At 38.2% G+C, this 244,858-nt stretch overlaps 2 protein-coding genes across 5 annotated transcripts in view; both read left to right on the forward strand.

Annotated features, from left to right (window-relative positions):
- Positions 1-5,617: 5,617 nt before the first annotated feature.
- Positions 5,618-171,322, forward strand: Art7 (arginine methyltransferase 7). 3 transcript variants are annotated; one of them, XM_067146441.2, is made up of 10 exons: positions 5,618-5,796; positions 29,483-29,622; positions 63,897-64,046; positions 65,079-65,300; positions 73,178-73,413; positions 90,348-90,662; positions 100,953-101,298; positions 137,222-137,458; positions 153,014-153,171; positions 170,752-171,322. In XM_067146441.2, the coding sequence occupies exons 1-10, from the start codon at positions 5,724-5,726 to the stop codon at positions 171,017-171,019; spliced, it is 2,145 nt and encodes a 714-aa protein (XP_067002542.2). In that variant the 5' UTR covers positions 5,618-5,723; the 3' UTR covers positions 171,020-171,322. The 3 variants fall into 3 exon arrangements, with proteins under 3 accessions (XP_067002542.2, XP_067002544.2, XP_067002543.2); XM_067146443.2 differs by having other exon boundaries at positions 5,659-5,803; XM_067146442.2 differs by lacking the exon at positions 5,618-5,796 and adding an exon at positions 5,881-5,939.
- Positions 171,323-204,439: 33,117 nt separating this feature from the next.
- LOC136871869 (tektin-B1) overlaps positions 204,440-244,858 on the forward strand; it is a 94,180-nt gene continuing 53,761 nt past the window's right edge. The window contains exon 1 of one of the 2 annotated variants that reach the window (XM_067145518.2): positions 204,440-204,520. The gene's annotated coding sequence lies outside the window, so the exon portion shown is untranslated. Of the gene's footprint in view, positions 204,521-237,114; positions 237,369-244,858 lie in introns of those variants that run through there. The other variant, XM_067145517.2, reaches the window with a different exon arrangement.

A 244,858-nucleotide genomic window follows, 5' to 3' on the forward strand; every position in this document is an offset into this window, starting at 1 on the left:
AAGCATCATCATCATCAGGTTACAGACGTATCTCACACATGCATTTTGACCACGTTGTAATCTGCTCAATAACTTGCACCCAGCGTCTCTATAAATCACGTCACAATAGTCGAAATGAGGGAAAACCAGAGCTTCTACCAACATATTTTTTTTTAGTATTTCAGGAAATAAGTATTTATACCCGCGCAGCATGTGTAATGCAGAGAATGTTTTCTGAGTGACGTTCGTAATATGCGTTTTCCATGACATGTCGTCATCGAAAGTGACGCCTAGGACTTTTACTGATGACGTGAGTGGTACCTTAGTATTACATAACCTTATAAGTGGAATCTCTGGTCGATTGACCTTCACGAGTAGTTCCGGGTATCCAAGGATGATGGCTTGCATTTTTGCTGGGTTTAACGGAAGACCACATCTCAAAGACCAAGAAGTAAACGATGTTAGATCCTGATTGATTTTGTCTATGGCCGAATATATTCGATCTGGAGATGTATGGAGGTACATTTGAATGAATGAAAACCATAACGGTATAAATGACATTTTTAAAAAATGAGTTAAGTGCAGGATGTAACTCCGGGAGGATGTATCCTTTCACCAGCAAAGATCTACAAGTGATAGCGGTAATATTCTTCTTTCTAACTTTCTAAGGTCCCTCACTCCAGATCATGCACTTCCACCTTATACTCCAGCTATCTCTGCTTCCACTCGTCAGTGTTCAGTCCTTTCTCGTCCCATCACTCTCCCTGAGCTCACGTCCGTTCCTAACTCCTGCAAATCATCCACTCCCGGTCCTGATTATATCTCTTATGCTATGTTACAACAGTTGCCGACCAAATCCCTACAAGTGCTTGTTCAGTACTTTAATTTTGTGTTACATACTACGACTCCTCCTCCCGAGTGGAACACTTTTTTCCTAGTCCCGGTTCCAAAGCCTCGACGTCCAATGACCTCCCCTCACAATATTAGGGGAATAATTTTGCCATCTTGTATACGCAAACTATTTCTTAAACTCATGCTCCAAAGGTTTCTCTGGTACTTAGAATATTATTCCCTCCTTTCCAAGTATCAGTATGCTTACTGTAAAGGTCGAAATGCTCAGGATGCGATCAATATACTTATAATAGACATCTTATTAGCTAAATCTCGAAAAGAACACACTACTGCTGTCTTCCTCGATATACGAGGTGCCTTTGATTCCGTCCCCCTGAATATGTTATGGGATGTGTTATCACAGAAAGGCATCCCAACCACTTTCATAACTCTTCTACGTCATCTGTTAACGTCTCGCACTCTAATCTTCAAACCTCCTCTCACTACGCCATCCCCTCGTCAAGCTACTGTCGGCGTCCCTCAAGGTGATATCTTCAGTGGAATACTGTTTGCTTTATATTTATCCGGCCTCGAGCAACTTGCCCTCCAATCTGCCCGAATTCTTATGTATGCCGACGACATAGTTCTCTACTTTTCCCATAAAGACGTAGATGTTGCTCGCAAATGCATAACACGGCTGCTCATTCAAGTTCAGTCCTGGTTACACACTCATGGGTTCTCTTTATCACCCGATAAATGCTCTGCAGTAATCTTTACTACCAAGCGGGTTTACAACTCTGAGCCTTTACTGTTCGATACTCATGAAATTCCCATACGTTCGCACCATAGATATCTTGGCATTATCCTTGACCGTAAATTACAATTTTCCCAACATATACAACACCTACGCAACTGTACTGCCACGTATATTAACCTCCTAAAAGCCATTACACGCCGTTCGTGGGGAGCTGATCCTGCTACAGCAAAATTAGTCTACTGCTCCACCATCCGTGCTCGTTTCGACTACTGTACACATATAATTGATCTTGCATCACCATCTGCCCTTCAATCCCTCAACACAACTCAAAATCAAGCACTACGAGTTTGTTTTGGTGCGTTGTCTACCACACCTACTAATGCCTTATTAGTCGAAACTGGTGACCCTCCTCTTCTCCTTCGACGCAGATTTCTAGCATCTAAGTATCTCCTCAAACGACTTCTCGTGCTCTCCAATAACCTTCTACCCAAAATACAATTACTCGCTCAATCATTCTCAACACCTATCACACATCCTTGCCGAGCCCCTGCCTTAATTTGGGCATTTGAGTCTGTCTCCCCTTTTAAATCTACTATTATTCGTAGTCATGTGCTACCATACTATTCTGTGGCATACGACGTGATTCAATATACTCCTACTATTATTCATTCTAAAGAATCTTCTTTTGCTATGCTCCCTTACCGGCTTTCATTTTTTCCTCTACATTCTAAAAAAGTTCGCATTTCATCCACTAATGCCTGTCCCAATTTTTATACTGATGGATCCAAAAATTCTTGTGGTGTCGGCGCTGCTTTTTATTACGAACAGACTCAGTATGCTGAATTGTTTCACTTATCGTCCCACTTTTCTATTTTTTCTGCTAACTCCTTGCCCTACGACAAACATTACTGTACATCAAACATTCATCCATACAATCTGCTAATATATTCACTGACTCTCTCTCCGTGCTTCAAACACTAAAATCTAACAAGTTTACGCTGAACTGGTATGTTTATAATGTCAAAAAACACACCCTCTTCAATTTACACCAATTAGGTGTCCAAATAACCCTCATTTGGATACCTGCACATAAGAATATACCAGGCAATGAACGAGCCGACCGCTTAGCGAAAGAGGCTTCCCTCTTATCTACAACCCCAGCTACATTTTCTGTTCCAGCCACAGATTTCATATCTCCCCTCAAATCACAACAACGACAAATCTGGCAAAACACATGGAGAACATCTGCATGTCAGAAGCGCAAATTCTATCATAGTCTCCAACCCATACTACCTACTACTTTCTGGTATCAACACGCCACCTACACTCGTCGTCATATCATCAATATCATACGTCTTCGCTTTAATCATTCCCTTATACCTCTATAAAAATTTCGATTTCGCTTACAACCGCATCCCCTATGTCATTGTGGATCTGTAGATGCTGATATCAATCATCTCTTTTTTCAATGCCCATTGTACAACTCTCCTCGCCGATGCCTGTACTCCAGCTTAATACAATACAATTATCCACTCCCCTCGTCAATTGCATGTCTGATATACAAGCCCTCTCCCACAATCATACGTATCTTAAATCAGTTCTTAGATCACTCTAATTTACAACTCTAACCCCACTTTCTCACAATACATTGACACTACTTACATATTTCATCATATTCTCATTTGCCTCCCACCCTCCCTAACGCCTCCTCTTCAACCAAGACACATAGCTACCGTTTATTCTCATCTCCCCCTCCACCGATCGCGTGTACATTTTCATTGATGTTCATATCAACACACTGTCGCCCCTCTTCATCTTTTGTTTACGATTTCACTGACACTTTGCGCTCTCTACATCCCCCATATACGTTGCTCAGATATTTCTTTCCATCTGTCCAAAGTCCTACACTCTCCCATATATCCACCCCTCTGTCTTTCCACTGCCCTCTCCTGCTTATCCCTTATCTGTTGGCCCGGTGTGTATGTTTTGTAGAAGTCGCTGAGACGGCCACTCTAGCGTGAAGATTAGTATACCTTGTGTCCCTGTGCTTTTCCTACATCTCCTAGTCTTGTATACGTATTTCCTCACTCTCAGTTGTCTAGGTGATACGTCTTTTCCTGAACTACTTCAAGTGCTTTGAACCCATTTTGTGAGTCCGCTGCATGGTCTACTACTTCCCTCAATCGTCAAGTACTTCTAATGATGGGCTGCGAATGGACTCGCGAAGACTCGAGTCTGGGATCGTAAAGCTCGAGGTACTCGAGTCCGGACTCGAGGCCGAGGACACTGGCAGCGTTATCTGCGAGCCGTGTATGGAAACAACACGATGCTTAATATTTAGGTAGGTCAAGGACAAGTATTGGGTCCGTTTCCCAATAATGCACAGTGATATAATGTACAAACTGATGTACATTATGGCGTATTTACATTAATGTATAGGCCCACACAACAAAACCATATTGTAACGTAAACTAAGGAATGTGTGGACACAGGTGCTTATGAGCTACAGTCCGGCTCCATGGCTAAATGGTTAGCGTGCTGGCCTTTGATCACAGGGGTCACGGGTTCGATACGCGGCAGGGTCGCGAGTTTTAACCATCATTGGTTAATTTTGCCCACACGGGGGGTGGGTGTGTTTGTTGTCTTCATCATCATTTCATCCGCATTATGACGCACAGGGCGCCTACAAGTGTCAAATCGAAAGACCTGCATCTAGCGAGCCGAACATGTCATCGGACACTCCCGGCACTAAAAGCCATACGCCATTTCATTTTACCGGCGCACAGTGTGAAATTGTAGAGATCAGGCAGGACAAACGTACATTTTCGACTAATCTATTTATATTATATATACAAAGAATACCTGACCGCAAAGCTTTTAAAGCTGTGTGTGGTATATCTGATCTCTACAATCATTGTGTGAACATTGCGCCCCTTACCTTGCGTCTCGCACTGTCAATTTTCTGCAGTGTGTTCAGATGAATCTACGTAACTAGCGACTGTGTTAAGATATTTTTAATGTGAAATGGGGATACAGCTAGATTTCTATCTTTCTTTCTTAATCTGCTTACCCTGCAGGGTTGGTTTTTTCCTCGGATTCAGCCAGGGATCCCACCTCTACCGCCTCAAGGGCAGTGTCCTGGAGCGTGAGACATTGGGTCGGGGGATACAACAGGGGAGAATGACCAGTACCTTGCCCAGGCGCCCTCACCTGCTATGCTGAACAGGGGCTTTGGTGGGGGATGGGAAGATTGGAAGGGATAGACAAGGAAAGGGGGAAGGAAGCCTACAGTGTATAATTAAATTATGTTCCTAATCTTCACTCCGTATCTCAAGTTACCAAAGGCTAACCTACTGGGCGATATAATGCAAATATGCAAACTCATATCCTCATCCCGAGGTGGTGCAGCTCCTTTCAGGAAAACCCCCATTGCAGGTGAGCTGCATGTACCATTTCGATCACATACCAACCTTCCTGACATTCTAAAATTTCTGGCGGTACCGGGAATCGAACCTAAGCTTCCAAGGATGGGAGTTAGTAACACTACCCGTTACGCTACAGAGGCGCGGTAATGAACTTGCCCAACTAAATATAGACAAAGGAGAAAAGGAAGAATGTAACTGTGTGACAAACGAAACGAATGGCATTTCGAAACAAATATGTTGCGGTCTTACACTCCCGTGTTTCACGTTATGGTCATCATTTACGTAGCTGTTGTAATAGTACTTCATGATTGGGGCATTTCTTCCAACTGCTCGGCAACAGGCCGCAGTTACGGATCGTGACGTCACAGTGGAGACTCGAGTACTTCGCACGGGTTACTCGGAGAGGCTCGGACTCGCCAGACTCGATTTTCGCGAGTCCAAGCGTCACTCGCGCACATCACTAAGTACTTCGTACTCAGACAACATTGTAAACTGCATTGGTGTACTACTTTATTGAAATTGTGTGCGCGTGTAGAACTAGTACAAATATAATGCAGTATTGTGTCTGGGTGAAATAACGAGCCCAAATCAACTGCACGAACATTGGATTGCAGTGGTGGGGGGTCCCTCTTGGAGGGGGCGTTTACTAACAACTGTCAGCACATGTGCTTTGGATCACTTTGGTTATCTTCATTTCGGTCTTTTAAGAAAATAGTGATTGTTCTGTGTGTATGAATATTCTCATGATACGGTATCTGTTGGAAGCAAGAAGTGTTAGCAGTACAGCCGGAATTCTTTTTCATCGTACGAAGTAATCATAGGCCTACTTATTTAAATAAGAGGCATAATGGGAATGAAATGCACATTAAAACTATGTCTTTGTTGTCCGGTTTGAAGCGCTTATTGTAACAATAATGTAGATTTAAAAATGTTTTATATGCATAAATGTATGTATTTTTCACTGTTATTTGCAATTTGTAGTTTCTAACCTATGCGGAATATTGGAGGCCTAGGGAGATAGAAAGGGCATTTGAGTGCGATTAATCTTATTTGTTATTATGGTCGCCCTTCTTTATCAAGGTGCTCGTGAATATCTAGTATCTATTAAGACTTGTGGCGTAATCTTAAGACTACATTTTGGATTGTCAGGTTGCATGTTACCATAGCAACCAACTAAAAATTCCAACATATTTTACAACTAAGGTACAGATACCGGGCCTTTCCTCTATTTATGTAGGGGATTTGCTGTTATTTATGTTGTGTATTCGTTGGTTTAACGATTTTTGATCGTCGATGTACCTACTGTATATAGTTCGTCTTGCATCTTGGAAGATCATACCTGTGAAATAAAAACTGACCTTGCTATACCCAGAGGATTTTTATTATCTGAATCATGTTACTTGTTTAACTTGAAAGTAATTTCCGTACAGCAAATTATACATTCGTTAAAAGCTTCTTTCTTCATAGTAACTTCATGAAAAAAAAAAAAAAAAAAAAAAAAAAAGAAAGAAAGACCTTCCATAAAAATACTTGTGGGACTTATAGCACCCTCCGAAAACCATTGAAAAATAGGCTCGTGATGTCTTTGACAACTTAGTGCCTAGGTGGGCACCAGGGAGTAATTTAAGGTGGTGGTGATTATTGTTTTAAGAGGAAGTGCAAAAACTAGCTATGCTGTAAGTAGTGGTGATGGTGTTTTACTTATTTCTATGTTTAGTGTTATTAATTAATTATGGCGACTGTGTATGAAAATAATACTAAACATTAAAAAAAATTATTGTCAACATAGTACGCCAAAGAATTGCTTCTAGCTTGACAGAACAAAATATGGTATTGTTTGCATAGCTGACCGCAGAGAGCACACAAACAATGACTTGATATCTGATTATTTTCTCTCAGGGTACAGAATCTATGGTGGAAACCATGAACGGCCACCTGGTGTATACATGTCACAGGGCAAAGTCTGAACGTTTCCATTCGTAAGTGTTCATTCCTTGCATCTGAAAGGTCTGGGTCCACGCTTTTTGTTTCCCGTCCTGGATATGTACATCATGTGCGGAAGTAGATACCAAGTTTAAACTCAATGGCAAGTTCTTTAATAAAGAAATCTGTGCCTGCTAGTAAATAGGCCTATGCTAGCTTGGTTCAGGTAGTTTTGGATAACCGGAGTGCTCTTTTAGTGTATGTAGCTTTCAGCGTTTCCAGTCTTCTCAGATTTGTAGGGGTGAGATGCACTCATATTTCTCTTATAGCATAACAAGCTATTGGAGTGGTCTTTATGTAAAAGAGCCGCAATGGTCATATAAGATGCAATTTCTCCAAATTGCTTATGTCAGATATGGCCTTGGTTGGTGGGATGCACTTATCCTGTATGTGCTTCATGAATGATTTCCTGTAATTTGCATAGTTAGTCCCACATACTTTTATGAGTTTGACAATTCCAATTGTACGCCGAAAACCATCTTCAGGGCTGCCGACAATGGGGTGCGAACCCGCTATCTCCTGAATGCAAGCCCGCAGCTACACATCTCTAATCGCACTGCCAACTCGCTCGATAAGATATTTCGTCACGTTTCAGACGTAATCAATACCATAGCAATATAATGGTTATGATAAAGAAGTGGACTGTTGCCACTTTAGTTATGGAGCTCTCTTAAATGCTGAGATATTCATTAAGGTAAGAAAGGCCTGCCTATCTCGCCCATACTAACCGTTCAAAATTCAGGTACGCTTAACAAGATCTATTTGGGTTGGATACTTGAAGTTTTAGTCTTATTATTAACATGAAAATGAAAACCTACAACCTCTTTTCCAGTCAATGACCGGGTCAGGGAAGGGATGAATGAAGCGCCCAACTTGCAGTGAGGATATGAATTGTGCCGGCTGCCGAGGCCTGTCGCACTCCTCTGGGGCAATGGTTAATGCCTGACAAATGAAATGATAGTGGAGAGTGTTGCTGGAATGAAAGATGACAGGGAAAACTGGAGTACCCGGAGAAAAATCTGTCCTGTTTCCGCTTTGTCCAGCACAAATCTCACATGGAGTGACCAAGATTTGAACCGTAGTATCCAGTGGTGAGAGGCCGGCACGCTGCCGCCTGTGCCATGGAGGCTTCCTTATTATTATGATCCTTAGCTGTAATAAAAATTATTTGCCAAAGTCAAATACCTTTTATAATACGCTATGCAATTTTAGGGGAAGCAATTTTTTACCTAAAATTGTACCAAAAATGATTTCTAATTGCTCTTAGGTATTATTTTCCAGAAATATCCCTTCTTATTTCTCTTAATTGGGGTCATATTGATATCATCATCATCATTTCTTCGCTCCAACAAGCCGGGTGCAGTTGTGTACGAGCCTCCTCCAGTTTGTTCTATCCATCCATAGATGCTGCTCATATATGCTACACCAGTTCACATCTCTAATTTCAAGGTCCTTCATTATCTGTTTTTCCCAAACATCACGAGGTCTTCCTCTTGGTCTCTTCCCAGGAACATTGTGGTCAAAGTATGTTCGAGGAGTCCTGTGAGGGTTCATTCTTTTCATGTGACCATACCATTGCAATCTCTTCACTTCTAGAGTCTCCAGCAAGCTTCTTTCCAAGCCAAGCTGTTGTCGGATATCCACATTCCTTATTTTATTCATTTTTGTTTTTTGGAGACAAGAACGGAGAATCTTCATTTCTGTTGCCTGAAGACGACTCTTTGTTGGTCCAGTAAGTGTTGCTGCTTCCAGGCCATACGTCAATATAGGTACTAGATATATTTTGTACAAGCTGATCTTGGAAACTAATGGAAATGTTTCATCCCAAAGTATTTGACGTACAGCGCGATAGAATTTGGAAGCTTTCTGTATTCTGTTACTAATCTCTTGATGTATGGTATTGTCTGATGACATAACACTACCTAATTACTGGAAGTTGTCTACAATATCCATCTCCTCATCTCCAATTCTTAGATGAACAGTTGGAGAGTTTCTACTCATCACCAAGCCAACTGTCTTAGTTTTGCTGATTTTGAGACCTAAGGTTGTAAAAGCTTCATGCCAGAGATCTAGTCTAGTTTGTACTTCCGCTTCTGTCTCATCCCATACCATTACATCATCAGAAAAAACCAGGGCATTAGTTGTTGGATCCTTTCTCTTAACTGCTTTAAAAACTTCATCCATTATGATTATGAAGAGAAGTGGTGAAAGACAACTTCCTTGCTGGACTCCACTCTTCGTTTCAGACCAACCTGACCTTCCAACCTGGACCTGGACACAACACTTGGTTTCATCATATAATCGTTGTACTTGTGCTATGATGTCATCGGGCACTTTCTTATGTCTCAAACATTCCCATATATGCCTGCGTGGTACATGGTCATATACTTTCTCAATGTCCAGAAAAACGGTTATAAGTGTTTTACCTTTCTCCCAATACCTCTCATAGAGCATTCTGGTGGCAAAAATGAGGTCTATAGTTGATCTGTGAGGTCTAAATCCATGTTATTCCTCCTCAAGTGTAGATTCAACATATTTTCTAATCCTGCTCTCAAGGATGGATTTGCAGATTTTGAGGCCATGTGACAGCAGAGTTATACCTCTGTAGTTGGTACATTTCTTTCTATCACCTTTTTCAACAATGGGATGATGACTCCTTGCTTCCAGTCATTGGGTATTACATTCTCTTTCCAGATTCTATTTAGTACCCTGTACATCCACTGTTGTATTGATGTACATAAATAAATTCAGGAACCTAGCATTAGATGTTTTGTGTAAGTGATACCAAAGTGCAAACAAATATATAGCTGAGAAGAATGTTTACAACACAATTTTTCACTTCAAACAATTCCTAACATATTTCTGTCCTGTACTCTGGATTATTTTGTCTTTCTTGGTTACTTTTAGGTTCCTTGTTTTTCTTCTGGCTCTGTTTGTTATCTCTTCCATCTTTACTGAGAATTAAACATTTTCTTTGAAGAATTTGATGGAGCTACAATACTTCCATTAAGTTCAAGTTCAGCATGTGTTGAGCATATGACAGTGTTTTCTGCAACATTAACCTCTACCAAATATAATCATTCACATTTTCACGTAAACTAACCTAATTTACACGGTAAAATTTCCATGTGCAATGATTTCGCTCATACTTTCTCTTATCAGATGCTTTTGATTGAGCCATTGTTTGCTAGGGAAACACAATATTGCAACACCATGACATACAAAAAGATTTTATAAATACAAACAAATTATATCAGAACTTTTCATAATTATAAAGATTGCCCGTGGCAGAGTAGAATGGAAATGAATTCAGAAAACTATCTCTAATAGTTTAGAAATTATAGGTTCATATGTAAAATGCTGTAATAGTGGGTGTGTCCTCACACAATGCCCCTTCGTGACTGAAGTTTCCACAAATTCTCATTTATCATAATAATAGAAGCATCAACACATGCTGAGTGTCCATCTTTACAGATATGGAGATTATCCTTGTTGTTTTGTGTTTCCTTTTGACCTTGTCTCCTCCTCCTCTTGCTCTCTGTTCCCCATAAGATCTGTCAAGATGGCTCCACGATGAATGTTGATGCTTGCACGATGGTGATGAATTAGGGAAACAGAAACAAGCTTCTCATGTTTGAGAAGAAAGGAAGCAAAAGAACTGGGATTGATGAGGAGAGAGCTGATCTCTTTAAAGCCAGCAGGTGTTAAAGATCCAGAGAGTCCTTGTCTAATTTCCAGTTGTTCCCTCATTCAGTGCTGACCTGTCATTGTATTGTGTGTTCCTGTTTATGTCTTAGTTGTGAAACTTCCACGGTCTGCTGAATTATTTAGTTCTTCTTCTGGATTGAACTGTGTTGTTGTTTTGTATACCTTCTGTACAGTTTGCTGACGTTTCATATATGTTGCGACTGAAATATCCCTAGCCAGGCTGAGTGGCTCAGATGGTTGAGATTCTGGCCTTCGGAACCCAACTTGGCTCAGTCCGGTGTTATTTGAAGGTACTCAAATACGTCACCCTCGTGTTGGTAGATTTACTGGCATGCAAAATAACTCCTACGGTACTAATTTCCTGCACCTCGGCATCTATGAAAACCGTAAAAGAGTAGTTAGTGGGACGTAAAGCCAATAACGTTATTATTGAAATACCCCTGCTCGATCTGAGGTAATTAGTCTCACCAAGCAGCTAAATCAACTATGAGAATTTGTGTTGTGCCTCACCTGTAAAGAGCCTCTTCTGCCTCTGACTAACGTTAGTCCCATGGGGCCTCCTAAGACAATTGGAACGTGTATGTCACTCAGCAGGTAGCTGGGAGTTACTGTTGCTGTTATGTAACTTGAGGGTTTGTCCTGTATGTTCATTCTCCGACCTGCATTTTGTACAGTAATCTGTGTGTAATAGGCATCCAAGAATTGGTGATTTTGTAGCCTTCCTCTAAATTCATATTGTTTGGATGTTTCTTAATTTCAGTAGCCTTTTGGTTTTTCCTTTCACGATTCCAGGCAATAGCTGCTAAAATCTTGGTTCTGTCAAATGAAATTTTGTATCTTGTTTTGCAGGAATGCTTGGCTATAGCTGAAATATCTGTATCTTGGTTCTTGGTATGACACACTTGTTCTTTAAGTCGAGTAGAAACCCAGACAAGGTGGAAGTCATAATGGAAGGATTGACAGTAGTTAGCAGGGAGTATGGTCTAGCGATATACATTGTTGTTGTTTTTTTAAGAAGTACAAGTGGGCAGTCATCCACGGCCATACACAGATGTGCCAACTCCCCCGATGTAGCAGGAGACTCCCGATTTTTGGTCCTTCCTCCCACTCTCCTGATCGCAGGGATTTATCTCGCGATTTTGAGAGCAGACTTGTTTATTGTGTGAAAATACCATGTTATTCCTTAATCTTTAAGTAGCTGGAGAGAATTTATTTTTCATTCATTCATTCATTCATTCATTCATTCATTTATTTCAATTAATTCCAACGAGCCTGCAGGCTCATACATAGGAATTGTACAGGACATTACATACTGGCGGGCACTTACACATCAAAATATAGTTTGTGTATATAAGATAAGTAGTAAATGGTTGAACATATAAACACATACAACATATAAAATATGTACATCATCAATATGAGGATTACAGAGAATTATTTTCAGTGGGCACTGGCAGGGCAAATGCAATCAGCTTGTGATGATCTTAAATATGACAGAATCTTTAACATAATGCTTTATATTTTATTATTTCCACATAGCATTGCTGACTGTGAGGCACTTTTAGCATGTTTACAAGGAGATAAACACAATTCAGATCAATATATCCCAAAAAGAATCCTTGAAAAAAAAAAAAAAAAAAAAAAAAACCTTAAAATCTATTTGGCAAGGCAAGTGCTTTGAGCAAATAATTTAGTTCAGAATTTTTGGAGAGGTCTAAGGCAGTTACGGTGAAGAGTTGTGTTCAGATATATGCAGTATAAATAAATCTATATATATAAAATAAGAGTTTTGTCTGTACATTGCTCAGAATTTGAAAAGATTGGCATTTCTGTATCGGTCATGTCCACAGTAACAAAGAAATGCACTTTTCTGTAATTTCTGTCTGTATGTATGTATGTATGTATGTATGTATGTATGTATGTATGTACACACATCACTAGAAAACGGCTACAGAGAATTTAATGAAAATCGGTATGCAAAGTTGGGGAATAAATCGCTACAATCTTAGCCATAAATAATTTTATTCGTGCTGATAGAAATGGTAGTTTAGGGGAAGGCTTAAAATTACGTTTTCAAATATTTATGTTGTTAGTGGTCCTATCTTTGTAAAAATTGGTATGCAAAGTCGGGGAATAAGTCGCTACAACCTAGGCTATAACTAATTTTATACATGGTGAGTGAAATGATAGTTTAGGGGAAGGCCTAAAATTTAATTTTCAACATTTACATCATTAGTTGTCCTATCTCATTGAAAACTGGTATACAGAGAATGAGCCACTACAATCTAGGCTATAAATCACTTTATTCACGGTGAGTGAAATGGTAGTTTAGGGGAAGGCATAAAATTTAATTCTCAAATATTTACGCCATTAGTGGTCCTATCTCATTGAAAACTGGTATACAAAGTCGGAGAATGAGCTACTACAATCTTGGTTATAAATAATTTTATTTTCGCTGAATGAAATGGTAGTTTAGGGGAAGGCCTAAATGTAATTCTCAAATATTTATATTATTAGTGGCCCTATCGATATATACTGAAATGAAAACCTACAACCTGTTTTCCAGTCATTGACCGGGTCAGGGATGTAATTAATGAAACATATATAGGCTGTTATTACAATGGGGTCGCCACTCCCAGGGTGATTTATTAATGAGTGATAAATGCTATGAAATGATAATGGAGAGTGTTGCTGGAATTAAAGATGACATGGAAAACCGGAGTACCCGGAGAAAAGCCTGTCCCGCCTCCGCTTTGTCCAGCACAAATCTCACTTGGAGTCACCGGGATTTGAACCACGGTATCCAGCGGTGAGAGGCCGACGCGCTACCGTCTGAGCCACGGAGGCCGATAAATACTACATAACCAAAATTATATAGAATTAAATTTCCGACCATTTATGTCTTATATATTTTTACCGTTCTGGCTATGATAATACAGATATTCATGAATTTGTATTTTTGTTGCGAAGTCCATATCGATGCGAGTCACGAGAAAATGGGTTAACAAAATTTAATGAAAATCGGAAATAGAGTCGGGGAATACAAAACTACAGTCTAAGCTATAAACAATTTTACTCACCCTGGATGAAATTGTAGTTTAGGGGAAGGTGCCTAAAATTTAATTTTTAAATAGCTATGTTTTTGGTCCTATCGAAAAGTACTACATAACAAAAGTTACAGAGAATACAATTTCCGATCATTTATGTTTTATTCAGTTTTACCATACCGACTATGATGAGTAGTATTTCAGACTCGGAAGAAAACTAAATGTGAAGGCCTACAATATGGAAAGTGCATAACATTGATCAACAATAACATTTCATTGACCATTGTTTGTTATGATGTTATTTGTTTGTTATGCTGCCTCTCAACTCCGAAAGATGGGATTACTGCTGCGTACCGAGTATAATAGGCTGACCAAATATTGGCGGGAAATAGCCGGGGAGTTAGAAAATGTTTTTCTTTAGCATGCCATTCCCCTGGTTCATACATTTTCTGATACTGCTGGTACGTAACGCACTGGTTCTTCATAGTATTCCACTTATTCGATCCCTACACTGACGCGCTGTTTTGAATGAGCAGTGTTCATACTTAAGGCAGAGGCCGATTTAGTAGTAGTAGTAGTATGGCCTGGTCTAGAATAACAATTCAGGCCTATTCCAAATAATAGCACCACAATTCACTAAATAACTCAAAATTCAGCCCTGAAAAGAGCCGTTTCTTAAGAAACTTTTATTGAATTCTACATTCATTTGATTCCAAATTATCAGTGAAGAGGGGGTTTCTCCTCTGGCTTGGAGGAAAAATTTGCCTCTAAGTCAGATAGATTTTTCCGCCGCCAGTGTAATGAATTGATATTTTTCGACTCATCGGGTAGTGCTAGGAAACAGATTAGTAAAAGGGCATAGTTTTTGCCCTGGGAGTCTCCACTATTCGACCCTTTCCCGCCAAAAAAAGACGAAGAGTGTTCACGAATCACGGCTCTCTGTGGTTTCTTCATTCCAGCTCTGGAACTTTGGACTGTTAGATCGGCAGTGTAGTCCTGTTCGTTAAAAGTGAGAAAATGTGTGGTGTTTCATTTGATCGAGTATTTCATATGAAAGCATTGCTTTTAATCGCGCCATTCCTACTGACGTCATTGTCATGTATGTTCATTTCAGTTGGAAAAACCACTAAGACGGTGTTTCTGAGGATGTAAAGGCAGGTGGAGAGTGAGTGTCTACCATTATAATGAAAGGTCCCCAACCTGATTGTGACTATGGTATGCAAGCGGGTCTACCATTACAGTGAAAATTCCCTAACTCAGTTTTCATATGAGAAAAAATGTTTCGTGACTTCATCACGTTTCTAGGCTAATGTTATGAGCTATACAATTTAATACAATCTTGCTCACAACGTGTACACTAGTATTCCGTATACAATGTAGAATTCCGTAGCGAAGCACGGGTACATCAGCTAAATGAATGTTATTTCAGTTGGGGGGGAAAACCACTAAGACAGTCTTTCTGAGGATGTAAAGGCAGGTGGAGAGTTAGTGTCTGCCATTATAATGAAAACTCCCCAACCTGATTGTGACTGATGATATGCAAGCGGGTCTACCATTATAGTGAAAATTCCCTAACTCAGTCTTCATATGAGAAAATATGTTTCGTGACTTCCCTGTCGCGTTTCTAGGCTAACGTTATGAGCTATGCAATTTAATACAATCTTGCTCACAACATGTACACTAGAATTCCGTATACAATGTAGAATTCCGTAGCGAAGCACGGGTTCATCAGCAAGTAAATAAATAAGAGGAATAGAGCAGTATAATGTGTTAAATTTTCTTCAGTTGATGCAAGTTACATCATCAATGATGGCTCGTAACATATCTCAATATGCTGTAGTCTCCTGATGTTGAAGGTACATTTGCATATACAAGGGCTAAAACAAAGATCATGATTGTAGACAGCAAATAGTCACTTGTAACACATGAGAGAAGTAGTTGGCTTTGAGGTAGAGAACATTGATTTCAAATAATGGTAGTTATTACTCAGGAGAAATAAGGACAAGACTTGAAATGGTGAGAACCGCAACTGCTGCTGTGACCAAAATATGGAAGAATAAGGGGGATAACAAGACAAATCAAACTATCTAATCAACACCCTGGTATTTCCTATTGCCACATATGCCATAGAAACATAGACCATTGAGAAAGCAGCTAGGAACGAAATTGAAGCTTTAGAGATATGGGTCTATCACTAGATCCTATGAATATCATGGACAGAATGCTGAATGAATGCATATGTTCTGAGAAACTTACATGTGCAAATTTTAGCATGGATAACTTTTAAATCAAACTGCCAAACCATCCTGTTTTTTTGGTATTTCTTTAATCGTCATCATCATAATCAGTTTTCCACTCCAGTTGCTTGGGTCTAAAGTAGATTATTCATGCAAAGAATGTTATGCTCTGTGGTTTGTAAGATTTCAAATACATTCTCTTGTAGGTTATTTTTTCACAATCATACAATTGAAATGGGTGTGTACTACAGTCAGTTTTGGAAATTTACTCGTAACATTCAACAGAAGAGGCCAGAACAAGCTAACAGAAAAGAGGGTTGTATTCCACTAAGATCATGCCAGGCCTTGCACATCTTCTGTCCCATGCAGAGGGTTGTAGGAGATTTGCTATGACATTTGTGCAGAACAATCCTACAAGGAGAGACTAGATCCTGTGTCCAACCGATTTCAACGAGCTTCAATATACCTGTTGGGAGGACATTCAACAGTAACTTGTTTATAAGGGTTTAGGTCAATACTTCATCGTTTTTGGAAAAATTGAGGTCAGAGTTCATGACGCAGGATCCGCTTTGGACCAAGTGGAGTTGATAGAACACTAAAAGGTGAACAAATTTTACTATAACATGCCAGGTCCACAACCTAATAATTTCTGAAAAATTGATGAATCTCCGATTCCAATGCAATGTATATGTACTTGGAGAGTTACTCAGCAGTCAATCGGAGTGGTAGCCTAGTGGTTATTGTACTTCTATGTAAACCTTGACAACATGATTTTGAGTCTCGTTGCAGCTGTATTTTTTGTACAAAATAAATTCTTATTTAAGGGGGCGTGAAGGTAGAAATGCGAATAACAATATAAGTCAAACTGCAGTGAACTTTATTTTCTACCTCAAATTAACATAAACATTCTCACAATTACTATTCGATCTCTCATTGACTCACTCACTTTCTCCATGTCATAGTTTGCCTTCACAGTGTGTTGGAGGGTATTCATCATAGACGCACAAAAAGCAGAGAAATCCTCTGCACCAAGCACGTTGAATGAAAGCCACATTACTGCACGCATATTTCTTGTGGCCCATATTCTTTGGAAATCAAACCTGGTTTATCTTCATGAAGATACATTTCGATGCATGCAAACAATTTAGCTGTGACGAAACTCGAATTCATGTCACAAGGTTTGTAGACAAGTATGGTGACAACTCGCCCACCGGTCCAGTTGACTGCAATGTAACTCTCCAAGTATATATGCGTTGCATTGGAATCGAGGATTCATCAATTTTTTGGGAACTATTAGGTTGTGGACCTGACATATTTAAGTAAAATTATTTGCCTTTTAGTGTTCTATCACCTCCACTTGGTCCAAAGCGGATCCTGCTTTGTGTCATTTGACCTTAATTGTTTTGAAAACGAAAGCATATTGACCTAAACCCATATACACAGGTTACTGTTGAGTGTTCCCAAACAGGTACGTTGAAGCTTGTTGAAATCGGTTCGATGCAGGGCCTGGCCTCTCCTTGTTAGATGTTGTTCTTTGTTGATGATATTTGTTAGCTTTTTTCAAGCCAACCTCCACTCGTTTCATTGTACTAACTTGGATGACAACTTTGCCTCCCAGCCAGCTCAGTTCTGTCAAGATGACATTTAAAAAAATAGATAGTGTGGTTCGTTTTTTTTTTCCTGCTTTAATATCTCAGAGAAAGCTTGCCAAGAATTGATTTAGTAATGACTTGACTATATTTCAGATATGGCTGTACTTAGGAGGCCAACACTTTTTTTTTTTTTTTTTTTTTCAAGGACAAATGATACAAAAAAGTATGCAGAAGTTTTGAACATACAACCTGTCAGACTTCCTTTTTTCTCTTCTACTTCTTAACAACCTTTGTTTTGCCTGATTCTTCTATTTCCATTTGTTCAATCCATCAGTCACTACTGATCTCCATTTAGGGCAGTCGCCCAGGTGGCAGATTCCCTATCTGTTGTTTTCCTAGCCTTTTCTTAAATGATCACAAAGAAATTGGAAAATTATTGAACATTTCCCTTGGTAAGTTATTCCAATCCCTAACTCCCCTTCCTGTAAACAAATATTTGCCCCAATTTGTCCTCTTGAATTCCAACTTTATCTTCATATTGTGATCTTTCCTACTTTAAAGACACCACTAAAACTTATTCGTGTACTGATGTCCTCCTACGCCATCTCTCCACTCTCTCCCCTTAATCAAGCAGCTCGTCTCCTTTCTCCCAAGTCTTCCCAGCCCAAACTTTGCATTATTTTTGTAATGCTACTCTTTTGTCGGAAATCACCCAGAACATATCAAGCTGCTTTTCTTTGGATTTTTTCCAGTTCTTGAATCAAGTAATCCTGGTGAGGGTCCCATACACTGGAACCATACTCTAGTTGGGGGTCTTACCAGAGACTTACATGCCCTCTCCTTTACATCCTTACTACAACCCCTAAATACCCTCATAACCAAGTGCAGAGATCTGTGCCCTTTATTAACAATCATATTTATGTGATTACCCCAATGAAGGTCTTTTCTTATATTAACACCTAGGTACTTACAATGATCCCCAAAAGGAACTTTCACCCCATCAATGCAGTAATTAAAACTGAGAGGACTTTTCCTATTTGTGAAACTCACAACCTGACTTTTAACCCCGTTTATCATCATACCATTGCCCACCGTCCATCTCACAACACTATCGAGGTCATCCTGCAGCCACTCACAATCTTGTAACTTATTTATTACTCTGTACAGAATAACATCATCGTGCAAACAGCCTTATCTCTGATTCCACTTCTTTACACTTATCATTGATATATATAAGAAAACATAAAGGTCCAAAAATACTGCCTTGAGGAATTCCCCTCTTAATTATTACAGGGTCAGATAAAGCTTCGCCTACTCTAATTCTCTGAGTTCTATTTTCTAGAAATATAGCCACCCATTCAGTCACTCTTTTTTCTAGTCCAATTGCACTCATTTTTGCCAGTAGTCTTCCATGATCTACCCTATCAAATGCCGTAGGTAGGTCAATCGCAATGCAGTCCATTTGGCCTCCTGAATCCAGGATATCTGCTATATCTTGCTGAAATCCTACAAGCTGAGCTTCAGTGGAATAACTTTTCATAAACCCAAATTGCCTTCTGTCAAACCAGTTATTAATTTCGCAAACATGTCTAATATAATCAGAAAGAATGCTCTCCCAAAGCTTACATGCAATGCATGTCAGACTGACTGGCCTGTAATTTTCAGCTTTGTTTCTATCACTCTTTCCTTTATACACAGGGGCTACTATAGCAACTCTCCATTCATTTGGTATAGCTCCTTCAACCAAACAATAATCAGATAAGTATTTCAGATATGGTACTATATCCCAGCCCATTGCCTTTATTATATCCCCAGAAATCTTATCAATTCCAGCTGCTTTTCTAGTTTTCAACTTTGTGTCGTACTGTAAATGTCGTTATCATAGGTAAATTTTAATACTTCTTTCGTATTACTCACCTCCCCTATCTGGACATTATCCTTGTAATCATCAATCTTTACATACTGCTGACTGAATACTTCTGCCTTTTGAAGATCCTTGCATACACACTCCCCTTGTTCATTAATGATTCCTGGAATGTCCTTCTTTGAACCTGTTTCTGCTTTAAAGTACCTATACATACCCTTCCATAATTTGTATGGCCACCAATTATGCTTGCCATCATGTTATCCTTAGCTGACTTCTTTGCTAGATACAATTTCCTAGTAAGTTCCTTCAATTTCTCCTTACTTCCATAACCATTTCTAACTCTATTTCTTTCCTACCTGCTCCTCCTCCTTAGTCTCTTTACTTCTCTGTTATAATATAGTGGATCTTTACCATTCCTTACCAACTTTGTAGGTACAAACCTATTTTCACATTCCTCATCAATTGCTGTAAACCCATCCCAGAGTCTGTTCACATTTTTATTTACCGTTTTCCACCGATCATAGTTACTTTTTAGAAACTGCCTCATGCCTACTTTATCAGCCATATGGTACTGCATAATAGTCCTACTTTTCAGACCTTCCTTTCTGTCACATTTATTTTTAACTACGACAAAAACAGCTTAATGATCACTAATGCCATCTATTACTTTGGTTTCTCTATAGAGCTCATCTGGTTCTACCAGCACCACATCCAGGATATTTTTCTGTCTAGTTTGTTCCATCACTTTCTGAATCAGTTGTCCTTTCCATATTAGCTTATTTGCCATTTGTTGGTCATGCTTCCTGTCGTTCGCATTACTTTCCCAATTGACATTTGGTAAATTGAGATCACCTGCTATTATCACATTCCTTTCCATATCATTTCGAACATAGCTGATTATCTTATCAAATAGTTCTGAATCAGCATCGCACTAACCTTTCCTGGTCTGTACACTCCAAAGACATCAAGTTGCCTATTATCTTTAGAGAAGAGCCTTACACCCAGAATTTCATGTTTTTCATCCTTAACTTTTTCGTAGCTTATAAATTCTTCTTTCACCAGAATGAATACTCCCCCTCCTACCATTCGTATCCTATCTCTACGATACACACTCCAGTTCTGTGAGAATATTTCTGCATCCATTATATCATTTCTCAGCCATGATTCAACTCCTATTACAATATCTGGCAAGTATATATCTATTAAATTACTTAATATGATTCCTTTGTTTACAATGCTTCTACAGTTGAGCATTAACATTTTTATGTCATCCCTACTTGATTTCCAGTTCCCTGTTCGCTGAACACCGCTCCCTAGGCCACCCCATTTCCCTGAATGTACCGGCCTATAACCCTTCTAAACAAGTTTCCTAACTTACATGTACCATTGCGGTTTAAGTGAAGACCATCTGAGCCCAGATCCTATCTCACTCCCAGTTTCCCACATACCCACTCCATAGTCTCATTTAAATCCCCAGTCACCTTCCAGTCAGTATCCCTCCTACACAGTATTCCACCGATAACAATCTCCGCTTCCTTAAACTTCATCCATGCTGCATTTACCAGATCCCACACATCTCCAACTATGTTGGTACTTATACCTGCTTGCCTTACGTTGTTAGTACCAACGTGAAACACTACCACCTTCTCCTTTCCCTCTTCCTTCTCTTCTACTTTCCTCAACATCTGCCTCAAACTAATTCCTGGATAACACTCTACCCTGGTTCCCTTTCCTCCACACACTTTCGCCACATGTCTAATGATGGAATCCCCCATGACCAGAGCCTTAACCCTACCCACCTCATTTGATCCCCTCCCCTCCTGGTCAACCCTATCTTCTCTCACTGCTGCAGAAGCTACTTCCTCCTCCCTTTTCTCCCTCCCATGACCCTGTACCACCTGTCTTTTCCTTTCCACTACACTACATTTCCCTTTCCTACCTTTTCCCTTCTTCCTACTTCCACACATCTCAGCAACAGTTCCCTGTTCCTCATCTTTGCTCGGTTGTTCTACCTGCAGTGACTCGTACTGATTTCTCACAGACACCTGTCCTGAATTCTGGTCCTGAAGAAAGCCCTTAGCCTGCAATCTCCTTCCCCTTAAAACAGTAGACAACCTGTCTTCTACAATTCCCCAATTTCCTTCCCATCCCTCCTTTACACCTACTGTATCCTGTACATTATTTGAGGGAGGTCTACTTTCCTTCCTGTCCTCTGAGAGAATCCTAATTATCTCCGTCAAGCTCTCCAACTCCTCCCTCATAATCCTTAATGCCTGGCCACACCCACAGTTCCTACACTTGCTCTCCTTATCCATTATTTATGGAATAATGGGAAGAAAAGGAAAAATAACTTATTCTGTGTAAAATAAAATGAAAGGAAATATTGCATATGGAAATTAAAGGAAAGAAATATTGAAATTTGGTTTAATTATGGACCATATCACGGTGTAGATTTACACTATTCATGTCGTATAGCATGTTGGCCCTTGGGTATCTTGCTGATGACTCCCTGTGTGTAGCCTATCTTTGCCATCTTTGCTTCTGTTCATAGCATATTCCAAAATCATTTTATTTAGTTTTAATTTTTTCGTGGATCTAGGGAACATAAACTCATTTTCTTACATCTACGGTGGAAAAACTGTTCAATCTGATGACACTGGCTAATCCTCTGAGCATTTTTGTCTGCATGTTACTACATATATACATCTCCATTATAGACTTTTATGCCTTTCAGCATTCAGTTTGCTAGCCTCTGTGAATTTACTAAACACCTCCACAATCTTCTGTTTGTAACTAGCACTGTGGCCTTGTTTAGTTCCATACCTCTTAAAGTCTAACCATTGTTGCCTTTCTTCCCCTCCTTCAGATACCCTCCATGATAGAGTCCATTATTCTCATAGGTAACCATAGGTAATAGGTAATCAGTCGTCTTACATGACCCCCACCAGCGAAGCCTGTTTATGTGTACAGCTTCATCCGTAGAGTTCATTCATAACTAAGCCTTTATTTCCTCATTCCGTATACCCTCTTGCATTGTTCCCACCTGTTTGTACCACCGATGTACGACTCGTTGGCTGAATGGTCAGCGTACTGGCCTTTGGTTCAGAGGGTCCTGGGTTCGATTCCCGGCCGGGTCGGGGATTTTTAACCTTCATTGGTTAATTCCAATGGCCTGGGGGCTGGGTGTTTGTGCTGTCCCCAACATCCCTGCAACTCGCACACCACACATAACACTATCCTCCACCACAATAACATGCAGTTACCTACACATGGCAGATGCTGCCCACCCTCATCGGAGGGTCTGTCTTACGAGGGCTGCACTCGGCTAGAAATAGCCGTACAAATTTTTTATTATTATTATTATTATTATTATTATTATTATTATTATTATTATGTGCCACCGATCATTCTTGCTACTTTCAGGTCTGTTACTTTTAACTTATGAAAAATATAACCTGAGTTCACCTAACTTTCACTCCCATACAACAAAGTTGGTGTGATAACAGGTCAGTGTAAAGATAGTTTTGTCCAGGAGCTGACTTCTTTCTTACAGAATAGTTTTGATCGCAACTGCGAGTTCACTATATTAGCATTGGTGCATCTTGATTCAGTTTCATTTAATATACTTTCATCATGGGAGAATACACATTCTAATAATAATAATAATAATAATAATAATCACACATGCTAAATACTTGAAATGATCTACCTGTTCCACTTTTGTATCACCAATTCTCAGTCTTGGTTTCTACACCACTGACACCACTTTAGATTTGGAAAAAGCTAATTTTCATATCATACTCATTGCACCTATTTTCAAGCTCCAAGATATTAGATTGCAGACTTTCAGCATAGTCTGCCATTAAGACTAAGTCATCAGCATGGGCCAAACTGCCTACTACATTTCCACCTAAGTGAAGCTAACATATTTTTCCTCGGTACTCTGTCATATATGCCTTTTCTAGATCTACAAAACAAAAACATAACTGTCTCTTCCTCTTGTAGCATTTTCACTTACCTGGCACAGACTGTAAACCTGATCCTGACACCCCTTCTGCAGTCTGAAACCATACTGGTTTTCATCCAACTTACTCTCAACCACTGCTCCAGGATACCTATTGTTTTGCACACCTTCATCCAGGCTGCATTAATCCTTGCATTCACATCTTCAGTAAATTGATCCTTACCAGTAATTAATTGTAGACATAATATATTTAATCTTCAACACTCAAAGTTAGTCCTTATCATCAATTTGGTTTGTTCTGATTTTTTATTTTGAGGGAGGGGGTGGGGGGGTGGGTGTGGGTCTGACACCATATATTCAGTTTTCTTGTTTTTCAGTTGCAGTTAGTACTGAAGGAATAATCATTCCCACCTTGCGTTTGACGTTGAAGATTAAGATTGTTTTGAGCGGCTAACATATCTTTATCAAGATTGGTTTGGGATTATGATTGGTGGGGGTCTGCAGTAATAGTGTCTGTCACAATGATGAACGGAAATTATGGTAGAGTTAAGCCTTGATGGATGACAATCGTAATGCAAAAGTAATCGGGCACTCTGCAATCACATGGTTGCAGTTTCTTGGTACTGCATAGAGCAGCTGCAACTGACAAAGTACTCTGGAACACTGTGTTATTGCCAACCAAATCAGGTTCTGTACTATGTGATTGAAAGCCTTTTCAGGGTTGAGGAAAGCAAGATGTAGTGGCTTATCTTTGCAGTGTATTTCTCAACTAGAAAATTTGAAAAATGATTTACATCTGTTGTGTGCAAATTTTTCTCTAGTCCAGCTTGGTTTTTGGTCACTTTCATGGTCTTGTGAATCTGTTTTTTGAAAATGTCCAAAGATATTCATTGTATGGTGCAGAAGTCAAGATAATTACAACAACAACATTAATAAAAATATGGCCTCAAATACTGTGAGTAGGCATTTTAATTTGACACATGTTGGCTGCCTGCTCATCAGTTTTAATGTTCTGATTTACACTACCAGATGGCAGAGAAAACCGGATCTCTTAGGTAATCTGTGATGATGATGATGCTTGTTGTTCAAAAGGGGACTAATATCTAGGTCATCAGCCCCTAATGGTATGAAATGAGACAAAATGTAATGACAAATTAAAAGTCCAAAATCCTCCACTGGCCAGAATTCGAAACGTAAGGACAAAGAATGAATGGATGGATATGAAGTGAATTCGACCCACAATGCCTCACATTCACAGAAACTGATGTAAAACAATAGTATTACTGACCAAGGGACTGCTTCTATAGCACAATACTGAATCGATGATGCTTGTAGCCTAAAGGGGTCCAAAATCCAAGTCATCGGCCCCTCATAATGGTACTTATCGCTAGGAAAGGAGAACCATGGTATTTGTCATATTGCGGTACTAAGCGTAGACTCGCGGTATTCCACACATACGGTACTACTCACAGATAATGAAATTCGCACATGTAACACAGACCTATGGTGTTTCGCACATTGCGGTGCCATTTACAGGTAATAACGTTTTATTATAATTTAGGGTCCACCTTATTCAATACATAAAAATTTGTTGTGTAGATGTAATTACAACATATCTTTTTCAATCAGTACTAGTTTCTCGACGCCCTACTGCGTCATCATCAGCTGAATAGAAGTTTGTAGAAAAATTGACAATCATATAAGTATATCAACACCAAATTCATCACAGTTTAAAACCATTGATAACAATGAAGCTGTTAAAAATATACTGTCTCTAGAGTCTTATGCCACAATCTGATAAAAACATATGCAAACTGGTTTGCTCACTTATGATATAAAGTGGATTTAAATAAGAACAACAAATTATAAAATAGAAATAGTCATGAAACACTATGTGCTTAATTTATCGCACTTCTTAAAACTTCATATAGTATCGTAGTAGAAATCGTTCAATCAAATCTACAGAGTCCCTTTAACAATATCATTTAATGGAGCAATCCTAATGAGGTAGAAAGGAATACAAAGTCCTTTGAGATGTTATCAAGAACAACGTTCCCAGTTCAATGCGGACCTGTAATAACAAGAATGTTATAAACTATCACTTCACCGATGAGGCAAGATATGAAATTGTGTTTTATAACGTAAATGTTTCTATGTGACTCACCTCAAAATGTCGCTGACTATGCGAACCGCAGTGAAGCACAGCAAGCAGTGTTGTGGTAAAATTCAAGTGCCCAAGGTGGGTTGGGATTGAAGAGGGGAAGTAGGGGCAAATGGGAAGAGCAACTGAGGAACAGCAATTTGGTAGAGCTCTGGAGGGCGTGGTTGTAAGAAGCAACTAGCAAAGCTATTATGCATAATACAGAACGCTGAACTATTGACCGGGACCTGTACATTAAAAAAAAACGCAATAAGGAAATCAAATAAAATATTTGATTTTTCAGAAATCTCATTTAAATTAAGGTTTGGATCAGATTCTTCTTTTGATTATGGTACTTTTAGGAAGCCTACCCAAATGACTGTTACTGTTAGGCAAATCTCAGAGCACCCACAGAATCAAAAAAACTCTACATACAATAGTTTAGTAGAATGGGCTTTTAGGATCCCCATGACGAAGGCTAATTTGAATAAAGAACTTAACATCATCTATTCAATGGCTAAGGCTAATGGTTTTAGTGAATGCTTTATTGAACGTATCATCAACAAGTTTAGGTACTGTTTACAAACCACTTTGCTCAAAGACAAACCTAATCAAAAGGCGTTCTCAACATTTACTTATAACAAGGCTATATCTAGGTTTACTAATATTTTCAAGAAGCATAATGTCAGTTTCATTTCGTACCGATAATAATAATACTGATGTATTGCACAATTCAGCCTCAATCAATGGATCGAACCCATATTCCAAATCGGGTGTGTATAGATTTAGATGTAATGACTGTGGGTGCACATATCTAGGTTAAACAGGGCGAAATTTTAAAATTAGATATACAGAACATACTAATGCCATAAAATATAACAGGTTTTCTATGGTAGGCCAGCATATGCATGATCTAAAGCATAAATTTACGTCTATACAACATGACATTGAGGTCTTGAAGAACTTAGGAAAAGGAAGTTTGCTGGATGTTACGGAGTGTTGCTATATACACATGGAACAGTATTTTAATCCAAATCGTAATAAATGAGATTTCTGAAAAATCAAATATTTGATTTGATTTCTTTACTGCGTTTTTTTATAAACGTACAGGTCCCGGTCAATAGTTTGATGTTTTGTATTATGCGTAATAGCTTTGCTAGTTGCTTCTTACGACCATGCCCTCCAGAGCTCCACCAAATTGTTGTTCCTCAGTTGCTCCTTCCACTTGCCCCTACTTCCCCTCTTTAATCTCAACCTACGTTGGGCACTTGAATTTTATCACAACACTGCTTGCTGTGCTTCATTGCGCTTCGCATAGTCAGTGACCTTTTGATGTGAGTCACATAGAAACAATTACGTTATAAGACACAATTTCATACCTTGCCCTCATCAGTGGAGTGATAGTTTATAACATCCTTGTTATTATAGGTCTGCATTGAACTGGGAATGTTGTTCTTGGTAACATCTCAAAGGACTTTGTGTTCCTTTCTACCTCATTAGGATTGCTCCATTAGATGATACTGTTAAAGGGACTCAGATTTTATTGAACTATTTCTACTATGATATTACGTGAAGTTTTAAGAAGCACATGGTGTTTCATGACTATTTCTATTTTATAATTTGTTGTTCTTTTTTAAATCCACTTCATATCATAAGTGAGCAAACCGGTTTGCATATGTTTTTATCAGATTGTGGTATAAGACTTGTCGAAAATATGAACTTAGAGACAGTATATTTATAACAGTTTCATTGTTATCAATATGGTTTTAAATTTTGATGAATTTGGTGTTGATAAACTTATATGATTGTCAATTTTTCTACAAACTTCTATTCAGCTGATGATAACGCAGTAGGGCGTTGAAACTAGTACTGATTGAAAAATATATGATGTTATTACATCTATGCAACTAATTTTTATGCATTGAATAAGGTGGACCCAAAATTATAATAAAACATTGTAATCTTAGTTCAATACAGACAAACAATGAAGTTTATTAATTTAAATTTACAGGCAATGCAAAACCTATGGTGTTCATCACATAAGTGTACTAACCACAGGGACTTGTAATATCCTGTACTGTAAAAGCCGACAGCACACTCTGTTGCTACTAGTCACAAACCTATTTTGTCCTAACATAGTGGTACTATGTGCAAGTAAAAATGACCCATGGTGTTCCCTGCGTGGTGGTACTAATTACAAGTCGTCTCATGGTTCTAATTCGATCATCCCTTGGTCGCCTCTTCTAGTTGCCTCTTAAGACAGGCAGGGGATATCGTGGTTGTATTCTTCATCTGCGTCCCCCACCCACAGGGGGTAGACAGAGAGAGAAAAGAAGAAAAAGAAAGGATCCGTCACTTCGAAAAATGAAGTAAAGGACAAAGAAAGACAAGGGCCACGAAGGTTGTGTAAATGAAAGACTCCCTACCCCTCGGAAACCTAATAGCGTCGGGGTCGGAAAAGAACAAGAGTTGACCATGGGAGGTCGGACAGTATAGATGAAAGTGAGGAGCCTGGCACAAGTAAGTGGAAGCAGTGCCAGGACTCAGCTAAGGGCCCCGTGGTTGCCAAACCACTCTCCTAAATTGAGAGCCCCAGGAGCTCCATTTAGTTGCCTCTTACAACAGGAAGGGGGTACCGTGGGTGTATTCTTCATCTGTGTCCCCCACTCACAGGGGGATGGGTAATCTGTAGCCGAGTTGTAGTTCATTTTGTTGGTTCCGTGGTTTCTCATTTTCACACTAGGCAAATGCTGGCCTTAATTAAGGCCACGGTTGCTTCCTTCCCACTCCTAGCACTTTCCTATCCCATTGTCACCATAAGACCTATCAGTCCTGGTGCGATGTAATGCAGGTTGTAAAAAATTAAAAAAAATGTTGGGTTAACACCAAGTGTATCACCAAAGATCTTTTACATGTTGACATGGAGTGTCAAATGAACTTCTTTCTGCCCTTGAAAAATACAACTACATTTGCTGGGTTTGAACATCCATGCTCTTGGGATGTGGAGGCCAAAACTGCCACTGATCCGCAGAGTGAGTTTGAAGTCAGATTAGACAGTATAGAACACATTTTTTAACTTATTTTATGATGAGTACAGTGATGCCCTGTTAATTATTGGTTGGTATTTATCCTCTTTAAAGATTTGATTGAAGACTAATGTTAACCAGCTTGCTGCGTCCTATCTTAGAGTGCACCATGGCTTGGCCACAAGGTTGTCTGTAGCAGTGGCTTTTCCTGGCTTCATTTGCTTCAAAGCAGTTTTGACTGTAGTGATGCTGATTTGTAAAATTTTTAAAAACTTGTCCTGTTTCCTTGTGATAGCGATCTGTTACATACAGCCTCTAGTACAATCACATTGTCTTGATTTCAGCTTACATCTGCTTCGGGTAGTAAATGGAGTCCATGTTCTAGTCCTGTGTGCATTTGAGTTTCACGTATGCCATATGCCAAATGAGATAAACAGTACTTTTCCTTTTTTGTCAAAGGCTAGAAGTTAACTGTCTTTTTCCTGGTTTATTGTGAATGGAATATTGAAGTGAATATTATTTAAATGGAGTAGAAACTTGCGCAGAAACTTTTCCAGCCAGCCAGAGGACAAATATATTGTTTATAACGTGGAGCTATTTAGTAATTCAGACTCGGCAGTTTCTTGTGCTGGCTGTGTAAATTCTTCATGTAAATGTTGGCCATACATCTACTCAGGTAGCTGTCCATATGTCTACTCTCTGAAATTAGTGTCTTACAAGAAATAAGTTTTTAGTTGGCACTTTAAAAGGGCCATAATATCAAACTGGAAATATAATATCAGGAACAATGTTGACAATTATTACTTGAATTATTCTGACCTTGATCTGAGAACTTGAGGGTCCAAACTAAAAAATGAAAAGTAGTCTTAATGTTAGTTTATAAATATTGCTCCTAATTTTATGACACTGAATATTTTATATTGCAGGTAGCACAATGAGTGTCTTTACGAAGAAGGTAAGCCCTATCACTGGCAAAACAGAATGGCAGCTGCAAAATGAAGACTATGATTTCCATCAGGAAATTGCACGCTCTGCGTTTGCTGATATGCTTCATGATACCGAAAGGGTCAGTAGAACTTTTAACTGGTACTCCACAGAGATCTGTTATATATACTTATTTTAACCTTTAGTGTGTTGAGTATTTCCTGATATACAGACACCTTTGTGCCGAGTTAATTTGACAACAATAGGCTTCATTTACATCGTGGCTCGAAATAAATGAAGTAAATTCTCATTTTTCCTATTATGTAACTTGACAGGTTCGATCTTGGCTCTGTCTGGTGGTATTTGAAGGTGCTTAAATACGTTGGCCTCAAGTCGATAGATTTACTGGCACGTTAAAGAATTTATGTGGGACAAAATTCCGACACCTTGGTGTCTCTGAAAACCGCCAAAGTCTTTTGCGGGACGTAAAATCAGTAACATTATTATTATTATTATTATTATTATTATTATTATTATTATTATTATTATTATTATGTAATTGTGGCTGTGGCTCCATATTCTACACTAGTTTACCTGTTTTATACATATAGGCCTACAGTATATACAACCTGTGACAATAAAGTTCGGTGAATAGTCCTCTACTATCAGCATAGATGAACAATACACAACAGTGACCTTACTGTCCTTCAAAATAGTCCCCTCCCATAACTTGCACTGCTGAGATCAGCGATACATGTCCTGGAAACTTTGCAGGAAGGCTTCTTTTGGGATGGTGTTCAAAAGCCTCGTCACGTTTCATTGGATGTCAGGAATATTGTCAAATCTCTTTCCTTTCAAAGCGAGTTTGAGTCGTTTTAATGCGTGACTTTTCGTCTCTGACCTTTTTCCTACAAGGGGATCCCGGAGAACGCCATTCCATGCTTTGCCGTTTCGTTTCAGGGTCGTGCCTGTGACACCAGGTTTCATCCTCAGTGACAATACAGTTCAAGAAATTTGGTGTCGCATACGCCATTTCGACAACATCCTATGAGGCTTCTAAACGTGTCTGCTTCTGATCGTCAGTCAAGTGATGTGGCATAAGACGAGAACACATGTTTCCCTCTTCCCTAACTTCTGGGTAACGATTTGTCGCATGGATTCACGGTTAATCTGCAGTTCTTCCGCTATCATGCGCACAGTTAATCGCCGATCGTTCGTGATTAATGTCCGTACCTTCTCAATGTTTTCGTCACTGACGGCGGTCGCCGGTCTTCCGCTGCGGGGGTTGTCAGAAATACTTTCCCGGCCTCCTGGAAAATGGGTGAACCACTCGTACACACACTTCAAGGACAGTGCTTGATCTTCATAAACATGTACCAGCATCGCATGCGTTTCTTTTGGTGTCTTGCCAAGCTTAAAACAAAACTGTACATTGATCTTTTGGTCGTTCATTTCCTGTTTGCAGTTCAGAACCAATCCACTAAACACGTACTGTGTCAAACAGGTCTTACACGGCACACACACGATGCTCAACTGAACAATGTTGGGAGCAGGTGGTCAAAATCTGCTGCTACGTAGGTGCAGCATTGTGTGTCGCTAGTGTTGCTGAATCGACTGTTCTGACTTCATTCACCGAACTTTATTGTCACAGGTTGTGAAAAAGCAGATATAAAAGTAAACAAATAACAATTTACACAACTTACTCCCCAATCAATGTTGGTTCCTGGAAAATCAGTATGACACAAATAATGGCAGTATTGACCTTAAGAGTTCAAACATAAATTCAGTGTGGCTTCCTGGAAAACAAATACATGACACAAATTCAAATAAACAGAGTGGACTTTAACTTCAAACACTTAATTCAACATTGGTCCCTGGAAAAGAGTACATGACACAAATAGAAATCACTGATATTTTAACATCAGGATGACTCAAAAGTGAAAAAAAAAAAAAAAAAAAAATTGTGCTATTTAAAAATCTCATCTGCAGCGATCTAAAATGACATGGACTAAAATACAAATCAGCCGCTTCCCAAAAATCCTCCGTGGTGCATGCAAATAAATTACCCTCACTTATCACACAGCAGACTAACACACAAATAATGGAGATCAAATGCTCCCAAAATACAGCAGAATCCTCATGTGGTCCTAGCCTTAGCCACTCACTGTGCACAAATCTACCCAAGGTAAGTTACAAAAAGTATCATAGATGCAGGCCTTCGCTGAGGAGCTTGTCCCCTTAACTTGAAGACTGAAATTAAAAAAAATGAAATGGTGTGTGGCTTTTAGTGCCAGGAATGTCCGAGGACATGTTCGGCTCGCCAGGTGCAGGACTTTTGATTTGACTCCCGTAGGCGACCTGCGAGTCGTGATGAGGATGAAATGATGATGAAGACGACACATACACCCAGTCCCCATGCCGTCGAAATTAACCAGTGATGGTTAAAATTCCTGACCCTGTCGGGAATCAAACCCAGGACCCCTATGACCAAAGGCCGGCACCCTAAGCATTTAGCCATGGAGCCGGACACTTGAACACTGAAATATAGTCCCTTGTCCAAAGATTGCTAATACTTGACATCGAAATAAAAGTTACTGACCTATTTTTCCATACTCCACAAGTCTGCGCTGGTCATGTCAGAATTTCACTCGTGCTCATTAAATCAAATGTTAATGAATGACCAACTCTGCTTTGATGCAAAATAAGACTGAAATAAGACACCAAAATTACTTAAATCCATTCATTAAATCCAGAAAGTTACTGAACTAACTTGCTCTCTCCACTCAAGAAAATGGAACTAATAGTAATAATAAAAATTTTAACCCCTCAGCGTCGCAGCCATTTAAATAGCTTCCTACCCCACGGCCGGATGAGATTTCAACTACGCGCGACTGAAATACATCGATTCACTTAAAGCATTACTACAAGTATAAGAGTAGCCCGATTTTCACGAAATTTGGAAATCCTTATGACAGAACTATGTACATGCAGATAATTACATAATAGTTTCACATTTCCTCAGTAATTTAGTTCCGTGTGATAGAGTTCGAAGCACTCTTTGAGACAGGGACTCGATAGTTTCACATTTCCTTAGTAATTTAGTTCCATGTGATAGAGTTCGAAGCACTCTTTGAGACAGGGACTCAAGTCACACTCGTGGCAGCAGTATACTGACGTCTTCTTTTCGCCGTGTTTTGAACACAGGATACAATGTCTCTGAGGTTTGGATTTCCAACTCTTGGGTGCTAATTTCCTGATAAAATGTCTTTCCCGCAACCTTGGAACTGTATTATCTGTTGCGCGCCGGCCTTGAATATTTCGTTCCCCTCTCTCCCGAGCGCATTTTGTAAACAATCATCTCATCAACTGAACCCGATAAGGTAATTGCTCAATATTTGTCTCTGTGACCTGTGTGAGTATTATTAGAGAATTTAGCAATCAGAATTCACCATTGAAAACTTCTCTTTGACCTGTGTAATTATCTATAGTCTCTTACACGAAATTTCCAAGTACTGTTTCCTCGTCGTAGTCACTCTCATCATTTACCACTGCTACATCATCTATTTCATTATCACTGCTGCTTATACTGTCACTACTACTTCCGACTAACCTTTCATCTGAATTATACAATATTTCAAGCACGTTACTGTCAGTCATACCACGGCTGAGCGCGGCGCGTCACACGGACTGGTGAAGCTGCAGCGAGACCGAAAGCAACAGGATGAAACTGAATGAGGGGAATAACATTTATGACGAAACAAACCAACTCGATACATATTTCAGATAAAAGGTCGAGACATCGTCTTTCAAACGAGATATATACCATGAACAACTGGTTCTCATATCGTATGACAGAAAGCAGCACTAACTGATGCCTACACAGAGCGCTCATGGAGAGTTACGAAAATATTACAAGCTGAGAAATAAAGACAAATATAATAAATAAACCGCACTCCCAATGTACAAATAGAGCAAAGAACATCACACGAAAAGACAAACTTCTCAGATCATCATTTCCTTATTTTATTCTGTGGGAAAGAATGAAGCAAACAGACTTTAAAAAAAGTAAGAGATTAGTGCTCAGACTTATTTGACAAATAATTATCCTTGCAAAAACAACTACATTATAATGATTTTTCAATTCTTATTTACAACACTGATAAACCCGAAAATGTCTTCTTGGAAACAAAACAATTTGCATATCAGTAACTCCAAAACTCTTCGCGCTATAGCCGTAAATGTGAAACCATGTATGGGTCTATACCACGTATAGAGGTCGGCGGCTACGGAAGAAAAGAGGGTCTATACCACGTATAGAGGTCGGCGCTGAGGGGTTAAACATTCTGAACTCCCACAACCAGAACTTGAAACTTGAAATTGCAGTAGGAAATACCGTATAATCTCGAATACCACCCGCCACCGAATAAGACCCGCACCCTAATTTTGAAAGAACAAAATTTCAAAAAAGTGAAGTCAAAATTATTTACAGTAGAACCTCGATAATTCAAAATCAGTTAATTCGAAGCAGCTCTCATTCCCGGAAACATGAGGTACGGTTTTGCATGTTATTTAAATCGTTTAATTTGGAAATACTGATAATTTGTAATTCGAAGAACAAAATTCAGATTTTTAATTTGAAACTGCCTTTATATTTTGAAAAAAAAAAAAAAGTATTTTACAGAGTAATTTAAATTCAAAATTTCTCCGCGTCATGAAAGCACGCATCTTCCGGAACGTGCAGGGGTAACTTTGCGCACTTTCACCTACGTCAGCATGTCTACAGCGGGCTTCATGTCTGCTGTGTTTGGGCGGAATTGTAATTATTTTGTATTCGGCGTTTTTAAGAACGCCACAATATCACTTAGCAGGCATTGTGGGGAGAGGTAGAATCCGCGAACACTGGTTATACCGGCGGTTGGCGAAAAAGCGTGGTATCGATTCGTGCACACCAAACAATATTATCAATGCCGATGAAACTGCATTGTTTGTTTGTTTTATGTTTTTAAATGTTAAGGCCAAACGGACTTGTGGTTTTAAAGGAGAGAATTGCCAGCCGGGAAATGTACTGTGTTGCTATGCAGTGCACACTGCACACGGAAGCGAGAGACTTCCTTCCCTTGTCATAGGAAAGTTTGAAAAGCCACGATGTTTTAAGGGCATCGGGTACTTTCCATGCCAGTACAAGGCATCTAAAAATGCAGGCAGTACAGTAATCCAAAAGATAAAGCATTTGCACAGCGGAGCCAGCATAATTTTTCCTCGTCTTTGAATCGTGTTTTTCTCCTTCCATGATATTTGAGAGCTTTAAACTGTGAATCAAGGTTAATTGCATGCAGTCGAAGTCCGATTTTTGTGTCCCAGCGACTACGAATTAACGAGGTTTTACTGTACAATCTTTACTAACACACATCAAATGATTAGAAAATACAAATAAAAGTAAACAAACATTTCCAGAACGATATCCGGGTTCCTTTGCGATCTCTAATGCCTTTAGCTGACATATTTCGGCTGACACACCATATCCCAATTCCTGCCTTTTTGTCACATATTTATAAAGTTTTTTTTCAATTTCTGGAAACTGTACACTCAGTCCACGAAGAGCTCTACGATCACCACTATATGTTAATAACACATTTTTCTTCTTTCTCCAACCACGAATACACGACTCGTCAATATCGTATTTCCTACCAGCGGCAAATTTCCAATAATTTTGGCTTCCCGAACTACTTTCAGTTTCTCACTCGCAGTAAAAGGTCGCAAATGCTTTGTGGAATTCATGTTGATACTCCGAGAACGTGCGTGAGACAGACGCCAAGTGCGGAAATAGCGTGTACTGAGAGCAGAGAGAGCATTGTTGTCAAGCTGCGCCTGTGTGATGCCCGATTTATGCGCATTCGGAAAGATAAATTTCCCAAAATTTTAAATAAGACTCGCACCCAATTTTGGAAGCAATGTTTTCGAAAAAACAGTGCGGGTGGTATTCGAGATTATACGATAGTTAACCAGCACCAACTTCATACTACATCCTGACAACACACTCTTGACGCCACAAAATTAGTCATGTTCGAGCTTAGAAAATATACAAAGGGATGACACTAACAGTGGTGTGGATCACAGCTCCACCAGCATTCACACTTCATGCACATTACTAGGAAAATGTGACTGCATGTTCTCATGCCCTTCAAATCCCCTTTTCTAACTAACCTTTTCTTTTAATCAGTTACATTTTAATCCCCTTTTAATTTACACATTTACCCCGAGGTGTACATTGCATGTGAGAAACAAAAGAAAAGTAAAACATGATAAACACTAATGGAAGGAAAAGCATATTTATAAAATGATGCTTACCACTCAGCTAAGAAAATGAAATAAAATAGCAAACTTTGACTCCATCCATGAGTCCACATATAATTTACAATATTTACAAATGATTACATAAGCTATCCTTCATCTTACTGAGAAATTCAGGACATATTCTTGCGAAACAGAATTTAAGCCTACCGAATTTACATGACAAAACTAACCTATCCCCTTGACAACATTAGACAACGTTCTCACAGTCATAACTTTATCGAAAATCTGATACTCATCTATTTAGAAGATTCAGCGCATCTGCCTCTAGCCTGGCTTCTCACATCCTTTAGTGACTCCATGATCACTGTGCTGTCCTCAATGATGAAGTTGAAATCTCCACAGGTCTTCATCCTTGGCGAAAACCACGTTCCACAAGACGTCTGTTTTTTACTTGCTCTGTGGAATTCTATTATGACACACCGTTCGTTCAATTGTTAGAAACCGGGACAGAGAATTCTACCAGTTACGCTACTAACGTTGGTCCTTGGCCGCCTTTGACCCAAAAACCAGTTTCCATTCACAAGTGGACTACTATTTTACTGTGCACTTGATATTGCAGATACTTGTTTACTTTCCTCTCTCACTCTGATTGAACCAGTGTGTTTACCCAAAATATTCTGACATACTTAGTTTATAATTCTGGATTTACTTTGCATGACCTTGCCTTGCTTGTGTACCACAAAATGAATTATATATTTCATACAACTAGCTAATTTGTAACAGGCAGGCTACTTTGTTACCCTACATGTCCACTCTTATGAATGTTTAACTTTCTCAGTCTCTAGGCATAGAACTTGCTACTAATCTAGCTTTACCAACACCCATTCACACATAATGGACCTATCTCTGCGTGTTAAATTGTTCATTTAGACCCCTTGCCTATGAACATTTTCACAGTTCAGTTCTCCCCATTTCAGAAAATAATTTGTTAAGTCTGACCATACCTGTGGGATGATAACTGTTTTACAACATATGATGTAACTTAAGATATCTTCTTTTGGTGAACACAAGATGAGTAGGCAACTTCTCTCCAAACATAAGACCTTCACTCTTCAAACTCCAGCCGAATAGACTTTACTCTTCAACAGCTCCAGGTGAATAGATGCTCCTCTCGACACGCTGAATGGTTTTATTAATTCGACCCTACAATAGCTACTAATGCTCGTGCGAGGCACATCTCTTGTTTCAGCCAATCTCTTCACAATATAAAAATTACGCCATCATCTCATTGGGCTGTATCACCACGTCACTTCCAATTCCATTAAAATTTTAGCGCTCTACCAAAGTAATAGGCGCTAAGTTTGAGCCTCGCGCAGGGCTCTCGAAATATTGACCCTTGGGCCATCCTATTGTCTCAAAGGGTTTTTCCTTGATCTAAATGTGTTCCGCTGAAGGTCGCCCACGCATCAGGTAACCAATCCATGCTCCTTTCTCTAGCCTGTGAAACAATAGATCTGCATGTCCTTGCTTCCCAGATAAAGGGCGCTGCACGTCCGCTCATGTTTTGACATGCTTCCTGGAACAACATAAAGTCACAAAGACTTCAATGAATGAAATGCATTATATTCCCAATAAGATCATATACATCAGTTAATCTGAGCACTGTATAAGGGCTCAATATTGACACAGATTTTCAGTTGTTTCCATGTCCTAATAAAAATGCATTTCTTGTGTAAGGTAGATTAAAAAAAAAAACAAGTGAAATCTGTTATATATAGGGTCAAATATCCACAAGACGTCTGTTTCTTACCTCAACCATTGTAGCTGGGGTTAACTCCCAACGAGTAATCAGGGGAACCTTGACGCAAGTGCGATAAACTGATATAACTTGAAAACAATATTCTCTCACCCATGGGTAAATAATGCAAGTATCATGCTCGAATTATTATTATTATTATTATTATTATTATTATTATTATTATTATTATTATTATTATTATTTACGTAGTCGGATGATCACATTGTTTGAGAGGTTATGTCATGAAACATGTACTGTATATAGACATTTATATGAGTTCAGTTAATGTAAGAACCCATATATAATTTATTATTATCTGTATATATGATGTGTAATCCACTATAGTATTGTGAAACACTCTGTAACATCCAGAATGGCACTAGGTAGACGAAAACTATGGAGAATATTCTGTACATTATATCTATGTATTAAGCACTCTAGAATTTATTAGAAGGTATCTTTCTAGAAGCCTGGCCAGGCACATACATAAGGAGATCAGGGTGTCCACCCGTATGGAAAACCTGGGAAACAGGGAAATGTCAGGGAATTCGATAATTAATGGGAAAACCTGGAAATGTCAGGGAATTCAGGAAAAAATCTGGAAATGCATTCTTCTGCCAGATAAAATTGACATACCATATTTATCCGTGTAATACAAACACATTTTTCAATTTTTATAACATTAATCTAGGGCATGTCTTTTATGCCAGGAATAAATTTTAATGAAAAGTTAAAGTGTGATCTCGAATGTGAAGTAATCAATAATATCAATAGCTATATGATTGATCGATCGAATTTTCAATGTTTTGATCTGCTTACTATTGAATATTCTGTGTTGTTGGGGAATGGTGAGCTCGATGAATTAGACCTATATTGCATTCTCAGCTTTTTCCAGTAATGTTCCAGACTCTGAAACAGCTTTGAAAGTTCAACTGCACAAAACAAAAGTTGCATATACAATCACTCATGGTTTGGCTCTCTATTTCCATAAACAAGTTCTTGAGATGGGTAGTAAGTGCACACATTTCACCGTTGGGTTTGACGAGTCACTGAATAAAGTTTCTCAGATAGGCAAAATGGATCTTGTAGTTCATTGTTTCAATCCTGATACTAATGAAGTATGCACTTCTTATTTTGATTCCATGTTTCTTGGTCACTCTACCTCCTCACATTTGTTAAATGGTTTTTTGCAAGCACAGCAAGGACTCTATTTAAAAAAATTACGAATTTCAGTGGATGGTCCAAATGTTAATGAAAAGTTCCTTCAGGATTTTGGTAATTTATTAGATGATCTAGATGCTCCTAGTTTGTTGAACATCGGATCTTATGGCTTGCATACTGTGCACGATTCATATAAAATGGCAGTAAAAGAAACCCAGTGGAATATTGCAGAGTTTCTTCATGCTCTTCACTTCTTGTTTTGCTACGCTCCTGCAAGTCGTGCTGATTATATACATTATTCAGGTTCAAACGTATTTCCTTCGAAATATATATAAGATATATAAGATGGCTTGAAAATTTTCAAGTCATTGAACATGCTATAGATATCCTACCTAATGTCGAAAAATATGTGGAAGGAACAAACAGAGACAAGAAAATCCCAAGCTGTAACAGCTTCAAAATAGTATCAACTTCACTTAAAGATAAGGTTCTTAAGGCCAAGTTGTCATTTTTTTTATCACTTGTTGGAGATTTGGAACCATTCCTAAAAGTTTCAGACAGATCTCCCATTTGCATCACTCCTTTATGAATCTTTCATTGATGATAAATACCATGACAAGGTTTGTTGAGTCTGAGTCACTGCAGTCTTCAGAAAATCTCCTAAAACGTATTTAGACAGTAAAGAAAATATTCTGCCTGCATCTAAAATTGACATAGGTTATGCTGCTAAAGCAGCACTTCGTGGCAATCCTGGATTAAATGATAGGGATATATTAGTGTTTTGCACAGATTGTCTGAGAGGAATGGTAGCTTTGTGCAAATAGTTACTGGAAAGGTCACCGCTGGCATATCGTCGTCATCATCTGCAGTTTCCAGCTGTTGGCCACATCTGCTCACCGCTAGCATATAAACTGACTAAATTAATTTCTTGTTTCGATCCAAGTGTAGCCAAGTAGCCTCTAAGCAGCAGACTGCTAAGGATAGCTTTAAATGCCTTTGTTGAAAACAAATGGATCTCGGGTAATGAACCCATTCATGTACAAAGGGAGTTCACTTCTGTTTGTGAGAATGATACTTTGAAAGAAGTGAATTCTTTGTATTCTAAAGACGAGAGGTTAGATCACTTTTGGCTTCGCACTGTTTTTCCAATAGTAAATTTGAAAACAGAAAAGTTGGCTTCATTTCTCAAAATGATACTAATATTGTTTCATGGAAATGCTTCACTTGAATGTGGTTTTCCTGTTAATAAAGAAATTATAGTAGAGAGCATGCTACAAGTATCCCTTGTAGCACAAAGAATAATATATGATTCTATCCCAAACCCTGGTGGAATTGAAAAGGTCTCCATTAATAAGAACATGCTCCATGCTGCAAGGAGTGCTCATGCTTTGTACGTTCAAAATCTAAAGGAGAAACGTGAAATATTGGAAGTAGAAGATTCTTTGCAAAAAATTAGAGAAAGGCCGCTTTGTTGCTGAAAGAATTAGAAAAGAAGTGGAGGGTGATGGCAGAAGCTCGAGTCGTTGGTGGCTACAAAGAAGTTTCTTCGCTGAAGCAGTAATGGTAATACATTAAAAAAAACTTAAAGTGAATTTAATCAGACTAAATTAAACTTCCAAGTTTTAATATGCACATTAATTGCTCATTTATTTTTTTGGATGTTAAGTTTTAAAAATGTATTTTAATATTATTGACACTTCCTTTATAATTATGTTTTTGTCATCATGTGTCAGGGAAAAAACTGGTTTTTATGTCTGGAAAACAGGGAAATGTCAGGGAATTTTAAAATCTGGATTTAGTGGACACCCTGGAGATGGTCTTGATGGTAGAGACGAGTTATTGTTTAGTAAGAGTCTTGGTTTAATAGGAGTTGTTCTGATCAGACGTGTGTCATGCTAACGAGTGTTTGAAGTATGTGAATTGGTTTAGTAAAGTTGGTAGTTGACATGCAGTGGTTGCGGTCTCCATGTACTTTGTAATAGGCAGTTGTTAGAAATGGTTGTTTGTTGATGTTTTAGGAGTGAAGTATTTTGTTGTGACAGCAGTGATTTAGGTTATGTGTAGAGCTGGGATTTTTATGTAGTATCAAGTGGCATAATATTTACATAAATATGTAACAGAAAAGCCCCAAAATATGTAGCAAAATATGTAATATCATATAATTAATATAAACTTACCATTTTGTTGGTTACAACACACTAAACACGCTTTATATTACATTTTGTAGCACGGTGAACTATTAAGTATTTTTTGATGTTCTCTGGGGTTCATGGGAAGGCGTTTGTTACTTAGGATGTTCTTATATGCAGAGAAAGGTCTTTCAGCATCACATGATGTAATTGGGGCACATTTTAGGAGAGAAATTTTCGCTGGAGAAATGTCCTTGGGAGGATCGTCATCTCCATTTAGAATTCGGCACACACTGTGAAATGGTGAATAACCACGATTTCTCTTTAACACTTTTTGCAATTTACTCAATAAACTTGCACCAGTTTCCCCATCCACAGCACTTAGTTTTTCAATAGCATCCTCTATGATGGCAATAGAATCTTGGAGTGGCAGTCCTGATGTTTCTAGATGTTTGATGCTTTCTGGAAGCCAGCAGAAGTTGCCCCTGATGTTGGTGATTGAGGAGACCACTTTGGAGTCACTAAGGCAGTTTGTGATTCACTAATAGATACAGCATTTTCAGCATCAAAAGAATCTACCACAGTCTTTATAGCATCTAGATGCTTACTATAGAAGTAAACTGCTTCTATCCATGTCCCCCACTCACCGAGCTCGATAGCTGCAGTCGCTTAAGTGCGGCCAGTATCCAGTATTCGGGAGACAGTAGGTTCGAACCCCACTGTCGGCAGCCCTGAAAATGGTTTTCCGTGGTTTCCCAATTTCACACCAGGCAAATGCTGGGGCTGTACCTTAATTAAGGCCACGGCCGCTTCCTTCCCACTCCTAGCACTTCCTTGTCCCATCGTCGCCATAAGACCTATCTGTGTCAGTGTGACGTAAAGCAACTAGCAAAGAAAATGTCCCCCACTTCTTTAACACTGGTTCTGGCAGCATTGGTATCTCTGGCAATTGCTGTTTGTAAGATAACACTCATGGAGCTTTTAGAGAAACATTTTTTTGTTGCTGAAATTAATCTATTCACTTGTGGAAACTTAGCTTCAATATGTTCGGCAACACGTTGCAGTCCACGAGCCAAGCATGTAAAATGGAGCATATTGGGATAAAACACCTTCAAAGCAGTTGCAGCCTTAACCCATTCCAGTCTGGGCCTTAATATCCCTAACAAACATTCTGGACTGAACATTTTTAAGGATCTTTAAAACATTATATCTCTGTACCTGTAGTAGATATTGGCATGATTCTTTTTTCTTTGTGCTTGTTTGAGAATCTAATTTTCAAAAGCGCTCTTTGTATCATGTCAACTATCACTTGAGATTTTAAAATTGTTTATATATTATACCATGTTTTGTGAATGGAAGAAATGTCTGACGGATAACTAAGCAAGTACAGTTTTCTGAAATACAGTTATATTTACCCTATTTCGCTAATATAAAATGTGCATTGCAATTACAAAACAACAACAATAATGAGTACGATATAAAAACAATAATTTTTCAATAATAATAATAGTAATAATTACAATAACGAAAATGGGAGCTCTTACGAAATTTTATTTTAATTGATAAATTTTGTTAAAACTTACTCAAATGTAAAATTATTGTTCCATATACCACAAAATACTTCTGAGAAAGTGAAAATACAGTCTTCTAAACAGACAACTTTACGAAAATGTAGACAATCTTACGTATTCACGAAAATATGAAATACGCGGGAACATGCGCTAGGCTGTAAAACGATCACCAATCATAATGAAATGCAAGAAGTTGTTTCGAATTCATATGTCAATAATATGTTCATTTGTGCATAAACTTATAATATATCATAAAATATCGAAAATATCACTTTCGTCAAGCACATGTTCGCCGCGAGAAACCATGTCTTAGAGCTCACTGAGTGACAACATCTACTGATGCATGCAGTTCAAAAATATCGTAAATTCTCTGACTTTGACATATAAAACTGCCATCTGCTTAAATACTCTTGTAACTAATACATGAAGAAACACGATGTAACCACCAGAATGCGTGCATAGCTCGTTCTCGATTTTTAGTGAATTGTCAAACCTTACTACGGGCTATGCCCACAGCGCGTCCTGAACGTAATTTCGGCCGCTGCGAGCTATGCTCGCAGTTAGACCAGAAAGAGTTAAGCATATATGCTGCAGCATCAGAATACATCACTAATAACTTTTCCTCTTTCATCTCAGTCAGCTGCAGAGCTCTTAATCCATCTTTTTTCAAATCTCGCAATAGTTGAGTGATTTGTATAGTCTAGCTCTTTACAGTAGATTAAACACGGTTTTGAGGCGCTGTCAGGTTGTAGCTTCCCCACCACAAGATTTGCGATACATCTACCCTTAGCATCTGTTGTTTCATCGACAGCAACCCATATGAAAGAATTTCCTATATCCTGTCTTATGTTGTGCATTACCTCGTCATAGCAGACTTGAAGATAATTCTTGCGTGGTGTTGATTGGTTAGGAACATGTTGCTTGCAGTTTTTTCCCAGAAAAGATATAAATTCAGGCACTTCAAGTTTATAACTTGGAATGTTGGCTGCAATCATTGCACTGCATAAGTCTTTATAAAAAGGGTTACTTGAAGGTGAAGGCTGCATCTGTGTTAAAAGGATTTGTTTCTTTCGTAGACGTTGGTTTTTTCTATGCAGAGCACTTCGTGCATGTTGCTCAAGCTGGGATTTCATAGAACATGCGATATGTTTGTTGCATGCTTGGCAAATCACTACTTCGCCATCAGTTGCAAAGGACTTGTCAACTGCAATTCATGATTTTAACATTGAAGCCAGCGAAGTAGCTACTGGTGCCATATTGACTCTAGAGGAAACTGATGTTCATGAACTATGTTCTTCAGCTGTTCAAAAGAAACTGAAACCTAATTGAGACATTTCAAAGGAGGACAGCTCTAAGAATAGATTTGGAAATTCCTAAGTACATAACAAAGAGGTCACAGAAATGTGTTTAGAAAAATATTCCTGGAAACTCCAACATGAAAGAGGCTAGTTGTAAAGCAATTAACTCTAAAAGCGGTGATAGATTTAAGACTGGCACATGTAAAGTACCGTTTTCCTGCAGCTAATTGGAACCTTTAGAAAAACCTACTTCGCAAGGGTCCCTACCTGCACCTATCATCCTCTCAAATACCTGTCACTGTTCAAAGGACAGACAACAGCCCCACATTAAGCGTGAAACTTCAATTCAGCAATTTATTTCATATGAAAACAGAAAAACGCTAAAATATGTCATTTTATGTATTATCACTAAGAATATGTAGAATACCCACAAATATAAAAAAAACATGTAAAATGAAATTCGGAAATAATAACCCTAACATAGTGTTTTATGAACATATGACTTTTCCCAACACCTAAATAACAAGGAACGAAATATGTAATTACATAGAAATCCCAGCTCTAGTTATGTGTATTTAATTTGTAAATATTGTGAATAAATCCGTGTACGCAAGTTGATAGCATTTTGTGTGCGTCATTGTGGATACTTCAGCTGGCGACCATGATGAGTTCATAAGAATTTACGAGTGTAATGCAAAATAGATCAAAATGCAAGTGGTACTAGAAAATATGTCGGAACCTTTGCCATCGAGGGAAATTTCGGGTGCAGTATTTCTGCTGTTGAAGGAAGGTTGGAAAACCGGTTTTTGACCATCAAGGGAGATGTGCAGAATATAAGGGAAAGCATCCTTCATGCAGTAGATAGATTAACTCAAACAGGACGTATCACCACACCTCTAACTCACTGAAACCTAACCGGCAATACAGGACACCTAGACCCGAAGGTGATTATAGAGAGCCTTCCGAAATACCATGGGCGATTGGAAGAGAACCCGACTAGCTTTGTTGAGGGATCAGTCAGTCTACTAAGAAGGACTAATCTACCAGAGGACAACTTCGTGCAACTCATCACACCGCGATTAAAGGGGCAAGTCGCTACTTGGTGGAATACCTTGAAGGGCTTAAATTTAAACTGGACGGACTTCAAGAGGGAATTCCTCGCTAGGTTTAATTCTGAAGGGGTGAAGAGCTCCGTGAAAAGGAAACTATTGACTGAGGCACAACCCATTGGCATGAGAGCTAGTGCGTTAGTCCTACAGAAGTACCAACTCTTCAAGCGTCTGCACCTGGAAGGAAACGAGAATGAGATCTTACCAGACATCACAGAGCTACTCCACGACAAGATTCGACCCCTAGTGAAAGCATCACAACCAAGATCCTTTGATGGTTTACGTAGAATCATCGCCCAGTTGGAGGAGGAACACTACCAAAGCTACGGAAGAGACCAGCACATTTAGGAAGTGCAACCAGTGTGGAAGAACAGGACACCTGAAGAGCAAGTGCCCAGCCTTGATGTCGGAAAACTAGGTCTGGCCCATTCTGGTTTGAGGGGATGGGAACGGGAATGCGCCTCAAAACACGACAGATAAGCTACCCTGGTCAAGTAGGAGAGGGATTGGTCAGATTGTGAGTAGAACAGGCCAACCTCGCCCAGCCATCATCTTGAGGATAGGCAACGTTAATTTTTCAGCCATACTCGACGGCCAAGCAAGCCATTCAATTGTCAACGGGACTGTTGCCAGATTACTTCCGCCTATGAAGTCTCACCATCTCAGAAGGGTAGTGGGAGCAGCAGACAGGATAACCTATTCCATCCAAAGACAGACTAACCTAACCGCTATTATAATTGTGTTGCAGTGATTCAAAACCTGATACCTGATATCATATTAGGTCATGACTTTCTGGTGGAAAAAAAGGTGATCCTAGACTATGCAGCTCACATGAAGTCTTTTTGGGAAAAGACAGACGTCTGAGGGTCGCCTGGCATGATGGAAATCTCTGGATTTGCAAGGATGCGGAAGTCAACGTAGACCTAGGAGATATCCAGTTAACGCATCTTCGACCGAGTGAAGAAGAGGCACTGAGACACGCCTTAAAGGACTTTCTGGAAGTCATTACCAATAAATTAGGATGGAGTACCATTGTAACGCACGTCATTGAATGCAGCACTTCCTCACCTATCAAGCAAGGGCCCATATCCAATCAAGATAAGCGTAACTTCGTCATCCAGAAGATTCAAGAGGTGGAAGAGTAAGGTCTCATCAAACCCTCTGCATCCTGTTGGGCTTCACCTATCATCCTAACGAAAAAGAAGGTTGAACGAGAAGACTGTTAGTGATGCCTACCCTATGGCTGATCTGAAAGACTCGCTGAAACAAGTAAGTGGGTCTAGGGTTTTCAGCACGCTGGATCTCAACTCCGGATACTGGCAAGTGGAGGTCGAGGAAAGTTCTAGACCACTGACTGCCTTCATGACACCGAGAGGATTGTACCAGTTTGCAGTAATACCTTTTAGATTGAAGAATGCTCCTGCCACCTTCATGCGACTGATGGATAAAGTATTATCAGGATGAGATTTTTGCCAAGTGTATCTCGACGACATTTGAAATCACAGCAAGAATTTTCAGAACACCTTGTACATCTGAGGAAAGGACTGGAACGACCAAAGATTCATGGACTGACTTGCCAACTGGACAAATGCCACTTCGCCCAGTCCCGTGTAGAATATCTTGGCCGTGTCCTAATATCTGATGGCTTAGAAAGGCAACCAGAGAAGAATTGAGCTATCGAAGAAGCTCCCACGTAGAATATCTTGGCTATGTCCTAACATCCAAAGGCTTAGAATGGCAACCGGAGAAGAATTAAGCTATTGAATAAGCTGAACGCCCGTGGACCAAGCGACTAGTATGTCAGTTCCTTGGCTTGTGTTTTTGGTATAGCAGCTTCATGCCACATTTTGAAGAGAAGGTAATACCACTCACCGATCTACTCCATAACAACCGCCTGTTCCAATGGATCAGCAAGGAAGAGGCAGTATTCCAAGACATTAAGGCTGTGATATACAATGCTCCCAGTCTAGCTCATCCCGACCCTCAATGGAAGATGTGCCTGCAGACGGATGCCAGTGGCTCCGGCTTAGGAGCAGTGTTATTCCAGGAGAGGAGTGGTGGCGGAAGGGACATTGAGTATGCCAGCAAAAAGCTATCTCCCATGGAACAACGCTCCTGTACTGCTGGGAAGGAAGCCTTAGCAGTGGTGTGGGCCATGGGCAAATTCCGAGGCTACTTGGAGGGAAGGAATTTCCAGCTCTACACCGATAGCGCTGCTCTCAAATGGTTGAACTTGGGTCTCTGGTTCAAAATCTAAATTGATGCGATGGGCTCTGTTAATCACAGAATTTGATTTTGATGTATGTCACGTCCCAGAACTGATGAACATAGGATCAGACAGTTTATCCAGGCACCCGGCGATGGAACCTGAAGCTAGGAGCACCATTGTTGAGAGGGAGTTCCCACGAAAACACCAGAGTGAGCCTAAGGAACCTGTCCTTATGACCATCAAGAAGGAGCTTTATCTGGGAGTATTCAAACAGTGGCATGAACAAGACAGGCCCTATACGACCATGACACAGTGGATTAGGAGACAGAACACTCATAGTCGACTCGTCCCGAGGGAATTCAAGATATGCTACAAGAAGTTCTGGGTTGATGGAGGACTCTTGATGTACAGGTCACATCTCTCCGACACGCCTGCAGTAGTGGTGATCCCTAGACACACAGGATAGACATCCTCGAGAAGTTCCACAACAGCACCGAAGCCGGACATCCAGCAGGTGAAGAGATGTATCAGTCTATCCGACGAAGATTCTTCTGGTTCAGCATGTGGAAAGACATCCTGGAGTATATGAAGAGGTGCTACATCTGTGCCTGCACCAAGGCGAGCAACAGGAAGGCAGATTCCAGTCAGCGAGGAAGACGGCCGCAACACCCTTGGGAGGTCATAGCCCTGGACTTGATGGGTCCTTACCCTGGAACATCACGGGGTAAAACAGGACTCCTAGTGATCACCGACCTCTTCACAGATGTATTGAGGCCTTCTCGATACCTGAAGCCACAACGGGACGCATCACCAGCCTTCTACAAGATGAGGTATTCAGCCGCTGCAGTTATCCACGGTGCATTCTATCAGACAAAGGGAGTCAGTTCACATCAGTGAAGTGGCAGCAAATGATAAAAGAATGGGGTGTGGAGCACTGGACCACCCTGATCTGCAACCCAAGGGCCAATGCAACAGAACGACGGAACCAGGAACTAAAAAGGATTCTACTGGTCCACCTAATAGACAAAGAACATCAACTGTGGTACCGTCAGATACCGCAGTCATTCTTTGGCCTGCGATGACGTATTAACTGTGTCACCGGCTATTCCCCAGTGGATCTGTTCCTTGGTCGACAGCTATACGGCACCGGGCATTGGGAGATTCATTCACCACCCACTTCTGGTCAAGATGATGCAAGGCGAAGCAAGCTTAGGCCGAGAAGAGATCCCTTACCCAGACTAAGGCTCAAGATGTCAAAGTGACCCAGATCTTCCTACCAGGCCAACAAGAACTGCGACGTAACCACCCAGTCAGTAATAAGATTCGAGGGTTTCACGCAGGTCTTGTACCTAAGTGGGTTGGTCCCATCGAGGTGGATAAGCAGCTGGACCATGGGGTCTACTTACTAAAGACCAACCCTCCTGTCAAGGTCTACGCATCGGAGTTGTGGCGAGTCACCCAACCACTGTGCATGCAGAGTAAGCCCGGTACTACCACGGGTTCACACGGAGGAGAGGTTACTAATGACACAGCTCAGTCTGGTCATGAGGAGACTGCATTGACTATCATCAAGGAAGAAGTTGGCAGCGGGACAACTTCGACACCGCGCGACCTGGTCAAGAGGAGGAGAGCATATCCAGCGACGTTGAGGAAGAGAGAAGAAACAACCTACACCCAAGGCAAAGTCGACGAGCGTGACAGACTGTGTAAATTATTTCAAGTTAGAGGGAGGATATTGACGTAAGTGTGATAAACTGATATAACTTGAAAACAGTATTCTCTCACCCAGGGGTAAATAATGCAAGTATCGAGCTCAAATTATTTTATATATATATACATTCGTTTAGCCCCTTAAGGAGCACGTGGAACCATTAAATAGCACTGGTATTCTTCATCTTCTTGTTCTTCTTATCTTCCCAAAACTTCCTCATCCTTTCACTATGGGCCTTCCGTCTTTCTTGTGTCCATGAGTTTTTGAGTTTCAAGCTGTTCTCGAATTATTATTATTTTACAATTATTATTATGACTTGTAATACATGGCTATGAAGTGTTTACATCCATTTTTTATTATTATTATTATTATTATTATTATTATTATTATTATTATTATTATTATTATTATTATTATTATTATTTTCATTATTATTATTATTAACGTAGTCGAATGATCACATTGATTGTGAGGTTATGTCATGAAACATTTACTGTATATAGACATTTATATGAGTTCAGTTAATGTAAGAACCTGTATCATTTATTATTACCTGTAATCCACTACAGTATTGTGAAATACACTGTAACATCCAGAATGGCACTAGGTAGATGAGAACTGTGGAGAATATTCTGTACATTATATGTATGTATGAAGCACTCTAGAATTTACCACCGGGCGAGTTGGCCGTGCGTGTAGAGGCGCGCGGCTGTGAGTTTGCATCCGGGAGATAGTAGGTTCGAATCCCACTATCGGCAGCCCTGAAGATGGTTTTCCGTGGTTTCCCATTTTCACACCAGGCAAATTCTGGGGCTGTACTTCAATTAAGGCCACGGCTGCTTCCTTCCAACTCCTAGGCCTTTCCTATCCCATCGTCGCCATAAGACCTATCTGTGTCGGTGCGACGTAAAGCCCCTAGCAAAGAAAGAGAAAGAATCTACGAGAAAATGTATCTTTCTAGAAGCCTGGCCAGGTACATATATAAGGAGGTGGTCTTGGTGGTAGAGGCAAGTTATTGTTTAGTAAGAGTCTTGGTTTAATAGGAGTTGTTCTGATCAGACGTGTTCATGCTAATGAGTGTTTGAAGTATGTGAATTGGTTTAGTTAAAGGTGGTAGTTGATATGCATTGGTTGCAGTCTCCATGTACTTCGTGATAGGGAGTTGTTAGGAACGTTAGTTTGTTGATGTTTTCGGAGTGAAGTGTTTTGTTGTGACGGGAGTGATTTAACTTATGTGTATTTAATTTGTAAATAATTGTGAATAAATCCATGTATGCAAGTTGTTAGCATTTTGTGTGCGCCATGGATACTCCAACCTGTCCCCATCAGAGCGCGTCCCTGTGGTTGATAGGGGGTTCCCATAGTGATGATCTTCAGATCCATGGACCAACAGGTAGCCCAAATATTGGGACACCCTCTCTCCAGGGAACATAAATATGGAGAGCCCTAATGCAGGGTAATGTGCAAAACAGGTGGAAGAGGATCCATTTCCACTGTTGTGGTTTCCCAACGGCTGTAGAGGCGGAAGAGGATAAAATCAGATGGACTGGCTATAAAGACTCAACTCCACTAATTTGGAGCCTGCGGCAGTCCATTGCAGTTTTGGAGCTTGGTACTGCCTGTCTCATACTACATGTGCCGCGGTGAAAGGTTCTGAAATCATAGTGTGTGGGCCTCCTCCCTGCAAGTTCAGGTCCATCTTAACCAAAGTCATGCTTGTGCCATTTTCTCCTGCTACTCCTACAAAGTCCAATGGCGATGGGATAAGAATGGTGGAAGCAGATTTAGGTTGAAATCGGAAGCTTCTAGTCTGGACGTGTACACTGGCGGCAGATGTATGTTGGTCACCTTTCGTAAGACTAAGTGGCTACTCAGGGATCCGGTCTTGCATCTCTGTCTGGGCAGGCCTATTTAGGATCACCGCTGCCTAACCCGAATGTGGAAGACCCTAGAAAATGTGGGCTAAACATCGGCAGCCACACTCAGATCCCTGCTGGGAAACCGCACCCAGAGGGACACCCGAATTTTGCAGTCGTAAACATGAGAGAACTTTGATTATATGATCGTGGAATATCAGAACTTTACTAGACAGTAATACCAGACCTGAAAGGCGAATGGCTCTTGTCACACATGAGCTAGAAAGGAAAGGCTTAACATTGATGTTGCCGCATTAAGTGAAACTAGATTACTGAATGAGGGAAAACTTACTGAATCTAGTACAGGCTATACCTTTTTCCGAAAAGGGGAAAATGAAGGTGAACATCAAATTCATGGTGTTGGATTTGCAGTGAAAACTAAACTGGTAAACATGCTTAGGTTAAGACCTACTGCAGTTAATGAAAGACTCATGACCCTCTGCATACCACTTCTAGGAATCAATTCTACCATCAACTGGATACAATACTTTCCAAAGTGCCCACCATGGATAAAGTATTATTACTTGGTGACTTCAGTGTTAAAGTGGGTAGAGATAATCGGCTATGTCATGGGCAATCAAGGCATAGTAAATGAAATGGCATATGGCTTTTAGTGCCGGGAGTGTCTGAGGACAAGTTTGGCTCGCCAGGTGCAGGTCTTTTGATTTGACTCCCGTAGGCAACCTGCGCATCATGATGAGGATGAAATGATGATGAAGACGACACATACACCCAGCGAAAGTAACCAATTAAGGTTAACATTCCCGACCTTGCCGGGAATTGAACGTGGGACCCCTGTGACCAAAGGCCAACACGCTAACCATTTAGCCATGGAGCCAGACAAGGCATAGGAAACTGTAATGCAAATGGATTTCTTCTTCTTGGGCCCTGTGCTGAACATGAACTCTTCATCACCAACACACAATTCCGTTTACCAACCAGATAAAAGATTACATGGATGCACCCACATTCAAAACACTCGCACCTCATTAATTACATCATAACTCGATAAGAAAGACATCCTCATCACAAAGACAGCTAGAAACATCGATGACTGTTGGATGGATCATAGGCTTGTTATCAGCTGATTTAGAATTTTGGTGCGCCAGAAACCACATACTCGTTTCACAAACCCTTCAAGGGAAAAATTTAATACCTTCAAACTTCAAAATGAAACTGTTGCTAAAGAATTCCAAAAAATGCCATAAGAGAGCAACTGACTTTCAATCCAATCAATACCAAGGATGTAGAGCTGGAATGGGCCACACTTCAAACTATCATCTAAGATTCGGCAGAAAAGAAACAACAGTTGGCCACGAGAAAAGGAAGAGAAATGCCTGTAATGATGATAATAATAATGAAATCATTCTGAAACTAATTAGTAAAAAAAGGGAAGCCTACTTATCCCTTACACGTTTCCAAGAGCTTAAGATGAAATGTCAGGCTGATATAAGACAGATGAAAAATAAATGGTGGCAGCAGAAAGCCAAGGAACTCCAGACTTTGTTCGATACCAGATACCTTCGGAATTTCTAAGAAAATCTAAAGGAAAATTTTGGGCCCTGTCGCTCTTCATCAGGTGCACTAAAAGCCATTGACAATAACACGATCCTTACAGACAGTCAAGACATTTTAAGATGCTGGAAGGAACACTTCAGCCTACTTTTAAATCGAAGCTCAGCTGCTGACTAAGACTTCCTCCAATGTGTGCCACAACATCCTCTGCAACTTTGGATGGAACCCCACTGTCGGCAGCCCTGAAAACAGTTTTCCGTGGTTTCCCATTTTCACACCAGGCAAATGCTGGGGCTGTACCTTAATTAAGGCCACGGCCGCTTCCTTCCCACTCCTAGCCCTGTCCCATCCCATCGTTGCCATAAGACCTATCTGTGTCGGTGCGACGTAAAGCAACTAGCAAAAAAAAATAGCAACTGTGGATGGCAGTCCAACCAACCTTCCATGAATTCACCAAAGCCCTCAAAAATACGAAACCAAGAAAATCTCCCGGACCAGATAACATCCCTCTAGAACTTACTCAAAGTGGAGGACTATCTTTGAAGACCAGGATTTTCTCCCTAATACTAGTAATTTTGGAAACACAAAAGGTGCCTGCTGACATAAAAAATGCCACCCAGAAAGGTGATCGAGGTATCTGTGGCAATTATCGTGGTATTTCACTACTATCCATAGCAGGAAAAGTTCTGGCAAGGATATTGTTGAACCATTATCAGACTGTCTCTGAAATGTTACTGCATGACTCTCAGTGTGGGTTTTGGGCCTCATAAGGTACCTTTGACATGATCTTTTGAGCAAGACAAATCCAAGAGAAATGCAGAGAACAACAAATCCCGCTTCTTTTAGCATTTTACGATCTGGAAAAGGCCTTTGATTCCGTTCCTAGAGAAGCTATGTGGATGGTATTATGGCGCTTTGGCTATCCTGACTGTATTGTAGGCTTAATCCAGGCTCTTCATGATGGAATAGTTGGACGAATTCTTCATCTGAATGAGCTGTCACAAGAATTTACTATCACAAATGGCCTTAAGCAAGGCTGCGTGTTTGCCCTGTACTTGGCAGCCATGCTTCACAAGACTTCTAATATCAACCATGTAGGTGTGGAAATTAAGTTTCGGTATGACGGCGGACTGTTCAACCAAACCAGGCTCCGTTCTCAGAGATTGACTCATAATACTCGGATAACGGAGTTTCAATATGCTGATGACAATGCAACACCTGCCCATACACCGGAGGAGCTTCAAACATCCATCAACTGTTTTAAGGAAGCTTATGAACGATTTGGTCTGTCCATCAACACCCATAAGACTAAAGTGCTTGCGCAGCTGGCACCAGGTGGTACTGTCCTTGAACTAAATCTCATCATAGCAGGGATCACCTCTTGAACAAGTAGCCCAATTCACCTACCTTGGTAGTATTCTAACTACATACTGCAAGTCAGAAAAGGATGTGTGAAATAGAATATACTCTGCCCATGTAGCTTACGGCCACCTCTCCCACTGAGTTTTCTTGAATAAGAATCTCAAAATATATACCAAACTAATGGTGTACCAAGCTGTAGTCATAACAACATTACTATATGGATGTGAAACCTGGACAATTTATCATCGTGACATAAAGTAACTGGAACGCTTCTATCAGCAGAAACTTAGATCCATCATGAACATCAAATGGGATGACAACATAAGCAGTGCGGCAGTTCTTGACAAGGCGCATGTGAACAGCATAGAAGCCTTCATCATCAATCATCGGCTTAGATGGGTTGTTCACATCCAGCGTACGAATGATAACAGACTGCCTAACAAACTTCTCTACGGTGAGATTTGTCATTTAAATTTAAGAATTTCATTTTTAAGTCTGTATTGAATCGAGAATAATAGATAAGTAAAATTAAAAATCCACCTTTTCAATACTAATATCAAACCAAATAAGTTATAACATTTACTTGGAAATAGTTTCGACGGTGGTGAGCGTCATCTTCGGCCAAATATGAGAAAAGGCAATCTTAAATATACATATCATAATTAAATCAGTGCACATATGAACACTCTTAATATGGGACTTATGATGCTCCTAAAAGTATCTGGAGAATAAAACTTCAAATAATCACAATTTCAAAATCTTGAAGTCATGAATAGAATGACACAACACAATATAATTCTTTTCACTCAAGTTAGAACTTTGAAAGTACTGAGTTTGACTTAGAACTGTAAGATTCTCAAATAATAAAAAGTCTTGTCATAAATGAAATGTTATACAAAGGTCGAACCACATATAGAGTTTCTCTGTAAATATGACGGTCACAGTTAGAACGACAATTATTTAACTCAAGATGGAATCTTGAAAGTCCTGAATTCTACTTAGAGTAGGAAAATTCTCAATTTAAATAAAAGGTCTTGTCACAATTGATCAGAAGCAGAAACGATAAAACATGTATTGGTCATGGCAAAAGGCTTCAAGGTGCTCCTTTGAAACGTTATAAAGACCAGCTTAAAAAGACTATGAATAGCACCAACATAAATGCTAACACCTGGGCAACAACTGCACAAAACCGTGTTCTCTGGCGCAAAGCTACTGCAGAAGGTGTCTCACTGTTTGAGCAGGCACATCGCAGACAAGAAATCACATGAAAAGGGGAAACTACGTCAGATCCAACCATGTCTTCCACCCGCCTTTAGATGTGACTTGTGTGGCCGCATGTTTCATGCAAAGATTGGTTTGATGAGCCATCAGAGACATCTCCACAGAGCCAACAGACTTTAAGAAGAACTGCAGGAGAAAAATGTATTCTTGGAAGCGAGTAGTGGCCGACGATGGCGAGAAAACACAATAAGGATTCCCCTCCTACTTTTGTTCTAACTGCCATCTTCTACATTGTGACATATCATTTGTGCTTGAACTTCTCAAAAAGTTGTCTAAATCATCCTCAGACTGAAGACAGCATATTTTTACTCAAACTACCATTACTACTTGGTTTGCCATTACTAAATATTAAATGAAAAATATTGACGTCTTTGAACCGACAAATAGCGTAGTTCTTGTCACCAGGGAGATCGTAAATGTGGAGTAAATGGTTCTGAAGATTGTCACAAGATGGCAGAAAAGAATAGTTCCAAATGACATAGTAATAACTATCTAGAATTTGGAGGTAAACAGGCATGTGCATGGTGATGAACCGTTTCATCAGTAGCACTCTAAAAGTTACTAAAGCTAAATTAGGATGGAATAATGCAAGTTAATAAAACAATGGAGGGGAGTGATTTATCAGGTAAGAGCAATGTTTGTAGGTCACACTTAAAATAGCATCTCATTGGTCCATACTTTGTCAAAAACTTAGTTGAATCTGGTATTATCATAATCACCATCATTGTCATCATAATAATCACCTATCTTCTCTTCTTTGCTAACAAAGGTTATACAAGAAAGTTTGGAGTGATGCAAATACTTTTTTGTGTTTATACTATAAACTGCATACCGACCAGATGTATTGCCGATTTCCATGTGATTTTTTTCTTTTGTCTTGTATAAATGGTTTTTTGTACCATTCATGTTGACTTCTAAACACTCCTCATATCCTGATCTTGTGTATACAAAATCAAATGAAGTGAATTCAGATGATACATGCTTGGTATATTCAATGGGTACTAACTTCAAGTAAATTTCCTACACTATCTCATTTTTATTTATCGTAAAGCATTTTGTGCCAGGAGTGTCAAGAACATGTTTGACTTGCCTGGTGCAGGTCTTTCTTTTTGACGCCCATGCACGACCTACACATCTGGATGTGTGATGATGATAATAATGAGGTAGGGAGAGGGTGAAACTTGGTGTCAGCACTTAGCCTGCTCCTGTTGAATAACACCAAGGGGTCTGCTCATGGCTTTATGTCCCCATGTGACAGACGAATCACCATCAACAGGGTACAGTGTTATATGCCTTCACCCTGTATGAACATTGTGGAGAGTTTTGATATTGAATCCAGGGTTTTGGCACGTAATCTTGTGATTAGGAATTGTATACCACCACCTCTCCTACCCTGCCATCTGCCATTCTGACTGTGACGTTTTGTCCACCAGTGGGACTTGAACCAGCCAACTACAGTGTCAGACTACATATAGACTCGATGCCTTGACAGTCTTGACCACCAGGTGTAAATAACTGATCATGGAATACTTTCATATTACATCAGTATGGGCTGTTGATTACACTGAATAATCACTGAATCTGTTCTCACTTTTATAAGTTTTCTTTTAAATTACAGTTATTAAGAGCTTAATGTTGTATACAATACTTTCAAGAACAGGAACCTGCATATTAAACAACTTTGTATCTTTAAGCAATAGCATTATGAAAAATATGAAATTAAGCAATACAATTACTGAAGTAGTATAACTATAGTTACCTGTTTAGAGTATATAAGTGTTGCTGGAGTTATTTTGCTGCACCTTCCTTCTAGTTTCTTTCTCACACTCTTCCCCTTCAGTGCATGGAGTAGCTTCTTCACTTTTGCTCCTAGGTCAAGCCTCAAGGCCCCATTTTGGTTTTATGATCTCCTATAGACATTTTTTTCTAAACCAATCTCTCTTCATGTGCTCTTTGTAGTAAGTTATTTTCAAATGCCTTCAGACTGCTTTGAAGCTTTTCTATCAGTGTCAGTCTACCTATCTGTTCCATTTAGTAGAGTAGGGACTTAAATTATTCTTAAAGATGAATACCTTCATATTTTCGTTTATGTTTCTTTTACCAACAGTCAAAGTTAGCTAGCTGATAATAATCATAGTTTATCTTATATGTTCTGTTGTTGAGGTCTTCTTCCACTTTCCTGTTTGATGTTATCATTGTTCTCAGGTACACTTGCTCCATCTGCTTTCTTTTCTGTGAGATGTTTAGAGCTCAAGATTACCTCCCTTTACCACTAAAATAACTTTGTTTTTGTCCACATTGACAGTCGTCCTCTCATCTTCTGTTGTAGAGGCCCATGCTCCTGATCGTTCTTATTCTTAGTTACAAAGACAAGTTTAATCAGCTTGGGGATTTTTCTAAAAGAAAGCAACTTTGCATCATGTGGTTCTCTATAGCAGGGGTTTCCAAATGGCAGCCCGCGAGGGTGTTTAAAAAGTATTTTAAGAAATGTGAACAAAATGTACAAAAATGATATACTTAGCTCTTTCAAAAATGTATTAATTTTTATACCCTCTACTGACCCAAGTCAGAACTAATTCATTCTTTAATATTATTTCTTGTTTTTAAGTATTCACTTGGTCTGAAGAGATTTTGATTGAAAAAATTAAAATCCAAACTTTGGTGGAAAATGAGCCCTCACAAATGCCAGGCTATGAGATCCGTATCAAATCTTGAAGTTCTTGCCAACCTCACTGTGGACATTTTATGCAATGTTGCATGTGGTGAATTCCAAGAAATACTTTTAACTGCAATTGGCGTAAGAAGCAGTTTCAGCTCTTCGTTCTTCTCTCATTGGTAGTACTGGCTGGTACACAATGCTGCACTCTGGAAGAAATTTTAAGGGCAGTACTCCTGGAAGCACATTGCTGGGATTTTAGCCTCTTACAACTGTATATCATTGTTCCCTTCTCCCTAAATTGTACTTCTTCATGTTTTGTGTTGAATACATGATTAATTTCACTTTGTCTTCAGATATTTTGTTTTCATTCTTGTCATTTGTCAAATATTAATTCAAATGAACTGACATTGTTGAGTGCTCTTCTTCCAAATTCAGTTGTCCTGTGTAAATAGTGTATATTTTTAATTTTACTCTTTTATGCAACTGTAAAATAGCATTTTAAGGAATTAAAATTATTAAACCTTCATTTCAATTGAACTACACATATTATTTCATACTGGTACCTCTGTTGTACTTGTGGAATTTTACGAAAATTGGCCTATTATTAAAGTGCAGCCCACGATCATGCCTAAGGTTTCCAGTGTGACCCTTACACCCTTACAAATTTGAAACCCCTACTCTGTAGCCTACAGTTTTATCTTTTATTCTATGATGAGGATCATCAAAGTAAAGGGCAAAGGCTGTTCTGTGCTTTACACCTTTATCAATCATCAGTCAATGATCAGTGATCTGTATTTAAGACTGTTGCTGAAGTGGCAGATACCCTACCAGTTGTATATCTAGTCTTTTCTTAAATGATTTTAAAGAACTTGGAAATTTATCAAACATTTCCCTTGATAAATTATTCCAATCCCTTACTCCTTGTCCTATAAATTAATATTTGTCCTAATTTGTCATCTTGAAATCCGCCTTTATTTCCATAATATGATATTTCCTACTTTTAAAAGTTCCACTCAAGCTTATTCATATGCTAATGTTATTCCATGCCATCTTTCCACTGACAGCTCGGAACATACCACTTACTTTGAAATAAAAAGCTTCAGGTTTCCATCTTTCAGTACATATTCTAATCACATTTGCGATTAAAACAAATTACTATAAAAACGTTTGCAGGACATGTTTAATCTCATTAGAGACATATTCAGCTGCTTATTTCTAGCCTAGATTAAAATAGACATATATAGGCAATAAAGAGTAGTCTAACACTGAAGATTCCTAAAAATGACAAACATACACTGCGTATTATAAGTTAAGAACGTCATGTTTTATTTGTATAGACATGTGTTCAGGAGAAAAGGAATGAGGTTATCCAGCTTTCAATACACTACAAGTAAACTGACAAATATATTTTTAGACCATTTCACAATTTAAGGGACCAGTTTCAACACGACCAGTGATCATCCTCAGCCTTATAGTTCTAAACATTGGCAAGTTATATAATGTATGTACAATAATTAAAATCCCTTGCAGTATGCATTATTACAAGACATAAAACACACATTAAAATATATAACTACAATATAAATTACACTTAAAACACCAGATGTGGAATTGAAATAAGTTTTGATAAATTGTCCACTTGTAAACGAGTTCTGTTGGACTGGAAGTCTGAAGTGTGTCGCTCAGTTCACAGTTGCTCCTTGTGTATGTCCCATTTGTTGTTAGTACCAGTTTACACAATGTAACACTTTATCTTCTTACATTATGTTTTAAAATATTGGATGAAATTATGTGGTTGATTAGAAGTCATCAGTTATAAATGAGAACCATATAATATGTGGGTATTGTCCTGCGACCAAGTTTCTTAAAAAATGTAAGTTATAAGCAAACTGGTGGATTAGGCTCAAGAGTATCCTCCTGACTGTGTCAATGTACAAAAATGTTTAAATGACTGCAAGGGAGGAGAGAAAAGAATGTTAAGAATGATAATAATGTGTTAGAAGGTAAACCATAAGCAAAATTGTAGGAGACATACCCTTCTTCCATATTCCCCAACTGTCGAACTGTTGGCAATCCGAGGGACACTGTGCTCAAGTTAGAGTCGAACTGCTGGCTGAGCGCTGTAGTCTTGCGTGGGGGGTGTCTTTTATTTAAGCTTAATAAATTTTCTATATAGACGGGAATGGTGATGTCGAACGTGCAATTTAATTTCTTGGATCCTTTGTTCACATTGTAGTTCGGGTTGGAGACTTGTTCTAAATATATAAACTGGTTCTCTGAGATGTTCAATAAGGGCCTTTGGTGGCCAGCTTAATGATATTCATGTCTTGCTTGATGGTTGAAAAACTATGATTAGCATCTGACATATGTAATGCCATTGCTGAAAATTTATTATGCTTAATAGATTAATGTGTTCTGCATACCTTATTGAAAAGCTCCTGCCCGTTTGCCCAACATAGATAGTTTCACACTTCGTGTACTTTAACCTGTAAACTCTGGATTTAGGATATTTATTCTGTCCATTAACCAAGTGTGAGTTAAAAAATAAATCAGTATTATTATTGGTAATTTTATATGCTATTTTTAATTTATGTTTTTTTTTTAATGTTAGTTACTTGATAGACAATTTGGTTGTTGAAGATGAATGTTGAGAATTGGTTATTGCTCTTTTTTTTTCTAATGAGGGTTATTGATAGGCAAAATTTGACCTTGTTAATAATGCTATTAATGAATTAGTTGCTGTAACCATTAAATTTAGCTATTTCCCAAATTGTCTTGCGTTCTTTGTCCAGGTTGGATTTAGGTAACGGAACAGTAAAAGCCCGATGTACCATATTGTAATAGGCAGCTTACTTCTGTAAACTTAAATGTAGAGATTCCTTATGAATAGTTGTCATGGTTTGTGTTGGCTTATGGTATATCTTGTAGGAAAAAAACTCAGGTTGTCTATTATTGGACAGTTCCAGAAAATTTAGATTAGAATCTGCTTCGGATTCAATAGTAAATTTGTGTGTGGATTAATTTCATTTGGTTTATTAAGTGTGGAAATTGGGGTTGCTGCACTGTGGTCTAGAATAACTAGAATATCATCCATGTATCTGTTCCAAAGACAATGTTTTTAAAGGATTGCTTATTCAAGATTTTATTCTACTCTAAATTGTCTAAATAAATGTCAGCTAAGATGCCGGAGGCTGGTGATCTCATTGCCAATCCATACTGTTGATATATGGTTCAATTGAAGATAGTTAATATTTAGTACCATTTCAAGAGGATAATAAGTTCCTGACTCTCAAGTTTACTGAATTTGTTGTGTTTATTGAGATTATCGTTGATGATTTTACACGTTTCAGATATCGGGATGCTTGGGTACACATTTTCTGTATCGAAGAAGTGGATTGAATAGTTAGGTTGAATTTTGAAATCTTTCAAGTTGTTGCATATATCTGATGGATATTTTATTGATTTTTTGGTTTGAAAAGAATATTTGGTTTTTAAGAATTTTTGTATAAACTGTGTATTATTATATAGAGGACTGGGTTTGAAATTAATAATTGGCCTCATTGGGGCCACAGCTTTATGTATCTTGGATAGCACCCTGGCTTTAGGTAGACCAGGATTCATGTTTATTAGTTTAGTTCTTTCATGGTCATTAAGAAGAAAGGTCAAATTTTTAAGTCATCATCATCATCATCATCATTTCTCCTTATCCAGCACCTGCCGGGTTGGGGTATTTATGGCTCTTCTCCATCTTCCTCTTTTCTTCCACCATTCCTCTTCCACGATCTTGTCTCTGTCTAAATTTGGAAAGTTCAGCAGGCCTATAGTTTAGAAGGTAGAGCTTTATGTGTTTCCTGCTGCTACACTGGCTTGAACACAAGGCACTACCTTGAGGCTACCAATCACTGCTGCAGATCCTGTGTACTATTGCCGTGTGTAGCGGGGGGAACTGTCCAATGTTATACCTTCTGAGATATAGCAGAAGCAATATCACTCCATAAATTGATGGACCCAGGATGTTTTATGGTCTCTTGTCAGCCTACAACTGAAGAGGAGATAAAATAGAACAACTCAGTTGTTACATGAACCAAAAATAAATAGCAGGTGCTCACACTTGATGTAAATTAATGTTATCTGTGGTGAGCCCAACACAAATGAAACTGTAGGACATGGCAGTAAAGTGTTGTGTTCAGTGTGTAAAAATGGAGGGGGGTGGGGTGGGAGTGAGTAAGGTTTCAGGTCCATAGGCGCATAAAGCAAGCGATAGAGAAAAGGATTGGTACAAGCACAAAGAAGCTGCCGTCATTAGAAATTGGCAGTTATGTAATTGTTAGTGTGCCTTAGTTGATTGTGGACCTCTAAGAATAATATTATAGATTTCAGAAATCCAATCTCAGGCCCTGTATTGGACATAATCATTCTTTACTAGGAGCTGTATCTAAACAGTCCCTGTTTGCTGTAAACCTGCTAGTGTGGAACAAATAGATGTGCTTGTTTTGGAAATACAATCCTCTGCAATTCAGAATACCATTTCAGTTTAATGTGTACTAATAAGTAGGTTTAGACTATTAGAAAAGAAACACAGTTCAATAATAAAATATACATAGATTTTTTATGTTTTTTCTAGTGAAATATTTTGCTATTTTTGTCATTCATTATACTTTTCACTTTATAATAATTATTGTGTTTGTGTTTAAATTTAGGCCGTATTTTAAAGGGTCAGTTATTTCAGATGTGTTCTTCAAAATATTATGTGAATAATAGGATAGGATGAGCTGTTTGATTATACATTATATAAATTTAGATATGTTTTTAATTGCTAAAAATATTTTTATTTTATCTTAATGATGTTCAAAATATGCTGTAGAGTAATAACACAATCTGGTATAGTAATGAGTAAACTGTACAGCCAGAATCTCAATGCCAAGTGTCAGGTGGTGGTAAATAACCTGATTCCCTAAGGGTACCAATGGCTTTGGGTGGATGAGTTGCTTTAGGTGGAGTGATACTGGAACCCATCAAGCAGCATCTGACCCCAGGTTAGGGCCAGCTGCAAATGGCATTTGTACTCCATGCTAGGAGCAGCCTGATCACCACCTGCTGGCAGTAGTTCTAGAGGGCTTTTGAGAGTGTTGATGCCATTGTAATAATAGCCTAAAATGAAAATGGCACCTTTAAATGAACGTTGGAAAATGCTGGGTCGTTTTTTGGAAACAGTGTGCAGTTCTAATGCAGGGGGAACAGTGAGAAGTGGGCAACCAGTAGAGAGCATCATGAAGGTGGTAACTGCATGACACTGATTGGAAAGTCAGAAGAGATGGTTGATTTTGTGCAGAAGGAGAATATTGCTATAATGGGATTGAGTGAGGTTAAGTGGAGATGAAAAGGATAAGAAGTTGAGGAAAGTATACACTCTCTACTGGAATGGATGATATATGGCAAAGAGTGGAGTGGGAATAATAACCAACAAGATCTTGGTTGAATATGTGGAAAAGGTGGACTACAAAAATTATAGAATAATAAAGATAAGAACAGAGAAGGGAGTAAATAATTTCATCCAAGTATATGCATCCCGGACTGGATGCAGAGAAGATGATATGGGTAAATTCAACCATCCACTCGAGAGAGAAGATAAAGGATGTGGAAGTGAGTGTCATGGTCGACAGTGGCTATATTAGGCTGTTTAGATGCTTTTAGAAAGAAAAATTGGTATGAAATAAAGGAGTAATTTATACCTGTATTTAAGAAGGGGACCTGGAAAATATGTGAAATTAACAGGGAATACCACTTTTATCTCAGGTAGCAAAATATTTGAAAGGATACTAGAAAAGCGAATGAGAAGAAAGGTGGAAAAATGACTAAAGCAATATGACTTTCAAAATGGAAGATCAACACTTAGACCCCATCTTCAAGACAAAAATTGTACTCTTCAAAATAATTGAAAGATTGTATCACAGTTGTTGCTGTCTTGCTGTCTTTAAAATTACCACTTAGTAATTAAAAGGGGTTAAAATTTGTTGCGCACCAGATAATGTTTCTTCACAAATTATGAGCATGCTCAGACTATACAAGAAATATAAAATATTGCCATGCTGTAAAACTAGCTTTGGCAGTTGTATTGTTTACTGCAGGTCAACTTTTGTACTGTATATAACATTATAGTTAAGTAACTTCTGATGAGCATAGAATAATGTTTGTAATACTGATTTCAGTGTTTTTTACTATTATTTAGTAGTATACAAATGTATTTCTGTGAGTTATGTTAGAGAATTCAGGCCGATCATTGTAACTTTTGTTATGCAAATAGTGCACAAACAAACCTCTCTCTCATGCTAAGTTTATTGTTCACACAAAATAACAGTTTGTTTATTGAAGGTCTTTTATCTTACGTACTATATTGTTTCAGAACCAGAAGTATTATACTGGAATCCGATTGGCCATTGAGCAAATGCACGCGCGAGGTAAGAAAGCCAATGTACTCGATATTGGAACTGGAACAGGTTTGCTGTCAATGATGGCAGCCAAGTGTGGTGCAGACTCGATTGTTGCTTGTGAGGTAAGTTGAGTTTTAGAAGGGCTCACAGCGCTTAGTTGTAATTCTTAAGGTCCTCTGTAAAATTGTTAATATGAAGCCCATCCAGGAAGTAAGTTTCGATGGACTAAGGAAAGCAGAACATGACAATATATGTGATCTTTATTTTGTGGATTCAATGATACATAACCTACTTCTCTATATATGCACCACCCTTGTTTAAGCACTTGTAGCATAGCACTAACTTGCTAATGCCTCTGTTATATGAGTCTTCTGCCAAAGACTTGAGCCCTGATACAACCACCAATGGAAACAGTGTTGTTGTCTGAATTTTGTCCTGCCAGAAATCTCTTCAGTTGGAGGAAGAGATGTAAGTCTCTGGGTGGGAGGATGGGGCTGGATGGAGGATGGTCAGGAATGCCCCCCTCCCGTGCTTTGAATTGCTATAGAAGAGCCAGCATTTTCCTCTCTGTGGGGGACCTGCTTTGTCATGCAAGAATGTTATGCCTGCACTCAGCTTTCCACGTCTTTTGTTCTGTATTGCCCTCTGCATCTTCTGCAGGCTGTCACTATAACCGCTGTGAGCTTGTATTCGGAAGAGATTGAGTTTGAGCCTCACTTTCGGCAGTCCTGAAGATGGTTTTCCATTGTTTCCTATTTTCACACCATGCAGATGCTGGGGTTGTAGCCTTAATTAAGGCCACAGCTGCTTCCTTCCCACTCTGTAAGACCTACAGTATCTGTGTCAGTGCAACGTAAAACAGCTTGTAAGAAGAAGTCGCTATAACCACACTTACCTTGCAATTGAAGGGAGACACTATAACAATACTGTAAATGCATGAGATGTTGCTAAATGTTCCTCCTGTATCCATGCGCAAGCTTATCCCGTGTAAACTACAAACACTGCCTTGTGGCCCTTTCGGAACTTACTTCTTTGGATGGGCCTTGTATTTTTACTTTTAGTATTTTTCACTATGAATGTAATTCTGTGTCTTGTCGTTATAGATAATCAATGGCTAGGATTTATAGCTTGATATATTATTTTCTATTCTTCAGGCATTTCACCCTATTGCTGAATGTGCAAAGAAAATAGTTTCTGTAAATGGTTTTGAAGATAAGATAAAAGTGCTAGCAAAACGTTCCACTGATTTAACTGTGGGTGAGGATGGAGATCTGAAGCAACGTGCAAACATTTTGGTGACTGAAGTGTTTGATACAGAACTGATTGGTGAAGGTGCCATCCTTACTTTCAGCCATGCTCATCAAGAACTTTTAGAGGTATGCTATTGAATTCTTAATCACCATTTTAAAAAAAAGGGCTGTACAGCTCATTCCGCTAGGTTTCTAGCTAATTTTCCTTTTTACTGTTAAGAGACCATACAGATTACAGGTGGAATTTTTGTTCAGGTTTATAATTTCCAGGATATATACCTCATATTACAATAGTTGAGACAAGAGAACTGAAAAGCTGTATTGCATAGTAGTTAGATGTTTGCCTTCCTATTTCAAGGCTGAAAAATCAAATCCAGGCAATGTTGATTGGCTTGAGTCTGAGAAAACCTTCTCAGTAGATCTTCTGGGAACATTAAAGAACCTTTTTTTGGGACAGAATTCTTGCTCTCCACTGTCTCATAAAACCTGTGGCAATAGAAGGGATGTTAATAATATTACGTGCCAGGCCTGTTGTTGCCCCCTTCGGTACTTCCTGGAAGGAACTAAGTCAACTGGGAGCTTCCAGCCTGAGGACATGGCTGGACTTTCCGTGTATTGTTCTCTTTGTCTGATTTTGCCGTGTGTTTCTGGGGGATGCAATGAGAATGTTCTCTCTAGCCACATTGCAAATATTACGTTACTCATCACCCAATCTATAAAAAGGAGGCTACCTGCGAACAGTCAGTCAGAGTTGGAATTGGTGTGTTGGAGTTAGGTTACTGGGCTGAGGTGACAGTGGTGTTGGTCATCGCCAGTGTTGCCGGGAGTCTGAATGAGGAGTAGTTGTTGTGTTGGAGTATCGAATGAGTAGCTAGACTGAGGATGGCTGTAGTAGTGTTGGCTACAGTCAGTGCCCCACCGGAGTCAGGGTATCATCACGTACAGAACGGAAAAACTGTGTATACTGTCTAAGAATACTGTGTGTATGTGTGTGTATGTGTGTGTACTTCTGTGGATTGAAGACCATTGTAGAGTCAGCAATTGGAGCAGCTATCATGAGTGTAATTGGAACAGTGTTAATGGTCATTGTTGTGATGAGTACTCTTCTCCTGGTTAGCACTGTTGAATGGTTGCTGTCTAGTTGTCAGTGTTAAGTAGTTCACTGTATTTGACTGTGTGAATTATTGGACTGTCTCTGGAGTTGAACCAAAGAACAGTCATTGTGTATGTGTGGCCAGTAGCCTTGTGTTCAAACCTAGCTGTCTGCATGCAGCTGCTGTGTGGTGTGGCTGGACTTGGAGGAGAAGTGAAAGTAATAAGGATTATAGTTCCATCCAGGAAGATCACCTAACTGGCTGCCCACTGTAAAGAGAACAAGGACTTGTAAATAGGCAGTAATTACGGAGAGTGGTCATTCATGGTTGAATAGAATTGTGTGTGTGTGTGTGTGTGTGTGTGTGAGAGCAGGCATTTATTGGGTTATCCTGAAATAAATTGGAGCGATAAAATAGGCAGTGTTTTATTCATAACAAAAATAATAATATTCATCATCATCATCATCATCATCATCATCATCATCATCATCATCGTCATTCCTTTCAACGTTCAGTCTGCAAGCCTTGGCGAATTAACTGTATGCCTCCCCAATCCTCTGTTTGCAACTAGCTCCTGACCCCGTTCAGTTCCAAACCTCTCATCATCCAGGGGCTTCATACAGTAATGAATATCATCATCACCAATGTCGCAATCCACCCGCCCGGGTGTGGTTACAGTAATGAATATACATTTCAGGAAATATTGAGTACTTCTGCAAGTGTTTCAGGAATTTTCTTGAAATTTGACCGACGTGTACATTATATTTTAGTGTTTTGTACAATATGAAAAATAATGGCATTCTTTATGTGATTGGTTTATTTATGGCTTTTCAAAATTTTCTTCCAGTATTTTTCAAAAATCTCTATACCCACAAGTAAAGTAAATGCAGGGAATTTTATCACTCCCCTTAAAAGCAGAGGATTTCTTCTTGAGGTTGAATCACCATGAGAAGAACAGGTACATTTATGTATTATTTAGGTATGCATTTTAGAGTGTAGTTGAACGTTATTTATATGTTACTCACTTCTATGTTTTTCGCAGTTATACACTAGATTTTTTTAGGCACCAAACTCGGTCCATTAATATTTAGCCCAATTATACCTTTTTCGGTTATACATTTTCTCATTAATACATCACATTTCTCAGGTCCTCGTGAACAAAACATATTCATTTACTTACTCATTTTTACTTTATCCAGTTCTGAGAATATAAGAGTCACAGAGAGAAAATTGACAACATATTGCTTATTGAATTCAATAAGCGGACACTTTTGAGATAAGCTTGTAGACACGATCTGTGGATTCTAGAGTTGTCGCCAACATTGTGTTAAAGAAAGCAACAATAGATGCCAACACTCCATGTATTTATGGAATGCATTAGTGCAGTCACGTTTCAACATTATGGTTGGACAGGGTTTTGTTCTGTGTATGCAGCTTCAATTAATGTTGGAGTCACAAGGAAACAAACTTATGCCTAAGAACATGTAAAGAAGATATCCAGAAAAGCCTCAAGTGGTGGGGAAAAGTTAAAAATAATAGATGAGTTTAAAAACAATTCTGATGAAACAAAAAAAGAACATCGCTGAGCATCTAGGACTGCCATAATCAACATTGACAATGGTAATGAAAAATACAGAGGAAATATGGAAAAATGCATCAAGGCCTAGTTCTAGCCATGAAACAGGATTTTAGCCGATTTAGAAAAGTGTGTTATAGTCTGGTTCAGTCAACAATGCAAAAAATAAACACTCCCAATGATGGAAAGATGCTACTAGAGAAAGCATTGGATGTCGCTAAACAGCTTAACATGACAGATGAGTGTAAAGCTTCCTCTGGTTGGTTGCAGAAAAGATATGACATAACTGGTCACAGGATTTGTTGAGAGACCAGCAGCATAGGTGAGGATTTTTAAAAAAAAATGCTATTTGTTCGGGACATCAACCCATGTGGATCTTTTGCCCCTACTGGCACCACATTGTTTGAATCTGCGTGTAATTGGAATGGTGGTAATGTGGAATGTTGTGTGTAAGGAAAGGAAGATTAAGGACGTCATAAACCCCAGTCCCCAGGCCAGGGATATCAAATCATTACAATTAAAAAACCCTAACCCAGCCGGGAATCGAACCCGGTAGATGAGGATGTAGTCCGTCATTAGAAAGAAAATGAAATTCCCAGAATTATGGAACATTATGATTCTACTGACATCTATATTTCTGATGGAACAGGGGTATTCTTAACCTCTTAGCAGACAAAACTCTTGCGGTGAAGGTTGATCCGTGATATGGGGACAAAAGGAGCAAAGTGCATCCAACATCTTACAGCAAATGCCGACTGAACTGATAAGTTCCCTCCATTGGTCATCAGAAAATTAGCCAAACTTTGCTGCTTAAAAGGTGTAAAATCACTTCCTTTTTTATATGAGGTCAATAACAAAGCCTAGATGACCAGGGTAATTTTCGCGGCTTATCTGGAAAAGCTCAACAGCAGAATGCATCGTCGAAAGGAAGATCTTGCTCCTGTTTGACAACTGTCTGCACATCCCAGCTCATTGACCTTCGGTAATGTTGAACTTGTCTTCCTTACAGTAAACAGCACCAATCATTTGTAGCCATTGGATTTGGGAATTATAGCTACCATGAAGGTTGAAGGTTCATTATTGGAAGCTGCTGGTACAGTGTGCGGATGCTGATATGATGCAGGAAAGGAAATACCAAAGGTCACTGTGTTACAGGTAAGTGTTGTAATTTTCTGTACAGTATGTATAAAATTGCATTACTCTATATTGCACTGTACTGTAGCAGAATTTTTTGTCTGATTTATTCTTTAATGTTTTTCCTTATTTTGCAGGCTATGCACTTCATTCAGTCAGCCTGGGACAGCATGAAATCTGAATCAATCTGCAGGTGCTTTGTTAAACCTGGAATCGCCCGGCTAAGTGGCTCAGATGGTTGAAGCTCTGGCCTTCTGACCCCAACTTAACAGGTTCGATCGTGGCTCAATCCGGTGGTATTTGAAGGTGCTCAAATATGTCAAACTCGTATTGGTAGATTTACTGACACATAAAAGAACTCCTGTGGGACTAAATTCGAGCACCTCGGCATCCCTGAAAACCATAAAAGTAGTTAGTGGGACGTAAAGCAAATAACATGATTATTATTTACTAAAGCTGGAATCGCAAAGACAACTGCAGAGGAAAAGAACGGTGAAGGAGCAGGAGTCCAGGACGATCAAGATGATTACTGAAGTACTACATCCATTTTATCATGTCCTACAAAATGAAGTCTTCAGGAATATAATGTTAGATTTGGAGAATTCATGTTTTGTGATGAAGGTCTCTCTATATGTGTTGCACAAAGCGATAACAAGATAGTATCAGAAATAATTCCACAGGTCGTATCTGATGATGACTGTGATAAAAAGGTAGGCCTAAATAGTTAGAAACTGTTCATAGTGTGCATGAGGCAGTTCAAGCTCTAGAAATTATACAGCGATATCTATCATCACAAAACCTAAGTGATGACAGCATATAACAGACTAGTGTGTGATTGTGTGGAAAAATCAAAGAAGCAAAGAAAGTTTTACAATTATTTAAATACCATTGTAAAGCACAAACACTCTACCTATAAATACTGTAGTGTATGTGTTCATTTCATTTATTGATTTCTTATACAGTAGTTTCAGTAATAATGGAATGAAACAATTTCTGTACCATAAGAAAATTCACTTCTACCTGTAGCAGATTTTAGAAGGCAGTGCCAAAAAAAAAAAAAAAAAAAGAAGAGAGAGAGAGAGGAACCCGATATCGAGAATTCATTAAGATGTGTTTTTGCTTGTAAAGTCTTATTTTTGTACATACAGCAGAGTAAATAAATGCATTAAATACTGATTAGTGACCAGGAGTTACAAGCAGTAACATTGGTGACCTCCGACGTGATAAAAATAACGGCAAGTTTTCGAAATGTGGTGAAGTGAAACATAAAGAAGCCACCAATTAAACAACAGCACACTGTTATGCGAGTAGAAGTTTTCAGTTGCATTTATTTCATCATCCTGTGATGAATATTCATCTTAGGCCATAGACTGTGTTTGAAATTGTGTATTCATAAACATATACAATAGGAACTAACCCCGAAATGGCAACCTAGGAAAACAAAGATATTCCAACATTACGATGCGAAGCTAACAAGGTTAGGATAAAAATTCCTCTGTTTTTGTCTGATAAGCCCGAAATTTGGTTTTTCAAGTAGAAGCCCAGTTCAACATTAATAGAATCACATCTGAAGAAACCAAATTTAATTACATAATTGCCTAACTCGAACCAAAATATATCAAGAATATTTGTGATATAATAACAGGACCAGGAATTGCTAAATATATGGCCGCCAAAGCACGACTCTTCGATATTTTTAAAGAGAGTGAAGATGTGAAAATCAAAAGATTGTTTACTGGTGTAGAGTTAGGAGATTACAAACCTAGTCAGCTTCTTAGAAAAATGCAGTCGTTAGCTGGAAAGGATGTGACTGATAGGGTTATTAGAACCCTTTGGTTAGATAAGCTTCCAGATTCGATAAAAAATATCCTAGTTGTGAGCGAAGAGTGCCCGGAGCATGTCGCAATGGTGGCTGATAAGATGTTGGATATGAACTCCCTCAATGACATATTTCAAATAATTTCTCATTATGCGCATGGGATACTCTGGTAGTGTGAAAGTTTCTTGAAGCGCTTCCAACATGTTATTCCACTTTACCGAGTTGAAAGCGTTCTTGACATCCAGAGTCACAAGAAGTGTCACTTTTCAAGAATGATGATCACCCATTTGTGCACTTTCGCTGTATTCAACACATCCCACACTGCATCGATTGTCGAATGTCCTTGTTGAAAACCATGTTGCAGGTTATAAATTTCAGTTTTTGTCCATATTGAAGATCTACTTGTGATACAGATTCTTATAATTTTATTAAATACCACCTATTCAATACATAATAAGCTAATGAAGACTTACATCCTTATTAAATTGTTAACATGGTACATGTTTCACTCCTTTTTGTGAGCATCATCAGCCAATTGATATTTACCCAAGGTTTAATGAGATCGTGAACATATTCTATTGATCTAAAATATGCTTAGTAAACATGAGTGACAAATCTTTACTATTTTACAATACATATAACAATAAAAATTATGTCTTTAAGTTAAAACATATTTGTCTAAAATCTTAGCGTTTAAACTTATTGACAAAATTCGTCTGTTGAATATCCTTTTAAAATAATTTTAAAAAACCATTTGAGATCTGGCTAATTGTAATGATTTGGTATTTTTTGACTTGTGTAATTGTTATTGAACCTTCGTTAACTACATTAACAATTTTATTCAGTTGATAATTGCCTATATTATGAACCATTATCTTGTTCTCTATGTTACTGGAGTTAACACTGGTACAGAATGTATTGGCATTAATCCTATATTGTCAATACGTCAGTTACTCTAGTTACAGTTTATCTCAATCTTCATTTTAAACCTTCATTATAATACCGGCCCTTAGGAAGGATCACTGACATCCAGTATGTCAATGAAAGAATAATAGAGGCAACTGTGTGTCTAGATAAGGAAAAGCTAACACTGGAACAGGTATATGCACCACAGATTGGGTGCAACCAGGATGGTAAAACCCAATTCCTCAAGGATAGAGAAGCCTTCTTTATGGGAGACCTGAATGCACACAGAACTGAGTATGAGAAGGTGATGGGACCACATGGTTATGGTGGAAAGGACACAGAAATGGAAATTCTCCATATATATTTGATGGTGAAAAATAACTGGTTCAAGAAAAGAATTGGTCATGAGAGTTGGGATGGACAACATAAGACTGTAATAGATGATGTTGTCAAAGTTAAAGAAACCAGCAGGCTTTTGACAGATGTGAAAGTAAAACCTAGTGAAAGCCTTGACAGTGCCAACCAGTTATTAGTAGCAGATATAAAAAGCTTTCACATACCAAAAATACTGACCCTGAAAATACCATATTTTGTCCATGGAACAATGAACCTTAAGTTAGAAGCATTATTTCATTTGGAGACCACCCAATTTCTTATATTACTTGATGTAATGACCTTTGGCTACTTGCTAAATAAGTCGACTTTTAAAAATCTAGAACCATTCACACTCCTTTGAAAAATAACATAAATCTAGAATTTCAAACAAGTAATTTCACTTAGTTGAGATTAGTGTAAAATTTCAGGTTGTAATTATAAGAATAAGGGGCTGCCTTGCTGAGACAGTAAAGGTGTGTTTGGTTTACCCAGAATGACGTTGGTTCGATTCCCTTTAATGGATTGTATTGTATTGTATTGAATAGGTGGTTTTATAAATATTATTATAATATTTGTGCTATCCCTTTAATGGAGTCGAAAAATTTTAAAAACTAGATATCCTCTTTCGGAGGTGCACTTGGCCCTGAGGTTCACTCAGCCTACATCAAAAATGAGTACCAGGTTAATTCCTGGGAGCAAAGGCAGCCGGGTATAGAGCTAACCACTACCCCACCAAGTGCTGAGGTTACGGATAATGGAAGCCTTTATCTTCCACCTCTCCCAGGGCTTTCATGGCCTGTACGTAGATGACAATTATAAGAATATTTTTATTGTGTTGGAAACCATGTCTTGAACAATTATAATTATTAATTGGTCAAAGATCATATTAGATTACACCTTATTACTGTTTTCAGTGAGCGTTGTATTTTAATTTAATCCAATTGTCATTCAGTAGTGAACTGAAAATTATTGTACAGTATGTAAATGGCTTACTCAGTGTACTCTTTTGTATAGTAAGAGAGAGAGAGAGAGAGAGATATATATATATTGATTTTTGTTTGCTCTTTCTATAAAATCTCAGCCATTTTTATTTTCACAGAAAGATTGCATTGTTGTCCCAATGTCTGCAACTATATATGCACAAGTGGTGGAAAGTGAATTGGCTCAGAAATGGAACAAACTACATCCAATAGTTGATGGTGAAGGTGATACTTTGGTTGATACTCCTCCAGAAGTAAAGAAATGTCCTGGAGCTGCAGCAGTTCATGATATTCAGCTGAGTCAATTTCCATCTGGCAAGTTCTCTACTATCTTATCACCACAACCTGTGCTCAGGTTAGTATTCAAATTTATCAGAGAAGGTTTTAAAATTTGAATAGATTGAAAAAATAATAATAGCAAATTCTACTGGAATTTAAATCTGAGATCTTTCAGTGTAAAACTCCCTGGATATACTGTTTCATAGGCAAATACTTGAATTAGTTTTGTTAATAGCTCAAGATGTTTTGCAGTTTGTTAGAGCTCCAGGAGGAATGCAAAGAACTGATTGTGAACTGAGTATACAGTAGCTTTTATCTGGACTCTTTGTCAGTATATCGTTGTACATCAGTCAAGCCTTGTTCTGATATGATTGAAATTAACTGCTTGACATTTCTGGGTGCAGACACTCGTGTTCCCTCTTGCATCAAAGTCTTGTACTTGTATATTGCTTACAAAAGTGGAGGACGGGAAAGCCTAATAGATTTTCTCTTATGTAAAAGAATGCATCTGAAGGAGGTAAAGAACTGCAAAGTCATACTAGGGGAAGATGTGGCTCCACAACACAGACTATGAATGCACAGGGATGAAGAAAAGAGCAGTAAAGAAAATGACTCCAAGAATCAAATGGTGGAGGTTAAATGATCCAATTTTGGGAAGTGAATTCAAGGAGAAGGTGATCCAAGAAACACAGTTAGTGAAAGGTGTTCAGAAATGGTCGACAGTAAACGCTGAAGCTATTAGGAAATTTGGTATGGAAGTGCCGGGTATGACATCTGGGAAAAGTGCTCCACTTGATAAAGAAACGTGGTGGTGGGACGAGGAGGTCCAGAATGCTGTCAAGATGAAAAAACAAGCCAAGAAAGCCTGGGAAGAATCTGGAATGGCCGAAGATAGAGAACACTACAGACAAGCAAATAAATCTGCGAAAAGAGCTGTTGGAAGAGCAAAGGCAATGGCATGGAATGAAGTCTACGAAAATTTAGAGACCAAAGAAGGCGAGGCAAAGCTCTTCAGAATTGCTAAGGCAAGGGACAGAGCATCAAAAGATCTTACACACATCAAGCAAATGAATGAACAAGGAATGGTAATTCGAGATGAGAACCTAATTAAGAAGAGATGGGAGGAGTATTTTAAAAAGCTGCTTAATGAGAAGAATGAATGGCTTGTGTTTGAAGATGGTATTCCAAATTATAATGTAACAACTGACATATGCAGGATAGGGGTTGTAACTGCTATGAAGAAAATGAAAAGTGGGAAAGCAATGGGCCCGATGAAATTCCTGTAGAGGCCTGGAAATGCCTGGGAGAAGAGGGAATAGATATGTTGCTAAACCTATTCCAACAAATATTCCAAGAGGAAAGAATACCCAATGAATGGCGGAAGAGTACCATAATTCCCATGTTTAAAGGAAAGGGGGACATTCAGGATTGTGCAAATTACAGAGGAATAAAACTCATGTCACACACTATGAAGATCTGGGAAAAAGTCATTGAAAGTAGGCTTAGGCAGGAGACAATAAAAGGTGAAGAACAGTTTGGATTTATGCCAGGGAAAGGAACCGTAGATGCCATTTTTTTGTCTAAGACAGCCTATGGAAAGACACAGAGAAAAGAAGAAAGAATTACATATGGTGTTCATTGATCTAGAAATGGCTTATGATCGTGTGCCCCGCCAAGAAGTATGGAGATGCATGAGATCCAAGGGAGTACCAGAGAAGTATGTGCGCATCATTCAGGATATGTACCATGGGGCAAAGACGCAAGTTAGAAGCAGTGTAGGGCTAACGGAAACCATACCAGTTGAAGTTGGTCTCCATCAAGGATCTGCACTGAGTCCCTATATTTTTGATCTGATAATGGATGTTCTCTCTGAAAGCCTTAGAGAACCAGCTCCTTGGTGCATGCTATTTGCAGATGACATCGTACTATGCAGCACTAATAGAGAACAACTTGAACTTAAACTAGAACACTGGAGAAAAGCACTGGAGGATAGGGGTCTTAAAATCATTCGGAATAAGACAGAATACTTGTGCCTCGGTAGAAAGGAAAATTGTAGTGTGAAAATGGATGGAAATCAACTCCATGCAAGTAATAGTTTCAAATACCTTGGATCATCTGTATCTGATGATGGCAATCTAGATTTGGAAATTACACACCGAATTCAGGCTGCCTGGTTAAATTGGAAAAGGCTGTCTGGTGTCCTCTATGACAGGAGACTAAATGTCCAAGTGAAGGGGAGAGCCTACAAAAGTGTGGTGAGACCTGCCATGATATATGGAGCAGAAACTTGGCCAATAGTACAATCACAAAATAAACGGCTGGATGTAGCCGAAATGAAAATGCTGCAATGGATGTGTGGTGTTACTAGGAAAGACCACATCAAGAACAGCTTCATATGAGGCAGTGTTAAGGTAACTCAAGCATCACAGAAAGTTTAAGAAAGGCGGTTGCTCTGGTATGGTCACATTAAGCGCAGGGATGAGAACTATGTAGCAAGAAGAGTGCTTGACTTGGAGGTGAAGGGCAGGAGGGAGAGAGGCAGGCCAAGAAGAAGATGGATGGATTGCGTGCGGGAAGACTTCGCAGAAAAGCAGTTAACTTAAATCATCATTTGGGACCGAGGGAAATGGAAAAGACTTGTCAAATATTGACCCCGCATGAGCGGGAAAAGAAGAAGAAGAAGAAGAAGAGGAATTATAATGTCCCCTTTTCCGGGGTCGCTCAGTCGGTGGAGCGAGAGTTCGCAGGGCTAACTTTACTGTTTTGGGACAGACCTTATGAAATTTTTAATTTGCAGGGCTATAGGTGACTGGATAGGTGACAGCATGATAAAAGAAATCGGAACAAAATAACAATAACATTTATTAAATGAATAACAGTCTGGACATGCAGATGAGAAAAGAAAAGAAACTATTTACACCAATACAACTCAAATTGACTGCTTTTGATCTGCAATGTAAACATATGTACACTGCATGCTTATGGGTTCCATTCGTTACAAACCATCTTCATCTAACCACCTTGTTCGAAACTGTGCTTCAGGTCAAAATCGTTGATTTACGGAACTGTAACATTGAACCAATCATAATGTTAGCGACAATGTCATTATGACCAATATTGCTACATTAGATCATTAAATTATACAATATTCCCTTGATGAATTCTTCACCAATTTTAATGCTCCTTTATACAAGTTCTGAGCAAATCCCCATCAATTAATTCTCTAATTCCCCATGACTCTTTGGAAAATCTATTGATTCATTTTCTAGATTTTTCCTTTACAAATCTTTGGAAAATTTTTGCAATATTTCCATTCAGAAATTCGTTCACATATACTTAGAAAATTTGCTTACAAAATACTTGGGAAATCTTTGAACATTATTGTAAGAAAAATCCTTTTAACATTTACTTGGTAAATTCTTTACAATTCCATTGGAAAATTCCTTTAACATTTCATTGGAAAATATTTTAACATTTCATCGGAAAATTCTTTGGCATTTAATTGGAAAATTCTTTGGCAAGTTTCCCCTCCTCAGATTACGTTTGACTGTATTCTTTTATTGAAAATTTTAAATGATTATTCACTTACTAATTTACTGTGGATAGATAGCAGAGTATCACGTAGTAAAATGCGTAACAAACGGCAACAACACTCCACATGACAATAAACCACATGAAAAATCACCAAAAGAAATAACACTGTTGAAATACATGGATAAGCTGTCACACAATTACACAATCTCCCCCAATTATTTATCAGCAGATTTTATCATAGTGTCAAGATTATTATTATTATTATTATTATTATTATTATTATTATTATTATTATTATTATTATTATTATTATTATTATTATTATTATTATTATTATTATTATTATTATGTCTCCCCTCAGAATTAGGTTGAAGACCCTCGCATTATTTGCAGATAATAGTGATGAATCACCATGACCTGTGATGAATGACCAAAATAGGATGAATAAAAAAGAAGAAACAATCATCACCACCATCAGTTAGGGATACATTGAAGAATGCACTCATATAACCTCATGGAAAAAATTAATGAGTCTTTACTTTACACAATATAAGTTTTTGAGCCAACATTTATTTTTATACCCTGAATAATTAACCATATCACCATAAATCACAATATTCTTATGACTAACATGTACCCTAGTGGTCATCATGTTGTCTATTATTATCATGAAAATTAATCATCACAATCGTCGCTCACATTTAACTCTCAACAACAAGTTTAAATTTGCAACATAGGAATAATAATGAAGCCTCCACCTTATCAATACATTTATAAATATACTATTAGTTACAGTAATCACAGTACCGGTTTCGACCCCTCGAGGGTCATCCTCAGCTGTCATATACAAATATAGTTATTAAAACATCACATAAGAAGGTGTTGTACATACATGAAAATTGACCAATTTGACAGGTCATTTAAAATTATAGCTTATAGATTATGAAAGTTTAAATTTGTCCAACTCATTATTATTATTATTATTATTATTATTATTATTATTATTATTATTATTATTATTATTATTATTATTATTATTCCTAAACGCATCATCTCGATGAGCTGCCTACTGTCCACAGCTATCACCTTCTCTTCCAAGGTCAGAATTACTTCACAAGTCATTCTCTACCAATGCTTCGATTAACTCATTGCCTTAATAAAATCTGATTATTTATTATTATAGTCATGATTTTTAATGAAGTCACACATCATCCTTATTATTATTATCCTTCATTCCCCCATAATCCATTTCAAAGACCTTAATTACACGTAACCTCGCGAAATTCACTAACAACTGGGGTTATCAGTCACTGAATCCACACAGTAATACTCCAAGAAATCAACAAAATGAAGTCAGTGAATCAATAAATCAATGACTACTCTACCATCACCACAATTTAAATACTACATCTCTAACTAATCTACGTTTCATTATATAAGAATACAATCCAACTAACAATCTACCAAAAGAGAGGAAAATGTGACAAGAGTACTTATTATTCCGATGTAAATCTCCGGCGTCTTGAATATAGGTGTAGATGTAGGTTCCTCCTTCTCTGGATTATGGCGGATTGTAGATGAACAAATTCATCGTGCTTTCTCACACACACATCGGCTTAACACGTCAGGATTCCTGTGCAATCAAACAGCATAGATGAAATGGAAGTACAAGAACAAATTGATGAAACCTGGAGATAGAGGAATATGGAATGAAAATAAGTGTGGAAAAGAGTAAGACAGCAGTGATGAAGAGAGGTAATGGAGAAGGAAGAGGGAATATTGTAGTAAATGGAAGACAATTAGAAGTTGTGAATTCCTTCAAATATTTGGGGAGAATACTTGCAGAAGATGGGAAAATAAATGAAGAAATTGGAAAGGAATCCAACAAGCCAATGAGTTTTACCGAAGTGTGAGAAGTATAATGCGGAACCAGGACATCCCAGAGAAATGTAAGAAAATTCTGTACTCAATGTATTAAGCATCAATTTTGATATATGCAGTGGATACATGTACAACAACAAAACGTGATGAAAGCAGAATCCAAGCATCCGAGATGAAATTCCTTAGAGGAATAATTGGAAAGAAACGAAAGGATAAAATCAGAAACATAGAAATCAGAGAGAGTATTGGATTCCCTAAACTGCAAGACAAGATACAGACCAGTAAGCTGAAATGCTATGGTCACATGATGAGAATGGAAGAAGATAGAGTTTTAAAGTGAGTATTTATCGAGAAAATAATAAGAGGAAGACAATGAGGAATGCCCAGAAATGGATGAACGGATACGATGAAGGAGCGCATAGAGAAGAGAGGAGTAACAGTAGAAGAAATATTGGAGGAAAGAAAATAATTCACTTAACTGATTGTGATGTGTGTGGCATTATGTTAGATTTAAAGGTAAGGTTTTCAGACGAGAATGATCTTTTGCAGATTTAATTTGAAATTTTACTGGGAGTTAAGTGAGTTTTGTGATCGTCATGTCTTCCGAAGGAGACGAATGTTACTTGCCAACACAAATGCTTGAAGTGTCAATTGTGGAGGAAAAGGCTTCAACTGACTTGCAAGGTCTCCATGTTTCCATACTGAACTGGGAATCGTGACGTTAATTCAAATTATGATCTTCACACAACCACATTGTTGGCTTCGAAACCACCTGAATTAAGCCTGTTAATTACCGCAACTTAAGAGAACAAGATTATTCTTTCCACTGATAACATATGTTGCCCTATGATTTATGCACCTCAAGCTGGACTATTCTCTTGTTTATCAAGACTCAACAACTGGGATACCTTCTCAAAAATGTTATGTTTTACGGTCAGACACACCACATCATTTCAACTGGTTATAATCTAACAGTGACTTTATAGGTGCTGTCATATGTTTTAGATGGTTATATGCACCATGCCCTTATCATTTTAATGTTATATTTAAAATTGGCCTTAGTAGGTGCATTTAAATGTTGTATATAGATACACCTTATGTTCTACAAACTTCAAGCTGGACACTTTCTCGTGTATCATACCCTAACTATTGTTACTTTCTCTGTTTTGCTTTCATTGGTTTAACTTTTGACTATTTAGCTTTCAACATTAATCCTTGTATTTGCTGTCATGTGTTTTATGTTTCAACTAGTCATAGGTTAAGATTTGTCTTGTAGGTGCTATTCGATAAGTTGCATTTTGCTCAATTGATTTATTGGCTGATGATGACGCGCAATGAGCATCGAAACTAGTACCAACCTTCTCTAAACGTTATGTGATATATATTCACATCAATAAACATTCATGGTATTGAAAAGGTGGACCTTTAACATTTTCATTTTACTGTAATCCCAGTTCAATATGGAACAAAATGAAGTTTCTAACTTTCAATACCCATGTAAGCCTAGAACATTCTCATACCCCATTCTGTCAGTTCCCACATGAGCATTCAGATCTCCTATTATCATGATCCCATCTCCAACAATATGTGTTTCCAATTCATTGAGGAACTCTTCTTTTTCTTCCACGCTACATCCTGTCTGTGGAGCATACACCTGTATTACCTTCAGTAGTTCCTTGTTTACTTGTATGTGCATTATTATATTTCTTTCATTTACATACTCAACTTCAGCTATTGGTTCAACATTCTGATTCACTACAAATCCCACTCCATTCCTTTCCTGTTTACTGTTCCCCTTCCAGTACAAGGTATACCCCTTTCAGTTTCTTCATTCCTTTCCTTTCAATTTTACTTCACTTAATCCCAGGATGTCGAGTTTTCGTTTTTCCATTAGGTCAATCAATTCATTTTCTTTCCCATTCATTGTTAAAATATTTATTGTTCGAAATCGGGTTTTGTTCTCTGATTTAACACTTGCACGAGCATCAGCATTACCATCATACTGTGCAACTGTAGTCAGAGACTTGTCAATTCCATTTCCATTTTTAAACTTCCATCCGAGGCTTGTGTTGTAGTTGAAAGCAAGTACAAATTTACTCGTCTGCTGACCTGCTAAGCCTAATGCATCTGAGGATTTTCTTTCGGGGTTTACTCCCTTAGCCTTTGAAGGTCCCTCTTCTCCACAAGGCAGTGATTTCCTCTGCTGATTTTCCCCAGAGAGAAGGGTTGTCTCATCCACCACCTTCGCCATTCCGAAGGTCTGCTTCTCTGCCTAAGATGCTGTTAAGGTCTTCATCCGTAACCCTGGGTATGGGTTCCACTTTATACCCCGTGAGACTGGGTCCCTGCCTGAACTTAGTTCTTCTTCACACCAGCCTACTGATGTGGAGGATACCCATCCCTGCAGTGTGGATGTGCCAGACAAGAATTACTCAAGTGAAGGATAGGGAAGATGACCCTATCTCCCTTGAGCCGGGTAGTGTCATATGTAATAATATATCGGATAAATCGACCCCCCTCCCCCCATATAATTTTAATCAATGCATACAAGTGGTTTCTGTTTCATCGCCCCTTTTTCTATCCAAAACTATTTTCATTTCACCGTTGTGGATGCTACTCAGTATACAGACTTCCCTGTTATCCCTCCACTTGAGAGACATAAACATTTTCCTGTATGAAACTGAAACTTCTCCTTTCTTGAGATTCCGGGAGTTCCTTTCGATTACTTCGTACAGTACCAACAGATCTGTATTGAATTTGTTCAGAAGATCAAAGAGTTTTGGACTGTTGTAATAATTGACCATGTCTCTATGTATGTTGGGTATTCAGCCCAAAGGCTGGTTTGGTCCTCTACAACTCCACCAACAGCTGTCCTGGATAGCCTAGTTGTCACTGAAGAGGCACTTGGTAAATGAAGAGTGAGACAGTTTCCCGTTGCTTTCCTCACTAAGCCAGAAGTTGCTATTACATATCAGTCTGCCAAGCCCACTGAAATGCATGTACCAACTGACCCTATGAGCAATATTTTCACACCATTCATGACAGGGACTGGCTGCATAAGGAACGGTATTACTAGAATCGCTCATACCTCGGTTACTTTCATATTGTCAAAGCCAAGAATGAGACTGAGACAGGTCAGTGAAAGTAACAAATTTGTTCTAGCCCATACCAGAAGACATAATGCACTGTAAACAATAAATCCCACCTGCAAAGGCATCGTGTCTATAAGATACCTCTGATTCAAAATGTTTTCAGCCAACGTAAACATAATCCTCGAAGGCGTTGAAATATTTGAAATATTTACTCCAAGAACTTTGATGAGAAGCTCTCTGTTTTTTCTGGTGTACCAGATCATGTTACATACATACCTGTCCTGGCTTTGCATAATTTGTATGATTCCATTCCGAAACATGATCCCCCCCCGTCTAATGACACTTTGCCATCAGGGGTATAAGGTTCCAAAAAATTTGCTAAAAGATGGTCAAATACTGGCTTTATTTTGTAACTTTTGGGAGGAATTTGTCTATTATATGCCTCATTGTCAGGTAAATGTAAAAGGCTGAGAAGGAGGCAAAACCTCTTCTCTGTCATTACCTCATTGAAAATAGGCATGGCCAACAAGCGATTGTGAGAAAATGTCCTGATTTAGGTTCTTCTACAATCCCCTGCAGCAGCATTATGCCCATAAGGAGCTTTATTTCGTCCTTATTTGTTGGGACGCAGTCTTGATCTTGACTTGAGTTCTAAATTGTTAGTTCTAATTGGAACTAACAGTTCTATGATTATTAATGCAAGAAAAAGTCTGGTTGATGAGCGTGCTCCGGATGCTAAGAATTTAGAGCCTAATTGATTATTTTTCAAATTTCACACATAGTTCATCCCAGATTTTAATGTCAATTGTATTTTTGTACAATTGTTTTTATGTCATTTGTGTGTTTGTATATTTGTTTAGTTATTAGATGTATTACATTAAGGCTGAAGATAGCCAGCCAAGGCCGAAACTAGTCCCTAGTTTAGTAATGTAATTAAAAAATATTGCATATTATAGTGTTGAAAAGGTGGACCATTCTTCTTCTTCTTCTTCTTTTATGACCACATAGGATCACTTTAGTCAGTCCGTCGTTCAGGTCTCTTTGAAGGGATTGTTCGGGCTTTGCGGTCCTCCCAGTACTTCTTCAGACGCTCCGATCTTCGTGCCCTTTCCTCAGTTGAAAATGTGCGTGTTGTTGGTTTGTTTTGTGTAAGGGTAAAGCGGAGGTTTGTATTCTTGAGTTTTGTATTCAATTTTATCTTATTTTTGGTGTCTAGGTGGACCATTACGACATTAATTTAATTATTATTGTGATCACAATTCAATACAGATCAAAACCATGAAGTTTATATACTATGCTTAAATTGTTTGTCATATAGGGGTGTATGCAAGGAAGTGTAGTATCATGTGAATCACGGTAAGATACATTGTCTGTAACGAAAGAAGACCTAGTTCAATCTCTATTCAGAAGAAAATTTGTACTATAAGAAACAATAATGTTAATCAGGTATAATAATCTTCATGTGTTAGGTACTTAACAGAACAACAAAACACCGGGAAAGTTGTCCGTACGGTTAGGGGTGCGCAGGTGTGAGCTTGCATCCAGGAGATTGTAGGTTCGAACTTGTTGTAACCAAGGTTGAAGTTTACAAAACACAACTTTTATTGCTTCACTTTATGATATTTACACAAATAACTGAAATTTATTTTGAAGCAAAAAGGAATATTGAATCTTGAGAAAAGTCTATCTTTATACAATATGTACAGGTTTGCAGTCTTTATATACACTTCTATCTTGAAAAGATAGTCTTTGTGAACTGACACGTTGATAGTCGAGAACTATCTGGCACACTAACATAAATGTTCATGAGAGTCCTTGTTTGTTGAAGTGCCTGAATTCCTAAAAGCAAGTTCAATTGATTGAAGAAATTCCACCTAGCGAAACTAAGGGAGCTTGCATAAGTTAGGGAATGAAAATGGCTTGTAAAAGAGTTACGGGACTTAGGCAGCGGAAACAGGTAAGGGAGCGGTGACCAGAGGTGAAACCTCGTACTGCCAGAAATTCAGTCCACCTGGTCGAAGCACATTTTCAAGAGGAGTAGCCTCCGTACTCGACGTAGGGTGTATTCTGGAGCTGGACACCGGGGCAAGTGGGCGAGTAAGCAGGCCGGGAGCTCCTATTTATAGTACACTCGATGGTCAGGCACGCGCACTGAGGGCTGCGCGTCGAAGCTAGCAGAATGATACACAGGCGCGCGTGCAGCTGGCTGGAGGAGCGAGAAGAGAGCGCCGGACATACAACACCCTCCCCTCCTAAATACGCCGGTACGGCGTGAAACGGCGGCGGCGCTGGCGGCGACTGCGATGCTGGGGCGGAGCTGCTGATATCTCTGTTGTATTGTCCGGAGCTGGAACTGGGCGGAGTGGCGCTGTCTCGTCCTGAAAGGAACCCATTGTTATTAAATGATCTAAAGCGCGTTCAGCAATAGATTTATCTGGTTTAGCAATAGCATCAATAGCTGGACAGGGGCGGTAGCGCAGACGTATCTGATCTTGATGGCGGCAGATACGTTTCTCCGTAGTCTGTATCTCGTAGAGACGATGACCCAAAGATCTGCAGATGACTCCAGGTATCCAGAGTGGGTTGGATTTGAATGTCCTGGTGTAGACCTTGTCGTTGAGGGAGAACTTCGTTGGTGAGGTCTTATGCTGGGCCGGAAGAGGCTGTAACAGAGAAAGTAAAGTTCTGTGAGGTCGTCCATGGAGCTTCTGTGCAGGAGTGATATTATCAGCGCCGGGTAGAGTTCTGTAGTTGTGTAAGAGTTGGAGCAAGGCTTGGTCTTTAGTTAAGCCTGAAGAGACAGCTTTCTTCATACTTCTTTTAAATGTTTGTACGAAGCGTTCAGCTTCACCATTAGATTGAGGGTGAAAAGGTGGTGCTAGGATATGACGAATGCCATTATGTGTACAAAAGTTCTGAAAAGCAGTAGCTGTAAATTGAGGTCCGTTGTCCGAAATGAGTACTTGCGGTAAACCTTCTGTAGTAAAGATTTTCTGGAGAGCACGAATGGTAGCTTCGGTTGTAGTAGTCGAATGCATATCCACGACATATGGAAAGTTTGACAGTGAATCGATGACTATTAACCACATGGAATTGAGGAAAGGACCTGCGAAATCGATGTGAACTCGTTCCCATGGAGTAGTAGCAGGAGGCCATGAAGCAAGATCAGAAGACGGGGCGTTCTGATTCGTTTGACATTGCTCACAATGACGTATTAGCTTTTCAATGGAGGCATCAATACCTGGCCAGTAGCAGTGTTGACGGGCGAGTTGCTTTGTTCTGGAGATACCCCAATGGCTTTGGTGTAATAATTCGAGAACTTGTTTCTGTAGGCTAAGTGGGATAACCACTCGGAAGATGGTGCCTGCTTCTAGTAGTACAACTCCGGCACGAGTCGTGAGACGATGCTGCATACGATGATAAGGTGCCAGGTGGGCAGGAAGTGTGCTCTGAAGAGGCCAACCGTTGCGGATGTAAGTACGTACAGTAGCAAGTGTACTGTCCTTATCCGTAGCTTTAGCTATGCAGGTAGCATCAATAGGAAAACTGGATACAGTATCTTCAAGTTCTATGTCTAATTGAAGACATTCAGATTCTTGAGAATCGAAGGCAGTATCAGGACCAACGGGTAAGCGGGAGAGGGCATCAGCATTACAATGCTGGGATGTGGCTCGATATACAATCTGATAGGAATAATCAGAAAGGAACATGGACCATCTTTGAAGCTTTCGGAGGGAATTCTCTGGGATCTTATTACCAGGATGGAATAAGTGTACGAGAGGCTTATGATCGGTAATGATCAGGAAATGGTTGCCATAAAGATATTCATTGAAACGGCGAATACCAAAGATGATGGCTAAAGCTTCTTTCTCTATCTGTGAGTATCGACGTTGATGGTCATTAAGTGTTTTCGAAGCGAAGGCGATGGGGCGTTCTTGTCCATGACGATCCTTCTGGGAGAGAACGGCACCGACACCATAGTCTGAAGCGTCAGTAGCTAGCGTGATGATCTTGTCAGGCTGAAAATGAGTGAGTTGTATAGCTTGAATTAAGGCGTTGTTGATTGTTTTCCATGCCTGTTGGCATTGCGGAGTCCACTGAAATTTAACACCTTTTTTACGTAGAGCGTTTAATGGAGCTGCCACTGTAGCGAAGCGTGGAATGAACTTATTATAATAGTTCGCTTTGCCTATGAAGGACTGAAGCTGCTTGAGGTTCTGAGGTGCTGGCATGTTTACTATCGCGGAGACATTCTGTATACTAGGACGAATTCCATTCTTATCAAGTATATGTCCGAGGTAGTGAACTTGAGGCTGAAAGAAGGTACATTTAGCGAGATTCGCTCGTAGTCCATTGTCTTTCAATTTCTGGAGAAGAAGGCGGAGATTGGTTAGATGTTCCTGATGATCTTTTCCAGTAACAATAATATCATCCAGGTAGTTACAACAACCGGGAATTGAGGCGGTGAGTTGAGCCAAATAGCGCTGAAAAATAGCCGCTGAGGATGAAACACCAAATGGGAGCCGCTGGAGCTGGAGCAGTCCGAGAGGAGTGTTGAGTGTGAGAAATTTCTTAGATTCTTCGTCTAAAAGTAGCTGGAGATATGCTTCTTTAAGATCAACTCGAGAGAAGAATTGTCCACCAGAGAGACGACGGAATAAGTCTTCTGGACGTGGAATAGGAAAGATATCTGTGTCGAGTTGTGCGTTGACTGTAGATCGAAAATCACCACAAAGTCGAACATTACCATCAGGTTTCTTGATTACCACGAGTGGAGTAGCCCATTGACTAGAAGTAACTGGTACTACAATTCCAGTTTGTATCCATCTTTCTAATTCTTTCGTGACCTGGTCTTGAAGTGCTAGGGGTACTGGACGTGCTTTGAGGAAGCGAGGCGTAGCTCCGGATTTCAGCTGTATGTGAGCTGTATAGTCTTTTGCTGTTCCGAGCTGAGAATCGAAGACTTCAGGAAACTGCGCTAGGAGAGCGGTAACGTCAGAAGTAGGATGCAATGTAGATACGACGTTAATGTTGTCATGTATCTGGAAACCAAATAAGTTAAATAGATCCATGCCCATAATATTTGATGCAGTGTAGTTGTTAACTACGAGAAGAGGAATGGCCTTCTGAATTCCTTTATAACTAGCCTGAAGCTTAATTTGACCTTTGATGTCAATTTTCTTCTTGTTAAATGTCACGAGCTGGATGTCAGCTGGAGAGCATGAAGGTGAACCTAAGTCGTGGTAGGTAGTCAGGTTAATAATAGATACAGGTGATCCAGTGTCTAATTGAAAATCGACAGATCGATCAGAGAATGAGAGAGGAATGATGATTTTGTGAGAATCCTTTGTGGGAAGAATAAGATTGATCTGATCAACTTCCATGTCTTGGCGGGGCTGTATATGCTTCCGGCGCGCTGCAGTAGTCTTAGCAGGGCGGGGCGAACTTTGACAGACAGTCTGAATGTGTCCAAGTTTATTACATCGTTGACAAGTAGCTTTGAAAAAACGACAGTCACGACGTTCATGATGCTTGAAACAACCTCGGCAGGAAGGCAGGAGTTTCGAGGTGCTTTTAGAATTGGGCTTCCGTGTAGCATTACGAGAGGGAACCTGGCGAGAATGCTTGGTGGAGAGCGCCTTATCCGTACGGTTCACTGTAGCAGAGGACTTGCGGGCCTGAGGCGAGACGTGTGCAACTTCGTGTGGAGAAGCTATGGCTGCGGCAGTCTTGGTAGTAAGCTCATAAACCGTAGCAATACGCTGGACGTCTTCTAAAGAAGGGTTACTCTGCTTGACAGCGTCAAAACGTATTTTGTCTTCAGGAGTATGTAAAATTATCATGTCCCGAATTAGAGAATCAGTGTAGGATGAACCACAACCGTCCTTGGAGCAGATGAACTGGCAGGGTTTAGCTAGACCACGCAATTCAGTTATCCATTCAGTATGTGTCTGATGGGGTTGCTTTCTGCTCTGAAAAAATTTATAGCGAGCAGCCACTATGTGAGGAGCTTTGGCATAGTGTTCCGTGAGACGGGCCAAGAGCTGCGTGAAGGGTACCTCAGCTAAGTGTTCTTCCGGACTTAATTTACGTAGTAATTCACACGTAGCATTGCCAACCGAACTAAGAAATAGTGCGCGGCGGCGTTGATCATCTGTGACAGAATGGCAGATGAAATGCTGTTGTAAACGGGCTAAATAAACTGACCATTCTTCCTTAGCCGGATCAAAAGCAGAGAACGGAGGAATAGCTGATGGCTGTGTAGAGACAGAAATAGCTTGAATAGCCTGAATTAATGCTGCCTGTTGTTGTTGCATAAACTGCTGTTGTTGCTGCTGTAAGGCTTGGAAGACCGTAGCTAGTTGTTCCGCAGTAGCCATTGCGAGATGCGTACAAGCAAGAGTAAGGTAAGCTGTGTGTCAGAACTGGTTGGAGTGTCGTGGTTGTTTAGCACTTCGCCGTAGAGTTGACAACTGGGCCTGTTGAATTGTAGTGTCGTGTTTACCTCGTTGCTATAGAGTTGGCGATTGGGGCCGATGACGTGTAGTTTGTTGCTTGTTTACCTCGTCGCCATAGAGTTGGCGACTGGGGCCGATGAATTGGAGTGTCGCTTTTTTCACCTCGTCGCCATAGAGTTGTGTTGTAACCAAGGTTGAAGTTTACAAAACACAACTTTTATTGCTTCACTTTATGATATTTACACAAATAACTGAAATTTATTTTGAAGCAAAAAGGAATATTGAATCTTGAGAAAAGTCTATCTTTATACAATATGTACAGGTTTGCAGTCTTTATATACACTTCTATCTTGAAAAGATAGTCTTTGTGAACTGACACGTTGATAGTCGAGAACTATCTGGCACACTAACATAAATGTTCATGAGAGTCCTTGTTTGTTGAAGTGCCTGAATTCCTAAAAGCAAGTTCAATTGATTGAAGAAATTCCACCTAGCGAAACTAAGGGAGCTTGCATAAGTTAGGGAATGAAAATGGCTTGTAAAAGAGTTACGGGACTTAGGCAGCGGAAACAGGTAAGGGAGCGGTGACCAGAGGTGAAACCTCGTACTGCCAGAAATTCAGTCCACCTGGTCGAAGCACATTTTCAAGAGGAGTAGCCTCCGTACTCGACGTAGGGTGTATTCTGGAGCTGGACACCGGGGCAAGTGGGCGAGTAAGCAGGCCGGGAGCTCCTATTTATAGTACACTCGATGGTCAGGCACGCGCACTGAGGGCTGCGCGTCGAAGCTAGCAGAATGATACACAGGCGCGCGTGCAGCTGGCTGGAGGAGCGAGAAGAGAGCGCCGGACATACAACAGAACTCCACTGCCGTTAGTCCTGAATATGGTTTTCTGTGGTTTCCCATTTTCACACCAGACATTAAATTTTAAAGAATGAATTAAATGAATAACAGCAAGAGAATAAAACAAATAAACTAAATAAACCAAAAAAACAAAATTATTCAATAGCCCAATAAAATATGTACTGTAATAAAATTATAAACATGAACATGCAATGAAATGATCCTAACCTAATTTGAACATTGATTATAAATGGGAATGTATAGAGTGCTTACACATAGTTTGGCTATTAGTTGGTAGTTAGTAATAAATAATAAATGTCATCTAGGTGGCACAAATTTGTATACGATTTATTGTTGGAGTTCCTTACCTCAGAGTGTATAATCTATGCCCAACAATTATTACTAAACAAGAAGGCTATAGTCAACAGCACATGGTATTGTGAAATTGGTTGAAGAATTCATATAATAATGCACAGAATTGATAGTTAGCAAAAATTGCTCACAAGACACATTATTAATTCTTTGAATCCATCAACGATCAATAAAGAGTAGCATAATACATTTCATGAAGAAAATTCAACAGGGGAACCAGGCATAAACTGCTGTCCGGCCATGCAGTTATGGTCATACAGCTGTGAGCTTGCATTTGGGAGATAGTGGGTTCGAACCCCACTGTTGGCAGCCCTGAAGATGATATTTTTCTGTGGTTTCCTATTTTCACACCAGGCAAATGCTGGGGCTGTACCTTAATTAAGGCCATGGTCGCTTCCTCCCCACTCCTATTCTTTTCCTATCCCATCATCGCCATAAGACCTGTCTGTGTCTGTGTGATGTAAAACAAACTGAAAAAGAAAAGAAAAATTCTGTAAATGGATTTGAACTGTTTCAGAGAAATATCCAGTTTCTTATTCACTTAGTATCTACTTCTTTCATTTATATCTAAAATTAGTGATTGATTATTTCTTAGTATCATAAATATTTGTATCCTCAGTGTGTGTCCAGTTAAGCAAGCATATCCATTCTGCCAATAAAGATTTTGTAATATCCCTCTCTAATTTTTACAGACCAATTATGATATTGTTTTTGAGGCTTAAGTTAAATTCCTTTAAGCTTAAGCATGCGATGGAGGAAATGTTGTTTAGTAATTCTGTTGTAATATATTTTGCTTCAAGAAAGTCATGAGTTATTTTATGTTGATTTAGGTTTGACTGGTCGGGACGTACACCAATTCCTCGTGAGCAATCGAACATTGTAGTCTGCAAGGCGGAACGTACTGGAATTGCTCATGTTGTATTTATGTGGTGGGACCTCATTATGGACACTGAAGGTGAGGTATTACTTACCTGTGCTCCTGTATGGGCTCACCCAAATGCTGAAAAATTACCATGGAGAGACCACTGGCTGCAGGCTGTCTACTATCTCCCTCAGGAAGTGGAGGTGAAACAAGGGGAAGAGCTTACACTTATCAGCAGCCATGATGAGTATTCATTGTGGTTTAACCTACGCAAGGATCTCAAGTACGTATAAGTAATGGAAATAGAACAAACAAGTGTACAACTGTAATTATTAAAAAATAGGAAGGTAGAAGAAAGGAGGATGTTGAAACCCAAACAGATAATCATAATGATAGTGTGGGCAACAGGAAAGAAGACAAGGATAGGGATGAAACCATGAAAGGACAAGGACAAACTCCTTCACACACTATTATCTTCATAGATGGGCTCTCTCCTCTTCAGTCCAGTTCTTACAGATCTAAATGTTTCTTCAGTCTGGCTCCATGGCTAGATGGTTAGCGTGCTGGCCTCTGGTCACTGGTGTCCCGCGTTCAATTCCCGGCAGGGTCAGGAACTTTAACCATAATTGGTTAATTCCCCTGGCAAGGGGACTGGGTGTATGTGTCGTCTTTATCATCCTTTCATCCTCATCAAGACGCACAGGTCACCTACGGGAGTCAGATCGAGAATCAAATCAAAAGACTTTCACCAGGCCTCTCGGGAGGCCACACATTATTATTATTATTATTATTATTATTATTATTATTATTATTATTATTATTATTATTATTATTATTATTATTTTATTTTATTTTTTTTATATTTTTTTTTTTTTTTTCCTCAGCCCCAACCCTCTTGTGTCTGATTCCCAGTTTCTTCCATGGCTGAGTGGTTAGTGTACTGACCTCCAGGCCTTGAGGCCTTGGTTTCAGTCCCCTGCTTGACTGTGAGATTTTATTAGTTAAAGGTTAATTCCCTCGGTTTAGGGATTGGGTGTTTATACCGTTCACAACATGCCTCCAACTTACACATCCCACACAATACTATCCTCTACCATACTAACATACAGTTTCTCATACACAGTAGATGCCACTGACTCGCCTACTTATCCACCCACCACCTTGCAAGGGCTGCAATTGGCTGTAATAGTCACAGGACAAAAATTAATAATTATATGACCTCAGCTATCGTGTGCAGGCTTTTTTATTTGACCCTATCTAGGCTGCCTGCTTGTCAATTTTGGTGTTCTGTTACACTTTACCTCTGTTGGGCAATCCATGGCTGGGTTCTAATTAATTTTGCCAAGTAGACACCATATGTGTCACCCGAGATCTTTTCCGTGCCAACATCGTACAGCATGAAGTGCCCTACAAAAATCCGGCTACCTGTGATGGGTTTGAACTCGTAATCTTAGGATCTGGAGGAACAATATTATATAGTTTCTTTAAGAGGGTGGGCATTATTGGGAATTCTTGGCGTAGGAAGTGAAAGCCAGATAAATACAGGGAAATGGAGGAGAGATAAAAAAATACAGGTATTGAAAGACTAGGAACACAGGACAAGCATAGAACTAGAGAGAGACACAAACAGATTAAATATACTCAAAATGAAATAAAACAAGTATAAGAATACTTAATTCTATATTTGTGTGTGTGCTTTGAATACTATTTGCATAAAAATGTAAGTTGATCAAGTTCTTGGACCAGCAATTTTCCAATACAGAAGTAACGTAAAGAAAACCAGATGTATTTTGCAGAACAAACCAGTGAGAGTTCCTGTAGAGAAATCATATATTTTGAAAATTCTATATCCTCCATCAGTTGTTACGTCCACCTTCTCAACATAATCTCCTAACATATCCACAAAGACGCACACGAAATGCTGTCAGTTGGTATAGTTATTTATTCACATCTATTTACAAATTAACACATAACCTTAATCACTGCTGTCACTAGCAAAATACACGCATCAACAAAGCCGCCATTTTAACAATTGCCTATCACTGGACATGGAGATTGCAACCTTAAAACACAGTTGAAACAGATGACTGCTTAAAAGCATGTCACAAAACGTGTTAACGTGTCCACTCATAAGTCTACTGAACAATAACTCTCCTCTCCCATCAAGACCACCTCTTAATATATGTGCCTGGCCAGCTTCTAGAAAGATACACTACCAAAATACCTTCTCGTAAATTCGTGAGTGCCTAACAGCATGGTTATAATGTACAGAATATTCTACCATTCTATATTATATTCCATATTCCATTCTGGAAGTTAGTGTGTTTCACAATTCTGTAGTGGAATGCACATCATATACAGGTAATAAAAAATTATATAATATTCATTTACAGGTATTTACATTAACTGAACTCATATAAATATTTATGTACAGCACATTTCATGACATAACCTCACAAACAACACGATCGTATCGTATGTACATATGATGTAATAATAATACAAATACTAAGCGGATGCAACACTTCATAGCCGTACATTACAAGTAATAATCATAATCATAAAATAACAATAATTCAAGCTCGACACTTGCATTATTTACCCATGGGTGAGAGAATACCATATTTACCCGAATAATCCTCGCCATCAAATAATGCCCGCACCCTCATTTTAGGAAGGCTCATTTTGAAAAAAAATGAAATGAACTAAAATTCCTTCCATTGAAAGAGTAACGTAGGCATAAACAAACATTTCGTATCACTCTGCGAGGTCCACATGATCTTTACGCAAATATGAACATGTAAATTTACGGATATAGCTGCTTTGCCTGAGATGATAAAAATACATTATCACTGCTATGAAATATATTTTCCATGAAAATGAGCAAGTAGGCCTACTTATGTGACAGGTATTTCATTAATCTGAACTTGCAATAGGCTTGATTCCCTGTAGATGGGAAGATTCATTGTCTCTTGTATCACTAGAATACTCTCCTAAATTACTTACAAGTTCGTCACACTCCATGTCTCACACGTGGTCTCTTTTTACTGGACAGTAACATGACCGGTGGTGGATAATTCTTTTCGTGCAATGTAAACACTTGAAATAGACACACTGGCGAAATCTGATGTTCGTTTTGCGATACAGTAAAACCTCGTTAATTCAGAATCGTAGTAATACAGAAATCAGACTTCCAGTTACATGATTTCGAATTAACAGCCATCTTATAATTCAGAAATGCCAACTCTCGCCAGTTTTCGCGGATTCTGCTTTTCCGCGTACTGCCTCCTGTGTGATATTGTGGCGTTCCTTAAAACGCTGAATACAAAAGAATTACGATTTCACTCTATTTTCAACTATGAAACACACTATAGACACACCGAAGTGAGTGAAAGTGGGGAAAGCTACCCCTGAACGTTCGAGAAGACGCGTTCTATCGTGATGCGGAGAAATTTTGAATTTAAATTACTCTGTAAAATACGGTATTTTAAAAAAATGTAAAGTTAGTTTAGAATTAAAAGTCTGAATTGTTTTCCATTTAAATATGACATGTGGGGACAGTTTTCTTCCGTCTACGTTTGCACAAAGCATAACTGTACACTCGGCATCAAAAACTAGATGAGCCAGGAGCGTGTTGGCAACCTTGATGCAAATAAAATCCACACCCCAATTTCGTGCTTCAAAACTTTTTAAAAAATATGCTGGGATTATTCGCGTAAATACGGTATTGTTTTCAAGTTATATCTGTTTATTATACTTGTGTCGATATCCCCCCTATAACTTGAAACAATTTTCACACTTTGTCACACTCGTTGACTTTGCCTTGGTTGTAGATTTTATCTTCTCTCTTCCTCGACGTCGCTGGAAGTGTTCTCCTCCTCTTAACAGGATCATATCGTGTCAGGGGTCAGGGTTGCCTCGCTGCCAGCCTCTTTCTCGATGATAGTCATTGCATTCCCCTCATGACCAGGCTGAGCTGTGTCGTCAGTAGCCTCTCCTCTAGGCTTACTCTGTATGCGTAGCGGTTGGGTGACTCGCCGCAACTCTGATGCATGGACCTTGGCAGAAGGGTTGGTCTTTAGTAAGTAGACCCCATGGCCCAGCTGCTTATCCACCTCGACAAGACCAACCCATTTAGGTGCGAGACCTGCATGAAACCCTCCAATCTTTTTACTGACTGGGTGGTTATGCCATGGTACTTGTTGGCCTGGTAGGAAGATCTGGGTCTCTTCGACATTTTGAGCCTTGGCCTGGGTAAGGGATCTCTTCTCGGCCAAAGCTTGCTTCTCCTTGATGTTCTGCTGTTGCTGCTGCTGCCACTCTGCCAGGAAAACAGCTGCATCATCTTGACCAGAAGTGGGTGGTGGACGAATATCCCAATCCCTGGTGCCGTATAGCTGTCACCCAAGGAACAGCTCTGCTGGGGAATAGCCAGTGGCACGGTTGATGTGTTGTCAGAGGGCAAAGAGTGACTGCGGTATCTGACGGCCCCACAGTGAACGTTCTTTGTCTGTCAGGTAGAGCCGTAGCATCCTTTTCAGCTCCTGATTTCGTCGTTCTGTTGGATTGGCCCTTGGGTTGTATATAGGGGTGGTCCAGTGCTCCACATACCATTGTCATCATTTGCTGCCACTTCCTTGACGTGAACCGACTCCCATTGTCTGACAGAATGCACCGTGGATAACCGTAACGGCTGAATACCTTGTCTTGTAGCAGGCTGGTGATGCGTCCTGTTGTGGCTTCAGGTATTGGAAAGGCCTTAATCCATCTTGTGAAGAGGTCGGTGATTACTAGGAATCCTGTTTTACCCCGTGGTGTTCTAGGGTAAGGACCCATCAAGTCCAGGACTATGACCTTCCATGGATGTTGTGGTCGTCTTCCTTGTTGGCTGGAATCTGCCTTCCTGTTGCTCGTCTTGGTGCAGGCACAGATGCAGCACCCTTTCACGTAGTCCAGGATGTCTTTCCACATGTTGATGCAGAAGAATCTTCGTCGTAGACTGATATGTCTACTCGTCTCCTAGATATCCGGCTTCAGTGCTGTCGTGGAACTTTTCGAGGATGTCCGTCGTGTGCTGTCTGGGGATCACCGCTACTGCAGACATGTCGGAGAGGTGCGACCTGTACTCCAAGAGTCCTCTGTCGTCCCGGAAGTTCTTGAGCACATCTTGAATTCCCTTGGGACAAGTAGGCTATCGGTGTTCTGTCTCATAATCCACTGCATCATGGTCTTACAGAGCTTGTCTTGTTCCTACCACTGTTTGATCACTCCCAGATCAAGTTCTTTCTTGATGGTCATAAGGATAGGTTCCTTAGGCTCACTCTGGTGTTTTCGTGGGAACTCCCTCTCGACAATGGTGCTCCTAGCTTCAGGTTCCATCACTGGGTGCCTCGATAAGCTGTTGCTCCTATGTTCATCGGTCCTGGGACGTGACACACATCGAAATCAAATTCTGTGATTAACAGAGCCAATAGCATCAATTTAGATTTTGAGCCAGAGACCAAGTTTAACCATTTGAGAGCGGCGTTATCGGTGTAGAGCTGGAACTTCCTTCCCTCCAAGTAGCCTCTGAATTTGCCCATGGCTCACACCACGGCTAAGACTTCCTTCTCGGCAGTGCAGTAGAGTTGTTCGGTGGGAGATAGCTTTCTGCTGGCATACTCGATGATGTCCCTTCTGCTGTCACTCCTCTGCTGGAATAACACTGCTCCTAAGCCAGAGTCGCTGGCGTCCGTCTGCAGGCACATCTTCCGTTGGGGGTCGGGATGGGCTAGACTGGGAGTGTTGCACATCGCAGCCTTAATGCCTTGGAATGCTGCCTCACTTTGCTGGTCCATCGGAACAGGTGGTTGTTATGGAGTAGATAGGTGAGTGGTATTGCCTTTTCTTCAAAGAGTTGGCACGAAGCTGCTATACCATTCACACAAGCCAAGGAACTGACGTACTTGACGCTTGGTCCGTGAGCGTTCAGCTTCTTCGATAGCTCGATTCTTCTCCGGTTGCCTTTCTAAGCCTTCAGAGGTTAGGACATGGCCAAGATATTCTACGCGGGACTGGGCGAAGTGGCACTTCTCCAGTTGGCAAGTCAGTCCATGAATCATCAGTCGCCGAGATACACTTGGCAAAAATCTCCAACATATCCTGATAATACCTAATCCATCAGTCGCATGAAGGTGGCAGTAGCATTCTTCAATCCAAAGGGCATTACTGCAAACTGGTACAATCCTCTCGGTGTTGTGTCGTATTTACATATTTTACGATCGGATTCTGGAATTTGAATATTAAGTTTCGATTTTTATTCCCCTATCCATGGAATATTCAGATGACGGTATCGGATAAATAGTAGCACACGATACTCGTAGAAATGTGATTAAATCTGGGCAATCACTTGTAAAGAAAATAACAGAGTTATCACAACGTTGATCATTGAGAAAATCAGCGATTCAGTATTCAGAAGAATTGGTCAACTAATAACACGCACATAAATATTGGTTAATCATTAATGTCATCGGACATGTGGTTCATGAGTCGCGATAAAATATTATTACTCCTAAATCTCATCCACATTATTTAACACGTGCTCCAAAATTCGCAGAAGACATGGTTCTTTAGACACATACTTCCCAAATAAAATTACACAATTAATCCCTCAGGATCCGCCGTATTCCAGGCTCATAATCCACTAATAGAGCACACATCAAACATAACACAATAATAGCAAATAACATTTACCACTCATGACCGTTACATTTCAGTTTAACCTGACCTTCAACTTTATTATTATTATTATTATTATTATTATTATTATTATTATTATTATTATTATTATTGCTGACTATTAACTTCACAAAAAAAATCTCAATTCGACACAGAGTCTGACGACACTACCTTGAATTAATCCAATGATATGCGTAAGGTGAAATATACTCTGAAATTTAACATGTCAAATGTGACGTAATTTTGTCCCACACGAGTTCACACATTTGAAATTAATCTCACATAAAATTATCTTTTATCGGAGAGGTCTATGATTTTTAAATAGCGTTCTAATCATTCGGAAAATTATTATAAATTATTATTATAAAAAGGTACATAAATTTCTGATGAAATTGGATCTCGCCGTCGATGAAGGAAACTGCTCATATGGCAATCTGCATCCAGTTGTTATCTCCCCCATGTCAGACAGTGCCTACATTTTAACACTGCATCTTGACAGCAAAGTCCATTTCCAGATTCTCGTAGATCGCTCTTTCAGAAGATGGGTGAGACATCCTGGCGAAGAGAATTGAATATGTAACTGTCCTCTTCTTTCTTGTCTTGATGAGAGCTGAAACTGACACAAAAGCTTTAGAATATGACCACACACACACGACCACATGGAAATTATCGTTGAATGATACGTAACTTGACCTCGAAAATCTGCTGCACTCGGAGAACGTCGCAATAGGAAGGGAAGTTTATTCCTAAAGCACAAGTATTTATGCATTTATACCGGGATGTGTGTCCTTATATCGCGTCATAATTGGACGTCGTACCTTCACCTGATAGGTTCTCATAGTTCGAGAGAGTACTATGTCGAGAACATTTGCCTCGTGCTATCAATTGGGGTGGCCTTGAGAAATTCCAAGTAGGTCACACGACTACAGCTGGCCGTTCGATTGAAAAATCAATACACTGTCCACCCTACCTGTTCAAACCGGTTCTCTGCGTGAAGACATGATGAGTTGAAATAAACTTGTAACATATCACCCTTAATGAAAGAATGATAACATCCCTTTGCCACATACAATAAAATATTCATTACAGGCCAAATTTGAAGGGGACATTAATGACATTGCCATTGTTCCTGATGCTTATGTTAACATCCTCAACAGCTTCTCTGAACACAGCCTGAAGTAGATATTAAAAAGGAGAGATGACAGGCAAAGCCCTGTTGCACACCTCTATGTATAGCTATGTTCTCAGTTGTGTCTCCCTCTATTTTGATCTCTGCTGTTTGGTTTCAGTAGAGCTGAATGATGATACATAGGTCACCAGCATCACCATCAGTAGTTTTTAAAATCTCGAAGTTTTTCATGAGATACATAACCAAAAGCTTTTTGATAGTCAGTGAAGCACGTGGACATGACAACATTCATATCCAGGCATCTGTGAGTCAAAACATTCAAAGAGAAAAGAGCCTCATGAGTTTCCTGTCCGTTTCTAAAACCAAACTGAATATGAACTATTTGGTGTTCACATTTTGCATAGGTACGAGTGTGGATGATATGCAGGAATACCTTTAAGACATAGCACATTAGACTGATCATGCAGTAATCATCACAGTGTGATGCACTGGTTTTTTTAGATATGGTAACAAATATTGACCTTAACCAGTCAGATGGAATTCTTCCAGCCTTATATACTGAGTTGAATAGTGGTATTAGCAGATCTAGGCCTCTACCATCACCTTGAGCAATGAGTTTGAGAGTCTCTGCATGTATCTTGTCAGGATCTACAGCTTTACGTTACTTTTGGACCTTGATTGCATACAGTACTTCTGCTTTTGTTATGTGAGGGCTTATTTCATTGCATTCATAAATACAGGGTGGTTTGTCTGGCCGCACATCATTAAATAGATTCTCAACATACTCCTTTCAGCACTTCAGCTTTTCTTCACCTCCTACAAAGGTAATGTTATTGGCATCCCTCATTGTAGCTTTATACAACTCACAATTTTTCCCCATAAATGATTTTCTTATGGAGGTTGAAGAAGTCTTGTTTCTCCTGAAGATATTCCATTTACTGGTCAAAGTTCTTTTTCCTCCCTGCATTTTCTCCACACTGCTCTGTTGAACTCTCTATGCTGATCTTTATCCCTGTGCTTCAATTTCCGTCATTCTTCCATAAGTTGTAATATTTCGCCCCATCATACATGGCTGCTTCTGTGGGCTGCCTGAATATCCAATTCCTGTTTCTTGGGTATGAATGAGTATGTTCTTTAGGACACTCCATTCTGATTCAGTATCAACTGTTCCCGAGCTGTTCACTGTACTCATCCACTCTCCAAGATTCAAGGTTGTTTTGAGTCCATGCCTCAAGGTTGTCAGGTCTCTATATCAATGTGCCTAGGTTTTTTCAGAGCATCTAATTTTGACAAAGTAATGGAGTTTGAAGTCCATGACAACAGGATTGTGCATAATTTATTAATTTCATATGTGTTGATGATTTACAGTGAATAGTTTAGTTTATTCATGTAAATAACATTATGTTGATCAGGAGGAACATTCTTTCCAATTCTTCTTTGTCAACAGGATTGTGGTTGCTATTTAACATCCGCATCAGAGAAGGTTTGCTGCTTTCATGAACCTTTTAGGATCACTTTTAATGAGGATTAAGTCTGTCTGGCTCCTGACAATATGAACTTTGCAGTCCGCTGTGGAGTCCATGTAGACAGGCGCCGGGGATGTAGTTTGAAGAAGGTATTGATGACAGGTAGCTGTTGTTCTGAACAAAACTGTACCAGACAATCTCCTCTGGTTTTTCTCTCACCAAGATCATATTCTGTCTTTGCGTTGAAATTACCAAGGACCACTTTATCTCTTCTTTCTTTGTAAGGTCCATTGCCTTCTCCAGAGTGGAATAAAATTAGTTGAACTCACCTTCTTTATCTCCTGTTGGAGCCCAAACCTGGACAATGTTCATGGCATGATGTGAAGTTTGTAGTTTAAGGAGCATGACCCTATCTCCAACGGGAATGAAATTGTTGGCTGACTTCACCAGATCAGAAGAGAGGAGCACAGCTACTCCATACTGATGTTCGGGATCATCAACTCCTTAGTAATATAGGACCCCGTGTTCAGTCTTGTGTCCCTGATCCAGGCCATCTAACTTCACTGAGTCCCGAAATCTTGATCTCGAGATACTGCATTTCTGTTTCAACATTTGCAAACTTTCCAGCCATATAAAAACTTTGCACATTGCTGTCAGTAATATGATATTTTTTCTATGTACCGATTCTCATTGTCCTACTCTGGCTGGGTTGTCATCTTCAAGTCCTTTTAGGTTACCATGAGGAAATGGATAATAGGTGCAAGTACTTAGATCCTCTGTGAATCACTAGTACCTTACGCATTGCTCAGCTGCTATTTCAATTCTTTATGGTCCTAATCTTTTTAAGTTTTCAAGAAATAAGAAATCTTTTATAGGACTCAGCATCGTGAAGATAGGTACAGGCTCACATATTAGACTGTAACTGTATGAATATTTTGCCTCAATTCACAGATATGTCTAGAATTTTATGCCAGTCGGTAAGGATTTGAAAAGTTCTTTTGTAATATGCTAATCTTGCCTGGCTTTTGGAATCTCATTAAACTGCTGTGAAATATTCAATAATAAGATTTAAAATTCTGGCTTCTGTGTAAAACTGCACCAAAATTCCATTTAATGGACTCTGAATTAGTTCTGGTTCCGTCTGCACCTTCTGTCTAAGAATAAAATTATATTTTTGTTTTATTTCTGTTCTCAATAGGGTGGAACATAATATTTAAGATAAAGCTGATGAATGTGTAATACTATTTTATTTCTTTTACAGAATTTCTCCCTTAGACTACTTGCGACCTGTCTGTGAATGTGGTGTTCATGCTTCATTTAGCCGTACTCGCATTGGTGCCATGAATGACTGTGAGAGGAATAGGCTTTACCTTGCAGCTCTCAAGAACTATGTGACACGAGACAGTGTGTGTGCATGTTTGAGTGAAGGCTGTTTACTAGGACTTGTAGCTGCTAAGCTGGGAGCCAAAAAAGTGTATTGCTTTGAGAAAAGTGTCTTGGCAAAACGAGTGCTGCAGAGTTTTATTGATCACAATCAACTAGAAGAGAAAATAGTTGTTCTTGATGATGTTGAAGACATGACAAGAGAAGAAATAATAAATAAAGAGGTAAGGTTTCCTTCAACATATTGCAGGAAAGATATCTAGTAATGTTGATCAAGTGCTACTACAAGAATTCTAAAAGTAGATTTGCTTTGAAAATTTAGTACTTTCACTCTCGATAGTGAATTATATACCCCTGAATATTTTTCGATTGTAAATAAATCAATAATTGATTAGCATTATTATATTTTAGTATTTTGTTATTTAAACGTTTTGAGGCACCATAATATTAATAATACTGTATGTTGTATGACCTCGATTTATACAATGTTGATTTAGCATAAACCCGCTTTTTCAAGTTCCAAAATTTATTCCATAAAAACACTATACTTGATTTAGCATAGTTTGTTTTATGGTAGAGCCTTATCTAGCCTAAGGATGTATTGAAAATCTCAACTATTTATTTCTATTCTTTATAGTTACACAACATTAAGAATGTACGATAAAGACATCATAAGCCTGCTAAGGATGAATGAAGCCAGAAGTGGAATTTGCTGAGCACGGGCACTTAACACTAAAGTGAGGTGTCAGGCTCATGTATACATCCGACCTTAAATCGAGCATGGCAGTTGTAGTAAACAAAGGTTCTCGAATAGTGATTATTGTGGACTGAGCAAAGTGAAGACTGCTGATGTTTCAGCGTTCAAACAGGCATACTGCTTTGCTACCGCGTACATGGTTTCTATTACTCTGAAGTATTGTAGTGGCAGTTTGTATAAGTTCAAATCAGCTAGTGTTTTGTTGTGTGTCGCATGGATTATCTACCTGGATTTCACTTTTCTCATCTATGGTGTTTCAGTTAAATCCAAGCCAGTTTTGATTAAGTTTGCTGTGATGGCAGAAAGGCAAACTCTTTTTCTCTTGCTGAGAAAGTAAACTTGATTTGCAAATTGGAGAGAAATACAAGTGTGCCTGTTAGTGAAGCGGCTCAATGTGACAAATTCTTCATTATCAAGAATGCTGAAAAATAAAGAGAAAATTTGCAATCAAAAAAACACAGTGTGGTTTGAAAACAAAAAAGATAAAAATGTAAAAAGTTGGCTTACGAGGAACTGGAATTGATGCTATTGGATAGTTCACTGAAGCACATAGTGAAAACACCAATCAATGGGGCATTAATAAAAATGAAAATATTTGTGATATCAAGGAATCACCTTGATTTATGGACTTCAAGGCTTAGAATAGTTGGCTATATCACTTTGAGAAACTATATGAAATTCCTTGCAGGACAGGTTGTGGGGTGTGTGTTGCCCTTAATGACGAATGTTCAACACTGGAAAGAAGAGGTGCTGCCACCACCCTTGCTAGGCTTCTGACCTCTGGATATGTATAATGTGGATGAAACTGGCCTGTTTTACCATCTTAGGCCTCTAAAACCTTGAGTGTTAAAAGAGAAGCCTACTTTGGAGGAACAGTGAGCAAGTAGAGAATTACTGTTTTGATATGCAGCAACACAAATTACAGCGTCAGGATCCCATTATAATCGAGAAATTTCAGAAGCCACGTTACTTCAAGAACGGTGTTGCTGTGCAGGTATTACAGCAACTAAAATGCTTGGATGACTTTAGATTTATTCAGTAAGTTCTCGTAAACTTTTGATGAACAAATGGGTGCAAGAAACAGGAAGGTTCTTCTATTTATGGACCTGTGTCCTGCTCATCCAGCAGACTAAGGATTTCTCCAGAATGCTAAAGTATATTTTTTTCTTGCAAATTGCCAGTGGATCTAGGGATTATACATGGCCCGAAAAGCAAGTATCACAAAGCTCTTGTCCTTTATTGTCCAGAAAGACATTCTTAACCCTGTTGCTCTCAAGTCTTTTCAGGTGATGTGCTTGAAGGTTATCAGCCATTTTCTTATGAAGTTACACAATATTTCTGAAAAAAATTGTAAAACCCACTCATTCATAGACATAGCAAATATACCAAGCATACAGAAAAAATATATTTGTGAGCAATAATTGCTGTAATGGGAAAGAGGTGCTGTGCTTGCCTCAGCGAATGTAATGGGAGGGCGTGACAAGTAACAGCAAGGACGTCATACTTTGTACGGGCTGTATGCGTAACTGTTGACTATAGGATGGGTAAGACATGTGACCCTAGTGTTTTTAATTGCGGCCATATTGGCAGCGCCAGATATACTGGGCACTCCATCTCTTAAAGTCGTGCAGAGTGTACCATAAGTACATGGCTTCGGGCAAAACCACCGCTGCTAAGGTCAACTGTCGTGGTTTTGGCTATCTCAGATCATGAGAGTACATAGACAGGCCACAGTGCAGCAGCTCACTCATCAGTTCAATGCTAGACAACAACGACCTGTGAGCAGAACCATCCAAAACCATCTCCTCAGCATGGGGTACAGAATCAAGCATCTCACGAGGGGTACCTCTGCTAAACATCCGTCACAAGACACATTGACTGAGATGGGTAAAGGAACACTGGTATTGGACACTCGAAACATGGAAGAAAGGTCACCCGGACAGATGAGTTGAGATATCAGTCTGTACACGCCGATGGCCGGTTATGATTGCGTCTTTGACATGAGGTAATGGATCCCTCTTCAGGCTGGTGATGGTGGTATCCTCGTATGGGGACTGTTCACACGGGATGAAATGGGAACACTGGTACATCTGACAATGTCCTTCACTGACAAATGTTACAGGAACCTGCTGGCAAATCATCACCCATTTGTTTGCCTCCAGCACCTTGCAGGTGACCTGTACTTACAGCAAGACAATGCTCCATTACTCCTGAATTATGTCTGTATAGTTTGATGACTGCTCTAAGGACGTGAAGATCCTTGGCCCCTCACCCCCGAGTAACTCATATCTCAATCCCATGGAACACATCTTAAGATGTTTTTAATTAAATAATTTTGCTATGGTCTGGGATTTTTCTGGGTTTAGGAGGAGTCCATGCTGGGAAGACCATTTGCTTACAGTTTCTAGATCCATATTTCTTAGTTCGATTGCTGACGAAACGCCAGTTTATTTTGTGTGGATGTACTGTACAATTAGGTGTTGTGATACAGAGTATGAAGTTGCAGAAACATAATTATAGAAGAATTGTGGCTGAAGGAAAGGATAATATTACAGCAGTCACTTCCCATGACCTTTATTACACCACCACACGACATCTCTCCAACATCTCAGCTGTAGTCCCACTGCCAATAAACCTGTTTCTTCTTCTTCTTCTTCTTCTTCTTCTTCTTCTTCTTCTTCTTCTTCTTCTTCAAGTCCCATCTCCTCATAGGTCGGCTATCAAAACAGCTCAATAATGGAACAGTTGAACCAAGTTTTCAGATTATCAAACCAAGAAATGCGTCTTCTTCCTGGTCTTATTTTGCCTTGTATCTTCCCTTGAATGACCAGCTGCAGTACATGATATTTTTCTTCTCACATCGCATGACCAAAATACTGCAGCTTCCTGATTATGACAGTATTTTATATTTCCCTTCTCTTTCCCATTTGCCTCATTACCTCATCGTTTGTGACCTTATTTGTCCAACTCAACTGCAGTATCCTTCTGTATGTCTCTAATCTGTCAATTTCTCTTTTCTTTATGGTCCAGGTCTCAGCTCTATAGAAGACATAACATCTCAGAAGTCTAATTTTTAGATGTAAATTAAGGTCTCTGCTACAGAACACTCCTCATTTTATTGAATGCATTTCTAACTTGACCGATCCTGGATGTTATTCCCTCAGTACATTCAGTGTTGTAGTTCACAATTGACCGGTGGGAGTGTAAAGTGCATTATGTCACAATTTACTACTTTAGAGAAAATTACAAACCCAAAATCGAGCTGTGGAATAAAAGTAATTTGAATTATATCTTCAGGAACCTAATACTGTTCACAACAATTCGTCATAATAAATTCCATGTAAATTCACGTAATTAGGGAGCCAAACAACACGAGTTGTCGAATAAATGATGACTTAACACACTTTGCACATGCACATTTAGTAATATAATGTGATGTGCACAGTAATATGGATATGAATTACCTTTATTATTAATGAACAATATCACATCCACTAATAATACAGATATTATTTAATAACCTACTCGTAATTTGTTCATGAGTGACAGTTCACTTCACAAAATGTCACATTTCGTTGACAAAAACATTATGTTCACATAACATTGTGTTGTTTATCGTCACCATCATTGAGGGTGTCGGGGTGCAAGTCTCTTATTGTGCTTGCTGAGGGAATCTCCTTGTAGAAGTTGTGGAAAACTGGCGAGATAAATTGGAGGAGATCCATTTAAATCTATCTTCTTTTTGTCAGAGATGGGAACTGGATCATTGTAAACTGCAGGTGGGTTTAGGGTGGCACACTTACCCCACCTCAAAAACGGACCTGTACAAATTCACTGGCATCAAGTTTTGTTTTATAATGAGTGGTGCTCATGTCACTTTTGTCAAAATGCAACCATTTTACTTCCCTCCATTTGAGACGATCTCTGTTTTTGTTTACTTTCCTGTGTTGTAGAAAACCTCGCAAAAGCGCTGAGAAATCCAAAAGTCCTTCCCAGTTCATTTCCTTTACGATAAAAGGCTTATTCTTGGTTGACTACCTCATCAGTTGGGCTCAGCCATTAGAGTGATCAGTGTTTCCATTTAACCTCTTCTTTGCTTTTTCTATCAAACTGTGATCACAATCACATTCCATATGGGTATGGCCAGGGACTAGAAATTTATGATCAATGGTCTGCAGCATTTCAGAATAGTGCAAAGCCATCATACACATCGCTGAGACGTAATAGTTTTTGTTTTGCCCACTGACACTTTGCCACTTGTGTTACGGACAGATCCAGTTTTTTTTTTCAAAATCATGGGAAGGTTCATGCACTGGCACTTTAACTGTGTGGAATTTTTCAATTAATGCAATGCCACCGACTTTTCTCTCAATACTAGGTTCACTCTGAAGGGTTTAAAAAAGAACTACTCGCACCTTCCTTGTGTGACATCCTCTTTATTTTTTCTGGGGTGTACCTTCAGTAACATCAGAACAAGATTAATCAGATGAAAAGTCAGTAATACTGAAGTCTGGGTCCTCCTGGGAATTGTCGAAGTTTAAAGTGTACTGAAGTCCTTTAGGAATAGAAGGTGGAAAACTTGAATCTATACATTAGACAGAACTACATTTTCATCAGTTTTACAGCATGCTATAAGAATCACTACATCTATTCCCCAATTATAATTTTTGACAGTTTTAAGTTTTAAAATAATGAAGTTAGCACATTCTAATTTTGTGCTTCTCCTCTTTAGTTCCAAGTCAGAATTGTTTCATCAGAACTGATCATGAATTCATAACCTAACTCACAAGAGCATTCTCTGATAACAACACAACTTATAATCATTCTGGCTTAAGTAATACGAATGACAATTGAAGCACTTTTACTCACCGGATTCTTCTCCATTGTTTTCGGTAGATTGATCCTTGACTTGTTTTAACGCTAATAAATATTTTCTGTTCTGGAAGACATAATGCTCTTTAACCTTTTAAGTGCTGAGTTACCAGTTGACTGTTACCTCAGTGCTGAGTTCTTTCATTCTTACGTTAAAAGAATTGTAGAAGCCTCAGTTTTTAACTTATCAGTGGGGTAATTAGCTTAAACTGTTTATAAATGTTACTTATTTATAAATCTTAAATGCAAATGGAAAATCCAATATTTCCTAAAATCTGTAGGCAACTAATACATGTAACTTCTTTGAAGTATATAAGTTGATATTTTACAATACTTTCCAAACCTGGAATGTGGTGATAGTTTAATGTTTTCTACTGGTTGTTTGTGATGCCGATTTGTTCAACTATCTGCACCAACTCCACTGGCACAAAAGTTTGTAAAAAATCAATTATTTTCTGGTTGTCATCAAACACTACTTGGCCCTCAGAGCCTGTCACAGTTACCTGAAACTATGGTGAAGAAAAGTAATCCATCCGCCACGAAATTAGCGATAAAATAGCTTTTGTACTCCCCGTGTTTGTCTTCTTTCATTTAGAAGGAGGTTCTGTTTCTCTCTCACATACAATATTTTCGGTACTCTCTCTATCACTCTCGCTTTCAAAATCGCTTAACAATTCCTTAAAATGATTATATCTATCATCACTTTCCGCTGTGGTTAATAACTGAAAGATTCTGTGATCCGAAATAACATCGAAGCAAGAGCAAGGAGATTGTTGATCCGCCATGTTTGTTTACATCACAGATGAACTCCACAGACGTCTACAAAAAGCTCTGTAAGTTACTTCCCGAAGCTATAATCTCTGATCAGTTAGTTCTACATAATGCCCAACAGATATCAGAACATTTCACAGATCAAATTCGCACTCGAAAGTGAACCGGGAAACTCAAAAAATTAAAATTCTCGCGCACCGTCTATAGACGGGCATAGCACTAGTGGACTGGCCGCGTCAGCCCGTCTATAGGCGGGTGTAGCACTCATCGGGTTAACTAAGCTCGCATCACATACACTGTGAAAATTGAGCTTCTTTGGGCAAAGCAATAGGTACCGCAACAAGGCCTGTGACTAGCCAACAATCAGAACAGCTGGAAAATGATGATTGACAATGGGCTACGTGACCATCCAGCTGGCGGGAATTTAGTTCAGTACTCACTCAGCGGAAATAATGTGTGGTGCTTAGTTCAAGAAGTCATTCTATATTGTTGGACAACTTCACCAACAGCGCGAATAAAATGCGCTTAGTCACTACCAAACTGACATAACACACTTTGCATGCACAGAATAAAGTGTTGAATAGTGCTCAGTGTGGTAAGTCATGAAGGGCAGGACATAACGCACTTTGCACACCTGAAGTCTGGCTGAAGTCAATTTAGCACATTATACACAACTCAATAACTTTGTAACCGTTCATAATATGACAAGGGGCCGATGTCCTTCGATGTTAGGCCCCTTAAAACAACAAGCATCATCATCGTCATAGTATGACATAATGCACTATAGATACACAAACAGCTCGCTCTCCTCTCTTCGATGCCACTATTAACTCAGTTCACACCATTTCTTGACTTAATGCACTTTACACACCCACTTGCCAATTGTTCCTAAATACTTGTACTTTGTTACTTGCTTTACTGTCTCCCTATTGCATCGTCGAGCTTTCTTGGCATTGTATTCAGGATACTATCATAAAACATGTCTTAATTACATTAAGTGTTCAGTCACTGTAAATTTTGTAGGCTTTCTGCCAACAACAATGTGTCACCAGCAAATCTTAAGTTGTTGATTGTTTTTTCCATTAACTTTAATTCCTGCTGTTTCTTCTGCTAAAGCTGCTTGTATTATATCCTCTGAGTATTGGTTAAACAACGTAGGAGACAGGACACCATCCTGTCTAATGCCATGTTTTATTGTCACCTCTTCAGAGAACACTCTACCTTCCTTTATGATACCAGTCTAATTGTGATAAGTATTGCTGATGATTTGAATGTCCTTCACGTCCAAGTTGTTCTTCCTGAACATTTGGATGAGGCAATCATGCTGAACTTTGTCAAAAGTGTTATTTTAATAAAAATAAGCAGACATACATTGGTTGATTGACTTCTAAACATTTCTGTGCCAGCATATTGAAGGTAAACAAGGCTGCTCTTGTTCCTAGCACATTTCTGAAACTAACTTGTGTGTCACTGATATTCTGTTCTAATTTCTGATGATCCTTCTGTGGATAATTTTTAGGAATATTTTAAGGGTATGGCTCATGGGACTGATTGTTCGATGATTGCTGCGTTGAGGGGCATTTCCTTTTTTCGGGAATGGAACAAATATAGATGGCATTCACGAGGGATGACTCCTGTGTTTACTACAAGTCTTTTAGGACATTTAATTGTTCTTCATTAATGGGTTTCAGTATGTCAGCTGGTATGAGATCGGGACCGGGTGCTTTATTACTTTTTGACAACTTTGTAGCACGTATTACTTCTTTTATTATATCTGGCCCATTTTCAACATCCATATCTTCACTAGCATAAAGTTCTTTCCTATTGTCTTCAAACAGTTCTTCTATATATTCTAACCATCTCTCAAGTTTTTCTTTATTGCTGGGAATGATGTTGCCAGTTCTCTCAAGCAATATACTTCCTTTTCTAATCTTATTGATTCCAGTTAGTTCTTTGACTCTCTTATGTATACTGAAATGGTTGTATTTTGAGATTAATTCTTCAATCTCTGTGCATCTTTCTGTGAACCACCTCTCCTTTGCCAACAGTATCTTCCTTCTTATTTTGATGTGTGTGTGCTCCTGTATAGATGTTCATTCCGGTTTTTACAAAGCCTCCTCTTTTCCATCAATTGTATTATTTCATCAGTCATCCAGGTATGACTCGTATGTTGAAGTACTGTAGTCCCTTGAAGGATTTCCATTTGTCATTGACATCGCTGGGGAAATTTTCCAACTTTACAAAGTTCTTCATTGATTCGTTCTGTTATCTGTGCTTTTCATTATAGGATCTTGAAGTTGAGAGATGCATAGTATGTCCTTATTTTGTTTTGGTAGTACTTTCTTAAGCTTCATTTCAAATCTGGCCACAAATGGATTGTGGTCCAATGCCACATCTGCTCCAGAATAAGTTTTCATTGCCTTGGTGGCATTCCGATAGCGTTTGTTGATTAGGATTAAATTGATTTGATTCCAAAAATGTTATTGTTATCACTGGGTGCTTTCCAGGTGTACAGTCTTCTTTCTGGAAGCTTATAGAAAGTGTTGGTAACAAATAGCCCATTTTTCTCACAGTACTGTGCCAGGATTTCTCCCCATTCATTGCGTGATTCCAATCCAAAATCTCCTATAAAGTCACCTTCACGTCCCTTGCCGATGTTTGCATTGAAATCGCCCATGATGACCGTGATGTCTCTAGACTTTGTGGTTTGCAAGACTTGCTCAATTTCTTTGTAAAACTACTGTAATCCTGCTTCACTCTTGTCAGCAGTTGGAGCAAGACTTGAATAATGTTAACTTTTGCTCTTTTTGTTTGTAGTTGTAAAGTGATTACCCTGTCTGAGATTGGTATAAAGCTGGTCACACATTGGCTTGTGATTTTTGTCAACAATAATAGCAACTCCATATCAGTGATAATTATCATCATTACCAGTGTAGTATATCTTCATTTGGTTACTGTACATTTCACCTGAGCTAGGCCATCTTGTTTCACTTAGTCCCAGTATGGTTAGTTGCTGCATTTCTTGGATCACGTTCTGTAACTTTTCTGACTGATATAATGATTTCTCATTCCACGTACAGTACCTATATTCATTGATGTGTTTCTCATAGCTTTTTCCAATGTATTCCCTCCAAGAGATCCGAATGAGGGAATTGAAACTCCGGAATATTTTACTCTGAAACCCATGATGGGTTTTTCTGGGGATACCCAAAACGATCTTTAATGCAATGGTATCCCGTTGCCTTCTGCATTCTGTGATGTTAGTCGACAAGTTATTCATCTGCCTTTTGGGGTGATTTCTCACCTCAAGAGCACGAGAGTGCTCTAAACCTCTACCTGCTCATCCGGCCTACAAGAGATCATTGGCACTTGGTACAGGAGAACTCCTTATTCTGGAAGTCATTTGGTTGACTACAGTGTCGTAAACACCAGGCGATGGGGTCGCCACATCCCTACGCCTGCCTCTAATGCAACCCATTTCTAACTCGCCTGTGTTTTGATCAGAGGAAATGCATTCGTCTGCAACATTATTTTAATTTTGATATGTACAAATAAACTTCATGTAATTAAAATGAATATGTATAACACTGAATTACTTATAAATGAGTTAAATGCAAATGAGTTTTAATTAACGTGTTTTTAAGTTATATTTTCCTGTATGGAAGTGAAACATGGACGATAACTAGCTCAGAAAGAAAGAGAATAGAAGCTTTTGAAATGTGGTGTTACAGAAGAATGCTGAAGGTGAGATGGATAGATCGAATCACGAATGAAGAGATACTGAATCGAATTGGTGAGAGGAGATCGATTTGGTTAAATTTGACGAGAAGAAGAGATAGAATGATAGGACACATCTTAAGACACCCAGGACTTGTTCAGTTGGTTTTTGAAGGAAGTGTAGGTGGTAAGAACAGTAGGGGTAGACCAAGGTATGAATATGACAAGCAGATTAGAGCAGATCTAGGATGCAGTAGTTACGTAGAAATGAAAAGGTTAGCACAGGATAGGGTGGCATGTAGAGCTGCATCAAACCAGTCTGTGAACTGGTGACTCAAACAACAACATTTTCCTGAGACCTACAGAAATTTACATGTAGAACAGAATTATGCAGAACTGTTTTACATATAAACCAGTCTCAACATGGTTATTGAACTCGTTTTGAGGCTAATCTCAGGGTCAATACTGGGTGTCGTGACAGTAGATTTACCAGCATGTAAAAAAACTTCTGTGGGACAAAATAATTCCAGCATTTCAGCATCTCCAAAAACTGTAAAAGTAATTAGTGGGACATGAAACCAGTATCGTCATCATCATCATCATCATTATTATTATTATTATTATTATTATTATTATTATTATTATTGGGCCCTTCCCGCGTCCAGGTACGACACAGCCATAATATCCCGACAGCTAGATGTAATCTCAGGGTATTTCTTTACATAAGAAAAATATCTAATTTTTCTTCTTGGCTAAGCTTAACGTGAATTCAGAGAAAAAGGTAGGGACTGCACGCGACAATCACCGATGAACGTCTCCATCCTATCACATTCAAGAGTAAATTCATCATTGACCGCTTAACTCTGATACAAATCGTATGATAAACACCTTAAAAACTAAGTGCATCTACTCTCAACTGCTACAAATTATCACTCACTTTATAAGAAAATAATGAGAAAACACATTTAATAAATTAAGCAAAAATTAAAGAATTGAGAACTCGTGTTACTAAGAACTTCCACAATCGTTGATTAAAGTCAATAATAATTCATAATATTCTACATTTAAGTCAGTGCTGGCTTACTAACAAAATAAAATAATAAAATGAATTCACTATTTCTGAAATGAACTCAAGTTTCATCATTCATAATCATGTTTGAAAAATTAAATCAATCATTCAGATCGATCATTGTACCATAATCACTTTGTAGTTTAAAATGGAATATCTCCTTACAATTGATAAAGTCCAAAATCTTGCTATCTGAATTTGTTAACAAAGTTTTTCTCTGGCGAAGAAATGTATTATGATGACTGACATGCTAAGGTTTCCATCCCTATTGCCTTTTAAATCACGCCTCCTAATTTACTATCTTCTCATTTAAAATTATTACACGAATTATAAATCAACACTCAAAATATAAAATAATCTATCTCACTATTCTATCTAAATAATTCTTAATTTACTGCTCAGTATGCATCCTTTTGCTAATCTTATTTTTAATATACCATATGTGCAAGTAATTCAATAAGTATTTACGTTATGATATTTCAGTACTATTTATATTCATCACTTCTAATATCTATATTGGCTTAACACATCTTTCGCTTCACATATGTTATGAGAACATGTCATAATACACATATATTTTAATATTAACAGCTGTACTTGACGTTACAACAACTCTCTAATCTCAACTATACGTAAATATCCACCATTCACACCTTATGTCACTCTCACGTTATATCTCTTTCCTTGTGCTTGCATAGTCTAACTGATCCAATATATGCATATTTAGCATCTACCATCCTTATATACATCTTATAATCACCATAAGCCATATTATCATACACAAATTAATTCATATATCTTCTTTCTTCATTATAAAACCTTCAATCAATTCCATTTCATCTTTCTCAATACCATTTCTCATCATTCATAACCTGTTTCATAATAAATGCAATTACTAAGACGTACCATTCTTCTTTACGTAAATACTCCTTTAGATAGATCAATTCTCTTCCAATATTACTATGCTTAACCTAAAATATTGCGTTCATGCATTTAACAACATTACTTTACAAGGAATAACTCGACTATATCTTTCACTTCCTCTCATGCGATCCACCTGTGACGTAATCATTGACTGAATGGTTTCGCAAGATCCGTAGATATTATTCACCATATGACAATCTTTGTATTCAGCTGTTAGGTAGCTTTTCTTCCTACTCGTATTTTCAATTACCTTGGTACTTCACTTATTTCATTCATAGCCATACTCCACGAGATATCAATCTAATTATACACTAACTTAATATAGTATTAACAGATTAAATGTAACGCACTTCACTTCACTGTTTCACTCGCACTCTCAAATATTCCACACTTAGAATACTCTATACTAATGCATATGCCTAGCTAAACTAAGAATTATAATACTTATGGCAAACACTTAGCTCGTCTTTCATCATATCAGCAGCTCGTCTTTCATCATATCAGCTGTCAGTTGCTCTCCTCCTGCTCGTCACATCACTGGTTCATTGGCCATGGTTCGAGGTTCGGTCGGATTCCTCATCTCATCTTAAGTAGGGTCAGCTGGTTGGATCATATCTCCCTCCAGGTTGGTCCATTTGGATGTTTAGCAAGTCATCTTCTTCTCGGAATAACTGCCAATATAATCAGATAATGTCGACAAGTAAATGTTCATTTTAAGTTTTTCTTAGAGTAATATTTCTTTTTTGAAATATTTTATTAGTTTTCTCTTGCATTCTAGTTAACCAATTCTCTAAATCTGCATAAGATCTTCCGTCTCGTCTTATAAAAATCTTCGATTTCTGAAAATGTTATTCCTTCCTCGATTCTTCTTCTGATGGAGTAATTCTTTCCTATCCTTTTCTTTTATGACTTCCAATTAATGATTTCTGATGTATCGCTAATCTTGCGCCACGGATCTATCAGTGTACGTATTTAAATAAATTCTCGTATATCCCGCTGTCTCTATATTTTTTACAGTGTTTCTGCAAGTATCTTGCCGTCTTCTCTTAATTTATAATAGTTATTTTTCAAAATTTCCGCCGTAATTTTGATTATTTCCCTTCTTCGATGCAGCAACAGCAGTTCGCTTCCTCTCGTCTCGAGTTCAGTTTTTCAAGTATATATTTTAATAATATCTAATATTTTACTTGTTTTTTTAAAAAACAATTTTCCTGACATTGCTCTGTTCTACACCACCTTTGAAAGGTAGTTGTTCCAAGTTAATCATGGCCTCCTATTGTATTCACATGTCAAGACTTTCTTGTATACTCTCTTGGGTCTGAGTGGTCTATACCTTTCCTGGATGCCATTTTGGAACACATCCAAAAATGCAACGGGCACATTATTATTATTGTTACCGAGGTTTCTGTGGAACAGAGAGAGGTGAAAAAAGGTGATGGTGGGAATAGGTCTATCTACGATGTCAAAGATTAACTTAAAACTTAAAAAAAAAAAAAAAAAAAAGGTTATATTTCTTTTCAGAAAATCAAACTTAACGACAGTGTATCACATACAATGACAATAGAAAACTCCAGAATAGGGAATTTAACACTTTTGGGCTTCAGGCCACTAATTTACCACTTTACAACCTCACAAATGTTGTGTTATTTAGACAAGGACAGAAATATCCCAATTCAAGAGCACTTTGCTCCAACCGTTACAAATTTACGGCTTTCCAAAGGCACTAATAGCATCACAGAAAAACCAGAAAGAGTTTACAAGCTCTCTGAATTCAACAAAGGAGACTGGCTCCAGATTTCTTACAGCCTACTCAAGGCAACATTACACAAAACCTTACAATCTCTGGCCTCTTTGGGCCCAACCTACAATTTACAATTCTTGTACACAAGGGTATCTATTATCCAAACTACTGGGCCTTTGTGGAAAGAAGAACAGGTTAAATTACTGGCCCAAACACAAAATGTATGGAGGCGTACACTTGCGCTCCTAGAAAACCAAGTATAAAATCCTAGTTGGGCTCGCTGCCCGATGATACAGGGGCTAATCCCAAGCTACTGAGGTGACTAGAATGAAAGGTTAATTTAATGCTTTACAGAAAGAGAAACAGTTACAAAATCGTAGTCACCTCGAGATTACTTGAAAGGGAACTCAAGAGGATAATGCATTCTCTATCCCCAATTTACAGTTAAAGACTTCATGAAATTTTACATGAAAAGGAAGAAGATAACATTTTAGGAATCAAACGGTTACATAGTTAAAGTTTAGAACCTTCCCCTCGGATAAGTTGGCGGAGATAGCTACAGGGATAGAAAACTGGTGGCCATTACCTGAGCTGGTGTACTGCCCCGCCTCCTGTCTTAACACACACACTCTCAGAAATACGGTGATCTATAAGACAAGGTAGCTTGAAAAGTCACATCTTATATACCCAAGGGGATTGTTCGAGAAGGCTCTGAACTAAATCTGGACACACCCTCTTATTTTAATTGGATAATTCAAAAGGTACAAGAAGCCTATTATTGGCTGAAAAATAATTACAGAAAATTTCTGATTGGCCAGATTCAAAAGCTGGTGGAATGAGAAGGAAGTGTTGCAAACCTTGAAATATTGAAATAAATGAAAGTTTAGTTGTGAAAACCTATGAACTTCTTTAACTCACTAATTCTTCTACCTTGCACCAGAGTGCATTACCTCAGTTTTTTTTAAAGGACATCTATGGAGAAAAGTTCAGACTACTTGCTGTACACCAAAACAAAACAAATAAGTCCCGTCAGTTTAGGCAACTTCAAAATAACACAATACTCTGTTATTTATGAGTGACATCTTCTGTTTAATGTCCAAACTTCATTCATAGTGGTTTCACGTTTTGTTTGATAGATAGAGTTCCTTACGGCGCTTTTTTTTAAATGTGCGGGGTTGAGGTGTTACCTATGTAGGATGCTAAAGGGTTTAATGTGTCACCTATTCAATACATTATAAATTTTAACTACATAGGAATTTATTATTATTTCCTTTTGAGACATGTTTCGCCCTTCATTGAGGGCATCATCAGGCATATTACCTCCTCAGTGCTTAAATCAGGTACCTGATTGGTATTTAAAATGTAAACACTAAGATACAAACTTATAAGAAAGCCAAGGAAAAAGAAAACATGTTCAGTGATGATACAGTTAAACAATATATGTTTATAGACGCAGTAGTCGGCACCAATGCGTAAAATCACAGGGTATTTAGCAGAGTCCAGCAATGGTGGTCCGAAGAATAATTGATGCTACTCTATTAGGAAATCATAGGAAATTATAAAGTTTATACATATATTTACATGGAAACAGATAGGGGAGAAAGGGTATAAAGTGTCTGGCATCATTGTTTTTTTTTTTTTTTTTTTTTTTTTTTGCTACGGGCTTTACGTCGCACCGACACAGAGAGGTCTTATGGCGACGATGGGATCGGAAAGGCCTAGGAGTTGGAAGGAAGCGGCCGTGGCCTTAATTAAGGTACAGCCCCAGCATTTGCCTGGTGTGAAAATGGGAAACCACGGAAAACCATTTTCAGGGCTGCCGATAGTGGGATTCGAACCTACTATCTCCCGGATGCAAGCTCACAGCCGCGCGCCTCTACGCGCACGGCCAACTCGCCCGGTGGCATCATTGTTCTTACACATAAATTTTATACCTATATTTAATGGAAACAGTTAGGGAGAAAGGGTATAAAGTGTCTGGCGTCAATGTTCACACACTAATTACTGCCGTTGGTTGAACGATTACAGGTTGACAGGGTAACTATACAGTAATTTTACAATATCCAGTTGAACAGTACCTCCCGGTACAATTATTATATAGTGTCCGCAAGTCATTAATGAGTATTTTGGAAGAGTTGGGAGTGGATGATACGTCAAGAAATTTGATCAAAATAACTCTAACCAACACAGTGTCGAAAGTAAAAATTTATGGGTGTGATCTCAGAACCATTTACAATCAGAACGGGTATCAGACAGGGAGATGGACTATCCCCACTCCTCTTCAACTGTGTTTTGGAAAAAGACATTCGAGAGTGGAGGAAGTTGTTAGACCAAGAAGAAACAAAGGAAGATCAGTTCAGGCTTGGTCTTAAGCACAAAGGGGTGTACGTTGACCGCCTGGCCTTTGCGGATGATCTGACCATTTTTGCTAGCAACATAGATTCAGCAGTCAACAAGATCAGTAGGCTGTCAGAAGTTGTTGAAAAGGTAGGACTCCAGATTTCTATTCCGAAGACAAATTATATGACAGACATCTGTGATGGACCTGAATGGATGATCACTAATCTTGGAAAAATCGGTCGAGTCAAGAATTTCAGATATCTTGGTGAAGTCATCCAGCAGAATGGATTAGAAGAGGAAGCCGTCAATGTCAGGATGAGGAAGTTAGACCAGGCATACCAAATGACAAACAATATCTATGATAAAAAGTCTATGAGTATAGGGGCCAAGTTCCGACACTATAACGCAGTTGTAAAGCCTGAGGGATTATATGCGCCTGAAACTTCTTAAGTAGTAAAGGTCAAACTGACCGGCTGGAAAAAAGAGAGCGGAGGATACTAAGAAAAATCCTAGGTAATAGATGGTTTCATGGACAGTGGCGAATGAGTCCAAATGAGGATTTGTACAGCAAGACAAAACCTCTCACAGTGTCAATTAAGAAGAGACAGCTATTATTTTAGGTCATCTCTTGAGGATGAGTGATGATCGACTAACAAAAAGAATATAGAATTTTATTCAATCTAAGGCAACAAGGCTGAGATAGTTTTTAAGATGAAGATTCAGTAATAGTTTCAGACAAGGTTTTGAATTGACATTGTGATAATTTTAATTGTTTATACGTTATCACGATTTTAGAAATGCTTTAATGTTGTTTTTTAGATGTACTGTAATTTGGTTTTTAGACTGCTGTAATTTAAATTAGTCTTTTTAATATGTTTACGCCTGTTCAGGAACATCATTTTAAGATTTAAAAATTAAGGCTGAAGATGCTCTTTGAGCGCAACATGTCCCTTAGAAGAATTAATTGTATGAAAGTGTAAACACCAATAAAGGTGATTTGTATTGAATAGGTGGACAAGAAATACTTCTTATTGTAATTGCTGTGAGTGGTTCCAGGAATACAAAAAAGATCTGAGTCAGATTGGTATTTCAGACCAAGAAATTCCTGACAGGAACACATTCAGAAAGTTGGTGAACAACTATCAAGGTTTCAAAATGGCATCAACTTCCAGAAGACGGAAAGGACCTTTGTCTGAAGAGCATAAACAGCCACTCGTTGCTGGGCTCAGAAGATACTGGCAGGAAGTCAAAGCCAGAACAAGAACAAGACCTAGACACTAAAATGAAGTTGGTTGTTAATGATGCAGTCCATAGAGGCTCAACTCAATGTATTAAAAAAAAAAATTGTTGTTGATACAGGATGTGCTAAATGGTTTGATAGCAGGCTGTTCGGGTTTATAAAGGGTTATTCCAGTGAGGCTCAATTTGCAGGATTCCAGCAAGATATCACAGATATTTTAGATTCAGGAGGTCAGAAGGACTGTATTGCTATTGACCTATCCAAGGCTTTTGTTAGGATCATCATCATTATCTTTGCACTGAAGTTGATCCAAGTACTTGGTATATCATTGCAGAAGACCACACTCACTATCACACAATTACTGCAGCTGCTATTGCATAATTTGAACATGGACATCACAGACAGGAGGTAGAAAAACAGCAGAGCTGTAAACAGCGTCAGGCTGAACCACGACATCTCCCCTCTGTAAGGTGCAACCAATGTGGTCATATGTTTCATGTCAGGATTGGTCTCCTTAGCCATCAAAGACATCTGCATCCCTGAATTCAAATATTGGAAGAATCACTGGAGAGATATGAATACTTGTATAGAGTATCAGCTGCCGACAACTACTTGATTTATCATAGTGTCCTTCTTACGTGTTTCATGAATGTCAGGACAGTAATTATCTGCAAACATGTTGACTTGAACTGTCTAACTATAGGCCAGCTCAGTGTTAAGTAAAGTTATCCAACTTTTTTTTTACAATTTGCTTTATGTCATACCAACACAGATAGGTCTTATGGTGACTGGGATAGGAAAGGGCTAGGAGTTGGAAGGAAGTGGCCATAGCCTTAATTAAGGTACAGCCCCAGTATTTGCCTGGTGTGAAAATTGGAAACAATGGAAAACCATCTTCAGGGCTGCCAACAATAGGTTTCGAACCCCTATCTCCCGAATGCAAGTTCACTTATCCAACTTATTTTGGACGTTCACATTTCCCCATCACTCTTGTTTCATGGTACCTTTCAGGCAGTTGTCATTCCTCTTACTCTGACCCTGAACACGGCAGCCATCGTCCCTCAGTTCAGAGTACAGTACTTGTTTTCAGACACTGTCATTGGGCATGAGGGCTGCGTGTCCAATGTTTTCAGACACAGTCATTAGGCATGCATGTCGAACCCACTGGAGCTAATGTTGAGCTAGCATTGCTTCCATACTCATACTACCAGCCTTCTCCAGAATGCTGCCACTTGTACATTTATCCTGTTAGATAATCCCCAACATGATTCTGAGACATCTTTGATTGAATACTTTAAGCATTTTTACGTGGTGTCTGTATGTTGTCCATGTCTCACATTCATATAAGAGAGTCAGGATTACAACGGATTTGTACACAGTAAGATTTGTAGTGTTACTGATCTTATAATCTTTGAAAATTAAGATTTGTTGTCTTCCCAAGACAACCGGAGTACATTTAAGGTGATGAAAAACTTCCACATACTCCTGCTGCTGAAGTTAGGTGAGAGGCAGATCACTGGTATGGGGAGTGCGATAGGTTTCGGCAGCAGTCACAATTCCTATCCTCACCGCTAGATGGGGGCTTCATTCATTCCATTCCTGAGCCGGTCGAATGACTGAAAACAGGCTGTGGATTTTCATTTTCCATTTTCAGATCACTGGTACAGTGACATACGACTTTAAAACAAAGTTTTGCCCTTTTATAAGAGAGTAAAAAGCCTGGGAATAACCCCTGACCAGCACCTCTCATAGTCAGATCAGACAATATCTGTGAGAAGATGAGTTATGCCCTACATACATTAAACAATTTCAAATTTACTTTTCCATTTAGACTAAAGAAGAAACTAGTCAAAACCCTCATTTTCCCAATATTTGACTGTTGTGATGTAGTTTAAAAAGACATAAAAACAGAACTTCAGGATAAACTACAACGTGCACTTAATGTGTAATTAGAAAATTTCTGATCATGTTATTACCCAGTTTTATGTCAGCCTTGGTTGGTTACGCCATGAAGACAGATGAATGCTGCATACTTTGATTTTGCTGCACCAAATCCGTAGCTTACAATCCCCAGCCTACCTATATGGACTATTTCACAACCTATCCAAACACCACGAGTAAAATTGAATGGAACCTCCTTCCGCAAGAGGTCAGAGAGAGATCAGACCATGGAAGCTTTAAATGAGTATGCTCAAGATATCTCTATAGGATGAATTTATACAAATACAGTAGAGATAATACGCGACAGTCTGCGAGATGTCGAGGGACAGCGATTAGAGCTCTGTCGCGTGGAGTGACCTGGAGTTACTGATTCTGTCACAAGAGCACATGTATTTGTTTGTGAAGTTTTTGGTGTTATTTATGCATTTGCATTAAGTTGACACAAGTAAGTAGTGGCATGTGTCATTCCTTTATATCTCCTCTCAGTGTGAGTGGAATGTGCTGTTTTTGGCTGCAATAACTATGAAGTGCAGAAGGATTCGCGGTCTTTCTTCCGTTTCCCTCATGACAAGAAAGTGTAAGTAAATATTGTGTTTGCATATATATTCTTCCAGTTAAAAAGATATTTTTATAGTACAGTAAAACCTCAATTATCCGTTCTAATGCCCGGGAAGGGGTGAATGGTTAATAAAAATTAAAAAAACACAGATAATCCATACTACTAATTTTAATGGACTTTAAAACCAAAATGTAGTCAAAACTACAACAATACATACTAAATATTCACCTAAATTACTAGCAGAGCATAAATAATTTACCTGGTGTCAATTAAGCTGCTTTAAAAAAAACAATCACTTTTTTTTTTTTTTTTGTACTCTCCTACAACTTATTTTCTTCTTTATGTCCATTCTGAGCTTTCTGATTACAAGAATGTCTGTAAAATCCATATCGTTATTTTGCTCCAAGAATTCCATTAACATTTCAGCCGACTCCAGTGCCGTCTGAAGTGGTATGCGATTGTTTGTGACACACTCTTCTTCCCCATCCCCCTCACTTTCAATCGCCACTTCGCAGCTGACTGCCAAGTTCCTGTTTGCGCTTTTATTTACTATTTCGTCATCAGTTAAAAGTGATTCCCAGGCAATACATTGTCAGTATGAAGCCATTCCTCAATGTTACTTTCGTCCACTTCTCCAAAATGAATGTTATTTTCAATAGTCTTTAGGATACCTTTGATCATATCTTTGATCATCAATCCCTCATTTTCATCAGTGAACCCATGAAAATCGTCGGCGAGCTCTTCAACATCAACATACAATTTACTCCACGATCGAGTGATGTTGTGAGTGGTTATTAGATCCCACGATTTCTGGGCAAGATAAAGCGCTTCTTTAAGATTGAGTTTTTTCCAGAACTCAACCATCGATGTATCTTCGGAAAGTAAGAGGCCTAGCAATTCCCACTTATAATGCGCCTTAAAGGTTGCAATGACACCTTGGTCCGTCGACTGAATTATTGAAGTTACATTAGATGGCAAATAGGAAACAAAAATGTTTCCATCCTCTGATTTCAACTCTGTATCAACAGGGTGAGAGGGTGCATTAAAGGCATTAATGGCAAGCCTTTGGATGCCAAGAAATCTCGAACCCATGGAACGAACTTATTATGGAACCAAGTCTTGAAAAATATCACGTGTCATCCATGCAGATTTATGACAGTAATCTACTGGGAAATATTTCATCACTGTTCCTTTGAAAGAAATCAGATTATTTGCTTTACCAACAGCAGCTAATTTTAATTTATGGTTACCACTAGCGTTCGTACAGCACAAGATGGTAACGTGCTCTTTACTAGATTTGTGAGCAGGAGCCGATTTCTCTTCAGCAGCTGCTAATGTTTTACTGGGTAAGCACTTCCAATAAAATCCAGTTTCATCGGCATTGTACACTTGACTTGGAACGAAATTGTATCTCTTAATTATGCGCTTAAACTCGTATCTAAAGTTTTCTGCTCCACTGCTGTCACCACTTAGTTTTTCTTCTTCGATGTTTAATTCTTGAGTGCCATGTCTGTCCTTAAATCTCTGTAGCTAACCATTGGATGCTGGTGAGGACCCTGAGAGCCCCATCTTTTCGTGAAAAATTTGTGCCTGCCTTGTTATCATAGGACCACTAATAGGTACACCTTTGCCTCTCTTTTGCTGAAACTACGTGAATAACACAGCATTCAGTTCTTTTAAAGATGATCCTTTAATTGTTTTTCTTTTAGCGAGTCCATGCGAACTGCCAGAACTCACTGCAAACTGCAACACTTTGTCTTTATTCTTCATTAGTTCCCATACTGTTGTCACACCCACACTGAACTCTGATGCTAAATTTTAGACTAGTTCACCTTTCTTTAACCGTTCGATTATATTTAACTTTATTTTTTATGGTTAAAACTACACGTTTTTTTTTTTTTTTTTTTTTTTTTTTTTTTTTTTTTTTTTTTTTTTTTTTTTTTTTTACTGCAGATTTCGATCTTAACATTTCTGTTAGAACAGAAAATTAATGTTCAACTTTATCAGTCGATCTGACATTTCCTTACTTTACACTACAGTACAGAATGTAGCCTACGTGTCTACTAGTAGCGGAGGTTGACTATGACGGACCGCTAGGCTGGTTTCCGATTCCTGTGCATTGTGAAATATTTACGATGCAGTAGCCTGTGGTGAAATAATTTAACCTTGACAGAGAATGATACGAAATTGGATCACGAAAATTACTGAGCCGCTCAAACAATGTCGCAATCCCGCCTATCCTACTGAAGGGTAACATTATTCCCTATAGTAAAACGGTTAAAAATCCCAGAATAATTATGAATGAAACACTTGATTGGTCTGATCGCACAAAAGAAATACGTAAAAAGATTTTTTGAGTGCTTCACCCTTTTAAACAGCAGAGGGATGTATATCTATTTGAGCTAAAGGTCAAACTAATACAGACACTGGTTCTCCCTATACTTAATTATTGTGACGTTATTTTATTTGACATGATGAGAGAAGAAACACTTAAACTTCAACGAGCACTGAATTCCTATCTGCGATTTATTTACAATATCGGGTACGATGTTCATATCACCCCATACTATCAGGCTCTCTCATGGCTGAAGCCTGATAAATGTCGGCAGCTACACATGTTAACGATGGTGTTTAGAATGTTAGCTGAAAATCAGCCACTGTATATTTCTTATAAATTCACCTTCCTATCTTCATTTCACAACTTAAAAAATACACATTCGAGATCCTTTCTTTCTATTCCAGTGCACTGCACAAATAAAATTAATAGATCATTTGTGGTGACCGGTGCCAGACTATGGAATTTCCTGCCAACTCAGGTCAGAGAAACTAGCTCTTTGTCAAGATTTAAGGTCGCCTGCCGAGACTACCTGCTGAGGACAGCAGACTCAATGGTTAAAGTATGAATGTCTGTGTGCCTGAGGTTTAGTCATTTTGAAGAGTTTTTAATATTAATTAGTTTTAGTATTAATTTAGTTAATAATTTATTTAATTCATTTTCATTTCTATTAATCTTTGTAGTTTTAACTATATTAAGTATCTTAGTATTTTATTTAAGATTTTGAGTAGAATGTGGTTAAGTGTAAGAGAGGGCCTCGAGCCCTAATTTTGCCACTGTAAAAAAGGCGCTAATAAATAAATAAATAAATAAATAAATAAATAAATAAATAAATAAATAAATAAATAAATAAATAAATAAATACCATGGTTCTACTTTCCTAGCGATAAGTACCATTATGAGGGGCCGATGACTTGGAGTTTGGACCCCTTTAGACTACATGTATCATCGATTCAGTCTTGTGCTATAGAAGCAGTCCCTTGGTCAGTAATACTATTGTTTTACGTCAGTTTCTGTGAATGTGAGGCATTGCGGGTTGGATCCACTGATTGTTTTAAATTCATATCCATCCATTCTTCATCCTCATGTTTTGAATTCTGGTCAGTGGAGGATTTTGGACTTTTAATTTGCCATTACATTTGGTCTCATTTCATACCATTAGGGGCCGATGGCCTAGATGTTAGGCCCCTTTAAACAACAAGCATCATCATCACCATCATCATCATCAAATATCTATTGTTTTATGTTATGCTGTGGTGGTTGTAAATTAATTGTCTATTGGTATTATTTGTGTGGAATGCAATTTCAAATTAAGTTTTTAAAAAGATATTGATGGTCTGATAGTGCAAGTGGCTGTGCGGTTTGGGTCATGCAGCTATCAGCTTGCATTCGGGAGACAGTGTGTTTGAACCCCACTGTTGGCAGCCCCGAAGATAGCTTTCCATGGTTTCCGGTGTTCACGTCAGGTAAATGCTTGGGCTGTACCTTAATTAAGGCCATAGTTGCTTCCTTCTCACTCCTGGCCCTTTCCTATCCCATTGTTGCCATAAGACATATCTGTGTCGGTGCGATATAAAAGCAAATTGTAAGATATTTTTGTTGTTGAATGTGAACGTAGCAAAAGTCTTCTTGTTATTCTTTTGTTCTTTTTTGAGTGGTGTTTGAGGTTTGTTTTTTTATTTTGTTTGTTAATCTGTCAATGTAGCCTTTTGTGTATTTGTTGCTAATAGCAATTTTGTATATAATTTTTTTTTTTTTTTGATAGAGTAATGCTGTATGCTCTGTTGAGCATACTTAGCAATTAACTTTTTTGTGTGTTTCTGGGTGGTGTGAGTCTTTTTTTTTGAAATAGTGGCGAGGGTTTGGGTTGATTTCCTGTATATTGTATAATGTTAAATTTTCCTTTTTTTTCTTTCTGTTGTTAGGTCTAAGAAATTAAGTTTCTTATTTTTTTCAATTTCCAATGTAAATTTTATGTATGGATCTAACATGTCAATGCTCTCGTAAATTTTTTGGTCTGTTATTACAAATATGTCATCTACATATCTCAGCCATAGTGCTGTCCCTTTGTTATTGTCTAATATTTTGTTTATCTAAATGGTCTATGTAAATTTCTGCAAGAATTCCAGGTGCTGGTGCTCCCATTGGGAGTCACTTTTGTATTATCCTACTTTTGTTGAAAGAGAAATTATTAACATTAAGATTGAAGTCTAGGTTAGTCATAGATTCATCTATTTCATGGTTGCTTAGTTTGCTCTTTTGCATTCAATTTTTTTGAATTATGTTAAGTGTTACTTTTACTGGGTCTTTAGAATACATGTTAGTGACATCAAAGGAATTTGTAGTATAAGAGGGTTTTAGTGTAATCTGTTTTGTGGCATTGCAAAATTCTGTTTTTTAATTGATGTCTTACTTTGGAAGGTGAAGTATTTTGTAGTACGGAAGAATTATGATTTTTGTATGTGGCCTATTTCTAAAATTTATTATTGGTGTAATGGGAGTGTTATATGTGTGCATTTTGGGTAGAGCTCTAGCTGCTGGTACTCTGGGATTCATATTGATTGACTTCGATATTTCATTGTCACTAAGGATGAAGCTTTTTTTTTTTAATAATTGTTCGAGTTTCTTTTGTATAGTATTTGTCGGATCTTTATTGGCTTTGATGAATGTGTTATCCAAAAAGAATGATTTTGTTTTTTCTGTATAATCTTTTTTATGCATAATAACCGTAATATCGGCTTTAACTATTTTAGTAATTATAGGTTGTCTTTTGATTATTTTTGTTTTAGATTGTTGATTGCTTGGGTGGGAAATTAGGTTGTATTTGGTTTCTGGTATTTTGAAAAGTTCCGAAAGTTTTTCTTAACATTGTATCTTATTTCATTTTGTTTATATTTTGGTATTTTTTATATGACTTGTTCTATTTCTGCAACAGTGGTGATATACAAGGGTTGAGTCATAAGTCATGGCAACTATTTTTTTTCTCGTGAACAGGAGACAACACGGAAAATCTAAGATATGCATTTAGAAATATAGGGCATGTACTTATGCATAGTGCCTGAAGACAAATTCTGACTTCAGGAGATTCTCGTAGGAAAGTGACAGAACACAGGCCATTGGTAAACATTGTTTTATTATGGTATAGACAGCAAATACACAAGACTAAGTACAAAGGACAGGTCTCCACTGGTTACAGACCTTCGGAATTATCACCCAAGGTTTCCACTGTGCGTTGCCTGCGGTGGGGCAGGCGCTGAATACCATTCTCTGCATGTGTATCGCTAACGTGTGACACCTCTCTCCGAAATTCTATGTCCTCTTTGTTAGTAAACTGTTGTCCACGTAATGGCTTCTTGACTTTGGGGATTAGATCATAGTCACATGGGCTCAGATCAGGCAAATAAGGCGGGTGTGGAAGAACCTCCCATCCCCACCGTTGTAAGCGATGCTGAACGATGGCTGCTGTGTGAGCTGTCGCGTTATCGTGTAGGATTATGCCGTTGTCCAAAATATCTGGACGTTTGGTTTGTACTGTCCGGCACAATTGGTACAACAAAAAGGAATTGTAATAAACTGCATTGACATTGTGCCCCTCATGCACTGGATGACACACAAGAACACCTTGACCATCGTATGCCAGTATTAACATAACCACCTCGCCACTGTTCTATGGGGCATGGCATGCACACCTAATGCTTCCTGCAGCTCTGTATGGCATTGGTGTGCATTTCAGCCGTGGAGAACTGCTATTTTAATATATGATCATTGCTCTTGATTGTTGACTTCCACTTTGTGACGCTCTCACTCACACACTGATCTTGGGGGCTTGCTTAGACCCACACTGTTGTTTACATACACCATCTAGTGGCATCATATGCAAGTAATGTTAGGTAAATTTTTAGTTGGTGGGTGAAAAGTTAGGTTGGTTTTGGTATTATTAAGTTTTTTGTTCTTTATTTTGGCCTTTTTGCTTTTTTTTATAGAAGAATAAATTTTTATCCAGTGTTTCCTGTTTTTTTTAGTTAATGTTTGATATTGGTGTGTTTCTGGAATTAATCCCATTTGAAAGGCACAGTCAGGGAGACTGCATTTAAATGGGCATTATATAATTTTGAATTCAATAGAGTTCTTTACCTGTATAAAAATTTGATTTAATTCTTAATCCATATGCTATTGATTTTCTCTTGTGTTTCTTTTTGCCATTTTGACATGCACAATCTCCTCTGCACTGATTTTAAAAATTTTGGGACTAATTGTTGTTTCATACATTGTTTAAAGAAATTTGTCTTTCCCAAAGATGTTTTTTTTTTTTTTTTTGCTTGGCTGGAATACAATTTATAAATTTCATTGTTATGATCCATATTGACTATAATTCAACTTTGATTCAGAGATGGTTTTCACCTTTTAATATTTACTTATTTTCCTATTATCACATAGAACTAATGCCGGGCTGAGTGGCTCAGACGGTTAAGGCGCTGGCCTTCTAACCCCAACTTGGCAGGTTCGATCCTGGCTCAGTCCGGTGGTATTTGAAGGTGCTCAAATACGACAGGCCCGTGTCGGTAGATTTACTGGCACGTTAAAGAACTCCTGCGGGACTAAATTCCGGCACCTCGGCGTCTCCGAAGACCTTAAAAAGTAGTTAGTGGGACGTAAAGCAAATAACATTATTATTACATAGAACTAATACATAGCATATGTGTCCTTTTTTTGTACATTTTTCGTCTCATATGCGAGACATCTTCTTCTACTGCTTTTCACACATCTGTGGGGTCACAGGTGCGAACTGTGTCGCACATGTGTATTTGGTTCTGTTTCATGGGTGGGTGCCCTTCCTGACGCCAACCCTATAAGGGATAATGTTTGTACTATTGCGTGTTTCTGTGGTAGTTAGTAGTGTGGGTGTGTTGGAATATGAAGAGGAAAGTGTTGGAACAAACGCAAATACCCAGTCCCCAAGCCAAAAGAATTAATCACATGTGATATAAATCCCTGCCCGGCCGGGAATCAAACCCGAGATTCTCTGAACTGAAGGCCTCAACTCTGAGCATTCAGCTAATGAGGCAGACTCTTACGTGAGATATCCTCTCAAAAAAAAAAAAAAAAAAAAAAACTTAAAAAATGACACAGACATAAAAAAAATATGTTGCAACACTGTAAATGTTTAAAAAAACTATTGAACACTAGCAATTACCCGTGGCTTCGCTCGTAATTTGATCAAAGTAATCGTTCCTTGGCATTGTACTAAGACATTATCTGAAAATTCCTAAAATATAAAAAGTCATCCAAAAATTTAGTTTCATTCACCCCAGAAATTTTCTGTAAACCATGTTTGTGGTATTACCTTTTGGGGCTAAGACAACCATGCAACATACAAATGTACATGTGGGACAAAGTCTTCTCTCAAGTCAAAAAAAATAAATACATGTTATTATTTTAAAAGTAGATTCCAAATACTTATTCCCACATCTGCAACATCTTCATTTTTTGAGATATACCTAATTATCCAAATAAAAGGTATTCAATCCCTTGATCAGTCCTTTCCCCACCCCCTCCCCCATCTAAGTGTATTTTCCGAAAACAAAAATACATGTTCATTTTTAAAGGAGATTCCAAATACCAATTTTCACGTCTGTAACATCTTCAGTTTTTAAGATATAAGTATTTCATAAAAAAATCATTCAACTATTTTTCACATCTTTTCACCCCCAAGTTAAGTGCCTTCTCCGAAAACAAAAAGGTACATATTCCTGTAATTTTAAAGGACTTTCCAAATACCAAGTTTCTTGTCTCTAACATGTGAAGATTTTTACATATAATGTAGATACACCAGTACTCATGTTAAAAATTCACCCGCTTTTCCAATTCTTTTCAGCCCCTTAATTTTCCGAAAACAAAAAAATACGTGTTTCATTATTTTTAAAGGAGATATCATATACCAGTTTTCATGTCTGTACGTCTTAAAACCTTCAGTTTTGAGATAAATGTATACTCATAAGAATAATTCAACTTCTTCTTCACTTCTTTCCACCCCTCTCCCGCATTACGTGGACTTTCGGAAAACAAAAAATACTTGTTTCTTTATGTTGAAAGGAAATTCAAAATGCCAACTTTCACGTCTGTATCAGCTTCAGTTTTTAAGATAAAGTATCCTCATAAACATATTTCAACTCCTTATGTACTTATTTTCAACCTCCCACCCCTTACGTTGATTTTCCAAAAAAATGCATGTTTATTTTTAAAGGAGATTCCAAATACTAATTTTCACGTCTGTAACATCTTCAGTTTTTGAGATATAAGTATCCTGATGAAAGTAATTCAACTCCTTTATCACTCCCTCCCATTAAGTTGATTCCCTCTTCCCCAAAAGTGCATGTTTCTTAATTTTTAAAGGGGATTGCAAATACCAATTTTCACGTCTTTAACACTGAATTTGAATATACTTTGGATGAGGTAGTTATCCCATTAGGTGTGAGATTTGAAAGTAATTTGCACTGGAAGGGTCATGTTGATGACATTGTTGGGAAAGCATACAGATCGTTACATGTCATAATGAGTCTACTTAAAGGATGCAATAAAGAATTTAAAAAAAAAAGTTACTTAAGTATGGTTCGTCCAGTATTGGAATATGCAAACAGTGTTTGGGATCCTCACCAAGAATACCTAATAAAAGAAATAGATGGTGTGCAGAGGAAAGCAGCAAGATTTGTAACAGGGGATTTCAGGAGAAAGAGTAGTGTATCAGAAATGTTAAATGAACTTGGGTGGGAAACTTTAAGTAAGAGAAGGGAGAAAACTAGACTAATAGGATTATATAGAGCCTATACAAGAGAAAAAGCATGGGGAGATATCCCTGAGAGGTTGGAAAATAATTATATCGGCAGGACAGACCACAAATATAAAATTAGAAGGAATTTTAGCAGAAGCGATTGGGGTAAATTTTCATTCATTGGGAAGGGTGTGAAGGAGTGGAACAGTTTATCAGGGGTAGTGTTTGATCCTTTTCCAAAATCTGTACAGATATTCAAGAAGAGAATAAACAGCAACAGAGAAAATAAATGAAGTGGTAGAGGGCATTTGACCAGTGCAGGTTATTGTAAATAAAAAAATGTGTGTGAATAAATTAATTCCATCCCCTGGTCTAAGGAGTTTGGACAGCCAAAGTAGGGGACTGCCTGTAGGGGTGAAGTACAGTGGGGACTTTGAGGGCCCTGGGACCACTATGGTAGCTGTGAAGGCCCTTCAGGAACTCTGAAAAGTGGTGGCAAAAGGGGCTCTGGTGAAGACGCAGCAGGTCGTTATGCTACTTAGGTTCCAGAATGGGTAAAAAAAAAGTAAATAAATGCAGTGAAAAGTTTAATCTTATACTAGGTGTATAGTATCATTTGAAGTAATTCCACATACTGTATATCAGTTGACTATATTTGTAAGTAGTACAGGAGATATTATAAGTAGAATTTTGTAAACAATACAAATTTATTAAGGATGAGCTGTGTGTTTAATAGAAAAAATTGTTAGCATAAATTGTATAATATTGTATTATAGGAAAATTTTCTTCTCTTGTTAATTTAATATTTAGTGCTTGACAATAATGTATTTTAGTGTACCATTTGCCACCGAGGTAGACACCTCATTTGCAAATAAAGAGATTTTGATTTGATTTTGATCTTTAGTTTTCGAGATATAAGTATCGTCATACAAAGAATTCAACTAATTTTTCAATTCATTCACCCCCTTAAATGGAATTTCGAAAAATAAAAAATTACGTGTTTCTATACTTTGAAAGAAAATTCCAAATACAAATTTTCATGTCTGTAACATCTTCATTTTTTGAGATATAAGTATCCTCATGAAAAGAAAATCAACTCCCCTTTCACTTCACCCCCTCCCCTTAAGTTGGTTTCCCCCCACCCAAAATGCGTGTTTCTTTATTTTTAATGGAGATTCCAAATACCAGTTTCCACGTCTGTAACCTTCAGTTTTTAGATATAAATTTCTCCAGAAAAAGATCTTAAATTTTTTCTTCCTTTCACACTCCCCACTCAAGTGAATTTTCCAAAATCAAACAGTACCCATTTCTTTAAAAGAGTTTCTAAATACCAATTATCACGACTTTAACATCTTCAGTTTTGAGATATATGTATCCTCGTAATAGGAATTCATCTCTGTTTTCATCCCCGCTACCAAGTTGATCACCGAGCGAGTTGGCCGTGCGCGTAGAGGCGCACGGCTGTGAGCTTGCATCCGGGAGATAGGGGGTTCGAATCCCACTGTCGGCAGCCCTGAAGATGGTTTTCCGTGGTTTCCCATTTTCACACCAGGCAAATGCTGGGGCTGTACCTTAATTAAGGCCACGGCTGCTTCCTTCCAACTCCTAGGTCTTTCCTATCCCATCGTCGCCATAAGACCTATCTGTCTCGGTGCGACGTAAAGCCCCTAGCAAAAAAAAAAAAAAAAAGTTGATCCCCCCCCCCCCCCCCCAGATGCTTGTATCTTCATTTTTAAAGGAGATTCCAAATACCAGTTTTCACGTTTGTAACATCTTTAGATTTTTGTTATATATACATACATTATCATACAAATAATTCAACTAATTTTTCAATTCCTTCACCCTCCCACCGTTAATTGTTTTCTCTGAAAACCAAAGAATAGGTGTTTCCTTATTTTTAGTGAAGTTTCAAAATACCAATTTTCATGTCTGCAACATGTTAAGTTTTTGAGATATACTGTAGGTATGCTAATTTAAAAAATTCCCCCCCTTTTCCAGTTCCCCTCACGTGGATTTTCCGAAAAAAATATTTACGTTTCTTTACTTTTACAGGAAATTCCAAATACCAGTTTTCAAATCTGTGATATGTTACGTGTCGGAGATAATTTGCAGATATAGTCTTTTAAAAAATTCACCCTGTTTTTCACTCCTGTTCACCCCCTATACATCGGATTATCCAAAAACACAAAAATACATGTTTCTTTATTTTCAAAGGAGATTCCAAATACCAATTTTTATGTCTGTAACATCTTTAGTTTTTGAGATATAAGTCCCTTCATAATAGGGTATTCAAACCCTTTGCCCCCTTTTTATTCCCCCTAATGGGATTTTCCGAAGAAAAAATACTACATGTTCCTTTATTTTTAAAGGAGATTCCAAATACCAATTTTTTACATCTGTAAACTTTTTTTTTGAGATATAGATATCCTCATTTTAAAAATACACCCCCCTTTTCACCGCCTTAGCGGCAGAACATCCAAAAATCCTGCCTTAGTGAGCACCTACATGTTAATATGAATGTATTCCCAAAATTTCATTTCCTTATGTCCAGTAGTTTTGGCTCGGCAATGATGAATCAGTCAGTCAGGACAAGTTATTTTATATATATATAGATTAATAGTATGTTTGTTGTGGGTGTTTGTAATGTTTCCTCCTCCTTTTGTTAGATTTTGAATGCTTTTGCCCTTGGCTATGTTTAGTGATATAGTGGAGTGTGCTTTCTTAATTTGAGGCTCCTAATGTATGATCTGTTGTTGTTTTAAATTATAATGGAAGAGTCTATTACTGTTTGGCAGGGGAAACTCCTCTGATACCATAGTTGAAGTAGGTACGATATGTTGTGTTATCTGTTGATAATAATTTTGATGTAAGAAGTCTGGGATCTGCCAGGTACAGTACGCACAACAGAAACATTGTCATTCGTTTTTTATCTCGCGCCATTAATTTAAAGACAAGCCTTTATGATTACAAACCTAGATATTCGTTGGGTTATAATGTTTTAACAGAACTACACCGTCACCCTGTGATCTTTCTTGCTCTAGTTTTCAGAAGCTCTTTTTAATCCGAGTCAAACTTTCCTTGCATCTACAAAACCATACCTTTTGTCTTGAATAGATTCAGTTTCTGCTATATTCAGTATGGCTAGGCTCAAGCTGATTTTTGAAGGAAGTTTCTTGTTGAGTGTAAAAATCTATTGGAAAAGTGCAGAATTCTGCATGCGTTAATATGTTGCAAATAGATTTCTTTCATGGGCAGAATAAACATATACTTTTAAATTTTATTTTAGCATATATATCTTATCATTTGGAACATCTATGCAAAGCCTTGAATGCCCCTCCAACTGTAATATCAGAGTCGTTTCTAAATTAAACTGAATTTTTTCTGGTGGTATTGTCTGAAACTTGTATGCTAAACTGCTACAGGTTGATGTGTTCATGATAGCAAACTCCTGATTGGTTTTCAAATGCAGGAGTTGTAGGGTGGTTTTTAGTTTATTCATGACTTCAGCAGATGGAAAAGAAATTTTGATTGAGAAATTTACAGCTATGTCTTCAAGACATAGTATCTTCATCATCATCATCACCATCATCATCATCATCATCATCATCATCATCATCATCATCATCATAATCATCATTTCCCCCTTATCCGGCTCCTGCTGGGTCGGGGTATTTATGACACTTTTCCATCTTCGTCTTCCCTTTCACCATTCCTCCTCCACGATCTTGTCCTAGTCAAAATTTTATCTTCTTATGCTGCTATTCACTGATTCAATCCATCTTGTTCTAGGTCTTCCTCTTGCTCTCTTGCCCTTGCACTTTGCCTGTAGCATCTGTCTTGGAATTCTATTCTCCTCCATACTCTACATGTCCAAACCACCCTAGTTTATTCTTTTCAACTTTCTCATTTAGCTTTCCTATCCCAACTTCCTTCCTAACATCTTCATTTCTCACTCTGTCTTTTCTTGTCTTTCCTATCATACTTCTTAGGAATTTCATCTTACTGGCTTGAATTCTACTCTCTTGCCTGCTAGTCAAAGTCCAAGTCTCAGCTGCATAAGTCAGTATGGGTACATAGTACATTTTGTACATTATCTCTTTACTTTTCCTTGGTACTTCTTTGCTCCAAACAAATTTTCTTGCACTTTGGTAGAATGCATTACCCTCCTGCTGATCTCCATGTCCACGCTAGCATTTTGCATCAATTCACTTCCTAGGTACGTAAAGCTGTCCACAATTTCCAGGCTCTGACTTCCAATTTTCACAGTGCCCTTTCCTTGCCTTTCTGCTCTTGACATCACCATAGTCTTGCTTTTCTCTGTACTGATTTTCATGCCATACTTCTCAATTTATTTTGTTCAGTACATCTAGTTGTTGTTACTCTTCTTTCCTGTTCTTTCCCCAGATTGCAACATCACCGCAAATAGCAGTATCTTCATCTCTTTATCTCCATAGGCTTCCTTTGTTTCCTTTACATAGGCGAGTTGGCCGTTCGCGTAGAGGCGCTCGGCTGTGAGCTTGCATCCGGGAGATAGTAGGTTCGAATCCCACTATCGGCAGCCCTGAAAATGGTTTTCCGTGGTTTCCCATTTTCACACCAGGCAAATGCTGGGGCTGTACCTTAATTAAGGCCACGGCCGCTTCCTTCCAACTCCTAGGCCTTTCCTATCCCATCGTCGCCATAAGACCTATCTGTGTCGGTGCGACGTAAAGCCCCTAGCAAAAAAAAAAAAGTTTCCTTTACAATTTTGTCCATGACTATAATAAACAAAAGAGGTGACAACACACTCCCCTATCTTAGTCCAGTCTTATTCCTGAATCATTCTGTCCTTCCAACTGGGGTCAGTACTCTGCTGACACTGTTGTTGTACATTGCCTGCACCATTTCTAGCATTTCTCTTCTGAGTCTCTTGTTAACCATGGTTTCCCAAACCTTCTCTCTGGGGACACTATCATATACCTTTTCTATATCTGTGAAAGTCATGACCAGATCCTTTCCATATTCCCAGTTTTTTTTCCATCAGCTGTCTCATGCTAAAGATTCTTAAGGTGATACATATTCCTTTACATTTGTCACTATTGGTGTATGGTGACATGAGCAAGTAATAAAAATTGACTCGCAATCTTTTCTGATAATAATTACATCATCGACAAAAACTAAATACTAGAGCCTTAATTATGCATCTTCTTCTTCTTTTGTTTCTTCTTCTTCTTCTTCTTCTTCTTCTTCTTCTTCTTCTTCTTCTTCTTCTTCTTCTTCTTCTTTTTCCATCATCCTTATCCATGGAGCTCTTGGGTTGGGCTGTGGATCATTGACCTCCATCCACTTTTCACACCTCTCCATAGACACAACAGGGTACTCAGATCTTTGTTCTGATCCACTTTAGTGCCTTAATAATAATAATAATAATAATAATAATAATAATAATAATAATCATAATAATGGAATAATATGGATAGAACCATGGGAAGTGTTGCCTCCCAGTCACACCGAGGACTGGTTGACATGGAGGTCCTTAAACAGACTTAGATCTGGAGTGGGTAGAACCAGAGCGACTCTACAGAAATGGAACTTCCCCATCGATATGGCCTTTTGTGACTGTGGTGAACTTCAGACAACTGAACACCTGCTCTGTTGTCCCTTGTGTCCATCAAACTGCACAATGGAAGACTTGGTGCTGGCTAATCCAAATGCCCTTGAAGTGGCCAAATTTTGGGCCGAATCTGTATGACATATATTGTTGTAGACCTCTTACTTGTATATATTTGTGTAGATACTTTGTCTTTTAAATGTAGTATTATTCTATTGTACTTCTGATTCGAATAAAGAAAGATAATAATAATAATAATAATAATAATAATAATAATAATAATAATAATAATAATAATAATTTTGTTTTTTGTGAGGGGTGTGGAAAATCTTTCATAGACACTTGTGAGGGTCTGCACTCAACAAGTGTGTGGAGATTCTTACCCACTAAAACCACACTCCCTTTTCCCACGACTTTTATCTCCACCCCGGAAACCGCTCTCGCATTACTTCAGGATGGATGTTTCGCTTAATGCATCTTGTGCTTCATCTTCCTGCTTCTGGTTTACTCTTTGTCGTAATCATCTAGGTCCTTCTTCTTCTGACGCAGAATATTTTCTACGCAGACTGCCACCTGGTCCCAAGACTCGTGACTTCGTAACATTACTGACATGATCCCTTCTAGCGTCAATTCACCCTGCATAACTTCTGAGCATCTTCTTTGTGGCAGCCAATGAACACACACAAAGAAAGTATGTAATACGTCATCGATATCACCGCAATATATGCAAAGTGGACTAGTTGCTAGTCCTAGTCTATGAAGAAATTTTCGGAAGTATCCATGACCTGTCAAGAACTGTGTGAGATAGTAGTTCACGTCATTAATATTTAGAAATTTCATAATCCGTATTGTAGTAGTTCACTTCATCATGATTTCGGCCAACCCAGAGAAGGTATCAGTCTTTTCGTCCATTTCCCTCTAGAATCATCTTCCCATCTTGCTTGCCATCGTTGCATTCTGCGACTAAGAGCCAAAGCCTTTGCCCTTTTCCTTCCTAGCTCTTCTTGTGAGAGCCAAATTTTTTTGGGCTGAATCGTTAATAATAATAATAATAATAATAATACTAAAAGGCAGTCGCTTAAGTGTGGCCAGTATCCAGTATTCGGGAGATAGTAGGTTCGAACCCCACTGTCGGCAGCCCTAAAGATGGTTTTCCGTGGTTTTCCATTTTCACAGCAGGCAGATGCTGAGGGTGTACCTTAATTAAGGCCACGGCCGCTTCCTTCCAACTCCTAGCTCTTCCCTGTCCTATCGTCGCCATAAGACCTATCTGTGTCAGTACGACGTAAAGCTACTAGCCAAAAAAAAAAGATCTTCTTCGTCTTCTTCCAGAAAAAGTATTATTGAATGCCATTATGTTAATTGTATAATTTTTGTAATTTTTTCCCCCATACCTTTTTGATAATCCTGGTTTACCAGTACTGATGTGCAATGTCAAATATTTTTGCATTCACAGTTTGACACATATTTTCCTCTGCTATAAACAATTGATATGTGAGTGGGTGATATTTTTTAAATACAGGTGAATCTAGTGCTGGGTGAACCTCATTTCTTCGTAACTCTCCTACCGTGGCATAACATACAGTTCTGGTATCTGAAGCAAAGACTGGCTCCCCTGCTGAGTGATAATGTGCATGTTCTACCAACAGAGGCTACTATCTGGGCTATGGCTGTGGAATTTGAAGACCTGTGGAAGATCAGAGCTCCTCTGCATTCTGTTGAAGGATTTGTGATGACTGACTTTGATAAATTAATTGAAGTAAGTTCTACCATCTTTTTTAAAAATTCTCTTTATTAAGTAATATATAAAAATACTGTAAATGAGGACTTATTTTCTTGAGGAGATGTACTTGAGCTAAAGATTTCAGTCAGAGAGACAAAGTTTGTTGTAACAATATCTATTGAATGGTTGTGTGAGCTGCCCAAAATGAACAAGTGGTTCCACAGTTTGGGTAACGTAGCTGTCAGCTTGTATTCAGGAGGTAGTGTGTTCGAACCGTACTGTTGGCATCTTTTTTGGTTCCCATTTTTACAGTAGCAAATGCTGGGACTGTACCTTAATTAAGACCACAGTCAATTCCTTCCCAGTCCTAGCCCTTTCCTGTCTCACCGTTGCCATAAGACCTATTTGTGTTGGTGCAACTTAATGCAAGTAAAACAAGATATATTCCTGGTAAGACAAAGTGTTTAGAGTGCACAGGCTGTAACAGTACTGTTACTTTCAATGCCCTGTCTCAGGTCTCATCCTTTTTTTGATGCTATGAAAATGACTAAGGTATAAGCGATATTAGTAATACCATTCCTTATACAATAAGTTCCTTTGATGAATAGTGTAAAAGTGTTGTTCAAAGGGTCAGTCATTGTGTGCATTTCAGTAGGCTTGGCAGACTGATATGTAATAGCACCTTCTGGCTTGTGATGAAAGCAACAGGAAGCTACCTCACTTCTCATTTTCCTGGTATGGCTCTTCCAGTGACACCTAAGCTATTTATGGCAACTGATGGTGAATCTTTTGGGAATTAAACCACCCTTTGGGCTGACAACTCATTGTTCATAGCTGTATGAAAAGAAACTTCAGTTTTTCTAGGAACCAAAAGTCTTCAACATCAGCTGCTTTAACCCCTCCAGTGGCAGGTTCTAACAGATTTCTTTTACCAAGTAAGTTGGTCATTCAGTAATGGTCATGCAGCTGTGAGCTTCCATTCAGGATATGGTGGGTTTGAATGCTACTGTCGGCAGCCCTGAAGGTGGTTTTCCGTGGTTATCCATTATCACACTAGGCTAATACTGGGTACCTTAATTGAGGCTATGGCTGGTACCTTCCCAATCCTAGCCCTTTCCCATCCTTGCATGGCCGAAAATCTTCTATGTGTTATTGCAGCGTGCAATCAATCAGTCATCAATGATCTGCATTTACGACTCGCCCAGGTGGTAGATTTTCTATCAGTTGTTTACCTAGTCTTTTCTGAAATGTGTTCAAAGAACTTAGAAATTTATTTAACATTTCCCTTGATAAATTATTCCAGTCCCTTACTTCTTGTCTTATAAATTAATATTTGCCCAATTTGTCCTCTTGAATTCCAACATTATATTCATATTATGATCTTTCCTGCTTCTAAAGCTCCACCCAACCTTATTCGTCTACTAATGCCATTCCACACCATCTTCCCAGTGACAGCTTGGAACATAGCACTTAATCGAGCGAGTCATCTTTTGACTCCCAAGTCTTCCCAGCCCAAAGTTTGCAACATTTTCATAACACTACTCCTTTGTCGGAAATCACCAAGAAAAAATAGTGCTGATTTCCTTTGGATTGTTTCCAGTTCTCGTATCAAGTAGTCGTCGTGTGGGTCCCATACACTGGAACTATACCCTAATTCGGGTCTTATTAGAGATGTACATGCCCTCTCCTTTACATCCTTACTACAACCCCTAAAAACCCTCTTAACCACGTGAAGGGATCTGTATCCTTTCTTTACAACCTCATTAATGTGTTTACCCCAATGAAGATGATTCCTTTTAACACCTAGGTACTTATGGTGATCCCCATCAGGTACTATCTCCCCACCAACACAGTAGTTAAAACTGAGAGGACTTTTCCTCTTGGTGAATTTTACAACCTGACTTTTCATCCTGTTTACCATCATAGCATTGTCTGCTGTCAATCTCAGTATATTGTCTAGGTCTTTTTGTAATTGTTCACAATCCTGTAACTTATTTACTACTCTATACAACATCATCCACAAATAGCCTTATCTGTGATTCCAGTTCTTTACTCATATAATTTACTGTATATGTACAGTATAAGAAAACATAAAGGTCCAATTATTTATTTAGCGTGTGGCATATACAGACATAATGTAATATATATATATATTTACAGCTGAGAAACAAAGTAATTTGTGCTTCACAAATTTCCTGCTTGGAACATAAGGTCCAATAATACTGCCCTGTGGGACCCCTCTCCTAATCGTTACAGGACCAGATAACACTTCACCTACTCTATAGTACTCGTCACATAAGCCTGTACACTAAAAAGCAAATATCACTGCCTTATTCTCTTTTGTTTTCTAAAGGCTCATCACTGCTGCCAACTTGACTAGTTACATATTGAAATCACGAGACATAACCATCAACAAATTAACCTCAGTAGAAGTATCAGTAATGGAGGTACCCTTACCCAATTATATGATCAATCAAGATATTCATAAGTCTATTTTCAAGCTCAATAAGGAATTAAGAAAATACACACTTTCTCTCACCCTCACTTAATTTAACGTTATATATTTCTGCCTTTATTTTGATGTACGCATTACTATAACCATATTTTTCAGTGTTCGCCTGGTGTAAATAATTCAGCTCCCTTCTTGAATTTGCTATTACTTGTCGGACTTACGTGAAACCACACTGTAATAATACACACAAGTAAATATATTACATGTGCATGTGCCGTATGTCTTTAAAAATACACAAAGGCCAAGTTGATAAAGCATAAAGTCGTGACAAGACAAGGTTAGTTTAGGTTAGGTTGATAATGAAATTTCCTTCCATTTCAACTGAACTGACCTTTGTAGATGGGATAATGTTGCTTTCCCTTTTGGAGGAGTTGTAGATTTTTCTTGCATCTTACACGTCTTAACAGGGGCGTATCTACCATAAGGGCCAGAGGGGCCGGGCCCCACCTTTGTAATCCTTTGTAATATATTATTTGGAGTTTTTATTGCAAGCACTATGAAGCGAGTATGATATTCAACGTTAGTAGTCCGTCAACGGCCTTGGTTCCGTGTGAACGGACCAGCTTCTGTTGGCCCCAGTCACCTCGCCTCCCCGCGTATTCTCAGCGGTGCACCAGTTGACTGGCCTCCTAGGCAGCCTGGCAGAGTGGCGGATGTAGCTGGCGAGTTATCACGTCGTTTGGGGCCAGAGTAAGTTGGCCCATTGTGCCAGCTGTAATTCACGCTTCATTTGGCCGTGTGCGGAAACAGGAGCACCGACTTCGGGATATTATGGGGGGGGGGGCATGATTAACATGAACACAGGCATGTGAAATAAGGAAAAGCTATTAATGCAAACATTCCTATATAATAACAATCTTCACAAACAAACAGAAAGAAAACAGATCAATAATAGAGCGTGTTTCTCAAATATATATTTGAATGAGTCTTATGTACAGAGTTTTTAATAATATTCACAAGTAAACAGAAAAATAGAATTTGATTCATAAATTATTTTGAAGGAATGTTTTATGTATGAAGCTATCAAAAATAATCACAAGTAAAAAAAATAGAATTTGCTTCATAAATACATTTTCTTAATAAATATTATATTACTGTACTGTATATTATGCATTTCATGATTCAAAATGTGAAAAGCTCTACCACCAGGTGTACCGCCTGAACAGTCTCTATTGGGAAATGTACACTGACTGAGCAAATGTCATGGGATAGTCACCTAATAGCGTGTTGGGCCTCCTCTGGCCCTGCGAACTGCAGTGAGATGCCATGGAAGTGAGTCGACAAGTCCCTGATAGTCCTCTGGACGCAGCTGACACCAAATCATTTGCAGAGCGGCCGCCAATGCTGGTCTGTTCGTGGGTGCAGGATCCATGGCACGGAGTCTGCGTTCCAGGACATCCCAGATATGCTCAATAGGGTTCATATCGGGGCTCCTGGTGGCCATGGCAGTCGTTGGACCTCCGCTGCATGTTCCTGGAACCATTCCCGGGCGACATGGGAGTGATGTGGCGGCGCATTATCATCTTGAAACACCGCAGAACCGTCTGGGCGCTGGAAGGCCAAAAATGGGTGGAGATGGTCTCTGAGCAGCTCAACATACCGTGTACCATTCAAAGTCTCTTCCAGAACATTAGGGGGCCCATTCCATACCAGCAAAATGCCCCCCAGACCATAACTGAGGCACCAGCACCCTGGACCACACCTTCGAGGCAGGCAGGATCCATCGCTTCATGTGGTCTGCGCCATACACGGTGCCTCCCATCGGTATGGTGCAGTTGAAATCGTGATTCGTCCGTCCATATCACGTTACGCCATTGTTCCGGTGTCCATTCCTGGTGACTGGCGACAAATGCGCGTCGTTGTGCTCTGTGATGTTGGGTTAACAGTGGCACCCGTGTGCGGTGCCAGCTCCCATACCCCATAGAACCCATGTTCCTACGGATTGTCCACTGGGAGACGTGTCTAGCACGGCCTGTGTTGAATTGAGCCGTGATTTGTTGCACGGTTGCCCGTCTGTCACTATTGACAATCTGTCTCAGATGTTGCCGGTCATGGTCATCGAGGGTGGCTGGACGGTCAGTCGTTCGTCTGTTGTGGACGGTGACACCCGCATTCAACCATTCACGATACACCCTGGACAAAGTTGATCGTGTGAAGCTGAATTCCCGCACCACTTCCGAAATCGCACCTCCCATCCGTCGGGCACCGACCACCATACCCCGTTCGAACGGTGTCAGCTCACGATGACGTTCCATGTTACACCTGTCACATGCACAGCCACTGCTCACGAGGTCTCCTATACAACTGCCACTGGCACAGGGGGCGTGTGGTGCACAGACAACACACCTGCGCATCTGTGCTCCGCTATCCCATGACATTTGCTCAGTCAGTGTAGTTCTCTGAAGGAATGCCCGCTTTCTAATCTCATTTCTTGATATAAAACCATCTACGACCTTCTCCATATTTAATGCCGTAGGAGCTTCCGAAGAATGCCAAACTCCACATTTTAAGGGGACTTAACATTTCGGAGGAATTTTCTTTGGGGGGGGGGGGGGGGCAGAAAACGCCTTGCCACCCCATAGTCGGTGCGCTGCACGGAAGTGTGATTATTGCGGTACGGCAATTCTCAGTTGTTTGGTGGGCAAGCGAGTGTCTTTAAGATGAATCGAGCGGATTGTTTTTTAAAAACTCCCTTCAGTTCATTAAGTCTAGAAGAAAACCTTTCAATTAAACATTTAGGTGTATACCAACCAAATGATTTCACATTATCTCAACTTGATGGCAAGAATCAGAGAACTTCCTCTAATATGTTGTGGCTCATTAAAAAGTCATGCTTAACATTGAGTGAACAGAAACAGTCTGTTTTTTTACAGCGTGTTATTTCATGGTGAAGGATGTCATAGGACAGATATCCTAATTATGATAAAACCTGCAATAATCGTGTTTTGAAGTTTTACAATGATTCAAAGGCATTATGTTAATATATTAATATATTAATGTTTCGTGTCTCTGGATGTATAACGTCCATATGCTTATCCTGCATAACATAGCAATGGATGTACGGACACACAAATTTCCAATATGGCGTCATCACCATCAGGTCTCTGGTGTGAAACATGTATTTATTCTTTGTAGATTGTTTTGTCAGACAGATATATAAAAAAATGTTAAGACGGTGGTGTTTAAAAAGAAAGATTGATGAGACTAGGATAAATTTCGTAGTATCGATAAAGTGGTTCAGAAGTAAGTAAACATGTTGTCGTGTGATATTTTTATTTTGTAAAATAAAAAATCGCATATAGAGAACGATAAATTGGCGACTGCGACATTACTTTCGAAACTCAGCGATGAAGATTGATCAAATGACCGTGGTGAGTTTACGGAAAGCCCTGGTATCCCAGGGTTTACCAACGGCTGGAAGCAAGGCGGAGTTACAAGAGACGCTGCCTCAGGATTTGATAGAAAATGAGGAGGACCCAGGCAGTTTCGACTTCAAAGTCATATCGGAGAAGGAAACCAACGACCGGGTAGGCGTTATGCTTGCACACTTTGATCGAGACCCGATTTGAAAAACTCCAGCTTCTCTAATGTCCTTCCAAATCTGATCCATCCACCTTCTTCTCGGTCTTCCAATTGGTCTCTTTCCCTTAACTTCTCTTTCCAATTTTCTTGCTTCCCGTTCCTTTCCCATTCCTTTTACATGTCTTGCTTTCTGTATGTTTTGTACTAACGGTTCTATATTTAGCTCTTCTCAGATTTTAATATTTTGAATTCCATCTCTTCTTGTCTTTTTAACCGTTGTTCTTAAAAATTTATTTTCTACTGCTTGGATCTTACTATCTTGTCTCTTATTAGTTCCCAGCGTTTCTAGTCCATGTGTTACAATTAGTATGAAATACTGTTTATATAATGTTAATTTTGTTCTCTTGGGTACTTTGTCATCCCATAAAAGCTCTCTGACTTGATGATAAAATGTTGTACCTTTACCTGTTGTGTTATTAATTTGAGGATTGATTTCATTACTTCCATTAATAATGCTACCCAGATATGTAAACTGTTCTACAATCTCTAACCGTTCTCTGTCTATGTTCACTTGGCTTCTGTTATTCTCTTTTCCATAGTGCATGACAACAGTTTTCTTTTTACTAATTACTATTCCAAACTCCTTCAGATTTTCATTCCAAATGTCCAGTCTCCTTTATATTTCCTTTTCTCCCTTTCCCCAAATCGCCACATTATCTGCAAATAGCAAAGCATTCACTTCATCAGTAATTATACTCTGTTTTACATGTTTTATGATTTCATCCATCAATATAATAAACAATAATGGAGACAGTGCAGTTCCTTGCTTGAGACTCTTTTTTTGTATAAAATGTTTCAGTCACCACTTCCCCACTTCTTCCTATTTCCTTTTATGAACAGTGGTATAATGCTTCCTTGTTGCCAATCTTCAGGTATCCTTTCATCCTTCCATACGGCATTGAGGGCTCTGTATAGCCACTGTAGTCCAATGCTTCCTGCTGCCTTAATCATATCAGCATTGAATTTGTCTTTTCCACTTGCTTTACCTGTGGTCATTGCTTTCACTGCCCTTTCAAGTTCTAACCATGTTATCGGGTTCTCTTCTTTTTCTCCCATCTATTATTTCCATTTTCTTACCTCCTTCTTCCTCTGAGCAGTCATCCTCATTACGAAGTTTTTCAAAATACTTTGCCATCACCTTCTGAAGACCCTTTTCGTCATGTACTATGGATCCATCTTCCCTCTCTAATGCCTTGATATTTTCTTGATTTATTCTTTTTGATTTTATTACTCTGTATAATAGTTTCTGATTTCCTTGACTGTCTTGCTCAATTTTGTTCGTAAACTCTCCTCTACATTTCTTTTTTTCTTCCTTGATACTCCTCTATACTTGTAGTCGAAATCTTTTGTATTACACATGTAACTTTTCTATCTTATTCTCATCCCTCTGATATGTTTTTTGCTTTTCCTTATCCATTTCTTTCACTTTGTTCCTTTGTTTTATTTCTGTTTTTATTTTTTCTGTCCACCACTGTCTCTCCTTTCTCTTAACCTTTGCTTTTGTTTTCCTGCATACCTCAATTGCTGCTTCCACAAATTTCTTGTCTTAAATTGTCCCACTCTTCTTCTCCACTTCATATTTCCATGTTAGGCAACTTCCTTTTTATACAATTTTGGAATGCCATTCTTTTATTCTTCTCCTCCAGTTCCCAAATCCTGATCTTTGGTTTCTTCTTCAATGCAATTTAGGAAATTTTACTTGTTTTAATTCCACAATCAATAATCTATGATCACCTTCCATACTTTCTCCAGGGATCATCTTCGTATGAAGTCTAGTATCTCCTGAGTTATCCATTGATTCTTAGTTGATCTTTCCTTTCTTCCTAACCTTTCTTCAACAGCCCTACTGACCTCATCCTTCATGACTGTCCATTCTTCCTCTTTTATGTTTTCTTCAGCCTTTTCGTTTAGTCCTTGTGCAACATTTTCCCTGAACAATCCCTCACACTCTTTTCTTTCACCTTATCTACATCCCATCTCCTTGCATTTCTTCCCCAATTTCTTCAACTTCAGATGGCATTTTCATGACCAATGAGTTGTGGTCAGTCCATGTCTGCCCCTGGGAAAGTCTTGCAATCCAACACCTGGTTTCTCAATCTCTGCCTAATCATAACAAAGTCTATTTGATATCTTCCAGTGTTTGATATCTTCCAGTGTCTCCAAGTCTCGTCCATGTATGCAGCCGTTGTTTGTGGTGTTTGAATCTAGTATTAGCAAGGACTAAATTATGATCGGTGCAGAATTCAATCAGCTGACTTCCTCTTTCATTCCTTTGTCCCAATCCAAATTCTCCTGCTGTATTACCTTCTCTTCCTTGGCCTACCACTGCATTCCAGTCTCCAATCATCGTTAGATTCTCATCACCTTTTACATATTATATTAAATCTTTTATCTATTCATATATTCTTTTGATTTTGTCATCATCCGCTGGACTAGTAGGCATATAGACCTTCACTATTGTGATGGGCATTGGCTTGGTATCTATCTTCACAACAATAATTCGTTCACTATGCCGTTTGTAGTAGCTTACCTGCTGCCCTATTTTCTTATTCATTATTAAACCAACTCCTGCATTTCCCTTGTTTGATTTCGTGTTGATGATTCTGTAATCTGTCCATCTCCCTTTTCAGATTCTCTAACCTTCTACAATGATTCAAACTTCTAACATTCCACGCTCCGACTCGCAGAATGTCAGTATCCATTTTCCTGATGATTGTCCCTTCTTGGAGTTCCGAATGGGGGACTATTTTACCTCTGGAATATTTTACTCAGGAGGAAGCCATCATCAGTATATTTGTACAGAGTGAGAGTTAGTTACGGCTGTAGTTTCCCATTGCTTTCAGCCGTGTAGCAGTATGAACACAGCTAAACCATGTTAAGTATTATTACAAGGCCATATCAGTCAATCATCTTGACTGTTGCCCTTGCAGTTCCTGCTTGGCTGCTACCCCCCTTGCAGTGAATCACTCGTTACCCATCAGAGATGGTTACACCTGTGGCTCGACTATCTGCTTCAGTTGGACATGCAAGCCTCCCCACCGTGCCAAGGTCACATGGTTCCCATGGGATGCTGCTAACAATATGTGAAAATTACCACATCAGTAGTCCATATCTCGCACACGTTAAATTTTAACTCATTGTTCACAGAAGGAAAGACAGCCGAATGAAGCAATCGTGAGAGAAGACTCATTTTCAAAAAATTAAGGAACACACACTTGCATTATATTTGAATAAAGAAATAACTTAAAATGAATACAAGATTTATTGCTCCACTTCCTCAATACTTAAAATCATACAATGTTTAACAAAACATCACAATATGATAGTGTCAGGTACTAGTTTCGGTCCATATCCCAGACCATCATCAGCCAAGCCGAAATTGCAAGTAAAAGACATAAACTAAATTAATATGGATGAACAATAGGATGGATGGTAGTGGAATGACATACAAGTAAAAACCTTATACATAAGTTACAATAAATATGATCAGAATGTTCAAATGAACAAATGAATAAAATAATTGTGATGTTGTTTAAAATTTCTTGATGCCAAAGTCTAGGTTGACGGTTGGACTCGTATTGCTCATTTGAATTCAAGTGAAGTCTTAGTTTTCTGGAAAGTTCGGAGGGCAAGTTCCACAATGGCGCAGAGGGAATTGTCCAATATGACCAATATAGACTTGACGAATTGAGAAAGCTGGACTTGTTCTATGTAGCTCAAGCAAATGCTGTGTTTCAAGGAAGTCTCAATTCAGTCGGAACCCAAAGAACCTGAAGAACAAAATTAGAATTAACTTGGAAAATCTGATAGAGAAATTACTAAGGGAGGGGTGTGTGTGTGTGTGTGTGTGTGTGTGTGTGTGTGTGTGTGTGTGTGTGTGTGTGTGTGTGTGTGTGTGTGTGTGTGTGTGTGTGTGTGTGTGCGTGCGTGTGCGTGTGTGTGTGTGTGTGTGTGTGTGTGTGTGTGTGTGTGAAATAACGAGTACTCACCTTGCACTTGTTTTGAACGAGTTATTGGAAGGAGTGCAACAGACAAAGTGAGTGTCACGCAGCGTAGATCAGCAAGAGAGGAGAAGGGATGCGGAGGGGAAGGATGACGTGTGGGAGGAGACAGGGAGGGAAGGAAGGGGGAAATGGTTCAGGGCGGGTTAAGAGAGAGGGAAGTTATTGGAATTTGAGATGGAAGGGGACCCTTAATTGATTTAAAGAAAGGTTTATTAACAGTTGATTTGTTTTTCCTATAATAGGAAATGAAAAGATCGTATAAAATGTTGGGTTCCTCGGTAATTTCGTTTAGATTGTAGTTGGCATTGAAATATTATTCCAAATGTATGTAAAAGCTCTCAATTATGTTGAGTAGAGGTCCCTTTTTAGCTATGTTGAGTATGTCCATGTCTGTTTCAATGTTCGTGAAACTATGGTTATAATCGACCATATGTTGGCCGATGGCTGAAAACTTGTATTTAGCTGCGTTAAAATGCTCAGAGTATCTGATATTGAAACTCCTACCGGTCTGCCCTATGTAAGAAATATTTGAACATGTGCTACATCTGATTCTGTAGACCCCTGATTTTGAGTATCTGTTTATTTTATTAATATGTGAAGTGTTATGTAATATTTGCATATTGTTGTTGCTGGTTTTGAAGGCTATTTTCATGCCTTTTTTCTTTAAAACATTAGTAATTATGTGAATTCCATTGACATAGGTAAAAGTGGAGATAGAGTCGTGTTTAGAAGGTTCTTTTTTGAGTGTGGTCTTAGGTCGGAATTTGTGTTTACTAATGATATTTTCTATGAACTGATTATGTAGCCGTTGAATCTAGCGATGTGATGGATAGTATTCAGTTCCGTGTGAAGATCTTTTTTGTTCATGGGTACGTTAAATGCTCTATGTATGAGACTGTTATAAGTTGCTTTTTTGTGGGAGAAGGGATGTAATGAATCTTGTCGAATTGTGACGGCCGATTGAGTGGGTTTTCTAAATATCTTGTAGGTTAAGGATTCCTGTTGTCTAGTAATGGTGAGATCCAAAAAATTGATTTTTTGATCTATTTCTGACTCCAAAGTGAACTTAATGTTAGGATCAATGTTATTTAATGTTTGAAGTGTAGTATTAGCGTCTTGTAGATTCTCGTTAATAAGTACAAGGACATCGTCGACGTATCTAGTCCAAAAGAGGATGTTATCAAATTTATTGTTGATTTTTGTATTCTCGAGAAAATCTAGATAGATTACCGCGAGAATCCCGGAAGCCGGTGAACCCATTGCTAGACCGTTTTGTTGGTAAATAGTACCATTAAATGTAAAAAAGTTGTTGTTAACTACCAATTTAAGCAGTGTGATAAAGTCTTGGATTTCCAGTTTACTTAGGAGACCGTTTTTTTTATAGATTATTTTTGATAATGGGAATTAATTTAGAAATTGGTATACTGGGGTACATATTAATAATATTGAATGAATGGAGTGAATAGTCAGGTTGCATATTGAAGTTATTAAGTTTGTCTATTAGTTCGAAGGAGTTTCTAACAGACTTTTTAGATGAAGAAAGGTAATTTTTACGTAGAAACTTTTGGATAAATTGCATAGTTTTATAAAGGGGACTCGGTCTGAAGTTGATAATTGGGTGAATGGGTATACCGGCTTTATGAATTTTAGGGAGGGCTCTAGCCGTGGGAAGTCCGGGGTTCATATTAATGAGCTAGCTTTTTTCATGTTCAGTGAACAGAAAGGAAGAATTTTTTAAGGTTTGTTTTAGGAGTCTCTGGATTTTTTGTGTGGGATCTTTTTTAACTATAGAGAAGGAACTGTCTTTAAAGAAATCGGATGTTTTGCTGATATATTCATTCTTATCTATGATGACCGTCGTGTTACCTTTGTCAGCCTTGGTTACGATTAAGTCGTTATCTTTGATTTTCTTTTTCAGGGCATGTAGGAGTTTTAGGTCAGTTTGTATGTTCTTGTTGTTAGAATTGGAAAAATTAGGTGAGTTCTTATAAGAGAGGAAGTTGTTAAGCTTCTTTTTGATTTCGTATCTTAGTTCGTCCTGTGTGTCTGATGGTGTTTTAGAAATGGCCAGTTCCGATTCTGTTATCATTGTGATGATTGAGTTGGTTGTGTTCGAATCGGGCCAATTATGTTTTGGGCCCATGGCTAAAATTATTTCTTCATTTGCATTTAAGGGAGTATGGGATAGATTGATTACGGGTGAATGGAATTGGTTATAGTCATTTGCTGGTCTGTTATTGCGTTTAATTCGATGGTCCTGCGATTTGGATTTCTTTAGTTTTGACAATTTATTATCTAAAGTAAGTTGTTTTCTAGATAGGTCTAAAAATAATTTATCTTCAACTGATTGGAAAAAGATTGTCCAATGTGCCGTAGATAGCGTTTTAGTTGCCGCGAGGTGAGACTCGTATAATTTATGGTTGAGAAATGATTTTTTTTAAATACAAAAACTTGATTTCATCCTTCAACCAGATTTTGTTAGTCTTGGTTTGAGTTTTAGAAGTTTGTAATGAAATATGATGTTTCTTTTTGTTATGTCTTAAGAAATTTGGTGTTAGATCGAACTGAATGCATTTCTTGAGAAAATCTATGTCTTTGCCCAATTTGGCTATTTTTAATTTAATGCCTAGATATTGAAAGGCTTTTCTTTTAGCTTGGTTAGCTTCATCATTTAAAGTAATAAACTTCATGGTTGGGTTCCGTATTGAGTTAAGACTTAACTTAAAATAAATACAAGATTTATTGCTCCACCTTCTCAATACTTAAAATCATACAGTATTTAACAAAACATCACAATATGATAGTGTCAGGTACTAGTTTCGGTCCATATCCCAGACCATCATCAGCCAAGCCGAAATTGCAAGTAAAAGACATAAACTAAATTAATATGGATGAATATGAGGATGGATGGTAGTGGAATGACATACAAGTAAAAACCTTATGCATAAGTTACAATAAATATGATCAGAATGTTCAAATTAACAAATGAATAAAATAATTGTGATGTTGTTTAAAATTTCTTGATGCCAAAGTCTAGGTTGACGGTTGGACTCGTGTTGCACATTTGAATTCAAGTGAAGTCTTAGTTTTCTGGAAAGTTCGGAGGGCAAGTTCCATGAAGGCGCAGAGGGAATTGTCCAATATGACCAATATAGACTTGACGAATTGAGAAAGCTGGACTTGTTCTATGTAGCTTAAGCAAATGCTGTGTTTAAAGGAAGTCTCAATTCAGTCGGAACCCAAAAACAAGTGCAAGGTGAGTACTCGTTATTACACACACGCGCACGCGCACGCACGCACACACACACACACACCCCTTAGTAATTTCTCTATCAGATTTTCCGAGTTAATTCTAATTTTGTTCTTCAGGTTCTTCGGGTTCCGACTGAATTGAGACTTCCTTTAAACACAGCATTTGCTTAAGCTACATAGAACAAGTCCAGCTTTCTCAATTCGTCAAGTCTATATTGGTCATATTGGACAATTTCCTCTGCGCCATCGTGGAGCTTGCCCTCCAAACTTTCCAGAAAACTAAGACTTCACTTGAATTCAAATGTGCAACACGAGTCCAACCGTCAACCTAGACTTTGGCATCAAGAAATTTTAAACATCACAATTATTTTATTCATTTGTTAATTTGAATATTCTTATACATATTGTAACTTATGTATAAGGTTTTTACTTGTATGTCATTCCACTACCATCCATCCTATTGTTCATCCATATTAATTTAGTTTATGTCTTTTACTTGCAATTTCGGCTTGGCTGATGATGGTCCGGGATATGGACCGAAACTAGTACCTGACACTATCATATTGTGATGTTTTGTTAAACATTGTATGATTTTAAGTATTGAGAAGGTGGAGCAATAAATCTTGTATTCATTTTAAGTTAAGTCTTAACTCAATACGGAACCCAACCATGAAGTTTATTACTTTAAATGAATAAAGAAAACCAAAATAATGTAGACCTATCTGGTATTTCTAAATTGGGAAGAGGCAGTTGATAATACTGATCTCTTGAGATTCTGAAGGTGATTGGGATCAAGTACAGAAAAAGGAAGTTATTTACAGTCTCTGCCAAAACAAAACTGTAGTGACAAGAATCTAAGAATGTAAAAGAAAAGTACTCACCAGGAGGAAATGAGGGTGGGTTACAGTTTGTCCCCTCTGCTTTTTAACTTGTACTGACGACAGTTGATAAAGGAAAATGATATGGTTCCAGGAGAAGAAATCAGAACGCTAGATTTATTGTATTAACTAAGGCAGCAGAGGATTTGGATAAATAGCTGAAAAGTCCAGATGCAGTCTAGTAGGAGGTGCAATTGTGTGTGTCATCACTGCCTTCTTACCAAGGCTTTTGTGGTTTGAGACCTGGCTGATACATGTGGGATTTTTTTTTTAAATTGAAAAATACTGTCTATGTGGTTCATTTTCTGTGTAAAACTGGAGGTACTAATTGAGTTGGCTGTGCAGTTAGGGTCGCGCTGCTGTGAGCTTGCATTTGGGAGATAGAGGGTTTAAATCCCACCTTCAGCAGCCCTGACGATGGTTTTCCGTGGTTTCCTATTTACACACCAGGCAAATGCTGGGGCTGTACCTTAATTAAGGCCAGGGTCACTACCTTCCTTTCCTATACTTCCATCATAAAATAAAAACCTTTGATGTGTTAGTGCGACGTTAAACAAGTCGGTAAAAGAACAATGCGAAACTGGAGGTTCTGTGGCTATGATCTTGATAGCAACAATCACGTGAAACTTCACAAGAGGAATATAAGATTAATTTTCAAATAAATGTAAAATAAAAATGATGTGAAGTTAGGGAGACGACTTGAGAATAGAAATTTGCTCACTTCAAATATAGATATGTAAATTAGAAGGATATTTCAGAAGAAGTTTGTGTAGAATGTGGCATCATGTGGAATTGAAACATGGACAACAACTGGTACAGAAAGAAAGAAGCCTTTGAAATATGTTGTTGCAAAATGTTGAAGTTGAGATAGATAGATAGATTGGATCACAAATGGAGAAATACTGAATCAAGTTGGTGAGAGAAGAACACAGCTTGACCACAAGAAGAGATAGTTTGATGTAACAGATCTTGAGACTTGTACAGTTAATTTTCTAAGGGAAGTAGGTAGCATAGGAATAGCTGCAGAAGGCCAAGATTCGAATATGACAAACATATTAAAATGTAGGTTGTAATAATTACATACAGTCGAAGAGGGTGTTATAGTGAGCTTCATCTAACCACTCTTTGGATTGATGATCCAAATACCGCCACTGCCGTAATTTGGTCTGATTATCCAGAATGCACTGTAGAGCTATATAAAAATGAATTGGTTTGATTTGTGATTGCTGTTGAATTCTGTATCAAATTACTCTTACTCTAGCTCTTAAGATCTTCAAAACTAGATTGGGTTTTGTTTTTTAATGTGTTTACTATTTCTTTCTGTTTGCCTAATTTAAAAGATCTTCTCAAAATATTTTGACAGAACTCAAGTGCCATCAGTGATCTTGCAGTTGAAGCTCATCCTTTGTGGGAGTATCCGTGTCGAGCCTTGAGTCGCCCGCAGCAGATTTTGAATTTCAACTTCTCCAAGTCACTATCTGATGTTGGCATCGAGGAACATGGAAGGATACGTTGTGAAGGGTTTGTTGAACAATTTAAACATTCTTAGTGCTTTTCCAAACTCAAAATAGAACATCAGAATGGATATGGTTTTAACTGTAGTGTTAGAGAAAAATATGAGTAACAGAACTAAAGCAAATGTATTTTGGAACATACATTTAACTGCATGCTAATCAGATCGGCTTTTGCTCCTCTGGTGAAAAGTGCCAGAGCTGACTGGGCTGGTGCAAAGATTTCCTAGTGTTTAAAGCCTTCTGTTAATAGATGTCTCTAGGTGTTTGATTATATTAGAAATCTGAGTGTTCAAGCTTACGTAAGATGGGTACAGTTTCCTCCTTGGAGATCTTTGACTTAAGGGGAGTGTGTTAATAATATAATTATAACAGAGATGGTCTTATTGCTGGCATGGATGATGATAAATTGGTGGCCCATTTAGTGGAAAATTATATAATAGCAGATGAACTAGACTCCGAAAGTGGTTGTGATAACATGAAATCATGAAACCTACCATTATCACGTGCTGGAAAGAGATTGTGCAATTCTGGTCCCAGTACATTGGGTTTTCACAAACTTCCAGATATTTCCAGAAATATTACTTCTACCCAAAACATGTAAATAACAATAATTGTAGAAATCAAATATCCAATCACTTATATCTGACTTTTTTACCATTTTTGTCTGACTTTTTTACCATACAAGCTTCAATAATAGAGATATTCATAAATTTATATTATTATTATTATTATTATTATTATTATTATTATTATTATTATTATTATTATTATTATTACTATATCCATCACCAGTGCAAACTGATTTGATTCCATTGATTATTTTTCTCAACATCAGTGTAAAGAAACATAAACTTGCAGGCTTTATTGTTGTACATAACATCACGTCATTGTCCTGCTGTTTTCATTAATAATTTGAATGTAGAACATGACTAAAAATGTACTGTAAATGAGATGGTCTGGTTTCTTTCACGTATAAAAGGGAAATTAAAGGTGTATATTCTTGAAATGTATCCACTGTTGGTCATTAGTAATTAGTATATACTACATAAAGGAGGTGCAGTAACTTAATATTTAATGCCTGGCATGATACCTATATGGGAGAACATGATGCACAGAAGGAAGATTTGAGTACAGATTTAAAAAAATAACTTTTTGGAGTGGTTGTAGTTCAGTTTAATAAATTTGTTTTAATCCCATTTTGTTAAGAATTGAGTGTAGTTTTCATGTATGTTCTTGGATTCGTGCAATATGATATATGTATATCTGAAATGAGACATACTTCAAAAGGAATTTATTTTTATAAACAATTGTTAAATGGATGCCCATTTAAAAATAATTCATAATTATTCCTTCCTTTTATGAGCATTTGCTATTAAAGCATGAATATTGCTTCTATCTCTCAAGATAATTTTTTTTTTGAATGTTGTGTTGTTTGAGTCATCAGTCCATAGACTGGTTTGATGCTGCACTCCATGCCACCCTATCCTGTGCTAACCTTTTCATTTCTACTTAACTATTGCATCCTACGTCTGCTCTAATCTGCTTGTCATATTCATACCTTGGCCTACCCCTACCGTTCTTACCCCCTACACTTCCTTCAAAAACCAACTGAACAAGTCCTGGGTGTCTTAAGATGTGTCCTATCATTCTAACTCTTCTTCTCGTCAAATTTAGCCAAATTGATCTCCTCTCACCAATTCGATTCAGTATCTCTTCATTCGTGATTCGATCTATCCATCTCACCTTCAGCATTCTTCTGTAACACCACATTTCAAAAGCTTCTATTCTCTTTCTTTCTAAGCCAGTTATTGTCCATGTTTCACTTCCATACAATGCCACGCTCCACACGAACGTCTTCAAAAACATCTTTCTAATTCCGATATCAATGTTTGAAGTGAGCAAATTTCTTTTCTTAAGAAAGCTCTTCCTTGCTTGTGCTAGTCTGCATTTTATGTCCTCCTTACTTCTGCCATCGTTAGTTATTTTACTACCCAAGTAACAATATTCATCTACTTCCTTTAAGACTTCATTTCCTAATCTAATATTTCCCGCATCACCTGCCTTCGTTCGACTGCACTCCATTACTTTTGTTTTGGACTTATTTATTTTCATCTTGTACTCCTTACCCAAGACTTCATCCATACCATTCAGCAACTTCTCGAGATCTTCTGCAGTCTCAGATAAAATAACAATATCATCGGCAAATCTCAAGGTTTTGATTTCTTCTCCCTTTCCAAATTTCTCTTTGATTTCCCTTACTGCCTGTTCTATGTAAACATTGAAAAGGAGAGGGGACAAACTGCAGCCTTGCCTCACTCTTTTCTGGATTGCTGCTTCTTTTTCAAAGCCCTCGATTCTTATCACTGCAGACTGATTTTTATACAGATTGTAGATAATTCTTCGTTCTCGGTATCTGATCCCCATCATCTTCAGAATCATAAATAGCTTGGTCCAATCAACATTATCGAATGCCTTTTCTAGATCTACGAATGCCATGTACGTGGGCTTGTCTTTCTTGATTCGATCCTCTAAGATCAGACGTAAAGTCAGGATTGCTTCACGTGTTCCTACATTTCTTCTGAAGCCAAATTGATCTTCTTCCAACTCAGCTTCAACTTGTTTTTCCATTCTTCTGTAAATAATACGTGTTAAAATTTTGCAGGCATTAGATACTAAACTAATGGTGCGGTAGTTTTCACACCTGTCAGCACCGGCTTTCTTGGGAATAGGTATAACAACATTCTTCTGAAAATCGGATGGGACTTCTCCTGTCTCATACATCTTGCACACTAAATGAAATAACCTTGCCATGCTGGTTTCTCCTAAGGCAGTCAGTAATTCAGAGGGAATGTCATCAATTCCAGGTGCCTTGTTCCTATTTAGGTCACTCACAGCTCTGTCAAACTCTGACCTCAAAATTGGGTCTCCCATTTCATCAGCATCAACAGCCTCTTCATGTTCCAGAACCAAATTATCTACATCTTTACCTTGATACAACTGTTGGATATGCTCCTGCCATCTTTCTGCTTTGTCTTCTTTCCCTAGAAGTGGTTTTCCATCTGAGCTCTCAATATTCATACACCTAGATTTCCTTTCTCCAAAGGTTTCCTTGATTTTCCTTTATGCAGCATCTACCTTTCCCAGGACCATACAGCCTTCAACATCCTTGCACTTCTCCTTCAGCCATTCTTCCTTAGCTATCTTGCACTTTCTATCCACTTGATTCTTTAATCGCCTGTATTCTTTTCTGCCCTCTTAATTTCTAGCATTCTTGTATTTTCGTCGCCCATCAATCAGGTCTAGTATCTCCTGAGTTATCCACTGATTCTTGGTTGATCTTTTCTTCCTTCCTAACATTTCTTCAGCAGCCCTACTGACTTCATTTTTCATGACTCTCCACTCTTCCTCTATAGTCTTTCCTTCAGCCTTTTCATTTAGTCCTTGTGCAACATGTTCCTTGAAACAATCCCTCACACTCTTTTCTTTAAACTTGTCTAGATCCCATCTTTTTGCATTCTTTCCTTTCTTCAATTTCTTCAACTTCAGATGGCATTTCATGACCAACAAGTTGTGGTCAGAGTCCACGTCTGCTCCTGGGAAAGTTTTGCAATCCAACACCTGGTTTCTGAATCTCTGCCTAATCATAATGAAGTCTATTTGATACCTTCCAGTGTCTCCAGGTCTCGTCCACGTATACAGCCGTCGTTTGTGGTGTTTGAACCAAGTATTGGCAAGGACTAAATTATGATCAGTGCAGAATTCAACCAGCCGACTTCCTCTTTCGTTCCTTTGTCCCAATCCAAATTCTCCTACTGTACTACCTTCTCTTCCTTGGCCTACCACTGCATTCCAGTCTCCCATCACAATTAGATTCTCGTCACCTTTTACATATTGTATTATTTTTTTGAATACTGTTCTAAAAGGCTGCAATACAGCTGAAAATGTCTTGGCATTTTAGCCAGATTTCAGAAAACGGCTTGGTGCTTGGAGGGTTAATCTAAAATCGTGAACTGTAAATTGTGTTATTCTACCAAATACAGTACTCCATATATCATATGAATACACTGCATATTGAATGGGACTTAGTGAGCAATCGTATCTGTATGCATAATCTAGGAAGTACGAGTGTTAATCAATTTAGAATGATATAAAATCCTTTAAACTGAGCGAGTTGACTGCTGGGTATGGTCCACATAGTTGTGAACTTGCATTCAGGAGAGGGTGTGTTCAAATCCCACCATGGGCAACCACGGAGATGGTTTTCTGTGGTTTCCCGTTTTCACACATGGCAAATGCTGGGGTTTTATCTTAATGCCACGACTGCATTCTTCCCTGTCCTACCCTGAAGACCTATCAGAGTGCAACATTAAATCACTAACAAGAAATAAGTTAAATGTATTATTAACACGCTTTTTTCAATATTTTTATTTCTCATAACAAATTCAGAATCCAGTCTGAAACATGATATTTCTCTTAATTGCAAGATTTTCAAATTATATTTAATTGAAATGACAATTTTTTATTTCCTGTAGGAACATTATACAGTGAAAACTCTTTAATTTGAAGTCGGTTAATTCGAAATATGCGTATTTTGAAGTAAATGCCATTCCCCGAATTAAAATATAGGTCTTCATGTGTTATTATGATTGGTTAATTTGAAATATGGTTAATATATAATTTGAAGTTCTCATCAGGCCCCTAAACTATGTAATTTGAAATCAGTACTGTAATCTGGTTGCTGCAGAGCAGCTAATGAATAAAGTCATTGTAGACGACAATTAGTGACAATGGGCGACTTTCTCGTATCCTTCACTGTCACATACGCGCCAGAATAGTATGTTGGCCCTACTTCAGTTTTTCAGGAATTAAAGCTTATATTCCTGCTTCTTCGTTATTTTTCTTTATCGCATTGTCATTGAGCCTTATTATTGTCATGAGGTACACGTATGATATGGTCACAGTTATTTTTGTTCAAGTTTCGTAGAGTCTAAATTTCTTATAAGGGCCAAAAAGAAGATGTATTCTGCAAAGCGGAGAAATTGTGGATCATAAAGGAAGTCGACAAGGAGAAAAATTTAAAAGAGAAACAATCAAAATGTACGGAATAATGCCATCAACAGTTTAGACGTTCTTAAAAATTCAAATAAAAATTGAACAACAGGCAATTGAAGCTAAGAAGATTGATCAACAGATGCGAATTTGAGGACCGATACAGCCGTATCCCTGGGCACTATGAGTCATAAATGCATATACTGTAACGCCCTTAAGTTTAAAGAAGAGTTGCCTGGTATGTGCTGTAGCTCTGCTAAAGGTCAGCTTCCGGCTTTTTTGCCCCTTCCTGAGCCGCTCCTGAGCACATACATTTCATGGACCGCATTAGAATATACAATGGCTGCTTTCAGATAACTTCTTTTGGAGCAAAAAATGTTATGGAAGATGGGTTTATGCCAACTTTCAAAGTGCAGGGTCAAGTGTATCACTTAATTGGTAGTCTTCAACCTCTGCCTGAAAAAGACCCTCAGTTCCTACAGATTTATTTTGTTGGAGAGGATGAGAGGGAGGCGCGCTTAAGATGCACCAACTTGCCTGATGTAAAGCAAGGCCTGGTAAAACAATTGCAGAAGATGTTGCACCATAATAACCTGTACATAAAGGACTTAAAAACTACTCTTGAGAAAGTACCTCAAAATTTTAAAGACTTAGAAGTTGTAATACACGCTGATAGAAAGCCAGCCAGTGCTCATAGAGGACGATTTAATGTACCGACAGCAAGCGAAGTAGCACTAGTCATAGTTGGACAACAGTTTGAAAAATGAGATATTGTATTACAAAGTCATAGTAACAAATTACTGTGCATCAGTGAAGTGCACCGTTCGTATGATGCGTTGCAGTATCCACTACGTTTCCCTCGTGGTGAAGATGGTTACTCCATTGACATCTCTCAGGTTAACCCGAAAACAAAATTATCCCTTCGAAAAACAGTTTCTGCATTAAACCTTTACTCTTACCGTATAATGATCAAACATATGGAAACCAACCATTTATTGTACTGTCGATCTCTTTTTAGTCAATACTTAGTTGATATGTATGCGAAAATTGAGACAGAGCGACTAAATTTCATTAGAAGCAACCAGAAACAAATCAGAGCTGATAATTACATACACCTTAAAGATGCTATAGGAAGACAAGATACCGATGTTGCTCAGCTTGGTCAGATGATAGTACTTTCGTCATCTTTCACTGGGTCACCACGGTATATGCATGAAAAGACTCAGAACACCGTGACATGCGTTCGCCATTATGGTCGTCCTGATCTATTCATTACATTTACATGTAATCCTCGATGGAAAGAAATTGCAAGTGCATTACTATCTGGACAACAGCCTCACGACCATCATGATATCACAGCTAAGGTATTTCACTTAAAAGTTAAGGTGTTTTTGGCATTGCTAACAAAGGGCAAAAACATGGTCTGCCTTATATACACATTTTGTTGTGGCTACAACTACACATTTCTCCAGATAAATTAGATAGTGTTATTTGTGTGGAGATACCAGACCCTGCAAAAGATCCTCTCCTTCATGAAATTATCAAGGCAAATATGATCCACGGGCCTTGTGTTAATTTAAATAACTGATCACCGTATATAAAAGCAGGTAGCTGCAGCAAGAAGTTTCCTCGACCTCTCATCCAAGAAACTTAAATGGCAGAAGACAGATACCCACAATATCGACGAAGAGCTCCAAGAGATGGTGGTTTCACTGTTGAAATCAGTGGTGTGACCCTTGATAACCAGTGGGTAGTGCCATATAACCCTATTCTTTCACGTCCTTTCTGTGCTCATAAAATGTAGAATACTGTAACTCTGTCAAATCCATCAAATACATATGTAAATATGTTAATAAAGGGGGTGATCAGGCAACATTTAGTCTTGAAAATGAAAAGGATGAAGTCAAATTCTATGAGAATGGTCTATACATAAGCCGCTCTGAGGCTGTATGGAGAATTCTGGCTTTACCCATCCATGAAAGGTTCCCGACAGTCTTCCATCTCACTGTGCATGGACAGCGTGTCTATTTTAATCCAAATGACTCCAATAACTTGATAAATATGATTAATAAACCACCAAAAACTACACTTTTAGCATTTTTTGACTTATGCAAGATAGATGATTTTGCAAAAACACTTCTTTATGTTGAAGTTCCCTCTTATGATATATGGAAAAGGAATAGATTTGAGAGAAGAAAACGTGGAAATTACATCACTGGCTGACCGGGAATAAAGAAAGACCGGGTTTTAGGCAGGGTGTGCACCATCCATCCTAATAAGACAGAGTGTTATTATCTTCGCCTTTTACTTCATGAAGTCCGAGGCCCCACATCTTTCTTGGATTTGAAGACTGTTAATGGCACGATTCAACCCACATACCAGTCAGCATGTAAGGCTCGAGGCTTGCTAGAAGACAAAAGGTACTGGGATGCAACTATAGAAGAAGCTGCGCTTTGTCATTTTCCGTTTAGATTATGTGAACTTTTTGCAGAAATGTTGATATTTTGTCAAATGTCAGATGCTTTAAATCTTTGGGAAAAAAATACAAGGATAGCCTTTCTGAAGACATACGGCATCGACTGGAGTCAGAATTAAAACATGGAGATGTTCACCTAATTTTAAATGAAGCATATAATATATGCTTGGTTTGTTTTGAAGATACAGTGCTATCTTTGGGAGGTCAGTGCCTACAACAGTATGGTTTACCTCAGCCATCAAGATGTGAAGCAGTCTTACAAAACACAGACTACCTCCATGAAATCAGCTACGATCCAAATATTTTAGCACAGGTTGTAAGTGCTAACAAAAATTCGTTAAACAATGAACAGTCCTACGTTTCTGACCAAATTTTAGAAAACATTGAAAAAGTCCCAGGTAGACATTTTTCTTAGACGTTCCTGGGGGCACTGGTAAGACATTTGTCTTTTATTGGCAAGAATACAAAAAGATCGTGGGATAGCCTTGGCTTTGCTTCTTCAGGCATTGCTGCTACGCTGCTGGAAGGAGGTAAAACAGCTCACTGTGCTTTCAAACTGCCCTTGAACATGATGCGAGTAGACACACCTATGTGTAATATTTCCAAACAGAGTAACATGCTGCAAGTTTTGAGAGAGTGTAAGCTAATAATTTGGGATGAATGCACAATGGCACACAAGGGTGGATTCGAGGCTCTTAGTAGAACATTACAAGATATAAGAGAAAACAATAGCTTGATGGGAGGGGTTACCATGCTGTTAGCTGGAGATTTTCGCCAAACATTACCAGTCATACCTAGGGGTTCACTACCCGTCATACCTAGGGGTACACGGGCAGATGAAGTCAAATCGTGCCTAAAGGCTTCATATTTGTGGCAACATATCCGGAAACTTACACTTCCTAGAAATATGAGAGTCCATTTAAGAGGTGATACATCTGCTGGGATTTTCGCTGAGATGTTACTGAAAATAGGCGATGGAAATGACCCTTCATTGGAAGGTGAAGTCACCATCCCCTCAGATTTGGGTACAGTGATTACCTCCCTACCAGAGCTAATTTCTAGAATATATCCTGATATAAGTGACATCAAGGAGAAGCCCATAGAATGGTTGTATGAGCGTGCCATCTTAACTCCGAAGAACAATAAAGCAGCCGCAATTAATGACATCCTATTAAAGGCCTTCAAAGAACTAGACGTTGAATACAGGTCTTTTGACTCAGTGATCCAAGCAGATGACCCTGTAGAATTTCTTAATACTCTTAATCCTTCTGCTCTTCCATCACATGAACTCATTCTTAAAATCGGAGCACTTGTAATGTTAAAGGCATTTGATAGGGTAGATCATGGAAGACTACTGGCAACTGTTTCACCCCCTTAGAGGTGGAATTTTTTGAAACCCTTCCTTTGATAGAAGCAGATCCCCAAAATTACATTATCTTTATTATCTTTATGTCCTGTAGTTTTGGCTGGGCGTTGATTGACAATCAATCCCTAACTCCCCTTCCTATAAATGAATATTTGCCCTAATTTGTCCTCTTGAATTCCAACGTTATCTTCATATTGTGATTTTTCCTACTTTTAAAGACACCACTCAAACTTATTCGTCTCCTGATGTCATTCCACACCGTCTCTCCACTGACAGCTCGTTACATACCACTTGATCGAGAAGCTCGTCTCCTTTCTCCCAAGTACAACATTTTCAGTGTACATATTTCAATGTGTCACTACACCAGTTTTAATTATTGTGTCCTTGCTCATTTGTTTGTGATTTGTTTTATACCTGATGATGACATTTAAATGTCGAAACCGGTCCCATGTTGAATAAATGTTGTGAATAACATCTATACAGCACGTAATTAGTATTGAATAGGTTGAACCTTATAAATAACTCATCTCTGTGACTAAAATATCACAATATTCATTCTTCCAAAACTGTTTCACGTACAAACTTTAAGTTTTGTATGGAGGTTGGTCTTCTTTGTGCTGGATGTTATCTAAGAAAACATTCTACACCTCTAATACTGTTTGACGTACAAACAACAATTTTGCAGGCTGATCACTTCGGTGTCCTAGATGTTAATTAACATAGGCTTTTAATCATTCCTATTCTATGGGATTAACATTAGTTTTACATCCAAAATTAAATAATCATTCCTGCAAAACTGTTTGATGTACAAACTGATGATATATTTTATGGGCCCAGCCGCCAGTGAACTTCCCAAAATGTTAAACATTCAATTATAAATTTCAATTTAATACCGTAGTGAAGCACGGGTATCTTGCTAGTAAATAATAAAATTTGTGTAGCATGAGGTATCTTCTGCCTCCCAGGGCGCTGATCATGTGCTGATGTTTCCAAATTTGCTTCCTAATCTTATCTGACACTTACTAACTCTCTGAAATGAAATCTAGGTAACACGCCACAGGATATTACCACTATAAACTTATATATGACCTTAATACAAATGGATAATTATCTACCATTTTATAACTTCTCCTCAATTACAGACACTTCACAGAACTTCCTCCTCACAACTTTCACTAATTTCCTGAGAGATAATTGTCACATGTAACAAACATAACACATACAGACATAAACACTTAACTTCTTATTTATATACAGTATTTACATTACATACCTCTGAAGTATATTCCTTATAGCAATCACACATATTGTTAACCTGAGATAGCTAGCTTGTAAGGACGAGGTACACCTACCTCATAGTCTGATCACACTAATTTACTCATTGTGATCCCTGTCCTAAAATTGTCACATGTATGTTTCACTCTTGCGTCCAGGACCTCATAGCTCGCCACCAGCATCTATTGGAGTTACTCGATCGATCTCTCCCAGCTCCCAGACATCACACAACAGGATTTACACTCCACTGGGCTACACTAATTCATGCTGCCGCACAGCACAGCCTTTGACAATAAATGCCAAGTTAGACACTCGTGCAACCCTAGTGAGAAATAAGTAAGTCACTTACATTTCATTACGACATTATTTTATCCTTATCATATGATACACATCATTCAAATAAATGAGAGGTTTCACAAATTAGTATGTGAGAATGTAGTTCTGAAAACTTACTTATTGTGTGATAGATCTTGAAACAAGGGTACATCCATAAATCTACACCACATTCCTCACAATGAAAATTCAATCTATTTGTCTTCCCCTTCTCTGAGCACACTTTGCATCTGGACTTCGGAGTTCCAATGTTTGGAACACTTCACGTCAAGGCAAGACAGAGGTACAGCGCTTGTACTTGGTCTGCCATTATGAGTGGATGGTAGTAGGTCTGGGTTCATGTCTTGAGCAGGATGCATTAGATACCAACAATAGGTCTCCAAATTCTTTGTGAGACAGCTTGCTCCCCCCCCCCACAGAATGAATGATGAAGGCATTCAAAATAATGAAGATGGAAAAATAGTTTCTTGGTCCACTTCCACATTTGACGGGAAATACTATAATTATTGACCATGCAATTGTAACCGTACGAGAGTACAAACTCCAGATTTATTAGATAGGAAATTCTACAAATTAATTTGGAAAGTAAATTGATGAAAATCATGTAGAATATAAATGAATGAAAATGATGTGATCTCTAGTTAGTATAATACTTTAGTCAGTCCATCGTTCAGGTCTCTTTGAAGGGATTGTTCGGGCTTTGCGGTCTTCCCAGTACTTCTTCAGATGCTCTGATCTTCGTGCCCTTTCCTCGGTTGAAAATGTGTGTGTTGTTGGTTTGTTTCATGTAAGGGTTTCTATTCTTGAGTTTTGTATTCAGTTTTATCTTATTTGTGGTGTCTTCTGTTGTAAGGCCTATTTCCTTCAGATCCTCCCTTACTTCTCTGATCCATTTACATCCTGTTGTGGTATTTTTTGAGACGAGATTGTGTTGAACTAGTTGTTTCAGAAATCTCAAATCCTGCATCCTCATGATATGTCCAAAGAATCCCAGTCTCCTCTTATGCATAGTATCTGTAATGGCTTCTAGCTCTTTGTACAAGACCTTGTTAGGTATTATCCACCACTGTCCATCTTTCTGGTATTTTTTGTTGATGCTGGTTCTTCCAATCCTCCTTTCAATTTTCAGAAGTCTGTTAGTCTTTTATTGTTTATTCAGGTGAAAAAGTGTTCCGCTGAATATGTACCTTCTGGTTTTATAACTGTGTTGTAGTGTTTTATTTTTGCATTTATTGATAGACATTTCTTTTTGTAGATGCCCCATGTTAATTTTTGTGCTTTAGCTAATCTATTTGTTCTTGTTTGGATTGAGATTTTTTCATTTAGTTTATGTGTTATTACTTCTCCAATATATTTAAATTGAGTTACTGCTTCTTATTACATGTTCATAAAACCATTGAAAACCATTGGTGCGTGTTGAAACCTTATAAACTCAGTGCTGTAGTGTTTTGGTGAAGTTATTAGTGTCCAGTTCAATTCCTAGAGTGAATTTTTATTCGAGGAAGTGTTATTCACAAGAATAAAAGTGTGGTATAGTAAATATTAGTTGAATATTAACATCACACAGTTCAGTTTTGAAAGGGAAGCCATCTTACTTTGTGACGAGAACTGGGTGCGCTCCTTATGTTGGGTTAGGCTTCAAAGACACAGCCCTCTTGAGTTTGTAAAGATCAAGCAGACAATGGGAGACAATCAAAGAGAAAACAAATGTGCAAAATGCGATACAGCATTCTCAAATGAAGATAGTGTTATTGGCTGCGACGGAGTATGTAATCTCTGGTTTCACAGACCAGACCGGAGGGAGGTGTATCCCTTATGTTCAAACACACCATAGGAAAAATTAAAGAGATAGTAAAGGAAGAAAACATGACAATCGTAAAATCCACGGACATTACAGTAGTGGGGATGTATATTACATATGGCACGTCAATAGAAGATACAGCGGAGCAGGTATTAGGGGCTATATCACAAGTGAGAACAGAAGAAAACGTAATTATTGCAGGAGATTTCAACTGCAGAATTGACAAACCAAATAACAAAACAACAACTATACTGAATATTCTACAGGAGGAAGGTTTTAAACTCATCAATAAGGCCGAAGATATAACCTATATAGCGTACAATGGAACAAGCACAATAGACTTAGTTTTTTATAGAGGAAAGAAGATCATAGTTAAAAACCAAAAAAGGAAATGGAATACCTTAAACACACCTCTCACTAAACATATCCCCATACATACCAGATTTCTACTAGTAAGAAACATAGATGAAAAGACACTTCCTGACTCACATAAAACAACAAGGAAAATAAACTTAGAAATACTACAAAACAATACACAAGCTATAGAAAGCGCGAAGCGACACCTAAAAGACAATGATATCAATCTCACCATGACTACCATTCAAGATGCTATAATTGCAGCAACGGTACCAGCCAAAATAAGGAAATCGAAACCATGGTTTGACACTGAGTGCTACCAACACCGAAGAAAAACGTTAGATGCCCTACACAAAGCAAGACTCAAAAATGTAAAAGATGACCTAGAGGAATATGCTAGGAAGAGAAAGGAATACAAGATGCTCTTGAAAAGCAAGAAATCACAATTTATAGAAAAAGACGCACTAAGAGAAGCAGATGAAGCACGCAAGGACCCCTACATAGCACTTAGAAGAAAGGTCACCAGAACATCAGATGAAATCCAAATGGAAAGTTGGGAATGCCACTTCTCTCGAATTTTAAATAAAAGACAGACAAACAAATCACATGATAGTAGGACACCGAATGAGGAGGAAAAGACCTCCCAAATTACAACAGAAGAGGTTGAAACAATAATCAAAAACACAAAAAACAAAAAGGCAGCAGGACCAGACGGTATTTATAATGAGATGTTAAAGGAATCAACAGGAGTGTTAATTGAAATATGGACAGAGTTATTCAATAAATGCCTCAGCTCAGGAGAAATTCCAGATAGCTGGAGAAAGTCGACAATCAAAGTCCTATACAAGGGATCAGGGGATACAAATAATCCGAATTCTTACCGTGGTATAGCACTTGAAAATAACATATTTAAAATCTATACAAAGTTACTCAACAAACGTCTCACGGAGACAATAGATCCATTGATTCCAGACCAACAATTTGGCTTTAGAGAAGGAAGGTCCACCTTACAGGCCGTATGTAATCTTCTTAATGACATTGACCAAGCGCTGAGACATCCAAAAGGCAAATTCAGAACCGTCTTTATCGACTACACAAAAGCCTTTGATTTGTTGAATAGGACAAAACTCGTAGCAAAAATGGAATCCATGACAAACGGAGGAAATGTAGTTACAACAGCCATAAGAAATATACTGACCTACAACAGAATACAAATAAAGGACGGAATAACAACTTCAAGAGAGATCCTGCAGACAAATGGGGTTCTACAGGGGGATCCCATCAGCCCCACCCTATTCAACATCGCCACCGCAGATATCGTGAAGATCTTAAAAAAATCGAATTCATTATCTTTATATATGTATGCAGACGACATGGTCATAGGTTCCTCAAACAGACTTGAATTACAAGAAGCACTAAATGACTTACATAACTGGGCAGAAGAAAATGACTTCAGTATAAATAGTAACAAAACAAAATACATGGTGTTCCGGAAAGGTGGAAGATTAGCAACAGAGGATAAAATGACTTTAGGAGGGAAGGAACTGCAGACAGTAAACTACTATAAATATCTAGGAATCACCCTACAAACAACACGCAATTCATTCAGGATACACGTAAAGGAAAGAATAACAGCTGCTATAAGAGGAATATATGACATAAAGAACATAACCAGTCTATCCCTCCAGACGGCTATGATCTTATTTAATGCTAAAATATCGCCAATGCTGACCTACGGATTAGAATTGATATGGGAAAACCTATCTTTTTCAGACCTAAACTCAATGGAGAAAGTAAAAGCCCGATATCTGAAAAGAGCACTTGGAGTGGCAAGAACAACACCTTCCAGGCTTGTTTACGAATTGGCAAGAGAAACATTCTACATCGAGGACTTACGTTACAAACTATCCCTGCCATCTACTGAGCAAGCGACAAAACTGATGCAGACAAGAGAGAAGAAGCGCGAAGAAATCCCTCTGGACTTCTATAGCACAGATGCAATGATCGACAGGAGATGGGTAAAAGAAAATCAAGAACTTAGAAATGTAATTACAAGATTGGCAGTGCATGGTTTTCACCATAAAATTTGTAAAAACAAAAAGTTTCATGAACCAAACAATGAATGTGTATGTGCATTGTGTAATAACCACTGTGACAGATACCATATAACCATGTGTCCTAAACGAGAAAGATCGATCGTGGACTATAGCAAAGAGTAACTATATAGATGCGAATTGTCCTTTTAATTCATATATGTACATTAGTATGCAATAATAATAATAATATTTTGATTTTATTACCATTTATGGAAACTTCTTATAGTTGTGTTGGTTTCTGGGGCATAATGTCTGTTTTTTTCAAATAATATTTTGAGACCAATTATATTTGCAATGTTTTGAAGTTCTGATATCTGGGTTTTTGCTTCTTTTATGTCATCTGCTAGTAATGCCAAATCATCGGCAAAACCCAGGCAATTTTTCGGCCAATCTGTATTTTGGGGAGACATTTCTTAAACCATTCCCTTAGTACCATTTCTAGAGCACAATTAAATAATAGTGGTGAGAGCCCATCTCCCTGGCGTAGTCCAGTTATAATTCAAAATGACTTTCATATTTCACCCCTAAACTTCACTTTTGATTTAGTATCAGTGAGAGTCAATTTTGCCGGTCCCGTGGTGTAGGGGTAGTGTGCCTGCCTCTTACCCAGAGGCCCCGGGTTCGATTCCCGGCCAGATCAGGGATTTTTACCTGGACCTGAGGGCTGGTTCGAGGTCCACTCAGCCTAAGTGATTAGAATTGAGGAGCTATCTGACAGTGAGATAGCGGTCCCAGTCTAGAAAACCAAGAATAACGGCCGAGAGGATTCATCGTGCTGACCACACGGCACCTCGTAATCTGCAGGCCTTCGGGCTGAGCAGCTGTCGCTTGGTAGAGCAGCGGTCGCTTGGTAGGCCATGGCCCTTCAAGGGCTGTAGTGCCATGGGGGGGAGGGAGAGTCATTTTATCATGTTATTTATTTATTGTTGCACATATATTATATTTTAAGGTACACCCAAACATATTTATATTTCAGTATTTGATATTTTCAAATGATGTTCATAATACTGTGTTAAAATGCTTTTAATCTTTTCAGGAAGCCTCTTGCGTATATATTTTGACTGGAACAGTTTCCTTTGTTGCAGCTAATATTCAATCTAACATATTCAGGCATTTCTTTCATTATAATTCCATTTACTCTATCTGCCCAAATCCATCTTTGGTGAGATATAGTGTGCTAAGTGCACTGTATCTTCTGGTGTGAACTTCCATTTTTCTGTCTCAATATCATCCTTGGCTTTGGTAATATGAAAGTGACTGAGGTATGAACTAGGGATGTGCACAACTGAAGACTGAAATTGAGTGTGTTGACTCCATCGACTCCGAACACTGAGGTCGGTTCATGAGAAGCCTTGCAACTCCCAGCTAACCTAATACTCATGCAGGGCCACGTGGAAAGATAACATGAGTGTTGTAGAATGAAGTATCATTAACAAAAACGACGAGTGTAATGGTACAATCAAGTCAGAAAGTGTTGTCATAATAGACCACGGGCATTTAATTTCATGTCTTTATTTGTCAAGATAAGGAAAATGGTGAACAGATATCAGTGATATCAGTGACAAGTCATTATAAATTTAACATGGCTAAAACCATGAAAGATGAAAACAAATCTAACATAGGTAAAGCCATAAAAAATAAGCAAAATTCTAACATAGATAAAGCCATTAAAATAAGCATAGCAAATGAAGCCTTAACCAGACCCATCAGTGTTGACTCCCATACATGTTGGTGTCTATACAGTGTCAATAAATTAAACCACACCAATGAACACCGGCATTTTTGTCGCATAAATAAACTTACATGAATGAGCAATACAAATGATGCCCAAATTATCATTCAAGCATGTTCCACATGTGATATTAAGGCACTTCCAGACTATGAACGATCCCTTCTTCTTTTTCCACATTCTGGTTGGGTCATGGTTGCAGACTGTGTATTATTTCTAACGTATTAATTTTCACTGTGATGCTGATATTCTGTCAGAATATATTATTAATAATAATAATTTTTTTTTGTAATGCAGAATATATTATAATTATTATTATAAACAATAAATGGTAAAAAGTTGTTGTAATATTATACAGTACGGTACTAAATGCACTCGCCAGTTTAATTTTTTTATTATTAACTTATTATTATTAACAATGATAGCCGAATATAATATTATAATGTTTCCTGGCTAATAATGTTCTCCTTAATCTCGTATTTATCATACCCCAAGTTATCAGGGGAGGAACGTAAAACTATAAATCCAAGCACTTCCTAACACAGTTGATGGATGGCATTAGTACATCAGTATACAGTAGGCGATGGTGGAGTTGAGAGTGTTGGTTCCAGAGGCAGCAGTCTCAATTCATCGTGTCTCCATTTGCAACCTATCCCTAGTATGAATGATGCTAGTAACACCATTCCTCATGCAGCCAGTCTGTGATGAATGGTGTGAAAGTGTTGTTCATAGGGTCGATTGGTGTATGCATTTCAGTAGGCTTGGCAGATTGATATGTAACAGCATCCTGTGACCCAGTGAGGAAAGCAGTGGGAAACTACATGACTCCTAATTTTTCCAGTATGTCTCTTCATTGACATCTAGGCTATTTATGACAGCTGACAGTGGATCTATTGAGGTTCCTACTAGCCTTGGACTGAAGACTTGACATAAATAATATGTTCTATGTTAAAACATTATGTGTACTTTTGAAGTTTATTTCTTTACTTAACTACAGTTATTTTCTTGTTGCATTATAACCTCCTGTCCCTTGGTGTTCCTTACTGAATTCTTATTTTTGACTTGTGTGAACAATGGTTCAACATAGTTTATTATATCTTTCCAGGTCTGGAACATGTCACGCAGTAGTATTATGGTCCAACTGGGACCTGGATGGAAGTCCCAAACATCAAATTACCACTGGTCCCATGGAGCCAGTCCACATTGATGAGCATGTTACTTGGGATATGTACTCACGTCAAGGAGTATATTTCTTACCTGTTCCAGAGAAAATTGATAGTACCTCTGGTTCATACTACCTCCATTTTTCTGTAAAGTTCCAGCCATTTGATGATGATGTGTTTTTTATGTTTGAGATCAATACTCATAGCTGAGGACAGTGGTAAACATTGGTACCTAATAGTTGATTACTATAGATACCATATTAGTGTCAAGTATCATTACCTAGCGAGACATACACTGATATATCATTCTGAATATTTTCCCCAACTTTATTCATCCGTTTGATGAGAAATGATGATCTGTTAAGAAGTAAAATATAAAGGAAATAGTACGTTTGTGAGATATATGTGCTGAAGAAGAAGTTGAAGTCTTACAAAGTCTGGAACTCTTCTACATCCCACTTGTTATGTTGTATTGTGTTAAAACATATTATTTATTACAATATTACATTGAGTTTGCAATTTCTTGACTTTCATATACTTTGTCCCTCATGAAGACTTAACCAATCCTGTTTAGCCTGCTTTCATATGGAAAGAATGCTACCTACTTAACAGATGTGAGAAGACATACCACTTTTATTGAAAATGTTACATTTATAAGGCAGCATGAGCTCTGAACCTGATACAGATAGGCTTCACACCGTGTTTGTATATATTAACAAGGTTTCATTCAGATGAAAGGTTGAGACAAAAGTCCTTGAGAAAATAGTCTGCTGGGGTACACCTGACAAGTAGTGATAATATAAATGATCATAGTAACCTGATATTTGGCCAAAAACATTGCAACAGTGGTTGAAATAGGCACTGTAGCATTGTCATGGAGAAGGTATTGTTCTCTACTTTGATGGAATCTAGTCGAACTTGTCTGATTATCTTCAAAAGGTGATCCATCACATCTTCATAGAATAAGTTCTTGACTGTCTGTTCTTCAAGCTCAAATTTATTTCCATTGTATGTATTTCTTCCCCTTTAACCCGTTTCCTGATGCAGGGTCAGGGATGAAAAGAGATAAAATTGTATGGCATGATTGTATGGCCGGATATTGTTCCTGTTTCCAACCTTAGTTGAGCTAATGAAGATGAAATGGTGAATTAAATTGAGTAAGGAGATGGAAGGAATTGGTTGTGGCATATGTTTAGGAAGTGTCCTGGCATTTGTCTGGAAGTGAAAATGAAAAACCTCAGAAATCTATTTTCAGGGCAGTCGATAGGGGCCTCAAACCCACTTGTCTTCTAAATGCAGAGCTTGGCTGCATAGCCAATATTCTAATATTCGTTCCTTTCATTATAATCTAATGATAATCGAAGAACACAAGAAGTATTGGTTTCTAGTTCTCTCTGACTTACCCATTCACTAGTTTGTTGTTTTATAGATAACCCATAGCCGAAGCACCAAGCTTCAACTATCATCTTGCTGAAGAAGTCTGGAGCACCATTTACCATTCTCCTAGTTTTGTGAAGCTTTTTCAGATGGTTCCTTTTGTTCTGTTCTCAGAGTACATGGAACTTTTATTTACCAAGAACATCACAAAGAATGCTGTGGAATATTGTCTTCTGATATTCACTTCTTTTGCTAATATCCTTCTAATTAATGATACTTAGCCAGATGTTTGCAAATAGCCTGCACCTTTTCATTAGTGTTCCTTGTATAAGGACCAAGACTCCTTGTCACCTTCAGTGTCTATATAACTGTAAAGTTATTTAGTCTGTCGAAAACTAATTCACGATACAATAAATTTAGATAATATCTGAAGAAGAAAACATTAAATAACAGATATTATTCAGGATAAAATATATTTAGATAATCCCCCCCCCCCCAAAAAGAAAAATTAATAATAGACATTATTTAAATTTATTTTGTCCTGAAATAGTTTTTAACAGACTGAAGAACTTCACAGTTATATATTAACTAAATTGAAACTGAAGAGAAATGGCTTCCAGTATAACAAACCTTTGGTGTCTGTCGACCATCATGAAAATATCCACGTCATTCATACATCATTTAATGTTTAACTCTTAGGTTCTTCAGTCTGCCAAAACTAAATTTTGAGTAATAAATTTATAAACTACCTGAAAAAGAAAAAAGTATGGTAACAGTATTATAATGGGCACCAGAAAATGTTCTCCGCAGTGCCTACTTGTAACTGCATAATGTAGCATCAGCAGTTTAGTTGGCAGCACGGTGTCATATCTGTCATGCTCACTCACCGACAGGCCAAGGTCAACAGGGTAGCAGTACAGGGAAGGTCACACGTGTGAGCTGTGGGCTGTCCAAATCGTCAGTGTGTATTGCGGCAAGCCAGCATTCAAATAGATTACACTGGCCTGCGAAAAAAAAATTTTCTCCGGCGAAAGGTTGAAGAGGTGATTTACCCTAATTTAGGTGTGCTGATTTCAGATATGTAAACTGTTTTTGCCTGTCATGTACAGTTTTTTTGGATATTTGAAATCTAAATTTGACATATTGTAATTTTGATAGAAAACACCATGATAGAGAATATATGTAATTTTAATGAGACATGATCAAATTGCAACGAATATACAAAAAAGTAACATGTTCATTGCTGAAATGTATGAATCTCACTACAAGGACACTATTGTTTGCTGCACTTTGATGTGAATGAACACACTGTTGATTTGCATTTGTGCTCCTCAGTAGTGTTATCTTGCACTAGACACCAACAGTAATCTAACATCATGGAGGCATCCCATCGTCCCTGATACATTCATTCCGTTTTTTTAAGATCCTGATGGAACTGCTCGCCATGTTCCTCACTGAATGCTCCTAAATTTGCAGGAAAATAATCCAGATGACTGTGCAGGAAATGTAATTTTAAGCTTGTGCGGCAGCTCAATTTCTGGAAGTTGTACAGCATGGTTTCCACAGTCTGTTGGTAGTTGACATCTTTATCATTACCCAGGAATTTGCTACAAACATCCTTGAATGACTCCCATGCCTGAAGCTGTGTTTCGTTCATCGTCGTACTGAATGTTGGATCCTTCATAAGCTTCCGAATTTGCGGGCCGTCAAAAACACCTTCCTTAATTTTGGTATCCAACAGTCTTGGAAATTTCTGACAGAGGTACCGAAAGCAGGGACTGCCTCTATCCAAACTCTTCACGTACTGCTTCAAAATTCCCAATTTAATATGTAAAGGGGGGCAGTAACACAATTTGAGGATCAATTAATGGACGATTTACAGTGTTTTTTCCTCCAGACAAGAACTGTTTCCTCTTGGGCCACTCAGACTCCAACCAGTGATGATCCCTATCCCGACAGTCCCACTCACATAGAAAACACGGGAACTTTGTATATCCTCCTTGCTGCCCTAATATGATACCGCACACTTTTAAATCACAGCACAGTAACCATCTGTTTTCATTGTAGTTCAGTTTCTGCAACACCATAGATAAATTGTGATAGTTTTCACAAAGAGATGTTGAATGGCGGACTGGCACTGAAGCAAGTTTATTTCCATTGTGCAGAAGAACAATTTTGAGATTCTTTTACTGGTATCAATAAATAGACGCCAGTCCTTTTGCTTGGTAAATAGCTCCAAGACAACGAAACAAGCCAGGGATATCGCAGCAAAACACAAGTTTGTCTTTGTGAACAAAAAACTGTCTGAATTCTTCCTCCCGATTTCTGTAACAATATGAATTTGTCCCACAAAGTACAAAGTAAAAAATTTCTCTTTTTTAATCTTGATATTAAAAGTTCACTCACCGGGCGAGTTGGCCTTGCGGTTAAGAGCGCGCAGCTGTGAGCTCGCATCCGGGAGATAGTGGGTTTGAATCCCACTGTCGGCAGCCCTGAAGATGGTTTTCCGTGGTTTCCCATTTTCACACCAGGAAAATGCTGGGGCTGTACCTTAATTAAGGCCATGGCTGCTTCCTTCCCATTCTTAGCCCTTTCCTATCCCATCGTCGCCATAAGACCTACCTGTGTCGGTGCGACGTAAAGCAAAATAGCAAATTTTATCCTCAACATCCGGTACAAAGGTATCATCATCACCATCCTCTGCACTTGAGGATGATGAAGACACACTCTCTGGTAACTGTATTGGTGGTTTCGGGACAGAAATATCGGGTCCATGCGGTACGGGGGTTATGGCAGATGGAATTCAGGGATACACAATGTGCTTTGTTTTTTGTATTTGAACCCGGACACTTTACATACACAAAAATAACATGCGTCAAAATGATTTCTTTGTTCCCGCCAAGCCATTGGGATTCTGAATGGCATTGACGGCAACAACCCATTGTACCATTGCCGCAGGTTTTATACACGTTTTGCACACAATATGAGGTGCTAAATTCTTGTCCAGATCACCTAATTTCATGTTAAAATATGCCAAGTACAGGCTTTTTATAAATGCTGTAATATTTCGCTTCTGGCCTTTAATTGTATACTGGCCCCATATATAACAGAAAGAGTTGGGATTGTTCACGCATTTTTGCCTCCAAACATCACTCCCACTTGCCATTTTAACACAAACACTTATTCACTCAATCGACTTCAAGTGCACGTTGTAACTTGTAGACAAAGACGTGACACACGTTCTGAGATTCTCCTCTCAGACTACGGAGAAACACGATCTTGGCATTTTGACCTTGTCTGACATTGCTCATGCGCGAACTGCAACTGTTCTAATTGTTCTTCTGGTGTTCCTGTATGATTACTTACTGCCTTCCAAAACAGAGCACATACAATATTTTCTCTCAGACATGGCCATACCTGCATTCCATACAACCAATCCAAACCTCATTTACAACAACGAAGCTCCATTAGCATAAACATGAGACGGACTTGTGACAAACCTGTACGTGATACGAAACAACCGGTATTATTTTTTCCAGGAAAGGGTAACGCTGACACGGATTCAGAATTATTTGATAAAATAATCAGCTATGTGGGAAACGACATAGAAAGGAATGTGATTGTAGCGGAAGATCTGAATTTACCACATGTCAATTGGGAAGGAAATGCAAACGACAGGAAGCATGACCAACAAATGGCAAATAAGTTAATATGGGAAGGACAGCTGATTCAGAAAGTGATGGAACGAACTAGAGGGGAAAATGTGGTGCTGGTAAAACCAGATGAACTCTATAGAGAAACCGAAGTAACAGACGGTATTAGTAATCATGAAACTGTTTTTGTCGTAGTTAAAAATAATGTGATAGAAAGGAAGATCTTAAAAGTAGGACTATTAGGCAGTACAATATGGCTGATAAAGCAGGCTTGAGGCAGTTTCTAAAAAGTAACTATTGATCGGTGGAAAAGCGGTAAATAAACAAGTAAACAGACTCTGGGATGGGTGTAAAGCATTTGCTGAGGAATGTGAAAACAGGTTTGTACCTTTAAAGGTGGTAAGAAATGGTAAATACCTTCATATTCTCATAGAGAAATAAGGAGACTAAGAAGGAGGTGCAGACTGGAAATAAATTGAGTTAGAAATGGCTATGGAAGTAAGGAGAATTTGAAGGAACTTACTAGGAAATTGTTTCTAGCAAAGAAGGCAGCTAAGGATAATATGATGGCAAGCATAATTAGCAGTCATACAAATTTTAGTGAAAAATGGAAGGGTATGTATAGGTATTTTAAGGCAGAGACAGGTTCCAAGAAGGAAATTACAGGAATAATTAATGAACAAGGGGAGTATGTATGTGAGGATATTCAAAAGGCAGAAGTATTCAGTCAGCAGTATGCAAAGATTGTTGGTTATGAGGATAATGTCCAGATAGAGAAGGAGACTAATGCCAAAGAAGTATTAAAATTTACAATAAGATACAAAAGTTGGAAACTAGAAAAGCGGCTGGAATTGATACGATTTCTGGGGATATACTAAAGACAATGGGTTGGGATATAGTATTATATCTGAAGTACTTATTTGATTATTGTTTGGTCGAAGAAGCTATACCAAATGAATGGAGAGTTGCTATAGTAGCCCCTGTGATTAAAGGAAAGGGTGATAGACATAAAGCTGAAAATTACAGGCCAGTAAGTTTGACATGCGTTGTATGTAAACTTTGGGAAGGCATTCTTTCTGATTATATTAGACATGTTTGCAAAATTAGTAACTGGTTAGATAGAAGACAGTTCGGTTTTAGGAAAAGTTATTCCACTGAAGCTCAACTTGTAGGATTCTAGCAAGATATAACAGATATCCTGGATTCAGGAGATCAAATGGATTGTATCGCAATTGACTTGTCTAAATCATTTGGTAGGGTGGATCATGGGAGACTACTGGCAAAAATGAGTGCAATTGGACTAGACAAAAGAGTGACTGAATGGGTTGCTATATTTCTAGAAAATAGATCTCAGAGAATTAGAGTAGTTGAAGCTTTATCTTACCCTGTAATAATTAAGAGGGGAATTCCTCAAGGCAGTATTATTGGACCTTTATGTTTCCTTATATATGTAAATGATATGAGTAAACAAGTGGAATCAGAGGTAAGGCTTTTTTGCGGATGATGTTATTCTGTGTAGAGTAATAAATACGTTACAAGATTGTGAACAACTGCAACGTGACCTCGATAATGTTGTGAGATGGACAACAGGCAATGGTATGTTGATAAACGGGGTTAAAAGTCAGGTTGTGAGTTTCGCAAATAGGAAAAGTCCTCTCAGTTTTAATTACTGCGTTGATGGGGTGATAGTTCCTTTTGGGGATCATTGTAAGTATCTAGGTGTTAATATAAGGAAAGATCTTCATTGAGGTAATCACAAAAATGGGATCGTAAATGTAACCGGTACTTCATCAGTTACACAAACACATTTAAAGGGAGGAAAGTAAATCAAATTACAAAGTACCTAAACACTATACACACCATAAAACATGTAATGAACTGTGGCAAAAACAGCAGAAGTAAATATCAGTGAGGGCAACTTGACGATAACGAACAAGGAACATGGGATGGTAGTGGGAACCTACCAGGGGCATGGATATGTCTAGGTTGCGGTTTTTGGAAAAATCAACATTGATCTTTGATTTTCAAAATATTATTTACAAAATGGACTTTACAAAAACAAATAAATTACAAACAGTTTCAGTCAATGCGGAAAATACCGATGTATGTTCTTAGAGACACACAATTTAGAAACTCCTTGACAAGCGCTTCCTGTAAGTTCAAAGAGTCAAGCAAATACGATACATCAAATTACAAACCAAATTGGCAATACAATCTTGAAGATAAGAGCAGACACAAATTACAAATTAGAGTGAAGTTAAACTAACCTTTCAAACACTTGAGCAACATAGTAATGGCGATTAGGGCAATCTCCTGTGCTACACCAACGAAAACAAAATGGAACCTAAAACCGGACAGAAAACAACAGCACTTACCCTAAGGCAGCCCATTCTGGTACCAAGGAGACGTTCACAACGTCAAAGCTATGACAGGCTCGGCAGGCCAAGACCAAGACGGCTCAGAGACCACCCACGAAATGCTGCCTAGCCCCTTTTAAAGGGAAACCTGGCCTTGGAATAGCCAATTAGAACACAGAGCTTGCCCAGATTGACCAATCACAACACTTCCTTCGGTCGCGATGTTTAAATTACTTTCTCGAACACATACGATCATGAATCTTCTATTTCCAGAAAGGTAAGAACATATTTCTAGAATGTATGACTAACAAAGGCCAACACACCCTGTTCAAAAATTCATGTCACAAACTTTCTGGACTGTTCCAGAAAATATAGAAATGTAATCTACTAGTTACAACCAACCTATGTAGAACAATATTTCTTACACTGTACAGGTTAGGTAGCTGAATGGAATACAAATAAAATATTCTAGCACAACACTCCAGATCGTACAGTAAGTACTACTTAAAAAGATTTACAAATAAAATCTTCTACAAACACTTTCCACTTCCCATATATTCTACACCAGTGTCAGTAAATAAAAGGTACAGATCTCTGCACATGGTTATGAGAGTGTTTAGGGGTTGTAGTAGGGATGTAAAAAGAGAGGGCATATAAATCTCTGGTAAGACCCCAACTAAAGATGGTTCCAGTGTATGGGATCCTCACCGGGATTACCTGATTCAAGAACTGGAAAAAATCCAAAGAAAAGCGGCTCGTTTTGTTCTGGGTGATTTCCGACAAAAGAGTAGCGTTACAAAAATGTTGCAAAGTTTGGGCTGGGAAGAATTGGGAGAAAGAAGACGAGCTGCTCGACTGAGTGGTATGTAAAAAACAGATCAGATGTAAGGCTTTTCAGGTGTTAGCTCTATTAACCAGCGTTTCATCTTAGGTCTAACACTAGACTCATCAGAGCGGGATGTGCCAGACCCTACCCACTGACGCTGGGGTGTATGCAGGTGAACTTATCAGAAGCCCATTATAAGAGGCACAGTCTGATAACTGCATACAGGAGATAAATCTCCACAATGGAATTATTGCCCGCCTAGCAATTCTGAATGGAAAATTCTAAGTTCCCATGGAGGGAATTAGATATTTTTCACCAATAGAGCATGTCAAAAACAGATTAGATGTAAGGCTTTTCAGGATGATCTAACGTAACATCTTTGTAAATTTGTCTAATGACTATAAATGTTATGTACTAGCTGATGATGGCCATGAAAGGCCGAAACCGGTACTAGTGTAATAATCCATTCATAATAAATAAGTATTGATCGGTGGAACACTTTTCGTGTCTATACATTGAATCCAATCAATACGGAAAATGAAACTTATAAATAATAATATGGAAGCCAATCAGGCAAAACGTAATGCATTCAAATACCAAAACCCGAAAATCAAGCTAATGAATGCAACCAAAAGCATTGCCTTTTTGAAGGAATGCCTTTCAAACAACTTAACACCGAAATTTCTCCAGAAATACAACAACAAACATAGACGAACTGCTCAGACATGCAAAACACTAAACAGGACTAATGAAATTTGGTTAAAAGAAGAAATAAAATTCCTATATCGCAAGAAACAACATCTCTATAATGAACTTTATTCAACACACCTTAAAGTATCCCATGAACTCCCACATAGCTATTTGAATTAGTTTCAACAAATTTCTAAAGATTAAATAGAAGATTTAGCCATAAAGAAACAAAATACATTAAACAAAAAACTGGAAACACTGAAACAACAAAGCAAACCGAAACCACTAACCATAATCGAAAATAAAGATCCTTCTCATCTTAACAAGAATTCCCAACATAAATTCCACCCACCCATAAAAAATCTCACACTAACTGCATTTGACGATGTAGAGACGGCTATGTTGAACAAGGGACCCAAACACAACTGGGGTAAATGCATCATCCTATCAGAATATTATAACTGCCGTTACCGAAACAGAACTCGTTTTACAGAAAATCCCATACGATATACGAGACGAAGTTAGACACGAAATCAGTAGAAAGATCCCGCAATACATCAATAACATTCACAATAATAACCTAAACATGAATACCACCAATAAATCGAACCTAAACAAACTCAAAAACAAAATAAAACAGAACAATCTACTAGTGACAAAAGCTGACAAAGGAAACACAACGGTCATCCACCAGCTGTAATAATCACATAACCACATTTCAGTAGAATTGTAGTGAAGATAAGGTATAATATATTAGATAGTATCTTGTCAGTTATATTCATGTTTTTCTTCGTGTACGGCAATCCTTTTAATACTTAAGCATTTAACCAAACGCAGTGTAGTGTAGTGTAGATACATTGTAGTATAGATACAGTACATTTAGATAGTGCCGTATCTTGCCTGCTATATTCGTGTGTTATCTTACGTGTGTATCTATTAGACCGTAATACTAATAATAATTTGTCTAAGCATTTAGCTTCGTTGGTAATCTTTGAGTACAGTAGTTCTTGCAAATTTCATTTCTGTTGTGCTTAGTAGTGACATACGGTACTGTACCGGTATCGTAATTAGGATACGTCTGAAAGTAGTTTAAAATTACTGTAGTGTACTGTACAGTAGTATACGGTACGAATAATATCCTATTAGAATTTAGGGTGCTTATTTTATTATTGTAAAATATTTGTGTAGTACTGGTGTAGTAGAGGTATCCATAGAAACTCTTACTAAAATACTGTTGTTGTAATTAGGATAGGCTTAATTGCAGTTTGGAATTGTGTAGTTCTTGTGTATTACTTTCGATATTCAGTAATTAACAGCAGTTTTTATCCTGTTAGGGGTTGTAGGATTAAAAAAATTGAGCACGACTAAGTAGTATTGTAGTGTAGTCGTATATTAATTACCTTATTGTTGTGTACTATCCCAGACAATATATCCCTCCGTTCATTTTTTTTTTTGCAAATAAGTTATTTTATTTTTTAATTTAATTTTTTTTCCCCCGTAAAGAATGGCTAAGGAGCGCGAGTGTACTTATTGTGAGTGTGGTGAGGCATTGAGGGGTATGAGGGAGGAGTTGGAAAGTTTGAGGGAGATAATTAGGATTCTCATAGAAGACAGGAAGGAAGATAGGACTCCCTCAAACAATGTACAGGTAACAGTAGGTGTACAAGAGGGAGGGGAAGGAAAGGGAGGAGTTGTAGAAGACAGGTGGTCTAATGTTCTAAGGGGAAGGAGATTGCAGGCTAAGGGCTCTATTCAGGATCAGAATTCAGGACAGGTGTCTGTGCGAAATCGGTACGAGTCACTCCAGGTAGAACAACAGAGGGAAGATGAGGGACAGGAAACTGTTGCTGAGATGCGTGGAAGTAGGAGGAAGGGAAAAGGTAGGAAAGGGAAATGTAGAGTAGAGGATAGGAAAAGACAGGTGGAACAGGGTCATGGGAAGGAAAAGGGAGGAGGAAGTAGCTTCTGCAGCTATCAGGAAAGATAGGACTGACCAGGAGTGGAGGGGATCAAATGAGATGGGTAGGGTTGAGGCTCTGGTCATGGGGGATTCCATCGTTAGACACGTGGGGAAAGTGTGTGGAGGAAAGGGAACCAGGGTAGAATGTTATCCAGGAATTAGGTTGAGGCAGATGTTGAGGAAAGTAGAAGAGAGGGAGGAGGGGAAGGAGAAGGTGGTAGTGTTTCACGTTGGTACCAACAACGTAAGGCAAGCTGATATAAGTACCAACATAGTTGGAGATGTGTGGGATCTGGTAAATGCAGCACGGGTGAAGTTTAAGAAAGCGGAGATTGTTATTAGTGGAATACTGTGTAGGAGGGATACTGACTGGAGGGTGATTGGGGATCTAAATGAGACTATGGAGTGGGTATGTGGGAAACTGGGAGTGAAATTTCTAGATCCTAATGGGTGGGTAGGAGATAGGGATCTGCGCTCGGATGGCCTTCAATTAAACCGCAGTGGTACGTATAAGTTAGGAAATTTGTTTGGAAGGGTAATAGGGAGGTACATTCAGGGAAACGGGATGGCCTAGGGAGCGGTGATAAGGGAACAGGGAACTGGAAATCAAGTAGGGATGACATAAAATTATTAGTGTTGAACTGTAGAAGTATTGTAAAGAAAGGAATAGAATTAAGTAATTTAATAGATATATATTTACCAGATATTGTAATAGGAGTTGAATCATGGCTGAGAAGTGATATAATGGATGCAGAAATATTCTCACGGCACTGGAGTGTGTATCGTAGAGATAGGATAGGAATGGTGGGAGGGGGAGTGTTCATTCTGGTGAAAGAAGAATTTGTAAGCTACGAAAAAGTTAAAAGATGAGACACATGAAATTCTAGGTGTAAGGCTCATTTCTAAAGATAATAGGCAACTTGATATATTTGGAGTGTACAGATCGGGAAAGGGTAGCACTGACGCGGATTCGGAATTATTTGATAGGATAGTCAGCTATGTGGGAAACGACATGGAAAGAAATGTGATTGTAGCGAGAGATCTGAATTTACCAGATGTAAATTGGGAAGGAAATGCGAACGACAGGAAGCATGACCAACAAATGGCAAATAAGTTAATATGGGAAGGACAGCTGATTCAGAAAGTGATGGAACCAACCAGAGGGAAAAATGTCCTGGATGTGGTGCTGATAAAACCAGATGAGCTCTATAGGGAAACTGAAGTAATACATGGTATTAGTGATCATGAGGCTGTTTTTGTGGTAGTTAAAAATAAATGTGATAGAAAGGAAGGTCTTAAAAGTAGGACTGTTAGGCAGTATCATATGGCTGATAAAGCAGGCATGAGGCATTTTCTAAAAAGTAACTGTGATCGGTGGAAAATTGTAAATAAAAATGTAAACAGACTCTGGGATGGGTTTAAAGAAATTGTTGAGGAATGCGAAAACAGGTTTGTACCTTTAAAGGTGGTAAGGAATGGTAAAGACCCACCTTATTATAATAGAGAAATAAAGAGACGAAGAAGGAGGTGCAGACTGGAAAGAAATAGAGTTAGAAATGGCTGTGGAAGTAAGGAGAAATTGAAGGAACTTACTAGAAAATTGAATCTAGCAAAGAAGGCAGCTAAGGATAACATGATGGCAAGCATAATTGGCAGTCATACAAATTTTAGTGAAAAATGGACGGGTATTTATAGGTATTTTAAGGCAGAAACATGTTCCAAGAAGGACATTCCAGGAATAATTAATGAACAAGGGGAGTGTGTATGTGAGGATCTTCAAAAGGCAGAAGTATTCAGTCAGCAGTATGTAAAGATTGTTGGTTACAAGGATAATGTTGAGATAGAGGAGGTGACTAAGGCCAAAGAAGTAATAAAATTTACATATGATAACAATGACATTTACAATAAGATACAAAAGTTGAAAACTAGAAAAGCGGCTGGAATTGATCAGATTTCTGGGGATATACTAAAGACAATGGGTTGGGATATAGTACCATATCTGAAGTACTTATTTGATTATTGTTTGGTTGGAGGAGCTATACCAGATGAATGGAGAGTTGCTATAGTAGCCCCTGTGTATAAAGGAAAGGGTGATAGACATAAAGCTGAAAATTACAGGCCAGTAAGTTTGACATGCATTGTATGTAAGCTTTGGGAAGGCATTCTTTCTGATTATATTAGACATGTTTGTGAAATTAATAACTGGTTCGATAGAAGGCAATTCGGTTTTAGGAAAGGTTATTCCACTGAAGCTCAACTTGTAGGATTCCAGCAAGATATAGCAGATATCTTGGATTCTGGAGGTCAAATGGACTGTATTGCGATTGACCTGTCTAAAGCATTTGATAGGGTGGATCATGGGAGACTACTGGCAAAAATGAGTGCAATTGGACTAGACAAAAGAGTTACTGAATGGGTTGCTATATTTCTAGAAAATAGTTAGAGTAGGTGAAGCTTTGTCTGACCCTGTAATAGTTGAGAGGGGAGTTCCTCAGGGCAGTGTTATCGGTCCTTTACGTTGTCTTATATATATATAAATGATATGAGTAAAGGAGTGGAATCGGAGGTAAGGCTTTTTGCGGATGATGTTATTCTCTATAGAGTGATAAATAAGTTACAAGATTGTGAGCAACTGCAACGTGACCTCGAAAATGTTGTGAGATGGACAGCAGGCAATGGTATGTTGATAAACGGGGTTAAAAGTCAGGTTGTGAGGTTCACAAAGAGGAAAAGTCCTCTCAGTTTTAATTACTGCATTGATGGGGTGAAAGTTCATTTTGGGGATCATTGTAAGTATCTAGGTGTTAATATACGGAAAGATCTTCATTGGGGTAATCACATAAATGGGATTGTAAATAAAGGGTACCGATCTCTGCACATGGTTATGAGTGTGTTTAGGGGTTGTAGTAAGGATGTAAAGGAGAGTGCATATAAGTCTCTGGTAAGACCCCAACTAGAGTATGGTTCCAGTGTACGGGACCCTCACCAGGATTACCTGATTCAAGAACTGGAAAAAATCCAAAGAAAAGCAGCTCGATTTGTTCTGGGTGATTTCCGACAAAAGAGTAGCGTCACAAAAATGTTGCAATGTTTGGGTTGGGAAGAATTGAGAGAAAGAAGAAAAGCTGCTCGACTAAGTTGTATGTGATATATTAACAATTTGTTGGTTATTTTGATCCACCTTTTCAATACAAATTACAGTTTGTGTTGTTAAGTTGTAATGTTACAACACTAATTTACCGGGACATGTTTCGCTTTTATTCATAAGCATCATCAGCCTATACAATTGTCTCAAGGTTTGTCATATTTGGATTGTTGTTACAAATTTCATTACATTGAATGTGAATCTAATTTCATTGATAACAATATTTAAAACACAAAAATACACATTAAAAATTATGACAATATGATTTGCAATGTTAAAATGGAGTAACTCTTAATTCTAAAACACATTGACGTCCAAAACACAGTTTTTACCATTTGAAAATTTGGCTAAAAATTGTTTGCAGTATTAAAATAAAATTGATTCAACTATAATTTTGGTATTAAAATTTGAGTCATAAATATAAATATTGGATGTTAATATGTAGGAGCTATAGTTTCTGAAGTGCGTTGGTTTCTAGAATACAGTAACATTTCAGTATTGAGAATTTTAGTTAAGAATTGTGCTCTCTAAATAATGTTATTTAAAAAGACTGTAATTTTGCATTATGCGTGATTAGTTTTGATGATAATCTAGAATTGAAGTCTTGGGTTCGTTGGAAAATGGCTTCTAGATTTGATGAAGCTTGCTGCTGCAGTTTGGCAATTTGATCAGAGGAAATATTGACATGTTTAGTTTGTAGCGGCCAGACTCTCCGTTGGAAGTTGATTGTTGATGTAAGTTATGGTTAAAAGGGGCTTCAATCCAAATTTTGAGTATCTGATTATGTTTCTTTCAATTTATAGAATGGAAGAAGCATCCCTTTGTCTGCTGCTACAGAATCTTGTGGACCTTATTGCGTTACTATGACTATTGTCTGTTGTGGCTCTACTCTAGTAGCACTTCAGAAACTATAGCTCCTACATATTAACATCCAATATTTATATTTATGACTCAAATTTTAATACCAAAATTATAGTTGAATCAATTTTATTTTAATATTGCAAACAATTTTTAGCCAAATTTTCAAATTGTAAAAACTGTGTTTTGGACGTCAATGTGTTTTAGAATTAAGAGTTACTCCATTTTAACATTGCAAATCATATTGTCATAATTTTTAATGTGTATTTTTGTGTTTTAAATATTGTTATCAATGAAATTAGATTCACATTCAATGTAATGAAATTTGTAACAACAATCCAAATATGACAAACCTTGAGACAATTGTATAGGCTGATGATGCTTATGAATAAAAGCGAAACATGTCCCGGTAAATTAGTGTTGTAACATTACAACTTAACAACACAAACTGTAATTTGTATTGAAAAGGTGGATCAAAATAACCAACAAATTGTTAATATATCATAGCATAGTTCAATACGGGCCTAAAAATGAGATTAGTTACATGTAATAAGTTGTATGTTCCGAGCTGTCAGCGGAGAGATGGCGTGGAATGACATTAGTAGACGAATAAGTTTGAATGGCGTTTATAAAAGTAGGAAAGATCACAATATGAAGATAAAGTTGGAATTCAAGAGGACAAACTGGGGCAAATATTCATTTATAGGAAGGGGAGTTAGGGATTGGAATAACTTACCAAGGGAGATGTTCAATAAATTTCCAATTTCTTTGAAATCATTTCGGAAAAGGCTAGGAAAGCAACAGATAGGGAATCTGCCACCTGGGCGACTGCCCTAAATGCAGATCAATATTGTTGATTGATAAGAATGAATACATAACAAAGACTAAAAAATGTTTCCAAGACAACACTTTTTCAATTAAACACCGAGATCCAACCAATAACATACAAAGGAATTTAAAAGATCTACTCAAGAACACACACTTTCTTCTCACCGAAACAGAATCTGCTAAACTTACAACTATGAACCCCCAATTACCATCCGCAAAAGCCTACCCTAAAATACACAAAGAAAATGTACGCATGAGACCGATTATAAACTATAGAGCCAGTCCAACCTATACATTATCACAATTCATTCAAAATTTTTTGAAAAAGCATTATTCATTTTTAGCAAACAAAACAATACAAAACTCAATAGATTTTTGCAACAGAACCAAAGAACTAAAGATCGAACAACATCATACCCTTGCTTCATTTGATATAACAAACATGTACCCTAACATTCCTATCAAACAAACAATCAAAATAATAGAATCTAACCTAAAAAAACCATAGCAAATTGAGCACCTTAGAAATAGAAGAATTCATGAATCTACTTAAATTCACCATAAACAATTACTACTTCAGATTTCATGATACCATATATCAGCAACAAGGCCTACCTATGGGATCTCCTGCTTCCGGAATATTAGCAGAAATATATATATATAGACCACCTAGAACACACATCAATCAATAAAATAGATAATATATATTTTTGGTGCAGATTTGTTGATATCTTCGTAATTATAGATAATAGATCCGCTGATGCAGATACTATACTAGACAAACTTAACACTTTAGACCCCCAAATTAAATTCACTAAAGAAACCGATAATAACCGTACCTTAAATTACTTAGACTTGACAATAACCAGACACGACAACCACTTATCTTACAAGATCTACAGGAAACCCACACACACTTTAAATACCATAAAAAATTACTCCATTCACCCCCTAACACACATAAAAGAGCAGCCTATTATAGCATGATATATAGAGCTTTTAGTATCCCAATGACAATAGATCAAAATAATGAATTAAAATTAATCCACGATATAGCCAAACATAACGGATACAGCAAAGAAATGGTCAACAAAATCATTCACAAAATAAAATCCCAACCTAAAACTAAATTAATTTAAACAGCCAAACCCAAAAAAGATTATGTCCTATTTACCTTCAACAACACCAATATATATATACTATAACTAATATTTTTAAGAAGCACAACCTGAAAATAGCATTCAAAACCACACAATACCAAAACAGTCAATAATAATAATAAATACAACCAATCAGGTATCTATCGTATCAAATGTAACAACTGTGACACAAGTTATATTGGACTTACAGGCAGAAACTTCACCATCCGCTACAATGAACATATAAATGCAGTAAAACACAACCATTTTTCATCAATAGGCCAACATGTAGAAGAATCTAAGCATAGTTTCGCAGGCATCAATAATGACATGACGATATTAAACATAAACTCTAAGGGCCTCCTGCTCAACATAACCGAAGATTTCTATATTTCTCTGGACCAATACGCTAACCCCAATCATAACATTAATGACATTACAGAGAAAACCAGCATCATCTTTGATAAAGCCATTCCTGCAGTAAAGAATGACTATCTCAAAATAGTAAACACATGTCCTAACAAACCGACGAATCACAAGCCTAACCCCGCCCCTACCTCCACAATAGCCACTCCTCCTTCCCCTCCACCTACATCCCTCCCCACAGCTAACATGAGCCCCAGACGTACTCGTAGCAGAACACAGCAAGTCTCTAAACATATCGGTACACAACATCCACAACAACAATAGTAAGTACTCTTTTCATTTTCATACATACACCAGGCATTCCTTCATACACACACTATACTTATATTAGCTTATCTTTACAGATAACAACCACATAACGTGCATAGATGAGAGAGGTGTCGCCACCAACTGCTTCAAAACCAAACCCTGTCTCGCAGTATATATAAAACTTACTGAAGTTGAATTGCACAGTACTCAATTTTCAAAAAAAATTTAATAACAAGAGTTCTTACAACACATCAATATAAAGTATATCAGCCATAGAACATTCCCGATGACCACCTAATACAACTAAATCAGCACAAGAACCACAAGAAGATTGCAGAATGAATGCTATGCAACATGAACTCAAATTTTAATAGATGTTTTTAAAATATATACTATGTTTTAATGTGTTAAAATATTTTTCAAGTGTTTTATACTGTGGCCTATATGTTTTAATGTGTTTAATGTACTCATATCCATGTACACTCAATAGGTTTTAGTTTATTGTAACCATCACCACCACCTTTAATCACAGATATTTTAACATAACAATACTGCAATATATTTTACTTCCATTCTTCATTAGACATCCAGATGATCTAACGTAACATCTTTGTAAATTTGTCTAATGACTATAAACGTTATGTAGTAGCTGATGATGGCCATGAAAGGCCGAAACCAGTACTAGTATAATAATCCATTCACAATAAATAAGTATTGATCGGTGGAACACTTTTCTTGTCTTTACATTGAATCCAATCAATACGGAAAATGAAACTTATAAACAATAATAGCATCATTCTATTCATAACTCAGATTGTCGCTGATAAGTCAGTCAGGTATTCAACTTGACAAAGTAAAGGCTTAGAGTACATGCGCTAATTAGCGAGACAGAATTACCATAGAATTTCAGTTATTCAATAAACATGAGTAACAAGGGACAAGCTTGTTTGGATCTCAAGACAAGAAGGAATGTGATTGTAGAAAGTGCCAAAGGATTTTCAATGAGAAAGCTTTCTGAAAAATTTAAATGCGGGAAAACTCAAATAAACACTATTGTGAAGAATAGAAATGAAATTTTAAATGTGTGGGAGGAAAATAGGAATCAAGGAATGAAAAGAATGCAGGAGTCAGTGAAAATATCTGAAAGTTGAGAATTTTGTAGCTAGCAATGTGTGGCTAAATTGATTTAGGAAATGACATAACATTACTTTCAAATGTAAAACTCTTGTACCTCCCACCCAATACCACTTCTCATCTTCAGCCATTGGATCAAGGAATCATGCAACCATTTAAATTAGGCTATCACAAGAGGGTTTATGGTTGTTAGTGGCACACATGGCTGAAGCAGACTCAGCTTTTGATTCAGTGAAGAAGATCAATATTAGTAATGCAGTTTCGTGGACAAAGGCAGCCTGGAATGAAATCTGCACAACCATAATCAGGAAATGCTTTGCAAAATGCGGCATCACTATTTCTACAGCTGAAGAGCAAGCAGGGGTAGGGGTTCGAAATGAATATATTGAACTTCAGACTTTAGCTACAACAGCTGGATTGATGCTGAAAAAGAGAATATTCTTTGCTGTGGCGATCTCGAGGGCAACTGGCAGTTGTGACTTCAGGATGTATTTTGCGGTAAGCTTTCTGTGCTATCAAGTTACACAGTAATTGTGTGTTGCATGCATCGTAAGGTATGTTTGTTTGCATCTCAACTTATCATTCATTTAATTCTTTTAGCCTAAATCTTCAGCTTTAATTAATTCATTGTGCTTTGTAAAAATTTCTAGCTATACCCAGGAGCCTTCACTGGTCGTACAAAAGGAGCATTTTGATTAAAACTTATTTTCGATTTACAGAGCTTGAATCAGGAACGACAAGTGTCGAAGGTAGTGAGGCAGAAAAATAAGAAGTAGTAGTTCTGTCACTGAAGCAGGGACTCAATATGCTAAAACAGATGAAAAATTTGTCTCTCACCCTGGACTGCAAGAACAGCGATAACACGATGAAACCATTTAACAGACTTTATTCCCTTTTCAAGAATATCTCAGTTAAGAATAGATGTACTAAATTTACACAGATAAAGCATAATGGTTACTTCACAAAGCTGTAATGTATGTAGAGGATGTAAAATTACGTGTAATATCTTCCATGGAAATATTTAAACGGAAATTATTTAGAATAATCAAAATAAGGATATATATATGCGCTTATGTTTAAGGTAGATGTTCTTTTTTACAAACTTATTTCAGTGGACACCTCCCATAATGGCCATTTTCCCTTGAAACCGATGGTGTCCACAGAAGAGAAGTTCAACTATATAACACTGTTACCATATGTTTATCAAGTTTTTTCTTTTTTCAGGTAGTTTAGAAATTTATTACTCAAAGATTAATTTTGGCAGACATAAGAACCTAACAGTTAAAAATTAACTGAGTCAAAACTGAGAAGAGATGGTTTCAGATATTACCAAAAAATATATTCATAAATCATTGATTGAGATAAGCATTCTTCATTGTATGCTTGTTTCATTCATCATCATCATCATCATCATATTTTTATCCTTCCTGCAAGCCAGTTAGGATGTTTATGAATGATTTGCTTCCATTTTGCTTTATCTTGATATACTTCTTGTCTTATTATAGTGGGTCGATGACCTAGATGTTAAGCCCCTTTAAACAACAATCATCATTTTACTATAGTTACCCAATCTTCTAGTTTCTAGATCTTCTTTGATTTGATCCAGCCACCTCTTCCTGGGCCATCCAATTGATCTTTTCCCCTGTACATTCGTATCCAAGTATTTTCTTGGTGTTCAGCTCTCCCTCATCCTCTTCACATGTCCAGATTGCTTAGTTGTGTAGCACTCAGTCTCTCTGCCATTGACAGGCCTACCCATCTCTTTTCTCTCACACCCTCATCCCTAATTTTATCTCTTCTGTTCTACATGGCTGACCGCAGAAACTTCATTTCACACACTTGTAATTTTCTCAATTATTAATAATGCAGCACTCCAGGCTGTATTTCATGATAGGGAGGAGATGTGTTTTAAACATGGTCTGTTTGGCTTTCACAGGAACACCCTTGTTCCACACTAGGTTCTGCACTTGGTGGAAGAACTTGGATCCCTTTCGTAGTATTTTCTGTACTTCTAGTTTGGTACTCCCATCAGTTGATGTACTTCCCACGTAATTAAAGGCTTCCACATGTTCAGTTTTCTCTTCCTCTAGCATAAGGTTGCACTGGGCAGGTGTCCTGCTTATACTCATTGCTAAGGACTTGCTCTTGCTTATTGTCAATTGGTACTTTTTAAACTTGGAGTTCCATTCATCTAACCTTCTCTGTACCTCTAGCTTTGTCCCTCTCCAGATAGCTACATCAGCAGCAAATACCAAAAGCATTGAGATCCCTATTTCATACTTCTTTGATTTTATAATCAAATCCATTAGTGCAATAAAAAGTAATGGGGAAAGTGAGCCGTTTCATTAATCTGTAGATTCCCAAGGATAATTTTCCTTATTTAAAGCATAACTTAACATTGAACTTTTATTCCAGATTTTCAGTTGTATTAGAGTTATGATATGCCAGCCCCGTGGTGTAGGGGTAGTGTGCGTGCCTCTTACCCAGAGGCCCCGGGTTCGATTCCCGGCCAGGTCAGGGATTTTTACCTGGACCTGAGGGCTGGTTTGAGGTCTACTCAGCCTACGTGATTAGAATTGAGGAGCTATCTGACAGTGAGATAGCGGGCCCCGGTCTAGAAAGCCAATAATAACGGCCGAAAGGATTCGTCGTGCTGACCACATGACACCTCATAATCTGCTAACTGAGCAGCGGTCGCTTGGTAGGCCAAGGCCCTTCAAGGGCTGTAGTGCCATGGGGTTTGGTTTGGATTAGAGTTATGATATAGCAAGGAGAAACAGTGTAAGCAGAACTGATTCAAAAACTGAGAATTGCTTACTTTCATGGCATATAGTTCTTGGGTTACTCAAAAGATAGCATGCATTATGCTTCAGAAAAAATTCCAGATACTTTCTGAACAGATTGTGGTATGTACAGTTGAAAGAACTTTAGTTGTTGTAAGCTTGTGGGCAGTGATCGTCCTGTTGGAACAGTCTATGTATGCCTTTCCAAAAGAAGTCTATACTGGGCAAGAGGATCTAGTCTGTTTCACCGATCCTTACTTAATCTGACAAACAGTTGTAAGGTACCATATGTGAAACATTCGGATGAATACTCCAAGATTTCCCATAGAAATGTTTTCACAAGAATGATTGTTGCATAGGAGATGTGTTGCCTATCATGTAACAAAATAATACCAGCACTCAATATTCCTACTCTTTATGGTTGTATATACAGTTCTTCCATTGTCTGACAGTATGTTGCAGTTTTTGTAGTAGTCCTTTACTGGAAGAATTCTGTGAGTATTGCATCTTTGTCATTGTAGAAATTGGTTTAGAACACATTGCAGCCCATGGAATGTGAATGTCCTTCATGGTGCTGGATGCTTTCTCTGAATGCTGCTTTGTTCTGTTTCTGGTTCAAAGAGATGATATCCAGTTTCATCCTGTGCTACAATTTTGGAGAGGAAGTATATTTTATTCTTATGCCACACCAAATAGTGTAGTGAAAGGTTCATTTGTTGACTTGTTTGTACATTGGTCAACAACATTGGCGTTCACTGTGAGCACACATTTCTGTAACCTGACCCTTCGTGTTCAATTTTCTGTATAATACCATGATGTAGTCCTGTTCCAGGGAATGCATGGTAATCCTAAAATCTTCATTCATGAGTCCATCAACCTGTGCAAGGAGTTTGGAAGTGAGAGCAATATGCAACTGCGTGGGTTTTGCACCATCCAGCGACCTATGCAGAAACATATATTTCACTTGTGGACAGTTTTTAATGACTCGAGAAGGCTCTAGTATACACATGTCAACCTCCTATCATTGTCAATAGGCATGTTGCGTTCTGCCGTTCCATATCATAGCACATATGAATTCTATATTAAACATGCCATTTTCAGGTTACAGAAATTTGACAAAACAACCAACCATCCCATTGATGACAATAATTGATACACAACTTACTATCACGTTAGCTCCTTCCTGGCTGTATAATGTCAAAAATCTCATACTAGCATATGGCTTAAAATATATTTATATTACTAGAGACTTATTACAAGGTTAAACTGTTAAATAGCCTACAGTAGAACCGCGATGAAGTAAGTACAGGATATAGTGAGACCAGTGCTATAATGTTAAAAAATACGTGTACCATCAAATTGAAAACACTAAATATGTGGTTGAAACAAGTAATGTTACTGTAACACTCTTGCTAACATTAGTATGGTTTTCATGGTTGAACTCTTATTGCTTCCTGCGCCATTGTTAATGTGATGTACCATCTCACTCATTTTTATCTGACCAGCAACATTATGACTAATAATAAATTGGCGCAATTGTTTGACCTTCTTGGCTCCCACACAGTGCCAAGTGACCTGCTCAGAGTTCTCATTTGTATTGTTGATTCAGCAGTCGCATTGAGGATATCATAAGAATGTCATCTGAAAGAAACTGATTAGATCTGAACATGAAGGTTGTGCAAAGCTGGTGGAGTTTCTCAGAGTGAGATAGGGAGGCAATATGGATTGATTTCGTCAAGTTTGTTTAGAATTTTATAAAAAGAAAATTAAAACTGCTGTTTTCTTTCTGTGCTGATAAACCATTGCAACAAAAGCGTCTGTGTGATGCTAATGATAAAGATCTGGTATCTTTTAGAGTAATTTTGCTAAAGAAAGAGTGGCTGGTATTCCTATCATTAGGCCCATAGTAAAACAAAAGACCAACGATTTCACCCTTAAATTGAACATATAAACTTTCTAATGCTCAAAAGGTTGGCTGCAATGCTTCAAGCTGAGGAAAGGCATTTCTCCGCACAAGGTATTATGGCAGTGAATCTAAAGGTCATCGAAGACTGGATTCCTGTGCTTAATGATGTTTTACAACAGGATTCACCATGGGACATACGTAATCCAGGTCAGTTGGCATTACTGTATATTATAAACTTCTGCTGGATAAAACACTTGCTGTAAAAGAAGGGAGGGCAGTGAAGTGAAGATTAGTTAACTGTGCTCCTATATGTCAATCTAGATGGATTAGATAAAATAAAGCCATTTATTATTGGCAAGTGTATATGCTCATGCTGTTTCAGGGGTTACATGGTTCTTCCATGAACCTATGAAGACAATAAAGAGGCATTCATGATGTTGAAACTTTTCACGCCATGACTGAAGGCTGTTGATGCCAAAGTGGGAGCTCAAAATAGGAAAGCTATTATTCGTGGATCACTCCCCCTCAAATGCAGCTGTGGAACTGTGCAACATTGAATTAGTGTTCCTCTCTGCAATCACCACCAGTGTTCTGCAACCACTTGATCAAGGAGTGTTTTGGATGATGAAGTATTATTTTCAGATTATGCTTAACACTCTCATATGACTCTTTGATACATAAACCACAATCAGTCTTCACTGGGATGTGGTATACAATCATGGCTCACAGTTTGCTTGTTGAAAATGAAATCTGAACATGTGGCAGCATGTTTCAGACACATGCAGGATTTTAGAAGAACACGCAACTAAGTGAGTTTGAAACAGACCTGCGGCAAGAGTTGATACATGTGTATCGGTATGTGACAAATTGTCTGATAGTGACATTATTAACAGGGTGCAGTCTGGGGAAAAAGACATGTCTAGCTCAGATGACAAAAGTGAAGGAGATAATCTGTAGTACTCCCAACACGCATGGCAATATTGGAAGCCTTGGATGTTCTGAGCAATGTGTGTTGGGCATCCAACGTATGTACAATGATGACTTTAGAAAACTTCACAACATCAAGCAATATTCTTTACAAACTACTAAGAAAGTTAGTATATTCGGGAGATAGTAGGTTCGAACCCCACTGTCAGCCGCCCTGAAAATGGTTTTCCGTGGTTTCCCATTTTCACACCAGGCAAATGCTGGGGCTGTACCTTAATTAAGGCCACGGCCACTTCCTTCCCACTCCTAGCCCTTTCCTGTCCCATCGTCGCCATAAGACCTATCTGTGTCGGTGTAACTGTTCGCTCTCTTCTAAATACTTGAGGAGATGAAAGTTATTATCTTGGGACACATGAATATTCAATAAACTATTTGTGGCTTGCCCGCAAATTGCCACGCAAATAGAAACAATTAACATTCCATGGTTCCCCATTTCTCTATGTAATGTTTGGGCGCCATGTTTACAGTTTTAAATAAAACTCGTTTTAAATAAAACTGTAAACCAAAATTTATATTTACTAGCATAGAGACTTATACATAAATCACAGGGGTAGGATTTTAAATAATTAACCATTAAGTATCGCTTAAGAAAGAAAATTAACGCAATATAAAATACAAATGAATTTATTATACAAAAAAAAATGAGATGAATCGGAAAAGTTTCCTTAAAGCGTGGAGGAATTTATAATTTACTGAATTTACTATTGCTTGCTTTATCTAATTGAAGCTCACCAATTGCAGCTTCCGTTGAAGTCATCTGGTTTCCGTGGTTACTCGTTCTCTTCTTCTCGATGTAGACTTTGCTCCATGGACATCCTTCCTTCCTTCTCTGATATGGTACGGGCTATCTGGATTAACACTCCCTACTTGCCTAGTCTTTAAATTAGACATTGGCCCTATACTTGTAAAAACTGATCAGCGTTGATCGTATGTGGAGAAAATTCAGAGATATGAATTTTTCCATATTAGTAGAAATCTCAATCCAACTGAGCTATACTATTTATACGGTACAGACTTGTACCAAAATTCCATAGACTTGAACTAAACATAGTTCTTCGTCCACCATATTTACTGAATATAACACAAGCCGTAAGCTTGTTTCGTGTCACGCAGATCCGATAACATTACCGCACGTAAGTACTGTATCGAAGTCACAACACATTGTACAAAATAACTATGTCGCGGAGCGACCACACACAGTTTCAAATATCAAATCACGTCGTTCAAAAGTAGATGTTCACAGTAGAAGTAGTAGTGATGGAGTTCACGTAGTTAGGTTGTAAGGTCGTAAGGTCGTAAGGTCCTGTTCTCATGTTGAGAATCAGTATATATCCGGGCTCACCCCCACTCTTGGCAACAGTTCAATCTCAAAACTCATATACAACGAAGTATCTGATTCGATAGATCGAAGCATCAACTCCCCTCCTCTTCTTCCTCGGCAAGTCCCGAAGGCGTGGCGATTATATAGCTGACCAGCTTGCAAGCCTTGCGCACGGGTCGCTGTTTACTAGCCTTGGTCATAAGATAAACCCATGACTCACGCAAAATCCCAAGCTTCAAGAATAACCCTCCGTATACACAAATATGAGATGAAATGAAAACAACTATGTCTCAACATATTGACCGTATTTACAACATAATGAATTCTTATCCTACATAATATAATAATTTAAATAATAAAACAATGTTATCATATATACAATATGATTCCAAAAAGCCTTGATTACAAATGATTGACGTTGAATAAATATGTTATTACAAATAATTGCCGATGGCGGATAAACTTGATATCAAATGATATCGCGTAAAATGATATTATATTAAATTAGTAGGGCTGGATAAGCCTGGACGGTTACATCGGTGCGACGTAGGCTAAAACAACAAGAAAGTTAGTAAGCAAGTAAATATCAAAGGTTTTTTCAAAAGTTTAATTGTGTTAATCGTTTGCAGAGGTTAATTGTGTACATTGTATGTCGTAAATTTCTTTGTGACAAGGTAAGATATTCTGCCATCTAGTTTATCTAGTCTGTGATTGTTCTGAAATGATTGGATGAAGTAATAACAGCAGATAGGAAGGAATAATGAGGAACATCATGCAACAGTGTTACAGACTTGCATGAGCATTCAGTTTGTTTATTAAAATTACAATCATAATTCTACGGCAATAACTTACTGTACCTCTAACATTACAAGGATCTGTGTACATTGTGCTATGTTGTTGTTTTGTAATATTTTTGAGCTACCTATATTGTTATTCCTCCCTTGCGAACCATGTGACATTGCCGCGGTGGGGAGGCTTGCGTGTCCCAATGAAGCAGATAGCCGAGCCGCAGGTGCAACCATATCGGATGGGTATCTGTTGAGAGACCAGACTAAGGAATGGTTCATCGAAAGGGGGGTAGGAGCCTTTCGGAAGTTGCAAGGGCGGCAGTCTAGATGATTGACTGATATGGCCTTGTCATAACACTCAACATCGCTTAGCTGTGTTGATACTGCTACACGGCTGAAAGCAACGGGAAACTACAGCCTTAACAAACTCCCGAGGACATGCAGCTCTCTCTGTAGGAATGATGTACTGATGATGGCTTCCTCCCGGGTAAAATATTCCAGAGGTAAACTAGTCCCCCATTCGGATCTCCGGGTGGGGACTACACGAGAGGGGGCGATCATCAGGAAGATGGATACTGACATTCTGCGAGTCGGAGCGTGGAATGTTAGAAGTTTGAATCGTTGTGGTAGGTTAGAGAATCTGAAAAGAGAGATGGATAGACTAAAGTTAGATGTAGTTGGTATAAGTGAAATATGTTGGCAGGAAGAACAGGATTTTTGGTCAGGCGACTACCAAATTATCAACACAAAATCAAACAGGGGTAATGCATGAGTTGGTTTAATAATGAATAAGAAAATAGGGCAGTGGGTAAGCTACTATGACCAGCATAGTGAAAGAATTATTGTCATCAAGATAGACACCAAATCAATGCCCACCACAATTGTGCAGGTCTATATGCATACTAGTTCAGCGGATGATGAGGAAATCGAAAGAATATATGACGAGATAGAAGATTTAATACAATATGTAAAAGGTGACGAGAATCTAATTGTGATGGGAGATTGGAATGCAGTGGTAGGCGAAGGAAGAGAAGGTAATACAGTAGGAGAATTTGGATTGGGACAAAGGAACAAAAGAGGAAGTCAGCTGGTTGAATTCTGCACCGATCATAATTTAGTCCTTGCCAATACTTGGTTCAAACACCACAAACGACGGCTGTGTACGTGGACGAGACCTGGAGACACGGGAAGGTATCAAATAGACTTCATTATGATTTGGCAGAGATTCAGAAACCAGGTGTTGGATTGTAAAACATTCCCAGGAACAGACATGGACTCTTGACCACAACTTGTTGGTCATGAAATGCCATCTGCAGCTGAAGAAATTGAAGAAAGGAAAGAATGCAAAAGATGGGATCTAGACAAGTTGAAAGAAAAGAGTGTGAGGGATTGTTTCAAGGAACATGTTGCACAAGGGCTAAATGAAAAGGCTGAAGGAAACACAATAGAGGAAGAGTGAATAGTCATGAAAATAGAAGTCAGTAGGGCTGCTGAAGGAATGTTAGGAAGGTAGAAAAGATCAACTGAGAATCAGTGGATAACTCAGGAGATACTAGACCTGATTGATGAACCATGAAAATACAAGAATGCTAGAAATGAAGAGGGCAGAAAGGAATACAGGTGATCAAAGAATCAAGTGGATAGAAAGTGCAAGGTAGCTAAGGAAGAATGGCTGAAGGACAAGTGCAAGGATGTCGAAGGTTGTATGGTCCTTGGAAAGGTAGATGCTGCATACAGGAAAATCAAGGTAACCTTTGGAGAAAGGAAATCTAGGTGTATGAATATTAAGAGCTCAGATGGAATGCCACTTCTAGGGAAAGAAGACAAAGCAGAAAGATGGCAGGAACATACCCAGCAGGTGTATCAAGGTAAAGATGTAGATAATTTGGTTCTGGAACAAGAAGAGGCTGTTGATGCTGATGAAATGGGAGACCCAATTTTGAGGTCAGAGTTTGACAGAGCTGTGAGAGACCTAAATAGGAACAAGGCACCAGGAGTTGATGACATTCCCTCTGAATTACTGACTGCCTTAGGAGAAACCAGTATGGCAAGGTTATTCCATTTAATGTGTAAGATGTACGAGACAGGAGAAGTCCCATCCGATTTTCGGCAGAATGTTGTTATACCTATTCCCAAGAAAGCCGGTGCTGACAAGTGTGAAAACTACCGCACCATTAGTTTGGTATCTCATGCCTGCAAAATTTTAACACATATTATGTACAAAAGAATGGAGAAACAAGTTGAAGCTGAGTTGGGAGAAGATCAATTTGGCTTCAGAAGAAATGTAGGAACACATAAAGCAATCCTGACTTTACGTCTGATCTTAGAGGATCGAATCAAGAAAGACAAGCCCACGTACATGGCATTCGTAGATCTAGAAAAGGCATTCGATAATGTTGATTGGACCAAGCTATTTATGATTCTGAAGATGATAGGGATCAGATACCGAGAACGAAGAATATCTACAATCTGTATAAAAATCAGTCTGCAGTGATAAGAATTGAGGGCTTTGAAAAAGAAGCAGCAATCCAGAAAGGAGTGAGACAAGGCTGCAGTTTGTCCCCCCTCCTTTTCAATGTTTACATAGAACAGGCAGTAAAGGAAATCAAAGAGGAATATGGAAAGGGAATCACAGTCCAAGGAGAGGAAATCAAAACCTTGAGATTTGCTGATGATATTGTTATTATCTGAGACTGCATAGGATGTCGAGGAGTTGCTGAATGGTATGGACGAAGTCTTGGGTAAGGAGTACAAGATAAAATAAATAAGTCCAAAACAAAAGTAATGGAGTGCAGTCGAAGGAAGGCAGGTGATGCAGGAAATATTAGATTAGGAAATGTCTTAAAGGAAGTGGATGAATATTGTTACTTGGGTAGTAAAATAAGTAACTGTGACAGAAGTAAGGAGGACATAAGATGCAGACTAGCACAAGCAAGGGAGAGCTTTCTTCAGAAAAGAAATTTGCTCACTTCAAACATTGATGCAGGAATTAGAAAGATGTTTTTGAAGACTTTTGTGTGGAGTGTGGCATTGTGTGGATGTGAAACATGGACGATAACTAGCTCAGAAAGAAAGAGAATAGAAGCTTTTGAAATGTGGTGTTACAGAAGAATGCTGAAGGTGAGATGGATAGATCGAATCACGAATGAAGGGATACTGAATAGAATTAGTGAGAGGAGATCGATTTGGCTAAATTTGACAAGAAGAAGAGATAGATAGGACACATCTTAAGACACCCAGGACTTGTTCAGTTGGTTTTTGAAGGAAGTGTAGGTGGTAAGAACGGTAGGGGTAGACCTAGATATGAATATGACAAGTAGATTAGAGCAGATGTAGGATGCCATAGTTACGTAGAAATGAAAATGTTAGCACATGATAGGGTGGCATGGAGGGCTGCATCGAACCAGTCTGAGGACTGATGACTCAAACAACAACAACAACAACATTGTTACTACTCTGTGAAGAGTTTTTTGTACAATACATTTATAATAGCACTGAATTTGTTGTGCTTTTTCAGTTTATTAGGGTGCATCACAGTCTATAAAACAAGAAACTGAAGTACGAGTATTTTTTGATATTGTGAGTACTTAGTATTATGAGTATCTTTTTGTAAATTTATCAACTGTTGTTATAGTGAGGTTCTACTATGCTTTGTTTAGAGAAATATTCAAGAAGCTTATTGTCATTGCCCATTATCATCACATATTTTTCTTCTCATTCTCTACTTCCTCCAACCTTAACTTTATCCAGATAGTAGGCTATTTGTTGAGTACATGGTACAAAGTGAACTAAACTGCTTTTTTCTGTTTTGGGATTTCACCAAAGAGAACTGTTAACACCTGTATTCATTTTGTTAAAACACATGAAAAATGAGGATGTCCTATTGCTCTTTCAAGTTGGCTATATCATAACTTTAGTTTATCTGTTAAATGAGAGCACATTGAACATGAATGAAAAGAAGGTATCCCCAGATGTACAAACCCAGGGAAAATTTGCATTTGTTACTTACAGTCAAGTCTTTTCATATATATGACCCATTGTGCAGAAAGGAACCCAAAGTCGGCAATGGAAATTTTACATCAGAGCTGAACAAAAGTGTCTGTGGTGTAAAAATTGCATTTCTATGTTTTGACTTCTCGCACTACCTATTGGTTTTCTTAACAAAGTTATGCAGCAGTTCGAGTCTTTGCCACTTGATGTCATGAAAACTTTGTACAATTGGTAAGAAAATTAGTGAAAGCTGTAATTGTGGTTTTTCTCAAAATACAGTTTTCTTAATAGCAACAGTGAAGAATTATTGTCTTCTGATGTATTGCACCTAGAAGCATGAACTCTTTTAAAACGCTCAGTATCTTACACCAATGTGAGAACCACAAAAATCTAAAAAATAAAAAATCCGACTTTAAGTCCCTTTCCATACAACAGATAGCATATTCTGTCTCCCTTAGGTTATAAATTTAGTTTCTGCCTTCTGTAACACATCATGAAAAAAAGAGTATTTGCTACATTCAAGCTCTTTAGACCTTTCCAGTTGTGAAGTTACCATAATTTTGTCTCCGTGTGACATTGGACTTGTCAGCTGGATTTCTACACCTCTTGAAGACGTTGCTAGCTAGTGTGCCATTAAGACACCACTGCAAGCCTCCCTTTGAAGCACAAGCAGTCAGGGGTGGCTTTTCAGGTGAAGTAGGTGAAGTGCCAGTTCACCATTTATTTTTATCAGAATGAAATTTTTAAAATTTATTTTTCTTATGACATTTGTTGGTTTTACGGAAAGAAAATGTTTTTTGTACGGTGTTTGGAGCACCAAAAGCTCGCATCACTTGATGAGAACCAGGGAAACTCACAAAAGCGCCGGCTGTTGGCCATGATACGGCGCGTGAGATTGAGTGAAGACGAGAGATTCCGCAGCTGGCTCTACCTCCCAAGTGCTTCCTCGTACAGCTTGGCCTTGGCGGTTGCCATGACAACCGGGACGTCACCCGCGTACTTTCCTCACAGCCGAATGTGCAAATGAAGTTGCCGGAAGATTGGAATATTTAGTCTTCACTGCGTCATCCTGTGTGAAGTACGAGTACTTACGCATCGTGATTCATCCATAGTGTTGTGCTGTTTTATTTAAACATGTATCCTGTTTATGACCTAGTGTGTATTTTATTAGAAACACCATTTTCACATTGAAGAAATGAAGATCAGTATGAAGTTCTACGTTTTGGTTGCCCTACTGAAGCACTGCAAATTTGTGCTACAAAAGAAGTGAAACATTCTGGTAAATCTTACAATCTTAGTTTCAAATTATCATGGTTTAAGGAATTTCCATGGTTGTGCTCCTCTCCAGCTCTACAGAAGTTGTTTTGTTGGGCCTGCTTGCTTTTTAGCAATAAAAATAACATTTGGAATAAAGAAGGATTTTCAGCCCTTTTGAATATAACACATTCTTTACATAAGCACTCAGACTCCGCAGAACATATAAAATGCCAGCTAGATTTGAAGACTTTGGAAATAAACCAAAATACAATCTCTGATGCCCTGAAGGAAAATGTTAGACTGTATATTGTACAGTTCAATGAAAATGTATGTTTAAATAGGCTTTTCCTTAAGTTGGTAATTGATGCAGTGCTCTATTTAAGTAGCAAGAACTAGCTTTTTGTGGTCATGACAAAACATTAAATTCAATAAATTATGGTAATTTTAAGGATTTGTTAAAATGGCTGGTATCAAGGAGCCCTGAAGAAATACAAAACCAGTATCCTAAGATAAAAAGTGTGTTTAGTGGCAAATCAAAGAGTGTTCAAAATGAGTTAATCGAGTGCATTTCAGAATACATCGATGATTTCATAAAAACAGAAATGACGAGTGCTGATTTTTTTTCTGTTCAGGTGGACGATACGACAGATATCACACAGGTGTGTCAGTGTTCTGTAATTGTGAGGTTTGTTAATGCTGACAGGGCTATAGTGGAAAGTTTCTTAGGTTTCCATGATGTAAGTGCTGACAGATCCTCAGATGCTTTGTTTGCTTTATTGGACAAAATTTTGGGACCATTTGATTACAAGCACAAATTAGTAGGACAGTGTTACGATGGTGCTAGCTTGATGTCTGGCCATTTAAATGGACTCCAGAGAAAGATGAAAGAGAAAGCTCCTCTTGCAGTATTTATACACTGTTTGGCACACCGATTAAATTTGGTCTTACAACAGAGTTGTAAAACGATACGAAAGTGTTGTATATTTTTTTCATCAATTTCTGGAATACCATCCTTTTCCCATCACTCAGCACTTATGTCATTTCTGCTGTATCAGGGCCACGCATTCCAACCGTGACTCCTGTCCGCTGGAGCTCGAACTCAAAATTATTGAGTGTAATTGTGGATGACTGGGAAAAGCTGAAAGAAGTTTTCGAAAATATAGTTACCAGTGAACAGTCCGGTGACAAATGTATTCTACTTGCCAGAGGCTTTCTTCACGGCATGAATAGTTTTGAATTCACTTTTCTGGCAGTAGGGTTTCATGACTTTTTTTGTTTAACTGATATTCTTTATGATATTTTGCAAAAGAAGTCATTGGATGTGAACTATTGTATATCAAAAATAAGAACAACATGTGATCGTCTAAGAAACAAGAGGGCGATGAGTATTTTCTAATTATGAAAAAGGCCAGCAAAATTATGGATATGCACCAAACCCGAGAGTATAGCACCCTTACTCAGGATGAATGTGTTCAGATGTATTGAGTTTTATATTTTGAAATTTTGGATAATATTTTTATGGAAATTGATGAGAGATTTTGCAATTGTGAAAAAATTAAATTTGTTTGCTTAGCCAATAACACAAAATTTGAGGAATACAACACGTGCTTTCCTTCTAACGCTCTTGAAAACGTGCAAAATTTCTTTGGATCTGTGTTACCCAAGATGAATCGCTTAAGAAACGAACTCTCTATTTTGTATGCCGATGAAAAGTACAGACATGTTTCTACTGAAAAGATGTTCCAAATGCTTCATGAAGATAAAGACATTTTTACAGACGCTTATAAATTGTTCTCCCTTATTCTGTCCATCTCATCTATTACTGCATCAGTTTAAAGAAGTTTTTCTTGCCTAAAACATATAAAAACATACCTTAGAAATGTAATTTCAGAAGAGAAACTTTCTTATTTGGGAAATATTGCTATTCAGAAAGAACTACTTCTGCAGTTAATGAACAAACAACCATTCTATGAAGACATTACCGACAAGTTTGCATCTTTAAAGGACTGGAGGATCGACTTGATGTACAAAAAATAGGTGAGTTCAATTATTAAGAAAAACAATTAATGTAAATATATATTTTCTTTACTACTATAACTTTTTCGGTTTCTATCGTCAGTAAACAGCTGTGTATCGTAAATGAAAACACGACAAAATGTCCAGCTCTTCCTGAGGGTGCCGCGCTTCCATGATTGTTAGGCTCCCAGTCAGATCTTATCTCTACTTTGCATTGTAGAGCAAAGGCAGCCACATGGTTGCCGTGCTGTGATGTTACACAACGCTCTGGTCTGTATACATTTTTGGTCACGTGCTGGACCCTCCACCAGTCACAGGTACGAGTACAAAACCAAAAACAACACATAGTTCCTAAATCTGTCACTTGAAACCAAACGGGTTATAGCTCTTCACCATACTTAACAGCCACAAGCCGCCACTGCAAGCAGTGGCAACATACTAAGAGAAATAGGTAGCTCCACTTGAATAAATATCTTTATATAAAAAATTAAGTTCCCAGGAAGATAGTATTCAAGTTCTTTAGGTTTTTCATTTGTGAAATTTCTAGTGTTTCACCCTAATGTGGCATTGGATTCATCAGTTGGATTTACTGTTCACTGTTTTAATGGTAAGTGCTGAATATGAAAATGTGTCATGCATGAGAAATATTGAATATGAAACAATTCTTAAATGGAAGAATTGGAAGAAAATAGATATTCCAGAGAATGCCTCTATTTTGTCTAACAAACTGTAATAATTAAAATATCAACTGCTGACCTCTAAACCTGTATATTATAAATGTTGTTTACTCTAAGAAGCTAATTTGAAGGCCAGAGTTGAGTAGTCCAAGTTCATGTTATGAATATTTTCAGTCAATATCCTGGCTGCTTCCTTTCTGTTAAGTTTCCTTTGACTGGGTACCTTTGTTTAGGATTTACATCACCTGTACCAGTCCTATGTTGAATCTACAGCCTGAAGGCTGGTTTGATCCTCAACAGCTCCATCGTCAGCTGTCAAAGATTCGTAGATAGCCTAGATTTCACTGAAGAGACATACTAGAGAAATGAGGAGTTAAATAGTTCCCCGTTGCTGTTATCACTGAGCTAGAAGGTCTGTTACATGTTACTCTGCCAAGCCCACTGAATTGGACGCTCCAACTGATACTATGAGGAATATTTTCCTGCCGTTCATATCAGTAACTGGCTGCATAAGGAACATATTGGTAGCATTGCTCTAACCTTGGTCACTTTCATACCGTCAGAGTCAAAGATGAGACTGAAACAAATGAATGAAAGCAAAAACATTTTTCTAGCTCATACCAGAAGACATAGTGCACTGTGAACACTGTCTTGCCAGAAATGGATCTGAGCCTGCCAGTCCTACACACCCTAATTTAAATTATCAACACAGTTTTCACGTATGAAGTGCTTGGAACTATTATTTTTATTGCTCACAATGGTTAGAAAATTAAGAGATAATAAGCAAGCAAGAGTGCTGTAATTCAGTAAATACTCTGTAGGCTTCGGGACGTGAAGTTCCCATGCCGATCTCACAATCCTCTTCCATCCTTTTCGATCTTGAGCCCACTCTTCCCAGTTATCAATTTGGAGGGTCCGGCATACCTTGTTGATCTCCTCCTTCCAGGTGCTTTGGGGTTGGTCTTCCTGAAGGTCTTTTCCCATTAAGAGATCCCTTATATAGATCTACTGGTAGACTGTTATCCTGCATCCTCAGTACATGTCCAGCCCGGCACATTCTGTTCGAGTCTATCACACCCATTATAGTGTGTTGTTGAGAGAGGGTGTAAATCTCATAAATAGATCTTTTCTGCCAGCTTTGAGAGATAGGATCGAACCATGCGCCAAATATTTTTTTTATAAACTTTATTCTCAAAGACTTGCAACTGCTGCTGCTCTTTCTTGGTTATACCTGATGTCTCCAAACCATACAGAAGTACTGGTCAAATGATTGTATTGTAGATTATCATTTTTGCATTCCTTGTTAAAAACTCCTGTTTTAATATATTTGAATCATGCATTATGAGAAAAGAACTAAGTCAGATAGCTTCACACCTTTCCTTTCTGTTTATTCATGCCATTTAATTATTGATGAATTGTGGGAGAAACAGTGTATAGGTATAAAACAGGTGCACATATCATAATAAGCTATTTGAATTTAAAGAGAATGCAAAACAGAAAGCATGCCTGTGCAAATGCATCTGATTTAGTAGTGCATTCATTTCATGATCGGGCCGATGACCTTCGATGTTAGGCCCCTTAAAACAACAAGCAACAAGCAAGCATATCATGATTTCATGGATATAAATATTGTGTTCCTAGCTAAAAGACAGAGAGGAAAGAGGATACATACAGAACATACAGAAAGGCACAAGACAAGTCAGTAGATAGGCTATTAAGCCTGCTTAGCTCAAAATTCAAACCCTCTTTTACTGTCAATTTTTTCTTGTTTTAATGTGTTGACCAATGCCCCATCTTCCAACAGGATGGTGTCCTAGAGTCATGCTTTGATATTCTATTATCCTTCATCTTTAGAACATGGTCTGTCTAATTTGTCATCATCATCATCATCATCATCATCATCATCATCATCATAAACATCGTCTGTGGATTCTTCCAGTGGGATGGATAGGATTTCTATTTTGTAAAATTATTTCATGATATAGATGTTGATTCCCATAGGGAACTTAAAATATTTGTCCTGCTGGTGGCTTCAGGTAGCCTATGCATTGGCCTCCATGGTATGCACTAGCCTTGAATCTTGGGAGGTGTGCTAAGTCCCAACTGACGAGCCCAACTTGGCACACGAGGGCGAAACGTAGGCAACCAAAAATGAGTTAGCTGGAAAATTTATAATGTCCAATAATGGAAAATTATTTCATGTCAAGAAAAGCTATTAAGCTGTTTTTTCTGCATTACTTTTTTATCTTTGAGGAATCTAAGAAACAGTATTTCAGAAGACAGTATTTTATTCCTGTAACTTGTTTTATTTACCCACATCTCACTTCTGTACATAAGAGTAATCACAGCTATGTTTTTATAAAATTTGAGTTTCTTCTCATAACTTGCATTTTAGTGCTCATCTAATTGTTCCTCACGTATACTGATAATGATGGAGTCTCTTCCTCATCTCATGAGATTCATTAACAGATAATTCACAACCAAAGTATGGAATGCCCTTGTGATGATGTTTTTTCTCCTTCCTTCTTCCCACTCTGATCTGTCATTGTGTTTGCCTGTAATGCATTCCTTTTCATGTTCCTGTCTTTCTATATATTAATAAATAGAAATCTACGGGTGTAATAATGACCATCTACAGATTTTTTAGCTTCGTTTGTTTGTTTGAGCTTTTATAATTAAGAAACTACAGTGCGTATTTCAACTAAACTTTAGAAACCACCTATCCAAAGATAGATTTTTGGGTCCATGCCATTTCAAAATCCAGGAATGGACTGTGAAAGGAAGACCAAAATAGTGATTTTACTCTCTCACAAAATATCAATGATCAGCCTTAAGAGACGTCTATTTCTACAACTTTTTCTCATATATACTTTTTCCATAGGAGGATTAATCAGGGAGATATTGTTAACAGAATGTTTTACTGTCTTGAGTCCCAGCGGGCATAGTCCAAAAGCGGGTGAATATAGTGCTGATTTCTTATAACTGAAAAACTACTGGAGATATTTCAACAAAACTTCGTATTTAGAATCCACCGGTCCAAAGGTAGTATTTAAGTTTCATACAATTCAAAAACCCCTGAATGGAATGGAGGTTCATAGGAAGACTGAAACAGTAAATTTACTCTCCCACAAAATATCTATGATCAGCATTAATGTAAATCTATTCCTAAAACGTTTTTCTCATACACTTTTTTGATAGGGGGAATAATAAGGTAGATAATATAATGGAATATTTTACAGTCTAAGTCATAGTGGACATTACCGACAGCAGGTGCGCGCAGTGCTGATATTATTAATGGAATGTGCCCAATAGCAGGTGCACATAGTGCTGATTTCTTCATTCATTTCCCCTTGACCAGCTCCTGCCAGGTTGGGGTGTTGATAATACTTCTCCATCGTTGCCTCTCCTTCCACCGCTCTTGAGTAATTGCATTCCATTCCAGTTTTTTTTATTATATTGGTTCTTGACAGAGTCTATCCATCTGGCTATGGGCCTCCCTCTTGCCCTCTTTCCCTCCAACACTTGTTTTGGTATTCTTCCCTCTTTCATCCTCATAACATGTCCAAACCATCTCAATTTATTCTTCTCCATCCTATTTCTGAGTTTTTTCTACCCATATTTCTTGTCTGACCTCAACATTTCTTACTCTGTCTCTCCTTGTCTTCCTTACCATACTTCTCAGGAACTTCATGTCATTGGCCTGAATTTTACTCTTATCTCTTGCTGTCAATGCCTAAGTCTCTGGTGCATACATTAATATAGGGTTATAGTACAGCTTATATATTATCTTTTTACATTTCATAGAAACTTCCCTGATCCACATCATGTTCCTTACATTCTGGTAGAATGGATTTCCCACTGTACCCTTCTGCTGATTTCCTTATCCAACCTTGCATCTTGCATTATTTCACTTCCCAAATATTTGAAGGATTCAACAACCTGAAGTTTTTTCCCCCTTATAGTAACAATTCCTTTTCCTTCTCTTTATCCTCTTGTCATCACCACTGTTTTATTGATCACTGATTTTCGTACCATGTTTCTCAATATTGTCATTTAAATTGCTGATTTCTTATAACCGGAAAACTACAGGACATATTTCAACCAAACTTCACATTTAAGATCCACTTAGCCAAAGGTATTTTTTTAGGTTAAATACCATTTTAAAATCGCTAAAGATACTGGGAATTTATAGAAAGAACAAAACTGTTATTCTACTCTCCCACGAAATATCCATGACCAACCCTTACTGGGAATCTGTGTCTGTGTCTGTGTCTGGAACTTTTTCTTGTGTACACTTTTTCAATAGAAGGAATAATAAGGGAGATATTAGCCTTACAGTTTAAGCCCTAGAGGACATAGCCCAACATCGGGTGCGCATAGTGCTTATTTGTTATAACTGGAAAACTTCTGAGCACATTTCCTAACTTCTTTGGTTAAACACTTTATTTACCATACTCTTCGAAGGCCTACAGTTCGAATCTGGATGCCTACACTGGCCGTTGTCAGTATGGTAATTCCATATGGTTTCCCCCATATTCCAGAGAAGTGCTTCAGTAGTAACTCATTTCAAGTGCCAAAGCACCTACCCTACCCTAGCCCTACACCCAAATAATTACAGCATCACATACTTCTACACAGACAGCAATAACATAGGTTGCCTAACAGTTTCCGTTTACATTTCCCTATCATTCCTTACTTCGCGACGACTATCAACAAGTCACAGGGTCAGACTCTGAGAGTTACAGGGTATGACGTCAGGTTGAACTGCGTGTCACCTAGGAATCTGCACGTCACAGACATTAGTGTTAGTAGCAGTGAGTCCCTCTTCCTGTGTTCACAGTAACAGCAGAACGAATGTGATGTACAAAGAAGCATTAGATTAAATGACCAGCTTCAAGTATGTCTAATATAGAATTGGTCTCACATGAAAGAGTCTAAAATTTAGTATCAATAGAATATATAATATTATATAATAATATAATGTGTTAGTCCCATGCAAATAAAGTATTGAATAGATGGGAATTCTCTCTCAATTGAATTTGATTGGAGGTCAATACGGATTCAACTATGAAGTTCATAAACTGTAAAATTTAGTATGTTAGCAATGAAAAAATCACACATCCTTTGTGTGTGTAACAATATCTTATAGTAAATTGTTTCAGACAGTGAAGAGCAAAGAATAATGGGTAATGACCATGTTGCCTTTAGCCTGACAGTAGGCAATACAAAACTAACATTCTCTTTCAGAATATTCGCCTTAGTGTAACTGTGCCTTAATTCTGATGAACCCATCAAGATGGGTGGGTACAGTTAGTATGTCTTTCTCTGTACTTTTTGAATTTTAACCTGATACTTGTTTTTATACCAAATAGAACAAATAATAGTGCATGTCGGGTACAAATTAACGTTTATCTGCTACAGCATCATAAGAAAATTGATAGAGGGATTTTAATGGAACTTGGTATTTAAGTTCAGGATAAGGGCAAATGAGATCTTAGCTATAAGTTATTTTAAGAAAATAAGCAGGAGTGAGGCTTTGGGGCAAGGTTAAAACATAAAACTTGATGTGTCTCTTGGACGGTTGGTTTTACAGGAAAATTGCTCATGACAAAATTGATTTAGAATATAAACAACATTTTTCTTTTCTTTTTTTCTTTTTTTGACACAGAGAAAGGGAAATATTAATGGCAGTCATCTGAAAGTTAAGTCCAGGAGCTGATAACTAAATCTGTGGTAAGTTGCTATGGAAATCAAATTGGCAACATTTTTAATATTTTGTGCTTCTGTCTGTACTTTTTGAATATTAACCTGGTACTTGGTTTTTATACCAAAAGAAAAAAAAAAGATGAAACTGTACAGGGCCAGGATGTCATGACAAGCCACTGACAGGGAGATGTTATCCACCTAACTGCCTTAGAATATCAGCAACCACATGAGAGATTGATAGAAATGAAATCATGCAACATAGTGATGGTTCCTTAATAACGGATTCAATAACTAGTTGCATTACCAAAAACAAAATCTTGTATTCTCCTTTGAAAGGGAACAATTGTGGGTCCAGTTCTAGTCACCAACACAAGATTCATTTGTATATATAGGTTCAAATGTGTGTACATGGTCTACAAAAATAGACTACCGGTAGGTATTGAAATATTGAAAATATTGTTTGTAGCGTAACAAACAGTATCTTGCATTAAATATATGGAAGTCTACATTTATGTTTTTTTCATGAGGCTTGCCTTATGCCAAGGAGGATAATACATGAGGGTGAGTTAAGATTCTGTTAGTGCTGTCAAGACTCAAAGAAATGCTTGACTGGAGAAACAAGTTTATAACATAATGGTGTTCTATTTTAAAATACTTGCCTTTAAGAGAAATACTGTAGAAATCATATGAGACAGTGTCTACAAAAGATTGTGACCTGAGAATTGCAGTTGCAACAAACCTGTGGTCCCTTGATAGCCGTATCTGACAGTTGTAGGAGAGTACTCACTCTTGTGGTTTCTGTAGTGATACAAATAATGTAGTTATAAGAGCTTATTTTATTTTCAGGAAGCAGAACATTTGTACTATATCTCTATACCAATCTCAAAGACTGAACCTACTTTGTTCTGAGATACCTTTCCAAATGTAAAACAATGTAATGTAGAGTAGTAAGCAAAGAATGTGATTCATAGACCGCTAGAATATGGTGAATAAATATACATGTTGAACCTTATTTTGAATTATTAATTCTCTTTTTTTTTTGTTTGTTTGTTAATGAAAACACTAGTTTTCGAGGTAAAGAATCAATGAAAGGAACAGACTCCTTCAGTTATCTCAGCTACTACCTATAATTTAAAAACAATACAGTTAAAAGAAGAAGAAACTCATATCAAATTATTTTGACTAATTAGTCTTAAAAATTTTAAATAGGCATCTCCAAAACCTGTAAAAGTAGTAAAACGTTAAACCACCACCACTGCCACCGCCACCACTACTTCTTCTTTTTCTTCTTCACCCTTGTCCAGGAAGCTTCTGGGTCAGGCAGTTGATTATTGACTTCCACTTTGCCCTCTCCTTGAAAACCTATCAGTTAGGTATAAAATGCCTTTGGTGTGGTGTGCCCTCCAGAGGTTGCCAAATTAGGTAAATTATGTTTTTTATGTAATAATTGTTCTGCTACTGAAGATGGCCTTGAGAATAGGCTGAAACATGTATAGAATTTGTTCCATCTAACAGATGATTTGATTTGTATTGATCAGAAGGATTTTATAAATACTTTTATTTGTAAAGTGATAACTGACAATACGAAATGAGATTTATAACTTGCAACAATTATCTCACTGTTCACCATCCATCTCACTGACCGTCTCATTGAGAGTCCACTTCCGACTAGCCGCTATAGGATACTGCAGCTTATATAAACATTAGTTGTCACACCCATGTCATCTCTAGAAGAGTACATGACATCACTCCCACCCAGCTCCAAAGTGTTTGCCTCAGGCAAAGTAGGAACTCCCTGAATTATCTCATGCTGCTAAATGCATACAGTGACAGAGCGATGACTCGACAGTTACTGTAACAGTATTGCACCATGTGTTGTAATGTTTTAACAGTAGTTTCACAAATAATATATCCATATCAAATATTAGGCAGCAACTCTCACTCTACATTATTTTAATGCTAACTTACACACATATATGTAATAAATTAAATACCATGAAGCAAACGATAATTAATCAATACACAGCAAAATCAGACTATGGAATTGAATCAAACAATAATAATAATAATAATAATAATAATAATATAGATAATAATAATAACAACACAAATAAAATAATAATAATACAGATGAATGCTTGTAACGGGATTTGAACCGTTACACTTTGTAGACTCTAGTGAAGCTTTCAAGCTCCTCAATAAAGAAATACTCCTTGCTAAACCCATAAACAGGATTGGATCAGAAAACTCACTGACTGTAACAATCAACAACATTCTGGCATACATCTTTTCTAATTTTTACAATCTGCTTTACATCGCACTGGCACAGATAGGTCTTATGGCAACCGTTGGATAGGAAAGGGCTAGGAGTGGCAAATAAGCGACCGTGGCCTTAATTAAGGTACCACCCCAGTATGTACCTGGTGTGGAAATGGAAAACCATCATCAGGGCTGCTGGCAGTGGGGTTCGAGCCCATTATCTCCTGAATGCAAGCGGATAGTTACGTGACACAAACCGCACAGCCACTTAATTGGTATTTTGGCATACAACATAATTACAACCCAAGACTGCAAAATGTCTTCAGCTGACATAGCACAAAGTAATAGGGTCCTACAAGGTGATCCTCTTAGTCCTAGTCCTTTACTGTTTAACATAGCTACGGCAAATATCACACCAATCATCCACTACACTTCATTTATAACGTATGTGTACGCAGACGATATAGAATAAAATGACGGAAAAGAACTGCAAGATGCCGTGGTCAGACTTGAGATCTATGCCATCAAAAGCAGCCTTACAATCAAGAAAAACAAAACAGTACAAATGGTATTCTAGAAAGGAAAATGAATCTCAAACAAGGACAGGATACAATGCAGTGGGGATGTCCTGGATGTTATGAATTCATATAAATATCTAGGCATATCACTTCAGCCTTCAGTCACATCATTTAAAAGCCATACGAGGGAGAGGTCTATGGCAACCATCAGAAGTATTACACGACATCAGGGAACCATAGTTGTGGCTTTGTTCTTTGCTAAGGTCCTCACAGTTCTAACTTACAGGCTGGAACCGATTTGAGAGTATCCAATAGTATTTAAGCATGGGCTATCGAAATTTTTATGGCTAAGGTTCCTGAAAAGAACACTAGGGATTTTCCAGGACATACTTTCATTATGAAGCAGACTGCAGCTTCCATACACATAGCAGGAACAATAATTGTTTTGGATCAGACAAAGGCAGAAATTTAACTAGATTTCTACTCAACTGATGCCATGTTAAACTGAAACTAGACTGGACCAAATGACAATCTGAGAAGTGCTTTAAACGGAATGGCAATACAGAGATTCCACCATAAACCGTGTGTCTGTCCAGATTTTTATGAGCTATCGATGCACGGAGAGTGACTATGTGTTTGTTTTGTGCAACATCTAGTGTAAACGTTGTCATTTCAGCAAATGTTTCAAGAGAACAAAATCTTTATTTGAATATTGTAAATCCTAGTGCACATTTGTGTACACTTCATCAATAATAATAAAAAATCTCTCCCATCAAGATTGAAGATCACTTTACAGTAAAAATGACCTGCTTTGCAGTGCGATTGTCTAATCTCCTGATGTTGCTGGATGATGTACGCAGACAATATAGTTATAGGATCAAATAATGAAGAGGAACTGCAAGATTCCATGATCAAATTCATAAAAAATAGCCTTCCAATCTACGAAAACAAAACAGTTCAGGTGGTATTCCGGAAAGGAAAAGTAATTTCAGGCAAAGACAGGGTACAATGCAATGGGGAATTCCTGGATATTATAAATTATTATTATGAAGGGTATTGTTTTAAGGGGAAGTATAATTGGATAACCATGTTCTTCTTCTTCTTCCTCTTCGCGAATGGGTCACTTGGGACCATGCAGAATCAAAATATTTTGACCTTCCTTCTTGCCAACTACCGTGTGGTGGTCCCCTTTCTGGCCTTCACAGAGAAAGGTCATAGTATTTTATAGACTGAAGATAGGTCATGGACGATCTACACAATCTTATCTCCTAAAGAGGGGACCTACCACAGTGTGTTCTTGTGGTGCTGACTTCACCGTGGCCCACATCCTCATAGAGTGTGTCGATCTCTCTGGCCCAAGATGGAGCCTCGGCCTGCAGGAAACACTCAAATGCATAGTAGCCGATGACGCGACCACTGCTGATCTCGTCATCCGCTTTATATGTGACGGTGGCTTAATCAAGGGTATGTAAATTGCAAGTGTTCCGTTATTCAGGAAACTTGCGTTCTCTTTTGATTCGTTAGTGACGTTTTCGGCTTAATTCAATACTTTTTGTTTCATTTTGTACTTCATTTTGAAATTCGTTCATTGAATAAACAATTTTGTTTTATTTTAAATGTATTTTCTACTTAATTTGTTCAAAGAGGATGATTACCTAGTTGTACTTCCTCTTAAAACAAAAATCACCACCACCACCACCTTGCCCTGCAGTTCTTATTTCTTAAGGACTGTGCAAGTTTCTATTCCTTGGACCATTTACCTCGTAAAGGTTCTTGTTGTTCTTCCTCAAATCCCTGTGCTTGGACTATAATTCTGATTTCATTCTGCCACATGTTAATAGACAGCTGATCTAACAACACTCAGAAGTGGAACTCTTAGTTCAATTCAATTGAAATTTCAGTCAAAACCTCAACCAAATATCTCAACATGAAGAAAGCAACATCCTCTATTAACATAATCAGGGGGAAAACTGAAGAGGTCTGATGCTTTGAAGAAATAAGGTATCTGGAAAACAAAAAGCAAGGGCCACATAGGACCTGAAAATGTAAGACTCCCTAGGCTCACAAACATAATATCATCAGGGTTGGAAGAGAACATGAGTTGACCAAGGGACATCTCATAGAAAAGATGAAAATGGGGAGCCTGGCACAAGAGGAATTAATGCCAGACTCGGCTAGGGGAACCATGGTCATTAACCCACACTCCCAAGTTGAGAGCCCTGGTTCCCCTTTTAGTTGCCTTTACAACAGGCAAAGGATACTGTGGATATATTTTGACATTCATAACAACGGGGCCTAATGAAGCTGGAGAGCTGACAAGCATGTTTGGAGCCGAGAAGAAATAAGTAAGGTAAGGGTGTATTCTGCCCGAAGGCAGGTCCGAACCTCCGCATAGGTGTGCCTGAGCCGGAGTTTACGTACGGTAGGGCGGCCAGTTCCTTTCCGCTCCTCCATTCCCTTACCCCCCACCAACAGCATGTGGCAACCCATCCAATTCTTGACCACGCCCAATGTTGCTTAATTTAGGAGATCTCACGGGATGCGGTGTTTCAACATGGCTACAGCTGTTGGCGAGAGGAAATAAGGGGGTTGTAAATAAAATAGTGGCAACACTGTTGGGACGATGTTATAACACCATGTGTTCACTAGCAGACAGTGAAAGGCATCAGTTGGAACTTGTGACTTTGTGTAGAATGCCTGAAGCAGTTGGCGCGGCGAGCGATGGTGTCTTGTGAGCAATTGAAGTGAGCATTGTGTTCAATACTGCCCTAACATATGTTGAGAAATCTAGATGGATCAAAATACAGGAATACAGGTGTGTCTTGGCAAAAATGTATGGGAATGCATCAAGATATGAGACAAAGAGTGGCCTTATTGGCTGTTGCACGACAGACAAGCGAATTCCGTGGGGGTCGGGATGTCCATGGATTTACCCCGCACAGGTTGGCTGTCCATTCCTGATGACCCGGTAGAGTTAATGCGAGGTCTCATTTCCATAGACCACCGATGGACTGTCCAAGAATTATCTTCAGAAATTGAGATTAGCCATCAATCGGTGTTGCAAGTCCTGAAGAACAGTCTCAACCTGACAAAAATTGCATCTCTTTTGGTTCCTCACCACCTCACAGACATACAAAAATGGCACCAGTATGCTGTAATTGGTCCTCATTTTGACAGATATTGCAATGATGGGGACGCATTTCTGTGGTGTATTATGGCCATTGTCAAAACGTAGGCACAGGTATATGAGCCCAAATCAAAGCGGTGCCACCGAGGATCACCACAGATGGTTAAGGTGTTGACTTTCTGAGCCCAAGTTGACAGGTTTGATCCTGGGTCAATCCGCGGGTATTTGAAGGTGCTCAAATAAGTCAACCCCAAGTTGGTAGATTTACCGGTATGCAAAAGAACTGTGGTGGGACAAACTACTGGGATGTCGTCATCTCCAAAAACCGTAAAAGTAGTTAGGTGAGGGACATATAGATAGTGCCATACGACACTGAAATTGTTATCAATAGTCATGCTGTACTCCAAGGTGGAACTGTCAATGCAGCATACTATCACTGTTTCCCTCAGCATCACTTGCGTCCAGCTATTAAGCAGAAATATTCAAAAAAAAATTGTGGGATAATCCATCTTGCATGAAAATGTACATTGTCATATACACCTAGAAGCACTGACTACCGTGTTGCACAGGTGACGTTCAGAAGTCATGGACCATCCTCCTTATCAATCTGACTTGATTTGTTCCCTTAGATGAAGGAACCTCATTGAGGCAGCAGGTTTCCTGATATTCCATCAGTGTTCTGAGCAGTAGGGTACTTCATCACTGTGATCAACCAAAACCACCTCACTGATGACACCTTACAGCTGCCACACATGTGGTAAAACTTTACCTGTGATTATATTGAAAGGATATAATGGAATTTTGCTGATGATCACAATAAGCTCTTGGTAATATCTATGTTGCCACTTTTTTTTTTTTTTTTTTAGAAAATTATACTTCAGTAAAGAAAGAAAGAAAGAAAGAAAGAAAGAAAGGAAAACAGTTTTGGTGATTGTTTCAAGGGATTAAAACAGGAATGTTGTTTTAAGAGTAAAAACCAACAAGATCCTCAAAGAAAGAAATCAAACCAGCAAAGATAGTTTTTTGAAAGACACGGAAATGTCCGTTTGACACTCCTTGTCTCATCATGTCAGGATGTAAAAGATCTGTGGTTATGCATTTGGTGTTTACCTGATGAAACTAATTAAAACTTAGCCATAGGTCACCCAACAGAGATCCATTTCTCTGCCATCTGGTAGAGTAAAATGGAACATTGAATTTGACATGCAGGCAGCCTAAATGGTGTCCAATAAAATGCCAGCACATGGTAGTTGAGATCATCATCATCATCATTGTTATTGTTCTTCTTCTTGTTTGTTATGCACATTCATAGAGCACGTTGGAACATGTTCATTGGCTTGATGACTTTTGCCTTCCTATTCTTCCAGAATCTCTTCGTGAACTCACTGTGTTGCCTCTTCCGTTCTTCTGACCACTTTGTACCAGTCCTGACTGTTAGTTTTGACCACAAATGTATGTTTATTTACTGAAGTCCTGAAAACTTTGCAATTTTTCATGATGTCTTCCCTGATGTTCAGTTCATTCAGGTCCCCTCTTTTTCCTCCAGCCAATTTATTCTCCTGTTTTGGGAATTTATTATATTGAATAACCTTTTGTGAGTCTATTATTATCTGTCCTAAAAATGTGTCCAAAAAATTTCAAACGTCTCTTCCGTACAGTTTTGATGAAACTGTCTGTATAACTATAGAGGTCTGCCTGCAGTTCATCTTTTGATCCAAATTCCATTTTCTTGTACAGGGCCAAAAAATTTTCCAAGAATTTTACATTCTTGTTTTTCAAAATCTGCAATTTTAGAATGACCTCCTAAAGTTAATGTTTCTGATGCATATAGAGCTTCCGATAGAATAACTGGTTTGTAATGTTTCCAGTTTAGCATTACGTGACATTACTAATTTACTGTAGTGATCCCATGTCAGTCTAAATGCCCTGTGTTTTGAGGCCCTTTCTGTATTGGCCAAACTTTCTAATCCCTGAGGAAGAATTATGTCTCCAAGGTATTTAAAAAAGGATACCTGTGAAATTGTCCCATGTGCCATTTTAAAATATCTTTCTTGCACTTTTGCTGAAAATTCTGCATATACTTGGTTTTCTCGAAAGATATCTGAAAGCCTGTCTGTGATGCTATTCTGCGTAATATCTCAATAGTATACTTAGTTTCCTCCGTAGTGATGATCGTTTGGTCATCTGCGAAAGCCAAGCATTTCACTTCGATTTTGTTCCCACCAGTCTCGATGGTTAAGCCTGAGATATCCTTTTCCCACTCTCTGATGACTTTATCCAAAACCAGGTTAAACAGAAGAGAGAGAGTCCATTTCCTTGACAGACACCTGTGTGTACTTCAAAAGGGTCAGGAATTTCCCCTCCAAATTTTTTACCTTGGATGTTATGTTTGTGAGGGTCTGACATATCAGTTCTCTGGTCTTCCTGTCCACTCAAAGTTCTTCTAGTATGTCAAACAAGGTCTGTCTGTCCACAGAGTCATACACTTTCTTTAGGTCCATGAGGATGACTGTTGTATTGGTGCTTCTGCGGATCTTCAGAATCATCCTCAGATTCCATATCTGTTCAGCACACAAACGTCCTTTCCTAAAACCCGCTTGACATTTCCCAATAAAATGATCTGTTTATTTCTCTAGTCAGTTTAGGAAGGTTTTAGATAGAACTTTATCATTATTATTATTATTATTATTATTATTATTATTATTATTATTATTTCCAACCCTTTGAAAGATGACACTACCAGCTTACGGATGGAAGTGTCATAAAAGGCACGAACACAATAGGACTCCCTAGGCCTCACAAATTTAGTACCCTGGGGTTAGAAGATGTCAGGATGTTGCCAAGGTAGATAGGACTGGAAAGAGGAAAGAGAAGAGATTGTAAAAAGCAAGTGGAAGCAATGAAAGATTTTTCCATGATTAAAAGTCCCACAATTTGTGAGCCTCTTAAGGGAGTGAAGAAGGAAACCAGCAGGTTTCCTCATTGACTCCAGCCTATTTACATGAAATGTAAAAATATCTGGAAAAAAAAATGTAATGCTCTTTTTATAATAATTGTACCAGGAGGTACACCTCAACGCCGCGCATTCAAAATTAGCACCTTGATGAACTCCTCTATCGAACTAATGTGGAAACTACTATAACTGGAAATTGGAACTTTAATCAGAAGATTATTATGTAATTTTGTTATTGTACAGTTTTCTAAACTGAGTGAATTTCTCCTTGTTTTGTTTGCCATTCATCAAGAAGTTTGGACATTCTCCTATAGATGACACTACAAAAAATTTATGATCATGCCCTCTGGTGCAAAGTGAAAGAACCTATAATTTAAAGTAGTTTTGTATTTCTAGGTTTTTGTAACTAATTGATGTTCATTTATTTTTGGGTTGGCAATATTTACCTTTTCTTTCCATCAGTTTTGAATCTAGCCAACCCAAATTTCTGTAATTAATTTTCAACTATCACAGGCTTCTTGTTCTATTCTGAGTGTAACTTTGAAATTGACCAATTAAATTGAGAGGGTGTGGTTGGTTTAGTCTTGAATGATCTCAAACCTTCCCTGAGGGTTTATAAAATGTGGCTTTTTACTTTTCTTGGTTAATTGATCAACGTCTTTCTGAGTGTGTGTGTGTGTTAAGCAGGAGGCGGGCGGCCTCTTCCGTCGGCAGCTAGAACATCTACAAGGTAATGGCCACATAACTTTATTCCTTCTTGCTAATTCCGCAGTTTAACCTGAGGGAAAGGTTCGACTCTTTAGTATGTAACAACTCTTCTAAAATGTAACTTTCTTCTGGCTAATGTAAAAATTTCATAAAATCTTTAACTATAAACCAGGGATAGAGAGTGAAGTACCCTCTCAAGCTCCCCTTCATCTTGGTTTGGGGTGACTACGTTTTTCTCTAACTGTTTTTCCTACTGTAATGTGTTAATGTAATTTCTATATGAGTCACCTCAGTAGTTTGGGAATAGCCCCTGTTTCATCGGCCTAGAGCCCTCTAGGTTTTTAAGTGTTCATTATATTGGAGCGCAGTGTGCCTCCATTCACTTTGTGTTTGGGCCAGTTATCTAACCTGTTCTTTTTCCATGAAGGCCCAGTAGGTTGGGTATTATATACCCCTGTATAAATTATTTTCAAATTGTAAGTTGTGCCTTGAGTGGCCAGTAATTATAAGTTGATGTTGCCTTGAGTAGGCTTGGAAAACTGAGAGCCTGTTAGCTCTTTTTCAAGTTTTGTAATATTAAAGAGTACCTCTGGAAGGCTAGATATTTATATTTTAGAGAGCAAGTGATTGTGAATTAGGGAATTTCTGCCCTTGAATAATTTGTGCTCTTTTGTAAATTTGAGCTAGGAGCTCAGGAAATGTAAAGCGAGGGGCTTGGAACCCAGGATCTGGTAAGACCACTTATCTTGTCTTTTCCTAGACTTGTTTTAAGATTATCACTGTACCTGATGTTTCATTGTTATAAAAAATTGTTAAGTTTGAAGTTCTGAAAATATAACCTTCAGTTTAAGTTTTAAATTAATTTTGATATTGTAGTTAGACCCATTCAAGCCCACACCTTCTTTCATCACCTCTGCGTTCCACAGATACCCCAGAATAATAATAATAATAATAATAATAATAATAATAATAATAATAATAATAATAATAATAATAATAATAATAATAATAATAATAATGTTATTGTTTCTATGTCCCACTAAATACTTTTACAGTTTTCAGAGACACTAAGGTGCCAGAATTTAGTCCTGCAGGAGTTCTTTTGCATACCAGTAAATCTACCAACTCGAGGCTGATGTATTTGAATACCTTCAAATACCACCGGACTGAGCCAGGATCGAACCTGCCAAGTTGGGGTCACAAGGCCAGCGCCTCAACTGTGTGAGCCACTCAGCCCGGCAATACTCTTTTCCCTTGAGAAGAAACTCTCACTACAATCGTCAAATGAAGACAGACATTATGTGGGAAATTACAGCATTTATTAATGCTGTGTCTTCATATGATGTTAGTCAGGGTAGCTACAGAAAGGATGTGGTGCGCTTCACATGCTATTGTCCCCTCGAGTGAATTCTGCTCCAAAAATTTAGTTGAGCCAAACACAAACCTTGGTTTGATCTAAAAGAAAAGAAAGAAAGAAAGAAAGATTTTCACCATCGGTCTTAATTGATATTTTTAATCAGAGTAGCTGATCTGCCCCCTGGGAGCAAAGGAGATACCATGAATAATACAGTTCCATCATCTCTCTTTTATATCTTTATTATACTATTGCCTATCTACAGAGATACCCCTAAGGATGCAATATACTTTCTTATAATATTGCTATAATAATGATTACTCTAGTAGTTAAATATAGAAGAAATCATGTCTATATAAGTCAGCAACATGTTGCTTGTGAGTGAGCACTGAGATGGTGATAAAATATGACTTAAACTCTCAAGGACAATGGTGATGAAGTCATCTCTAATACTCGTAGGTAGTCCTTAGTACTGTGAAATTACTTTGGAATACCACTATGTACACAAATAGGGAGGCTAATTTCATGTATACTTACCAGGTTGTACTTCTTCTTACTAATGAGGATCTTAACAAGACTTTTACAGAATGACATGAATTGTAATGCACATATGTTGTTTATAACATTCTGCAAATGCTGGAAACACCCATTCATTTTAATTGTGCAAGTTATGCTACATTAATGGCACCTGGTAGATATGCAGTCTGTTGATCACAAACACTCATGTTCAGTTTAATTGCCTTTTACAAGGACTTACAGAGGCTGGAGTGGGAAAGGAGAAATCATGATGCGATGTATATCCATGTTTTGTTGTAGCATGCAAAGTAAAATAAAAATGAAAATGTTTGCATTTACAGTTCACTTTATGCAGTCAAAGAAACATATAGTGGTCAACTGTAATAAGTCAGTGCATATTTTAGGAACAGAGGTATGGTGTTGTATGAATACACTGATAGTAGCATGAGATAAAGTACCATAAAATGAATACCATTATAATTGTGCATGGTAGGCCTTGCAGTGGCCAGTATCCATGATATGGCTATTAAAGGGTCTGCATTGGTCCTATCCCTATTCCCACTTTGTTCATTCAGTAAATGTTTTACTGTTAAAGTTATTCACCTTATACTACCTTGTAACTGTCTGCATCTACATTTACAGTGGTCTTACCATTCTTAGTCTCTCCACTGACGAACGATGTACACTTATACCTTAAGTTGCATGCACAATGTAGACTTCAGTTCTATGAGGGCATTTCCTTTATTCTTTCATTACCATGCTTATTTTTGCTTGATGGGAACCTAAAATTTTATGTACTGTATGTAAATAACTGTTGATGACTCTCTTAGATATACTCCTTTTATTTAAGGTTGGTATATTAAAATGGTCTCAATTCAGGACATAAAAAAGATAAATAAATAAGGGCGAACAATGTTGACTCCTGTAAATGAAACAGATGGGTGCCCCATCCTAGAAATAATTTAAATACGTTAACTTGTTTCTTCAACATTAACATTTAATAATAATAATAATTTAGTAATATTCATTGTCCAGCCTTTTTCCATTCCTGGTCCAAAATGAATTAATGAATGAAAACACATGCTCAACCAAAGCATTATCTCCAGAGAGACGGAGAACAAATTCAGCTACAATCAAACAAGCTGGTACATCTGCAGTACGTTGTTCTCATGAAATTAGTACCCACTCTTGAACTGTAAGTTATCATTTACAGCCGAGGAAATTTCAATATATTTTTTTTTATCAGTTGCTTTACGTCACACCGACACAGATAGGTCTTATGGCGACAATGGGACAGGAAAGGGCTAGGAGTGGGAAGGAAGCAGCCATGGTCTTAATTAAGATACAGCCCCAGCATTTGCCTGGTGTGAAAATAGGAAACTATCTTCAGGACTGCCAACAAGTGGAGGGGCTCGAACCCACTATCTCCCAAATACCGGATACTGGCCGCACTTAAGCAACTGCAGCTATCCAGCTCGGTAATTTCAATATTCAGTAATTAATGCAACAGACACGTACATAAAAGCGCAGTAATGTAATTTACTGTAATATCCCATTGTTGAAGCAGAAACAAGCATATATTTTCAATTTTGATGAAATCTAGGATGTGTATTTATTTAAATTTCTTTCTGCACTGCAGTTTTCCATAAGGAAAAGTATACCATCTGCAATAAAAAGACATTATAACTTAATTTACTTGATAAACTGTTTGATAAATTGAAATTTTCTATATCCACACCTAGTTATTCTTCATAAACAATATAAATGATTCCACAGAATTTGTATTGAACTTTTCAGTGCAAGAATGGCCACTTCTTGGCTTAATCGCTTAGAAATCAAAAATAACTTGCAGAAATTTAGAAATGCATTTGGAATAGTTCCATGGCTGCTAATCAGAAAGACAGAGATTTTCTTCAATGCTTATTTCTTTTCATAATATTTGCTGTCAGTTCGTATATATTTTTCTTCTCATGGTCAACTTCTTTGTATCAAAAACATCTTTCTTGGGATACAGGGACAATAAATCTGGGATGTATGGTAACCCTATCCTAAGTATAGGCCTAAAAAAATTCCTTTTGAGAGAGTCTTACGAGACCATTCCCAAATAGTCTATATATATAAAATAAGAGTTTTGTCTGTACATTGCTCAGAATTTGAAAAGAATGCTAATTTTGTATCGGTCATGTTCACAATAACAAGAAAATGCATTTTTTACATTTCCGTAATTTCTGTCTGTCTGTCTGTCTGTCTGTCTGTATGTATGTACACGCATCACGAGAAAACGGTTGAAGAGAATTTAATGAAAATCGGAATGTAAAGTCGGGTGATGAACCGCTACAATCTAGGCTATAAATTATTTTAATCACGCTGAGTGAAATGGTAGTTTAGGGGAAGCCTGAAATTTAATTCTCAAATATTTATGTTATTAGTGGTCGTGTCTTAATGAAAATCGGTAGACAAACATGTGAAATAAGTCGCTACAATATAGGCTGTACACACTGAGAAACATGGTAGTTTAGGGGTAGGCCTAAAAGTTAATTGTCAAATATTTATTGTATTAGTGGTCGTATCTTCACGAAAATTGGTGTGCGAAGTCGGGGAATAGGTCGCTATAATCTAGGCTATCAATAATGTTATTCACATTGAGTGAAATGGTAGTTTAGGGGAAGGCCTGAAATGTAATCTATATATAAAATAAGAGTTTGTACATTGCTCAGAATTTGAAAAGAATGGCGTTTCTGTATCGTTCATGTTCACAGTAACAAGAAAATGCATTTTTTACTTTTCCGTAATTTCTGTCTGTCTGTCTGTCTGTCTGTACACGCATCACGAGAAAACGGCTGAAGAGAATTTAATGAAAATCGGAATGTACAGTCGGGTGTTGAACCGCTACTATCTAGGCTATAAATTATTTTAATCGCGCTGAGCGAAATAGTAGTTTAGGGAAGGCCTGAAATTTAATTCTCAAATATTTATGTTATTAGTGGTCGTGTCTTAATGAAAATCGGTAGACAAAGATGGGAAATAAGTCGCCACAGTATAGGCTATACACGCTGAGAATAATGGTAGTTTAGGGGAAGGCCTAAAATTTAATTTTCAAATATTTATTGTATTAGTGGTCTTATCTTCACGAAAATTAGTATGCAAAGTCGGGGAATAGGTCGCTATAATCTAGGCTATCAATAATGTTATTCACACTGAGTGAAATGGTAGTTTAGGGGAAGGCCTGAAATGTAATCTATATACAGAGTGAAGCGAAATTCGCGCACTCGGGCGTCGCAGTGCGAGTCCCTACATGCCAGCAATAAAAAATGTCTTTCACAAAAGTTCGTCCTGCGAGTATATCAGGCATAGAAAGGACGTTGAATAGTGGCAATCTGGCAACACTGTAACCACATGTACGGTAAGTACCTCTGTCAGCATCATATATCCGTGCTGAGCAGTTGGTGCATTGGATAGGGTTTTGGGTTGGCATACAGGAGGTAGAGGGTTCGATCCTGGGTTAAGGCGCAATTTTTTGTTTACTAATTTCCATCGGACATTACATACTGTAATACAGTAAGACACCGTACCTTAGGTCTCATGTATCCTACATTTACAACATTTTGTAACGCTGAACACAACAAATACCTTGCTAGGCCTACTGGTAACGTAAGCCCTTACGAAATACAATGGACTTGAACGAGGCAAGAATAACAGTTGCTACTAATCTATGAGATCGTTGGAGGACGGTAGAAAGAAAACAGGTTTCGCATTTAGTATATGAATTTGTGCGAATAAATTCACGCCCACGACGTGGAAAGGACGTCTTTCAAAGCTGACCAAGGGAAACGATTGTTCGTCCATTTGTAGGATCGTAGTATGTAAGTGCAAAGGGTTTCTAGAGGACCCGCTGCAATGGCTGTTGACGATTTAGTTGCCAGATACCATACCACCTGGACTACATTTAGGAAATAAAAAAAATACGCTTCAACCCAGGATCGACCCCTCGACCTCCTGAATGCTAACCCAAAACTGTAACCACTGCACCAACTGTACAGCACAAAGAATACGTGCTGACAGAGTTAGTTACCCTACATGTGGTTACAGTGTTGCCAGATTGCCACTCTTCAACGCCCTTTTTCTGCCGGATATACTCGAAGGACGAACTTTTGTGAGAGACATTTTTTTATTGCTGGCATGTGAGCAGTCACGTTGCGACGCCTGAGTGCGCGAATTTCGCTTCACCCTGTATATAAATAAGAGTTTTGTCTGTACATTGCTTATAATTTGAAAATAATGGTATTTCTGTATCGGTCATGTTCACAGTAGCAAGAAAATGCATTTTTTACTTTTCCGTAATTTCTGTCTGTCTGTATGTATGTCTGTCTGTACACGCATCACGAGAAAACGGCTGAAGAGAATTTAATGAAAATCGGAATGTAAAGTCGGGGTGATTAACCGCTACAATCTAGGCTATAAATTATTTTGATCACGCTGAGTGAAATGATAGTTCAGGGGAAGGCCTGAAATTTAATTCTCAAATATTTTTGTTATTAGTGGTCGTGCCTTAATGAAAAACAGTAGACAAACATTGGAAATAAGTCTCTACAATATAGGCTATACACGCTGAGAAAAATGGTAGTTTAGGGGAAGGCCTAAAATTTAATTGTCAAACATTTATTGTATTAGTGGTCGTATCTTCTCGAAAATTAGTATGCAAAGTCTGGGAATAGGTCACTATAATCTAGGCTATCAATAATGTAATTCACACTGAGTGAAATGGTAGTTTAGGGGAAGGCCTGAAATGTAATCTATATATAAAATACGTGTTTTGCCTGTACATTGCTCAGAATTTGAAATGAATGGTATTTCTGTATCTGTCATGTCTACAGTAACAAAGAAATGCATTTTTTTACTTTCCCGTAATTTCTGTCTGTCCGTCTATATGTATGTATGTACACGCATCAAGAGGAAACGGCTGAAGAGAATTTAATGAAAATCGTCATGTAATGTCGGGTGATGATCCACTACAATCTAGGCTATAAATTATTTTATTCACGCTGAGTGAAATGGTAGTTTAGGGGAAGGCCTGAAATGTAATTCTCAAATAAGTTATTTATGTCATTAGTGGTCGTATAGATAAATCTATATATATCAATCTCACAGCTGCGCGCCCCTAACCACACGGCCAACTCGCCTGGTCGTATCGACTGAAACAGCCTGCCTGTATATTGGCGGGAAGTAGCATGCCATTCCTCTGGTTCATACATTTTCTGATATATCTGGTTCGTAACACATTGGTTCATCATAGTATTCGAGCTATTCAATCCCTACTCGGAGGCACTGATTGGAATGAGTAGTGTGCATGTTTAACGGAATAATGACAGAGGAGTGTTCACGGCAGTCTGCGACCTGGTTATTCCAGCTCTGGAACTTCGGACTCTTAGATCGGCACCGTAGTACTGTTCGTTGAAAGTGAGAAAGTTTGCGGTGTTTCATTTGATCGAGTATTTTATATGAATACATTGCTTTCAATCGCTACATTCCTACTGACGTTTTTGTAATGACCTATTTTGGATTAAGTTAGGAAAACCACCAAGTCAGTCTTTCTGAGAATCCCGTAGCGAAGCACGGGTACATCAGCTAGTATATAATAAAATTTATTATTTTTAACAGCTTGTTAAGAGCCTCCATGGCTCAGGCGGCAGTGCACTAGCCTCTCACCGCTGGGCTCCAAGGTTCAAATCTCGGTCACTCTATGTGAGATTTGTGCTGGATAAAGCAGAGGCTGGACAGTTTTTTCTCTGGGTACTGGGTACACTGGTTTTCTCTGTCATCTTTCATTCCAATGTAAACTTAAAAGTTTCCAGTCTGCTGAACACACAATTTCAATATAAATATTTCATTATAACATACCTGTAAAAAAAAAAACCTTTATTAAACAAGGAATAAAAAGAATATATACTAAACAAAGAATGACATGTTTTGTTCTTAAAAGAACATCATCAGATTCTATCAAGTCACTTTCAGTATTGGAAATAAAAATATTTACGGTATGTTTATTTCTGTTCAGACATCTATGAATTTGAATTTGGAACTTATTTTAATGAAGCCTCGCGTTGTCACCATTCCAGCGTACAATGCAAGGCGTTCGAAAAATCGTTGCTCTTTCATTGACTCAAATCCAAATGGCTTCCGCTGTTCCTCCATTATGTCACACCCTGCTCCCTGGTCAGATCAATGACATGCTGCATTTCCCCTACAAGTGCTTTACCCTTAGTGTTCCCTTAGTATTATCATTGTTGTTGCTATCTTTATTATTATTATTTCTCGTATTTTATTCTTTAAAAACCACGTTAGGGTCCTTAATGAGCATTTAATGATCTGCCTCTTATACAGGGAATTTTTTTTTTTTCAAATTCTTGTAAGATGTTATTTTTAGTGATAAATGATAATCCTTGTTTAATAATGTGTCTTTCTTTTTACAGGTATGTTATAGTGTAATATTTAAACTGAAATTGTGTGTTTGGCAGAATGGAAGGTTTTTAAGTTTGCATTTAAACTGAGTCGACACTGAAAAGTATGGCTTCCTTCATAACAAAACTTTCGTTCCAGTGACACTCTCCAATATCATTTCATTTCATCTGTCAGTCATTAATCATTGCCCCAGAGGAGTGCGACAGGCTTCAGCAGCTGGCACAATTCCTATCCTTGCCACTAGATGGGGGATTCATTCATTCCATTTCTTAGCCGGTCAAATGACTGGAAACAGTCTGTGGATTTTCATTTCCATTTTCATCAGCTTGTTAGCTGGTTAAAAGGCAGATTTGCTTTTATGTACCTACATTTAAGTTGATGATGTTTGGAAACCTCCCAAAGTTGTTTCCCAATCCCTTAATATAACAATATGTAAAGAATGATAATTGTTCTATACAGGGTATTGTTTTTTTTTTCATGCCCCATTCATCTTGTATTGTATGTTGCCTGGATACCCTACACAAGTTACTAGGTATTGACATTCTGTTTCCATAGCAACTGTAAACAGTTTCTCATCATTGGAGCTGCTGTTGCTTATAGTTGTAGTAAATTTATTTTCAGTGATTTTAAGATCCAGAAACAAGGGTAAGTAGAATTCTTCTGTTCAATTTTTAAATTCATTTACTTCAATTGACTATGTTTATCTCCTTGTTAACATTGCCCAATAATTCAAATTTTTAAAGCACAGAAACCGCATTATGTTAGTGCACTGTATCTTTATAATATCCTTGAGATTCATGGTGTAAATTGTGTTGTCGTGTCCTAATTCATGATCTACGATAACAGTCAGCTAACAGGAATCAGTGAGATTCATGTAAAGAGGTAATAGCATTTCATGCTGATTTTGTCAATTCTGAGCCTTCATTCTGCACACTGTAACCGGAATTGGTTGATGTTTAATGTGAGGCAAATGAAAGAGGATAGGTTGCCTAGGAGAATAATGAACTCTGTTATGGAGGGTAGGAGAAGTAGAGGGAGACTACGACCAAGATGGTTAGACTCATCGATTTAAAAACAAGAGGTATAGAACTAAATGAGGCCACAGCACTAGTTGAAAATAGAGGATTGTGGTGACAGTTAGTGAATTCACAGAGACTTGCAGAAAGGCATAATGGTCTATAATGATCATGGATGAATGAATGAATGAATGAATGAATGAATGAATGAATGAATGTGATGCGAGTCCATATTTACGAACGTACACACATTTCCCTTGTGGATCATTTTATCAAAACATTGTTCAGAAGTATCCATGGATCCAACCATAATATTACTATGAATAATTCCTTTACCCCTGTACCAATTGCCTCTCTCCTGAAGGATCTGTACAGGCCTACAGCCAATGGAATACTACAAAGAAACAAACATGAGATTCCTCCTGAAATGTTAGTAACTATTGGGAGAAAGGTGGGTACTCTCCAAGGGCCTGGAAAATGAAAAGGTAGTAAGACTGAATGCTGATACTATGGAAACAGTTGAACACTGTGTGAATAAAATGTGATGTGTGGCCAAATGTGTATTTTCCTATCCCTTTCTTTTAGCAGCTGCTTGATGCATGCTTTTTGCCACATGTGACGTGGACGAATGTCCTTCTGTAGCAAGGCTACATCTCCAATCCTTGGTTCTATAGAACTCTGCTGTCACTTGACTTCATGAAAACTTTGCAGCATCAGGCGGTATTCTTTCTCTCATCACCTCCAGAAGTCAGCCACTTGTTTCTGCCGTGTGTGGAACTCCTTCATAAAACCGGCTGGTTGGATAGGTTCTGGTGTGTCTGGAATCGTCATCAACTTCTTCCCATTGAGGAAGTGCACTGGCATCGATATTCCTGAATCGTCGTCTTCACTCTGTAGTTGTGGTCTGGAGTTGATGACTACCTCTACTGCTACCAAGGTGGTTTTCAGGCCTTCTTCCAACATTTTTGACTATTGCAATACTTTTCTTAGGCAGCATTTAACTGTACCAATCATTCTCTACCACCATACTCCCCACCATGCTGCCCGTGGAGCAATGAATTTCCAAGTGATACTGTGCTAGGCAAGAAACGTGTAAGTTTTGCTGTTGGTGAGGGAGGTCCATAGTTCAGACAGGTGCTTGTTGGTGGCGTGGAAGGTGTGAGCATTGTATGTACATGAAGTGTGAGGCAATCCTCTTCTGCCCATAAAGTGTTAGAATGCCGACAGAAAGTTATCCATAGTCATACTGGAAGAGAGCTCCAAATAAATAGTGCGAGTAGTAGCACATGTAAAGAGTACTATGTACAACTTATTGAGCGTGTTTCCTGCTGTAGTATGCAATGGTCCAGCGAAGTCAATTCTTGTAACCTCGAAAGGCCTGTGGGGTTTCAGGCGATCAGCTGGGAGTGGAACTTCTATCTGTTGACACGGCGTGTTCTTTGCCATTTTGCAAGGGAGACATGAAGTTCCAATTTAATCTGTACAGTCAATCTATTTAAAGAAAATGAAAAATGGATGATAAATAGAAATAAAACAAATAAATCATAAAAGATTAGCTTAATCCATATCTGCTCACTGTCATAATTTGTTGACATGAATATCTGAATATTTTTTATGTCGGTAAACAGGAAGAAGATTTTTGAGGTGCATTGTTGACAGGTCATTGTTCGACACTTACTGCATAATACAAAAACACAAGACACTCATTTTCATGCCTTATCGAGTGACTGGGTGAAAAATATAACTCTGTATACAATCAAGAGGATGACACTTTCATCTCTGTGAGCGTTTTTGTTATTACCCCACTGTCGGCAGCCCTGAAGATGGTTTTCCGTGGTTTCCCATTTTCACACCAGGCAAATGCTGGGGCTGTACCTTAATTAAGGCCACAGCCACTTCCTTCCCATTCCTAGGCCTTTCCTATCCCATCGTCGCCATAAGACATATCTGTGTCGGTGCGACGTAAAGCAAAAAAAAAAAAATTGTTATTATATTGTTACAGTTATTAATGTTTGGCTCCATGGCTAAATGGTTAGTGTGCTGGCCTTTGGTCACAGGAGTCCTGGGTTCGATTCCCGGCAGGGTCAGGAATTTTGACTGTCATTGGTTAATTTTCCTGGCACGGGGGCTGGGTGTATGTGTCGTCTTCATCATCATTTCATCCTCATCACGACGCGCAGGCCGCCTACGGGAGTCAGATCAGAGGACCTGCACCTGGCGAGCCAAACATGTCCTCGGACACTCCTGACACTAAAAGCCATACGCCATTTCATTTACAGTTGTTAGTAATATTGGACTGTTGTGTTAAATGTAATAATGAAATGTGCATTTAGCTGATGTTTAATTCATTTGTGGTTTATTAATAGTTATTTTTTCTCTAGCAGAGCACAAAAGTTCCTTGTTGACATATGTTGACACTAGTTGTTTTTTGGTTTAGCAGAGCACAAAAGTTCCTTGTTGACACATATTGACAGTGGGCATGAACAGGATTACCTCAGTACTGATCTAGAGTTCATTTAATCTTCTCAGATCGATTGTCAAGCAGATCATTACTATGCTGAAGGAATCAGAAGACATCCTAACATAGAACCACCTGAAAAGGTTTTTCATAGCGACAAGGATAGCGATAGTGTTGAGTCATATGGGGATATAAACAGTTTGTCTGGCAGTCAGGTTGGTGCTGAACTAGGGTGTAAAAAGCTAACTGAAAATGCATAATCCATGTGCAGGATACTGTATTGAGTGAAAAGGAAGGATGAGGATTAAGAGATTGGAATAAATTATCACAGGAAATGTTCAATAAATTTCCAAGTTCTTTGAAAACGTTAGGAAAAGCTAGATAAACAACTGGTAGGGAATCTGCCACCTGGGCGACAGCCCTAAATGCAGATCATTGATGAGTGATTGATTGATGGTGAGGAAACAGCTAGTCCAGTACCATATATGTCTTCATATTCTTCCAATGATGGGCAAACCAAATGTAAGAAACAAAAAAAAAAAAAAAAAAAAAAAAAAATAAGCAAGCAAGAAATAATAAGCAAGCAATAAGCAAGAAAGGAAACCAAAACTGCTTGTGTGGGGAAAAGCCAAATACAGAGTTTATTCGACCAAACTTTCTAAACAATTAACATTCTCCAGCCCAGTTGTTTGAATTGTTCTTTCACAATGAAGTACTTGATTATATCATTCCAAGCACAGTTCAGTACCTTGTACTCTGTTGAAAAAGGTAATATGTAATTTTTGTTGGATAAAACTGAATTTCGGCTATTCTTTGCAATATTGTTCCTTCCGGTTGCAATATGATGGCCAGATGTACGTCATGTTGGGTAAACACAGCAATCTGTTACAAATCGGTTTGAAGAAATTCTCAGATATTTACATTTTTGTGACAATCTCCATGAACAATGCATGGAAACCACACCATTTAATCTCAAAGGGCAATGAGGAGAATATAGACCTGCTTGGTTTCACACCATACATACAGTAGTTGGACATATATTTGATCTGGTGCCATTTCATGTCCTACGCTACGCATTACTTATTCTCAGATCCCACACTTCTATGTGTTCTTTGCACTGTTATTTATTAGTAATCTCTGTGATAATTGTTTTAGGTTAAAAGTGTATTTATTTTGATGTGTGGATATAACTCTTAGGAAGTACAGTGTCTTTGTAGCATTATCTCAGAATACTTCCATTAGCTACCATACTAAATTTGGTGTTGTTGTAGGCACTATAAATAACATTATTCAGTGGCATGAACAGACTGGCTCATTTTCACTCAAGAAAAAGGGAATCTGTGGCTGGAAAAAGAAGACAATGAATGCAACTGATGAACATTTTCTCAGAAGAAGCAAATCAGACCCCAAGCTCACTGCTGTGAACTTGGCTCATGAGGTGGAGGAAAGGGGAGTGAATTTGCACATTTCTAATGTTTGTTGCAGACTTCTAGCAGCTGAAAGGAAAGCCTGCAAACCTGTAAACTAACACCTTCTAACAGGTGAAATATACAGGAAACATCTCTTGAGGGCACGTAGTCATTAGGATTGAACAATGGAACACTGGAAGAAAGCTCTTCTCCCTGAAGAGAGTCACTTCGAAGTGCAAGGGCTGAGGGTTCAATATGTGCACAGAGTGAAGAATTAGCCAACAATTCCGCACATTTTCAACAGACAATAAAACACCCCATGAGGAAGTTTTTAGGATGTTTCATGCATGAAGGACTGGGACCCTTAGTACCAGTTGATGGAATGATAAAATCCAACCAGTACATCCAAATACTGGAAAGGACAGTTAATGGTAAGCTGCAGAAGAGGTTTAGAAATGGTGATGGTATTTTTCAGCAATATTTGGCTCTACACCATACTTTAGAGAAAGCGAAGAAATTCTTCAGTGAGAATAATATCCATGTCTTAGGGTGGCCAGGAAACTCCCCTGACATTAATATAATAAATAAAATGTGGGCTATTTGCAAAAGGAGACTCACAAAACTTGACCGTTCCTCAAAAATATGCATAATAGAGTCTCTAGTTACAGTGTGGTCTCATGATGATGAACATAGAAGTATGTGTTCAAAGCGTGTGGAATCTATGCCTTAGCATGTGAAGTAACTTGTAAAACAGAAAGGAGGACATTATTAACTATTAGCAAAGATTAAAATATGTATTAAGTGAATAAGTGGAAAAATATATAAAATATGTTAGTTATTGTCGAATTCTGATTGTTAATTCTCATGGGACTATAACTAACCTATATTTTCATCTCTCTTACCATCAAAACAGAATTTACCTCAAGTGGAGTATGTGTGACTGTGCATATGTGCAAGCATGGAAATTTCATCCTCCCTGCATCACAATTTTCTCAGTCATGACATGGTGCTGTATGGTTTCTGGGAAATACCTGTTTTCCATTGTTACTCTATACAGTACATCATCATAATACTACCATAGTACCTGACCTCAACCTCAATTCTCAGTCACCATTGATCTGCATTTAGGGCTGTCACCCAGATGGAGGATTCTCTAGCAATCGTTTACCTAATCTGTACTTAAATGATTTCAAAGGTGTTTGAAATCTATCAAACATCACTAATCCTTAATTTTTCTCTTCATATAGATGAAATTTTTTCCAATTTATCCTCTTGAATTCCAACTTTATCTTCATATTGTGAATTCATATTATGATGCTTCCTACTATAAGAAACTCCATTCAAGCTTATTTGTGTACTAATACCATTCCACACTATCTCTCCACTGACAGCTTGAAATATAACACTTAGTCTAAAAGCTTGTCTCTGTACTCCCAAGTCTTCCCATCCTAAAGTTTGTGTTATTTTTGTAACACTACTCTTTTATCAGAAATCACCCAGAAAAGAAACATACTGAATTCCTTTGGATCTTTTCCAGCCCTCAAATCAGGTAATCACACTACAAACGTACTCTAATTGGGATCTTAGCATTGACTTATACACATTCTCCTTTACATCCTTACTACCCTCATAACCTAATGAAGAGGACTGTAACATTTATTTACAATTTTGTTAATGTGATTATCCTATCTTTCCTTATATTAACACTTAGGTTCTGACAGTGATATCCATCAGATACTTTCACCCCTTCAACACAGTAACTAAAAGTGAGAAGTCTTTTCCTCTTTGTGAAACTAATAAGATGATTTTTTACCTCATTTACTATCATAATCATACCTATTTCCTATCTCACAATGCTGTTAAGGACTTTTTGCAGTCATTCACAGTTCTGTAGCTTGTTTATTACTCTATACAGTATAATATAATCCACAAAATGCTGTATCTGTGATTCTAGTTACCTTTCTCATATCAATTATATATCTATATATCTATAAAGAAACATAAAGCTCCAGTAATAATTCCTTGCAGTACTCCCTCCCCTTACCTCCACACTCATAATCACTACAAGATCAGGTAAAAAGTGCTTCATATACTTTAATTCTCCAAGTTCTGTTTTCTCAAAATTTAGCCACCTATTTGATCACTCTTTTGTCTGTCCAATAGCCCTTATTTTTGTTGGTAGTCTCCCATGATCTATCCTATCAAAGGTCTTGGATAGGTCAATAGAAATACAGTCCATTTGACCTCCTGAATCTAAAATATCTGCTATATCTTGCTGGAATCTTACAAGTAGAGCTTCACTGGAATAACTTTTCCTAAACCTGAACTGCTTTCTATCAAAACAGTAATTTTGCAAGCATGTCTATTACATGCAACACATGTCAAACTGACTGGCCTGTAATTATTGGCTTCATGTTTATCATCCTTTCCTTTATATGCAGGGGCTACTATAGCAACTCTCGATTTATTAGGTATAGCTCCTTCATGCAAACAGAAATCAAATAAGTACTTCAGATATGGTACTATATCCCAACCAATTGCATTTAGTATATTCCCAGAAATCATATAATTCTGGTTTTTTTAAGCTTTCTTTTGTATTTTTTGTAAATATCTTTATTATCATACAAGGGCTGTAAATAAAGTAGTAGGAACATAGTCCAGACATTCACAGGAGATCTGACATGCGCAAATAGGTTAGGGGAGTAATCAGGTAGCGCTGTTGTCGATGTGTAGTTTGCATTTGAGGGGCATTCACTTGGGAGTGTTGTTGCTGTGTGGTGTTGAAGTGAAGAGTGTTGATTTCACCTCTCTAAAGCATATTTTCAAAAGGGTATCAGCATTCATGGATTAAAATCGAGGTTGCCTGTGGCAAAAATGCATCAGATTGCTATTGAAGATTACATAAAGCCTGTGGCGTGAATGCATTACCGAATAGGATGGTTGCAGGATGAGTCAAGGCATTTAGTGCAGGTTGGAATGAGACTGCATATTGCACCATACAGGTCGACCGTCCACTCCTTAAGACCAGATTGACATCATGAGTGGTCTCATTTCTGTAGACCATCGGTGGACTGTCCATTAATTATCCTGGTCTCAGTCATGAAACGGTGTGACACATACTGTTGAAATGTCTTAACATGAGGAAAATTGCGTCCCATTGGGTTCCACATCAACTCACCGACGTACAGAAATGGCACCGGTATACACTGGCTGACATCTGCCTGGACAGATACTGCAATGAAGGAGGTGCATTTGTGCAGCATATTGTCACCATTGATGAGACGTGGGCACGAGTCTGCGAACCTGAATTAAAGCATCAGTCGAATGAATGGCATCACCGAGGTTCGCCACGTCCATGGAAATTTCAACAGGAACTCAGCTGGATGCAGTTTATGCTAATTGTGGCATGCGACTACAAGGCCGTTATTCTTACGCATGTTGTGCCTGAGGGACAAACCGTCAACAGTGACTACTATTGCTGATTTCTGGAGTGACATCTGTGTCCGGCTATTGCAGCGCAGACATCCACATTTATTGCGAGACAAGTCCTTGTGACTTTGACCTGTTTCCAAAGTTGAAGGAACCCCTCCGAGGCCACCGATTTCCTGACGTGACATCTGTACTCCACGCAGTAGGGCGCTCCGTCGCTGTCAACAACAGAGAATACCTTGCCACCGGTCCCCAACGGCTCCCTGACATTTGGCAAAAGGTAATAGACTTTGTGGGTGACTACACTGAAGGAATGTAATGCAATTGTACTTGTTAGTTCATTAAATATTGCATTTTATCAATATTGCCAATTCTTTATTTACAGCCATCGTAGGTAAATTTCTATACTGATCTAGTACTAGGTGATGTACCCGTGCTTCTCTACAGAATTCTACATTGTATACAGAATTCTAGGCTAGGTAGTGTACACGTTGTGAGCAAGATTGTATGAAATTGCATAGCTCTTAGCGTTACCATAGAAACACGACGGGGAAGTCACCAGACATCTTTTCTCATATGAAGACTGAGTTAGGGAATATTCACTGTAATGGTAGTCCCGCTTGCATACCATCAGTCACAGTCAGGTTGGGGAGCTTTCATTATAATGGTAGACACTCACTCTCCACCTGCCTTTTTACATCTTCAGAAAAACTGTCTTAGTGGTTTTCCCAACTGGAATGAACATACATTACAATGACGTCAGTAGGTGGCACGATAAAAAGCAATGCTTTCATATGAAATACTCGATCAAATGGAAAACCACACATTTTACTAATCTGTTTCCTAGGAGTACCGGAGTCGTAAAGTATTAATTCACTACACTGGCGGCGGAAAAATCTATCTGACTTGAAGGCAAATTTTTCTCCAAGCCAGAGGAGAAACCGCCTCTTCGCTGCTAATTTGGAATAAAATGAATGTAGAATTTAATAAAAATGAACTGGAAGAAGCTTTTCTTAAGAAAAGGCTCTTTTCAGGGTTGCAATTTTGAGTTATTTAGTGAATTGTGCTGCTATAATTTGGAATAGCCCTAATTGTTATTCTAGACCATGCCATACTACTACTACTACAAGTACTACTACTCTACTAAGTGATCCTCTGCCCTAAGTATGCCCACTTCTCATTCTAAATAGCGCATCAGAGTAGGGATCGAATAGATAGAATACTATGATGTACCACTGTGTGTTACGTACCAGGTGTATCAGAAAATGTATGAACCAGAGGAATGGCATGCTAAAGAATAAAGTTTTCTAACTCCCTGGCTATTTCCCGCCAACATTCAGTCAGGCTATTATACTCGGTATGCAGCAGTAATCCCATCTATCGGAGTTGAGAGGCAGCATAAGAGACAAAGAACATCACAACAAACAATGGTCAATGTAATGTTATTGTTGATCAATGTTATGCGCTTTCGATATTGTAGACCTTCACATTTAGTTTTCTTCCGACTCTGAAATACCACTTATCATAGTCGGCACGTTAAAACTGAATAAAACATAAATGACCGGAAATTGAATTCGCTATAACTTTTGTTATGTGTTACTTTTTGATAGGACCAATAACATAGGTATTTAAAAATTACATTTTAGGTGCCTTCCCCTAAACTACAGTTTCATTCAGGGTGAATAAAATTGTTTATAGCTTAGACTGTAGTTTCTTTTTCTTGATTCTATATACCGATTTTCATTAAATTCTGTTAACCTATTTTCTCGTGGCTCGGTGTTGATAGGGACTTAGCAACAAAAATATAAATTCATGAATATATGTGTTATCATAGCCTGTACGGTAAAAATGTATAAGACATAAATGGTTGGAAATTTAATTTTATATAACTTTGGTTATGTAGTATTTATCAATACGACTGCTAATAATATAAATATTTGAGAATTAAATTTTAGGCCTCCCACTAAACTACCATTTCACTCAGCGTTAATTAAATGGTTTATAGCCTATATTGTAGTGGCTCATTCCCCGACTTTGCATATCAATTTTCAATGAGATAGGACCACTAATAATGCAAATATTTAAGAATTAAGTTTTAGGCCTTTCCCTAAAGTACCATTTCACTCAATGTGAATAAAATTATTTATAGCCTAGATTGTAGTGACTTATTCCCCGACTTTTTATACCAGTTTTTATCAAGATAGGACCACTAATAACATAAATATTTGAAAATCAAATTTTAGGCCTTCCCTAAACTACCATTTCCATCAGCATGAATAAAATGATTTATGGCCTAGATTGTAGCAACTTATTTCCCGACTTTGCATACTGATTTTCATTAAATTCTCTTTAGCCGTTTTCTAGTGATGCATGTTCATACATACATACATACATACATACATACAGACTGACAGAAATTACAGAAAAGTAAAAAGTGTATTTTGTTGTTACTGTGGACATGACCAATACAGAAATACCATTCTTTTCAAATTCTGAGCAATGTACAGACAAAACTCTTATTTTATGTATATAGACTATGACAAAAACAGTTTTATAACCACTTATTCCATCTATCACAACAGTTTCTCTGTACAGCTCACATCAGCTTGATGTCTAGAATATTCTTTCCTCTAGTTGTTCCATCACTTTCTGAATCAGCCAGCCTTCCCATATTAAATTCTTTACAATTTGTTGGTCATACTTTCTGTCATTTGCATTACCTATCCAGTTAACATTTGTCTTCACTCTGTAGTTGTGGTCTGGAGTTGATGACTACCTCTACTGCTACCAAGGTGGTTTTCAGGCCTTCTTCCAACATTTTTGACTATTGCAATACTTTTCTTAGGCAGCATTTAACTGTACCAATCATTCTCTACCACCATCCTCCCCACCATGCTGCCCGTGGAGCAATGAATTTCCAAGTGATACTGTGCTAGGCAAGAAACGTGTAAGTTTTGCTGTTGGTGAGGGAGGTCCATAGTTCAGACAGGTGCTTGTTGGTGGCGTGGAAGGTGTGAGCATTGTATGTACATGAAGTGTGAGGCAATCCTCTTCTGCCCATAAAGTGTTAGAATGCCGACAGAAAGTTATCCATAGTCATACTGGAAGAGAGCTCCAAATAAATAGTGCAAGTAGTAGCACATGTAAAGAGTACTATGTACAACTTATTGAGCGTGTTTCCTGCTGTAGTATGCAATGGTCCAGCGAAGTCAATTCTTGTAACCTCGAAAGGCCTGTGGGGTTTCAGGCGATCAGCTGGGAGTGGAACTTCTATCTGTTGACACGGCGTGTACATACATACAGACTGACAGAAATTACAGAAAAGTAAAAAGTGTATTTTGTTGTTACTGTGGACATGACCAATACAGAAATACCATTCTTTTCAAATTCTGAGCAATGTACAGACATAACTCTTACTTTATATATATAGATATTATCCTTATGTCCAACTATCTTAACATACTACTGACTAACCAGTTCTTCCATCTGTAAATCCTCCTTTTCTTCATTAATGATTTCTGGAATGTCCTTTCTAGAACTGTATCTGCTATTTATACATATCCTCCATTTTTCACTAAACTTCATATGACTGCCAATTATGCTTTGCATCATCTTAACTGACTCTTTTGCTAAATTCAATTTCCAGGTAAGTTCCTTCACCCTCTGCTTACTGTCATAACCATCCCAATTTCTAACCTGCACCATCTTCTTATACTCCTTTCTCTCTTATAATATAGTGAGTCTTCACCATTTCTTACCACATTTTAAGGTAATACCTGTTTTCACACTCTCCAACAATTGTTTAAAACCCATTCCAAAGGCTGTTTACATATTTATTTACCTTTTTCCACTGAACATAGTGCAGCTGCGAGCTTGCATTCAGGAGATAGGGTTCAAACCCCACTGTCAGTAGCCCTGAAAATGGTTTTCCGTGATTTCCCATTTTCACACGACAGTCGCTTCCTTCCCACTGCTAGCCCTTTTCTATCCCATTATCACCATAATACCTCTCTGTGTTGGTGCGAAGTAAAGCAAAAAAAAAAAAAAACACTGAACATAATTACTTTCTAAAAGCTCCTTCATGCCTCCTTTCTTTCAGATTTATTTTAAATTAGCTGATGTACCCGCGCTTCGCTATGGGATTCTCGGAAAGATTGACTTTGTGGTTTTTCCAACTGAAATCAACATAGGTCATTACAAAAACGTCAGTAGGAATGTAGCGATTAAAAGCAATGCTATCACATAAAATACTCGATCACATGAAAATCCGCACATTTTATCACTTTTAACGAACAGTACTACAGTGCCAATATAATAGTCTAAAGTTCCAGAGCTGGAATGACCAGGCCACAGACTCCTCTGCCATTATTCAATTAAATGTGCAAACTGCTCATTCCAACCAGAGCCTCAGAGTAGGGATTGAATATCTCGAATGCTATGATGAACCAGTGTGTTACATACCAGTAGTATCAGAAAAATTATGAACCAGAGGAATGGCATGCTAAAGAAGAAAGTTATGTAACTCCTCAGCTACTTCCCATCAATATTCAGGTAGGCTGTTATACTCTGTATGATTGGGCGAGTTGGTCATGTGATTAGGAGTGCGCAGCTGTGAGCTTGCATCCGGGAGATAGAGGATTTGAACCCCACTGTTGGCAGCGCTAAAGATGGTATTCCGTTTTTCCCACTTTCACACCAGTCAAATGCTGGGGCTGTACCTTAATTAAGGCCAAGGCCACTTCCTTCACACTCCTAGTCCTTTCCTATCCCATCATCATCATAAGACATATTTGTGTCAGTATGACGTAAAGCAAATTTTAAAAAATACTCGGTACGCAGCAGTAATCCTATCTACCGGAGATGAGTGGCGACAGAAAACACAAAGCACATCACAACAAACAATGGTCAATGTAATGTTATTGTTAATCAATGAGCTTCCTATATTGTAGGCCTTTACATTTGGTTTTCTTTTGACTCTGAGATTTGTAAATGTTTTTATAGTGTAGACTGTAGTTCCTTTTTCTCCGACTTTACATACCGATTTTCATTAAATTCTGTTTACCCATTTCCTTGTGACTCGGCGCTGATAAGGACTTAGTAACAAAAATCCAAATTCATGAATATCTTTGTGATCACAGCCGGCATGGTAAAAATGTATGACATGAATGATAGGAAATTTAATACTATATAACCTTAGTTGTATTTATCGATTACACCTCTAATAACAAATATTTAAGAATTAAATTTTAGGCCTTCCCTGAAACTAGAATAAAACTTTTTTTTTTTTGCTTTACGTCACACCGACACAGATAGGTCTTATTGCGACGATGGGATAGGAAAGGCCTGGGAAGTGGAAGGAAGCGGCCGTGGCCTTAATTAAGGTACAGCCCCGGCATTTGCCTGGTGTAAAAATGGGAAACCACGGAAAACCATCTTCAGGGCTGCCGACTGTGGGGCTCGAACCCACTATCTCCCGATTACTGGATACTGGCCGCACTTAAGCGACTGTAGCTATCGAGCTCGGTAATAAAACCATTTATGGCCTAGATTATAGCCACTTATTCCCCAACTGTGCATACCGAATTTAATTAAGATAGGACCACTAATAACATAAATATTTGAGAATTTAAATTTTAGGCCTTCCCCTAAACTACCATTTTTTTCAGCATGAATACGATTATTTATGGCCTAAATTGTAGCAACTTTGCATACCGATTTGTATTAAAATACGACCACTAATAACATAAATATTTGATAATTAAATTTTAGGCCTTCCCCTAAACTACCATTTTACAATTATTTATGGTCTAGATTGAACCAGCTTATTTTCTGGCCGAGCATACCGATTTTCATCAAATTCTCTTCAGCCGTTTTCTCGTGATGCGTGTGCATACAGACAGACAGACAGACAGACAGACAGACAGACAGACAGAAATTATGGAAAATTAAAAAGTGCATTTCCTTGTTACTGTGGTCATGACTGATACAGAAATATCATCCTTTTTAAATTCTGAGCAATGTACAGACAAAACTCTTATTTTATGTATATAGACTATGACAAAAACAGTTTTATAACCACTTATTCCATCTATCACAACAGTTTCTCTGTACAGCTCACATCAGCTTGATGTCTAGAATATTCTTTCCTCTAGTTGTTCCATCACTTTCTGAATCAGCCAGCCTTCCCATATTAAATTCTTTACAATTTGTTGGTCATACTTTCTGTCATTTGCATTACCTATCCAGTTAATATTTGCTAAATTGAGATCACAACTGCAATCACATTTCTTTCTGAGTTAATCCCAATGAAATCATTATTGAATAAACACGTAATAGTCCATATCCCCCTAACTTCAATAATACACCTGCCAAAACTATAGACCCAGAGACAGGGGCTTCCACATGCGCCTTAGGTAATCACAGGTGAACAAGAAATATTGGAATTTTTACTAAAAAAGCTAAGATCAAAACCAAATAGAATAAAACATTAAATAAACTTACATTTATTAATAATCTTGAATCTAAATTACCTTATAAAATAATTCCATAATGAGTGAGTTGGCCATGCAGCTAGGGTTGTGTAGCTATGAGCTTACATTTGGGAGATGGTGGGTTTGAATCCCACTGTCGGCAGCCTTGAAGATGAGTTTCCATGGCTTCTTATCTTCACACTAGGCAAATGCTGGGGCTGTACCTTAATTAAGGCCATAGCTGGTTTCTTCCCAATTCTATCCCTTCTCCATTCTGTGGCTGAAAACCTTCAATGAGTTAGTGCGACGTTAAACCATTAGCAAAAAAATAAAAAATCCATCTCAGCATCATTATCACGTTTTCCAGGTTTGTACATCTCAAAAACATCAAACTGTCTTTTATCTTTATAGATGAGCGTTACAGCTAGAATTAGATCCCCTCCCCTACTGGTCTCCCTTATCTTCCCTGATGGCTGCAAAATCTACTATTGATGACAATGTTATTGGTTTTATGTCCAACTAACTCATTGATACCTCTCCTGATCTTCCCCTCATGTTTTCCGCAAGTGAATTGCAATCCCACTAACTACTGCTATGATTTTTGGAGATGCCAAGATGCCATAATTTTGTCCTGCCGGAGTTTTCTGATGTGCCAGTAAATCTACCAACATGAGTTTGGTGTATTTGAGCACCTTCAAATACTACCAGACTGTGCCGGGAGGTAACCTGCCAGCTTGAGCTCAGAAGGTCAGTGGTCTACCGCCTGAGTTTACTCAGGCTGGTACAGAATCTACTTCCTCCTCCCTTCTCTCCCTCTCATGATCCTGTTCCACCTGTCTCTTCCTATCCTCTACTCTGCATTTCCCTTTCCTCTTTCATCTCTCACCTCTGTAACACTTCCCTGTTCTCCATCTTTGCTTTGCTATTCCATCAGCAGTAACTCATACTGATTCTTCACTGACACTTCTTCTGATCTCTCTCCCTGACTTGACCCCTTAGCCCTCATTTTCCTTCCCCTTTAAAGATTAGTCCACCTGTCTTCCACAACTTCTTCCTTCCCCTCCCTCTTGTCTACCTACCCTACCCTGTACATAGTTTGAGTGAGACCTACCTATCTTCATTCCTGTCCTCCATTATAAACCTACTCTCTGAGATTTTCTGACTATTCCCTCATACTTTTTAATGCCCACTCACAGCCACAGTCCCTATACCTGCATTCTGCAGCCATTATTTAATCTTCTTTCCAGAAATATGAAATATTATATCAACAAAAATAAAATAACCTCTTCTGTGAATAAAA

The sequence above is a fragment of the Anabrus simplex genome, chromosome 4 (assembly GCF_040414725.1).
Source record: "Anabrus simplex isolate iqAnaSimp1 chromosome 4, ASM4041472v1, whole genome shotgun sequence".
Classification (NCBI taxonomy): Eukaryota; Metazoa; Arthropoda; class Insecta; order Orthoptera; family Tettigoniidae; genus Anabrus; species Anabrus simplex.

Excerpts from the sequence above, each read along its gene's own strand:
- Art7 (XM_067146441.2), top strand. The coding sequence starts at position 5,724 with ATGAATATTCTCATGATACGGTATCTGTTGGAAGCAAGAAGTGTTAGC. Across the intron at positions 5,797-29,482 it reads AGCCGGAATTCTTTTTCATC|GTAGCACAATGAGTGTCTTT; the intron begins GTACGAAGTAAT and ends TTTATATTGCAG. Across the intron at positions 137,459-153,013 it reads ACTTTGATAAATTAATTGAA|AACTCAAGTGCCATCAGTGA; the intron begins GTAAGTTCTACC and ends ATATTTTGACAG.